We start from the raw sequence: 288,358 nt of genomic DNA on the forward strand, positions 1-288,358 counted from the left end.
ATAAAATTATGAAAAGAAAAGTTGGGGTTAGCGTGGAAAATTTTGTAATGGCCCTACATGGATAAAACTAGAGGATTCCGAATATCTGGCAAAAATTCAAAAACAAGAGGAGTGAACATCCTTAATGAAGTAACTTTAATGCCGTTTAAGCATATGTTCAATGAATTTATCCAATCTTGAGATATTAAAATGGCAAATAAAAAAAAAGGTTTACAAAGAGGACTAAATATTTCAGGCTGTCTTGTTGTTCTTGTAGTACAGTGCTAGCAACAGGTGCAGAAGGTTGGGTATTGTTGCTTTTATGCCAAGTAAACAAATTTAAAGACTTTGAACAAAAGTGTTAAAAATCAGAATAATGCGTCAAGATTAGGCAACATTATAAAAATCAGATGTAGTATGATTGCCAATGAGAGAACTAACCAAAGAACAAATTATAAGGTGGTAAATAACTATAGGTCACCGTACGACCTTCAACCATTAGGTAAACCCATACTGTATAGTAAGCTATAAAAGGAATGACAAAGTGTAAAATAATCCAAAAGAGAAAACCAACAGCCTGATAAATGATATAAACTTTAAACGAAAAGCAAATAAGGCAACCAACAACCATTAAATTACATGCTCCTGACTTAGCACAGGCACATCAAGAATGTGATAAGGTTAAACGTGTGTGAGCACTCGATCCTCCCCCCTAACCTGGGACAGTATTGTTACAGCAAAACTTGGGAACAAATTAAAAATCAGTTAAAAAGGGTGAGGCGTCTTCCTGTTGACTAATACTATATTAGCCATAAAAATAAGATGTGGTATTATTACCAATGAGACAACTCTCCACCAGAGACCAAATGATATTGAATTCAACTAGTTAACATGTCAATGTTTCCTACAAAGCAGGATATTTTCCTATGAAATCATAATACTTCATTTACTATGCATGAAATATTTGAGACTGGACATTAAGCACCACTCAATCAACCAATTAAAGATCATCTGAACTATGACAAATTTTCACTAACATCCTAAACAAGTTGTTACTAATAAGCTTATAGTAAAAGTACTGTAAAAGCAGAAATTTTCTTTGGTGATATCTGTACACTAAATCAAAACATAAAAAAAATTGAACATGTAAAGAGCATTAATCTTACACACATTGGATTCATTATTATTCGTTGGAGACCAATTTTCACTCATTTTGTGGGTACAGGTGAACGACAAATTTATATGTTCAACGAATAACTAATTTTCTATAGGGTTATATGTACATACCAGTATCTCCACAATCCACTAAAATTGGTACCCACGAAAATAAATAAATCCACAGTACTTATAATCACAAAATAAATTTTAGACACAATATCATTCAATTTAAACCCTTGGAAAATATATGTTTCTACAGTATACTAATATATCTGTACGACCAAACAAGTTTCTTGTACAATATCGAAACTTACATGCTAATGGGCAGTTTGTTCATTCCAAAGACAAGATTAGTCAAAACTGGTAGTCATTTGAACAGTATTAAAAGAAAGAATTCTGAGGATATTACATATGCAACAATAATGTCCCCTACTGGCTGTAATGTTTATGTTGGATGTGTTTTCTCACTTGTATGGGAAAAAGAATTATTTTGTTACTGATGCAGTAAGGAATTTCCATCTTATGAACTGAGTCAGAATAGTTATCTAAAGATGTGAATAGTGCTAGAGGCATCTATTTAAAAGCAAACTTCTGCAAAAATGTCACACTTGGAAGGAAAAACAAATTGCAAATTTTCTGTGTTAAAGGGACAAACTTTTAGCAAAAATCATTTAAATGGAACCAAACTCATACTGAAACTTCTTATTGTTGGACTGTAAACCAACTTTCAAAATAATTGATTCAGGCATTACAGAAAAAAGTGTAGAAAACTATGATTTCTAAGCAATTTTCTATTTCTCTGTGCCAGAACTTAAGCAATAATTGCACTACCAGAAAGAAACTCAAAAATTGAAACTGTAACAGTATACCAAACATCTAATCAATTGCTTCAGGCATTTCTGAAATCTGAATAAGATTCAATACAAGGTTTTGTTATCTATATATTTTAACCATTGCTTTGTCCTTCGAAATATTTCCAATATGGATAGATAATATATATCTCAATATGTTATTTATAAACTGATTTTCAGGATCTCTGATTATCATAAAATTGTAAGAGCAGGAACCCTCTCCTGCCCCTTAAAAAACCTGATATATATTCATGATATATATTTAGATTTAATTTACAAAAGTAATGAAGAAATTAATTGCTTCTGAAGACAAAATTGTCAATGTAACACAGGTAAAGTTTATAAAATAACAGGTGTTTCAGCTTATAAGCAATATCCATTTCAACAGCCATCATCAGTAGTATTAGAATACATGTAACTGGTTGCTAGAAAATATGTTGAATTCATGCTATTTCAATATCACAGATTATTATAAACAAAAAACAGGCTGCAAGTTTTCTGTTTTTAATTGTTTTACATTTGTCATGTCGAGGCCTTTTATAGCTTGGTATGTGTTGTGGGTTTTGCCTATTGTTGAAGGTGGTAGGGTGATTTTTAGTTGCTAACTTCTATGTCATATAGTTTCTGGTGGAAAGTTGTCTCAATGGCAATCATACCACATCTTCTTATTTTTGTAAAGAGTTTATCTGTACCATTCACTATCTGGTACACTTGTTGGCAGATGTTAAAAAAAGAGTACCGGTAAATACATAAGCTATTCACAGCCAATCAGTACATAAAGGGAATCATGGGGGATCTTGTCTGAGAAGTGAGGGCATTGTCTTTTTGCACCAATTTCATATTATACCCCTACATTGAAAGTGTGGCTACATTGCAATCACCCTGTCCTTCCATTCGTACAACAGATATTTTCGTCACACTTTTCTCAGTAACTACTTAATAGAATAATTTCATATTTGTTCAGCAGCTTGACAGTGATGAGATGTAATGTGCAAGACATTTTGGGATCTGTCACATAACTGCTTCTTGTTTTCCAATAATTTGAATAAAGAGAGTCGGGTATGCTTAGCACAACAAAGCCTGCATTCTTGATATATATTATGTTTATAAATATTTCCTTTATAATTCCTAGCAATTTGTAAGAAAATCCACAAAATGATAAACTAAAAATTAAGTCTTTTCCACCTCCCAATGTTTTATGGAAATAAAGTTGTAATAAGATCTTTTCCTGATCTTGTAATTGACAAATAAAAGTGTATTGACTTGACATAATAGCGATATAAGGACAAAGTTTAGAAACCGGGTAAATGCGAAGCTTTGCCTAGCATTTTCTGTGTTTCATGCTGAATCCTTATATCATTATTATATCAAGTCAATACAATATTGTCTTTATTCTAGAATCTAAAATAATTTAATACCCATTTTTTGTTCGCATTTTGTTTTTAAATTTTTTTTGAAACTGCTTTAAGAGGTTTACACCAGAAAAAGATGAAATAAAATTGTCATGTTTCAAAATGTGATGTTGAAATCATGCAGTTCATGCAGTCGGGTGAATGAGTACGGCAGATTTCCGAATAGAATATCAACAAGGAGAAATGAATATCAGAAATTATACATTTTAATAAAAAAAATAAGAGACATAACATACATTTGTGTATAATTTTTGAAGGATAAATGTGGAGAAACAGAACAGAAATTTTTGTATAATTTTTGTAGGATATATGTGGAGAAATAATTTTCAATGTCCCCCTCGCTGAAGTGTACATTTCAATACATATTTTAAAGTGGTAGGTGTGATCTAATGCAAAATACAGTTAGTGATTATATCACATAAAAATATACAGTCAATGCATTTTGACTGCTCAAATAGAACGATTGCAGTATAAACACTATTATCCCTTTTGAGTAAACTGAGGGGAAAAGATAATCTATATTAACATGAAAACTTCATTATTAAGATTTTTCTTCTGTCCATGAATATTACTATACTAAGTCTGTGAGCATTGCATTATCTTAACTTTTCAAATATTTGCATTTTTGGCTAACAGCCAGCCCTGAGAACATGATGGTGGCAGTAGAAATAAGACAAAACAAATATAATATATTTATTCTTAACACCCCATAATATGTTTTATAATTGTAAGAATAAAGACAAAAAAATTAACAATAAATTGCATTGATTTGTAACATAATTTGCATTGATTAGTAAATTACTCTTATGATAAGGCAAGACTGTTTCACATAGGTTAGGCCACACAAAACTGCTTTTTAGTCCTATGGACTCACTTCTTCCAATTTTAAACTGATAAAAGCTTTTAAAAATTTCACATTGTTCCACATGTTCCAAAATACAAAATGACAAAAGTTTGCAATTTCTTTTCATTAATACATTACAATTGAGATACTTTATGGCTAAAGTATTTAAAAAAAATATATATACATGCAAGTCCTTTGTACCATTTAATTTGCATTTTGTTTCTACTGATACATATATATTTCAAGAAAGAAAATCAATTGCTTATGTCCTCTTTAATCTAAAGATCTAAACTAAATTTTTGTGGTCTGGTTGCTTCATGATTGAATCTTAATACAAGAGTTCTTTTTTTTTATGCAAAGTATAAACAAAACATCAGCATTAACAATCAACACAAGCTTTCTAAAGACTCAATTTTAAATTACTTTTAAGCATAAAAACGAAATATCAAATCACCAATAAAACTGCAAGATACTTTGTTTATATATCAGGAAAAAATAAAAGTTAAATAATCTCATCCATGTTTTCTGTAAAATATATACTGGTACCCTGAAAGTGAAACTCGTATTATACAAATAAAAACATTTTAAAACTGGTTTTATAAATACAGTGAAAATAAAAATTGCATTGTTTTTAAAATGTTTTCTGTTAATTTAGTGCATCACTAAACAACAACTTCTGTTGAAAATCAATGTTAGGACATCAAATAAATTTGTTGATCTTTGGAATTGATTGTTCCTAAAATATTATGATTAATTTTTTTCTAAAAATGAAATTCTAACATCGTTACATGGCCACCTTTTTCATAATTTTTGTTGCATTTTTTTTTATCAGCAATTTTCAAATAAAAAAATAAATGGTCCCTCAAAAAAAGTTCTAAAATCTAAAAAAAAATGTACACATGTTCTTTTTCAGAATATTTTGGGCTGGTCATCAGTTATTTGTAAATCCAAACAAAATATAAAAAAATATTGTTTGTCCCTGTTTTTAGCAGACGGAATACAAAGATCAACAAATTCATTTGGTGTTGCCTTCATGAAAATAAAATAAAATAAATAAAAAACAAATATAATTGATTAATCGGACACAGTTCTGTACAGGTTAGACAAAGAACATTATATAAATAACACATAGCTGAGAGGGTCATAGAGCAGATTGTCACCCAGAGAAAACATTGTCAACTGAGGCAAAGCCGATATTGACAATGTTTTTTCGAGGGGTAACAATCTGCTTTATCACCCTCTCATCTATGTGTTATTCAATTTATTATACTAAATGCTCTATCATTATTGTCTTTTACTGTTAAATTTTAAATTGAAAGTACTTAATTATGATGTCACGTACATAACAACTTTACAGTTATTAGAAAACCAAGAAGAGAAGCAAGATATATTTTTTTTTATTTTAACAGTCTATGAAAGGCCAAAACTAGAACTTGAGCATTGTCTTTAATTTATTGGTGTAACAGTAAATTCAATTCATTGTCCATTAAATTATTGATTTTTGAATGGTCTGCAAGAGAGGGTGACATTAAAAAAATGACAATGAGTCATGGGATAGAGTAAATCATCTCCCTCATATTAGCCAATCAAAATCTTGCATTTTAATGTGAAGTATAATAAATATATATTGATGTATCCAGAGTTTTGTGTCCATATTCACTATTTCTAAGATTTTGGCAAGAAAAAATATTCTGACAATGTTGTAATAGAAAAATAACAAGCATTTTTGTTTCTCCCTATATAGTTGCCTCCAAATACCAAATGCACCCACTCCCTCCTGCAAATAATACCAGAGAGAAAACAATTACCGGTAGGCTTTATAGGGTAATATTGCAGATTTGCTAAAATCTGCATCAAGAAGCTGGCTAAACAAAAAAAAAAGAACATTCTGATCCATAACCATGTCTTTGAAGCAAATAGAAATTGATGATTTTGCAAAGTTTTGATTCAAATTGGTAAATCATTTTCTGCATTTGTTTTTTTCTAGAGGCCCAGTGTGTCACCATTCAGGAATCATCCAATCCTGCATTTCACTTACTAGGTTCTATTAGAGGTTAATACTGAAGGGAATATAAAATGTTAACCTTGAAGTTTTCATCTGATCCACATGAAATAAAAAATTTCGGTAAATTGTAAATGACCTTCAAAATATTACAAGAAATTTTGCTTAGGTAATTCATGTATTTTTTTTTATGCAAGAAAATGAAAATAAGACTTCTATTTATTCATAAGGAACTTTTAAGTCAATACAATCTTTGGGTTCTATGGCTGATTAGCACCAATATGAGTGATCTAAATTATCTTTTCTACAACATTTACATAAACAAAAAACGGTATTTGAATAAAACTTCATTTCTGTTCTAAAGTCAGACCATTACTAGAGAACTTTCAAAATTATTCCTGCCATTGTTGGTTCAGATTAGCACTAATCTGAGTGGAGATAAAATATAATTATCAATAGGTTACCAAGAGAACATTTGTACAACAAGCATTTAAAACACTGACCTTCCATTTCATTTATATCAATATGAAGAAAAATAGCAAATAAGAAGCAAAAATTACTCATGATATTTACATATTTTTTTTCTGAAAAGAAAAACCCTCCTATTACTCTTCCCAAATATAGAAAAGAAAACCAGGTCTACTAATTTTGAAAGAGGAATAAACTGGCCCTCTTTTTTTATTTGCTAAATGGGAGATAGCTCAATGTGAAATATTTTCCCTTTACAAATGTTTCATATATGTATTTCTGATATGATACTTGGGTTATATATAACTTCCATCACGTCTCCAGACACCATAAATTGGTAATTAAGTACCCTGATAACATGATATAGAGCATGAATAAAAAGATGATGAGAATGTTAAACACTTTTTTTTTAATAAACAATGGAACCTAAGTACAATAGATTATTGACCTGTTTAGACAATCAAGCAAAATAAGGTCATGGTTTGACTGCTGTCATTTCAATTTTAAGCATTTTAAAAATAGTTGTAATAGCAAATCTTATGTCACAAAGTGACTTGTCATAGTTATACCAAAAAATCATGAAACAACCCAGCGAGACTGAAATTACACCTATGTAAAACCAATTTTCTTGCAAGTGGTTAAGTCTGTTTTAATTTTATAGAACAATTAAATTTTATTTCAGGTGTTGAAACTAAATCTGCTACAGCTAAATTTTTGGTCAGGTACATCTAGAAAGTATTTTAATGTCACCTGAATCAAAGATTGGTTGTAATTGGTTGTCTTTTCCTAACACAAGATCACATTTAAAATTTAAACCGTACAAATGGTTAGAAAGAACAAAACTAAAAAATAACATTTATATATATTTAAGATTTGTATTTAAAAGCATAATATTATATGAAAATGCAAAATTTGAAGGTGTGAAGAATAGTAATTGAAAACATATGCTGGTTTTTTTTATATAAAATGTTTTTTCACCCATTTGTATTTTCCCTGGCAAATGGGATATGTAAAATAAAAGCAGGGACCCCTCTGTCAGCTGCCCTGGACTGCTTAGGGTTTATGTATTCCAGGTGATTTGAAATAAAAGATATTATTCATGTAAACGAAAAGAAAACAAAAGATGTTTCACTTGAGCAATATCAATTTCAAATTCAACTTTACAAATACATTGTAACTCCTCATAAAATTCTCATTGCATGAACATTGATTAACATATGTGCATGTAATGCTGAAATCATGAAAGCAGTAAAACTGAGTAACTTTTGCATTTAGCAAAACATCATATTTTGTTATATACATTTCTTAACAATAAGTTTTAATTAATAGGTTTATCTGTGGAGAGCTGATAATGCATTTGTATTGTACATAATTTATGTACAAAAACTGAATACAAATAAATGTTATATGCAATCACATTGTTTCATTTTTTTCATGAATTCAACAATTATTTCTTTTTACTTGATCTAAATTAAGAGTTGTCTACCTTGTGGATAGGCACCTGCAAAGCTTCAATATATTGATTGATTGTTGCTTGTTTATTTTCCAGTGGCAATTATTTCATGCATACTCATGAGCAGTTTCAATCAATGCAACTGACTAATTTTTAGGCAAATAAAAAAAACCTACAAATGATAATCACATAATAAATAAAAAAAGCATGAGTATCTTGGATATTACCACTCAATAAACTAAAATGTTCACATATAAATTCTCAAAATAATCTATAAATAGCAGCAATATTAAAATCACATGATACAATTATTACTCAAATCACTGACCATTTAAAATTACAGCACCTTTCAGGTAAAACATGAGCTAAAACAAAACAAGCATAATAAATAAAATAATGTTTGAGTATATTTGAATATACAACGGAAAAAATTGAATAAAGAAAACATAAACACAAAAATGAATTGATATCATTGGCCATCTTTAGAGGAAATAAACAGGAAACTACTGTAACATACAAACTAAGTTTACTACAATCAATGAATTAATTTTTTTTAATTGCTATGTTGATTTTAAATAAGAACATTGTCACTAAAATGTGATTTTGTGAAAACTGATTGTGATGTTCACAGAATAGAGGTTATGACACACATTTATCTTGAATTAATCTATTACAACAATTCATGTATTAAATTAATTCATGGCTTTTCATTATGTGTCATTGGATTGCTATCTCATTGATATACACCCTAAATTTCCTTTTATATTCAAAATTATTCAAATAACAGTATCAGTTTGTTTTATCTTCTTCAAGTATTTTTTTAGGAATCTAGTACAATACAAAAATATCTTCATCAGTTTCAAAACAGAATTTTTCAAAATATAGCTACAAAAATAAATACTGGTATGCGGTATTATTGAAATAAATCAACATGTATTCAAATATTTAATAAAATAGAATGCTTGTATTTATATGTACTTTGTATCACATAAAATATTCATTTACCAAAAATGTGAAAATAAATTCTCTATACATGTACATGTATATATACAACATATCAAGGTAGTAATAAATTGGTTGGATATACACTTTTGAAAGGAAATGCATGATCTTAAGCTTGTTATGCAAAACAGAGACTGTGAAGCTGTCTTTTGTCACCTAACAAGGGCACTGAACACCACAAGACTAGCAAAATTACCTTGATCCTTGACACAGATATTAGATAAGGTTCATCCTATTTATTGAAGAACAGATGAAATGGGAAATGATGGTCCTTGTCTGAATCCCTACCTGCCTATAAGAAACATTTGGTAAAATTGGCAAAGCATGTGACAAAGTTATAATATTGCAAAATGCAGGTAATGACTATTTTATAGTCAATTATAAATATTAGCAAAATTAGCACAGCATGTAACAAAGGTATATCTATATATATGCAATTATGCAATAACAATTTTGATAATAACTTAAATATGTTAAGAATATAAAAAAAAATATATTGTGACATATTTTCATATCTTATTTATACCCTGAAACTGTATATTTCTCATAAAAATTAAAATTAGTGTAATACTATAATGTTTTCATTAATTTATGCTGATTATTGTATAATTAACGATCGATTACCATATTTATGTTTAAATGTAAGAATATAAGTAAATAAAATAACATCACCTTTTAAAAATGTGACTAAACCTAACAGCAAAGCATGTTAGCAATTATATGTTAAAAAAAAAAAATATATAATTGATGTGAATAAATTTATATTTAACAAACACATGTGTAAAGAAAGAAAAGATTGGCAAATAATGTGTAAATTTCATTTAGTACCAGTATTTTACCCTGAAACTGCAGTTGTAATATTGAGCATAATATTTTATTTAAAGGTTATGGTCAATTTAGTATGTAGAAGAAATTGTGAAAATGAAACATATTCTAAACCAGGACACTGCAGACTTATGCATGGTAGTTTCAACGCAAAATTCTTGTCCATTTACGAAGAAGTCCACATATCATTGGTTTAAATAACCATCTGCTCAATAAATTTTTAAACAGCTGAAGACAATATCATTTTTCTTTTTTTAACCTTACAGAGAACACACAATGGAAGAAATCCCAAACCATGGGGGAACCAGTTTACCTAGACTTTGATATAGAGGCTCAGTTACTTGAAACTGACGACAAAATGGAAGAGCAATTAAGAAAAATATCTGACACCATCTTCAAACATTCAAACAGAAGTGGAACAAATCAGAATATTCCTAAATCAAAATCAGATACAAATGGGATTGGGAAGTGAAACTACTTTTTAACTTTTTTGTTTAAACTTTTTAAATTATGATTATTTTATTTATTTATAATAAACTGTTACACTGAGATATGTCTCACCTGCATGTAGTTTAAATAATATAATGCAATTGTTTTTAATTTAAATGGTAAAACTGTAACATATTAACTTTACAAAGATTTCAAAGTCAGTGGAGCATTACTGAGTGGAAGGGGTAGAGTAATCTCAATGGAAATGGAAACAGCAAGCCTAATTCTCACTTCATTAGGGTGAGACAAAAATCATAAAGTTAAGTCTTTCCTAATGTTTGGGTAAAAGTAACATAAGTTGAATATTAACTTTGCAAAGAAGACTTAACCTTTATACAATTGGCCAAAAAAATATTGACTGTGTAAGTAATTGAATACTAATTTTGCACAGAAGACTTATCCTTTATACAATAGGTTTAAAAAATGATTGACTGTGTAAGGCAGTACTAAAAATATATATTTTTATATTAAACAAATGCCCAATAATTGACTTTATAATGGCACTTGTGGCACTGTTCGGTATTCAATACAAGGCATCTATATCGTAATGTGTATACTGTGTTTAAACAAGCAAAAGCATTCAAAATACATGGGTTGTCATGGAACATAAACTGCTCAATAAAGTGCTTAATTATATCCTCAACAACAGTTGTCATGGAAATGTAAATTACTATGTAACCGGGTTTGACTGTGTCCTTGATACTGCTGTAACCTGACGCTGTCTTACTGCTGGTGAAGACTGCTGATTTGAAGTGGAAGACTTATTTCTAGGAGTTGGTGATGGTTGTTGCCTAGGAACTGGAGAAGACTGTTGTCGGGATATCCATTTGGCAGGTTTAAGAAACTGACGAAGATAGGCAATGCTGAGGGCTTGTTTAGACACCAGTTCATCAACTGGGGGTTTATCCATACTGTTTTTGGCTGTTCCAAAATCTACCTATAAAGTAAATAAATTGTATTCAGTGACGGATCCAGAAAATTTCATAAGGGGGGCACTGGCTGCCTAAGAGGGGGCCCGCTCCAGTCATGCTTCAGTGATTCCCTAAATAATAAACCAAATTTTTCCCAAAAAAGGGCCCCCTGGAAAACCCTCTAAATCCGCCACTGGTATTGAAATAATAATGTACAGTCTGTAAGAATCTGGAAGCTGCCAGAAGCCGATATTACTAATCTGTCATTCTTTGTAAACATTTCTTCTTTGATATCTGATTTGATAAATCAATAGAATAACAGTTCCAATATCTACAGCCCATGTACATATTTTATCTGTCCAAAGGAAACAACTCCAATATATTTGTTTTGTTCTTTTAAATTTTTCATAAATATCCTACAAGAAATGTAATCATGAGACCATGTACTTCCAATTAAAATAGTTGATCAACGCTGTTAATAATACTTATCCTAGACATGACTCGTGTAAATGTTTAATATAAATTAAATGAAAATAGGACAAGAAATGTAAAAAACAATTCTAAATATATATAAATGAACAGAGTTCTAATGTCCCCCACCTTTCAAATAGTTTATCTGTAAAAGGGAAATAAATAATTTTGTTTTTGTTTTCTAAAACTTTTTATAAATATCTTTAAATAAAGAAATATGGGCTTGAAAGGGTATCAATGCAATTTTCCATATAATTAATATTTACAAGGGGCATAACTCTTTTAAAAAATAGTTGATAAGCACTGATTTTCTAACTTGTTCGAGACATTGCTGATATAAACCTTTGATATAAGTTTGATAAAAATCTGCCAAGAATTGTACACGTGAGAGCAATTTAAATGCAATTTTTTATATAATTAAAATTTCCAACAGCAGAACTCTTTTAACACTAGTTGATCACCACTGATTTTCAAACTTGTCTGAGACATTGCTGATTTAAACCTCTGATATAAGTTTGATAAAAATCTGGCAAGAATTGTACATGCGAGAGAACTTTAAATTCAATTTTCCATATAATTAATATTTCCAAGGACAGAACTCTTTTAACAATAGTTGATCAGCCCTGATTTTCGAACTTGTATGAGATTTGCTGATATAAACCTATGATATAAGTTTAATAAAAAATCTGTAAAAGCGACAGATGCACAAATAGACACATGGTATTTCTATGTCTCCCACAATGTGTCGCACAGGGGACAATTATATTTCAAAGGGATATAATTCCTGTAAAAATAGCTGATTGACTTACCCTTTCACATACAACTCACCTGAATAATATAAGTAGCCATGGAATAAATTTTCTTTTCTTTTTGTACTGGTTCTATAACCCAACCACTAGGATACATCTATAATATAAAATAAATGTTATCAATAATACAATTAACCATTATTTGCTCATTTCACTGCAATCCTAGATTGATGTATGATTTTGGTCTTTATATTTAGATTAACCCCATCACATATCAATGTGCCTTTCCCAAGTTAAGACCTGTATTGAGCAATAGTGTAGAATCTGATGTTGATGTAAAATCTTTGATAGTTTCTGTTTAATTCATTCCCAATTTTAAAGGCTTGGGACTATTTACAGCCTGATATATTTAGACACACATCTTTTTTTTTCTCAGAGTTCATCTTTTGCAACCAAATCTATCCTTAGCTCTGTATGGTTACCCTCAATCATGTAGCTAAAGACCATACAGCCAGCTCCTGTTAATTACTTTCTTTAAATGAATGTTGTCTCATACCCATCTGCCTAATTTTGTTTCGATTTTATATTCATGTCAATAGTTCTATAAATGAGCTGTGTCGGATAGAAATCTACGGTATTTATGCAAAACATGTACATGGGTAAGACTTGGATTGATTGAGGAACATTCAAATACGAAATAAAAGATAAATTTTGGTCTGGTTTGTAGGGTTTTTATATCAACTCAATTCCAAACAGTTACAGACTTTGCATAGAGATTTGTTCAACCTGAAAAATGTTTAACATATGTATTTATGTTCATTTGCATAAGGTTGATTTCTATCAGACTCAGCTCAAATCATTATCTATAAATCTATTATAACAAAAAATGCTAATGTGACACCCTTTTCCAAATTGAAAATGAAACAAATGCATGTAGATTCATTAAAAGAAATAATTCTGCTATCAGAGGCACAAACCTGAGCCCTCTTAACACCCACTGGTACAGGTAGCCCATATTCGACACAGCAATTTGCCAAAACAAATCGGAGATACAAACCTGAGCCCTCTGAACACCAACTGGTACAGGTAGCCCATATTCTACAGAGGAATTAGCTAACACAAACTTATCCCCATCTTGTCTTTCAGTCTGTAGGACACAGAAGTCATAACAACTCTTCTTAAACATGTTAATCACTTCATGGTAGAAGTAAACTGAAAAGAGACAAGTTAACTTCATAACAAAATTTTTATGAAAATAAAATCTGATTTATTGTATTTTTCCGGGGAATAATACTTTAAAGATTGAACAGCAGGCCAAAGCCTATATGCATGGCAAAAATGATGACATCAACATGTTTATTTGGTGTGAGCCAAGGCTCCGTGTTGAAGACTGTACTTTGACCTATAATGGTTTACTTTTATAAATTTTGACTTGGATGGAGAGTTGTCTCATTGGCATTCATACCACATCTTCTTATATCTATTTATCACTACCAAAAATAGTCTGGACAACTTTTGGATTTCTATACACCACAATAACTGCCCTACTTAATATATACCAAATACATTTTTTATTCATATGCATTGGTGATTATAAATCAAAGATAAAACTTCATAAAATGTACCACAATGACAAAATGCATTTTTAAACAGAAACTGGTAAAGAATTAGGGGAATGCCACTGAATAGAGATATTAAAGAGAGACAGAGAGCCATTTTTATTTCCTGCTCAACAGTATTACTTTTGAAATGTAATGATATTATTTAGCAAACTATAACTGAAATCAATTTTAAAACTGGCTGATAGCTTGGAATAAAAGCAAATCCTTCAAGTTAAATAAATATTTGTTTTCTGGTATTTAATGGAATTCAATGCATTTCAGTTCTATACTTCTATAATTATCTAATGTAGCATATTTCTTGATCACATCTAAATAACAAGTTCTACTTTATACCTATTTTGATCTTTTTTGTTACATCATTCAAAACATCTACTTTCTGAAAATAGATTTATGACAAAATTAAAACAATATCTTTAATAACAAAACTGTATATAAGTATTATGGAAAAAACAACCTAACATGTTCGGATTTGGCTATACTTTACGTCCTATTGATCAGCTCTTCAATGTTTGTACATGTATAAGTTTGGTTTTTTTTTAAATGTTGGCCTCAAGCATCATTGATGTGACATTTATTGTCAAAATGTGCATCAAAAATATCATTTTTGTTTCAATAGTTATATTTTTTTCTATTTTTTTTATTGGTTTTCAAATTGCAACAATTGTTCATGATATTTGTCCTTATGATTACATTTGGATCAAAATTAAAGGTCATATGCAATTTTTCTTGAACAAGTTTACATATAGCTTTAAAGAAAGATTGTAGCTAGACTTTTATTTTATTAAAAAGGATTTTTTTGAAAGATTACATGCATCAAAATAAATACATTTTTTTGTACTTATAATAACATAACTTTTATTTATATCAAGCATGCAAGTCTGAATAAACATTCCAAAAGAAAGTTTAAATATTGCATTTTGTTATTTGCTTTCATTTACCATTAATCGATTAAATAAAATTTCAAAAAGAAATGACGTGGACTGTATATATGAATTGTCAATTAAATTCTCTACCTTTAAAGTTTCATCATATGTAAATTTAGTCCTAGGATTTTTAACTGTTTCTAACACAGTTTGTGGTGAGGCATGAATCAATCCTTTACCCATGTAACTGAAATAAAAATGGAAACACATACTGTCAATCAACTAATTTTCATGACTTTGGAGAGTAGAAAAATACCAAGAATTTAAATCGTCACAAATATGTGAAACTGAGATCTTTCCTTATATAATTATATCACGAAATGAGAAGCTCGCAAAAATAAATTAGCATCAAAGTTGGTAAGAGGGAACTTAACACATAATAATAAGAAAATAAGTTGGTTTATGGTATAGTTTTGTTATAGGATTCATTATATCTATGTGTATTGGTAAACTGTGAATTTATATGTTCAAAGAATTACAATCTTTTATATTATACAGATGATAAACAGAATTTTTGAAACCAAGAAATAAAGTATCGATGAAAATACAATTTATTGGAATCAACATAATTTAGTACCAACAACAATAAATGAATCATTATCTTTATTTATATAACCTCATCCAAAGTTTTAAGAATAATTGGTGTACCTGAATATGTTGCTACCATCAGCAGGTGTCTTCTTCAGTATGACAACATCATTCTCTAATCCACAGAATCTACAATAATAAGCAAAACTCAAAACTGTCAAAAAAAAAGATTTTTGGGAACTGTACATGAGACAGTGAAACAGCTACATGTGTAAAGTATAGTCTTTTTGTTGTCCCCTAAGTAAATATGGTACAATAAATGTACATTTAAATAAACTGTTAACACAGAGATATGTCTTGCCTTTTTGTTATTTTGATAGTAAAATGCAAATGTTGAAATTAAAACAGCAATACTTAAACATGTTAGTTATGCAAAATATTCAAAGTCAATGAGCCATGACTGAAGGTACAGGGCCAAAAAATATCCATGGCCAAGTTCGAATGGAACTCTAGAGTACATAGGGATGGTATGACGTCAATCCAATCAAATTTTGAATGTTAACATATCCAGAGTAGGGGCCTTGTACTTCTGGTAATCTAGAGACATTACTGTTCAAAATTAATTACTGTTCATATGGAACTCTAGTCAGAACTCTGGTTCCATTCAAACTTGGCCCATGGAAATGAGATGTGCCAATGCTAATATATATGCATAAAAAATATCATTGACCTACCACTAGTGGTACCTCATAAACTGACCTAATCACAAACTAATACATGTTAATTAAGCAAAAGTTTCAAAGTCAATAGACCATGTTTGAGGGGCAGGGGCCTCATAATCTTCATAAAAAATGAGATGTACCAATGCTAATACAACTGCATACTAGGGGTTCCCCATAAGCTGACATAATCACAAACTAATACATGTAAACTATAAAGTAAAAGTAGACCATGACTGAGGGGGCGGGGCCAAAAATCTGCTTGGAAATAAGATGTGCTAATGCTAATACAACTGCATACCAAATATCATTGACCTACTACTAGTCGTTCCCCATATACATACCAAATCACAAAGTAATACATGTAAACAAACAAAAGTTTCAAAGTCAATAGACCATGACTGAGGGGGCAGGGCCAAATAATCTCCATGGAAATGAGATGTGCCAATGATAATGCAACTGGATACCAAATATCAATCCTACCACATCTTCTTAATATCAAAGCATTTCAAAATCTATACACTGCTTTGTAATAGACCAGAAAGCTATATCAGATTTTCATGTGTTAGATCACAAGGTAACAGTCCACAAAAAGATATGCCACCTTCTTAAAACCCTGTTTGGACCAGTCAATGATCTTATGCTTCATGCTTGATAGAGAAACAACGAATACTGGTACCTTTAATGATTCTGAAGTCTTTGGTTTGATCGAGCTGGGGTGAAACCCACAACTTTTTCTCTAAATTTAAAATAATGGCATTTTTTGTTTTTGATATTGACTTTATCAGCAAGAATATCAAGCGAGCATGGAAGGGCATGCTGATATTCAAGCTGATGAAGTCAGTATCAAAAAATAAAATACCATTAACATTTTCATCGGCAATTTTGTTTTAACAATATGCTTATGGCTGAAATAAATGAAATTGTCAGTAAAACTACTTTTATGAGTTCAAATCTTTGTGATAGTTGTTTGGTTGTATGAATGAAGTCGTGTGCATTTCATTGATAAATTGATGCAGATGGACATGAAGATACGACTTTGCTGCACTGCTAAGTGACGTCATTGCCTAATATTTTCCAGTATCAGGTCCTGTCCATAATATAGAAAAATATTAGGCAGTAAGATCAAAGGGAAAATGTACACATTGACGATAAAGGCAAGTATGTTACCATGAGACCAAAGAGGCCTTTCAGGAAAGGAAGTATATTACTTACCCCCAGCCCCCAGATATTGCCGTCTGCTGATTCACAGGTTTCTTCAAATCAATATTTGACACTTGAAAATACTGTAAAAATAAAATTTAACTCATGCTTTGTTATTTTGTTCTAAATTTTGCATTACTGTCATAAATTGAAAGTTTATGTTAAAAGTGCATTGAAAGTTAAACAGAAAATATTATTTAAATTTACCTAAAATCAAAATTCACATAAATGAAAACCAAAGTTACCTACGCAGAACTTTAGCCACAGGTAAAATTTAAATCAAATTCAAATAAATAAAATTGCCTTTTTTGGCAAGTTTTCTACATCTTACATTTGTGAACAAAAACACAATAAAATCAACCACTTAAAAAATAACTTTAAAACAGGAATAGTTTTTGTGTTGTAAAGCCTGAAAAAAAAAAACATTCAGTACTAGTGCATAAAACATCAGTTCACCAATTTTCAGGTATTTTTTGGCACATTGTTATAAAGCAGAGATTTTTTTGATTTATTTTAACTGAATACTGATTTAATACACATTAAAGTTAAGTAGAAATTGTTTTCTTTCTCTATTCTTATGCACAAACAAAACTAGTTTCCAAATAGGCTATTTCTAAATTCACTACTAAAGTTAAATCCACTATTTTTTTCTGTACTGGATATAGGTGTGTGGGTGTTGTGTGTGTGTGTGTATCAACACAACAAAATAGTATGATATCAAAGTCAAACAAACCTAAACATAATGCATGTGATGTGGTTTTGCGAAATTAGCCTCAATGAACATGACCCCATATCACAATTTTATTCCCATCTCTGAAACACTGCTTGTGTCATTCTCATGTATTTTTTTTTTTGCATTTCAGCTGTCCTTGTCTTTAAAGTTTTAGTTGTTATGTGAAAAAATAAAATTGAGAATGGAAATGGGGAATGTGTCAAAGAGACAACAACTCGACCATAGAGCAGACAACAGCCGAAGGCCACCAATGGGTCTTCAATGCAGCGAGAAACTCCCGCACCCGGAGGCGTCCTTCAGCTGGCCCCTAAACAAATTATGCATACCACATTTTCTTATTTCTATGTTTTAAATTATATAAAAGCACAGTTTTATTACAAATATCTACCTCTCCTAGAAGATCAGCAGCACTTTGGTTGGCTAGGGTCATATATCTGATATCATCAGGGGAAGACAGCAACTGTGTCTGTGGTTTAACATTCTGGTCTTCAGACCTATTCTGATGATCTGAATCCATACCAGAAACTCTCTCTTTCTTAGCACCATTATTTTGTTCAGTATCTTGGTTTTTATTCTGTGGAACGATTATAGCATCATCTGAAGGCTCTTTCTCCAATATGTGAGGAAGTTTTGAGATGCTTTCTTTGTTAGACGAAGGCACATTATTGCGAGTATTAAGAGCACCATTTTGTGGAGGCAAGGTTTGAGGTATCACAGAACTTTGAGTATTGTCAGATTTTGGCAAAATTTGACTCTCATTTTGAGTATTTCTCATATCCTTTGTAGAATCATCAATAAAAACATTATCATCTATGCTACTTTTAGAACTATCAAGATCTATTTTCTCATTGTGAACTTTCCTTTCCAAATCTAAAGACTTGGTAGAAGTTTTGTGTTGATCAGTTCTACAGGATTTTACATCTTTAGGTAGTGTTGAAGATCTTTGTTTTACGATATTAGTTTTAACATCACCGGTATTTGTGTCAGATTGAGATCTTAGTCTTTGGTCGTGCGATTTAACATGAAGAATGAAATTAGATTTTTGTAAAATTTTGTGTTTTTCTCTTGGATGAAGACCTTCAAATTTTTTGTAGAAAGAATCAGAATTTTCATCATCACTCGAGGAATAAGTAGAAGAATCTAAGAGATCATCCATCCCAGTAGATGTGACAACAGTTCTGTCATAGGCTTCTTTTGCACCAATCACTGCCACGTTTTGAGGAATGTGAAAGTTCAATAAAGGGGTCACTTTCATCTTCCGGTAGAACATATAATCTTTTATTGACTGAGCATAACTAGAAATGGTGGTAGCACTGTCTTGTAGAGTGACAGGGAATGTAAAATGACTCACTATGGTCAAACAACAACAATCAACATCTGGAAAGTAAAAAGAAAAAGAAAGCGAACTCAAGTTATAATGTTGGAAAGTGATTTTACCAGAGGTGCAGCTCAGTAATAGTTGTTATGGTAACAAAGTGAATATTAAACTTAATCCTTACTTCATGGTTGTTATGTTCCAAAATTGTAAAGTCCTACTTCAAGACCAACTTTTTTTTATTTTTCAGATAATGATTTATTGAGAAATTAACCTAAAATTTGGGATAGTTCAAGGGACATAACTAATGAAAGGAAATAGGCCCAATTGAACAGTGCAAATCAAGCTTGATAAAGGAGTAGGTTCAGTAAGACCCCTTTTTGGCCCCAAAATATAGCAGTTTTACAAAATTGTTAAAATGTAAACTTTTAACTATTCATTGGAAAGAAGAATACTTCTGTTACATACATATGGGCTGTTTTTTGATAATACAATGCACATGTTTCGGGTACTAGCATCATGAAGTCATGCTAAATAACTGAAATCTTCGAAATTTTAGCATTTTGGTTAATTTTTAGACGGTTTCCGTCTGAAATGGAAGTGGCCGCATTTGTGTTCATTCTTAATATTTAAATGTAAGTTGTATTTGATGATAATACATAACATATATAAAGGTTTAGAATGAACACGGATGCGGCCACTTTCATTTTTGACAAAAACCATCTGAAAAGTGACATATTATGGCATATTTGATAGATTTTTCATATTTAAGCTTGAATTTGGGCGTCTTTAAAGACTAAATCGGTTCAAACCTTTCACATAAACTGATTGAATCGACTGAAGTAGACACTTAAGTGTTTAAAAAGTATCCAAAATCTTTCATCAGATGAACTTGAATTTTGAGGCCAAAATCGGCCCTTACCTGACCTACTCCTTTATATTGGCAGATATGCAGACTATGGCAAAACCGCAAAAATCAAATATCCAAGAAAAATAAATGAATCTACAGTATTGGTCGAAGTTAAGAAACTATATAATTATCTAAAGTTAGCCCATTTTTGAAATAGACTTGTACTGTATCAGTCAAATAGAAAATAAGTAGATTCTAGCTTCTAAGATATGGAAAACAATGATCACATTGGGCCCATTATCAAAATTGTCTTCCATTGAAAAATACTTGATTAGATCAAATAATTTTTGTGTGCAAAATTTGACAGAAAAACTTTATTTTTACCATCATGGGTGGGCATGATAAAATTAAACATAAGAAAAAATACAGGTATTCATTTTTACTACAATGTTATTATATTGTTTGTGACATTGAACATGAAAAAAAATCAATGTCATCTGGACTTGACAAATCTATCGCATCAACATCTATTGAAAAGAATAGGATTCCAACATAAAAAATTACTGATTGTCAGCTATAATTTAAAAAATATTGTTCAACCCGATGAGTTGACAAAAATAAGAATTGTGATATTCAAAAATGACTATATCATGTATGAAGAATGTACCCCCATTTTAATTAAATTAATTTCTGAATTTGTTTATGTTTAAAAAGTACATTTTTAATGTCTGATTCTGGAAAATATGAAATTATCAATTACTCTGTATATATTTCATTTCATGGTACAAAAAAAGTTTCTGACAAAAGCTAGTCTGTTTCTGAAGGACATCAAACATACTTTTGCTCTCTTATGGTGGCCAATTGTTTGTCACATGCTAAACACTCAGTGACAGATATTACAAGTGAAATCAGATTCAGAGTCTTTGGCATACTTTTGCTCTCTTAGAGTGGCCAATTGTTTGTCAGATGCTTAACACCAGTGACAAATATTACAAGTAAAATCAAATTCAAATTCAAAGGTTTGACCTGGGCCTAGATGGAACCCACCTAGATTGGGTACAATATACTGACACTGTAATTATGTAACACATGTTACTTTCATGATTACCTTCAACAGGTTGAAGAATGTAAAGTAGTAATCCTCTGTCACCAGATTCTAACATCCAAAAACAACCATTATCTTCTCTCTTCCAAAACCTATTATACAATAATAGATTTTTAGTTTTAATGTATTATTTGAAAAAATCATTTATTTTTGTGGATACCTGTTTTCATGAATTATTTAAAGGAAAAATTGTATTTAAGTGGATATTTTATTTCGTGGTTTGACCAAGTCTCCATACAAGCATATAGAAAATATTTACTTCTTTGAACATTTAAATTTGTGATAAACTTGTACCCACAAATTGGTGTCCCACAAATAATAATGAATTCACTGTAATTATGGTAATTATGTTTTATGTTGATATCATATCAAACCATCTGATTTTTCAAATTGGCTTTTTTTGTTGGAATTCAACTTGAAAAGTTTTTTTAAACTGTTAATAGTTTTTCTACTCATATAAATCTGGTTCATTTCAGTAGTGAAAAAAATACATTTCTTTAAATTTGGCATTTTTAGTGGACCTTTAACGAGTGGAATTCATCCATTACTTGCAAAAATAATGATTAAATAAAAAAGTTTCCATTATTAAATCAATGGCATTTTGAAATTGATGTACCTTTCAATATTTTGTTGTTCCACCACAACAGAGTATTTACTGAGTTTCTGATTGGCTGTAACAATGTTGATGAGGTCATGTGACACATTTCTATACTCCTTGGATGAGCCATTTACACAGGCGCTTGTAGACTCTACTCCAGGACGCCATTCAACAAATTGAGTTACATCCTTGAAGACCTTACTGGCCACCTACATTGTAGATAAGATGCATGCATACTGTAAATTCAGAAATTATTGTGAAGTTTTTATCAATGCGAGTAATGCAACTTAATGAGTATCGCAATAATAAGAACTTGCATTCTTATAGCCTATACATATATCTGTAGGCAGATTTTCTTGATATTGCAATAATTAATCTCTAGTTTTAGCCCATTCTACAAAATTCCCAATAATTTATGCATGCAATAATTGCTGAATTTACAGTATATTAAACTGAAAGTTAATTGGTTTATTAACAATTGATGGCAATTGTGTTTTTTTTCTGTTTTAAACTGCTTCATAACAAAGACATATGAATGCAAGATGTCTTTTTTTGTATTATAATTACATCCTTGTCCTTTTGTCTCTGGTGGATAGCAGTCTCAATGGCAATCATACCTCATCTCCTTATTTTTTAAATTTGTAAAAAAAGGTTAAATTCAATCCTTGCTGTTGCAAAGTTGGGTTAAAAAAATATACAAATACTTTGCAGGAACAATCCGACAGTGCATAACTATAACTACTACAATATAATTCATAAATTACCAACCTGAACTGGAGCTGGGAGTTTAACATAACATCCAAGTATTTGAACCCTGTTCCCACCATTGTCTACGATAATATTTCTTCTCCATATTCTGGTGTCAGTACACAAACTGTATACCTTCCAACCTAATGCTGAACTTATGGGAAATGGCTGGAATGAAAATATTTTTACAACAGGTTTAAAAGTTAAGTCTCTGTTTTCTTGGTGTGTGCTGGTCATCACCTTATATTCATATTTGTTAAAACAAATTGGAAAATGTTTCAGTTTTGTGTTTGACACCTGTATGGCCTTAGATTTAAAATTCTTTTTAGGTTCATTAGGATATAATGCTCAAGAAAAATTAATTGTATTTGATCTCCAATTTTTGGTCTCAAGCATACAATGAATTCATTTATTTTTGTAGATACCAATTCAAAACAGTATTTTCGTGGATATTTGATTTTGTGGTTTTGCCATTGACTGCAAACAAGCTTATAGAAAATATGGATTTCTTTGAACATTAAAATTCATGGTTTACCTGTACCCATGAAATTCACAAAAATTGGTATCCCACGAATTTAAATGTTGTTTGCTTAATGTCCAGTGGCAAATATTTTCATGCATGTTCAGATAACATATGAATGTGTACTATGTAACTAATACCACTGAGACAATGATGTAATCCAATCCACAGCTTTAGCTACCTTAGTTTGTCTCCTTTAGTAGTGTGTACATTTTGACATTGCTTTCCAAATCTTATGCTTTTCTCCCCTTGTTCAAGCTTAAGTAAGTGGTCATCCTGTTGGTAGCTGTACTGTGCATTTATTAGTGTGTGTTTTAGTTTTGCAACATATGTTCTAGATAAGCAATGGTTTGGTTTGTGGATCCATGTATATAAATCTGGTTTAACCCCAAAACATTTTGCGCTTGTATCAAGTCAGGCTATCAGACCATGTGTTGATCTTTGAAATGTTGACTCATGCATATCCACCACATATACAATCAAATATACTTTAAGGTCACCCTTGGAACCAGAAAAAGACTGACCTTATAAGAAAAGTGACCTTTGAATTAAGGTTTAAAATTCATAGATATCACTAGTACAGCAGGACAAGAAGACGCTCAGCTGGTAAAACAGGTTTTCCTTTAATGGAGCCAACAGGTGATGTTATTAGCACGTTTGACTGCACTTCTGAGAGTAACTGCTTAAGATATTTGGGTTTTTTTTTGTTTGTCTCTTGTTAAGCCTTTCATAACATGTGGGTAACTTCCTATTATTACAATTAATCTACTTGATTGTAGTGTATCCACTTCAGGTTTTAAGTACCATAAAAGTATTGTATTGTTTTTTCTTAGTGCATGCATGTGTCCTGTTAAAGAACTCTTGAGATGTCGTTATTTTGTCTGTATGTCTTATTAAATTTTCAATTCAACTAGACTTTCTAAAATGTTTTTTATCTATCAAAAACATTTGAATAAGTATTCATCATTCAAAAGTAACATTAATGCCATAGTTTACCCATTTCAGTTAAGAAATTAAATAAATCATTTTAATCATATCCTTTTCTTAATGGGATTGGAGAAAAATCAATTGCATGGTCCAATATAATTGAAACACAAAGCGATTAATCACAACCACACAACTTAATATATGAAATTGCACAAGTTATAGTTGTAAACATCAAGTTTACAATACTAACAATACAAAACATACATTTATCATGTTTATCCTTGGCAAAGATATACTATCTATCTGCTTTTATTATAGATTTAAACTTTTGTCCCTAGTAGAAAAGTTTATGGTCCTTGGGTTTTTCAATTTGTGTAGTTTAAGATGCTCTCAGGTATCAAATGAATATATTAATTTCCTTGAGTATTGTAAACATGGAAAATTTTCCAATATATGAGATATTTTCCTTATTTTGATATCACATGAAATCCTTAAAAATATCCAATGCACATATATAGTTTATACAAATTAACAATACTGAGGTAAATTGCACATTTTTTGTTTGATGCACGAGTATGTACCTCCTTAAGAAAAGATTATAAAAATAACAACCTAGAAAATATTCTGTTTACAGAATTAAAATTTGTGGTTTTGATTAATAGTGAAAACTGACAAAAAAAGATGCAAGCACTTTCATGTAATATGTTTGTCCAATAAAATTCATAGTTACATACATCATGTGCATTACAGGTTACACCAAATTTCTTGCAATTGGTCAATTCTATTTGAATTACATAAAAAACTTTTTCAAAATACCAGGAGTTAATCAAAAATCAGTTTTGAAACAAAACTATTTTTCAATAATAATTTAATCATGGAAAAGACTGCAAACAAAAAAACAAGACGAATCATCACAAATGTATTTATTTTGTATGTGGATGTATACTCCACTCCAAGTGGTTTTAAGTGTACATGTACAAACTGCAACATATATGTATATCTGTACATTGCTGACAAAATACTGCATGTGGGAGAAAACCAGGTGTATTATTTTGGCTTTAAAGTGAAATGAATATTTTCTAGCTATTATAACTACAAATCTCCGTACTGCAACATTTGAGCCTGAGGCACATTTCATGTTGTTTACTTTTTTGATAGGCAGTTAATTAAACTAATCTATGCATAGTTATCAACAGGTAAATTGGTCATTAAGGATAGCTCCTGCCAGTAACAAAATAATACAATGATATAATAAAATCTACTGTTATTCAAGCCAATCAAGGTTTTCACATGGTAAACAATTTCTTCTTGTCTGTCTTATCCATATAATAATTAGGCCTTTGAGTTGTCACCCCTTGTAAGTATATACATTGTATAAGAAACACATATCCCCTATGAAACACAATAAAAATTTCAATTACATTGTACTAATTTGTGGATAAAAAGGAGATGTTAGGTAAGGTAAATGAAAATACATGAAAGCAAGAAACCAACAACACATGTTAACCAAACAAATAAACCACTTAACATTGATGTGTTTGGTTACATACATGTATGTATTTGTGTTGTTGTAAATATTTGTCTTTATTCATTAAAAGGTGCACATCATAATGAACAAGTGAATTAATTCTTAACTTGATGTGATCACAAATTTATGGTAAACAGTTTGTTCTGATGTTGTGCTGTTACACCACTGTTGTGCTGTTACACCACTGTCCAAGGTTAATTGGAGGGTTAAGCACTCACAAGCATGTTGAACATATTAAACCTCAAAACATTTTAAAGTGTCTGTCCTTAATCTGTAATTCAGTGGCTGTCATTAGTTCCTATCGTTCATAGTTGTTCAATTATAATTCAAGCTGTTGGTTTTCTTGTTTGAATTGTTTCACATTTTATCATGTCAGGGTATTTATAGCTAACTATAGGGTTCAGTCAACCACAAAATCTAGGTCATAACCCTAAATTAGTACATATTTTAAAAAGTTCACATCACTATGAGCATGTGTACCACAACTTCATGGTACTTTAGTTACCATGACTAACTTGCTAAAAACTTTAAAAGTTTGACCTGATATCACATTTTCATGTTGAAACATATTTAGTGAACTGCAAAATTTGGGTCTAAACCTTAATTACATGTAGCATAAATTTTTAAAAGTGCACACCATAAGGAACAAGTGTATGAAGTTTCAAATTGATGTGACCATAACTTCATGGAAATCTACCTCACCAAAAAGTTTTAATCTGATTCACACCATCATATTCCCATGTTCAGTGAACTGCGAAAACTGGGTAAAAACCCTAATTTAACATATATATTTTAAGAATTTCACATCATAATACACAAGTGTACAAAAAATGCGTCCCAAGTGCTTTTCTGGATTTACCTTCATCAGGAACGCTCAAAGCCGATTATTTGGAAGCCAAGGATGTACAAGAACTTAAACAGTTGAAGAGTTGTATTACCAAAAAGGACCTAAAAAAAAACAAGTTTCAAGATGATGTGACCACGCCTTCATGGTAAACTACTTTAACCAAAAACTTTAACCTGATACTGGATTGAAAAATGGGAATGTCACACAGACCTGAAAACCTAACTATAACCCCATCCATCATAGGCAGGGCAAAATATTGAAAAAATGAAAATAGAAATGTAGACATGATGACATACCTTAGTACTCTTCACTGATCTTAAAAAGGTTACTGCATCTACCTGGATATCATTGGTCTGCTATTAAAGAAATAAAATGCATTAAATTTATACAGTTTGGTTAAATCAATCTGTAAATCAATCATACCTCATCTCCTTATTTATTTTTATAGTCATAATATGTACAACATAATATTAACATGATTAAAAAAATCTAGTTATAAACAAAAATATTTCGGAAGTCTTAGTACTGGTTAATGTCGGGACACTGAGCTGAAAAATTTTGTCAAATGACCACTTTTTGCTGTGAGAGAATATATATTGGATAAAATGTTACTTAAAAAGTTAAATGGAGAGTGAGAGAGAGAGCATTTTATTTGAAGGGGATTCAGTATGATAAGGCTAAAAAAAATTAACAATATTAAAGGTTTATGGTCATCATAGTCATGTCTAATATTGAAATATTAGCAAAACATTGATAATGTATTTCCTAATGACAGGGCCTACATGTACATGTATGTGCATCAATTTAAGGGTTGATTATCTACATGTACATTAAATTTACATTTCAATTTTAAAATTTGAATTATTACTTCATAACAATTACATAGAGGTTCATGCTTAATTATAGAGACTGTGATGAAGTAAATTTGCTAAACAAAACACCTCAAAGTAGTATGAAGTAATGTGAGATGGGGGAGGATCTTCATTTTTATATTCTGTAATTTATTACAGGTTGTTTTTCTATTTTCTTTTTTTGTTTTTTTCCATCCATTATTCATATATTCTCTATAATTTTAAATTTTTGCCCATTTTTCTCAATTCTTTATATTTGGTCCATTTCTCAAATTCTGTAAACCCCCCATCCAGATCCCCATATGACATACTTCTAACATGAAAAAAATAAATGGAAAATAAACATGATTAAAAGTCTCATTACTTTCACAACATCTATTAAATTCAATAACTCATAACCATAGAGCTGCATCAACATATATTTGATTTAAAATTATCCTGACGTCAAATCTTATAACTTATTTTTTTGTACAGAAACTCACTTGTTGATGATGTTGTTTATCAGATGAAAACTTCAGAAAGAAAATCAGAACTGCACAAGTAAGTATTGCAAATGTTGAGACTAAAAATAGAAACATCATTCATCACTTTCATATTTGAGGACGCCAAATTAAAACCAGGTTATGAAAAGAAACTTTCAAGTCCATCTAAAAATTACTTCATAAGTGATCATAAGTTCTGCATCAGTAACAAAGTTCAACCGGAAATGACTTTACCGAAGTTAGCTCCCTTTAAGATATAAAGTTTACATCCGGTTAAAAACCAAACCAACGTGAGTTCTTCAGTTCTTGGCCGCCTAAATACAGTTTTTATTCGATTTACTTTGCACTTGTTACACAGCCAAAAACAGTAAAAGGTGAAATCAAGTATTTTAATAAAAAGAAATAGTTTTATCCATCCATAGACCCAGAAACTGCCTTGAAAACATGAATATGATGAAAATTTCTTAAGTTGATAAAACATTTAGTAAGATGATGGTAAAGTTGTTATTTAATTATCTGTCAATCTTCTTTTGATGTTGTAATAAAAGTGCTAGTGTGTCACTTGAAATGGGTGGTAGATTACTAATATGCTGCATATAAGATAAGATAAGATAAATTTTATTGTCCAATTTTGGCAATTTTTGGGCCTCGAGAGGCATAAAGATTATAACAAACAAAGAAAGAAAATCCGATGAATGACAGAATACATATCAAATGAAATTAAAATTGTAAGAATATATAATATTTATATATATATAATCTTTATAATGGTAAATTTATATATGCACAAAGACTATCTGAACATGAACCCTTATGGACAGGTTCAGGTTGCAGGGGTCACCACACTTCTGAATTATAGGGAGAAGTGACTTCTCCCTGGCAACCAAACAGGGAGAAGTGAAGTCCCAACAGGGAGACTTCTGGGAGAAGGGAAGCCCCAACAGGGAGACTTCATGGAAAATTGAAGGATCACATTAATACTTTTTAAGAATCAAATTTTTCAGGCATCTATACCTTTTTGTTATTTTTCAAAGCATTTTTGCATGGTAAGTGCTAAGGTGGTATTCCCTTGCCTTGCCATGCTTGTGGTCTGAATTAAATTTGTACCTACCTATGCAAATTGTCAAAAAATATCATACATGTAAGGACCATAAGAGCTATGGTTGTGCAGCTAGATCTGAATGAATTGAAGATTTGACATTGGTCAAATTTTGCTGCATCTCAAAGATTTTTTCAAACAAAAGTATGTTTTGAATTGCTAACAATTGTGTTTAATAACATTAAATAAAGCAATATGTTTTTGTTTTGAATGGAAGGCTGTTACACTATTCATACTTACTCCATCATGTCCGTCAAGTATTTTATATTAAAAAAATAGGAGTAACATAGAGACCTAATGGGTAACTTTTTTTATTATTGGCCTAAAATTATGATATTCATAGTCAGAGTTCGTATATATCATACATTAACATACATCAAGAAAAAAAATGTTTATTTGCAAAAATGAATTTTTAAGAATTATTTTCTGAAGATTTATAGAAGTCAAAAGGCTATAATTAACAAAATGTATGATTCATTCTACTATACCCCAGCAACTTTTACCTGTCATAAAGAGTTTAAGCCATCAATGAGACTACAACCCAACAATTCAAGGTTGCCAAAATAGACATTGAATTTACATTGACAACTTTTATTGCAAAGTGTTGTACAATTAAATTTGAATAAAAGAAGATGTGGGGTGGGTATACATCAACGACACAGATTAAAGAAGATGTGGGGTGGGTATACATCAAAGACACAGATAAAAGAAGATGTGGGGTGGGTATACATCAATGACACAGCAACCCAATTAAGGTGGTACCAAACACCTTGACTAAAATTAATTTGGCTCGTTTAATTTTCATAAAATTTTGACAAAATATTTACTTTGACCCTTTTGACAAAAATATAAAAATTTCAGAAAACTCAAACCACACACTTTATCGGAAAAATTTCATTGGAAATAAAGCAGTTTGACAAACACTCATTTTGATCATTGAGAAGCTTAATATTTCATTAACAATAGAACATGATTAAAACATTCAGCTGATTTTTACAGAGTTATCTCCTTGTAGTGTTATGTACCACCTTAAAAAAAAACCAAAGAAAGTTACATCTAAGTCAGCTTTGGCTATTGGTTGAAGGAGATGTTGGGGTATACATGTATGTCATCAAGACAGCAACCCAAAAACAATAAAACAAAAGAAAATAATACTTAGATGTCATGTAATGTTCAATAATGTCTTAATCATAGTTGTCATGACAATGGGGCATGAAAAATTATATTTGTTTCCTGTGAAAAAGACCTTGGAGTGTACAAACAATACCATGAAAAAAAACCAACAAAGCAATTTGTGTGTTTCAGATTTTCAAATGAATTTGGTAAATTTTTTTTCAGATGTAAATGATGACAGATTGATTAATGAGCCCGTATCAACTTTAAACAAGCACAGGCATCAACATGACATCTATTATTAGACTGCAGCCACTGTCAGGGGCACATGATGAATCTCCTCCTTGTTACATTCTGCAAGTGGATGAATTCCATTTCCTTCTTGATTGTGGCTGGGATGAAGACTTTAATATGGATTTTATAAAACAGTTAAAAAGGTTAGTATATCAAATTACAGAAATTTTTTATTGATGCTTGCTGTCTTCAGTTTTGTTTGTTTTATGATGTTTCTAGCATTAAATGTGCATCTTTATCAATGGGAAGATTATATATACCTTAGGCTTATTGTTTTAGGGTGAAACTATTATGTTAACAAATTTGTAAAAATTGATTAACTAATCAAAGAATTCAAATAATGAAAAATATTCAACTTGTGACCAATTGTGAACTGATAAATATCTCATGCGCTAAGCATATTTATGAATTAATGTGTTGTTTGCTCATCTTACAATGGTAAATGGGGAAAGCTGAAGATTTCTCCTACTTCAAAGATTCCAATAGGTATGATAAAATTGAGAATGGAAATGGGGAATGTGTCAAAGAGACAACAACCCGACCATAGAGCAGACAACAGCCGAAGGCCACAAATGGGTCTTCAATGCAGCTAGAAACTCCCGCACCCAGAGGCGTCCTTCAGCTGGCCCCATAACAAATATGTAAACTAGTTCAGTGATAATGGACGTCATACTAAACTCCAAATTATACACAAGAAACTAAAATTAAAAATGATACAAGACTAACAAAGGCCAGAGGCTCCTGACTTGGGACAGGCGCAAAAATGCAGCGGGGTTAAACATGTTTTTTGAGATCTCAACCCTCCCCCTATACTTCTAGCAAATGTAGAAAAAACAGACGTACAACAGTACGCACAGTAAAACTCAGTTCAAGAGAAGTCCGAGTCCGATGTATTTATAAGAAGGAATTCTGATATTGGTGGTGTATCAAATGTATAGACAGAAGCATATAAATATAATACAAACAAGTGTCATTAATAAACCTATCCTTGGAATTTTGATTAGCGATTCTACCGAGACAAAATTTAAGGTAAAACTTTGATACTTTTTATTGTGTACTTGAATATTTTAATTTTTGTTTCGATAAGTGAACTATTTTGATGATTTCAGACACTTACATCAGATTGATGCAGTGTTACTGAGTTACCCAGACCACGCTCACCTTGGTGCATTACCTTACATGGTAGGAAAGGCAGGACTAAGTTGTCCAATATATGCAACAGTTCCTGTATATAAAATGGGACAAATGTTTATGTATGATCTCTATCAGGTAAGTTTGTTTTTTTAAATGTTTTATATTGTAAAAGTAGGAAATTTGGTTCAAGATTGTAGTTTTTGTTGATAAAATATCCAATGAATAAAAAGCTGTAACATATAAAGTTATCATATTATATTATTACTTTTGTTATAATCATTATGTATTAGGTAGTGGCCCAGTTTACACATCAATAACCTCTGGAAAAATGTGTTTCATGATTGTGTTAATGTTAAGCAATGAACGAAAGTTGATTTAACAGGTAAAGAGCGCAAAGGTATTTCAAAGTTTAAAGTGCAAATGTCAGTCATGTTCAGATCACAAATGTCCTTTTGTGCTACAGGTAAAAAAACACAAATGTCCTGTGACTAATCTAAAGACACTATAGATTGATATGTGGACAGTACATTTTAATTTTTTTTTTTGGATTGAAATTTTTGAGTACGACAATATTACCATACTTGTCAGATTCATCTACAGATGCTGAAATGTATATAAAAAATATCGATTTTTTTATTACAGTCACGTCACAATACTACAGATTTTGAGATTTTCACATTAGATGATGTTGACCATGCCTTTGATAAAATCATACAACTCAAATATTCACAAACAGTTCATTTAAAAGGTGGGTATAAGATAAATGATTTGATTTTGATTTTTGGTGTTTTAACGCCACTTTTAAGCACCGCTTTTGGGCTATTTCGTGGCGGCCAGTTTTTATTGATGGAGGAAGCCGGAGTGCCCGGAGAAAACCACTGACCTTCGATAGGAAAACTGACAATCCTAGTCAATTAACATTGGAGTCGAGTGCACCCGCACGAGCGGGGTTCGAACTCACAACCTCAGTGTTGACTGGCTAGTGATTACAGTAGTAACTACTTAGACCACTCGGCCACCGAGGCCCCGGTATAAGATAAAAACTATGATGTTACAGTTTCATATTGTTGTTTGTCTTTTTCTTTTTTAGCCATGGGGTTGTCAGATTAGTTTCCACTTATGAGTCTGAATATCCCTTTGGTATCCTTCGCCTCTCTTTTCAAGTGATTGTTGAAAGAAATCACCCATTGAAAAACTTTGTGTCAGCTAGAAGAAAGTAGTTTACCTATTTGTTTTTATATAGCTATGGCATTTCAAATGAATTAGTTACCCTTTAAACCATGACACTTTAATTTTAGATTAAAAATAACAATATATGAAATACGGTAGAAATGTACAAAATTGTGAGCTTGCTTATTAGGATTTCAGAAAATACATACAAATATTGCTGTCAAAATTTAATATTGTGTTCCTTATGTTAAAAGAGACAAATTGAAGCTAAGTATACTGTATGATTTAAGAATGAGTTTTACTTAATTAATTTTTCTTTGTAGGTAAAGGTCATGGTATACAGATCACGCCACTTCCTGCAGGTCACATGATTGGTGGTAGTATTTGGAGAATCGTTAAGGATGGCGAGGAAGAGATTATTTATGCCATAGATTACAATCATAAAAAAGAAAGGTTATTGTATAAACAATATCTATTTATTTATTCTATGATATTTAGGCAGAAGTTTGTATTTTTTTTTCTTTGTGACTTAAAACTGAAAATAATTCTAAAACAATGTCTTATAGAAATGTCATAATAGTTATGAAAACTAGGGTAATGATTTAAATAAAAAAAAAATGAGATTGCACAAAATAAAAAAAATGAGAGAAAAGAAAAGAAAAGGGAAAAAAGGAAAACCATTGAAATTTATAGTTGCAATACAGAAATATTTTTTCTATGTCATCTGTCATTAAGAAAAAAAAAGAAGATTTTTGACATAAATCTATTTTATGGGAGTATTTCTGATAATTTAGTACAAAGCAAAATCATGTGCTTTGAAAGGTGTATTTAAGACTATATTCATGATATTACTAATTTGAAAGCTTGAAAAAAATCAGTCATAGGATAAGTGTATATCTTCCTCCTAATAGCATTTATTACATTAGTCATGGATATTCCACACAAGTGAATTTACTCTGAAAGGATAAGGTTCACTGCTACATTTATACCACCAAACTTTTCAGCCTGTTCAATTAGAATATGAAATATATACTAATATATTAGATAAAAAACAATGTATATTTTACAGACATTTAAATGGTTGTGTATTAGATACAATAACTAGATCATCAGTGCTAATCACAGATGCTTTCAATGCTACATATATACAGTCTCGAAGAAGACTCAGGGATGAACAGTTAATGAGTAAGTTGGGATATTGTTTACGTTTTACTGCTAAATAGGTATTACTTGGGTAAATATGAAATCTTAACTTGACAAACTAGTTTCCAGGGCATCTGTCCAATAAATTATGAATGGTTCAACCAATGCGTTTCAAATTTTAAAATGTTGTTACTGATGACAAAATTTAGGTCATGTTTGATATTCATGATTTTCACATTTATCGTCGAGGAGTTTTGGTTTTTTATTTTATTTAAAAGATAGCATTTTTAATCGTTCTCTTGCAGTAAGTTGAGAGCTGTTCTACAAAATGATGGTTTGGGTGACATTTTGCTGTTGAGGAGTTTTTGCCTTTTACTGAGTTACTTTAATAAAAACCTGGTTTTGACATCCCTTATTTTATAGTAAATTCTCTTTTTTATAATGACATATTTTACATTCAACACTTTTAAGAATGAGAACTGCATATTGTCTTAAAAATCATAGTACACAAAACTTTCCATCCCACTCCATTGATTTATATTTTTTTTTTGCAAGCTATACTTTTTGAACCACACAAGGTATCATTTATATTCATGACAAAGGAATATGTACATGTACAGGGCTCGACAATAACGCTTGTCCGATTGTCCGGTACCAGAGGAAAAAAAGGTCGGACAAGTAAAAGCCATATAAAGCTTGTCCGACGGGACAAGTAAAATCATTCTGTAGAAAATAAATTAAATCCAACTTTAATGATCAAAGTAATAAACAAAAAACAAGAAAAGAAGATAAAAACTAATATTAATTTAATTTGACATATTTACTTGCGATTAATAATTTAAAACTGGTTCTTAGTCAGATACTTTATAACAGATAAAACGCGTTTTCTCCGAAACCAGTATTACGAAACCAGTATTACGGATCAGAATCAGCGATGCGCTTTTTAGACAAGGTAACAAGACAGTTCGGCACCAGCACGAAAACGAATCCCCTCCATGTTTAATAGACAGTTCGGCACCGTAGGAGACATTCAGGGACCAAGACAAACCACAGGGACTCTGTTAGCAGATTAAGACTTGTTTATCAATGTTTTAAATCTTTTTTTCGTTTATTAACGTTTTTAACGTTGGCATCAATATTTCTTTGTTTTCTAGCAATGTGCAGTTTACTAATGTTACTATCCATATCCGTATACTGAAAAATTTAAATAGTTAACTGCAAATTGTTAGAAAACAAAGAAAATTATATATTGATGCCAACGTTTAAAACGTAAATAAAGTAATACAAATAGACAGGAAATACGAAAAAAAGATTTGAAAAACATTGATAAACAAAATACTAATCTGCTAACTGAGTTCCTGTGAGACAAACCATGTACCTCGTTTCCCTACCGTATTTCATTGCTTTATAATAAATATGATTAATTTTATTTAATAAAAACGTTTTAAAATGAAAATTAAAAAATTATTGACCATAATATTCATAAAATCATATTTGATCATATGTAGACAAAACAATACTTGATTGTGTTTGAAAAAAATCATTTTAATATATTAAAACAAAGCTGATTGAAGTAAGGTATTAATCATATAATCAATATTTTATCAACATAACAGACCAGGACAGAAACCAAATGAGTGTACTAGACTGATATACCTACAGACTGTGCCTCATGTGTAGAGTCTGATGAGACTTTGGCATTGATGAAAATAGAACCTAAGTCCTGTGACATAACTAGATTCAGTTGTTCACGACTCATATAGTTTTGAAAAGGATATCAAGAGATATAAATCAAATTCTATTCTGTTGTTTTAATTCATTTTGTTCCGTTGAATCAACTTAAAATGCAAAAAAGGGTAATATTAAGAACTTTTGTTTGGACAAGTTACCAATGGTTACAATTCCATTCGGACAAGTAAGTTTTGGTATGTACTTGTCCTATTGGACAAGTTTATAAAAAAGTTATTGTAGAGGCCTGATGTAAGATTGAATATATTGATAACACAGAAAATATAATAAGTAAATGCAAATATGGACAATAAAACTAAGTCATGTTGCCAATAACACCACATTTTGTTCGCTAGTTATAAGTCAAATGCACCTAGTGTCGGATGCAAGCAGGCACTTTTTTCAAGGGTTTATTATAATATTATTTTTGCAATCTTTATACAAAATAGTTTTTGCTATATTAATTTTATAATAAATAATTATAAATGATATATTTTCAGCTACCATTCTTCAGACAATGAGAAATGATGGTAATGTTTTGGTTGCTGTGGATACAGCTGGCAGAATGCTTGAATTGGTTCAGTTATTGGTAAGGAATAATATTAACTGTAGTATTTTTTAAATAAGATAATGCAAAATTTGAAACATATTATTCCTATGTGCAAAAAAGGGCATGGTTTAAGCTATATTTCCAAACAGCACAAAATTGAAAAAAAATGTTTTCAAATTCCTTTTTACTGTTTTCCCATTTGGTTTTAGAATTCAATCAGAATTTCCAAGTTATATTTGATCAAATCTAATTTTTTTCTGTTTCCCTGAGGTAAATCTGTTACCTTCAGTTTAAATACAAATATAAAACATGTTTAACCCCGCTGCATTTTTGCACCTGTCCCAAGTCGGGAGCCTCCGGCCTTTGTTAGTCTTGTATGTTTTTTAATTTTATTTCATTTATATGTTTCGGAGTTTAGTGTGACGTCCATTTTCCCTGAACTAGTACTCATTTTTGTTTAGGGGCCAGCTGAAGCCGGACTCCGGGTGCGGGATTTCCTCACTGTGTTGAAGACCCGTTGGTGGCCTTGGGCTGTTTTCTGCTCTTTGGTCGGGTTGTTGTCTCTTTGACACATTCCCCATTTCCATTCTCATTTTTATAGCTATATTCCTATATTTAAATTCATACATTCCCATTTCTTTGGTATTAATATCTTACTTTCAATGATGACTTTTGAGCCAATGAAGTAAGAAAAGTCATGGAGATTGATACACATATGTTTTTTTTGTAAAAGATTTTTGTTATATGCAGTAAAGTTGTCTCCCCTTAAAAAATGAACCATAATTTAATATCATCACAAGAAAACTCAGATCTAAATGAATGTCTTGTAGGGATCAGAGATGTTGATATTTGTTTTTGTAGACTTTTGTTTATTGAACTCTATACCATTTATTTCATATTAATTAGAATCACTTCCCTAAAATGTATATTCAGTATTGCTAATAGGCAATATACTCATGACAAGTACCACTGTTCATTGAATTATATTTCATTAATCCAAAGAATTTAGATAGATGTATAACTGTATAATATTCTCACATAAGTATCAATTCCTGCCTATAAGTCCTATCAAACTATTTTAAGGTCCTGTTGAAATTCTAAGCTATGAAGCAAGGGAATTTAAACTTTAATACTCCTTTTTAATCACTTTATTTTTGACAATACCTTAACTATTTTCCTAGTTTAAAATTAATTACCACTGGGAATTGGTTGAAATATTGCTGTAATTACACCTGCATATGCTTCTTTGATTAATGGTCCAATTAACGACTGTTCCAGAAAGAATTGCATGGAATTGTCACAAGGCATTAAAAATGAATAATAAATGAGGGTTGTGGATTGCAGTGACATATTTTTAGAAAGCAATATAATCAGATTTTTAATTAGATTTAGATGGGTGATGGATGTAAGAGCTATACATTTTTCTTAATGAACCATAAAAGATTAAAAGTGTATTTAGTTTTTAAATGTTTAAATAATGATTTCTATTTATTATAGGATCAAATGTGGAGAACAACAGAGTCAGGTTTATCTCCATATTCTCTAGCCTTATTAAATAATGTCAGCTTTAATGTTGTGGAGTTTGCTAAATCACAGGTAGGTCAAAGGTCAAGTAATATACATACTCACAAGCAAATAATAAGATACTGTCTGCTTTAATGATGTAGTGTTTGCAAAATTACAAGTTGGTCAAAGATTTAACAATGTATACTCTAAACCCTTGGTTAACTTCAGTCAATATGACTCTATTTTAATCCAATTTAGACCTCATTTGATTTACATGAAACCTGAGTTGTCTCCCCATTTGTGTAAGAGTTGTTGTTCTTTGATAAGCATCACCATTTATTTTTATGGAGATACTATATATTGTTGATAAACGATAAAAAGATGCAGCAAAATATAATCATGAAATGCACCTTAATTTTGAGTTTGAAAATAATTTTCTAAATTGAAGGAATTTTTGAAATGAATAAAACTTTGAAAAATAAATAAATGTTGCTTTACAACTACATATAATGGGAGATAACTCTAAACAAATTTCAAATAGTTTAACAAAATTTGCTGAACAAGAGGAGAGGAATTGTACTTGAGATAACTGTTACAACATTTTCTGGATGAAAAGAGGGAACAGTACATTTAAAAATTCTTTTACTAGTCTAGACATATTGTGTGTATCTCAATTGAAACTGATGTAGAAAGATGATTTTGGTCTACTACTGATTTCACACTTTGGCATAATTGTTAAATGGTTCTATGGTAGTCCTCTTCTTTAAATATTTTTATGCCCCATTTATGGGCATTATGTTTTTCGGTCTGTGCGTCTGTTTGTACTTCCGTCCGTCCGTCTGTCCCGTTTCAGGTTAAAGTTTTTCAGGTTAAAGTTTTTGGTCAAGGTAGTTTTTGATGAAATTGAAGTCCAATCAACTTGAAACTTAGTACACATGTTCCCTATAATATGATCTTTCTAATTTTAATGCCAAATTAGAGCTTTGACCCCAATTTCACGGTCCACTGAACATAGAAAATGATAGTGCAAGTGGGGCATCCGTGTACTATGGACACATTCTTGTTATAAATATTTACACCCCTGCCTTGAAAGGAGGAGGGTATACTGGTTTACCTCTGTCTGCCTGTTGCATAACATTTTGGTCGCAATTTTCTTAAAAACTACAAATGAGAGCTTCCTGATATTTGGAATCCAGCTTCTCGTAAGCATGCTTTACAATGTAATGCATTTTCAGATTGGTCGTTCATGCAATCCTGTTAACTGAATTACATCTATCACTCATCACCTTCCTAATTACCAAATACTTATAGCAATACCTCACAGTTCAACTGGTTGAAAGGCTTAGTAAAGATAACTGCCATAACTGTAAATTAATAAAAATATTGGGACAAACTTTTTCTTTAAAACGACAAAATAGAATTCTAGTCATTTCAACTCATTAGCTACAATTTTTTCTAAGAAATTTTATGCCTTTCAGGTTGAATGGATGAGTGACAAAATTTTAAGATCATTTGAAGAAAACAGAAATAACCCATATAATCTTAAACATGTCAGATTGTGTCATAACCTTGCTGAACTAGCCAAGATTCCTGAACCTAAGGTAGGCACATTTTTACATATCATCCTAGGAAAATGGTAAAGTTGTAACTAAACACAGCTATAACCAACTCAATTCCCTCACAAGATATCGATGTAGGGAGGAAATATAGCTTACAAATACCATAACAGTGTTCTCCTTTGCTAAGCAAGGCGATTCAAGAACCAAACATATATATATAGGGAGAATAAATTTGCATTTTGATGTCAAATTTTTTTTACAACTTGGCTGAAGGAGCTAAGATTCCTGCACCAGTCTTTGCATCCATAAAACTTTAAGAAATCAACCAATCAAAACACTTGAATTGGTGTTTTGAGCGCAAATGGTTTGCTCTGAGTACTGAGTAAAGTTTTATGACCGAGAACCCTGATGTAGGCAATTGTTATGTTTCTTTGAAATGTTAAAATGTTTGATAAATTTGCTGATCAACACCAGAAGTAAAGTGACCTCACAAGATGTATAAATGTAATCAACAGAGCAAGCAGTACTGATTTCGAGGTAAGAAGAATTCATCCCTTGACTGAAAATATTTTAACTAGGATGAAATATAAAAGATTTTTTAATGCAAATCTTGAGAAAATATGTACAGTTTGTTTTATGATTGACAATGAATGGCAGACTTCTGTGAGAATCGTATTTAGTAGCAAATAGTATTTTAAAGAGAAACTTGCCACCATTTGAATAGTGAAAAAATTAGTTTAGATATTTTTTATGGTATTGGGGATGGAAAATATATATAGAAAGTGTCGATACATATTTAAGTATTACTTTCAATTTTTATTTTTGAATGGTTGGGGAAATTTTTCTCCCAGTGACAGTCATCATCCATCTCGTCCAGTTGTTTAAATGTCACCTGATTTCCACTTTGCAAGAAAATTTGGACTTTCAATGTTACCTTAAAGTTAAAGTAGATTTTATATTTTTATGCCCCACCTACGGTAGAAGTAGGGGCATTATGTTTTCTGGTCTGTACGTCAGTTAGTTTGTCTGTCCATTCGTCAGTCCATCAGTCTGTCCCGCTTCAGGTTAAAGTTTTTGGTCAAGGTAGTTTTTGATGAAGTTGAAGTCTTAGAAACTTAGTACACATGTTCCCTATGATATGATCTTTCTAATTTTAATGCCAAATTAGAGTTTTGACCCCAATTTCACGGTCAACTGAACATAGAAAATGATAGTGCGAGTGGGGCATCCGTGTACTATGGACACATTCTTGTTTATTATTTTATGAGGAATTTTATGTTTGAGATTAAAATTTTGCATTGAATTTGCTGATTTCACCAAGATTAGTTGTAACCTGTCCGTGAGGTCTTTTTCAGGTATTTTAACCTTTTCATGGTTTACTGCTTATAGTAACAAAAATGTTATGAATAAAAACAAGGTTACTTTAATTAAGGAGGATGAAAATTGAAAGAGGGAACATTTAACCATGTTATGGAAATGATATGGGAACCAAAGTAACTTTTCCAAGTTATTTTCTTTTCTTTCAATTTTGATATCAGTAACATATTCATTTTGGATTATCTGTAATTGAGATTCATAGATATACCGAATGATATAGTAACTAATTATATTGGAATAGATTATGATTGACATGATATATTTTAATGATGTTGTTTTTTTGGTTCACTCTTAACAGAGCATAAATAAGATCTGTTAAAACAATAACTTTTAAAAAATTAATCTACTTTTATCAATTTAAGTGACAAATGATAGTAAAATAGCCTGTTTTCATGACTTGATGTGTTACTAGAAACTAAAAAACTACTTAAAACTCTAATGAAAGGCAACAAATATTTCACCATGAATTAATGGACATATTATGTTTTGAAACACTTCTTTTGAAGTGCAGGAATAGGAGCGTAAAAAATAAACACCACAGTTGTGTCACAAATAGAAAATAGATCATTAGATGGCTTAGTTTTCTGACTTCTCTCTATCAATGACAAACATAATTTGTAAAATGAAACAATCTTCTGGATTGGAAATGAATGCTTTCATACAGCTATTTTTGTAAATTTCCATAAGCAAAAGATGAAAAATCTTTCTATTGAAATATGTTTGAAGCTGAACCAAATTGAATATAACTTGTCATTTTGAGAATGACTCAAATTTACTTGATGTGAATTGTTCATTTTTCAAAAAAAATATAGGTTAAAAAACCTAACAGAGTTCAGATCTCAAAATATTGATAAACCCCATTGCATGTTCATGTTCCTGTCCAAAGTCAGGATAACCTGTCAGTGGTTGTCTTGAGGTACATAATACTTATAATTATATGATAATGGTTTATTTTTGTCATTTAGGGAACTTTGCTATCTATACCTAACGAATTGGGTTCTTAAATTTAAGGGAATATAAAGAAGGCTGATATCTGTTGTCAGCATTAAAGTTTTCCTTAAAAAACTTAGACAAAGAAATTTTTATTATTTAGCTATTGTTCCAAATTGTCTGAAACATCATAGATATATACATATATTGAAATGAACAGAAACCATTTGTACTGAATATTAAATTACCATGAAAACCCTCCAATTGTCAATTAATTTTCTTACTATGTTTGAGTGGCTATTAAAAATTAATACTTCAAATTTTTTAAATAACAGTAGGTCCAAGGACACAGTTATTTCTTTGATTTTCGTTGTCTACAAATATAGTCCCTAGTGTGGACAGTGTATAACTTGCATATTTTTTTCATACACTTTCCAAATTCATTTTTTTATTTTTTATGCATAAAATATTAAGTATGGGGATGAAATTACATGTTAAAAAAATTTGGGTGCTGAATTTTTATGTAAAGTAGGGGTTTGGTCCAGTTAAATAAGGTCAAAAATTAGTATGTCTGAAGCTGTCAAACTGAATTATAGACTCTCTTAACATAGAATTTTCAATAATTTGAGTTAGAGCTGGTAGACTTTTCTATAAATTTTAATATATTATTTGTCACAAAAGTAGTACACTACACTGTAGAAATCGTTTTCAGATAGAGCAGGTGCTATTTTTTTAATTTGAATTTATTGTCTAAAAGAAATGCACTACGAAATAACTGTGTTCTCAGGCCAGTACTTCTTGAGGAAATAAAGAAAAAAACATGATACACCCTTTAAGAAAGTTGGTTAATATATGACAGGATTTGGTTGTTACCTCTAAGTACTGAAAAATGATATTATTTGATTGACTTGCAATATCGTATTTTTACAATTTTTTTTTCTCACCTCTTAGGAATTCTTTTTATTTGAATGACAAAACATAATTATTTCATTTCCTTTACATAACAAGTTATAAGGCTTTGTTACATGCTCTTTGACATCCAACTTGTGAAGCTTAGAATGACATGCCCATCATGTTAATTCTCCGATTCTTACATCTCAGCAGTTTTAGAGTGCCAATTATGTAAATTTTAACCAATAAAAGAAACGAAAATAGTCATTGCACCAAAAATTAAATTGAAAGTTGAAGGCAACATTTTCTGAAACAAATTTGTTTTCCACTTAAAAATAATTGCAGTGAATACAATAAGAAATTGACAATTTATAAGGTAGTTATAAAAAAAAATTTTTAAATTGTTAGTTCCATTTTGCGGAATAGTAAGAGTAGGAGTGGAGTTAATAAGATCTGAGTTACGTAAAACTCGCCATTATGCTTTATTAGTTTGACTTTATTGCAGGTTGTTGAACCACAGTATAAAAAAGTTGATGCAGTGAATAAGAATGAAAACTTGCAATTATATTTAATTAAATTTGTTAAAAGTTTTTGATTCACAGAAAATTGCTTCAGTATCAGTTTATAGGATCATTAGCTGTAAGGGAAGTAACTTTTTGTCAACCATTCCATTAAAAAGGGGATTTAGTGCTATAGTAAAATAATTTAATTTTGGATGTAACATGTCTTCTGATTGGCTGAAAGTGTTTTGTCTATCAGCTCATAGACTTAATTTGTCGTGTGACCATGACGTCACCAACGTTTTTTTTTCAAAATTTACTCCTTAAAAATGGAATTTAGAATTAAATTATAAGGAATGACTGTAATATTTTTTCTGTCTAATCGAAATAACCTAAAAAATGTGGTGCACACTTTTAAATAACCCGCTACACGGGTTATTCAGTGTGCACCACATTTTTTATGTTATTTCTTCCTAGACAGAAAAAATATTACAGTCATTCCTTAATTGATATTAAACATAACTATTAAATATCTATCATCAACCCCAAATTTTCCAAATAACAAAAATTAAGTATTTAACCTATTTGGACATGAACAGAATTGATGAAAATCACCATTTGTAGCTTTAAAAAACTATACAAGAAATCTATAGTTCATTAATTTTACAAATTTAAATTTTCTACATAAAATTATTATTGATTAATAATCAACAGTACATGATTTTTTTCACCTGAATTGTAAAAAAAAGAATAATTTGTTCTATTTGTCCTAGTTAAGGGAAACAGCATTTAATGTATACGATTTGTTCAATTCAAAAGAGACCATATAGAAAAATCATGCGTGCTGAGTTTTAAACTCATGACAATTTATTTCAGTACTAATCAATTTCATTTCTTTCAACTGGGAATCTAAATAGAAAGAAACAACTTTAAATTATTTTGAAATTGCCAACCAATTATTTTCGTTCTGAATAATTAATAGTAAGTGATTTCTCAACCATTGTTAAGTTAAAACAGATATTAACGTAATGTTTTGAATTATTTCAGCTCGAAATTATTTGTATGGTTTGTAAATAGGTTAGGTATACGTACTATTATATAAAGTATGCTATATATTTAATATGCGATTTAATTTGATCATAGGAAGTCTTTTGGGAAATGAATATTGAATTCTTAAATCAAAATATTCTTGTATTTATTAAATTGAAGCCATATATTGTTCAAAATAAAAATTGTATAAGTGCTATGGGTACTTCTAGGGCTTTTATATTTGTAATTTGTTCTACTATATCACTATAAGTTCATTGACTGAGATGAATAAGTTATTCTTATTTTATTTTAAATTGATATTCCTTATGGGAAAAATATATTCTTCTGGTTAACCAAATGATGATGTTCTGAATTCATGTATATATATTTATACTGGAATGATATATCTCAGCTAATCATGCAATCTGATTGGTTACCTTGAAAGGGTATATGAGCCCATATCCCCTTGTGAACAAAAATAAAGATCCAAATGGTAATTAATGTTGAAATTAGGACACTCCGGTTACATACAAATGTCCTTTACAATATTACTGTTATTATGGCTCAGGGGATATAAGACACTGAAAAGGAATATAAGCCTATATGATATTCCATGTGAAGATCCTGAATAACATATTCTTTTTGGGATTTGGCAAATCAAATGTTCCTCCAGAATAGAATATCTAATTTCCAAATCATATCAAGTCCAACAGAATGGATGTTAATGCTTATAATTACATCCATTTATTTTTGGAAGAGTCATTCTCAGAGACTTCTTTTTTGGCTATGGTTGAATTTCATCATACTGATGACATATTACAGTAGAAAAACAAAGGATATGGGGTATCCATCCATGACACAAAATCAGAAACACACAAAAAACAAAGGAACAGCTCTTTTATTGCTGTTCTTCATCTCAAAGTCTGTTAGTTGGGAATACTTATACTATGCTGCTGCTATTTTGAATTAGCGCTTTCTGTCGAAAATAATATCCCGCTACAAAAAAATAATTTATAACTGTTTTTAAGCAATTTTGATTAGTGGTTAATAGGAAAACATTCATCTCTGTGCTTTTAAGACCTCAATGATTGAACTTTGAAAGTGACAAGGATCTGTTGTTGTCTGCTATAAATACAAGGAGATGTGGAGTATATGTCAATGCAACAGCAACCCAATAACACAAAAAAAAACTCATCAAGAATTCAACATACTGTCTTGAACAATAGACAATGTATAGTGGTATTATACGTCAGACATTGAATTACTTTTAGTTGTACAATCAGCTTCACTCAGCTTTCAAATATTTATGAGCTATTTTATGTTAAGTTTTTGTCTAACTATAAAATAAGCATCATATTTGACGTATTTGCATACACTGAGTAAATACTCTAAAACTGTCATCAGTCTCCCATACTGATAATTTCCTGTTGCTAAAATTCACATGCACATTTTTTAGATTAACTGTTTTAAAATGCACATATAAGGAATAGATTAGATGAGTAATGGTCTTTGAAATGCTTCTGTCTAAAATTACTTCTGAAAACTGAATGCCAAAATAATAAACTTCAGGAAACAGGTGTTATATAAGTCGATTGATTTGTTTTTGATTTAAATTAATTTATTCAGTTTATGATTGTGATGTAATAGTTACTGTATTTATTTGTTTGAATCAATTAATAAAACATGTCTTGCACTTTAAAACATTAAATCGATCAACAGCTTTTGTAGATTATGTTAGGTAACTTTGTCAGCAAGTACTTAATGTCCTACATACCAGTATATATATAGTACATTTTATTTACTGTAAAACATGTTTTTTTTTTGCAATTGGGCTATTTTTCGCTAATTCACAATTATGTAAAATGCAATAAAAATGTCCCACATGTGAATAGTTTGAACATATCAACAATATTGATGTGAAGGTTACATCATACTTGAACCAAGATTAAAGAGTATTTGTTGTCCATGTTTGTTAGACATAGTTTCTCTCTATCCACATAGACTGATTCAAGTTTGTTTAATGAACTAGCATGCCATATCCCTACTTTTACATCAGTATGGCAGTACTTTGATTTTATATGCCAGTTGATAAGATAGAAAGTAAAGGTGTGAAAATTATTTAAAAATAATAACAAACCACTAGATGTCTTACAGTCTATTGTTTATTTGTGTAGTTGGGTTGCTGTCTCATTGACTACACCCCTTCTTTTTGTTCACATTGAGAACTGGAAGACAATGATACATCGTACATTATAGACCTTTAATATTGCTATTTGTCCAACATTACAGCCATAATTCCTGTAAAATTTTGACATCACAAGAGAAAAGTTTGACACCAATACCTCAAGTATGTCAAATTCAAGTCGCAGATCCCAAAATAGAGACAGTGTCTATATTTAGATAAGATATGAAACTGCAATAGTTTCAGAGTATCAAATTCCCTAGAACATTTCTTACATTAATTTTATATTCCTTTATCAATGTTAAACATCTGTAAAAGTACAAATCAATCTAAACCTTTTAAGTGTTAATGTTTTAGCATGTCTTTCTAACTTCAGTCATGCTTTCTTAATTCCATTAGGATAGCATGATTTTGTTCTCTTATCACACAGGGATAATTAAAACGACCCTCATGTGGAACATTAACTTTTAACACCTACTACCAATTTTCCACAGTTAATCAGTCATGAAAGATAGTCATTCTGCATGCAAGAAGCATCCCATTACCAATAACTTGTTCGTCCATTCATCAATATATTACCGTTAATCAGGACTATGTAATTTCTCATTTCCCTTTACGTTTATATATACATATGTTTATATATACATACGGAAGGAGAACAATTCCTATTTACTCGCCTCAATGATAAGTCTATTTGTACTAACGCATTGTCTGTCCTTGACCAAGTTTGATTGAAGTTATTAGCATAATATTTAATTAAAAATAGTAAGGTTCCATTTGTTTTTGATCCATTCAATTTAGAATTTTAAAACTTAAGTTTTATTTTGCCACAGCTTATGCAATATCAATAAATGATGTTGATATAATTAAGTTAACTTTATAACTTTTACATATGTTTTTCCAAAGCTTTGTCAGTTTGTTTTCTGACTTGTGAGTTTGAGTGTCCCTTTGGTATCTTTTGCCTCTCTTTTACAGAATTTGGTTTAAAAAAGTGTATTTTTGTCGAGTCTGCGACTTTTGTTGCAAAAGAAATAGCGATCCTACATTCCCTCGTCGGCAGCGTCCACAAATATTCACTCTGTGGTTAAAGTTTTTGAAATTTTAATAACTTTCTTAAACTATCCTGGATTTCTACCAAACTTGGACAGAAGCTTGTTTATGATCATAAGATAGTATCCAGAAGTAAATTTTGTAAAAAAAAAATCCTGTTTTTACGTATTTTACTTATAAATGGACTTAGTTTTTCTGCCAGTTAACATTACATTCACTCTGTGGTTAAAGTTTTTAAAATTTTAATAACTTTCTTAAACTATCCTGGATTTGTACCAAACATGGACAGAAGCTTGTTTATGATCAAAAGCTAGTATCTAGAAGGAAATTTTGTAAAAATATATTTCCCGTTTTTCCGTATATTACTTATAAATGGACTTTGTTTTTCTTCCAGTTAACATTACATACAGTCTGTAGTTAAAGTTTTACAATCAAAAGATAGTATCTATAAGAAAATTTTTGATAATTTTTCCCCATTTTTGTTGAGCCTGTGACTAGCAGCAAAAGTAGGTGAGACACTGGGTTCCGCAGATCCCTTACGATTTTTTTCACATTTTACATAACTTCGGATTTGCATCATCTGAATCTAGTGAAATTTGTTACATAATGCTGAAACTGATGACAGTTATGCTAACTCCCATAGGATTTTGATGAGTTTCAGTCTCACCATTCCAGCTTGAGTAGAACTTAAATTGTCCCTGATGTGTGGGAGTGACACCTAGTGAGCTTGCACATTAGAATTTGATTAGGCAAGATCGTGCATATCAGGAAAAATGCATACTAGATGAACATGTTTTCGTTCTGAATATGCATGTAATATTTGCCACTGGATGTTTAGCAATCTCCTATCAATAAATTGAAGTTATTCTATACGACCTTTTTGAGAAATGAGTTTTTCAAATAACATACACTGAATTACCTGTTTGATTTTTCTCATTTATGTGTGTACTTGCATGATGTAAGCTATCATGAAGTGTTGTCACTGTGAAACAAGTATTTAAATTACATAAATGTTACCGGTACTCTAAGAAAATAATATTATGCTAACAAGGTGTAGAAGTTTAGGAGACATCTAACTACGTTGTACTTTTGTAACATGACTGACTGTTTACATTTTCACATCCATAAATGGGTATTCAGTCAGTTTTCCTCTGCAAACTATAAATTTTACACAAATCTAAGAGCCAGAATTAACTGACCCTCTAAATTGGAATTCAATAAGTACATATTTTCCTATTATTCTTCAGTTTTATCATTATGTCCATTGGAAGGAGTTCTAAATGACTGGTTATATACAAAAGCTATTTGGACAAAGTGATAAGACAAATATTTCTGTCTTTTTATTTGAAGGATTGTCTAGTAATGTGAATCCATCTCCATTATAGCTGTTATCTGCTCTGTTAGAATCAGGTTAGGTGAACAACCTTGTACGGAGAGGGTCATACAAGACTTTCGTATATGGGGTCAAATCTATAAATTTCGAATTTATTGTATGTGTTTGTTGGTGTGAATCTTTTACAACTGACAGTAATGCAAGATTAGTTGGTGTAATTAGTCTACTGGATAAATTTCTGTGGCCATAGGATGGAAAAGTCTTTTTTTAGAATTAATCAGACTGGCCAATATGCCTAATAAGTGTTATTGTTTCTAGTATGGTATATTTTCAGGCCTGTGCTGTTTGGTCTGGTTAACTGTGAAGACTGAATGTTCCTGTTTATGTTTATGTTTTAGTAGAATATTTTACCAGCAAAAATAAAAATGTCATGCTTAGTTTTTATTCAGTGTTCATCCAGGACTAGTTTTCATCTTAATAGTTTCTCAATATACAATTGTCATTATGTTTTATATTAATGTATTTTGATCCTGTAAGTGTCCCCTGAACAAACTTATCACTTTCCATGTAATGTTGTTACATGATAGATTAAATTTACCACTGGAATTTACTTATAATGTTCGTTGTTTGTATTGCTATGGAAATCCATTTTCCACATGTTAAGATCTGTGCTTTTTTAAAAAAAGAAAATGTTTTGAAATCAAAATTGGTCAGGCAGTAACTAGCTAAATATTTTGTAAAGGAGGAATGTGCTATGGGCCCTGTTTGGTTACAACAATGAAGTATTGGTGATGTAAACTCTAAAGTAATTGTTAAGTATGTGCAAGGTTTAAACTGTAATATCTTATAAATATTTATACCTTATACAGTCATATTTTAACATATATAATTTAATAGGGAAATGTGAGTGCATGCAAGTACCACAAAAATATTTAAATCAAAGGTGTTGTTCATATTAAAAAAAAGCATTGTGGTGAATTATTTTGTTGGTCCTTGCACATGCTAGATTTTTGCTGGTCCAAAAACCAAAGTACCAAGATCAATGTATTCTCACAGAAGCATGTAGAAGGATCTATTTCTTGACGTCCCACTGCATATATTGTTTAATTATATATTAAGCAGTTGATACTGCTGTTTGGAATATCTGAATATCTAAATATCTAAAAAAAAAAAAGGATGAATATCTGAAAAAAAAGAATGTGGAATTTACTAAAGGGACAATCAAAATTCACAGGAGATATATACAAACACCTATATCACATGCACGCCTTATATAACACACCCTTAATCACATGTCCTTTATTGCATGATATACAAACCCTTTATTAATTTAAGCCATCAGGTTATTAAATTGTTCAGCCGTAAATATATATGAAAAATATCATATATATTTTTTTCTGTTTTAATTCATTTAAATTCTTGCTTAGTTTCATAGTCATAAAGAGTTTGCAATATAATATTGGTCCATCATTAAAGACCATATGATGACCTCTAGATGACCTATTTGGTGAAATTTGTTTATTTATTTTCTCATTTATGTCAAATTTCATCTCCTGTTATTTGTATGAAAATAAATAGATATGATGACAATTTATATGATAAATGGAAAGTAAATTTCTGTCTGGGGTTTTATTGTTACCCTGTGGTCAATTCTATTAAATTATTCAGTGTTTCATCATGATACAATCATCACAGCATTATTCAGTATGAGAAAAAGCTATAAACCTCCATGCAGTGATTTATAGATTTAGAATGAGGTGGTACTAAGTTAATATGACCAATTTAGGGTGTGAAGGGAGGTGGTAGTTAATATGACCAATTTAGGGTGTGAAGGGAGGTGGTAGTTAATATGACCAATTTAGGGTGTGAAGGGAGGTGGTAGTTAATATGACCAATTTAGGGTGTGAAGGGAGGTGGTAGTTAATATGACCAATTTAGGGTGTGAAGGGAGGTGGTAGTTAAGGTAGATGGGGTGTCTAAATTATAATCCATAGAATTTTTTAATAATTTGCCAAAATGTAGTTTATATCATGCTTTTAAAAAAAAAATAATAAAAAGAATGTGTCACGGGGCTTATTTCGCGCTACAGGTTGTGCAAAATTGACAGATTTTGTATAGATTATGCATGGAAAACCCAATTTTCTGCCATAAAACGAAAACTACACCATAGAATTTTGAGATAATATAAGAGAAGATAGCTCTAATAGTATGCTTTCAGATAAGAAAAAGAAAAAATGGGGTCACGGGACCCCTTTTCTTGCTACATAATAAAAAAGGGTAAATTCCTAACACATTCTATTGTAAAAGTAACTTTATCTGAATTATCTGCCCTTACATTTGAGTTGCCTCCCCTTATGTGGCAAAGTTGGAAAAATAGAATCAAACAAAAGTATTCTGATTTTTTGTAAAATACAACCATAAATATGATAAAATATGTCATTTTCTATATTGAAATGAAAATTCTTACACATGAATTACCTACTACTCTCAAAATTAGCACCTTTTATTAAAGATCTAGACCGATTGTTTTCTGGTATTTGAAAATCCAAGATCATCATCATGAGGAAGACACCCTATCTACCTTAATATGACCAATTTAGGGTGTGAAGGGAGGTGGTAGTTAATATGACCAATTTAGGGTGTGAAGCGTTGTATGAAAGAAATGGGAGCTCAGCCTCATGAGAAATTTCAGATTCTATAACCTTGTTTGTTAAGTCAAAATAACTTGAAAACTGTACCCTTAAAAATTGTGGTTGGTTGAAAATTTCCTAAACAAATGATATTCAACCAGTATGGTGACTTTGATAATTAATTTGAGACAAAAGATACCAAAAGGACATTCAAACTCACAAGTTGAAAATATACTGAAAACGCCATGGCAAAGAAAGAAAAAAAACAAAAGACAAGCAACAGTATACAAAACACAGCATCGAAAACTAAAGACTTAGCAATATGAACCCCACTAAAAACAGGGGGTGATTTCAGGTGCTCTGGGAAGGGTAAGCAGATCCTGCTCCACATATGGAGTTTTGTAAAGTATTGTTGTTGTTGTTGTTGGCACCTGTCTTGTTTCTCATGTAAGTACAAACCCGTTGAAATGTCTAATTCAGTAGATCACATTCGGGGAAAAGGAGGGCAGGATTAAGAATCTGAACATATCCCTTGCATCTGTGAAACAGATATATAACCAACTTGTGATGGCCAATTAGCCTAAAATTTCTGAAAAGACAAATTCTACTTCAGTTGAAAAAAACAGTAGAAGTTTTCAGGAGATCTTGCTCTTTTGGTTGAAAAATTTAATCAAAGGTACAAGGCTTATGATTTTGTACATCAGAAGAGAGTAACCAAATTTTTACTTTTTTGTCAGGGTTTAAGTTGTTTAGCTTTTTTTTTTGCTCTGCTTGCTACTATTCTTAAATTGCATCTTCCACTTCATCCCAAGGATATTACAAGGTCAAATCTATATCGTAACCTTGTCATGTATCTATAATTACTTTATCTATAATGATATTATCTATCAAAGATTAAGAAACAAAGGGTAATTCTCCAGATATAAGTACCCAGAAATTACAACGTCAATCAGAACTGTTTGATTGGATGAGGTTCATTACTATCTTTTCCAATCGGTGAATTATAGAAATGTGTTTCTACTTGTCATCTTATTATTATACTTCCAAAACAGTTTTGTATTGGAAGTACAACTCCCTTTTGATTTTGCTAGAAAAAGTATAGTTCTCTCAAAGAAGCAGTTCTACCTCTCTTCCATGATATTTTGAAGTAATTTAAATGAAGACATTATTATTTAGTCTTTGTGATGATGCTGACATATACTGCAAGCAATACTACATGCTTATATCTGTTTGACCATATATGATATAATAATTCATGCAATGAGATGTCCTGAGAATTGTGCCATGGGAATACAGACTTGCCAGTTTGAATATTTTAAAAAGAATGGACATGTTCAACTAAAGCAACTGATCACCAAATTATTACTAGCCACGACCAACACAACTAATGCCACGAATGGAGCAGCATCTGCTTTCTAATCAAGAGCACATGAGATCACCCACTGTTTTTGGTTTGGTTCGTGTTGCTCAGTCTTTAGTGTTCTGTGTAGTGATTTGCAGATTGTCATTTTCTTTTTGGCCATTGTTTTATCTTTTTTTTCTAGGACTTATGGTTTTTTATTGTCCTCTTTGTTGGCTGCAATTTTTCAGTAAATGTTGATACGAGGAAGTCTTACAGAAACCTAATTCATATTTGAGATTGTTAAGATTGTTGACTCAAAGATTTTATTTGCATCTTATCCTACAACATAATGTTAGGATCCTTAAATCAAGAGTACCAGTGAGATCATCCCTGGTCTTTGGTGGGATTTGTGTTGCTCAGTCTTTAGCTTTCTATGTTGTGTTTTGTGGACTGTTGTTTGTCTTTTCATTGTTTTTCATTTGTTGCCATGGCATTGTCAGTTAGTCTTCTGCCTATGAGTTTGAATATCTCTATGGTATCTTCTGTCTCTCCTTTAAAACAGAAAAAGAAAACAAATCTATGTTTTTGTTATGCTGTTTGTTTGTTCTTCACTCTGTCATTTTGTTTTTTTCCATAAATAGACTATTTGCTTCCCACACAAAGCATTTCGTTAATGATCTGTCTAGCCATGAAGTGTGATTTTTTTCTTACAAAACAATTTACCTTTTAAACAAGTATATAAAAATAAGGAGATGTGGTATGAGTCCCAATGATTCAACTGTCCATCAGTGTCAAAAATACGTAAATATTAGCAACTTATAAAGGTCACCTCACGAGAGGTAATAGAACTGCTAAATAGTGAAATTAACAACTTTTGATAATATGTCCGGATTGTTAATTTCCTGGTACCTTTGATGAGATTTTTTTTCTTTCCCGAGTGTTAATTTCCTCCCAAGAACAGGTACCGGAAGTTTATCAATATTGTATAAAAACAATTAAATTGAAAATCAACCGCCTTCTACCATATAAGATAAAAAGCAGAACATTTCTTCCAATTTGTAAGAGAATAAATACTGGTAATTTGACCACACTGTTCAATTTCATATTTTAACCTAAATTAAAAAATTTTGAAGAAAGCAAGATATTTAACAGTTAAAAAGAAAGTAAAACAATTTTGTCTTGCTAGTTTCAAAGTGACATGTTTTTCATGCATTGTTTTATATTTTACATGTTGGAGCCTTTTACAGCTGACTATACGGTATGGGTTTTATCATTGTTGAAGGTGGTAGGGTTACCTGTAATTGCTTACATCCACTTCATTTGAACTTTGGTGGATAGTTGTCTCATTGGCAATCATATCACATCTCCTTATTTTTTTTTATTTTGTAATTATTTTAAAATCCTTTCAAGAAGTTTTTTGAAGTCTCGAACCAATATCTTTGCCATATATAAATGCTCAATAGATTGCAACAGGTTGTTTACTATTCAGTTACTATTAAGTTACTATACAGTTACTATTCAGTTACTGTTCAGTTGCTATGTTTTGAGAAAACAACAGTTTTAGAGTTCTTCATAGATAAAATAAACAGTTAATGTTACATGAAATATCTACTTTAGGACCATAGATTTTCCTCATAACCAGAACATGATTCGGTTACTTTGAAGTGTTATGTAATTCATGACACAAGCATGTTGTTCAATGTTAGTTGTGTTACATACTTGATTCCCTGTTATTTTCTTTATATAAAGTGCATCAATGATTATGATGAGAGAAAAAATAGGATATGAAAGAGACTGGAAATTTTATCTTAGATTTTAAATCTAAAAAGAAAATATTTATGTTTTCTTTACAAGTAAGAAATTAAAACTGGTGTGAATCCTTATATTAGTTATATTTGCTGTTGTTTTTAAACATATTAAGTTTTGTAAATTAACAGAACTAACAGCTTTTCATTATATTAAAGTTTATGGACAAAAAAATATGAAAACAAACACACAGTTACACAACTTTGAAGACTTGTAAAAATTTCCTTATTTCATAATATTGTTATGTAAAAAATAAATTATTGTTCAATTTTAAAGTCATAGTAACAAAAAATATAACTATTTTTTTCATAAAAAGGAATAATTTTTTAGTGGGGAGTTCATGTTGCTCAGTCTTTATTTTTCTGTGTAGTGTCTTAGAGAATTTAGTTTGTCTTTTGATTTGTTTCCTATTTGGCCATGGTTTCATGCCTTTTTCAATCTTTTGACTTGTGTTTTTTTGGTTGTCCCCTTTGTTTATTCTGCCTAATTTTTTACAAAGCTCATGAAATTAAACTACAGGGTTCTCACTAAGGATTTTTTAAGGCAAGTCCAGGGACTCATTATTTTTGGTCAAGACGAGTCCAACAGAGAGGAGATAAAATGTTATTGCTATATGGTTTATTATTTCAGTCACCATGACAAAAATAGAGCAAGGAAATGACATCAAATTTAGATTATCTTTGAACTTTTGTAATAAAATGATGATATATGTTGTCAGTTGATACAATCTTGATGCATCTTTGGACTCACCAGTTTTGAAAATGATGATTCCACTCCAAACAGATTTTCATGAGTCCAGGACTCATGGACTGACCTTAGTGAGAACCCAGAAACTAGACTAAATGGATCATACGGAATTGCAAAGAAGCTGTCCAAACAGTACTAGATTATCAGAAATTGATACACTTGAAAGTAACGACCGAAAGACTGAGCCTGACCGAATTTATTGTTCAGTTTTGTAGGATTGGTTCAGATCAAAATGTTTGTTTCATTTTCAGAAGTAAGTAATGAGTTAAATAAAATATTCCACTTTCCAGTCTGTGTCTGATTGTATTTTTGAGTAAACAAAATGAACCGGGGTTTTATAGATATTTTGTTTCAGCAAATAATACACCATTCAGCCTGGGTCATTTTATAATGTATAATTATCTCCTGCATGCTAACACTAAATTAATGACCACTTTTTATTGAACGTAATAAGCTCAAATTAATCATTTTTGTCTCCTAATCAATTTTATAAATGGGAATGGTCTATTTTATTTGTTATGCTGCTTGCAGGCAGTAGTTGTGTAATAGATATAATGGCTAGCTTGAGTCTCCGCCATTGTCGAATTTTGTTCTTGGTATTTACCATCGGAAACACGTCTAGACTTTTTCTTTTACTTAAGACATAGAATTTGTATCTAGATAAGGAGGTTCTGTCTTTGTGCTGTGTAATTAATGAAGAACAGAGTCAAGGGTTAAGTAACCTTTATTGACCCCTGATTTGCAGCACGGAATCATCAAATTTGACAAATGAGACTTGTCCTTTCCATTCATGAAAGTATATCTTTACTCTGTAATTGATGTTATGTCTTGATTAGGACTAAAAGGTATAGAGAAAGTATTCAGACACGATAGAAAAATTTATATGAATGAAAGGGTTTACGTCAATAAGACAGCAACCCAAAAATTTATATTATGGATTTTTTTTTCTGACATTTAATGTATTTGATTTCAATAGATCATCAGATTTATAGAGTCATGTGATCAAAGGTCCAAAAATACCAATGGATTTTACTTACATGGTCATAAACAAAAGTTTTTAATGTAAGTTGTTGTCTTTTAAATAAAGTTTACTTAACTTTATAAAAATTAGAAGACTTTGGCATTCAACTTTTTGGTTTGAATGCCAATAAGACAAGTATACACCTGAGTCTAAATGGTGTGGATGTCAACAAAAAATGTCACAACATTCAACAATGAGCAAAACCTGTACCATATAGTCAGCTGTAAGAGGCATGACAAAATGTGGAACAATTAAAAGGATAAAACCATTAGATACTTGTAGTGCACATTCTGACCATAAACATAAAGTACTTACGCATTCAAAATTGCCTAGCAAAATTTGGGCTCAAAAATATTATGGTCTGTAGTTTAACAAAAAAACTTTTTAATTTTGTTTTTGACCTTAAAATATAGTTTAATGGATGAAAAGATGCATTAGCTGCCTAACATGAAGAAAAAAACAGATTCTGGTTGAGAGCTGGATGAATCATGAGAGTTGTGTATGATCGAAATGGGGACATTAGCTCTGATTTCCTCGTGTATTGAAAATGATGCATTCTCTTCTTTCAACAATGTATTTGAGACTGTAGGTGGCTAGTTAACCCACTTTTCAATGCTAACGAATTAGATCTATGAATTCCTAATGAACATGTAATATTTGCCACTGGATGTCAATAAATCGATTTTGAAAGTCTCTTGTTTTTTCTCTAAAATTGTTTTTGAAAGAACTGTTGAAGATTTAGGGGTTTATAAGTACAAATGTACTTGATTGTTTGCAATGTTCTTTGATATATGAAAGGAAATATTTTTTGCGAATCAGGGCAAGATTAAGTACAAATAATTGGTTTGAAGGATCAGAAATTAATTGTACAAAAAAAGGCTCCAACAATTTTGACTGTTGCAACTTAACCATGGAAATCAATGCACTGAGAAATCTCTATGCATTACTGATAACAATTAATCTTTTTTTCCTGTTTTGTATTTAAGATCATATAAAAAAAATGGATATGTTTCTATGTTAGTCTTGGCAATCTAATTAGTACCTCAACCAAAATAAATATGCTATATAGATATAAGAAGATGTGGTATGAGTGCCAATGAGACAACTCTCCATCCAAGTCACAATTTATAAAAGTAAACAATTATAGGTCAAAGTACGGTCTTCAACACGGAGCCTTGGCTCACACCGAACAGTAAGCTATAAAGGGCCCCAAAAATTACTAGTGTTAAACCATTCAAACAGGAAAACCAACGGTCTAATCTATATAAAAAATATAGCTTATTTAGATTTATATAGTATGTAGTGGTCAGCCATTATCATAAGTATTTGTAAAGGGTAAAAAAAAAAACATTATGAAACACAGGACATTTGCTTTTCGGCAAAAGTTGCAGTGCTATCAACAGAGTAAAAATATTATTTAATTTGAAAGATAACAGGAAAAAAAATCTTTAAATTTATCTTTTCTGAGGTCCTTAAAACAAATCAAAAATTTTCGTAAATATATGTTGATATTTATAACATACATCAGGATGAGATAAATGATTATAATGAAATATATTGATATACTAACATCTTTTTGAAAGGTCACCTTTCTAGAGATAAGTCATTCCTTCAGCAATTGAAATGATACTCTGAGGCTTAAAGTTGAAGCTTTTCATATCAAATCAAGATTAATTCCTTCTTATTTTGGATTATGGCAGATGCAACTGTTTGCATTATTAATCTATTCTGCAGTTAATGCCTGCATGATAATTGAATTATTGTGCATCCTACATTGATCGCATTGATATTGTGTCGTGCTATCTGAATTTAAATTTGTTTTGCTGTCTTAAATGTACTTTGTTGGTCCAATCTAATCACTTATAAATGTATTTTGTTGTGATATGATTACAAGTTTGGCAGCTTTCTGTCAGTGTTCTATGTTTCTCAGGAAACCACACATGCCTCTGAATAAATTTTAAGCATTTTAAACTAGTAATTACTTTTTGAAAATGAAATACTGTAAATTCAGAAATTATTGCGTGCATTTATTATTGCGATTTTGTCATTTTAGACTAAAATGTGATTTTTATTTTTGCTATATTGAGAAAAATCCTGTTTAATTCATATAAAAAATTACAAAATGCGAGTTTAAATTATTGCGATTATAACCCTGTCGCTTTTTTCGCAATTATTTCTGAATTTACAGTACTGTGGATTTATTGTTATTTGTGGGATACCATTTGTAGTGGATTTGGTGGGTAAAGGTAAACCACTACAGTTGAACCTCGTGTCGAACTCGGTTTGTGTCGAAAACTCGAATGAGTCAAGTAATTTCTCGGTCCCTGTAAAATTCCCATTTGATCAATGCATAATTTATTACCTCTGGTGAGTCGAACTCAGTCGAGTAAATTTTATAGTCCCATCGATGTATAATTTATGTAAGTTGACCCCGATGTGTAATTTAAATATTCAAAAGTACATATTTTCTATAGGCTTAGATTAAGACTTGGGCCAACCACGAAATCAAATATCCTTGAAAATATAATTTATCCTCAATCCGCTAAATAAATGAATCCACAGTTAGTTTGAAAACTGGAGACTGTTAATTAGCATTAACTCTGGCATATTTAGAATCATAAAAGGATCCATGAACAATCCATGCGAAAGCCATTGCAAAATAAACTTATGATACTAATTTCAGTATTTATAATATGTACTGCTTGAATAACCAGCATCAGGTACAATCAAGATTAAAAGTTCAGAAAGCCAAACCCAAGGTTCTAGAAATATGTTCATCCCAGGAATTATTAAGCCCATGCTTTAAAGTTGGGTTTACCTGTGTAATACTAGGTCAAGTCTGGTCAAATCGGGAACATTAAATCTGATGCATCCAGTAGGGAGATTGTTACGCTCTCTGCATGTCAAAGAACCCTTGCAATATCTTATGAGAGGTATGTAGGTGGCCTGTTGCATTCCAATTTTTATGCCCCACCTACGATAGTAGAGGGGCATTATGTTTTTCGGTCTGTGCGTCCATTCGTTTGTCCATTGGTTAAAGTTTTTGGTCAAGGTAGTTTTTGATGAAGTTGAAGTCCAATCAACTTGAAACTTAGTACACAATTGTTCCCTATGATATGATCTTTCTAATTTTAATGCCAAATTAGAGCTTTGACCCCAATTTCACGGTCAACTGAACATAAAAAATGATAATGTGAGTGGGGCATCCATGTACTATGGACACATTCTTGTTTTGTCAAGATACAACATATATATACTAGAGGCATTAAAATTTCCTGCAATTCATCCATATTGCATTGGATTTATTGGTAATTTTTTCTGGTCTTGAATATGTATTAAATATTTTCCACTGGATGTTAAGAAAAAAACAGTCAATCAATCGATGGGAAGTCAAATACAAAAGAAAAAAATTTATCGTACCTAAACCATCAAAACCAAAAACAATCTCAATAGAAGAGCCAGAATTATCTAAGGTCATTTTTGCCTGAAAAATTTTGGAACCTAAAAGTTTTTGTACATTTTCATCATGTCCACACTGAAAATTTACAATTACAATCTATTCTTTACAGTGACCTATCGTTGATAACTTTTAAGTCATTTGGTCTCTAGTGGATAATCATCTCATTTGCAATCATACCACATCTCCTCATCTTCTTTTAATCATGTCAGTACTGAAGCACTGGGAACTAAAGCAGATTGTGACATTGTAAACAGCAAGCTTTAATTTTTGCTCGGTAAGTGTCATTCACACAAAATAAGAAGGTCAATTGATATAAAGTGAAATGCTTGAAATATGTTGTCTTTAGGAAAAATACCCTATGGTGACTAGACATTAGAACATTTTTCTTTATCAGCTCGGTAACATGATTTGTGTAGGTCTATACACTCACTCCTTATTCAAACTGCACTGTAATGATAATTCCAATAAATTATAAACTTTTTTTTCAGTGTTACAAAAAGTTTAAAAATGGCACCTACAGTGATTCTCATAATGAATTTGTTGTACGTCTTAAAGGAATGAAGCCTACAGTGTCAGCCTTATTTTTCATTGTAACTGTAAGCCGTGGCCATTAAATCAACATTGGGATACAGTTCGTAAAGTGACGAGCGTCAATTAATGGTCTATCAATCCTTGTATAGAATGAGGGATGACATGGAAAAGTAAGGTTCACTCCATTAATATCCTCATATGTTTCAGTTCAATCAATGATGTTTTGGAAAACACAGCAAAATGTGTAGGATTATTTAATTAGGACGCAATTTAATTCAAATGAAGTAGGTATCTCCGTACTGGTATAGTTAAGGCCTTAATAGCTATATTAGCATTTATCTGATTGGGAAAATGTTGTTATCGAGCAAATTTGAAATTTTTTGGGTTATAGCTGTTTTCATGGTAACAGAAACCAGACTTTTGCTTGCTAGTAGGACATGTGCATTCAAATTTGATGATAACAAAAAAAAAAATTTTTTATGAATAGAAGTGTTGAAAAATGGATTTGAAAGTATATTCATTCAAGCTGTTCAAAATGCGCTTAGTAACACTTAATACACTTTCTTGTAGATGGAACCCATTAACAAAGACTGCATCCCTGTCCTATGTATGAAGGGAACCATAAATTAACCATTTACAAAACTTTACATTTTTGAAGTACTAAGGCTTTTCTAACTCAGGAATAGATTACCTTAGCTGTATTTGGCAAAACTTTAAGGAATTGTGGTCCTCAATGTTCTTCAACTTCGTACTTTATTTGGCCTTTTTAACTTTTTTTTATTTGAGCGGCACTGATGAGTCTTTTGTAGACGAAACGCGCCTCTGACACAAATACAAAATTTCAATCCTGGTATCGATGATGAGTTTATATTAGTTTACCCTCGATTCTTGTTTTGGATCTTTTTTTCTTTTCATACAGTCATGTCTGGTCTGTTATTTGTATGCCCCAGTTGCAAGGCTAAGAGGGCATTAAGTGTTACCCTAGGCCTTGACCATCTGTATGTCTGTCAGTCTGTCCATCCTTCCCTCTTTCCTTCCGTCCATCCCATTTTCGTTTGAAAAGCGAGCTTGAGTGGGAGCAATCGTGTCCTCAGACACATTCTTCTTTTTTTTTTTTAATATATCTTTTATATTGTTTACCTCACGTCATTGGATGTGTCTTGTACAATTAGATGACCTTCGACCTTGACAGTTGACCTTATAGGAATAAAAGGTGTGAGGTATGCATCAATGAGACAGCAACCCAAAGACAATAAAATATATAAAAGATATTTTAAAGGGAAATATACAATCTTCAACAAAAGACAACTTTGTGATATTTTAAGAACCTAAACAAATTGTGCTATACTCATTGCACTTGAAGTTCCACATATATAATTTCACATTGATTGACAAGGGTATAGTCACATATTATTAATAGGGAGATATGTGTAGATCAGTACTATATAGTTCTTTATGTTCTTGAACTCTAACTAGAAAGAAACTATAGCTCTTTTTTTTTGGCCATAGTCTATATGTACAATGTTTTGTCAGAAGTTCAAATAAGAACGATTGAGCTCTTCAACTGGTCTTCAAAATCACACAAGCTCATAAGCTAGGATTGTAGAAAATATTAGGATTGGAACTTAAAAGAAAATTCTTAAAAGCTTTATGAAGATTTGTAATAGCAAATAAGAAAATGATGAAGACTTAAGTTTCAGTTTTGATGTCTTATTTTTTAAGTTTTTGCACTGTGAAAAGACAAATGATTAATGATAAAATCAAATAAATTGGTTAAATGGTTATCACATAGCTTGTTTGTCCAGTAATTTTTATAGAAAAATCTATGTAAATGTTATGTAATTTATTGCCTGGTATGCAGAAATTAATTAGGCTCATTTTATAGAAAAAAGGTTTTTATACGACCGCAAAAAAATTTTTGTGGTCTTATATTGGTATGACGTTGGTGTCGTCGTCGTCGTAGTCGTCGTCCGGCGTCGTTGTCGTCCGGCGTCGTCGTCCGAAGACGCATTAGTTTTCGCACTCTAACTTTAGTTTAAGTGAATGGATCTCTATGAAATTTTACCATAAGGTTCAATACAACAAAAGGAAGGTGGGGATTGATTTTGGGGGTTATGGTACCAACAGTTAAGGAATTAGGGGCCAAAAAGGGGCCAAAAATAAGCATTTTCTAGTTTCCAGACAATAACTGTGGAACGGTGTATGGATCTCTCTGAAATTATACTACAAGTTTCCATACGACAAAGGGATGGTTAGGATTTGCTTTGAGGGGTTATGGCTCAAACCGTTTAAGAATTAGGGGCAAAAAAGGGGGAAAAACAAGGTTGTCCTGGTTAATGGACAAATACTTTAGTACAAAACATAATTTAAAGCAGTGTAAGGGAGATAAATCAAATACATCATTGAAATTATCTCCCTTACACTGCTTTTAAATTATGTATAAAGTAATGGTTAATGAACAATTAAAATAATTCAAAACAGTGTAAGGGAGGTAATCCAAATACAACGTTTTGGTTACTTCCCTTACACTGCTTTTAAATTATGTTTAAAGAAATGCATATTTATAAAGGAAGACCAGTAAAAATATCTGCAAATGTTGCATCTTTTTTTTTTACAAAAAAATCCATATGAAAGATTTGACACTATATTTTAAATTCTATTATAAAATAGATTAAGTTAGCACTATGGTAAATTTAAATGGGTAATTATGGTTTGGGGGAAAAAATGGGGGGGGGGGGGGGTAAAAAGAAATTGTGGGGGGTCAATTTTTTCTCATTTCAGATTTCAGAAATTAAAAAGAATTATTCTTCAAATATTATTTTTTTTTCAAATTTCAAATATTGAAAAATTTCAAGAAGTAATCTTTAATTGCACAGTATGGCGCATTAGATTTGTAAAATCTTTGACCACATTTATTTATTTGTTATGCCGAATCTAACGATGTATTTAGATTTTTAATTTTGGATCCAGTTTTCAAATTGGTCTACATTAAGGTCCAAAGGGTCCAAAATAAAAATTTGTTTGATTTTAACAAAAATTGAATATATGGGGTTCTTTGATATGCTGAATCTTACCTTGTATTTAGATTTTTTATTTGTGGGCCCGCTATCAAATTGGTTCATATTGAGGTCAAAAGGGTCCAAAATCAAACTTTGTTTGATTTCATCAAAAATTGAATTATTGGGGTTCTTTGATATGCCAAATCTAACCGTGTTTTTAGATTTTTAATTTTGGGTCCCGTTTTTTAAATTGGTCTACATTAAGGTCCAAAGGGTCCAAAATTAAACTTAGTTTGATTTTAACAAAAAATGAATTCTTGGGGTACTTTGATATGCTGAATCTAAACATGTGTTTAGATTTTTGATTATGGGACCAGTTTTCAAGTTTGTCCAAGTTGGGGTCCAAAATTAAACTTTGTTTGATTTCAACAAAAATTGAATATATGGGGTTCTTTGATATGCTGAATCTAACCATGTATTTTGATTTTGGACATTGGACCATAATAGGTAAATTAAAAAAATTGAAGTTCTTAGACCACATTCTTTCTGTGTCAGAAACCTATGCTGTGTCAAATATTTAATCACAATCCAAATTCAGAGCTGTATCAAGCTTGAATGTTGTGTCCATACTTGCCCCAACTGTTCAGGGTTCGACCTCTGCGGTCGTATCAAGCTGCGCCCAGCGAAGCATTTTATTATATATTATCAGGCAACTGCTTTTTAAAAAAAAATATTTTGAATCAAATGTATTTGCTTTGCCGATGAATGTTTTTCATTTGATGATTTAACAGTTTTTCTGTTAAAATTTATTTTATACTGCAGCTAGAACACTTCCTGTTGTCTTTATCTATCAAATATAGTAACAATGTGATATTTGGTTCAATGTTGATTACTTGCCACGCCACTTTTCTTCACAATTTGGGGTTCGTTTAGGGATGGAAAATACGAATTACTTTTGTTTTAAAATTTTCATAATATAATTGTAGCCATTTTTAGCTGCAGTATAAAAAAATATTAGGTCAATATCATAAAAAGATCAACTTTATTGTATTCGGCACAAAACAGTGGAAGTGCTCGGTTAACCTTGCCCTTCCCCAGTTTTTAAGCCTCATACAAAAAAAGTTGATATTTTTCTGACATTGACCTAATATTGTATTCATATAAAATCTGAGTTCAAACTTGTTTTTCGGTACTTATGTTGACTAGTTTATATATGTAAAATGACTAACATATTGATCTTTAACCTTTTTGCTAACAGTGTTTTTTTGTCAAATTTGAAAACTTTGAAATTTAGATAAATTGTTATGCTAGATTGATGCTTTTAATCATCTTTTGTTAATATTATTGACTTGTAAACCAGTTCAGCATAAGAAACAACTAAAAAAAAGTAGATGGATGTCCTGTACATAGAATTGACACTAGTACATAGAATTGACACTAGTACATAAAATTGACACTAGTACATAGAATTGACACTGTTTCCCTGTATATTTCCTCAGCTGACCGTCTGCCATCTGATTAACAATGTACAGTAATAACTCTGTCCTTGTGTAGCTTGAGAAGCTATGTGTTAATAGTCCAATCAAATAACCATGAAAATGTTTCTTTTACAACTGAAATTAGCACTATCAGTCAGAGATGTTCAAAGTGGACTTTATTACGAATTATTGTTCAAGACTGGAAGAAATCAATATTTGAGGCAGAAGTAAAAAGCTTCCCTTTATTATAATCACCCTCTTTAGCTGTAATTACTATGCTCATTTTCAAAAGCTGCAGAAAAGTAAGTTGAAAATATGACTGCACATTTGGTAGCATCTTGCCGGTTTTAATTGTCAAAATATGAAAAGATGAATTTTAATAATTTAAAAGTAAAATGATATTAAATGAACTGAGAATCTGTTTTATCAGGATACCTGACTGACAACATATGTTACGTGTGTATAGATATTTAAAAAACATTAGATACTTATTTATGGGAAATCAAAGGCTCTGATTTCAAACATTTGAACAGCATATGTTGTTTTTAAAAAAGATTTATATGATAAAAATGGAGTTCATTGGAGCTGTTTATCTATTAGTAACAAAATTATAAAAAAAAATCAAATTGCACAACTTTTAATTGCCAGATGGAAAAAGTATAGTTGCACAAAATCGCAAACCAACATCAAACTTTACTATCAATTTGCCAATGATTACACCCAAAACTGTACACGTGTGTACTGAGATATGTTAACCACTTTTTTGCAGTATTTTGTTTTATTTTAATTTGAATTTAATGAAGAGATGAACAAAAGGGAATTGTTTTTTAAATGTTTGAAAATAACATTAGACTTAATTCCAAATTTGAATCAATTAATTTCCATATCATTGAATGGATTCTATATATATTAAATACATATCATAACTAATTAAATGTTTGTTTGTATACAGTCCAAGTGGTTTGATATATAATTGCTTGTTTTGTTTATTTTTATACCTATTTTTACTACAACATGATCTAAAAACACAACCCAATTACTTTGCCATATTCATAAATATTTTTTGGCTTCAGATTCTATAATTTATGAAAAAAACATTAGCTCTTCAAGTCTTGGAATTCTTCTTTCATAGTTTAAAAGCTACAAAGCATTATACTTGGAATGAGAGCTACAAAACATCTCTGTAAACATGAGGACTTAATACAAATTAACACTGACAACAGGGTTACATTGTTGTTATTGTAATTTATCAGCAGTCAGGTGTGTTTGATTTGCCATACATCACGTGTCAGGTGTGTTTGATTACTTTTACTATGCTAAAATTGTAAGGTAGGAATTTTGGTTTTATTAGTGCTTGATGTGTAATGAGGTCATCTTACTCTAGGATGCTTATAACTAAATAACATACTATAAATACCCAAGTCAAAAGATCTATCTTAATTTATCACTAGTAATAATACATGATATGACATGTCTACAATTGTAAGCATAGTGGTTTCTGAGTCTGTGATTGGTAATAAGGAGAAGTACGTTGAACTAGTTTATAAAGAACAAATACTGATTTAAGTCATATAGCTTTCCCTAGTACATGTGAACTTTGTCATAGCTTAAAGTTTTTTTTTATGCCCCACCTACGATAGTAGAGGGGCATAAAGTTTTTCGATCTGTGTGTCTGTTCGTCCATCTGTCCAGGCTTCAGGTTAAAGTTTTTGGTCAAGGTAGTTTTTGATGAAGTTAAAGTCCGATCAAGTTTCACATGTTCCCTATTATATGATCTTTCTAATTTCAATGCCAAATTAGAGTTTTGACCCCATTTCACGGTCCACTGAACATAGAAAATGATAGTGCGAGTGGGGCATCCATGTACTATGGACACATTATTGTTTTATGCTGAAGCTCAAAGTTAATATATCAGAAATACAGCCATGTTTGTACTTGTTTGTGTCTATTTTTACATTTTGCCCACATTTTGAAATAAAAAAATGTGTAAAATAGTGTGATTAGATTTTACACGTTTTTCGCCCCAGGAACTAAATCTAATTTTATTTTCTTCATCATTTCTTTCTCCTAGTTGTCTCGCCTTGATGGAGTCAAAAAGCAAGACAAAGGTATGCTGTTTTCGGCGTCGGCAGGGGTGTCAACAATGTATTAGTTTGTGATTAGGTCAGTTTATGGGGTACCACTACTAGTGGTAGGTCAATGATATTTGGTATGCATTTGTATTAGCATTGGCACATCTCATTACCATGGAGATTATTTGGCCCTGCCCCTTCAGTCAAGGTCTATTAACTTTGAAACTTTGCTTAGTTTACATGTATTATTTTGTGATAAGGTCAGTTTATGGGGAACCACTAGTGGTAGGTCAATGATATTTGGTATGCAGTTGTATAAGCATTGGTTTATCTCATTATACCCCACGCAACGAGTTGTGGAGGGTATAATGTTTTTGACCTGTCCGTCTCAAAGTCCTGTTTCTTGTCATCGCAACTCCTCTCAAACCACACAACAGAATTTCATGAAAACTTTTCAGATAATAAGGACATACTATGTAGATGTGCATGTCGACAGGAAATTACGATTCAATTTTTTTTCCAGGAGTTACGCCCCTTTGAACTTATTTGCTTCAATATACTTCTGCAAGAGTTTGTCATCGCAACTCCTCTTAAACCACACAACAGAATTTCATGAAACTTTGTAGATAATAAGGACATACTATGTAGATGTGCATATTGACAGGAAATTATGATTCAATTTTTTTTCTAGGAGTTACACCCTTTTGAACTTATTTGTTTCAATATACTACTGCAACAGTTTGTCATCGCAACTCCTCTGAAACCACACAACAGAATTTCATGAAACTTTGTAGATAATACGGACATACTATGTAGATGTGCATATCGACAGGAAATTATGATTAAATTTTTTTTCTAGGAGTTACGCCCCTTTGAACTTATTTGTTTCAATATACTTCTGCAAGAGTTTGTCATTGCAACTCCTCTTAAACCACACAACAGATTTTCATGAAACTTTGTAGATAATAAGAACATACTATGTAGATGTGCATATCGACAGGAAATTATGATTCAAATTTTAGCTCACCTGTCCCAAAGGGCCAAGTGAGCTTTTCTCATCACTTGGCGTCCGTCCTCCGTCGTCCTGCGTCCGTAAACTTTTACAAAAATCTTCTCCTCTAAAACTACTGGGCCAAATTTGACCAAACTTGGCCACAATCATCATTGGGGTATCTAGTTTAAAAAATGTGTCCTGTGACCCGGCCAACCAACCAAAATGGCCGCCATGGCTAAAAATAGAACATAGGGGTAAAATGTAGATTTTGGCTTATATCTCTAAAACCAAAGCATTTAGAGCAAATCTGACATGGGGTAAAATTGTTTATCAGGTCAAGATCTATCTGCCCTGAAATTTTCAGATGAATCTGACAACCAGTTGTTGGGTTGCTGCCCCTGAATTGGTAATTTTAAGGAAATTTTGCCGTTTTTGGTTATTATCTTGAATATTATTATAGATAGAGATAAACTGTAAACAGCAATAATGTTCAGCAAAGTACCGTAAGATCTACAAATAAGTCAACTTGACCAAAATTGTCAGTTGACCCCTTAAGGAGTTATTGCCCTGCATAGTCAATTTTTAACCATTTTTCGTAAATTTTTGTAATCTTTTACAAAAATCTTCTCCTCTGAAACTACTAAGACAAATTTAACCAAACTTGTCCACAATCATCATTAGGGTATCTAGTTTAAAAAAAAGTGTCCGATGACCCCGCCTGCAAACTAAGATGACCGACATGGCTAAAAAATAGTACATAGGGTAAAATGCAGTTTTTGGCTCATATCTCTGAAACCAAAGCATTAAGAGCAAATCTGACAGGATAAAATTGTTCATTAGGTCAAGATCTATCTGCCCTGAAATTTTCAGACCAATCAGGCAACACGTTGTTGGGTTGCTGCCCCTGAATTGGTAATTTTAAGAAAATTTTGCAGCTTTTGGTTATTATCTTGAATATTATTATAGATAGAGATAAACTGTAAACAGCAATAATGTACAGCAAAGTAAGATCTACAAATAAGTCAACATGACCAAAATTGTCAATTGACCCCTTAAGGAGTAATTGCCCTTTATAGTCAATTTTTTACAATTTTCATAAATTTTGTAAATTTTTGTAAATTTTTACAAAATATTTTCCACTGTAACTACTGGGCCAAGTTCATTATAGATAGAGATAATTGTAAGCAGCAAGAATGTTCAGTAAAGTAAGATCTACAAACACATCACCGTCACCAAAACACAATTTTGTCATGAATCCATCTGTGTCCTTTGTTTAATATGCACATAGACCAAGGTGAGCGACACAGGCTCTTTAGAGCCTCTAGTTTTTCTAGGAGATACACCCCTTTGAACTTATTTGGTTCAATATACTACTGCAACAGTTTGTCATCGCAACTCCTCTGAAACCACACAACAGAATTTCATGAAACTTTGTAGATAATAAGGACATACTATGTAGATGTGCATATCGACAGGAAATTATGATTCAATTTTTTTTTCTTACAGTTATTTTATTTCTCCAGTGACAATGTGGGGATGTGGGGTATGTGAGCTTGCTCACTAAGGTTCTTTAATTTCCATAGAGATTATTTGGCCCTGCCCCCTCATTCATGGTCTATTGACTTTGAAACTTTTGCTTAGTTTTCATGTATTAGTTTGTGATTAGGTCAGTTTAAGGGGAACCGTTAGTGGTAGGTCAATGATAATTTGTATGCAGTTGTATAAGCATAGCACATCTCATTTCCATGGAGAATATTTGGTCCTTACCCTTCAGTCATGGTCTATTGACTTTGAAACTTTTGCTTAGTTTACATGTATTAGTTTGTGATCAGGTCAGTTTAAGATCAATCACTAATGTTAAGTCAATGATATTTGGTATGCAAATGTATTGGCATTTGCAAGTTTCATTTTCAAGGAGATAATATAACCCCACCCCCTATTTATGGTTCATTGACTTTGAAACTTTTACATAGTTTACAAGTTAATGTTTGTGTTTAGGTTTGCTTAAAGAGAACGACTTATGAAAAGTCAATGGTATTTGGTTTGCAGTTGTATTAGCATTGGCACATCTCATTTCCATGGAGATTGTTTAGCCCTGTACCTTCAGCCATGGTTCATTGACTTTGAATATTTGCATAACTTACATGTTAAAGTATTGCTATTTTAATTTCAACATTTGCATTATCAAAATAACAAATAGGCGAGACATATCTCTGTGTTAACAGTTTATTTTTTCCTGACCTTTTAAAAAAAATTTAGAATAAAATATACAGCTGCTTTTGGATCTGTCCTTTAGCGGATGTTAATATTATTGATATTTAGCTTTCCCTGACATTTGTAAGATAATATTGATGAATATTTGAATTTATGATGTTCTTGTCATTTAGCTCTTTGGGTGTGGTATTTGTTTTGTGGTTTGTACAATTTTGAGTGATTTTTTATTGCCATCAACTTATTAGCAAGTTTTGCAGTATTGTCATAAATAACTCAATAAAAGACTCAAATGACTCATTTTTAGTTGCTAAAGAAGCTTTATATATTTTGCCCCCAAAGTGTTTATTCCTGGAGCTTATTTGATGAAATTTCTTCCAAAAGAGGTCTTTTTCTCTGAAATCAGTATTTTGTATTTATATTATGACTTTTATCTGTTAGTGTTTGCACTCCTTAAATCTGACCTTGATTTGAGGTTCTTGAACTTCCTTGTGTCTGACCTTGATTTGATATTCTTGTTCTACTTTGTGTCTGACTTTGATTTGAGGTTTTTGCTCTACTTTGTGTCTGACCTTGATTGAAGGTTCTTACACTTCTTTGTGTCTAACCCTGCTTTGAGGTTCTTTCCCTTCTTAGTATCTGACCTTGATTTTAAATTCTTCCTCTCCTTCGTGTCTGACCTTGAATTGAAGTTCTTGACTTGCACCTTCTTGTGTCTGACCCTGATTTGAAGTTCTTGACTTGCACCTTTTTGTGTCTGACCATGTTTTGAAGTTCTTGCACCTTCTTGTAGCTGACCTTTGTTTGAAGTTCTTGTACCTTCTTGTGTTTGATTTTATTTGAAGTTATTGCACCTTGTTGTGTCTGTCCTTGGTATTAAGCTCATGCACGTCTCTGTGCCTTATGTTTTTAATTTCATGCACATATTAATGCCTTACCTTTTTTTTTAAGTTTCTTTAATTTCATTTCATTTGACCTTAATTTATGGTTTCGTCCACTATTTTTATGTTTTTGGCCTTGACCTGAGGATTGTTGAACTTCTTTGTTTCTGACATTGATTTAATGTTCTTGCACTTCTTTTAAGGCTGACCAGACTCATCGATGTACATAAGTAACTTACTATTGAAATCTTTGTCTGACTATTGGGTACTAATGCACTTCTGTTGTTGCTGTTTAGATTTTTTTTCAAATTTTGTTTTTTGGCCTTGACCTTGCACCCCTTGGTGATACTTGAAAATTGAGAAAAAAAGAGTAGTTCACAGACTGGCAGCAACAGTTGTGTTATCCTTGTTTACCGATACTGATTCTTTTGTTTGTACTCCTTTAACCTGATGTTTACAATATACAAGTTCTTGTACCACCCCATTTTAAACAGCTGAATTTGTAAAAATTGTAAATTCTTGTGGTTTTTTAATTCAAAGCAGATGTTTAGTACATGAACAACAGTCATGTCAAGTCAAATGGCAGATGTATTTGGTCAGCCAGTCATTTAAAGGGTATTGATTAGGTTATAGCCTGTAGGTAATCAATTGTTCAAAAACAAAACCTAAAGCTGAATTTAAACTTTGAACTGCAAAAAGACAACAGTGTTTTGAACTGCAAATAGGTAAATAGGCAGCAGTGTTTTGAACTGCAAATAGGCAAATAGGCAGCAGTGTTTTGAACTGCAAATAGGTAAATAGGCAGCAGTGTTTTGAACTGAAAATAGGCAAATAGACAGCAGTGTTTTGAACTGCAAATTGGCAAATAGACAACAGTGTTTTGAACTGCAAATAGGCAGAGTGTTTTGTACTGCAAATTGGCAAATAGACAACAGTGTTTTGAATTGCAAATAGGCAAATAGACAGCAGTGTTTTGAACTGCAAATTGGCAAATAGACAACAGTGTTTTGAACTGTAAATAGGAAAATAAATAGGCAAATAGGCAGCAGTGCTTTGAACTGCAAATAGGTAAATAGGCAGCAGTGTTTTGAACTGAAAATAGGCAAATAAACAGTAGTGTTTTGAACTGCAAATTGGCAAATAGACATCAGTGTTTTGAACTGCACATAGGCAATAGGCAGCAGTGTTTTGAACTACAAATGAGTAAATAGACAACAGTGTTTTAAACTGCAAATAAGCATATAGGTAGCAGTGGTTAAATTGAACTGCAAGCAGGCAACATTGTATTTATTCACATCAAAGTTAAACTACCAAATTTGCTGCTTTCACTGTGCCACTTACATCCAAGAGTGAAGAATTATTATAGATGTAAAAATGTATGGAAACTACAAAACCAAAAGAGGTCTGAAAGAGAGGTCAAACCCATATGAATTTTAGTGAATCTGGAACAACTTTTACTAGAATGATGTACTTGTGCTCTTCATATTTCTTGTCTACATACACATATTTTTTCAAAGTTTACTGTGGCATGACATGGACTCTATCATACACACATTTACAACCACTGAATATAACACACATTGGTTTCTACTTTGCATTATCCCCCCCCCCCCACCCTGTGTTCTCCCCATGGCCTTTTAGCATCATGGTAATGTGATGCTATTTTTCTTGAATGTGATGCTATCTGAAATGGTTTTCTTATATATTATGTTATTGATGTGATGCTATATTTTTAGAAACAAGATGGTATTTCAAATTTCCCTGTTTACCTGGGGATGCTAAATGAAATATCTGAGGAGAACACTGCCCAGGCCCCTAATCAGAATTTAATAAAACAGTCCTGAAATCTCCAGCATATCATGGTATTGTACACCTCCTATTTTGTTTTTTTAACTGAATTATTTTAGATGTTTTCCACAGAATTTATCTTCAGAATACTAGCAGATATGGTCGGCAACTCTTCCTGAACATGTATTAGAATTTTAAAGGATTTTTTTTCAAAATTTTCATCATATTATTCTGTTGTGCAGTTCCTATTTTGTTTTTGTTCAAATTATTATGTGTGGTTGTAAACAAGTCATAGACTCTCCCATTGCTTTAAGTGAGGGATGTCTGTTTTCAGTTGTCTATGTTGTTTTGTAAATCTTAATATTTAATTTTTGACCATGTCTGAATTTGTCCCATGTGTCAAATTTTAAATATACAACGGTAACCAATTTTTTGCAATTAAGAATATGTAGGAATCTTTTTAAGTATTTTGAGTTGGATCATCTAAGTCTAATTTATCTAAAAAAAAAAAGAAAAGATAAAAAAAGAGAACTGTTCATAAAATTAAAACAGAAATAGACCACTTGCAAGAAAATTCATTCAGACTTATTTGTCTCTGTTGTTAATGATTTATTTATATATTCCAGTTTCAGTGTTATGGTTCACGGGAGTTTGAATTCATGAATTTTTGCAAAATGGCCTGTAATTAATCAATTACAATTATTCCTTTTATTGGCTATTATATTTTTGGTATTAAATAACCCACAAATATATGAAAATTTATACCTTTGAAATTTAATACTGTATCAATATTGTAACTTTATGCCATTCTGTAGTTTTTTACACAAACAAAATATTTTTTTTATATATTTTAATGAAAAAATAACTTGAGTACCAGAAATGTAATATTTACAACCATTGCAAGTAGCCTCTAAATCACAGATGTCACCATTTGATAAACTCACTGATAAGTTTTTTTTGAAGCAATAAAATTTTTTCACAAAGCTGTTGTTAATCCCACATCTATTGTCCTAGAAGGATTATGCATTGTCACGCCATTACTACATCTTTGGAATTGTTTTAATTTACATCGGCCATGGAACATATTTTCCAATCCTTTACGGAAATTGTCGTTTAACCAACCATATAAATACGGATTCACACAAGCCGTGCTCATGGCTATTATTTTCAGCAGTAAATCTGTCACATTAATATAAGGCTTAAAAGATGAATTTATTATTGTCGTACTTTTAAAACTTAAAATTAATCCAAACAAGTTCCACGGTAACCAAAAAATCGTGAATAATAAAACAATGGCTACCAATATTTTGTTTGTTTTTTGATTCCTCATGACATCATGTCGTTTATTTGGTCTGTTTTTCAACACAAGATAAATTCTAAAATAAAGAATCGCAACAATTATTAATGGAATGGCAAATTGTACAACGAAGACACCAGTGCTGTATAAAAATTGTTCCGTGCGACTCGATGATGGCCAGTTTTCTATACACTGGCTACTGTGATAGTTCACTTCAGGTATATCAACTTCGTGCAGCTGCATATGTAAGATTGAAGGAATTGCAAAACAAATAGTCAAGACAACAATTAAAATTACTATAATTATTGCTGTTTTGTTCGTCATTCTGTCCATGAATGGATACACAATTAACATGTATCTGTCAATAGCTATCATCAACATGGCTGCGGTGGAGACGAATATAGGAACAGCAAATAGCGGCATAATCGTATGGCACAGGATTCTTCCAAAAGACCAATAGGAAGTCATTTGATAATGAAGCTGGAATGGTAGATTAAAAACACACAACATGATGTCAGACAATGCTAGAGTAGCAATAAAAATATTTGTCACAGTATGAAGTTGTTTACTTTTTACAATAACGGTGAACACGACAAGATTTTTAACAAATCCAACTACAATTACTACAGCATATAAAGTAATGATAAATATCCTCCACGCTTTTTCTTCTAGGACATTACTATCCTTTACGTCATTAGAAATGTTTTTGAATTCGTCCATTATTTTCATCATTTCATCCGCATAGTCTTCTTCCGTTAGATTTTCCATTTCATAATACGTCCAGAAGTGTCCCATCTGAATAATTCTAATAACAAAAGTTTTTAATTGCAATCTATGTTTTTTAATAACTCCATGTATCAGCTGGCACAACTTGACATGTTGTTTAATAACACTGTAATTAAAAAAAATCTGTCGTAAATCTATACTTGTGAACTGAAGTCTTTCATGGTTGTCTTACTCAATGCTATTGTCTTCTGAAAATAAATGAAAAAACAATAAGTATCAGTAACAGTAAGTATCAGTTGCTTTACTAAGCTGGACTAAGTCAATGAAATACATAGTATGTTGTAATCCCTGACAATATCAATTCTATTATTGTACTAGTGTAAACATATTTTATGAAAGAATTTATTATGTAAAACCTCAAGAATAAATAAATACGAAATATACAAGTAATTCAAATATTGGGATTAGGAAACAAGAGCAGTGCTCTTATATACTTGTGTTTTCTTGTTGAAATAAGATATCCCAAGTATTAATTGAATGGATGTGTGAACAAAATCATTGTTAGATAATGTATTAATTCTGTCAAACTAAAGTTTTTTTTCCATTGATAAAAAAAAAAAACAGTAAGTAGAATTAATTTGATACCTAATGATATAATATGATACCTATGATAAAGTATAGGTGGGAGTAAAATCACTTATTACTGAAATACAACAGGAGCCATTATTTCAGCCTCATCAGATTTAAGAAATTATATAAATATTTTAATTCAAACTATATAAATGTTAAAAAACCTCTTTTTTATCAGATTTTCCAAAAAAGCTAACAAATGAGAAAAAAGAAAAATACACCTACTTTGAATACTTCATAATGCATTGAGGTTTCCATCAGGAATATGTGTTGATTGCAAAATCATCACTTCACTATGAATTGTAAAATTTTTTAAAACTGTACCTTAAAAATTGAGAAATAAAGTTCAAGACTCTTTCATTAGCAAGTTCTGAAATAATGATCAAACGCTGTTAAGTTGAGAATTAAGTATTAAAGCCTTTTCTAAGTATTGGTCAGATGCTCATTCCATGTCACACCTTCTATTATTGATTTTGAATTTTGACGTAAATTTTTTATTGTCACTAAAAACTCGTAAATGGTAACCGACAGCTTGACATATGTGGGACTTAATACTAGTTGTTCCGAATGAAGAAAAAATTTTCCGATTCATTGGTTAATAATGTTCTAATGATATTACATATTTTATCCGTAAATCAATGTGTGATCTTTGATCACTAAACATTTTTTCCAATTTTATGGGATTGTGTTTTATCCTTTTTTCTTTTATCATGGACCATTATTTCAGCTGGCATTAACCTTTTAAGTAATAATAAGATGCTTTTTTTTTTAATATAATTGCTGGGATTTTTTTTTGTATTCTTTTTGTATTCGTATTAATATTCTTAAGAGGAAATAATTAAACCATTACTATTGATGTTATATTTTTTCAAGCAACTTAAATGCTATAACTTTACTGTTGTGTTAATTTATATTCTTTCAAAAAAAAAATTTAAAAGAATTTACATCATATTCTCATTAAATTTTGAATTGCATAAAGATAGTAGGGAAAATTGCATTTCTTTTCCTTTTTCGTGAAAGGTACTTCATTTTTTCTGCAAGAAAATCACAAAGGAGCATTTAATAGGCTTTTTTACTTACATAAAAATTTATATGAATTTATGTCTGACAGTATTGATTGCATTTTTCATTCAAGTTTCTCATCTCTAGTTCAGATTTTTATGAACATGGATAGCCAATCTAAGACCAAAGGTCAAGGGTAAACTGTTATCATTCCTTTGTGTTTGTCATCTGTTTTAGTTTTTTTTCTAATATTTTTAAAATGAGATTTTCCTTGAAACCACTAAGCCAATTTGAACTAGAATTATTAACTTTCATTGTAAAGCTTTCCACATAGGAAAAGATCATTCTTTATATGCCTGTCACATGAAGTTCAGTGGTTGTCATTTGTTCATGCCTGTTAAATTTTATTTTTTTTTTACAAATTAGGTCGTTAGTTTTTTCATTTGAATTGTTTCACATTTTTCATGACAGGGTCTTTTATAGCTGACTATACTGTATGGGTTGAGGGTTGTGCAGTTGCCTACAATTGCTATCATCCACTTCATTTGAATTCTGGTGGAAAGTTGTCTCATTAGCTATCATACCACATCTCCGTATTTTTATACTCCCTACAGATACATATACAAATATAAAAAATAAGGAGATGAGGTATGATTGCCAATGAGACAACTATCCACCAAAGTTCAAATAAAGTGGATGTTTGTTTAGAAATTTCGCTTAATAACAGTCAAACCAATGCTCCTTGTCCCACTGAAGTAAAACATTTGTATTTTGAACCTCCTTAATTCAAATTATAATAGTAGTAAGTATATAAATGTCTTTTGGTTATTTGTCTTGTTGGGTTTCTGTCTCATTGACGTCTTTCCCACATCCTCTTTTATGCGTGTAGAAGACTGCTGCATGTAAGTTTTGCATGATCATTGCAGTTTTAACTTATCCGAGAATGAGTAAACAGGAAAATAATCATGATCAGATACCGTTTTAACAAATTGCTTTGATGATCAGCATCTTTTAAATGCTTATAACTTCCTTCATTTGATGATTTCTAGATTACTTGTAAACAAAATTGTATACTTGTCAATAGACATGGGGGAAATGACTGTCATGTATGACTTATGCGATTTAAGTTTTATTGTAAACAAGAAAACGTAATTTGTAGACGCAAAACTCCTTTTATAAGGAAAGAACAAAAAGTTTTATGGTGCATTTTTAACTGTAAAATAGTAATTAGTTCTGCTTTAAACACCTTTAAGATGAGATGAAGTGATTAAAAGTCGCTTTTTACACAGGAAAAATAATTAACCTGAAGAACACTTCTGTTAAAATACTTTGTAATGAAAATTCACATTGACACATGTTATCTTGTACTTAACAAAAATCAATGATTAATTTAGATTAAAGCATTATTGTTTATGTATAAATGTGCCCAGGTCGTGTACATGACAGGACTATGAATAAATACAATGCTAGGTCTCGTAATGACTTGTAAATTGAATACGGATTGTAAAAATATCAACGAAGTTACCCATTCTTTTAGAATTTGTCAAATTTTGTACCGGAATAGATGTCTAGCTTCAGAAATAATTTTGATACTCCCATCTTTTTTCACTAGTTTATGTTATCTGATCTGCAGCTTAGTTTTCTTTTGGCTAATCTTAGAAATTGATAACCAGCTTAATATTTTCGCTGTCTCTCTTCAATTTTTTTTCCCACGGTTGCAATTTATTTTTTTAACGGGATTTTATAGCTTGGTTGATGTATTCATATAAGAGACGATCCGAGTTTGACATGGTCCCGACAATTTGCACTCACATTATTTTTCTACACAAGAAAGTAAATAGCATAAATAGATTGCCAGGGAAAATTATAAAAATAAGGAAATGTGATATGATTGCCAATGAGACGACAAAATGACAAATCTGGGTTTTGAATATTATAGTTAAGTTGTGATTTAATGGTCCAGTCTAAAAGGTAAAAAATAAAAATGTCTGAATACTTTTAAACTGAATTAAGGACCTTTTAAAAATGAATTCTCCATATTTTGACAAACTTTCACATATTTTTTCTTTAATTTCTATATGTCATTTTTTCCCCAATTGAATACTACGCTATTTTGTAAAAAATCTCAATTAAAAGACGTAGCTGGTATTATTTTTATTTATTTATTACTTGAGGAAATGCTCTTCAAAAGTAATTGTATGCTCAGGCTGTATTCTTAATTCTCATATAACTTTGTCCTTAATATCATGCTGTGTTCTGAGCACTTTACTGCATCAAGTACAATGTCACTTACTTTTGATATATACTTGTTCAACTTTCAATTATTGATATGGTGCAGTTGTATGTATCATGTTGCACTTGAGGAAGCCTTTTATTTGCATTTGAATTGATTATTGGTGAAATAGATCTTAATATTCCTTCTTCTCTAGCACTTTTGAATCTTGAGATATTGTTTCTTTAACGGTTGCCAACAGCGGAAGCCCTATTAGTGTATTATTCTGTAAGGAGATTTACACAATGGTAATTTTCCACTGTTGTCAGATCTTGCAGTCGTTATATATTGGATTGGAATTCATTTTAAGTATTCTTCAGTGTGAGGAAGTCACTTTTGTTTTATTTTCTGTTGCTGTGGAAACTTTTGAAATCTTCTGCCTTGTCAGACATTGGCGATAGAATCTAATTGTCCGACAAAGATCAAACTGCGGGGTTTGTTGCTCGTGCTGTGTGGATGCATGCAGTAGAAAGTATCTCTGTGTCTGTGGTGTATGCCCTAGTATTTAACAGTAAGGGTTTTTCACTTGTGAGAGAGCTGTCTAGCTTGATGTTCGGTTTGGGTTTTGCTCATTGTTGAAGGCAGTACGATGAACTATAGTTGTTAACTTCAACGTCATTTAGTCTTTGTTGGAGAGTTGTCTCATTGGCAATCATACCACATCTTCTTACTTTTATAATGTCTTACAATGTTTTCTGATTTTAGTATTGATGAAAAGTCGACAAGGAAAGGAAAAGATGTAGGTTCTGCAACACCAAACATTTTGCTAGTACAAGTTAGGGTAAAAAATGAAAAATAACAATATCTTTTTCACCAAATGATGACCTTTGAATACCACTCCCAAAGCCTGTCATTTTGTAAATGTTTTGGCATATAAATGTCATTTTAATTCTATCCTAGATATCTGCAATCACAGTGATCAATTTTCTAATAACTATTGTGTATATATTTTATCTTTCCCGAGGCAGTAATACATTTAGTTCTGAGTCCAGCATTCGCTTTTGTGTCTTATTCTTAATTTCACTCATCCCTGATTTCCCAAGGATAATGCCTTTTATATCATAACTATTGTTCCTTTTTTAATGGGTATAATTGTAATGTTAAGTAGAGATTATCTTTGTTTTAGTACCAAGAAACTGTGGCATTACCTTGGATGCATTTAGTAGAAAACAATAAAATACAACATTTCAGATCTCATAATGCTTAGTCACTTTTATTTTATCATATAATAGAAAAACAAAGGATAGTATCCAAAATCGGTACATGCACAGCAAAAAACAAACAAAAAGCAAAGGAATAGTGCTTTTATTGCTGTTCTTCATCTCAAAAGTCACAGTGAGGCCTTCAACACAGAGCAAAAAAAAAAAACTCTCACGTTACTGCAAGTTTTAGATGCCCCCTAGAACCATGTCTATATAGCTCTGTGATTGCATAAATGCTGAACAAAAGAAAAGGTCTGTCATCAACCAACCTTACAATAGTTCAAATTACAAGCAGGTTTTTCTACGGAACCAGCAAACCTGACAAAATAAATTGCCAATTATCCAGTTAAGGTTTTAGGTTTCCAATACTCAAGTGAAAATATATATTGTTTGTTATTGATAGTTGAATACAATATTCGAAAGTTTGTTGCTATTTTCAGATTAAAAGGCTAATGATTTGATTGAACAACAGTTGCAATTTTCTGACAAACAAGCCACCTACAGACAGATTTTCTTCCGTCTAAACAGTTTGATTTATAATCAGAAAAAATGCTACATATATATTTTATATCTGTATAATAGAAAACATCTCTGATCTTTAAGCTGTGGTTAATTGTATTATAATGCACACCAAATTATTTGATCTTAGTCGTAATCCATACGAAACGAGCTCCAACTTTTGAAGAGTAATTTTTTTCGCTATTAATAAAATCCTAATTACTGCAGATGATCAGCGATCATTGAATTGAACTGAATATTTGCGGTGATAAATGTGATTTTAGACAGGTAATTAAGGAAGCACCAGGTGAAATCTAATACATTTACAGGTTTATTGTTTTATTATGTCAAGATGATTTTTAGATGTGAGTTGTATGTGATAGTTCTAAAGCCTCATGGGGTCTTTGACCTTAGCCTCCTGTACCCAAACTCTTTGACTTATGGAGATATTTTGGAGTAATTTATCAAACTCCTAATTAAAATAATTTGTAAAGTACAGAGCGACAAATGAGATAGCAGTAGTCTATAATAAGGTCCATGACCATTTATTTGGCTTCTGTAATCAAAATTTTGAATAATGAAGAATTCTAGAGTCATTTATCAACTTTCAAACAGGTGGTATTTAAGTCTAAAGGCTGTTTTGAGCTTTAGAAGTTTATTTGTTGGTATACATTAAGACCTTAAACTCAATGAAGAAGTGAAAAATAACAATAATGATGGAATAGGACTCATTAGGTTGAATATTTTTAAAGCAATGAGCTGTAGAACAGACCTTATGGTCTGAATGGCCTGAAACATCCATTTATGCTGAATTATTTGATATTCACTACAAACAAAAATATTTACTTTTTATGGTCAAAATATACATTTGACCTACTGTAAAACAACTAGTTTTGGCAAGCAGTTTATTTACCCAACTTTCAACAGTAGAAAAATTACCTGTCATATTAATCCCTATAAATTTGTCAAATTTCACTTTTTTCAATGATATGACTATATATCAACAAAGTTTTGGGAAATTTACAAGAAAACCTAGAATCAACTTGGGGGGAAAAAAAGGATAAAAAGGATAAAAAAAGGATATTGATTTGTATAGAAAGTGTGCATTTATTTTTAACCTAAACAATATATTCCTTTCTCCGAAACCTTATTGAAACAATGAATTTATTTGTTGTACTTTTGTATTACTATTGACATTGTTGAGGTAATTGTTGAATATGGGATGTCAGTAACAAAGCCGTTGATTGTCTTTCCTGTAACGTTATAGACAATTGTAAATGAATGCATTTAATTCCACGATTGTTTGGTTCGCTATGCTTGTATTGCAAGATAATTAAATGGTTGTTTCTAATATTATACTGTTATACTTCACTTAACAAGCAAATGTTCTTACTTTAAAGGAAAATAAGGGTTGAAAGTAATATGGGTTAGTTTGATTGAAGAACTAGTTAAGTTAAGCCCTATATGGGTTGGGATTCTTAAAAAAAAGTGACTGCCAATAATGTTCTGAATGAATTTTAAAACCTCCTTACAGGTAAACAATGTATTAATTTTTTGCCAGATAGATATCCTGATATCACAATTGGACTTAATACTGATCAAATAATAAAAGGAATGTAAAACTGTCATTGGATTTTTCTTTTGACACTTGAAATTTGGTTAATTCCTTTCTCTTTCATGACAGTTTTGTCTTGTAAGCTGATTTATATTATTATTTCATGGTATAAACTGTAGTAATTTATGATTTATGGAGCTGAATGATTGAAAAAAATATTTGTTTACTTTAGAGAATTAATTAATAATATATCCCCTCAGTAAAACTGTCCTGTTTTGACCAAATGACTGTTATGAATTTAACTTAAAGGTGCAGTTGGAAAATTAGAATTTCTTTTTGCTTATTATTAAAAATTGTATGAAAGGTGTAACTTTTAAGTCTGTTTGTCATGGGTTATTCTGGATAAAGTCTCTTCCTGACATTGTTTTGACTGCAATTTAATAAGATATGATTAACTTTCTTAAATTGTATACTAGCAAATTCCTCCACAGTGAGTAGTAAACCAAGTACATGTGGCGTGTTGAGACTAGGAAACACCCTTTAACGTAAAAAGTCAAATTGACCTGGACAAGAGACATGTTCCACTTTGCTATAGTGTACTGTTAATCACTGACTGTATTTCATTAACAGGAGTGACATAATGGATGTCACTAGCGGAGCAGGAATGCTGACTCTGTTTTTGATTGTTCATGTAGCTCAATTTTTAGTTTTTGTAGACTATCTGTTCATATTTTTTTGTTGGTTCATTGTGTTGTCTGTTTTTCTTCAACTTATGGCATTTGATTGTCCTCTTAGTACAAAAATGTATATTCTCCTGCTTTTTTCCCATGACATCATAAAATTTCAAAGGTGTTCAAAGAGATTTTTAGATAATTTTCCCATGCTTTTTTCACAGGTTTCAAGTAGATATATTACCTCACTAAACATATATCAAATATTTGCTAGTTGACAGCAATCAGTTAATGGATCAGCTAACTTTGTTTACAATGGATTTGCAATTGTTCACATGACTTACAGTAAAGCTTTATTAATTAATTTCTTGCCATTAATGCAACACACCTGCCAGATTTTTACATGAAGATGTATACAAAACAGATTGTACCTTTAAAAAATAAAATCGGATTTATTTCTTGATTTTGGACCATGAATTTGGCACTTAAACTAACTTTTGGAAAAAATATGGTTAATTTATGTTGTTTGGAAAAAATTATGGTTAATTTATGTTGTTTGGAAAAATATGGTTAATTTATGTTGTTTGCTAATTTTTCCATGGATTAACTCAGCAATAGTGCTGCTGACATTGGTTTCTTTGATAATGTTGGCCTAAATATACAATCATGTTAAATTCTTTTAGCAGTAGCCAAGAATTGCAATTAAAATTGTTTTGTAGAGACCTTAATGCACTTATATAATAATGACAATGCCAGGTGCTTTAGAACGCAATGATCTTTAGATTATACAAAAAATCTGCCTGTTAATATTTTTCAACAAGTTGTTTTTTGATGTCAGGAAAGTGCAACTCTGTCAGAGAGAATTGTGTGGATAGAGCAGTTTTATTGAAATCTGGATTTACCTTATTTTCTCTGTAAGAATTCTTTCTGTTATTGGAAATTTCAGTCTTATAATTTATTTTTTTTATGGACCTATTGTTTTGAGAATGTCTTGTTTGTGACTTCAAACTGATTATTGCATCATTATTGTCTAAATCATTGAGGGAAACAAATAGAGCACTGTTTGATAATATTGATAGTAACTTTTATGTCTGTGAAAAACCAGCAATTGGTGTTTTATTTTTAAACATGCAATCATAAATGTAAAAAAGCCTTCACTGTTATTTTCAAATTAGATCAATTCAAAGAATATCAGGTTGTTTGAAAAAAAAGAGTTTTATGTGCAGCTACAAAATATAAAACCTCTCTCTTAAAATGTTTTGCTGTCATAATGGCACTTACTGTTGCCATAAATATAACATTTTACTGCAGAAAATGAATTTTTATGTACTCCTGAATTCCAATTAACTTTTTCAAAATGGCATACTACTATTAGGGGGTGTTTAACGACCTTGACTACCCATGAGGGTCTCCAACGGTCGGTTCAATCATTAGTTGGTAAAAATGGCATATAGAATAGGACAAGGCTTTGAGTTAAGCACGATATTTTTTTTATAAATTAAGTGACCATTGTGTTGTCATTATTGAGTCAATTGCATTTGGAGAGACTGTTTCAGATAAAGCTTAAATTTAGCAGTAATTGTAATGTATGGTTGGCATATTTTTCAAGTGGCACTACAAAGATGCTGTTTTCTGTCAAAGTAACCAAAATTACTTAAGATTTATAGGATTTTTGACACACTTTTTCGAAAATATTAAATTTGTTGCATTCTAGTAATTAACGGAACCAAACTTTCCATAATGAGAGATTTATCACAAAAAATGTTTATTCAATTAAAAGATTCTTATTTTATACATGTGTCGCAATACATTATCACAAAAACATGTATAATTATACATATAGTTTGGGGGAAATTCCAATTCATTAAACATGTACTTTCATACTGATTTCACAACAAAATTCCAAAATGCTATATTGAAAATACTTTTTGTATTACTAGAAGAGGTGTATAACTAATATACAAGTATAATTTCAAAACAAGTTATTGTTCTGTATCAAGGTTTTCAATTTTGATCTTGTTAGGACCACCTCCTCCATTGAAATAAATAAGGGCAATGTAACCACTTTATTCTCACCAGTGCTCTAATGATTGACCTTCCCAAACACAGATAATTTCTCATAAAACCCCTGTTTTATTTCGTATTTCTCTTTATTAAGATATATTACCTAATGGAAATTGATGGATGAAAAAGTAACTATTCATTAGAAAAAAAGCTGCAAATTGATGGACTGTATTAGCAAGTACTAGATAACCCTAGGTTATGTTACAGATATATTGTTGACCTTAAGGTCATCTCATAATGGCACCCAATCCTAATTGTGTAGCAATATTTTTCCATTAAGCTAAAGTATGTTATCGATTTCTTATATTTTTGTACTGTTCATTTTCTTTTTTGTCTTTGACATATTTTTGAATAAGATTGTGAAGTAAAATTCTGTTATTTTTTTTTTTTTTGAAACTATTTTGAATATATCCAAGCATAGCATATCTGACATTTTATGAAAGTTACTTCTCCTGGCAATGAGTTTATAAAGATAAGGAGATGTGATATGATTGCCAATGTTTATTACAGGTCGACAAATAAAAATAAAAAGAGATGTGATATGAATGCCAATGAGACAGCTATCCACCAAAGTCCAATTGACATGGATGTCAGTAACTATAGGTCACTGAACTTGCCTTCAACAATGAGCAAAAATTGCTACCTTACAGTAAGCTTATAAACAAACTTCCTTCTGAAAAACAGGGATTCCTATTATTTTTAATCAATATGAAAATATTAAAAGATATTTTCATTGTCCAATTTTAGAAGTTTGTTTTCCTTAACAAGAAATTGGAATTATGAGGCTCCAATTAATGATATATTTCCTCATAGAGGGTACATCCAATATTTCATAGAATTAATTTTATGCAAAATGGAGCAAGTTGCTCTTTATTATAGTGTAAAAAAATTGCAATTGAATCATCATTTTAATCGCATAATTTGTTAACACCTCTATGTTACTGATAATTCTATTAGTAGATTTTGCAAGGTAATGAGAAAGTTTGATAATTTTGCAAACAGTTCCGATTATAATGCTATTTTTCAACCAAAGATTAGGTTGTCAAGGCCATTAAATGATTAGCCAGATCTCTTGGATTTCAAAGTTTTTGTTTAAGTTTGCAATCATTTTTTAAGTGAATGCAAATAAAAAATCTAAAGATTTGTATTTTCTAATCAGTGTTAAAAGGTTGGTTCACCTTTCACTTTAAAGATCAAGGACATATATTCAAGGACTTTCAGTAGCAGAGGGCTACCATGTGACTATCATGAGAATATCCGGTATTTGTCATGTGTCAAGAAGGTACAGTTAGACTTGGTTCTAGATCTGAACATGCAGGTTATCTGTGGCTTTTGTCATTTAGATATCAGCAATGTATCATGCATCCAGCATAATCATTATTTATTGGAGTTTTAATATGAAGTCCTTTATTGAGAGAGTTGATGAGGGGTCAGCAAGTGACTTATAAATGTGAGGGGATTTGTCTAACTCTTCCCAATAAACCAATTTTTTTCAATAAAAGTCTAATTTCTTCACTCTTTTTTTATGAATCCACTTTTCACTATAAATTCACTTATAAATCAATAGAATAAACTTTAAAGAAGTAATTACATAACCATAGAAATGGTGTATAGCAAAGACTATTTAATGTTCCTTTTACGATATCTTGATAAGTTTATTGGGTCTTATTCCCCTCATGTATAGCTAGATGATTCCTTGCTTGTGTTGGAATCCTATTTGTTAAGCAACCTTCAATATTTGTATTAGGTTTTAGATTTTCAAATAGAATAGAGTATTATTTTTAATACTTTTTGCAAATTAATAAACTAATCATAAATTTGAAGGGTCCGTTTGACTTTTGAAAGTAAATTCAAATTGATAGTCACATCAGCAATTTAAAAAAGCAAATATAAAAAAGACATTAATTGAAGTAATGCACATCTGGTTCAATAAAATTGATACTGTTAAATGTTTTTAGTAGAACCATTGCAAAAATGATAAATTAAAGGAAAATGTTTATTCAAAGGGAAAGTTTAAAAAAGCAGATTCATTGATGTCAGTATAAATCTACCTTGTTGCAGGATTTTCCGATTTGATTCCATATTCTATTTCCTATTCTCTTTTACATCTATTTGATTTGATTCATTGATGTTAAAACCATAAAATCAAGACAAGGAAATAAAAAACTCATTGTCAGTTATATATCTCTATCAATGGATACAATTTCCAATCAGCGGAATAAAGTACTCAGGTAAAACAGGATATGTTATAGTCCGTGATGTAACGTAAACTTGGCTTGTATTACCTGCTATCAGGAAGTTCTACTCAGCGAATTATATAACATGACATAAGCTACTGGATCTCACTAATTGTTTTCTGGGAGAAACAGATTGTGTGATTGATGTGACCTATAAATTGTCCAAGATATACAGGAGATCGGTGGATAAAACAGCAGTTCTATAAAAATGATTTCCTGTTTTCATAATTCAAGTTTATCAAATAGTCACATCAGCAATTTTATAAGCATTGTATATGCAGTAGACAACAACATGGTCATAAATTTTGTACATATATATGCAATATTGGTAAATTGGGATAACTTATTTATGTAATATTACTTTACTATAAAGTATGCAAGAGAAATCGGTTATGAAATTTATGAGGGAACTTTGTAAACAGTTACTGTAAAAATGAGATTTTGAAAAAAAAAAAGGTTAACAAATTTAACTACTTTATTATTCTATATTTGCAGGGAAAAATTCAGAAATAAAGCAATTAGAATTGAGTATTATTTTTAATACTTTTTGCAAATTGATAAATTAATCATAAATTTGAAGGGTCCGTTGGACTTTTGAAAGTAAATTCACGATTGCATGGTCCTTATACACAACATTAGAAAGTCCTGCATCCTAGATCTTCATGTTGTTAGGTCCCAGATGAGGACATGCATTGTGAATTTGGGGTGACTGCTACAAATTATGTAATATTTGTTCCACTAAAAATATTATTACAGAATATTTCTTCCATTTGGAAAAGAGAGGCGAAAGATACGAAAGTGACATTCAAACTCACAAGTCGAAAATAAACTGACATGATGCCATGCCTAAAAAAGAAATAGACCAACAGACAAATTTATGTTATGAAGAAACTTCTATCTCATGACAATATACCTCACATCTTCTATATTTACAATCAGTCAGATAATTCAAGCATTAGATCATAAGAAGTTCAGAATTAACAGTAGATATAAAAAGATAAAATTTGCTGATAAATACTGTAAAAAACACAGTGGGCATTTAATTACAGTTTTTATTAGAGTTCCTCGACTGCCCTTACTATTGCTCACTTATTCCTTAATTGTAAATTATTTTTTTTAATATACGTTTGGATTTTTCTCATTGTTGGCTGTACGTTGACCTTTTATGTTGTTAACATCCTCGTCCTTTGGTCTCAGGTGGATAGTTGTCTCATTTACAAACATACCACATCTCTTTATTTTTAGCCAACTTTGCAGATATTTTTCTCGCTATTTTCCAACTAAAAGAAGATCGTAGTTTGATATTTTCACAACAATTTATTTTAGCTTGTTTTACTACTCTCAAAAGTTGCGAAAACTAGTTAGCTAAGAGAACTAATGGTTTATTAATGAGAAAAGTGTATAAAATATCTTCAATGTCATGACAGTTTAAATCTTCTGACACCCAAATGAAAGTTCTATTAGGTCAATTTCCAGGAAGTTTGCTGAAGGAATTGTAAAGTTACTTTTCAATTTGTTCTAACAGACAAATTCCACACTACAAATTTAAAATTTGGAATTTCATTCCTGTACTACTTAATTTAGACAAAAAAAACATGTGTTTTTTTGTTTTAAAGAGTGAGGCACATGTAGTGGCTACCCCGTAATTGGTTTGTTCATTCAATCATATGGCATAATATTAAGAGCCTGTAATTCAGTGGTTGTCATTTGTTGGTGTATATCATATTTGTTTTTCGTTTATTGTTTTGTACATAAATCAGGCAGTTAGTTTTCTTGTTTTACATTGGTCAATTCTGGGCCCTTTTATGAGGTATAGGTTTTACTCATTGTTGAAGGCTGTATGGTGACCTATAGTTGCTAACCTTCTACTTCTTTTGGTCTTTGGTGGAATGTTGTCTAATTGGCAATCATACGTAATCTTCTTATTTTTCTATAGTCACTGGTTAATGCATAGGACAACAGAGTATACTGAACCGACTTTACCGACCATGTATATCAGAATCAATATTTGTGAAATATGTAATTGTGAAACTTGTTAATTTACTTTCAATAAGATGAGAACGTCAATTCCTTGCAAACAATGACTGATGTTGAACTTCCTATTTAGCAGGAAGCCAGAGCAAGGAACTATTTCATGACCAGGATGCTTCCAAAGTTGACAATTAATTACTATGATTGTATTCATTCAAGGGCCAAACTTTGTCTATATGTAGTAATTTTTGCCTAATGAGTGGAGAAAGAAATACTGTGGATTCGTTATTATTCGCAGGAAACTCATTTTTGTGGATTTCGTTGGTATAAGTGAATTTGATGTTTAATGAATTACAAATTTTTATAGGCTTGTTATGATGCAGATTTTGTCAAAACCACGAAATCAAATATCTAGGAACAATGCAAGTTTTCTCAATCCACAAAAATTAGTACCCATGAAAATAATTTAATCCACAGTAGTGGAACTAGATATTATTTTTATATTATTAAAAATAAACTGATGTACTGTTAGTTTAAAGAGCAAAAGTTCAGCTGTATGTTCTTTGCTATTTTTATCGATGAAAAGAAGGTGTTTTCCAAATTTTGGTAGATAGTCTTTCAAGTTTGTTGAAAAAATATGACTGTTCTTTACATTACTTACATTAATTTGTGATTTATTGATAAAAAATATCAATGTATTGGATAATTTGACCAGAGTTGGCAACAACTTCATAACTTATTGTCAGATTATAGACTTGATTACAGATTACTGCAAAATGTTTCTTTTTCTATTACATTTAAAAAATATTTTTATTGTTATTCTCGTTTACATCATTAATTCAGATATACATATTGCACGATGAAATTTTTGAAGCATAAGTTAGCAATTTCAAATGTTATTGAAATTTAATATTTGATATTTGATAATTTCATTAATAATTCATAGTTCATTTGTTTCAGTTGACTATTTTTCTAAAGAATGATCCAGAAAATTGCAGCAATTAGGCACTTTTATCAGACAAGCAATTCATGCAACATTAAGAATTCAATATGAGTATCAAAAATTTATGCAATATATGAAATTTAATATGCAATTGAATTTAACATTTCATATATTTCAATTTCAAAGGTGATTAATTATGGAAATCTCAATGAAAGATGGATATTATAATCAGAGTTCTCGAAAAGTGGTGGTCTGATGGTCATAATTTTCAAAAGACTGACACAATTTTTGTATTTGGCAATAGAAATAATAGTGAGGACCAGCAGATTTTCTTCAAGGACCACCAGGGAAAAAAGATTAGGATAACTCTGTTAAAATGATATAAATTAGTAAATGCCTTCCTAGTGTGCAAACAATTCAACATTGAAATTTAGAACTCTGTAGTATTCCATTTAAAAATGATTGATTGATGGCAAATTAGCGCTACATCAGTAGATATAGGCTATGCTGTGGTGAGAGAACATATAATCAATCAAAATAGCATTAAATAAAAAAAAATAAGAAATAAAAAAAACAGGCAAATAACTCATGATGTAGATAAAAATGTTGTTTAAAACATCACAAATTAAATGAAAACATGATAGTATAAGCTAAAGTTAAAACATAAAACAAAGATAATAAATTATATCAATTTAAAAAAAATTTAAAAATGGTTATATACGAAGCAATTCTTTTCAATTTTCTGATATTATGAATTAATGATGAGAAGCAAGTAAAATTTAATGTTGTCATTTAAAAAAGTAAATATTTTCTTACCTGTTTGCCAGTATTTAGTCCTAATAATCACAAAAAGTTTTATTCAACCTTTTATATGAATTTTAATATTTTCTATATTTCAATATTTATAAAATTTACTTTTTTCAATTTTTATGAAATTTACTATTTTCAGTTTACTTTCTTCTTCATCTCAATGTATGAGAGAATAAATTTATATTTTCATGTTTAATTGAGAGACTTACTTGCAAAAGAGTTAATTCCTGAACACAACAATGCATACAGGTGTTACAGCATTGTAGCATCGTTGGTATAAACATCCAGAGAGATCTGTATGATTGGTAGTCAGCTGTTTAGTAGGAGGTTCTGTCAATATGCCCATATCCTCCAATATTTACAGCTGTCAAAGTCCATAATTAATAGTTCAAATTGAAATTGGATGAAAAAAAGAATTGATCAGATTTTTAGAATACTATTAATGAAATAAGTCAGCTTTGGGATATTTTTTTCTTATTGGATTTCCTATTACCATTGATTGGGAGAACTGTTCTAGTTTTGTCAATGAAACGGTCATATGGTTTATAGTGCATTAATTAGAAGTCATTGTAATAGCACAGTTATTTATGATCTATTAAGTGTGAATTTTTAACATTAGATTAGTATTGTGTGGAAAAAAGGGATTTGAAGTCAAGGTTTTATCTTCTTATATTTGATAGATTCCTTATTATTCTATTTTGGGAAGTTTAAATGCTAAAATCTGGTCATTTTGGAATCTGAATTATTGGGAAGCTAGACTATTTAGGAAAATTCAACATGAATTAGAAGTTGGGAATTCTCCATGGGTCCTTTTACCAGACTCTGGGGAAGTCGGATTTTGTTGAGGTAGTGTTATAGACATTTAGCATGAAGTTCTACTCAGATAAGTGCAGTGACCTGTTAGCTATGTGTTGTAGGCCTCAATGTGATTTTGAGATGAACAACTGCAATAATTGTTTGAGTTTTGTCAAGTTCCTTTAGGGGTGTTTTTATGTTGAATGTATACACCATATTCTTTCTGTTTCATTAGAAGAACAACATTCCAAAAGAGGGGCGAAAGATACCAGAGGGACATTCAAACTCGTAAATCGAAAATAAACTGACAACGCCATGGCTAAAAAAGAAAAAGACAAACAGACAAAGAATAGTACACAAAACACAACATAGAAAACTAAAGACTAAGCAACACAAACCCCACCAAAAACTGGGGGTGATCTCAGGTGCTTCGGAAGGGTAAGCAGATCCTGCTCCACTTGTGGCACCCGTCATGTTGCTCATGTTAGTACAAAAGATATCCAAAAAGTAAAAAAGTCCAAAGATATCATTTGAATATATAAACAGGACCCTGGTCATGATTGTTATGTGTTGTATCTTATGTTTTTTGTTACTTTGAAAATTTGTTGTTGAGGCAGATCTTTAATAGCTTCTTTTTTTCAAATCTTTTATAGTTTTATAGTTGCCATCTAGATGTTACTTGTGTTGTTTTGTTACTATCTCATTGACAATTCGCCCACATTGTATTCTTACGTTATTTTTGTCATTTGGATGCTGTCTTTATTGACAGTTACGCCACACTATCTTTTTGGTTAATTATGAGATTGGGTTGCTGTCTTCATTGACATTAACCCCACATTGTCTTTTTTGGATTTTTGTGTCATTGGGTTATTTTCTCATTGACATATACTCAATTTGTCTTTTTTTTGTTTATTTGTGTCATTGGATTGGTGTGTCATTGACATATCATCTCCCCAGATATTACAAAGGAGTTGGTTCACTAACTCATAATTTTGGCCCTAAAAATCTGAATTTTTTTCAAAACGAATATGTGTTGTAATTTAATGAAAACATATGCTAAAATGTCCAATAGTTACGCAGCAAAAAAAAATGAATTTCACCAATTTTGTCATTTGTGACGTCATAATGTAGGCGAATTTCATTAAATCTAGATTTTTTGCAGAATTCTGCTAAATTTATGACAGTTTTCTGCAAAATTAACAGTGGCACCACCCATTGCCCACAAATATTTTTGCTGAAATATTTTGTATATACAATATTCTTTACTTTTCAACAAAAATTTCAATGGGCGAGGGCCCGCCGTGCGCCCTATATAAAATCATGAAATCAGGTTGAAAAAGTTGAAAATTTCCAAGAAAATGGATGAAATAAAATATTTTCCTATTTTAGGCAATATCTATATAAATATGAAGCAGATATACAAGTTTTTTTTAATGTACTTACAAATATCATACATTTAGCAATACATACACATAAAATTTACTTTGATAACGAAAGTTTAAAAAAAAGCACATTTACAAGGCCGTTTATTGGGATTCCTGGCTCTAGTCCTTTCAATCCTTTTAGCAGTTTTAAATTTGTTAAGTCCATTACTAATGACTGAAATTGACGTCAAATGCATGCACTGAGAAGATGGAGATATTCATATTTTCTATCTTTCCTTCCTTGTGGAAAGTAAGAGTAGAGGGGTGTCATATATAAAGTATGTTATTGTAAAATCGTATGGTTAAGAGCAAGAACACATTAAATAAGGGAAATATAAGTTAAAATATTAAAGAATAAATACTGAAAATCAACCAAAAAAAGAGACGTATATAGAAAAAGGGTGGTCCTTTCCCCAAGCACCTGTGATTTTATTCATGAATAAAAGTGCTTGTATTGCTTCTCTTTATGTAGACTATTACCATCAATAATCAATCTCATTACCAGTTTTATATCAGCAATTAGTACACTGTTTGTTGTTGATTTATTTCATTTTTCATAATTATGTTTCCTAATTGCAATTACTGTGGATTCATTTATTTTCAAGGATACCAATTTTCTTGGATTGAAATTTGATTACAATTTCTATAGAACTAAAAAGTTAAATTAATTATTTTACGTAGGTACAAATGATTTTTTTATTTCAAACTTCATTGAAGTGCAGGAACAAATAATTAAACTCCCACGTAATAACAGAATTATACTTTAAAAGTATTTCATCATGATTTCAGAAAGAAAATAGGAAATCAAATTTTTCTGGGAATTCTCGGAGGTTTTTGATAATACTGCTATTAAAGAAAATCTCATTTTTCATCCGTGGAGATACATGCCTTTTAGATTTACCCAATAATCTTCTTATCTTTAACTGCTATCTGTCAGTATTCCAAAATATGTAGAATCAACACTAAAGTCTCTGGAGACAAGTTTCCTTTCCAAGAAAATAGAATTACCGGTGAAAATCTATTCCAATCTTGTCAAACTTATAAAATGATGGTGTATGTCTCCCTGAATACTTTATCCCAAGGGTGAGTCAAACTACTCGATATTTGTTAAGATTAGCGGTTAATGTTGATTTTGAAAATCGCCAGTGACATATTCAACATTTTGTATGAAAATTAAATAAAAGTAACGTACAGTGTCGTGTATGAGGAGACTGATATTTGTTGTTTTTATTTCTACATAGGCTTGGTTCCATAAATCTTGGTTCGCATGTACTTACAGACCCATTATTGAGTTATGGTCTTCTTTGTGAGATACATAATAGTTTATTGTCATAGTTAAATAGCTGAATTTCTTTTATGGAGACTCTTCTAAAAATATCATAAAAACATATCATGTATTATTTATTGAATTCCATTGAAGGTTGATAACCTCAGTACAATAATATAGGCAACTATATGCAATTTATCTGCAATGCAAAGTGATGTTACAACTTTACTTGACAAGGTCCCAAAGAACACTCAGTTACAATGAAGTAGGAGTCTTGTGAGGCATTCTATAATGCAGTTTGATGTACAAACACTAAACATCAAAAGGAACCTTAGATGGTATCTGTAACCAAAGTGCCAATTTGTTGACAAAATACAACTGATTAATGTCTATTTTTCACAAGAAAACACGATACCCTGACAAACCCTGTTGCATATAAACATGCAATAGTCCTTCAGGTAAATACAGTAAAATTATGAAATTAAACTGTAGCTAAACAGTCGTTTCTTCTGACAATATGCTATGTTACACTGCCCACTATATACAGTAACAAGATGGAAAAAACTGTCAGAAGATACAAATGGGACATTTAAAACTCATATTAAGTCGAACAGAAACTGGCAATGCCACAGAATTGTGACATAACTCTTCTATGACTGTTGTTCTGTGATAGGACTCTTCTGTGAGTGTTGAACTGTGAAAAGACTCTTCTGTGATTGTTGTACTGTGAAAAAAACTCTTCTGTTATTTTTGTAATGTGAACAAACTCTTCTGTGATTTTTGATTGTTGTACTGATATAACAGACACCAGTACATGACTATCTTGTGATTGTAGTACTTAGACATGACTCTTGAGATTGTTGTATGGTGATATGACTCTTGAGATTGGTGTATGCTGACATGACTCTTGAGATTATGGTATGCTGACATGACCCTTGAGATTGTAGTATGCTGACATGACTCTTGAGATTGTTGTATGCTGACATGACTCTTCTATGACTGTTGTACTGTGATAGGACTCTTTTTTGATTGTTGTACTGTGAAAAGACTCTTCTGTAATTATTGTACTGTGAAAAGACTCTTCTATGACTTGTACTTAGAAAGGACTCTTCTGTGATTGTTGTATTGTGAAAAGACTCGTCTTTGGTAGTTCTACTGTGAAAAGACTCATCTGTGATAGTTGTACTGTGAAAAGACTCATCTGTGATTGTTTTACTGTGAAAAGACTCTTCTTTGATTGTTGTATTGTGAAAGGACTCTTTTGTGATTGTTGTACTGTGAAAAGACTCTTCTGTGATTGTTGCACTGTGAAAAGACTCTTCTATGGCTGTTGTACTGTGAAAGGACTCTTCTGTGATTATTGTATGGTGAAAAGACTTGTCTGTGATTGTAGTACACGTACTATGAAAAAGACTCTTCTGTGATTGTTGTACTGTGAACAAACTCTTCTATTACTGTTGTACTATGAAAGACTCTTCTGTGATTGTTGTACTGTGAAAAGACTCTTCGTTGACTGTTGTACTGTGAAAGGACTCTTCTGTGATTGTTGTATTGTGAAAAGACTTGTCTGTGATTGTTGTACTGTGAAAAGTCTCTTCTGTGATTGATGTACTGTTACATGACTGTCTTGTGGTTGTTAATGACTATATATATGACAATTATATGACTGTTTTGTGATTCTTAAGGTACTTCTTAAGACTAGACATTTAGAAATTATAATTACTATTTTTTGTGTTTTCTTGCATCAAACAATAGGCTTCTTCACTGATCATACATAAATTGTTGATATGCTAGTATAATTTCTAAGTGTTCTTATCGGAAGTACCCATGCTTAAGATAATTTTTATGTTAAAAGCTTTTTGCTTCATATCTGATTTGCAGTGAATTTTTTTGTACATGATATGACATCTCAAAGAGGTCAAATTTATATTAGAATAAGATTCTTGAATATAACCATACATTATCTTCTTTGGGATCAAAGGTATTTAGGTTTCCAATTAAGACCATGATTTCGCAGGTGAAGCCAACCAAGTATTGTTTGTCAGAGTGGTATTGGCTTTTGGACAATTTAGAAAACCACAGACATTCTCACTTAATGATCAGTCTTAGTTTGGGTGGTAAAACAATCATGACATTTAAATCAATTATAAACACTTTGCAGTAAAGAAAAACTGACTTAACTTGTAATTGAGACATAATTGCTAAGTTCAGATTGCTAGAAGATTATTAGAATAGAAAAGGGGATTATTTTTTATGTGGAATTGGATACTCTAACTAAGTGCATAGGCAAATCACTGAAATTTTCAGGGATACATTACAGTTAATACATAGCATTTTGTGTACTGAATGGAAAAAAAACATTCTTGACAACATTTATTAAATAAATCACATTGATTTTCATATTTGTATATTGTGGAAGTACTTCTTTCACAGATTCTTCTTACATTGGATATGGAAAAAGATATAGCAATTGATTGTTGAACTCATAGTTCATAGATTCAGATTTTACAATATGTAACAAGTTTCTTTGTAAATGTTCCTTTTTGTTTCTGGTGTAATTTGCAGGGGGTAGAAAGGGATGTCATCCCAAATTTCCAGAAAATTAAAAGCTGAATATTGAATCCACCCCCAAAAAAATAACTTTTGTCTGGAACGGAAAAATTAATCATTAATTCCTGAGTCCAGATAAGTGTAAATCTGAATTCCCTCAAAAATATTAAGTCCCAATCCCGACATACCACAAAAGGTCCTTCCACCCTCAACTTTGTTATTTGCTATTTAAAGATTGAACCTTTTTATATCTGCCTTGCTGTTGCACGGTCTAGTGTATTTCTAACGCTATTATTAATCAAGTTCAGGCAATCCACTTCAGAGGTCAGTATAGCCCAGACAAAATGAAAATACAATGTACTATAAGATTTGATTTGCAAGACATCAGTTTTAAGTAATACCTTTGGACTTGTATCTGGTACATTCTAGCCTCTTGACATTTATGAATATGCATCTTACAGCAAAGATCGCTACAAAACATTAGAAACTATCTATTGTGTGATTGGATAAGACGTAAAAAATATTTCAGGAGCTCTTGTTATGTAATAAAATTAAATGTTATACGATTTTAAGATTAAATGATTGCCCTAGCAGGAGGAATAACTGTAACATTTTGTTGTGTAATAAGATAAAATGATCATCCTGGGACCAGATATTATACCCATTACATAACAATGATTTATAAGGTCAGGAACCATTATAAATCTTAAAAGAAGTCAGGAAGAAGCCGTTATGCAATGGATTAAGGCCTTATGGATGATGTACAAACATGGGGAAAACGAATCGTTTCATATTTCATGTGCAATCTTTGCAAATGTGCAAGAAAAAAAAACAACACTGCACTTGACATGAATTAATAACATTAATATTTAATATTTAATAATATTAATACTCAATATTTTGTTAATTTTCAAATTAAAGGAGTGATAGTACTGTTTACAAATGCCATTGCCTGTCAATCTGTTCTTAGATATACAGACAATTAATTCTGAGGATGGATGGCCACCAGGTCAAACAGTGCTGTTTGAATTTTTAAAAGGCTTTTGTTTAGGATTGCATTTGTAGACATTTGAATCATGAGATTTGACTTAAAACTGATTACAAGCCTCTGCTCTAAATGTCTTTAGGTTTTTGTGTTGTTGGTTTCTGTGTCATTTATGTTTATCCAACATTAGCTTTTATGCATATTAAAAATTCTTATTTCAACTAACATTGCTAAATTCACATATTCCAAATTTGCTTTCCTGGACTAACCTTATGGATGAAAAAGGTGTAAATTTAAACTTCCTTTTAGACATCAACCCATGAAAATTAGTTTCACCAAAATAAACATCTACAGGTTACATAGGGTTTTAACTTTGAACTGATGCCATAATAGACAAATTTTGAATAAATAGAACTTAAGACAAAAAAATCTGTAACACTGACAGCAAAAAATAAACAAAGAATACATTGATACAAATGGTTTGGAATGCACAGATTTGCTGGTAAAAGAAAAGTATACAGCATTCAGAACAATAAGACTATTTAAGGGGCCAGATGTGCATTTGATGGAGTTTGGGGAAATGGGGACCATTTATTTATTTTTCATTTAAATAGACATAAGAATATAAACCACTGAATAGAAAAAAATTATCAAAGATCAATAGATTTCAGTGAAATTTTGAGAGAATTGTAGGTACCTAATGTAATGGTATTTGTAAACTTGCTATTCTATTTTAATTTTTTTATCCTTATTTTTGGCTACACCTGTGGTTATCTGCTGTTTGTAGTCCAATTTTTGTTTACATTAATATCAAAGCTTTGCTGTTTCTTTTTGAAAGTAGTTGTTAGTTGATCAATGCAGTTATATGTAGTTTTGAGGAAATTCCAATAATATCCCATAAATTAGTGAGAAATTAATACCAACACTTGGTTAACATAATTTTCATCACTGGCTATTTACAGCAGTTCTTTTAATGTTTCCAAAATAGTATTGGAAATAAGTCATTTAATTGATGTGCAACTTTTTATTATAGTTAAGATAGGCGAGAAATTCAAAAATTTTTGGAGGGGACATTAAGTTTTACCCTTGTCTGTCTGTACCTTCGTCCGTAAGTCTGTACATCCGGACATCTGTACATCCATATGTCCATTCTCTAACTTCAGTTTGCCTCTACTAAATATTATGAAACTTATACACAATGCATATTACCACAAAACTCACTCGGATCAAGTACAAATTTGGGTAGTGTCACTTTTACCGTTCTTGAGTTGTGTCCCTTTATAACGTTATATGCAAGCGGGGGCATCATCTGTCCCATGGACACATTCCCCATTTATTTATGTAGGCTCTAGTTCCTATCCTATCCTTCTTATTGTAGGAATTGTACCCAATAGACTATTAACACTGTTTTTTTGACAGGATCACACCTACAATGAAAAATTTTTATGTAATAGAGTAGTTGGTTTTGCATATTTCTGAAGACCTTTGGGATGAATACTATTTGGAAATAATTCACTCATTCTCTTTAAGGGAATTGCAGCTGACATAAGCCATCATGGTTCATGGTGCTGATACAAAGTTTTTTCTTCTATTAACATGTCTATTATGAGACAAGTATTTGTCTTGAAGAAGATCTGTCAATCTTGATTTACTAATGGGGTTATTGTATAACAATGTAACATGGATTCTTGTTATCGCAATTGGTCTGGTCTATTGTCACTTTATGCACATATATTGTTAATTGAATTGGTTGTTAATGGAATTGTCTGACTCAAGGTCTTCCAATAACAAATGTAAACAAGTCGTTTTCTTGAAATTTGAAATTAGATTAATTAAAATCGTTCCTTTTTTGCAAACAAACAAAAAATAAAATGAATGAGACATTCATTGTATAATTTATTTCTTAATGGAATCACAAAGGCTCATAATACGGACATGACAGAAGAGCATGCTTTAGTGAATTTTAATGGGGTTTTTTTTACAAAAAGTTTTGCTACAAGGTCAAAATATAGTGATCCTGTAATATTCCATCTTGCATAGATGCTTCTTCAAAATAAAAACAAAATTAAAATAGTTTTTTCTTTTTAATTTTACTGCATGGCACTGAAAATAGTTTTTTTGTCAGTTTTTGCAAAGGGTTAAGTTTTCATTGAAAAGTATTTGTTTTGCTTGCTATGTACTTCAGAATAATTCTTTGACTGACTAAACACTTTCCATGATGCCATTGATGTTGTTGTGAATCACCTAAACTGATACTGGCTAAACACATTCTGTCAATGTTTAATCTTCATTAACAATGCCGTAAAATGACCTATGAACCTGACTAAACACATTCTATGTTTACATTGTGAAATGAATATACTGGCTAAACACATTCTGTCAATGTTTAATCTTCATTAACAATGCTGTATACTAACCTATGAACCTGGCTAAACACATTCTATCTATGTTTACATTGGGAAATAACGGGTTAAACATATTCTATCTAATTGTTTCATCTTCATTAACAATGTTGCACAATACCCCATGAACCTGCATAACACATGCTGTCTATGTTTACATTGTGAAATGCATATACTGGCTAAACACATTCAAATATTTGATGTTATGTAATATACTGAGTGGCTGAACATCTTATCTTGGTGTTCACTTGGCAGTTCCCTTACTAAAGAGATAATTTCTGTTCTTGTTTATGTTGTCAAATGCCAGTATTCTACCATGTTCTCAGATTGGCTAAATGAATTTTATTGATATAATTTGTGTAATATTTAGATGATAGTTTGACCATTTTGTTGTGTGATATGTAAACGTTGTTTGTCTTATTGATGGTCCAAGAATAATGCAGACCCCCCCCCCCCCTCCGGTTTAAACTTTCTTTCTGTGTTTAGATCTGTTTAGGTTGGGTTATACTCTGTTTACTAGTGATTAATACTTCCCTAGTAGACTTGACCTCTGTGAACACATTCTGTCCATGTTTATGTAATTATAAAAAAAGATAGAACTGTGTTATCTGTAGATATTAGCAGAGATTTGTTGATGAAGTGTCAGATAGAAATGTTTTACATGTTTTTGTATCCTGCTTGCCGTCTGGGTGGTAATGTAAGCAAGCATGTGTTATTGAATTGTTATTCACCTAGACCAACTTTGTCAGCATATGATGGTTTATGCTTCTATGTATTTCTTGTTTTTTCAAACTGTTATCTCAATATTTTTTTTGCGTTTATCATATTTTTCTATGGATAATATTAATAATTAAGAAATTGATATTTATTTTACTTCTGTTATGTAAAGATTATTGAAGCCTGTTTGTATTTTTGGTGTTGCTTTTAACAACAGTGAAGTGCATTAATTGTTGTGGGTTAAGGCCATGATAAAAATATGTTGTGTTCCCAGATTCATACAAATTTTCCTTCTGTTGCAAATTGTAAAATGATTTCTCCGTTCATTAAGATTTTCAACATGAAAGCTTATGGAGACATTTAAGTAACCCATTTTATGACAAGCTTGACCGGTAAATTGCGGAGAGACTTTTAATGTGCCCTTTTTTGTTGTTGATTTTTTTGTTGGGCATATGTTGTGTTTCCAGATTCATACAAGTTCTCCTTTCTATTGCAAGTGGGTAAAAATGCTTTTTCTTTCTAGATAGTTAAATTTTAGATTTTCAACAAGTAAGGGTAGGGAGACATTTAGGTACCCCATTTTATGACATATTTAGCTTTAAATTGCTATGGAGTAGAGAGTTTTGTACCTTTGGTTTTTTGTTATTTTCTTTTGCTGCTTTACAGAAAATTTTGATATGAATAAGATATGTAGAATATAGGTTAATAAGACATTGACCAAACAACATGAAAGTAGTTAGTATTGTGTTAAAATTGTTCTGAATGAATGTTGACATATTTAATCAAAATCTGACAGAATTGATTCTTTGAAATTTATATCAAATTAAGAAATAACTGTACTGTATTGGAAGCAGCATAATTAAACATCAAGTTGGAATTTAACTGTTTAAAAGGAAGTTTTATTGGCAAAAGCATAGCGGTGCCAGTAAAATAATTTTTGGCAACTGTCAAACCTTTTGATGTGGGCAACACTTGCAACTCATTTCTATTATCTGTCTTCTATCAAAATATTAATTAAATGTTTAAAAATAAAGCATTTGAAATATCCCAGAAATGTCAACTTCATCCACAGAATCTTTCAGAGGCAAAGTTGCAGGATTTTGCAATTTGCTCCTATGCAGTATATTCAAGCTTCTTTCTACATTTTATCTATAATTGCTGTTAGGTTTTCAGACTGTTTGGCATATTTCTTTAAATGATAAATGAGACATTCCTTGTGAAGATCTGTCCATCACTGGGTTAATTGGCTGGTTTATAATAAAGATATCCTGACCTAGAGGTTATTGATTGACAAATATGTCTACTGGGTGCTGATTGACACCTAGTTTGTGTTGATGTATAATGTTTTAAAGCAGCTTCTGTAAGATTTGAGTTGATAATGAGACTGGGTTATTGTTATAGATGTATATAGAACTACTGTAGGGCATTTTGATAAGGAATTTTTCCCATTATTAATTAAGTATGTAGTTAATCAAAAATGTTCAACAGTTTATGGAACTTACTTTTTTCTACGAATAACAGGGCATTTTTGTGTTAAAGAGGTGATTTTGTTATGTTTAATTAAGGAATCTATTTTTTCCCTGTGCAATGCATTGATGAGTGGGACATAGAAATACTGGGCGCCCTTCCATCCATCTTGTCTTTTATAAGCGCTCTTACACACACATGTACAATTCTTGTCAGATATTTATGACTTATATAGAGGAGGTTTGTATCAGTAATGTCTCAGACATGTTTGAAAACCTGTGCAGAATTATTTTTAAAAGAGTTATGCCCTTTGGAAATATTAATTATATGGAAAAATGCAATTTGTAAGCCTTTCAAGCCTACATTTCTCTAAGAAACCAGATAGTGTGAACAGGGTATATTCTTGTTTATTTTATTTTTAGCTCACCTGGCCCGAAGGGCCAAGTGAGCTTTTCTCATCACTTGGCAACCGTCGTCCGTCGTCGTCTGTCGTCCTTAACTTTTACAAAAATCTTCTCTGAAACTACTGGGCCAAATTTAACCAAACTTGGCCACAATCATCATTAGGGTATCTAGTTTAAAAAATGTGTCAGATGACCCGGCCTGCCAACCAAGATGGCTGACATGGCTAAAAATAGAATATAGGGGTAAAATGCAGTTTTTGGCTTATATCTCTGAAACTTAAGCATTTAGAGCGAATCTGATATTGGGTAAAAATGTTCATCAGGTTAAGATCAATCTGCCCTGAAAATTTTAGACGAATCAGACAACCCGTTGTTGGGTTGCTGCCCCTGAATTGGTTATTTTAAGAAAATTTTGCAGTTTTTATACGACCGCAAAAAAATTTTTGTGGTCGTATATTGGTATGACGTTGGCGTCGTCGTCGTCGTCCGAAGACACATTAGTTTTCGCACTCTAACTTTAGTTTAAGTGAATGGATCTCAATCAAATTTTACCATAAAGTTCAATACCACAAAAGGAAGGTGGGGATTGATTTTGGGGGTTATGGTACCCACAGTTAAGGAATTAGGGGCCAAAAAGGGGCCAAAAATAAGCATTTTTGTAACTTCCAGACATAACTTGTGTGTAAGTGTATGGATCTCTCTGACATTGTACCACAAGGTTCCATATCACAAAGGGAATGCTGGGATTGATTTTGGGGGTAATTGCCTCCAAATTTTAGGAATTAGGGGCCAAAAAGGGGCAAAAAACAAGCATTTTTCTAGTTTCATGACAATAACTTGTGTGTAAGTGTATGGATCTTTATGAAATTGCACTGCAAGGTTCCATATCACAAAGGGAAAGCTGGGTTTGAGTTTGGGGGTAATTGCCCTAAACGTTTAGGAATTTGGGGCCAAAAAGGGGCCAAAAAACGAGCATTTTTCTAGTTTCCAGACAATAACTTGTGTTCAAGTGTATGGATCTCTCTGAAATTGTACTGCAAGGTACCATACCACAAAGGGAAAGCTGGGATTGAGTTTGGGGGTGATGAATCATAAGGGGGTTCAAAAAATTGGGGGGGATTTTTTTTTCCTTTTTTTTCTTTAAAATTTTCCATTTTAAATTGGTTATTTCTGATTTATATATAAAAGCAAATAATAATGATATGGTTTGAATAGGTAAATTAAAATTTTTTAAGTTCTTAGACCACTTTCATTCTGTGTGAGAAACCTATGCTGTGTCAAATATTTAATTACAATCCAAATTCAGTGCTGTATCAAGCTTGAATGTTGTGTCCATACTTGCCCCAACTGTTCAGGGTTCGACCTCTGCGGTCGTATCAAGCTGCGCCCCAGCGGAGCATTTTATTGGTTATTATCTTGAATATTATTGTAGATAGAGATAAACTGTAAACAGCAATAATGTTCAGCAAAGTAAGATCTACAAATAAGTCAACATGACCAAAATTGTCAATTGACCCCTTAAGGAGTGATTGCCCTTTATAGTCAATTTTTAACAATTTTTGTAATCTTTTACAAAAATCTTCTCCTCTGAAACTATTGGGCCAAATTTAACCAAACTTGGCCACAATCATCATTAGGGTATCTTGTTTAAAAAATGTGTCCAATGACCCCGCCTTCCAATCAAGATGGCCGACATGGCTAAAATTAGAACATAGAGGTAAAATGCAGTCTTTGGCTTATATCTCTGAAACTAAAGCATAATGAGCAAATCTGACATAAGTAAAAATGTTCAGCAGGTTAAGATCTATCTGCCCTGAAATTTTTAGACGAATCAGACAACCCGTTCGGTTGCTGCCTCTGAATATTGGTAATTTTAAGGAAATTTTGCAGTTTTTGGTTATTATCTTAAATATTATTATAGATAGAGATAAACTGTAAACAGCAATAATGTTCAGCAAAGTAAGATCTACAAATAAGTCAATATGACCAAAATTTTCAATTGACCTCTTAAAGAGTTATTGCCCTTTATAGTCAAATTTTTAACAATTTTTTTCGTAAATTTTTTTAATCTCTTACAAAAATCTTCTTTACTGAATTTACTGGGACAAATAGAATTAAACTTAGCCACAATTTTCAATAAGGTATTTTGATTGAAAAATGTATCCGATGACCCTGTCATCCAAGCAACATGGCCGCCATGGCTAAAAATAGAACATAGGCATTTACTATAGAAGTCTAAGGGAAAATTGTAAAAAAAAACAATTTCAAATGGTCACAACTTGAAAACTACTTTAAAAAATGATAAGGGGTCTTCAGTAACTATTGTAAGTCTAGTTACTAGTGGGATGACCTGCTTTTAATTTAACTACTGGGTCAAATTAAACCAAACTTGGCCTCAATCATTATTAGGGTATCTAATACTATTTATTATGATTTAAACCTTATTTTACATGATTTCCAAAACCACAGAAGATACAGGTGAGCGACACAGGCTCTTGAGAGCTTCTAGTTTAAATAATTAAAAGATAATCACCAGTTTTTCCGTATAAATTGGTGTATTAAAGTTTGAATTGTAGAAAAGCTATTTCAAGAGTTCAAAGTATTCTATTAATTGCCCTCTTTATTGGAGTTGGCATATACCAATATCCTTTCCTCCCCTGTGCCCTTTCCCTTCCTTCCCACATATTCACCTTGCTTAAATATCAAATACAAATGGAAATATTTGCTGCCACTAAAAAAAAATTTACACTTAAGAATTTGTCAGGAAAACTGTGCAAATTTATACCAATGAATAAATTTTATTTGTACTTTTATATATATCAATACAAGACATATGTTAGATCATTGTCTAGTCTATTATGTTTACTTTTACCATAACTGTAGAAAGTAACTCAATTTATCTCCCAAAGTATTACATAACAAGAGCCCATAATGGTCTGGAACAGTTTTACCATATAGATAATTGGGTATTGACTTTTTGCAACTTTGCTCAGCATAATTTGATCAACATTCAAATTTAGTGAGAAAATAAGGAAATGGATGTTAGAGTAAGGTTTGTTGTTCTGTTAGCTGCAATAATTGCTAATTTTTTTTTTAAAGATCTATTGTCAAATAGGTTAGGGATCTGTTGGTATGTTGCAAGGCAAAATTTCTGTCCGTAGCCCCTTCGTTTTCCAGTGGCAGTCAAATTTTCCTACCTTCATTCTGGACGACCTCCATAACGGGACCTACCTATTGTATTTATTGTTAATTTGTTCTCGTCCTGAATATGCATGAAATATTTGCCACTGGATGTTAAGCAACCAACAATCAATCAATCAAATAAATTAGAGGCAACAGTAATTTAGTGATGTTCAAATCTCAGATATCCATTAAGAATTTACAAATCAAGGTATAAACCTAAACTGAGGGATCCCATGAACTCTAAAAGGATGCCTTGATTGGTTCGCTATAAAAAACTATGAAAATTGATACCATAATGTCTCAGTGAATCTTCAACAGATTGTCAGGAAAATATTTTATACATTGCATATCAATGCTAGACATTCTAGATCATTGTCTAGTCTGTAATGTTTGCTTTTATTGAAATGTAAGTGTGAAAATGAAATTGTAGCAAGACTCAAGCTTGATCTTAGCGCTTCTGTTAGAAACAGAACTTTTTAATTGTGTTGTTTAACTAACCATTAGAGACCCTCTAATGGTATTAAGTTTTAAACTTTGTAATCATCCAGTTGCAAAATGTGTATATGTATGTGCCAATTTTCAAATATGGAAGATGAAGTATCTATTTCATTTCTACAAATTTTTAGTTGATGATTCATATTGCATTTAGGAAATTAAGAAACTTAACAAAAACAAGAGCCTATTTAGACACTCAATAATAAGATTCCCAGTGTCTGGCAAGGGTTATATCCCAGTCATAGATGATGTGGATTTTTTCCTCAAAAAAGCCTCTTCAGTGGAACATTTCCTGACACAGACATTGTGCAGATAAACATGCTGAAGAGTTATCCTTTTCTCTTGCACCAACAAAAAACTACTTTTTGACTATCAGACATAGATTTTTATGTTAGATTATAAATTTTAGTATTTTGACACTTTTAAAAGTTATTGCCAGAATGATGTTATGTTGATTACAAACGATTTGTCAATGTCGAAGTTCAGTAGGTCATTCAGGTAACAGCCTGTGAGTACATGTACCATTTCCATGGTAACAGCCTGCTAGTACATGTACCATTTCCATAGTAACAACCTGCTAGTACATGTACCATTTCCATAGTAACAGCCTGCTAGTACATGTACCATTTCCATAGTAACAGCCTGCTAGTACATGTACTATTTCCATAGTAACAGCCTCCAAGTGCATGTACCATTTCCATAGAAGAACCTCTTGAACCCATTGAATAGGAAAAAAACTTCACTAAATTTTAAACAAAAATATATCTATAGCTGTCGTGATTATGCTATGTCATGGAGAGATAAAGATTTGACAAAAATCTGCATTTATTACAGTGGTTTTAATCATTTTTGTGAAAAAAAATGGACCTATAGTTGTTAATTTCTGTGTCATTTGGTCTCTGGTGGAGAGTTGTCTCATTGGCAATCATACCACATCTCCCTATTTTTATATTTGGTTAGTTTCAGAAAGACTAATATGATCAGCAACCTTGTCAAATATTTCATCTTAATTTCTCGACCTTATCATATATCATGAAGCTGGAAATATTGACTAGTGGCTCATCCATACCACACATAATATAGTAATTACCCCCATCCCCCACCCCACCCCCAGATGACTAGTCAGCTCAATGTTAGAATAATGTGTTAGGGTGAGGGTTACATTTGTTTCCTGTTGACAGTGTTACCTTGTGAACTGACTTGTTAAAAATCTTGCTGAAATGTTCGTCTAGGACAAAGCAGGATTCATATGCATATCAAAGGACTAAGCAGGATTCATATGCATATCAAAGGAATAAGCAGGATTCATATGCATATCAAAGAACAAAGTAGGATTCATATGCATATCAAAGGACAAAGCAGGATTCATATGCATATCAAAGGACAAAGCAGGATTCATATGCATATCAAAGGTCAAAGCAGGATTCATATGCATATCAAAGACATTATTATTATAACAGTTATGTTCTAGTCCTAATATGTACCGGTAATGGCGGTATGCAATATTTACCACTAATCCACTCATCTATCCATCGAAATAATGAATAACTAAGAGTCAATCATTATGTGCAAAATTTATATACAAACTATTAAATTTGCAGGGCACCTTCAAGTTCCTTACCTCATCATGAAGATCTTTAAGTGAATGTGAAGAGCTTGCAAGTGAAAGATATACTCTACGAGGCATAATATTCACCAATACTCATGCCGTTATACTTTATTATATAGCAAAGCTTGAAAAAACAGCTTCAAACATATTTTTGTCACTGATGACATTGATAATTTGAAGCTTAATTTGCACTAGTGCAATATGACAGAATATTGTAGCTATCTTTTTGTAACAGTCTGTGGGAAATGTTTCATTGCTATACAATAAATTAATGTATTGTAGATGTTATAATTTTATTGAATCCAATGTACTATACAGTAAATGGTGCTGTTTGAAAATCCTGCAGAGAATGTGTGCAACCTCTGCTGGGTCAAACCAGAAGATTTACAAATTGGAATTTGATACTTTCCAGCATACCATGCAGTGTGTAGGATTAAGAGGAATGACTGTGCCATCAATCCAATTTATTAAATTTTGAGTGACATTTTTTGTTGGAAAAGGAGAAAATTTTATGATATTTTTATTAACTCTGCAGTATCTCACAGCTCATTAATTCAATCATTTACTCTAATGCATCAAATTTGCTTAATTGAATGGTATTTAAATAGGAATAAAAATATAACAATAACTTCTATATTTGTTTGTTTTTTTGTTGAGCTTGAATGGAATAATTGATGGTATACCATTAAAATATTGTATTGTAACTCCTTTTCAAATAATGAATAAATCATTGCAGTACAGAGAGTTATTTTACACAAGTGAAGAAAGTAATTTTACTAATTGATAAAAAATTATTATTGTCTCCTTCAAAATCGACGTGTTCTGTATGATTAAATGCGGAAAATGAATATAATGGGCACATTACTATAGTATGTCCCGTTGCTTGTAAATCAGTGCGATGTAAGGGCAATAAAAATCATTGTATCGTTAGTAACTTCTTAATTATCCTAAATTAATGTTTGTTTGGATTCTTTCATATTGATAATGTCTTTTTTTTAATAAACTTCATGCGCTGAAATGAGATTACAGTATTCTAGTAATAAAATGATATAATACTCATCAAAGGTTCTTTAAGCAGTCATTATGGGGCTTGCTGTGATCCTATTATGAAAATGTGTAATTTGTAAGGTTGACATGGTCTGATGTAATATAACTATTGCTTACACGCAGGTTTTTTGTCTAATGAGTTGAATGACATATATCTGCTGTGCTTTGATATAAGTCAACCAGTGGCCGAGTTGAATGACATATATCTGCTGTGCTTTGATATAAGTCAACCAGTGGCCTAGTTGAATAACATGTATTTGCAGTTTTGATTTTAATCAACCAGTGGCCTAGTTGAATGACATACATCTGCTGCACTTTGATTTTTAAGTCAACCAGTGGCCTAGTTGAATGACATGTATTTGCAGTTTTGATTTTAATCAACCAGTGGCCTAGTTGAATGACATACATCTGCTATGCTTTGATTTTTAAGTCAACCAGTGGCCGAGTTGAAAGACATATATCTGCAGTGGTTTGATTTTGATCAACCAGTGTCCGAGTTGAATGACATATCTGCAGCGTTTTGATTTTGGTCAACCAGTGGCTGATTTGAATGACATATATTTGCAGTGTTTTGATTTTACTCAACCAGTGTCCGAATTGAATAACATATATCTGCAGTGCTTTGATTTTAGTCAACCAGTGGCCGAGTTGACGACATATATCTGCAGTGCTTTGATTTTAGTCAACCAGTGGCCAAGTTGAAAGACATATATCCGCAGTGCTTTGATTTTAGTCAACCAGTGGCCCAGTTGAAAGACATATATCTTGAGTGCTTTGATTTTAGTCAACCAGTGGCCGAGTTGAAAGACATATATCTTGAGTGCTTTGATTTTAGTCAACCAGTGTCTAAATTGAATGACATATATCTGCAGTGCTTTGATTTTGGTCAACCAGTGGCCGAGTTGAATGACATATCTGCAGTGTTTTGATTTTGGTCAACCAGTGGTAGATTTGAATGACATATATTTGAAGTGTTTTGATTTTGGTCAACCAGTGGACGAGTTGAATGACATATCTGCAGTGTTATGATTTTGGTCAACCAGTGGCCAATTTGAATGACATATATTTGCAGTGTTTTGATTTTACTCAACCAGTGTCCGAATTGAATAACATATATCTGCAGTGCTTTGATTTTAGTCAACCAGTGGCCGAGTTGACGACATATATCTGCAGTGCTTTGATTTTAGTCAACCAGTGGCCGAGTTGAAAGACATATATCCGCAGTGCTTTGATTTTAGTCAACCAGTGGCCCAGTTGAAAGACATATATCTTGAGTGCTTTGATTTTAGTCAACCAGTGGCCGAGTTGAAAGACATATATCTTGAGTGCTTTGATTTTAGTCAACCAGTGTCCGAATTGAATGACATATATCTGCAGTGCTTTGATTTTGGTCAACCAGTGGCCGAGTTGAATGACATATCTGCAGTGTTTTGATTTTGGTCAACCAGTGGTAGATTTGAATGACATATATTTGAAGTGTTTTGATTTTGGTCAACCAGTGGACGAGTTGAATGACATATCTGCAGTGTTATGATTTTGGTCAACCAGTGGCCAATTTGAATGACATATATTTGCAGTGTTTTGATTTTGGTCAACCAGTGTCCGAATTGAATAACATATATCTGCAGTGCTTTGATTTTAGTCAACCAGTGGCCGAGTTGAATGACATATCTGCAGTGTTTTGAGTTTGGTCAACCAGTGGCCGATTTGAATGACATATATTTGCAGTGTTTTGATTTTGGTCAACCAGTGGCTGAGTTGAATGACATATCTGCAGTGTTTTGATTTTGGTAAACCAGTGGCCGATTTGAATGACATATATTTGCAGTGTTTTGATTTCGGTCAACCAGTGGCCGATTTGAATGACATATATTTGCAGTGCTTTGATTTTAGTCAACCAGTGGCCGAGTTGAATGAAAATATATCTGCAGTTTTTTTATTTTAGTCAACCAGTGGCCGATTGAAAGACATATATCCGCAGTGCTTTGATTTTAGTAAACCAGTGGCTGAGTTGAAAGACATATATCCGCAGTGCTTTGATTTTAGTTAACCATTGGCCGACTTGAATGACATATATCTGCAGTGCTTTGATTTTAGTCAACCAGTGGCTGAGTTGAATGACATATATCTGCAGTGCTTTGATTTTAGTAAACCAGTGGCCGAGTTGAATGACATATATCTGCAGTGCTTTGATTTTAGTCAACCAGTGGCTTAGTTGAATGACATATATCTGCAGTGCTTTGATTTTAGCCAACCAGTGGCGGAGTTGAAAGACATATATCTGCAGTGCTTTGATTTTAGTCAACCAGTGGAGGAGTTAAAAGACATATATCTGCAGTGCTTTGATTTTAGTCAACCAGTGGCGGAGTTGAAAGACACATATCTGCAGTGCTTTGATTTTAGACAACCAGTGGCGGAGTTGAAAGACATTTATCTGCAGTGCTTTGATTTTAGACAACCAGTGGCGGAGTTGAAAGACATATCTGCAGTGCTTTGATTTTAGACAACCAGTGGCGGAGTTGAAAGACATATATCTGCAGTGCTTTGATTTTAGACAACCAGTGGAGGAGTTGAAAGACATATATCTGCAGTGCTTTGATTTTAGTCAACCAGTGGAGGAGTTGAAAGACATATATCTGCAGTGCTTTGATTTTAGACAACCAGTGGCGGAGTTGAAAGACATATATCCGCAGTGCTTTGATTTTAGACAACCAGTGGTGGTTTTTATGTTTATATATAAGTGTTTTTGTCCTTTGATGAATTTAGTATTGAAATATATTTGTTACTTAGCTTCAGACTAAGAATGATATGAAAACTTCATGGTTTCATCATTTTCAACACAATGAGTGCCACATGGAGAAGAATATGCTTACCCTCCCGGAGCACCTGAGATAACCCCCAGATTTTAGTGGGGTTTGTGTTGCTCAGTTTTTATTTTTTCTATGTTGTGTTTTGTCTACTGTTGATTGTCTTTTGGTTGTTTTTGTTTTGATTTTGCCATGGCATTGTCAGTTTGTTTTCGACTGTGTTTGAATATCTCTTTGGTATCTTTCGCCCCTCGTTTTTTGCTCCTATCAAAGTAAATAAAAATTTGTATTTCTTTGAGTATTTAAATTTGAGGGTTCACCCTACCCAAGAAATTCATCGAAATGGATATCCTAAGAATATCAACAAATCCAAAGTATTTATTTTAGTTCTTGTAAGTATTTAGTAATATTGAACTTGAGGTTAACTCAGTTCAAATACACATTTATTTTATTGTAATAACAGTCTTTATGTGGAAGGATATGATTTCACCTATAATTTTGATTAGTCATTAGAATCAACTTAAATCGGTAGGTTGCAGAAAACACCTCATTACACAAGACAGTGATATATTGCATATTTTATGTGCAATTGGTATAGTCCCCAATCATCCATTAGGTTCATCAAAAGGAGGAAATGCAAACAAATAAAATGACATGTTTCCATAAAATTTAAATGATGCAAAACAAAACATGCAAATAAAAAAAGAATAAACTTGAAATCTGGCGCTAATTAGTAAATAAAATGGCAGGAGCAACTTTGATTGAAAGTTTGTTGGTTGTTACAAAGTGATATAGCTGATTTCTGTGCCAGTAATGCTTTTTTAAAGCTAGTTTAGTCAGTTTTTCAATTAAGATGGGAACTCGTCATTTTTTATTCTTTTCAAATTTCAAACAAGGCATCTTAATGCATTCACCATTTTGATATGAATGATAGATGTAAAGACACAAATGTTGTCTATTTGTTATTTTAAAAGATCATTCATGCCAGCAAAATGAAGTTAATCACTCGCTGTGCTTCCTTGTCTTATGTACTATTATATATTACAGTAGGTTCTTAGCTTCGTTGGTTCAAAGACTGTTTTCAGATCTCGTTTCCTGTTAACTTTAATGATTTGAAATAACTTTCTGTGATCTTAGTACCTTGAAATATCTTGTTTAATATTATGCACAATAGGAGATTGTAAGCTAGGCTAGTCCCCATCAAAGCATTTTATGACAGTAAATTTCATAACATCTTTCCTGTACTCTTTATGGGTTTCCTGCTTTTCAAAATGCTTTTGTTAATTATTTCCAGATCATGCAAAGTTACGTAATTCATACATTGTGTTTGATAATTGAATATCAAGAAAAGAATTAAAAACCACAGAAGTCATAAATTCTATTAATATGTGTAAATTATAGTCCAAAAAGTGCAATTTCACTGGAACTTTCTTGTCTTATGTGATTTGTTTACTGTAGCAGGTTTTAAGTTAAACCAAAATAATGTTAGTCAACAGGAAACTAGTTCTGAAAAAAGGTCATTGCGACCTTTTTTTAAGAACTGGTTTCCTGTTGACTAACATTATTTTAAATAATTTTCTGTGATCTTCAGTATTCTCTTGTCATGTTTTATATTTATAAGCACAATTCACAGATTATAAGCTAGGATGGCCCGTATCAAAGCAGTGACAGTCAATTCTTTTAACTTGTTTCCTGTATTCAGCTCTTGATTTGCTTAATTTCAGTTCATAGATATAAGAAGTTGTGGTATGAGTGCCAATGAGACAACTCTCCATCCAAGTCAAAATTTATAAAAGTAAACCATTATAGGTCACAGTACGGTCTTCAACACGGAGCCTTGGCTCACACCGAACAGTAAGCTATAAAGGGCCCCAAAATATTACTAGTGTAAAACCATTCAAACGGGAAAACCAACGGTCTAATCTATATAAAAAACGAGAAACGAGAAACACTTATGAACCACATCAACAAACGACAACTACTGAACATTCCTGACTTAGGACAGGTGCAAACAAATGCAGCGGGTTTAAACGTTTTAATGGTACCAAACCTTCACCCTTTTTCTGAAACAATAGTGTAACATCACAACATAGAAAGACACACTATAAAATATCAACTGAAATAGCTTAACTCAATTAAAGGACATATAAACACCATTGAACATACACTGAACAAATAAATTTGACCAATGACACAATGTGAATACAAAATAAATAAACTAAGGGAAGAATAATAAAAGTAACATGTTATATCAGTAAGAAATGTTAAACAATTAAAGAAAAACAATATGCTCGAACAAAAATACCATCCATTTGCAATAACTTTAAACACAGGTAAATGAAAATAATTTTGTTGTTAGGTATACCTGTACAGTATCAATAGAGAAAGGAAATATTTTTACAAAATAAATAATATTGAATACAGAATAAATAAACTAAGGGAAGAATAATAAAAGTAACATTTTATATCGGTAAGAAATGTTAAACAATTAAAGAAAAACAATATGCTTCAACAAAAATACCATCCATTTGCAATAACTTTAAACACAGGTAAATGAAAATAATTTTGTAGTTAGGTATACGTGTACAGTACCAATAGAGAAAGGAAATATTATTACAAAATAAATAATTTTGATGTTCATAGTACGAAGTGAAAATTTATAGTTATACCAAACACTTATCAAAGCTGGTATATAGACCAGATATAACCCTGAATAACATTAAATAACAAAAAAGCAATACAATTAGTATCAACAGGTCAAATAAACAAGAAAGTACGATTTGAGAGTACTCGCAGTTACTGACAGCTAGTTAAAAGCCAAAACAATTTATAATAAAAAATCATGCATCAGAGACTAAAATCAACTAAAACACATCCCAGGGATTTAGTATTTTAACGTCATGGACAGTCAAAGAAGACATGACTAGTGCAATGCCAAAAATAATTGTATCGACAGACAGTAGGATAGTTAGGAGTTTAACCTCTTTATAGATCTAAACGAACATGGGTGTGTCTTTATACATCCCACTTGAAAAAAATACAAATTTAGTTATGTTTTAATTTGCTGATGACAAAATCGATATTAGTGCCAATGTAAACTATATTCAAAGATCTAATTACAACATTGGTAAGATAACCTTTACTAATAAGCCTGTTTAAAGGTTCGATGAGTTTACACGGATCACATAGTGATTTCCGCGCTTTAAGTACAATATTACCGTAAAATTTAGGATGTGAAATACTGTTTTTAATCAGTTTTCTACCAGTACAGCCAAATTTACTAATCAAATCTTTGTATCTATGAAAGAACTTAGCAAAAGTTTTACGTAATTTCTGATAACAAAATCCTTGATTTAATAATTTACCAGTGATGCATTGATTAGGTTCGTTAAAATCTATGACATCACTACACACACGGGCATAACGAACGAGTTGGGATATATATACACTGTATGATGGAGCCAAAGGAACATCGCCGTCTAAAAAAGGAAAATTAACAATAGGGAATGAAAAATCGTCTCTTTTGTCGTAAATTTTCGTATGGAGTTTTCCTTTAGAGATTGAAATGTCCAAATCCAGAAAAGGACAACTACTGCTGTTTATGTTAGATTTAGTTAAAGTAAGTTCTATTGGGTAAATTTCGGTAGTATATTTAGAGAACTCTGGATTATTTAACGAAAAAATATCATCTAGATAACGGAAGGTATTGTTGAATGTATCAACCAAATGTAACAATGACGTGTCTTTACTGAGTTTGGTCATAAACTGAGATTCATAGCAATACAGGAATAAATCTGCTATTAAAGGGGCGCAGTTAGTGCCCATAGGAATACCTACTACCTGTTGATACATTCTATCGCCGAAACGTACATATATGTTGTCCAGGAGAAAATTTAAAGCTTCAATCATATCTTCACATTTCCAGTAAGTGTATCTAGCATACTTTCCTTTTTCGTTACAGAAAAAGGCTTTAAATGAGTTACAGCAAATAAATTTGTATTGAGATTTTTCAAAAGACCATTTAATTAAATATGAAAACTTTTTCTTGATAAGATTGTGTGGAAGTGTAGTATAGAGAGTAGAAAAATCATAACTGTCAACAGAATTAAAAGGACCATCAAAAGCATGTATTTTATCTAAAACCTCTAAAGAATTTTTAACACTCCAAAAATAATTAATACCATTATTTTCATAAGCTTTATTACAAAAGTTAATAACAAGTTCTTTGATAGTAGTAAGGGAGGTAGTTAGAAGCACTGATAGATTAGTAGTAGAACACTTACTAGATGCGGAGATGAAACGGAATTTAAATGGTTTTCATGCAAAGTTAATTCTTACATTGCCTTCTTTTTATTATTCATACTTTATTAAATACTAGGATGATAGTTTTATTATAAGATATCAAGATAATAAATGAGCAACCACAAATCATAATAACATAAATATGTATTAATTATCAATATATATAGATGTAAGAAGATGTGGTATGAGTGCCAATGAGACAACTCTCCATCCAAGTCACAATTTATAAAAGTAAACCATTATAGGTCAAAGTACGGTATTCAACACAGAGCCTCGGCTCACACAGCACAGCAAGCTATAAAGGGCCCCAAAAATTACTAGTGTAAAACCATTCAAACGGGAAAACCAACGATCTAATCTATATAAAAAACGACAAAACGAGAAACACTTATGAACCACATCAACAAACGACAACTACTGAACATCAGATTCCTGACAGGTGCAAACAATTGCAGCGGGTTTAAACGTTTTAATGGTACCAAACCTTCACCCTTATCTGAAACAATAGTGTAACATCACAACATAGAAAGACACACTATAAAATATCAATTGAAATGGCTTAACTCAATCCAAAGACATATTAACACCAGTGACCATACACTGAACGAATAAATTTGATCTATGAAAATTACAATGTAAATACAAAATCAATAAAATAAGGGATGAATAGTTAAAGTAACAGTAGTATACCGCTGTGAAATGTTAAACAATTTCAGAAAAACAACAATAACCTTAAACAAAAATCTGCCATTTACAATAATATTATACACAGGTAAATGAAAATAATTTTGTTGTTAGGTATACAGTTTAAAAGGAGAAAGGAAATATTTTTACAAAATAAATAGTTTTGATGTTCGTAGTTCAAAGAAGTGAAAATTTATAGTAATACCAAACACTTATCAAAGCTGGTATATATACCAGATATAACCCTGAAATAGTAAACATCAAATAACAAAAATGCATTACAAATAGTATCAACAGGTCAAATTAACAAGAAAGTACGATTTGAGAGTACTCACAGTTACTGACAGCTATTTAAAGCCAAAATAAATGTATCAACCGGCCGTAGGTTAGTTAGGAGTTAACCTCTTAATAGATAAAAATGAACGTGGGTGTGTCTTTATACATCCCGTTTGAATTGAATACAAATTTAGTTATGTTTTAATTTGCTGATGACAAAATCGATATTAGTGCCAAAGTAAACTATATTCAAAGATCTAATTACAACATTGGTAAGATAACCTTTACTATAAGTTTGTTTAAAGGTTTCGATGAGTTTACACGGATCACATAGTGATATCTGCGCTTTTAGTACAATATTATCGTAAAATTTAGGATGTGAAATACTGTTTTTAATAAGTTTTCTACAGGTACAGCCAAATTTACTAATCAAATCTTTGTATCTATGAAAGAATTTAGTAAAAGTTTTAAGTAACTTATGGTAACGAAATCCCTGACTTAATAATTTATAGCCTTTATTTTTCCTAGGCCTTAATTTGGTTTTAAATGTTAACACTTTATAAGACCAAAATGCCAAACTTTAATACTCCTTTGATTGAAATTACTAATGTTTAACTTCCAGTGTAGAGGTCATTACTATTGCCAGGTGTAAAGTTTGTGAATATTGAGAGTACCATTAGAAGAGAAAAGATGTACATGTCAATGAGACAACAAATTTTCATCAAAAGGCAAACAAATTTACCCTTTTAAGGAATACCTTTTTGTGGGACTAGAAAATAAGACAACTATTATATACTGCAGATTTTTGTTAGTTGTTGAAAATGTATTCCCATTTCAATGCAAAATAAAAGAAAATAAGAAGATATGGTAGGATTGCCAAAGACAACTCTCCACAAGAGACCAAATGACATAGAACTTAACAACTATAGGTCACCATACAGCCTTCGACAATGAGCAAATTCATACCGCATAGTAAGCTATAAAAGACCCTGAAATGACATATGTGAAATATTGAAACAAGAAAACTAACAGCCTGATTTATTTACAAAATAATAAACAAAAAAAACAAATATGAGATACAGCAACAAACAACAACCACTGAATTACAGGCTGCTGACTTTAAAATTCTGTACTACAATTCGTAGTTACTTCTTGCATAAATTTGAAACCTTTCTCTTTAGACTTTTTCATTTACTAGAATTCTTTGACTGATTTATTGGTATGATGAAGTGGATATTTTTTCTAATTACCAATAAAAAGACAATTAAATGTTACAAAATAGAATAAATCCATAAAAAACATCCTTTTTAGGTATTTAGATTGACAAAAAGCTTGTTTCATGCTTAATTAGTTTAATCAGCTTTTCTACAGATCTTATTTTTTTGGTATTTGTATAGACTTGAATGTCATGCAATGAAATAGATTTTGAATTGACTTTTTAGTTCACCTGTCCCTAAGGGCCATATGAGCTATTCACAGGCAATTGCTTGTCATCTTTCAGCCTTAAATTTTCAAATTTTTGTCATCTTCCCTAAAAACAATTATCCCCCTACGTATCGAGTTAGCAAGGATTATGATGTAAAGAACGTTTTCTACAAAATATCTTCATTTTATTCCAGTCTTGAATTTTGTAGTAAGAAAACACATTTAGGGAAAATATAATGATTGATTAGGGCACCAGACGACAGCCCCTTCCATCACTTATAAAATGTTTGGTACTCTTTGTTTGTCTACAGTGATACCTTTAGCCCTTTGGCAAAATTTATTTTTGGAGTCTAAAATTTTAATTTTAAACTGGTAAGAAAGAAGCTCATATTCCCAAATTTTACCCATTTCATAAACCGAACCTTGAAATAGCAACTAATCTGTTGTGCATAGAAATAAAAGAATGATTCAGAAAATAATGTATGCTATTATTAATGCACAAAAGATTGGCCATGAAGGAACATTGCAATAATTTATACTTAATTTAATATCTGCTATTCGACATGCTGAGGAATTGTATTAGAGTGATTAATAATGCATTATTGTCTGTTTTCTAAGCTTTGCCATAATAAATGCATGCCTTAAATTCTGAATTTATTGCAGTAGGAATGAGTTCACATAATTTATTTATTTACAAAAATATTGTATATCGTCATTACAAACTTATATGAGTCCCAATTAAAAATAAAAATTCTAAATAAAGCTTAATCTAAGCCATTAAGAAGATTAACCTAAGAATATAGTTTTGATTATAATATAATTTGTAGGCAAAAACATATTACATCATATACAGATAATACTGTCATAAATCATAACATAAATATGTATTTATCACATGATGATGAGGATAGAATCTAACTAGTGTCAGATTATAGAGAAATTTATCCTTCTCAAATTAATAAAACAGAGAGTGTATACCGTTTACATGCAGTTTTTTGTACATTTAAAATAATGATGATACAATGATAGGATTTATACATATGAGATTTTAACAAGAAGATGTCAGACATCATAATTATGTAAGCGACTTCTTTTGAGGTGTAATTCCACCAGATCATAGTACGTCACATCCGGTTGCATACGAAAATAGGTCGAAAAAAAAATATTCCCTTGAATTTGACAGTTGTAGGTAATTGATCCTACATTTCATTGCAGTAAAACATTTCTGGGTCATAAACATATATCTTGGGTATTTCAAAGCACCATTATTTTTTTATTTGGGGTTTCTATAGAATATTTTGGAAACCTGAGGTTACATGGTTACTAAAGCTTGTACACAGGTTAAAAAAGGGGGAAAATTTGATTGGTTAACTTCCAGTGATGGTTATTTTCTTATATGCAATGAAACGTTATGTGAATTTTTTTCTATAGTACTGGACAGGATAAAACTTTACTCATTCAAGTATTTCTTTATTTGAAACAAAGATAAATTCTGCACACTTTTTTGAAAAGTACAAATTTAACAAAGACTAATAGGGGAAAATCAATGGTGGTATTACACCTTGATGCTGTCTTGAAAACTAACAATGATAACAGTTATATATTATATATTATATCAAATATAACTAATATTATCAACTTATTTTTAGATTTTTGTCTAGCCCCTGACAAAGTAAGAAAAGTGAGACTTAGGTGTGCTGTTTTCGGCATTTAGGTTTTAGGTTAGTTTTAAGGGAACCACTTATGATAAGTCAATGGTATTTGGTATGCAGTTTTACAAGCATTGGCATTTCTTATTCCATGGAGGTAATATTTGGCCCTGCACCTTCAGTCATGGTTCATTGACATTGAATGTTTTGCATAGTTGAATATTGCCATTTTAATGTCAACATATGCATTATGTTCCCAAAATAGCATAAAGGAAAAAAAATATTCACAAAAATACCAAACTTAAAGGTAAATTCAAAAAGGTGGAAGTCCATAAAACCTGACAAAATCAAACACTCAACTAAAACCTGACAAAATCAAACACTCAACTAAAACCTGACAAAATCAAACACTCAACTAAAACCTGACAAAATCAAACACTCAACTAAAACCTGACAAAATCAAACACTCAACTAAATCTGACAAAATCAAACACTCAACTAAATCTGACAAAATCAAACACTCAACTAAATCTGACAAAATCAAACACTCAACTAAAACCTGACAAAATCAAACACTCAACTAAAACCTGACAAAATCAAACACTCAACTAAATCTGACAAAATCAAACACTCAACTAAAACCTGACAAAATCAAACACTCAACTAAAACCTGACAAAATCAAACACTCAACTATATCAACCAACTGAACAAATGGAAAACAACTGTCATATTTCTGACTTGATACAGACAGGGAGTAAATGAATTATGCTTAAAAAGAAACGACAACAAAATCTATGGTACAACAGACCATATCAACCACCAATACCAGAATTCACCAACGACCTATATCTGATTTCACCAACTACAAATACTTGATTTGGAAAAAAATTGATGTAAGACAAACAATACATGGTCCTAATAGCCTGAATTGGTTCATTCTGGTTTTTTTTTTCAAATTCAGGAAATTTGGATAATGGTTATGGCTAGAAATAAAGATCTCTGTTCAAGCTGAATTTATTTTATTGTCAGTTTTGTAACACAAATGTTTAGTCATTTATTTTACATTATGACAAATGTAAAATAGATGTTAGCTGAATGGTTATAATGCTTTTGACATTCCAACATTAGAATATAATCAGAAACCATTTAGTGTTACTGATGTTGTTTGAAACAAAATCTAGAAATATCTAGCATGTGGATTCACAGCCCATTAGAGTTCTGTATATTTAGGAACAAACAATTAGAAAATCTTCTGACATTCAGAACATTTGGTGCATTCTTAAGGTTGATTTGGTCATTAGTTGTTTTTCACCTGTAATGTACACCTGTATTGATTACACCAGATAACTTCACCTGTTTGCATACTGCACAGTGCTTCCTGACATTTGAATCAACAGGAAAGATTTATCATATTTGATTGAATCTGTTGGTTAGGTTGACATTTGAATAACACTGGCTCTACAACTTCATACTTTTATTGGCCTTTTAAATTTTTTTTTGATTCGAGCATCACTGGAAAAGTCTTTTGTCCACGAATGTACATTTGACATATAACATACAAAATTTTATTCCTGGTATCAATGATGAGTTAATTGATAAAACTATGTCAAATGGTAGAATTGAGGTGGACAAACGAAAATTAATAGAACTAAGTTGTACTACCCTCTGTTTAATGATGATTAGGTTAAATGAGAATTGGCCCTGACATTACTTTAATTTTGTACTGTTATATAATTGTGCTTGTCTCACGGATTTGGGATCACTTTTTGCAATATTAAGATATTTTTATGCCCCCGCCGTAGCGGAGGGCCGGCATTAAGTTTTACCCTTATCCATCTGTACGTACGTACCCCAAAATTGGTTTCCGTTCTCTAACTTTAGTTTACCTCAACCAAATGTTATGAAATTTATAGACAATGCTTATTACCACAAAACACAAATCAAGTTTGAATTTTGGTGGCGTCACTTTTACCGTTCTAGAGTTATGCACCTTAACAAACAGAAAAATTGCTGAATTTTTCGTTTCCGTTATCTTACTTAAGTTTGCCTCAACCAAATGTAATGAAAGTTATAAACAATGCTTATTACCACAAAACTCAGATCAAGTACAAATTTGGGTAGCGTCACTGTTACAGTTCTTGAGTTATATCCCTTTATAACGTTATATGCAAGTGGGGGCATCATCTGTGTCCCATGGACACATTCCCCATTTATTTGAATATTGAAAGGCACTCTTTTTGTCTGTAACTGAATTACTTAATGGCTGCTACTGTACCATAATTGTTTTTCATAGATTGTTGTTGCATAAATCAGGCTGTAACTTTCTCTTTATTCTTTTTTTCTCCCCATATGTTGACCTGTAATTGTTCATATCTGTGATTTTTTATCTTAAGGGATATTAATTTGTCTCTTTGGCAATGATACCCCATCTCCTTATTACTATAAAGCCTCACTTCACTTAGAGGAGTATAATAAAAAAAAAAATAACCTACTGGGCTTCTTTAAAAGTTACTCTGGCAAAATTTCAAATATCAGTGTTTTACTTGGTCTCTGCTAATTTATTTAATGGTATATAGGATTGAAACTTGTACTGGTAACTGCTGCATAAAGTTAATTTTTTGCTTAGATGCACCTAAAGTCTATTTAATACTTGCAAGATCTAAAGCTAAATGAACAGTTCTGTCTTTGACATACAAACCCATGAAATACAAATAAAAACAAAATCAGGGTTTTATTTTGATAGATGTTGTTTTGCGTAAATGATTGACAGGTTTTAACAGAAGTTTAGTAAGATTATAACAGACTGATGTGAAAACAAACAAACATTAAGACAAGTTTTGATTGAATTTGTCATTAATTAAGGTGTTAGCTATGTTTTTCATGCCAGAGATAAAAGTAAGATTTTTTATTTAAAAGAAGCGTTCATCAGCTTACAAGTCTGTTTAGATTGTTTGCTTTGCTAACTGTTTACCAGTACTTGTATGATTGATGTAAGAGGTCCTTTATGGGGGTTTCCTGGCAATTGCATAAAAGGTGTATTATTTTGATAAAAGTATGTGAAGTTTTCTGTATAATAATGTTTTTGAGACATTATTAATATTGTGCCTTTCCCCTTTTCACTTATGTAAGTGTACGTAAGCTTAGTACTTGTATGGTTGTGTTGCAGGACACAAAGTTGTAGACTTACATAGAGATAACTTCTTGTTTCATTTGAGGCATTGGAGAATGTTCATTCCATAGTCAGAATAATGTGTCCAGGTAGGATGACATATCTTCCTGCGGACTGTTACCTTATGAACTAGCATGTTAAAAATCTTGTTCAGTGTGTCGGTCAAGTACAAAGCAGGGTTCAAAACTCATTTCATATTTATATGTTCTCCTGAATATGCATTTCATTTGCCACTGGACATTAAACAGCCATCCTGATCCATCCATCTTGCTGCATTTGTGTCATCTGCATGCTTCTTCGCTAATCAGTAACTCCTTGAAAACTAATCTAGACAGTAAACCACTTACAATTGCACAGATGCATCTACAGGACATGAAGCTGCTTTTTTATACGACCGCAAAAAAATTTTGCGGTCGTATATTGGTATGACGTTGGCGTCGTCGTCCGAAGACAGATTGGTTTTCGCACTCTAACTTTAGTTTTAAGTGAATGGATCTCTATGAAATTTTACCATAAGGTACAATACCACAAAAGGAAGGTTGAGATTGATTTTGGGGGTTATGGTACCAACAGTTAAGGAATTAGGGGCCAAAAAGGGGTCAAAAATAAGCATTTTTGTAACTTCCAGACATAACTTGTGTGTTAGTGTATGGATCTCTCTGACATTGTACCACAAGGTTCCATATCACAAAGGGAATGCTAGGATTGATTTTGGGGGTAATTGCCTCCAAATTTTAGGAATTGGGGGCCAAAAAGGGGCAAAAAACAAGCATTTTTCTAGTTTCATGACAATAACTTGCGTGTGAGTGTATGGATCTTTATGAAATCGTACTACAAGGTTCCATATCACAAAGGGAAAGCTGGAATTTAGTTTGGGTGTAATTGCCCAAAACGTTTAGGAATAGGGGGCCAAAAATAAGCATTTTTCTAGTTTCCAGACAATAACTTGTGTTCAAGTGTATGGATCTCTCTGAAATTGTACTGCAAGGTACCATACCACAAAGGGAAGGCTGGGATTGATTTTGGGGGTAATTGCCTCCAAATTTTAGGAATTAGGGGCCAAAAAGGGGCAAAAAACAAGCATTTTTTTTTAGTTTCATAACAATAACTTGCGTGTGAGTGTATGGATCTTTATGAAATTGTACTACAAGTTTCCATATCACAAAGGGAAAGCTGGAATTTAGTTTGGGTGTAATTGCCCAAAACGTTTAGGATTAAGGGGCCAAAAATAAGCATTTTTCTAGTTTCCAGACAATAAATTGTGTTCAAGTGTATGGATCTCTCTGAAATTGTACTGCAAGGTACCATACCACAAAGGGAAGGCTGGGATTGATTTTGGGGGTAATTGCCTCCACATTTTAGGAATTAGGGGAAAAAAAGGGGCAAAAAAAACAAGCATTTTTCTAGTTTCAGGACAATAACTTGTGTGTAAGTGTATGGATCTTTATGAAATTGTACTACAAGTTTCCATATCACAAAGGGAAAGGTTTGAGTTTGGGGGTAATTGCCTTAAACGTTTAGGAATTTGGGGCCAAAAAACAAGCATTTTTCTAGTTTCCAGACAATAACTTGTGTTCAAGTGTATGGATCTCTCTGAAATTGTACTGCAAGGTACCATACCACAAAGGGAAAGCTGGGATTGAGTTTGGGGTGATGAATCATAAGGGGGTTCAAAAAATTTTCGGGGGGGGGGGGATTTTTTTTCCTTTTTTCTTTAAAATTTTCCATTTTAAATTGGTTATTTCTGATTTATATATAAAAGCAAATAATAATGATATGGTTTGAATAGGTAAATTAAAAAAATTTAAGTTCTTAGACCACATTCATTCTGTGTCAGAAACCTATGCTGTGTCAAATATTTAATCACAATCCAAATTCAGTGCTGTATCAAGCTTGAATGTTGTGTCCATACTTGCCCCAACTTTTCAGGGTTCCACCTCTGTGGTCGTATCAAGCTGCACCCAGCGGAGCATTTTATTAGTTATTGATCTAGGTCCCATACCAAAACAAGGTCTCAGCATTCTGCTTATATCAGTTTGTTAATCAGCAACTTTTGTCTTTGCCTACAATGAAAACATTTGATTTGACTACACTGATTTATTTGCATTGACACCTTTATATGTTATATTTTTATCTCTGATTATGGAATTTATTTTGATTTTGTTTTCACTACTCTGAACATGTTTTTTTTCTGTCTCATAAACGATCACCTGACATCAACACTAATTCCCTAATGGACAAAAAAACATGAAGGAGATACCCAAGGAGGCTCCTAACTTTGAACAAGCCAATGAAAATGTCACTTACACTGTCGTCACGCCCAGTTTCTCTCCTTTTGGAGTTTCATGCCATTCCCTCAGTTTTTGTTTGTTACCCTGATGTGTCTCTTTTTAATTGATTTATAGATTTTCTCACATTAGTAAACTACCATATGGTATGCCTTGCATTAATGTAACTATTTTTTATCTGTCAATCTCCCTGTATACCCACAGAATCTAAATGCATGCCTTGATCTATATTGAATCATAACATAACATACTATCATAGTATAGTGTTCAAGGTTTAGTATTTCTCTTGTCATTAACTTTCTCATTATCCACATTACTTAAGACAATAATGAGACAGATTGCATATTTTATTGAGATATTATAGTAGCCTTGACTTCTTGCATGAACTTAGAAAATCTGCTTTCCATTATCGGAACAATATCTGAAGTTTACAATATAAGTTTACTGGTTTGGTTGTAATTAAAGCCATCTTGAATAAGCAGAGAGTATCATAGCTAATGATTTCTAAAAGTCAAGTGTCATGAACTGCATAAACAACTTAGCATAAATAACTGGTAGTTTGATATTACTAGTAATTTATCATTCAGTTTTGATTAATGAACAGACACAATGAGAGGTATGGAGTGGAGGTGGTTGTTAACTACAATTTTATGCCTTGTTGGCTAATTATGTGGTAATTAGTATAGATTATCGGGTTTTCTACACATTGATATCGTAAAATATCAGCCGCGAGCCACAATGTGAACCTTTTTGGCGAGTGAGCGCAGCTGACGAGCTTAAAAGCTTTTTATTGTGTCGAGTGGCTGATATTTTACGATATCTATACGAAGAAAACCTGATTATCTGTTTATCGTTCTATTTCTGGTCTTTTCCCCCTCCCTAAGACAGTTTTACGCTTGACGAAAGCAAGCTTGATAACGTCTCCTCACACATTGTGACGTCGCTGATAACTTCTCCTCAGACATTGTGACGTCGCTGATATTGCCTGCTCTCGTCTCAAAGCCGTGATACGAGAATTACAGAGCGACTGAGCAGGGTGATATAGTTGTAGAGAAGGACGATAAGAACAATTATATAACTCATCTTGCTGTTTTGTATTGAAGCTAAGAAGCTGTTATTACTTACATACATATATTCAAATTTGAAAAGTTTCAAGAGATTGTATTTTCACCCTAAACTGACTTCCTCGAGGGAGTACAATCTCTGTCACATGAACTCAGCTCAGTCAGGGTCATATTCAGCACAAACTGATATCATTTCCTTCCTAGAACCTGACAATTCATTAGCTTGACAAACTGTATGAACACTTGTCTATGCATATTGTCCTCAAATCTCTTTTAGCATTTCTAGTTGTTAGGTTTCTGTCTATTTTTGTACATATTTGACATTTCCAAGTTAAATGACCGATATACTTACACATAACATATGTTTCTGAAATAACAACCAATAGTTTTTAGGAGCTAAAGATAAGAACTTTTTAAGCTTCCTCAATAAAATATGACCACAGGAGTTAGTTTAAGATTCATTACATAATTTATAAGCATCAGTAAACAGATTGACACTTGTCTTTTTTGTAAAGTGGGTTTTTACTTCCTTGTTCTCACCTTAAGCATCAATTAACAGATTAAGTTTGTAAAGCGGGTTTTTTACTTTCTTTAGACCAGACTAATCTTATTGTATCAATGTGTCATGACCCATTCTGACTATATAAACTATAGATATTTGACACCTTTGATAGTTTAGTCTGTCCTCTGTGACTTATCTATCGCCATCTTGGTCTGACCATTGTATATATTTTATATGTATGCCTAACACGGCTGTATTATCTTGACTTTTTATAACATTAATTAATATTTATGAGGTAGACATTGTCTATAATTGAATAGGTTACTGTAGCTTTAAATTCCAGTTAGTCATAATTTCAATATTCCGGCTTCTAATTTATTCCGGTGGGAAAAATTACAGGAAAAAATACAAACAAGTCTATCTCCCGGAGTCTATTATACTTGTTTAACACATGATGTATACTTGTTTAACAAATGATGGACAGTACAGTGAGATGTTTACTGAATAAATTGTCCAATATTTCTGTTGTTTAGTAGTGCCATGCTGTCAAAGTGTTTGCTGTTGTCATTCATTGAGATTAATTATCAAATAAATAAGTTCTAGGCAGTTAGCCAGATAAAATTAACTGTTCCATCAAATTGTCATTAAAAATTGATAGACCTGAATGATTGACAGTGCTGAGGTTATATTGTGTCAGGTATCAATAGAAAAGTGCAATGCTGAAGAGAAAACACATTCGTTCCGGATTTATTTTTGCTGTTGGGATTGCCATCTCATTGACCTTATCATTTTATTCTCAATTCTTTCCATTAAAGAATAAAAATTTATTAAGAAAAAATGATGTCCTTCTGTAATAATACCTTGGTTGACAGGAAATAATAATAAAATTAGTATTTAGTCTTCAGGACAAAGCATTGGTAAATCATGATGCATGGCAAGTGTTGTCAGGACTCAGTAAGGAGTTTTTTCAACCAATTTTAATTTTCTTCTGAGAACATTATTTCCTGGAAATCAATATTGTAGATGAAAATGAGGATATTTGATGGGTTTATCTAGTTTTTAGGATTTCAAAACTTTTATAGTCAGAATTTTATTGAGACTTTGGATGAGTTATAGCATATAACTAAAAAAACCTGTGTGTTTTGACTGGTATGAACATATAAACTTTTACTTGTACAACCTAATCATAATCAGCTATTAGCAATGTTGAAGAAATTATGAAGAAATTTTGTTTCTCTTATTAATCAAATTAATTGTGCTAAAACAAATCACATTTTAAAAAGGTTGAAATTTGGACTGCTTTTGCAGTAGGATTATATGAATTGGTTCTGGAAAATAGGTTAACATTCTCAATTAATTTTAAATAAGGTTTTAAAATGGAAATTAAGTTCGAAGTCAGCTTTGTTCAGTTTAAAATTTGGCCTTTATTTTTCAATGCCTTACTGGTGATGAGTTTTCAGATATTATACACAGTTATTCTGTAACTAATTGCTGTAAATTGTACTATTATATTAGGTTAATAACTTTGAAATTTTAAGCTTATGAATATTTGTAAATCAAATTTCCATTTCACAGTTTAGTTGTTTGTGTTAAAACTTCACAGATTGGTGACGAGTTGCATTTTCTGTAAAGTTGATTATCGAATCTTGCTTTTATTCATGAATAATGACAGGCACAGTTGCTGAAAGATAGATTGACATTTAATTTCATTCATTTTAATTTCACTTGTACAATTTCTCGTGGAATTAATTTAACTAGATTTGTGGTGTAATTGAGGATTATAAAAGGGGAAAATAATTGATTTATTTTGTTAAATCTGAAAGAAATGTATGGATGTTGGGTTGTTGTCTTATTTTTTTATAACCGACATTTCCTTTGTTCATTCTCATCAAAGAACTGTTTTCGCTAAAATGTTGACATAACAAACTGTGCAGACAGACACTTTAAAAGCGAATAAAAAACGATTGTTATGTTGCTGCATCTTGCAATATCCGTTTGGAGAGAATATCAGGGGAAAGTAATGGTTTCAATCTCACATAAATATTCAGGCTTTCAGACCTGTTGTCAAGTTTCACAAATATATACATACCAAATGGAATCACCATAAAAGAACAGACCCATTTCTAGAAGTAAATTTATTTGGTTAACTTGGGTACACTTTAGAAATCTCATTTGTATTCATGCAGACTGTGGATTCGAAATTTTTGGTGAGTTTCACACTTGGTTCACCCATGGTAGTTCTATTCTCAGGTATACTTTTAGATACTTTTTTCCAGATTTGTTTTTTTTTTAAGATTGCATCTAAATTTCTTTTCCATGAACAATCAATTATAGTCAGTCTGACATCTTTTCAGTTGCAAACTTTAAAAAACCATGGATTCAGTCTAATATTTTCAAAAATACTAAATAAAAATCATTAAACCATTTTTTTTCAGTGGTATTAATTAAGACTATTCATGTGTTAACCAGTATTCTTGCAAATGGTCAATTCTATCTAGAGAGGTGTCTCAAAAAATGGTTAAAACAATGATTTTAAGCAGATTGATTTTAAACTTGTATTGTTTTGACTGTACACTGTATCAGCATATCTTTATTGAGAGTGTTATTGTTTTAAATATTCAAACATAATTCTTGAGATGCACCAATAGACTTTGATGCTCTTTAGATTATGTTTTGTGAAAAATGGGTGTTATTTTGGGGAACATTGCAGTTCATTACTGGTGATCCATATAAAAGTTATGTTCTCTCTTCCCATTCCCAGTGCAATAGTAAAACATCAAATCATAGACGTCATAATTGAATTTCATCTAGGTTATTAAGACCTAGACAGTGTCCAAAATAAATTTCAGGTCAGTTAGAGGTACATTCAGCAATGAATTGTATAAATTTCTATATAAAGTTTTTAAATTATTTTCAGGTTGTGCTAGCCAGTGTGCCTGATTTGCAATGTGGGTTTTCAAGAGATCTATTCTTAGCATGGTGTGGCAGTGCCAGAAACAGCATTATATTGACCAATCGAACATCACCTGGAACATTAGCAAGATACCTCATAGAGAATCCTCAAAACAGAACTGTTACCATGGAAGTAAGTACATATGTCATACTTCAATGGGGGGCCGGTGGGTGGCTGCCAAACAGTGTCTGTTCATTAACATGCAAACGCTTTGATGAATTTTTTTCAAATTTAGATATGTTGTTTCTTGTGACTAAATGAAGGTCAAGTTGAATTTTCACGATTTTAGCTTTTCTTGTTGTTGAGTTATCGACCTTTTATTGTATTTTGGACTGTTTTTCAAATACTATATGCAGTAGGTTAACTATATTTGGTGTATGGAATGATTGTAAGGTATAATCTGACCTTGGCCTCATTTTCAGGTTTTATTGGTCAATTATAATTTTTGTGTTTTTGTCTGTTAAATTCATGATCTTTATACCATAAGTAATAGGTAAACTGTATTTGGTGTATGGAATAATTGTTAGGTGTACATGTCTGTCTGACAGGAGTTATCTGACCATGGCCTCATTGTGATGGACCTTTAAAAATGTTTAGTTTGTGTGATACTTTTAGTTAAACATTTACCTTTAAGACTTTTAACATAAAATCAACATGATCAATGGTTAGTTTTAAAAGCAGCGAGACATTTCAGCGTGTGCACTCTTGTTATTTCTTTTGTTAATAATTGAAAAGGTGGCCGTATTTAATTGTCATGAAGACGAGTCGATGCTTATAATGGGTTCATGTTAATTTCAACAGGTAATGTCTCCTGAAATTTACATGCTTTAAATACTGGAAAATATCATTCAATGATAAAACTAAAACTGTTTTCCCTTGAAAAAGAAAAACATATACTACTTTTAAATATGTTGTCTGCTCTTGGTTCGGGTTGTTGTCTCTTTGACATATTCCCCATTTCCTTTCTCAATTTAACTCTTGACCAAATCTAAAAAAGATCTTTGTCTTTGCTATATGTATACATTTTTTTTTGTAGTTTATTAGCGAAAGAATAGAAATGCTAAATTTATCTAAAAGCTAGATCAATAAAAAAAGATTACACAGTATTTGAATAGAATAATTATTAACATTTTGCACCGACAAATACTTAAATTAAGGTCATCTGAATCAATTGCATCAAAATTAATGAGAAATATTCAATGCAAACATTTTCTGAAATGGTGCAGTATGACCTATATTTAATGGTTGCGAAAAATTTGGAGCTTGCAATGCAAACATTTTTACTTACAGTTGGGAAATTTATATATATATCCCCAGAAATTTACATAAATCTGATACTGTAATTTTCAGTCAGTTGAAAAAAAAATTGGTATTGTTATTTAAAAAAGACATTTTTTTTTTTAAAAAGATGCAACTTTTAGAAGTGATGTGCATTCTCCTGACCAAATTTAAAGATTACCTTCGTATTACTTATTATTGCAAAGCAACAAAATATAATCCTTTGTCATATTTATTATTTATTATTGTATAGCAACAAAATATTTCCCACAGAATATAGAATATAAAGTTATTGTGCAATATTCTGTGATATTGCACTAGTGAAAATATAGCTCCAAATTTTCAAAATCATCAAATATGTTTTAAACAGTTTTTCAAGCTTTGCTATATAATAATAGGGTTCTATAATAGATATTGGTTAATACTATGCCTTTTAGAATATATATTACGCCTGCAAGCTGGTGCAATATGAAAATCTACTGGGGACAATATTCACCAGTATTCCTGCAATAACCCTGTATTATCAAAGGAATTAATTAATTATGACAAATTTATCTAAAACCTAGATCTATAAAAACAAATTTACACAATTTTTTTTAATTAATTATAATTAACATTTCTGCACTGACAAATACTCATTAAGGTCACAGGAATAATTTCAAAATTTAATCAGAAGTATTAGTGCAAAAAATTTCTTGAATGGCGTAGTAATTTTTAAATTGTTTTAGGAAACAATGTTTTTGATTAAATTACTGAGCAATGCCAATAATTTTATAACACGATAGATTACACTTGAGATATAAAAAAGTTAAAAGTGATATTTGCTAAATGGGAAAAAATGAGAATTTTTTTGTTTATCTTAAATGTTATACAATCAACTGACGTCAAAATTTCATTGAGAAAAAGAATTAACTGAATAGATTTGTTTTGATGATTTTTATACGACTGCAAAAAAAAATTTGTGGTCGTATATTGGTGACACGTTGGCGTCGTCGGCGTCGTCATTGTCATCGTCGACCGGAGTCGTTTTTTACCACAAGGTTCAATACCACAAAAGGAAGGTTGGGATTGATTTTGGGGGTTATGGTACCAACAGTAAAGGAATTTGGGGCCAAAAAGGGGCCAAAAAACACATTTTTCTAGTTTCCAGACAATAACTTGTGTGTAAGTGTATGGATCTCTCTGAAATTGTACTGCAAGGTACCATACCGCAAAGGGAAGGCTGGGATTGAGTTTGGGGGTGATGAATCATAAGGGGGTTCAAAAAATTTGGGGGGGGGGGGATTTTTTTATTTTTCCTTTTTTTCTTTTTTTCCTTTTTTTTTTCTTTTAAAATTTTCCATTTTAAGTTGGTTATTTCTGATTTATATTTAAAAGCAAATAATAATGATATGGTAGGAGATACACACCAAACAGGATGTGTAAATTATTATATAATAAGTATTGTGCAATAGCAAGAAATTTTCAATTGCACAGTATTGCACAATAGCAAGAAATCTTCAATTGCACAGTATTGCGCAATAGCAAGAAATCTTCAGTTGCACAGTATTGCGCAATAGCAAGAAATATCCAATAGCACAATATTGCGCAATAGCAAGAAATTGTCAATTGTACAGTGTACAGTATTGCGCAATAGCAAGAAATATTTAATTGCACAGTATTGTGCAAAAGAAGATACTTCGTATAAATTGCTTATTTCTTGACCAATTTCAATGGAGTTTTATTCTTGAATTCTTGGGGTTTTTTAATATGCTGAATCATACCGTGTATTAAGTTTTTGGATTTTGGGCCCGGTTTTTAAATTAGTCCATATTGAGGTCCAAAGGGTCCAAAATTAAACTTTGTTTGATTTCATGAAAAATTGAATTATTGGGGTTCTTTGATATGCCGAATCTAACCGTGTATTTAGATTCTTAATTTTTGGTTCCGTTTTCAAATTGGTCTACATTAAGGTCCAAAGGGTCCAAAATTAAACTTAGTTTGATTTTAACAAAAATTGAATTCTTAGGGTTCTTTGATATGCTGAATCTAAACATGTATTTAGATTTTTGATTATGGGCCCAGTTTTCAAGTTGGTCCAAATCAGGGTCCAAAATTAAACTTTGTTTGATTTCAACAAAAATTGAATATATGGGGTTCTTTGATATGCTGAATCTAACCATGTATTTAGATTTTTGATTTTTGGGCCCCTGTATCAACTTTGTCCACATTGAGGTCAAAAGGGTCCAAAATTAAACTTTGTTTGATTTCATCAAAAATTGAATTCTTGGGGTTCTTTGATATGCTGAATCTAACCATGTATTTAGATTTTGGATATTGGACCATAATAGGTGAATGTCCAATTTAAAATTTTTAAGTTCTTAGACCACATTCATTCTGTGTCAGAAACCTATGCTGTGTCAAATATTTAATCACAATCCAAATGCAAAGCTGTATCAAGCTTGAATGTTGTGTCCATACTTGCCCCAACTGTTCAGGGTTTCGATCTCTGCGGTCTTATCAAGCTGCGCCCTGCAGAGCATTTTATTTTAAAATGTTGTAATTCTTATATACTAATGTAATGACTAACAAAATATACCCCAGCTTGGACTGAGGATGGTTTACTGTTTTACCCCTGTCTTTCCCTTTTTCCATCTGTCACATGAAATTTCTGTTGCATTTTCTCAGGAACTATAAATCAGAGCTTTGTGATATTGAGAAACAGGCTTTATGTAAGGATGCTGTACTGTGATGCATTTTTACATTCATGGCTCATCAACTGCCTGTTAATTGGGAAATTATAATATTAAAACACATGATGGCAATGTATAAAATTTCTGTTGCTTTTTTTACTCAGGAATCAAAATCATTCTGTCCTTCCATCATTCCACAAGGAACAGTTATACAGACTTTTTTTCTAAACGCCTTCATATATTGAGCTGATTTTTAGTATGTGAGTCTACTATGATGAGTAACAGATCGAGTTTAAGTTTAGTTCTGCTCTGCTGATTTTTGCCTAAATTACAGGCTTTGGACTGAATTTCATGAAAATAGCCGTTATAAAGACTTTTTTTCTAAACGCCTTCACATATTTAGCTGATTTCTAGTATGAGAGTCTACTATGATGAGTTACAGATCTTGTTTACGTTTAGTTCTGCTCCATTGATTTTTGCTGAAACTACAGGCTTTGGACTTTGAAAATTTTGTGAAAATAACAGTTATACAGACTTTTTTTCTAAACACCTTCACATAGTAAGCTGATTTTTAGTATGTGAGTCTTCTATCATGAGCTACAGATAGAGTTTACATTTGGTTCCCCTTCATTGATTTTTACTGAAATTGAGGCTTTGAACTTTGAAAATTTTGTGAAAATAACAGGTATACAGACTTTTTTTCTTAACACCTTCACATATTGAGCTGATTTTTAGTATGTGAGGTTACTATATATGATGAGTTACAGATCAAGTTTATGTTTGGTTCCACTCCACTGATTTTTGTCGAAATTACGGGCTTTGGACATTGAAAATTTCATGAAAAATTACAGTTGTACAGACTTTTATTCTCAAATTATCACTCCAAAAAATGGCTCCAAGCTTTTTAGCGAACAGGGCCATTTGTGTCGTTCCGATACATCTAATTCTTTTACATAACCTGCCTGTGACCTTTTTTCGCCTAAAAAACTGTATAACAAAACATGATTATTGGCCAAAGAATTTACAATTCTAGTAGAAATGTCATACCAATTACATGATGCAAGCAACAAATGTGTCTGGAAAAACCTTCATAGGGTATGACATACTATGCTGAAGTCGAAAAGTTTGGAAAGCCAAAAATACACTATGATAGCATAAAGGACCTGAACAACTCTGCTATTTCAGAGAAAGCATTTTTTTCATTTTATTCAATCCAAAGAATTAAAAATATAAAGTCTTTTTTTTTCGTAAATATGTTTACAAAGATCGGTAAAAAATAAAACCAAGATAAAGTCAATTGATCAAATGAACATAATGTCTACGGTAAATGTGTATATAATTGATGTTCATGTGCTGGTATTACAAAGACGAACATCTGTTTTTATGTTATTAAATATTAGAAATTAATTTAAAACTCTTGTAATGAAGACATTAAGATAGAGATCAGAACCAGGATCAATAAACGAACAAAATGTTCTAAAAACGCATAAATTTTTACATATATTTTTATTGTTATGGTACTAACCATTAAATAGATATTAACCTTGGATGTTGACATTGGATACTATTAATTTGATTATTTGTGTAAATGTTTGTGAATTCACAAGTTTTATGTAGATATTTCTATATAAATGATGTATGTTTATTATAGTTGAATTATGAATATCATAAATTTGACTCTTTATATCAATCAAAACATTCTATTTACAAGACTTACATCTGTTTGTTTTCTGTATAGACTTGATAGCTATATTTATTAAATTAGAATACAGTGTTAAACACAGCTAAAATCTTTTATGTGTAATCCAGTTTTGGTTTTTTTTTATGCCCCTGCCGTAGCGGAGTGGGCATTAGGTTTTACCCTTGTTCGTCCATACGTAGTTATGCCCCTTTACAAATGGAAAAATTGCTGAATTTTTCGTTTCCGTTCATTTACTTTAGTTTGCCTCAACCAAATGTTATGAAACTTATACACAATGCTTATTACCACAAAATACAGATCAAGTTTGAATTTTGGTGGTGTCATTTTTACTGTTCTTCAGTTATGTCCCATTATAACTTTATATGATATGCAAGCGGGGGCATCATCTGTTTCCCATGGACACATCCCCCATTTCTTTTATGCCCCCACCGTAGTGGAGGGAGCATTAAGTTTTACCCTTGTCCGTCCGTACCACTGTACATCAATACGTCCCGAAATTGGTTTCCATTCCCTATCTTTAGTTTGCCTCAACCAAATGTTATGAAACTTATTCACAATGCTTATTACCATAAAACACAGATCAAGTTCGAATTTTGATGGCGTCACTTATACTTTTCTAGAGTTATGTCCCTTTATAAAGTTAAATGCAAGCGGAAACATTCCCTATTTATTTCTTGTTTGTTTTGGTTTGGTTTTCTTTTCTTTTTTTTTGGGGGGGAGGGGGGTGTTAGTGTTTTGGAACTTGTAAGTGGTAAATTAAATTTGAATTTAATAAAGAGTTGTTTTAAATGGTAATTATAAAGTAATTGAAATCTATATAACACAGCTATTTTAAAGATTTTTAAGTAGAAATGCTCTGTGAAGGACACTTTCTGTGTTTTCCAGATAACCTTCAGTGTACTTTTATTCCTTTAGAATATACATATACCTTTGATGAGAATTTTTTTTCTCTCACAGATTTCGATTGCTGATAATGACAATAGAGACGGCTCTTGTTTCCTCGATGTAATTAATATCTTAAATAAGATGATTGATCACACAAAGTAATCATTAATTTAAACCTCGTTTGATATCCTATCGTTAGTCAATATGGTGTGAGGAATCAAAGAAAAGATGACAATATCGACAGACTTTTTCCAATATTCTCACACCCTGTAGGATATTGTTTTGGTCTTTTTATGGATCAGACATGCTACGATCGGTATTAATGCTCTTTCCTTGTTCCTGTTTTGCATATTCTTGCAGCTAGTTGTACATTGCCTTAGCAGCATTTATTGCTTGAATATATTTGGAATGGAAATTGAGGATTTGGTTTTATGTTGTACTTATCCGCCTTTGGAGTGTTACAGTGTCAGATTAAGTTCAGGGTCAGATTTCAATCAAATTGTTAATTCCTTGCTCGTTGTTGTGTGTTTAACACTGTTTTGACAAATATTCCAATATTTTCCTGTAACATGATGCATATTGGTTAGAAGATTATGTGAATAAGATTACAGTAGACATCAATGAAACAGAATCCAACAACACAAGTTTATAAAAAAGAAAGACATTTACAGGAAAGTATAGGTCATAGGTCATTATGGTCTTTTAAGATCGACAGGGGCATATTTCATAACCCTTAAGAGTGATATGCTGAGTATGCACAGATCCCTGAAATCAGTGGCTAATTCAGGTGGGTGCGTAGTTGGAGTACTCTCCCTTTGATCAGAATTTTATTTTTTTGCATAAAATCTTCAAAAAAAAGTTTAGCCTAGCTAGGCGCATCTTTATTCTTAGCATTACAGACAAAAATGAAATGTATTGTACTTAATTAATGTTCATAAGGTAATCAAAGAAATGAAACAAAACATTAATTAAATAGGATACATTTCCTTTTAATCTTTAGCCAGTCTATAATGTCAAAATAATAAAACTGCAAATATTGTACTTCTGTATAAATAATATTGCAAAAATAAAAACACAATCTGATATGTAGATTTTCCTGAAATCGGAATAATTAATCTCTTATTTTTGTCATTTCTTCAAAAATGGCAATAAAAATTGCATACAATAATTTCTGATATTACCGTAATTACCTTATGGGTAACAGAGATATTGTTGTGGTTATTTATTTTATGTTCATAAATATAATTGTGATGAAAAAAATAATCTATATATCACATTGATGTATCAACTGCACCATCAACATGGATTTTTATGACCCCGCCGTAGCGGTGGGGGCATTAAGTTTTATTTTTTTAGGAGATACTTATCAGGTAACACTAATTGACACGTTACAAATCATTTACATAGTACATACCACAAGGTTTTTTTTAATTACCTTGACTACCCATGAGGGTCTTGCACGGTCGGCCCTGGCTTACGCCTTAATTGGGGCATTTGAAGAATTTATTTTTACCTTACAGTAATTGATATAATTTTGAGTGACAATAAAACATAACATGAATAAAAAGTAAAATGAGCAATAATTTGATAAAAAAGTAAATAAATGAATAAATTGATGAATAAAAATAAAAGATAAAAATAAATAGAACTTAGATAAAAAATGAAAAAATAGCATAAAACAAACCTGTTTATTTACTTTTGACTTTAATTATTTATCCCTTGTAATTTTTTATTAACTGTGTATTTGCATTCAGGTGTCACAGGTCAAATTTATTCGTTCATTGTGTGTTAATTTACGTTTTTTGATTGAGTTAAGCCTTCCAATTGATATTTTATAGTGTGTTTTTCTATGTTGTGATGTTATACTATTGTTTCAGAAAAGGGAGAAGGTTTGGTACCATTAAAACGTTTAATCCCGCTGCAAATGTTTGCACCTGTCCTAAGTCAGGAATCTGATTACAGTAGTTGTCGTCTGTTTATGTAGTTCATATATGTTTCTCGTTTCTCGTTTTTATATAGATTAGACCGTTGGTTTTTCCGTTTGAATGGTTTTACACTAGTAATTTTTTGGGGCCCTTTATAGCTTGCTGCTCAGTGTGAGCCAATGCTCCGTGTTGAAGGCCATACCTTGACCTATAATGGTTTACTTTTATAAATTGTAACTTGGATGGAGAGTTGTCTCATTGGCACTCATACCACATCTTCCTATATCTATGATCAATACATCTTTCAAATTTACATTTAAACAAATCTGTCTTTTCCCAATTTATAATAGGCACAGGTCAATACATCTTTCAAATTTATATTTTGAAAAATTTGTCTTTTCCCAATTTATAATAGGTACACCTAAATCGTACTGATCATTAATACTGAATTATCTTTTAATCTGTAATATCAATGGTGAATTCCTTGAGGCCATAACATAAACAAATATAAAAGAATCTATATCCTATATTGAAATGATATTTACATTGAAGCATCTGAATAACATGTTGATACAAACTTTAATGTAAACAATCTTTTACTATTTCTCATGCAATTTAATCATTTTTCAGCTGATTTGTAATAAAAATGTAATTAGTGAGTTTTCACAATGTAATCACAGTAAGCCAATGATACATGGCAAGGTCACATTGTTGTATCAATAAAAAAATGCAATTGTTTGTACACTTGGTATTTTTAGTTTATATAAAAGTTGAGGTGGACTTTTGATAATTAGTTCCTTTTTTTCCATCAGCATATATTGGTATATGTAACTATCATGTTATTAACTTCAAAACTGCATTTTGAAAGGGTTTGCTAACTCTGTCATTCAAATGTGTGTTCACTATCTGGCCCTACAGCCTTTCTGGGTTTGAAATGGAATGTATTGAAGATCGTCACCTAAAGTCCTTATTTCATTTTGGGGCCTAGGTAGCCATGTGGTCCAAATAGTTAATCTACAGTTATCAACTATGAGGTTGTTAGTTCAAACCTCTCTCATGGAGTGGTGTGCTTGACTAGGATTGCAAGTTTTCCTGCAGAAGGTCTGTGGTTATCTGCTGGTTCCCTGCCTTTCCCAACCGATTAAAACTGGTTACCATTTTATAGCCAAGGTAGCTGAAAGGGGCTTTAAGCACTAACAAACAAACAAACAAACAAACGTATTTCATTTCAAAGGTAGGTCAGCTTAAAGTATATTTTTTACCTGGCTTATTCAACTGTTTCCTAAATCGTAGTGAGAGCTGATTGTTTTATTCCTACATTTATAATTAAAGGATTTATCTTTCAATTTTATGCTAATCTTAAGTTGTGTAATTACTGTGTCATTGTGAATAGACCATCAGGATCTATTAATAAAGGTCACTTTGACCTACTTTTGATGCCAGGATGGTGAATTTAAAAATATATGTTACCTTCAGTCATTGGTTGATTTATCAAATGTGTTTATCTGTCAGACACCATGTGTTCATTAGAACATGTATTATTAGTTTATACTGCTCCTAGTATTAAACAGTTAATTAAGTTATTTTGGATGCAGTTTTATGATCGTTTATTTGGTGCAAAAGATGAGAAAAGTCCAAGGTGCAAAAAGATGAAAATCCTGTAAATATAAAACACACTACAGGTTTATAGATATTTATGATAATCAAAAATAGAACCTTAATAGCAATGATAATGCAATAATAATTAAAAAATAAAAGTGGCTATATAATATTTAATTTAATGAGAAAATAAAACCAATTGCACTAATTATATAATAAGTAGGGTAAGCCCATCAAATGGTGTCTCAGTTAAACGATTTCTTTAATTTTATTACCAGTTTATTGGAATATTATTACAACACTTGAGCTAATAAAAAGTAAACTAAAATTTACCTACGGTTAGTTCTTGTGTAAAATAAATGCAAAAGAACAATTTATTCCATTATGCAAACATTAACATATAGTACTGTCCTAAATGTGTCAAAAGTAGAAGGTATGATAAGAGCCATTATTTGGCTGAAATTGCAAAAGTAGTAAGGTAGCACTCCACAGTTAGGTGTGTAGTTTCGCATTTTGGCCCCTGTGGATTTTTCAAATATGATAGCTAGTGTAGAATAAAATTAATTTTTGGATAGCTGAAGATTAAAATAGCCTTCATAGTAGGTTTATAGGAACATCAAGATTATGTAATGTATGTTATATAGGCTGTTTTCTGTATGATAGTCCGTATTTTCATATCCATACCAAATATTTGTCCGGCAATTATTGTAATGTTTTTTTCCAACTTTTTGTCACACGAACTATGCAATTGAATTTTACGAAAAAATGAGGCGAAAGACACCCATTTTTTATTTGATCATTTGGTAGATTTATATCATCAGTTTCTGAAAAGGTATCACTGAAAGGCATTGAAATTCTAGTTTGACCAAATTTTGGGGGAATATGTGACATTTTTACCCCCCTTTTTGCAATATTTTATGGTAAATAAATGCAGAATGTTGCCATGGATACACAAAAAAGGAATTATATTTCACCATTTTAACTTTTAAAAATCAAATCTATGGAAGATACTGATTACATACATATGCACATGTATAACACAAATAGTTAGGTTAATGTATTAGAAAGCCAGGAATAGAAGATGATAAAACATTTTGTGGTTCAATTTTAATGTTTTTTTCTCACTGTGGAGTGCTACCTTATGGCACATCAGAAAGCACAGAAATGCACTTTTTAAGATAAATTTTACCACAAATCTTAAGTCTGTTAGGTTCTTAATGTAGTTCTGAAGGGAAAAAAAATGCTAGGATTGCAATACATCTTAATTTTATTGTTTACTGTCCTTAGCAACCAAATATACACATTTTGACACTAAGACATGTTTCTGTCTTAAATTTGTACTCCATTAGCTTCGCCCTTGTAACCAAAGATTGCCCTTTATATGATAGCCTCAGAATGTATCGCTTTATATTTTTTAATGCGAATAAGTCAAATAAACATTTTTAGCAGGATTTTATATAATAGTTTGGCATGAATGAAATTTATTGATGGCAGTACTGTTAGATATTTATACCCTGCTTGAGAGTTTCTAAAACAAGGTTTGGTATGCTATTTTCAGTAAAATTGACCTATAAATGCTTTCAAATACCTAAAAATTGTACAATTTTTCTTCTTTAAAGGTTATTTTATGATTTTAAACAGAAAAAAGGGAAAAGTTTTAGAAATTTACCCCAAAAATGTGACAGTCTTGAGGTTTTACACTTTGATCAAGCATTTTTTTTTAAATGACTTTTTGTCGTGTTTTAACATCAAATGCTAACCTTCATAAAATCTTTATTACTGAACCAATTTTTAAAACTAAGATACCATTTTAATCGTTACAGCTAGTAGAACACAGGACATGAATTTGAATTTGAGGCAGGGAAAAAAATTTTCATATTAAGGTAGCACTCCACAGTTAGGTGTGTAGTTTCGCATTTTGGCCCCTGTGGATTTTTCAAATATGATAGCTAGTGTAGAATAAAATTAATTTTTGGATAGCTGAAGATTAAAATAGCCTTCATAGTGGGTTTATAGGAACATCAAGATTATGTAATGTATGTAATATGGGCTGTTTTCTGTATGACAGTCCGTATTTTCAAACCCATACCAAATATTGGTCCGGCAATTATTGTAATGTTTTTTTCCAACTTTTTGTCGCACGAACTTTGCAATTAAATTTTACGAAAAAATGAGGCGAAAGACACCCATTTTTTATTTGATCATTTGGTAGATTTATATCATCAGTTTCTGAAAAGGTATCACTGAAAGGCATTGAAATTCTAGTTTGACCAAATTTTGGGGGAATATGTGACATTTTTACCCCCCTTTTTGCAATATTTTATGGTAAATAAATGCAGAATGTTGCCATGGATACACAAAAAAGGAATTATATTTCACCATTTTAACTTTTAAAAATCAAATCTATGGAAGATACTGATTACATACATATGCACATGTATAACACAAATAGTTAGGTTAATGTATTAGAAAGCCAGGAATAGAAGATGATAAAACATTTTGTGGTTCAATTTTAATGTTTTTTTCTCACTGTGGAGTGCTACCTTATGGCACATCAGAAAGCACAGAAATGCACTTTTTAAGATAAATTTTACCACAAATCTTAAGTCTGTTAGGTTCTTAATGTAGTTCTGAAGGGAAAAAAAATGCTAGGATTGCAATACATCTTAATTTTATTGTTTACTGTCCTTAGCAACCAAATATACACATTTTGACACTAAGACATGTTTCTGTCTTAAATTTGTACTCCATTAGCTTCGCCCTTGTAACCAAAGATTGCCCTTTATATGATAGCCTCAGAATGTATCGCTTTATATTTTTTAATGCGAATAAGTCAAATAAACATTTTTAGCAGGATTTTATATAATAGTTTGGCATGAATGAAATTTATTGATGGCAGTACTGTTAGATATTTATACCCTGCTTGAGAGTTTCTAAAACAAGGTTTGGTATGCTATTTTCAGTAAAATTGACCTATAAATGCTTTCAAATACCTAAAAATTGTACAATTTTTCTTCTTTAAAATATTTTATGATTTTAAACAGAAAAAAGGGAAAAGTTTTAGAAATTTACCCCAAAAATGTGACAGTCTTGAGGTTTTACACTTTGATCAAGCATTTTTTTTTAAATGACTTTTTGTCGTGTTTTAACATCAAATGCTAACCTTCATAAAATCTTTATTACTGAACCAATTTTTAAAACTAAGATACCATTTTAATCGTTACAGCTAGTAGAACACAGGACATGAATTTGAATTTGAGGCAGGGAAAAAAATTTTCATATTAAGGTAGCACTCCACAGTTAGGTGTGTAGTTTCGCATTTTGGCCCCTGTGGATTTTTCAAATATGATAGCTAGTGTAGAATAAAATTAATTTTTGGATAGCTGAAGATTAAAATAGCCTTCATAGTGGGTTTATAGGAACATCAAGATTATGTAATGTATGTAATATGGGCTGTTTTCTGTATGACAGTCCGTATTTTCAAACCCATACCAAATATTGGTCCGGCAATTATTGTAATGTTTTTTTCCAACTTTTTGTCGCACGAACTTTGCAATTAAATTTTACGAAAAAATGAGGCGAAAGACACCCATTTTTTATTTGATCATTTGGTAGATTTATATCATCAGTTTCTGAAAAGGTATCACTGAAAGGCATTGAAATTCTAGTTTGACCAAATTTTGGGGGAATATGTGACATTTTTACCCCCCTTTTTGCAATATTTTATGGTAAATAAATGCAGAATGTTGCCATGGATACACAAAAAAGGAATTATATTTCACCATTTTAACTTTTAAAAATCAAATCTATGGAAGATACTGATTACATACATATGCACATGTATAACACAAATAGTTAGGTTAATGTATTAGAAAGCCAGGAATAGAAGATGATAAAACATTTTGTGGTTCAATTTTAATGTTTTTTTCTCACTGTGGAGTGCTACCTTATGGCACATCAGAAAGCACAGAAATGCACTTTTTAAGATAAATTTTACCACAAATCTTAAGTCTGTTAGGTTCTTAATGTAGTTCTGAAGGGAAAAAAAATGCTAGGATTGCAATACATCTTAATTTTATTGTTTACTGTCCTTAGCAACCAAATATACACATTTTGACACTAAGACATGTTTCTGTCTTAAATTTGTACTCCATTAGCTTCGCCCTTGTAACCAAAGATTGCCCTTTATATGATAGCCTCAGAATGTATCGCTTTATATTTTTTAATGCGAATAAGTCAAATAAACATTTTTAGCAGGATTTTATATAATAGTTTGGCATGAATGAAATTTATTGATGGCAGTACTGTTAGATATTTATACCCTGCTTGAGAGTTTCTAAAACAAGGTTTGGTATGCTATTTTCAGTAAAATTGACCTATAAATGCTTTCAAATACCTAAAAATTGTACAATTTTTCTTCTTTAAAGGTTATTTTATGATTTTAAACAGAAAAAAGGGAAAAGTTTTAGAAATTTACCCCAAAAATGTGACAGTCTTGAGGTTTTACACTTTGATCAAGCATTTTTTTTTAAATGACTTTTTGTCGTGTTTTAACATCAAATGCTAACCTTCATAAAATCTTTATTACTGAACCAATTTTTAAAACTAAGATACCATTTTAATCGTTACAGCTAGTAGAACACAGGACATGAATTTGAATTTGAGGCAGGGAAAAAAATTTTCATATTAAGGTAGCACTCCACAGTTAGGTGTGTAGTTTCGCATTTTGGCCCCTGTGGATTTTTCAAATATGATAGCTAGTGTAGAATAAAATTAATTTTTGGATAGCTGAAGATTAAAATAGCCTTCATAGTGGGTTTATAGGAACATCAAGATTATGTAATGTATGTAATATGGGCTGTTTTCTGTATGACAGTCCGTATTTTCAAACCCATACCAAATATTGGTCCGGCAATTATTGTAATGTTTTTTTCCAACTTTTTGTCGCACGAACTTTGCAATTAAATTTTACGAAAAAATGAGGCGAAAGACACCCATTTTTTATTTGATCATTTGGTAGATTTATATCATCAGTTTCTGAAAAGGTATCACTGAAAGGCATTGAAATTCTAGTTTGACCAAATTTTGGGGGAATATGTGACATTTTTACCCCCCTTTTTGCAATATTTTATGGTAAATAAATGCAGAATGTTGCCATGGATACACAAAAAAGGAATTATATTTCACCATTTTAACTTTTAAAAATCAAATCTATGGAAGATACTGATTACATACATATGCACATGTATAACACAAATAGTTAGGTTAATGTATTAGAAAGCCAGGAATAGAAGATGATAAAACATTTTGTGGTTCAATTTTAATGTTTTTTTCTCACTGTGGAGTGCTACCTTATGGCACATCAGAAAGCACAGAAATGCACTTTTTAAGATAAATTTTACCACAAATCTTAAGTCTGTTAGGTTCTTAATGTAGTTCTGAAGGGAAAAAAAATGCTAGGATTGCAATACATCTTAATTTTATTGTTTACTGTCCTTAGCAACCAAATATACACATTTTGACACTAAGACATGTTTCTGTCTTAAATTTGTACTCCATTAGCTTCGCCCTTGTAACCAAAGATTGCCCTTTATATGATAGCCTCAGAATGTATCGCTTTATATTTTTTAATGCGAATAAGTCAAATAAACATTTTTAGCAGGATTTTATATAATAGTTTGGCATGAATGAAATTTATTGATGGCAGTACTGTTAGATATTTATACCCTGCTTGAGAGTTTCTAAAACAAGGTTTGGTATGCTATTTTCAGTAAAATTGACCTATAAATGCTTTCAAATACCTAAAAATTGTACAATTTTTCTTCTTTAAAATATTTTATGATTTTAAACAGAAAAAAGGGAAAAGTTTTAGAAATTTACCCCAAAAATGTGACAGTCTTGAGGTTTTACACTTTGATCAAGCATTTTTTTTTAAATGACTTTTTGTCATGTTTTAACATCAAATGCTAACCTTCATAAAATCTTTATTACTTAACCCATTTCTCTGACGTCAGTCTATTGTTCTGACTGTAGATTATTTTTCAAGAATCCACTGACCATAGTATTAACTTAAGAGAACTTATATTATAACTTTAAACTTTTAACTTACGATCTTTTATCCTCTCAAAAACGAGTGGCATGTGTAGGATTCGAACCCGCGCGTATTTTCTTCGTAATCAAGTCAGTCTTCAGTCTATGCATAATACCACTAGACCACGATGGCTGACATCAATCATTATATAAATAGTACTCTTAAAGCGCTTACTTGTCAATACATGTCATTTAACTGTATTTCTGTCTCATTGATAATTCGCTTTTGTAATCTAATGAAATATATATATCTTGGTTTGTTCATGTTTATTGAATTTGTTTTATTTTGGGTGTTATTTTTTTTTTAAGAAATGGGTTAAAACTACTTCTTTGACAATAAAAACAGAAACAAAATCATCACCATTATATGAAAATGAAATATATGATACTTCTACATGTTCTAGGATTAAAACAATATTTTGGTCCAGAAAAAAAAATTACAATGAATAAAATTCATTCCGGATACAAGGTTCGAACTTTGCACTGTTAATATCACTGTTATGACAGTCGTTATCAACGACTAGACGATCACGGCTATGAACAGCTTGATGGTAAGTTTGTGAAATCAACATAATTATTCATTGTACATCCGTAGCAAGAGCAATTCTGATGTGGATTCAGAATGCGTACCACAGATAAAACTATTTTACTGACCGGTGAACGATATATGCCAAATGTAATAACGCTAAAATAATCTTAACTTAAATGAAACGGAAACAGTTTAAACAAAATTTAAATATAATTGTTCAATTTAAATCGTAAGCACATAATTTTAATACTTTAAACAGCAATATGAATTATGAAATGACAGATTTATGGCATATATGCTATTAATATTTAATTGACTAAGAACGACATAATGGTGTTACGATTTCATTATACCAAATCACGTTGCTAAATATTATATATATAAATTTTGAAGATTCTAAATTTTGGTAATTAAAATTTTTTAACTTTTCAAAACAAGATGAATAAATTCTGTATATCAATATAAGTCTTTTTGAATAAATTAAATATACCAAAATCTATTTAATTTAAATAATTTGTAATGATTAAAGATTAAATGAAATATGTATATACAAAAATAAAATCTGGTATTAAAAAGGGGAGCTAACACCCCATTTAAGTTATATTAAACTTATGTTAACTTGTCAAATGTCTAAATATAGATGCGAACCGTGTGGATATATTCATTTCCAGCTATTATAGAATAAAAAAGACAAAATACCAAACTTTTTTTATGAAATATTGTTGATTCATTGTCAAAACGTAAAACAGACAGTCACTTTTACTAGAAATGGGTTAAGCTAGAGAATTGATAAGAAGTAGTGGATTCGGAAACGATAATCAACTTGCGACTAAAGTCGCTCGTTGATTATCGTTTACGAATCCACTACTTCTTATCAATTCTCTACTACTGAACCAATTTTTAAAACTAAGATACCATTTTAATCGTTACAGCTAGTAGAACACAGGACATGAATTTGAATTTGAGGCAGGGAAAAAAATTTTCATATTAAGGTAGCACTCCACAGTTAGGTGTGTAGTTTCGCATTTTGGCCCCTGTGGATTTTTCAAATATGATAGCTAGTGTAGAATAAAATTAATTTTTGGATAGCTGAAGATTAAAATAGCCTTCATAGTGGGTTTATAGGAACATCAAGATTATGTAATGTATGTAATATGGGCTGTTTTCTGTATGACAGTCCGTATTTTCATATCCATACCAAATATTGGTCCGGCAATTATTGTAATGTTTTTTTCCAACTTTTTGTCGCACGAACTTTGCAATTAAATTTTACGAAAAAATGAGGCGAAAGACACCCATTTTTTATTTGATCATTTGGTAGATTTATATCATCAGTTTCTGAAAAGGTATCACTGAAAGGCATTGAAATTCTAGTTTGACCAAATTTTGGGGGAATATGTGACATTTTTACCCCCCTTTTTGCAATATTTTATGGTAAATAAATGCAGAATGTTGCCATGGATACACAAAAAAGGAATTATATTTCACCATTTTAACTTTTAAAAATCAAATCTATGGAAGATACTGATTACATACATATGCACATGTATAACACAAACAGTTAGGTTAATGTATTAGAAAGCCAGGAATAGAAGATGATAAAACATTTTGTGGTTCAATTTTAATGTTTTTTTCTAACTGTGGAGTGCTACCTAAACTTATTCAAGTCTTTCTAAATTATGTTAATTAAGTCTCCCAAACGAAATTTGGGAAGACTTATTGGTTTTGCTCAGTTCTTATTATTATTATTATTATTCTTCCTCTTCCTCTTCCGCCGATTTTAAATTTGAACTTGTCCGCACCCGTTCTCCAAAACCGCTGGTCAGATTAACTTAGGGTTTCACAAAATGTTAGACTAACATGTCTAATGGTGCAATCAGGGTTTTGTTTGTGCAATGGGGTTTATAAAGGGGTACTTTGAGGGGCAAAAAGAAAGGAGGGTTTTACTATAGAAGCACATTAAATGAAATACAGGGTTAGTCCCCAGGGGTCATCCCCACCCCCTGCCATTTAAGAAAGTTCTAATACCTTGTAAGTGGTCAAGATCCCCACCCCTAAACCATATATATTCTGGTTTGTCATGCTAATATGGTTTGAATGATATACAGGGTTAGTCCCCAGGGGTCATCCCGACCCCCTGTCATTTGAGAAAGTTCTAATATCTTGTAAATTGTCAAGATCCCCACCCCTAAACCATATATATTCTGGTTTGTCATGATGAAGCACATCAAATGAAATACAGGGTTAGTCCCCAGGGGTCACCCCCACCCCCTGCCATTTAAGAAAGTTCTAATATCTTGTAAGTGGTCAAGATCCCCACCCCTAAACCATATATATTCTGGTTTGTCATGCAAAGATGGTTTGAATGATATACAGGGTTAGTCCCCAGGGGTCATCCTGACCCCCTGCCATTTGAGAAAGTTCTAATATCTTGTAAATGGTCGAGATCCCCACCCCTAAACCATACATTTTCTGGTTTGTCATGATGAAGCACATCAAATGAAATACAGGGTTTGTCCCCAGGGGTCACCCCCACCCCCTGCCATTTAAGAAAGTTCTAATATCTTGTAAGTGGTCAAGATCCCCACCCCTAAACCATATATATTCTGGTTTGTCATGCAAAGATGGTTTGAATGATATACAGGGTTAGTCCCCAGGGGTCATGACCCCCTGCCATTTGAGAAAGTTCTAATATCTTGTAAATGGTCGAGATCCCCACCCCTAAACCATACATTTTCTGGTTTGTCATGATGAAGCACATCAAATGAAATACAGGGTTTGTCCCCAGGGGTCACCCCCACCCCCTGCCATTTAAGAAAGTTCTAATATCTTGTAAGTGGTCAAGATCCCCACCCCTAAACCATATATATTCTGGTTTGTCATGCTAAGATGGTTTGAATGATATACAGGGTTAGTCCCCAGGGGTCATCCCGACCCCCTGCCATTTGAGAAAGTTCTAATATCTTGTAAATGGTCGAGATCCCCACCCCTAAACCATATATATTCCTGTTTGTCATGTCTTGAACATTTGAATGACGTATAGGGTCAGTCCCCAGGGGTTCCCCCAACCCCCAATGTTCTAGTATCTTGTAAATGGTCGAGATCCCCACCCCTAAACCATATATATTCTGGTTTGTCATGCCAAGATGATTTGAATGACATACAGGGTTAGTCCCCAGGCATCACTAATGCATACAACTTTATTATACCAAACCAATTTTCACTGGACTTTGCCCAATGTCAGACGACCCTGGGAATTACGAATTATGGGAGCTTCGTTTGGGAGACTTCGTAACAGCATCCTGTTACAATCATTTCTTGTTTATTCAAGCCTTTCAAAATTATGGTAATTTATGCAAGCTTTTCAAAATTATATTAATTTATTATACCCCACGCAACGAGTTGCAGAGGGTATAATGTTTTTGACCCGTCCGTCCGTCTGTCAGTCCGTCAGTCCTGTTTCTTGTCATCGCAACTCCTCTCAAACCACACAACAGAATTTCACGTAACCTTTTTAGATAATAAGGACATACTATGCAGTTGTGTATATCGACAGGAAATTACGATTCAATTCTTTTTCTAGGAGTTACGCCCCTTTGAACTTATTTACTTTAATGTACTACTGCAACAGTTTGTCATCGCAACTCCTCTCAAACCACACAACAGAATTTCATGAAACCTTTTCAGATAATAAGGACATACTACGTAGATGTGCATATCGACAGGAAATTACGATTCAATTTTTTTTCCAGGAGTTACGCCCCTTTGAACTTATTTGCCCAATATACTACTGCAACCTTTTTTCATTGCAACTCCTCTCAAACCACACAACAGAATTTCATGAAACCTTTTCAGATAATAAGGACATACTATGTAGATGTGCATATCGACAAGAAATTACGATTCAATTTTTTTTCCAGGAGTTACGCCCCTTTGAACTTATTTGCCCAATATACTACTGCAACCTTTTGTCATCGCAACTCCTCTCAAACCACACAACAGAGTTTCATGAAACCTTTTCAGATAATAAGGACATACTACGTAGATGTGCATAACGACAGGAAATTACGATTCAATTTTTTTCCAGGAGTTACGCTCCTTTGAACTTATTTGCCCAATATACTACTGCAACCTTTTGTCATCGCAACTCCTCTCAAACCACACAACAGAATTTCATGAAACTGTGTAGATAATAAGGACATACTATGTAGATGTGCATATTGACAGGAAATTATGATTCAATTTTTTTTTCTGATACAATTTTTTTTTCTTACACTTATTTTATTTCTCCAATGACAATGTGGGGACGTGGGGTTCTTTCATTGATAAATGAACAGGTTGATATAATTTGACACTTTCTTGCAGAAAATCACTTGTGATGTCATAAACATGTTGAGATTGGCATAAATTTGACCTAAAATGACTTTTTAAGATGGTTTTTATAAACAAAATAGATATGACAGACAAAAACCATTGACAACCACTGAATTACAGGCTTCTTATTTGTGTATAAAATTTTATAGAAATCCTTGGCAAAAGATTGTTCAGAAAATGTATTGTAACAGAATTAGAGTCTAGAAGAAAGATAAAACTGCTAATCTGACCTCTTGATCTTAAATAATGTTATGCTATGGTTTAGTATATGGATTCATTGAACAATATGATCAGAGAAAATAAAAATTTTCCTGTCCCATATTTTATTGAACTTTCCATAAAATGATATCTGCGTCAATGGATTCTTTTATTTTTAAATCTTTTGTTTTCAAGTATTATCTAAGTTTTATTGTGTTAAAAAATACTGATTGCTTCCATCTTGTTAACCTTTTAAAAAATCTTATTTTTTCTTCATCAGCAGGTTTTTGATATTTAATCAAATTTTGTAAGATTTCAGAAATCTATGATCAGCATCCGTCATTACTGTCAAATATTGAATATAAGACCAATTTCTGTTGTACTTATGGAAACGTTCACAGTAAATGACCTCCTGTGTTGAAAAGGTCAAGATGTTGTGGGAGAATTCATTAACATATACACTTATAAAGGGGAGAAATCATTACAATATTCAAGCAGCGAGGAAGATAAAGATGACATGTCACATGATTATAGTGCATGGTGGGATATTGATCACATGACTGATGAGACAACTTCCTGAGGAAACAGTGCATGAAATTAATGAAATAAATTAAAACTTCCAAGTTTGGCATTCTTTAATGGATAACAAAAACAAGCCAAGACATAAACAGGAAACTCAAACTGAGTTGTTGATTGATTATCCACGGAAAGAACATAGTTTAACCTAAAACAAAAATCTAAAACAATTGTGACAGATCTTGCTAGGTTAATTTAGTATATATCCTGCCATTCTTCCTTTACAATAAACTGTTGGAATAATTTTATATGTGTCTTTGATTATCTTAGCTTTGAATCTTATCTGACATGTGTTATTGGAAAGTTTAAACTGTAATGTTTTGTCTCTGGTGACAAAAAAAAATCATAGAAATAATTAAGAAGCCATATCTTTAGTTATACTAGCAGACTGGAAAGATTGTTTTGGTATTCAGAGAGTGCAAAGCCTGTTAGATAATCACAGTAATTAGGTGACTGGACTGCCTGCCAATCGGTGGAGACATGTAGCAATGAGCTTTTCCAACCATCCTTTATAAATTGTTTCCGCTCTCTAATTTATTAAACCCTTTTGAATTCTGTAGTAAAAGTTGTTATGGTTATTCACCACTGCTAGAATGTGTATAATATATACAGAAGAAAGCCATTATAAAAAGATTAGTTAAATTAGCCACCCCTGTTCACTTGTATCAAAGTTATTTCCACCTCTTTTAACTGTATGACCCCTTGTAGTTTGAGTTGAAACTTGGCCTAATTTTTTCATTACTAATAGATAGAGTGTCATGAACATGGAAGAAAACCATACATTAATGCTCATGTTAACAAAATAGTTGTACTTACTCAGTCACTGATACCGGCTTGATATTATCAGGTGCAAAAAGGGTACATTGAAGGTCATGGTGGAAACATCACAAATCTTTTCCAATCTGTACTAGTGGATATTTCAATGTCTTTTCAAGCTTTGTAACACAATAATCATATGTATGAAAGATGACTTTGGTTTGCCTCAACCAAATGTTATGAAATTTATACACAATGCTTATTACCACAAAACACATATCAAGTTTTAATTTGGGTTGCGTCACTTTTACTGTTCTAGAGTTATGTCCCTTTATATCATTATATGCAAGCGGGGGGTATCATCTGTGTCCCATAGACACATTCTCTATTTATTTGTAATTAATAAGGTATATCATATCTCACATTGCTTATTTAACAGATAAGAAGAAGAGTAAAGTTGGAAGGAGCAGAACTAGATGAATTTATGAAGAAGAAACAAGACAAAGAAAATGAAGAAGCAAGAAAAAAGGCCCAAGAAAGGAGGTATAAAGCTGTTGTGTGTTCTGTGGCAAAGGGAGATGTATTATGGTATTATTTGTCTTAAAAACCAAAAAAATTAGGTGAAATTTGACTTCAAGTAATGAAAGGTAAAAGTCTTAATTGTTAAGTTCTATTATGAACATTAAACACGATATTAAGATTAAAAGATGGCATCAACTAAGAAAATTTTGAAAAATACAAAAATTGCTTAGTTTTGATATGTTTTTATGAGTGGGAAATATAAAATGCATGTTAGAACCACTAATATTTGAATGATAGGTGTTGTTCATTCAATATCAACCCTGTGGTAAATTGTGCCATTGCCATGGTTGTTATAACTCTGCTTAATAAAACAGGTAGTATATGTATATAGGGATTGTTATGTTGGTTGGTTTGTTCATTCATCTGTTTGTCTGCTATTGTTTCAACAATTCCTCATTAATTAATTAGTGACCAGATTTCAGTGAAACTTTCAGAAAATCTCAAGTGCCTAATGCCATTGTACAACTCTTGTTTTAGGGGCTTTCCATAGCAAAACATAGACATGCCAATAGCCATTGTAATCTATATCTCCTCCAGAAGCAACAGCTTTAAATCTTCAGTACTAGTTTATTCTCTTATTGATATATGAGATAAAATTATTTTTGTCTTGCGATAATGTAAAATCATTGCATTGTTATTTACTTGGCCACAAGGTCTTAATCAGCTAATCATTGAACATAATGGTTCAATCATTTTTTTCGGTGAACTTGCTTATATATATTTGATATGTTTATATTGATGTAAAATGACATAGGTTAAAAGAAATACAAACATAACAATTTGTATTTGTTTCCTTTTCAATGTGCTGGCATTTTTGTAAACATTTTTTCAAAATTTTTGAAAGAATCTGCCTAGATTACTGGAAACTTTGGAAGTACTGTTAGATCTTTCTGGTTGATTTATACCTTAACAAGTTGTAATTTCTTTCATAAGGTCATGTACATGCCCTATCTTAAGGAAAAAACACCAGACAAATCCATTTTTATTTTGTCGTAGATAAAATTTGATATATATACAATCAATATATTTTGACAGAGAGTTAGAAGATGAATCAAGTGATGAGAGCGAAGCTGAAATGGACATTGATGTATATTCCACAGTAGGAGGACAAAAGGCCAAACACGATCTCATGATGAAAAGTGAAGTATGTTTCAACCAGTCTTGTAATGTTACCTTGTGCTTGAAAATGTGATTGGTCGTTTATTATCTGATGATAGGTCAATACAACAATATTGTACTCTTTGGGCACTGATTCTTGTTATACCCTGGCTCCAAAGGAAAAGGAGGCGGGTGTACTGCTATTTGTCTGGCCGTCCCATGAAATGTTCGTCCCATTTTAAAGTTTTAAAAAGGCAAACAATGTGATTGTAAAAAGAAAAAAGACCAATAGACAATTACCCACAAATTTCTTATTTACACTTAAAAAAACACAAACACCACTAAAAAAGGGGTGAAACTGATCAGATCATAGGGTCAAAATATGTTCGCTACTAGAGGAAACTACAGCTTGCAATCCTAGTCAACTAAGGTCGTAGTCTATAGTACCTTACCATTAGTGGGGTTTCAAACTCTCAACCTCTCTGGTGACCGGCTAGCGAACACTGTAGATCAAATACTTAGACTTCTTTGCAACCAAGGCACCTACATTAAAAAGAGATGCAGGTTATACCCCAATTATACAGCAATGCAGCATCACACAAAAAAAACAATACTTTTAGAGCTAGAGGTAAAAAACTGACAGGTGTCTTTGCCTTTAAGAAAAGGATCAATTGAAACAAGGTTTTTTCATCATAGATTTGTTTTAAACTTTGTGAACATATATCAGATAAATGATTGATTGTACTTTGTTTAACATTCAATGGCAAATATTGTATGCATATTCAGGAAGATATCAGATAAAAGAAAATTGCATTTTGGTAGTAAAATTTATGTTTGATGAATCTCAAAATCAACAGATTTATTTACGTAAGAAATAAACAAAACAACACAGTACTTGACATAACTTGTGTTTGTTTTCAGCTAGATGATTTTGTTTTGATTGTGAAAATTTGATTCAATAAAAAAATGATGAATACTCTTTCTCAGTCTCATTTGATAATTTTCAAAAAGTCAGCTGTTAGCCTCTTAGAACTTGTACTTAAAACTCATTATTGAAAGTCCGAAAAATTGTTTGTTCCTGCCAAACTTGTTAAAGTTTGTTTTGAATTTCTGTGTGACTTTTATGGTGCATCAGGATCTTGTTCAGTTGGTTGATTTGTCCAATTAAAGCTATAGAATTGTTATTAAATATATTTATCATTTTGCCTGAAAGCTTTAGTTCAATTTTAAATTTTGATAGAAATGAGTTTTATTAATGTAGTTTTGACACAGTTGACAAATGTATCACAAAATATTCTCAGAATGTCATAGAATCTTCACTTTATTGCAATATTTAGTTGTAATTTAAGTAAATGCTTTCAGTTATGAGACTTTGATATAAATTTTTCTGAGATGGAATTTTCAAATTTAACATTAAGCTATAATGTAATTAAATGATTTGTTGCGTTTAATGAATTGCAATAAGCGTAAGATTGAATTTCTTGAAATTATCCAAAGAAATTTTTAAAATGTAAATTTTAGACCAAGTTTTTATCTTTAAATTCTGTGAATGATCTTTTAAGTGGAGAATACTTTTAGCTACAAATTGAAACAAATGAGTCTTTATTTCCGTGTGAGTACCATAATCTGCGTGTTATCCTCCTAAAAATACAAATCAATTGCGTAAATTTTCAAGTATTTCTTTTTATAGAAAGACCATTCCTGTGGAGTTAGGATTAAAGCAAATGTTCTATTTTTCTTCTTTTGACAAAATGTCAAAGACTATAATACATAAAAATGGATAATTTCAACTCTCCTTAACAGGATTGGTAAATTAATCCATCTTTTGAAATTACAAATTGCATTTGAGAAGTTTTCATGCTGTAACAGTTAAATTGTTTTAATTTTTCTTTCAAAGTAGAAAATAGTTGATTTCAGACGTCATCAGAGTATTATAACTACAAAATTATCAAATCTCAAACAGCAATTTATCAGTTATTTTTAAACTACTTTTTTCTTTTTATGGGTCCTCTTGCATCATTGTCTTCCTCGTCATCTATGTCATAGTTTGTTGATATATAACTCTGAAGAAGAAAAAATGTGAGACAGAAGTTGCCTAGATTCTTCTTTAGGGTACAAAGTTGTGCACCTGCTATTTTTTATTTTTTTTTGTATCTTAGCGATATTTGGGGTTTTTCCGATTCAACACACATCTTCCTTAGAAAACTCCCATATTCATCATAAAAGCAAAGTTAAATTTTTCTTCTTGCTCATAAAGATTTTGACCTCTTTTTGTCCCCCGCGTAACGCATAGAAATACTGTCCATCAGTCTGTGAGACCATCCTTCCGGTATATTAGGGCTCTCACGTGTACAATTCTTGCCAGATTTTTATCATCAATTATTTTTAAAAGAGTTATGCCCCTTGGAAATGTTAATAATATGGAAAATTGCATCTTTAGCGCTCTCATTCGTTCAATTCTTGCCAGATTTTTATGAAACTTATATCATAGGTTCATATTAGCAATGTCTTGGACTAGTTCGAAAATCAGTGCCGATCAATTATTTTTAAAAGAGTTATGCCCCTTGAAAATATTGATTATGCGGAAAATTGCATTGTTAGCACTCTCATAAGTTTGATTCTTGCAAGAATTATATGAAACTGATATCAGAGGTTTACATCAGCAATATCTTTGACACTTTTATGGATAAGTGATGATCAAATATTTTTAATGAGTTATGCCCCTTGGAAATATTGATTATAATGGAAATCACATTGTATTTGCCCTGAAGCCTTCATTTCTCTAAGATATTAATAAAAAGTCTTATAGAACAAACAAAAAATTCTTTTTTTAGTTATTGCCCTTGTACCTTGAAAAGATAAAATATGTGCAATGCAGGGGACATTGGAACTCTGTTCTTTTTATGATTGGTTAAGCAACCCATTATTAAAAATTAATGATGTGACAAAGTAGGGACTTTTTTGTTATGAAATTTATATAACTTCTTTTTGCTGAAACACAGTGCAAATCACTTGCTTTCAAACATAATCTCAGTTGGACCAGCATATAGATATGATGGAACCTACTGATGCCCTGTTACGGTTATATACAGATAATAACATGTCAACAAAAATAATTTTCTATTTAAAAAAGTATAATTTCCTGGGGTTCCTTTATTCACAAAAGCATAAGTTAGATTTTTCTTTAAGATGTCAAAGATTTTACAGTCTCTTTATATGATTTGTAAAGCAATCCATTATTCAAACTTAATGATGTGACAAATTACTGCCTTTTTGTCAAGAAGTTACATACAGATAACTTTTTTTTTTAAATGAAACCGTGGAAATTGCTTCCTATCATATATAATCACAATGGGACAGGTTCATAGATATGATATCCAGTTGGTTCTCTGTTAGGGCTTTATGCAGATATTTACACATTAACAAATATGATTTTCAATTTCTTTATAAAAAGGTATGATTTCCATGAGTTTCTTTAGTCATAAAAGCATATATTCGATTTTTTTTTCTTTCTAACATGAGATTTTAACTTCTCTTTACAAGATTTGCAAACCATTATTCAAAGTAAATGATCTGACAAATTGTTGCCTTTTAAAAACTGTTAAATTGTTTTTTTAATAACTGAAACACAGTGAAAATCACTTGCTATAATACACCATCACAGTAGGACAAGGATATAAATATGATAGATCATACTGGTTCCCTGTTATGGCTATATACAGATAATTACATATCAACAAAAATTATCAAGTTTCAACCACCAGTTTTTCAATTTTTCTTTGAAAAGGTATGATTTCCTTTGGTTTCTTTATTCAAAAAAGCATAAGTTCAATAGAGGTCAACATGAGTCTTGGACAAAAGATGAGGCCTTGGTGGCCGAGTGGTCTAAGTAGTTCAATTACTGTAATCACTAGCCAGTCAACACTGAGATTGTGAGTTCGAACCTGGCTTGTGCGGGTGCACTTGACTCCAATCTTAATTGACTAGGATTGTCAGTTTTCCTACCGAAGGTCAGTGGTTTTCTCCCGGGACTCTGGCTTCCTCCACCAATAAAAACTGACCGCCATGAAATATCACAATAGTGTTGAAAGTGGCGTTAAACACCAATTAATCAATCAATCAATGGACAAAAGACGTGTCTTTACCATTTAGAACAGAATCAATCCAAACATATTATATTACAGAGTTTTTTCAAACGTTGTTAACAGATATATCATTTGAATGAATGATTGTTGCTGGTTAAACACACCGTGGCAAATATTGTATGCATATTCAGGAAGATACTTGCATAATGGTAAATTTATTAGTTTGATGAATTTTAAAATCAACAATTTTTTTGCATAATAAATAAACAACACAACATAGTACTTCAGTACCGGACACAACTTGTGTTTGTTTTCAGCTAGATGACTTTGTTTTGATTGTTAAAAGTTGATTCAATAAAAAAACTTATGACTAATCTTCATCAGTCTCATTTGATAGTTTTAAAAAAAGTGGGCTGTTAGCCTCTAAGAACTTGTATGTAAAACTCATTATTGAAAGTTTGAAAAATTATTTGTTCCTTCCAAACTTTATTTGGTTAAGATAATTACAGATAAGTTTTATAGATTTTTAATAGATATTGTATTAATGATAAATGACATTTTCGATTTTTTTTCAACTTTTTTTGTAAATTGTTTGAAGAATTTTGTGGTTGGTTTGTTTGTTATTCTGTATAAACTTATTTTCTGAATTCTGTTTATATATTTTTGTTGTTGACGCAAACTCCTTTAAAAACTAAGCTTAGTTTGTCTATTAATAAACATATATTTAGATTTCTGATTTTATGGCCCAGTTTTCAAGTTGGTCCAAATCAGGGTCCAAAATTATACTGTGTTTGATTTCAACATAAATTGAATATATATAGGGGTTCTTTGAAAAGCTGAATCTAAACCTGTATTTATTTTCATTATTAATTATTAGATAATTAGAAATTATCACAAATCCACAGAAATTCAAAATGTAAATTTTATACCAAGTTTTTCTTTTTAATTCTGTGACTGATCTTTTAAGTGGAGAATACTTTTAGCTACAAATTGAAACAAATGAGTCTTTATTTCCATATGTGAGTACCATTAGTCTGCGTGTTATCCTCCTAAAAATACAAATCAATTGCGTAAATTTTCAAGTATTTCTTTTATAGAAAGACCATTCCTGTGGAGTTAGGATTAAAGCAAATGTTCTATTTTTCTTCTTTTGACAAAATGTCAAAGACTATAATACATAGAAATGGATGATTTCAAATCTCCTTAACAGGATTGGTAAACTAATCCACTTTTTTATACGACCGCAAAAAATTTTTTGGGATCGTTTAATGGTATGATGTCGTCGTCTGCGTCGTCGTCCGAAGACACATTGGTTTCCGGACATAACTTCAGTTTAAGTGAATAGATCTCTATGAAATTTTTTAAGAAGGTTCAATACCACAAAAGGAAGGCTGGGATTGATTTTGGGAATGATGGTCCCAACCTTTTAGGAATTAGGAGTCCAAAAGGTGCCCAAAACAAGCATTGTTCTAGTTTCAGGATAATGACTTGTGTATTAGTATTTCGATTGCTCTGAAATTGTACGACAATGTTTAATACCACAAGTAGAAGGTTGGGATTTATTTTAGGGGTTATGGGGCCAACAGTTTAGGAATTAAGGGCCAAAAAGAAGCATTTTTCTAGTTTCCAGACAATAACTTGTGTGTAAGTGTATGGATCTCTCTGACATTGTACCACAAGGTTCCATATCACAAAGGGAAGGCTAGGATTGAGTTGTGGGTTAATTGCCCAAATATGTTGGAATTAGGGGCCAAAAAAGGGCCAAAAACAAGCATTTTTCTAGTTTCCAGACAATAACTTGTGTTTAAGTGAATGGATCTCTCTGAAATTGTACTACAAGGTTCCATCCTACAAAGAAAAGGCTGGGATTGAGTTTTGGGGTTATTGCTCCAAGGAGGGTTTCAAAAAGTTGGGGGGGGGATTTTTTTTTTTCCAATTTTTTTTAGAGGATTCATAATTTTTTTTCAAAATTTCTCAAATTTTGAATTTTTGAAAAGTTTCAAGAAGAAATCTTCAATTGCACAGTATTGTGCAATAGATTTGTAAGATCTTTGACCACATTTATTTTGTGTCAGAATCTATATTATGTCAAAAATTTGATCACAATCCAAATTCAGACAGTATCAAGCTTGAATATTGTGTCCAAATTTGTACCAACTGTTCGGGGTTCGACCTCTGCGGTCGTATCAGGCTGCGCTCGTATCAGGCTGCGCTCAGCGAAGCATTTTATTAAATTAATGATATGACAAATTGCATTTGAGAAGTTTTCATGCTGTAACAGTTAGATTATATTAAATTTTTCTTTCAAAGTGGAAATTAGTTGATTTCAGACGTCATCAGAGTGGGACCAGTATAACTACAAAATTATCAAATCTCAAACAGCAATTTATCAGTTATTTTTAGACTATTGTTTTTTCAGGTTGTTTCTTTAAAGACATATTTATACTTATGGTATTTTTGTCTCTGAATGATCCTAGATCTGCCTCTGAATAACCATCTGAGGTCTAGCAACAATCACTTTTTCATTATGATGTAAAAAAAAAATATTAAATTGTGATGCAATTTTGCTAAATTTTGCAGGAACTTATAAGTGTAAATGCGTCTATTATGTCGCCTGACAGCGTCAAGCTGCAGCAAAACATAGGGATCACATTTGTTGTCTTGCATCATCAATGTCATACTTTGTTGATCTGTAACTCCGAAAAAACAGTCAGACAGAATTCCACTTAACTTGCTTAGATTTTTCTGCAGGATATAAAGTTATGCACCTGATATTTTAATTTTTATCTAAGTGATTCAACATATGTTTTCCTTGAAAATTCACTTATTCTTCATAAAAGCATTAGTTCAATAATATTTTCCTAAAGATATGTCAAAAGATTTTATAAAACTCCTCTCTACCTGATTGGTAAAGCAATCCATTATTTGAAGTAAATGATTTGACAAATTGCCCTTTTGTCAAGAAGTTTCCATACAGATAACTTTATTATTTTAACTGATATAGTAGAAATTGTTTCCTATCATACATGATCACAGTGGGACCAGTTCATAGATATGATAGATCCAACTGGTTCCCTGTTAGGGCTATATGCAGATATTTACACATTAACAAATATAAATTTCCATTTCTTTATATGAAGTATGATTTCCTGGAGTTTCTTTATTCAAAAAGCATATGTTCGATTTTTTTTCATCGTAACAAGATGTCAAAGATTTTAAGGTGATATATAACACATCAGGGAGATAACTCTGTAAAAATCAGCTGAACGTTTTAATCACATTCTATTGTTAAGGCAATATTAAGCTTCTCAATGATCAAAATAAGTGTAAGGAAATATTAAGCTTCTCAATGATCAAAATAAGTGTATGTCAAACTGCTATATATCCAATGAAATTTTTGGGATAAAGTGTGTGTGTGGTACAAGTTTTTTGAAATTTTCATATTTTTGTCAAAGGGTCAAAGTTAATACTTTGTCAATTTTTTTTAAATTAAACGAGCCAAATTAATTTTAGTCAAGGTGTTTGGTACCATCTTAACTTCTCTTTAGAATTTGCAAAGCAAATCATTAATCAAAGTAAATGATCTGAAAAATTATTGTGTTTTTTTTGTTGAGAAGTTTGTAAACTGTTAAATTGTATTTTTTATAACTGAAACAAATTTAACAGTTTACAAACTTCTCAACAAACTTGCTATCATTCATTATTACAGTGGGACCAGCATATAAATATGATAGATCATACTGGTTCCCTGTTAGGGCTATATATGATAATTACATATTAACAAAAATTATCAAATTTCAGGCACCAATTTTTCAATTTTTCTTTGAAATGGTATGATTTTCTTTGGTTTCTTTATTCAAAAAAGCATAAGTTCAATAGAGGTCATAAAGTCTTGAACAAAAGACAAGTGTCTTTACCATTTAGAACAGAATCAACCCTAACATATTACATTACAGAATTTTTTTCAAACTTTGTCAACATATATCATATAAATGAATGATTGTTGCTTGTTAAACACCAAGTGGCAAATATTGTATGCATATTCAGGAAGATGTCAGATAAAAAAGAAGATTGCATTATGGTAAAATTTATTAGTTTGATGAATCTCAAAATCAACAATTTTTTTTAACACAGTACTTCAGTACTTGACACAATTTTTTGTTTGTTTTCAGCTAGATGGTTTTGTTTTGATTGTTAAAAGTTGATTCAATAAAAAAAATATGAATACTTTTCATCAGAGTCATTTGATAATTTTTTTTAAAAAGTGGGCTGTTAGCCTCTAAGAACTTGTACTTAAAACTCATTATTGAAAGTCTGAAAAATTATTTGTTCCTTCCAAAGTTTATATGGTTAATGTTTGTTTTGAATTTTAATGTGACTTTTATGGTGCATCAGGATCTTGTTCAGTTGGTTAATTCTTGGAATCAAAGCTATAGAACTGTTATTAAATATATTTATCATTTTGGCTGAAAGCTTTAGTTCAATTTTAAATTTTAATAGAAATTAGATTTATTGGCGTAGTTTTGACACAGTTGACAATTGTATCACAATATATTCTCAGAATGTCATAAGATCGCCACTTAATGGCAATATTTTGTAACATTTTGATAAATGTTTTCAGTTAAATTAGATCTTGATCAAAATTTTTGAGATGGATTTTTCAAATTTAACTTTAAGCTGTAATGTCTTCAAATGATTTGTTGCGTTTAATGAATTAAAAGTAGTTTAAGGTAGATGGGGTGTCTAAATTATAATCCATAGATTTTTTTAATAGTTTGCCAAAATGTAGTTTATATCATGCTTTTTTAAAAAAAATAATAAAAAGAATGGGTCACGGGGCTTATTTTCACGCTACACGGTGTTCAAAATTGACAGATTTTGTATAGATTATGCATGGAAAACCCAATTTTCTGCAATAAAGCGAAAACTACACCATAGAATTTTTAGATAACATATGAGAAGATAGCTTTAATAGTATGCTTTCAGTTAAGAAAAAGAAAAAATGGGGTCACCGGACCCGTTTTCTTGCTACATAGTAAAATAGGTAAATTCCTAACACATTCTATTGTAAAAATACCCTTATCTGAATTATCTGCCCTTGCATTTGAGTTGCCTCCCCTTATGTGGCAAAGTTGGAAAAAATTTAATCAAACAAAAGTTTTCTGTTTTTTGTAAAATACAACCATAAATATGATAAAACATGTCATTTTCTATATTGAAGTTAAAGTTCTTACACATGAATTTCCTACTACTCTCAAAATTTGCACATTCTATTAAAGATCTAGACCTTGTTTTCTGGTATTTCCAAATCCAAGATGGAGGAAGACACCCTATCTACCTTAAGTTTGAATTTCTTGAAATTATCACTCTTCCTAAGAAATTAAAAATGTAAATTTTATACCAAAGTTTTTATCTTTAAATTCTATGAATGATCTTTTAAGTGGAGAATACTTTTAGCTACAAATTGAAACAAATTAGTCTAAATCGGCAGCGTAAAGTGAGATTAAAGTTTCAAGTGTTTCTTTTTATAGAAAGACCATTCCTGTAGAGTTAGGATTAAAGCAAAAGTTCTATTTTTCTTCTATTGACAAAATGTCAAAGATAATAATAATTTTTTCTTTCAAAGTGGAAAATAGTTGATTTCAGACGTCATCAGAGTGGGACCAGTATAACTACAAACTATCAAATCTCAAACAGCAATTTATCAGTTATTTTGAAACTATTGTTTTTAGTCCCCTACCGACAAAGTCGAAGGGGACTCTAGGTTTGCACTCCGTCTGTCTGTCCATCCGTCAAGTCAGGCAAATCAGTTTTTCACACTTTTTTTCTTCTTGCTTGAAGATATTGATTTGATAATTCGTATATAGTTTTATCATGACAAGTTACAGATCAAGTTCGAATTTTGTTCCGGTCTAATGATTTTGTGCAGAGTTATGGTCCTTGGACTTAGAAAATTCACTTAAATAATCAATTTTCCACATTTTTTTTGGTCATGCTTGAAGATATTGACTTATATTTGTTATATAGTTTACACCATTACAAGTTATAATTCAAGTTAGCATTTTGTTCCAGTACAATGAATTTTTAACCAGTAGGGGACTATGTATTGCCAGGCAATACTCACAGAATGCTTGTTTCATGTTGTTTCTTAATAGATTTATTTACACTTTGGCAATTAGCTGAATTTTGTCTCTGAATGACCCTAGATCTGTCTCTGAATAACCTTCTGACGTCAAACAACAATCACTTTTTGATTATGAAGTCAAATTTTTAAAATTGTGGTGCAAAATTTTGCGTGAAATTGTGTGATTTTAAGTAATGGTAGACAAATTTGCATACAAGTGTAAATAGGTCTATTATGTTGCCTGACAGCGTCAAGCTGCAGCGACACATAGGGATCACATTTGTTGTCTTGCATCATCAATATCCTTGTAATCCATATCATACTTTGTTGATCTGTAACTCTGAAAAAAACAGTCCGACATAATTCCACCAAAGTTGCTTAGATTTTTCTGCAGGATATGAAGTTGTGCACCTGATATTTTTAATTTATATCTAAGTGTTTCAACACATGTCTTTCTTGAAAACTCACATTTTCTTCATAAAAGCATCATTCCAATTAATTTTTTCCCTAAGAATATGTCAAAGATTTTTACTTCTCTTTACCTGATTGTTTCCATTATTCAAAGTAAATGATTTGACAAATTGCCCTTTTGTCGAGAAGTTTCTATACAGATAACTGTATAATATTTTTTTTTTTTAACAGAAACAGTGGAAATCCATCATATAATACATAATCACTATGGGACCTATATAGGGATATGATAGATCCTACTGGTTCCCTGTTAGTGTTAGGGTTATATACAGATACCGGTAATTACATGTCAACAAAAATAATCAAATTTCAAGCACCAATTTTTCAATTTTTCTGTAAACAGTATGAGTTCCTTTAGTTTCTTTATTCATTATAACAAAAGTTCTTTTTTTCCTTCTACCTAATGTCAAAGATTTTACGGTCTCTTTATGAGATTTGTACAGCAATCTATTATTCAAAGTTAATGATGTAACAAATTACTGCCTTTTATGTTTGAAAGTTTGTAAACCGTTAAATTGTATTTTTTATAACTGAAACAAAGTGCAAATCACTTCCTATCTACAAACATTATCACATTGGGACCAGTATATAGAAATCATAGATCCTCCTGGTTCCCTGTTGGGGTTATTTACAGATAATCACATATCAACAAAAATAATCAAATTTCAAACAATCATTTTTCAATTTTTCTGTAAAAAGCAGGATTTCCTGGAGTTTCTTTAAAAGCATAAGTTCGATTTTTTTCTTGTACCTTATAAAATGTTGAAGATTTTAACTTCTCTTTACGAGATTTGTTAAGCAATCCATTATTCAAAGTTAATCATGTGACAAATTAATGCATTTTTTTGTTGAGAAGTTGGTTAAGTGTTAAATTGTTTTATTTTTAACTGAAACACAGTGAAAATAGCTTGCTATCATACATAATCACAGTGGGACCAGTTCATAGATAAGGAGAGATCCAACTGGTTCCCTGTGAAGGCTGTCTACAGATAGTTACATATAAAAAAAAAATAGCAAATAATCATTTTTTCTACCAAAAAAATAGTGATTTCATGTAGTGTTGTAACTATGATTGGATGATCAACCAGAAACGCCAAAGATGCTAGAATGATGAGCATGCATGTATGTCTCTTTGAAACAATAGACCACTTTCTATTTCATTGCATTTCCATCAAAAACTTTGGTTTTAGTGAACATTATTTGTGCAATTAGGGGTATCATCACTTCCTTCCCATGTTGAGTGAGCGGTTGAAAAAATATGATGGTATATTGCACGAATTATTCTGGAAATTAAATTGATAATCAGCACTGTTTGTCATTAGGGAATTGTGATTTAGTACCTACAGAACAAACATTATTTCTAGTTTATCCTGCATAATGACGATCATGAAGATGCTTGATTAACTTTAAAAGTGCATGGATACAGGCAGGCCCCTCTATCTGGTAAATGACGTCATAAAGGCGTGCAAAATTGACAAACTTTTCCGGTGAAGGATGTTTCTCGAAAGTGGTCTATTAAATATACCTTTCCACTGTATTGTTAATCTTGTCAAGTCATATTTTTTCCCCAAGTAATTATCCTGGAAGCAATACATATCTGACAATAAAATATCCAGCACTTGGTCAAGTTAGGTAAGGTTTCAATGTTTTGTTGATACATCAATTTTATTCTATCAATATAATTTAAACAAAAACTAGATTGAAGTAAATTGCAATAGGGAGCAATCAGACATACAGCAATTGTATAAGCTTCAAGTCATAAATTTTACATAAGTGCATCATGTTTATACCATAAATTTATTATTTGTTCATCATGCTTCCTTCCATAAAATTAGTATATGTTGAGATTTAATTTTGTTTGACTTTTATAAGAAGATAATAAAATTTAACTTCAACATATCAGTAACTTAAATCAATGAAGTTTTATGTTTATTTAAAACAATACATCAGATCCCTCTTTGAACATTATACTTGACGTAATGGTACATTTAGTATTGGCAGAAAATTAATTCTGAATTTTATTGCTTACATGAAACTACAATAAAATTCTATTTACTGTCATATCTAAATTAAAAATCTTATAATCAGGATGGAAAAAAAATTAAATTGAAATATAGATATATACATATACGTTGTTATGATTGTCGATTAGACAAGTGTCTCATGAATGTTTAAATTTTCATTTTACAATCTCTTGAGTATATCCTCTCGAACATCATACATTGTTAAATTTTGTAGTTGCTATATGTCCCCTAGGATACTTCATAAATCTTGGATTTGTATCTAGTATATATCTTCACAGTTTGAAATTGTTACCTATATCTTGGAAAAGTAGGTTGTCTATTAATCTATCATGCAAGCTGTCCTTATGATTCTTGTATAAAAAGAGACATAGTTTTTACAATCCTATATGTATAAAAAAATTCATATTTAAATGTAACATTCAAGTCCTGTTTTTGTAAGAAAAATCAAAAACCTACCAATAATAAACTACACAATTTAAAGATGAGAGATGATTCAGTCATCTTTTTTGTGTTTGCTGTAAATTTGTTATTAGCAAGCATCAAAACAACAATTGAAGCTGGAAAGTTTATCAAATTCTGACTTAGACTCTGTTTGAACAGTTCTAATGCAACATGACTGTTAAGATAATGAGTCCATTTTCATGGCTGGTAATGACATCATGCAACCACATATAAAATTGTTTGACAGCTCGAATGATGAAGTGGGTTTTGTGAAATTTGTTACTGATGTCCAATCAGAATTGATGTAACAGAAATTTATTAATTTGAATTATAAATGTCAAATGAAAAGACTTGTTGCTTAATGATAAAGTAGATACTGACTACCCCAACTCCTTAAAACTAATATGAATGAAAGGATTTAAAGGAAATAAGTCAATGAAACAGCAAGCCAACTGTATAAAACAAAAAGACATGGAACATTTTGGCTGCTGTTAAAGCATACTTGATTTAATTTTCTCACTATTTATGTCAGTGAACAAAGACATTATCTCAAAGACTGTTGCTAAATTTTCTGAAAGTAACCTATTTTCATCTGTTGCTAGATTTCCTGATTTTAGCCTACTTTCTTAATGACTCTGTTTCTAGATTTCCTGATTGTATCCTACTTTCTCAATGACTTTGTTACTAGATTTCCTGATCTTATCCTACTTTCTCAATGACTCTGTTTCTAGATTTCCTGATTTTATCCTACTTTCTCAAAGACTCTGTTTCTAGATATCCTGATTTTTTCCTACTTTCTCCTTGACTCTGTTTCTAGGTTTCCTGATTGTATCCTACTTTCTCAATGACTCTGTTTCTAGATTTCCTGATTTTATCCTTCTTTCTCAATTACTGTTACTAGATTTCCTGATTTTATCCTAATTTCTCAATGACCCTGTTTCTAGATTTCCTGACCTTATGCTACTTTCTCAATGACTCTGTTTCTAGATTTCCTGACCTTATGCTACTTTCTCAATGACTGTTTCTAGATTTCCTGATTTTATCTTACTTTTTCAATGACTCTGTTACTAGATTTCCTGACATTATGCTACTTTCTCAATGACTGTTTCTAGATTTCCTGATTTTATCCTACTTTTTCAATGACTCTTGTTACTAGATTTCCTGATCTTATGCTACTTTCTCAGTGACTGTACCTAGATTTCGAGATTTGATCCTACTTTTTAAATGATTGTGCCTAGATTTCCCGATTTTATCCTACTTTCTCAATGACTCTGTTACTAGATTTCCTGATTTTATCCATTTGTCATGGTTCAATCAAGTGTATAACAGTTTTATGTTATGGTGTCCTTGTATGCTTCTTTGTCACTTAACAATGTACTATGTCATGACAATCTTGTTTTGCTGATTTATTTATTCATCAACTTTTTTGAAGGGTAATTCATATATTTATTGTTTTGCTTAAACTGTAAGCTCCTTTATGCATCTTTTATCAACTTGTCATAAAATGTTACGAGTTAAGTGTCACGATCCTTGGTAATATCAACAGAAAATTGTCTGTTAAAGAAATGTTTTAAGTTGAAGGAACTATATGTCATACAAGATGAAATATAATCACAGTAGAGTTGTCTATTATAGAATTGCTTAAGTTGAAGAAACTAGATGTCATACAAGATGAAATATTAACAGTAGAATTGTCAAATCTCTGTATTAAATAGACCTTGGTTTAGACAGCTGTTCTGCTTTTGTCTTAAAGAAGAATTTAATCAAATAATTGTAGAGAAGGTTCATTGACATGTAAAATTTAATTTTTTCGTCATGTAACTCCGCACAGATTTTTTTGGAGTGAATGACCAACAGTTTATACCTTACATTGTTTATTTCTGATGAAGATTTACCCTGAAATGTGCATGCATCGTTACATTTTAATTGATTAACTTGCATCCCTGTCCAAAAAGTAGGCCATGATAACTTTGGCACACACTTGCACATGTATCAAAATAATTACATGTTACTTAATACAGACCGACTCCTGCCAGTGATGGTCATTGAGAGAATAGATTCATTAAAGGCTTTTATATTTATTTTTAAAACTAATAACATTTTTATTTGTTTATGTTTCAGGGTAAATCAAGAACTGGTTTTTTCAAGCATGCTAAGAAAGCTTATCCAATGTTTCCATATACCGAGGAGAAAGTCAAATGGGATGAGTACGGTGAAATTATCAGGTGATTACTTCGGTCTTTTTGATATTGAAGTATGTGCAGCTAGGCTACCTTTCATATCGGATTTCATGTCATATTAAATGAAATTTCTAAATTGCTTAGTAAATAAGAAAAACTTCCAAACCCAAATGAATTAACCTAAAATATGTAATTATTTTTATCAATGAAATAGAAAACGGGATGAATGTATTCTAAACAGCATTTTGTGCTTAACAGGGAAATTTACAAAGCAAGATTAAAAGAAATTTCTATTACCAGGGCTCTCAATCATAAAACTTTACTCAGTTCACAGAGTACAAAAAAAATTGTGCTCAACACACCAAATGGAGTACTGTGGATTCATTATTATTCGTTGGATACCAATTTTCGTGGGTTTCATGGGTACAGGTGAACCACAAATTTAAATGTTCAACAAATAGCAAATGTTCTACAGGCTTTATATGCATAGATTGTCAAAACCACGAAATCAAATATCCACTTAAATGCAAGTTTTCCACAATCCACGAAAATTGATACGCACGAAAATAAATGAATCCACAGTACATGGTATCTTGATTGGTTGAACTCTTGAGTCTGAGTAAGAAAAATCGTACTCAAAATTTATTTGACACCAAGGCCCAGATTAGAATGGATCTGGTTTTGTTTACACTTGATAATAACTAATATGTCAATAAGACAACATTCCAACAACACAAATAATTAAAAGACATCTATATAGAGGGAAAATTACAGTTTTCATCTATAGATAGGTGTCTATTGAATATGTAAAACTCTAAATTGTCACAAATTTATATAAAAGTAGTGAATGAATTAAGCTTTCAACCTTCTCCCTTCTTAATCTCGATCAGTGCACCAACACAAGATACATATAAGAAATACAATATGTTATATGTTAATCAGTAAAGAGTAGGTATCGTAAGGGCCCTTTTTATTCTCAAGTATGAAGTCTATTATTTCAAGATGAAAAGAGTTTTGAGGTGATGAATAAACATGTGAGAAAATACATCAAAATGATTTTTGCCAAGCTTTACAACCAAAATAAGCAAAATAAAGATTTGATCAAAGTTAACAAAATGTGATGAATTTCAATCACATTTTGACCCAGAAATCATAGACCGGAGGGTTTTCGACAAACAATATAGCTTATTTGTTATAGCAAACATAGTAAAGGACAGGATTGAGCACTCACAAACATGTTTAACCCTAGGCCTCCCACATTCTTTATGTACCTGTCCCAAGTCTGGAGCCTGTAATTCAGTGGTTGTGGTTGGTTCATGTCTGTCATATTTGTTTCCCATGAATTATATTGTAACAGTTATGAATTAGGCTGTTAATTTTCTTGTTTCTTTTTTTTTTCATGTTTGGGCTTTTTATAGCTGACTATGTGGTATGGGTTTTCCTTGTTGTTGAAGGTGGTATGGTGACCCATAATTGCTTTATATCCATGTCATTTGAACCCTGGTGGACAACTGTCTCTTTAATTTTGTATTTTTAAAAATCTTTTTTGGCAACATGTGTGTTTCCAGTCCTACAAACCAATGGAAATTGGCCTGTTTTCATTGAATTTGGTGAAAATTGAAATTTTATGGTCTTATGATGTCATACAAAAGATTGCTGATATGTAATTTAAAAAAGACCTATTTAGTCATAGTTTTGAAATGATGCATTTTGCTAATGGGCATTAAATTCTAATTTGAAATTTTAACTAGAAATAGAGGTCATATTGGGACATTGTCAATCCGATTCTAATATTTGTATACATGTTCAGTTTTACTACCAAGGCAGAACTCACTTAATTTAAGCACAACACTTGGTTATGTTATATTGAGAAGTTTGGGGTGGGGGAAGGGGTATTTTAAAAGATGCAAATTTCCATAGATAAATTTTGTTAATGTTTTCCAGACCAGAAGATTACACCATTTTAGAAGTAGCTCCTGCAGATGAAGAAACAACGGCTGTAAGTCTGTTTAAAACTTAAATAAATAGTAAATATGATTAAGTGTGATATTTATATATGTTAATACAAGGTCAGCATAGCATTTAGTGGTTAACAATTTTTTTTTCTCTCTAGTTAATTTTCTATTTCTTAAAATTTTACTTATAAAAATTAGGCTTGCTGAGTGTGCACATTTTGTTCTGGATATTGAAAAAAATATGTTGTTTTTGTGTGATGTATCAGACAGGGTCACATTTCCTTCATGACCTCTAAAACTACCTGAACTTCTCGTGACCTCTTAAAACTACCTGAATCTGAAGTTTGGGAAAGAATGTGGCTGTCATTATTGAAGTCCTGAAAACAACCAAAATATTTTTTTTTTAAAACCAACCTAACGACAAAGTTTGATATAAAAAATTAGAAAAAAGCAATGCATTGTCAACTTCAAACAAATCTTAGCTAAAATTTAATGTTGATATGCAGTTAGGTACCTAATTTGCAAAGAAGTCTGTTAGAGGCATGTTGATTAGCTCAAATAAGATAAATCTAGTTTATAACATTTTTCTGTGTCGAAAAGTTTTACATTTTGAATTGAAAAAAATGACAGGAAACACTGTACGGATAGTTAAACTATGAATGCTAAACCTATGAAGCTATGTTGGGTCACATATATATATCTATAATATAGCTTGTTTATTTAATTTTGATCTGTAATTTATTTCAAAGGAGAAGAAAGTAAAGAAAGAAGATGAGTCAATGATAGGTGAGATTTATGATACTATGATTGTGAAGATCAATGCAGTAGAAAAATTCAAAGCTATACAGTGCTGCAAGGTTCTCATGACTGAGAGGACCTGAATTAGATTTTAAGAGTCACTCACAGACACGTTTATAATATACAAATTTTCTCAGTACTTTGATGATTTATTCAAATAGGGAACTAATGGTTGCTGCAAAACTGTCCGAATTATCTCAATTTTATAACTTCCCTTTATTACATTATAATCAAACTTAACATGCCAATTTATCTTCACCTAAAGATGTATTGCATACATGGAAGAAAACTGTACATTGAAAGATGTTGACAAAAATTGTTTCTTCTCTGTAACTTTAAACTCCAAAGATGTGATGGAACATGGAAGAAATTTGGTATTTGATGACAATCATGGCCAAACTTTCACTCTCCCAGTGGGGGGGGGGGGGGGGGGGGGGGGGTCTGTAATAGCTCCTGTATAAATTTCATGCAAAAACAACAGATGAACAATCATACATGTGATGGACTGTTAAACTCAGATTAGGAAATTTTGGTCAGGAGTTTAGACCTCAGATCAGGAGGTTTATTATCGACATAAATTTTATCGTAAATGTAACCGGCTGATGTAAAAATTGTCTTTTAAAGTGTTTTTTCTTCAATCTTTCATCTGAATGTAATGTGTTTACAGTACCCTTGTAGCCTTTCTATTTGGATGATATCACTTGAATGAAATATTGAGAAGTTTCTGTTTCTTGGTTTTTTTTATTGTTGATTGTTGACTGCTTGTTAATAAACTACTATGATTTAACCTTTTCTTTGAGTACTTAGAGAAAATTTAAGTACAGTGTTTTATTCATGCCTCCATCTGTTTTATTTGTAAGCAATGTCATATAGGCATAGATATATAAAAAAAAGTTTTGCTATACATTTATAACATGATAAATAGATGAAGAATTAACAAACAATAACAATAGTTATGTATGGTTTTTAAGCATTAAGAAAGTCATTTTGCTAGAAAACTTCATTGTTTCAAAAACTTTAAAATATATTAGGTAAAACACTGTCTATATTACATGGACAAATGTTATTTAATAACTACAGCACTAGTCTTGGCACACTGGGTTCTTCTCAGAAGTAGAAGCTGACTTGGCTGTCTGTCTTTAATACACTTGACTCTGTACTAATCCTTATCCTGGTAACAGTTTGTGTAGTTGTTAATCTTAACACTTAGGAGGCTGTGAATTGTCGTTGAGTCAGTGTTTTTTTCTGCTGTCAGTTTGGATCCCCTTGAGCATGCTGAAGGTCCTTTAATGTCTGCATTGGAGTGTGAATTAGATAGTTTTTCTTTCCTGAGTTGAAAGTTTATAAAATGTTTTTTTGCATCAAAACCTTCCGATCGATGTTTTGACAAAAACAATCCACTTTTCTATCAATGCCGGTATTTACCTTTAATCATCCTTGGCGTGTGCCATAGACAGAAGCCATATGATTATCGAGTATTTAATATCCTATCACCTGTTTATTGTTCAATCAAACTATTATCACTTGTTAATTAGACGCCGGCCAGGTCAAAATCTACACATATTGCGTAATCAGGTAATGTCAGTTACACCTGATACATTCAATACTCTAGGGAATTTACCTCTTTAATAATAAACATTTCCAATCATGATTCCCTTGATAGAGGATTGCTGCTCACAAAGAAGCAATTAAACCAAGAGTTCCAAATGGTGAAGTTGAAATCATCCCTTCGTAAATTTTACGGACGCCATCACAAGTTGGTTGACCATTATGGAATAACCGTTTCACAGATGATATCGGATATGTCGTAACTTCAATACCCTTCCCTTTTCACGAATGTGACATACCGAATTAGACTATTTACCGGATTTGTAATAACATAAGCAACACGACGGGTGCTACATGTGGAGCAGAATCTGCTTACCCTTCCAAAGCATCTGAGATCACCCCCAGTTTTTGTTGGGGTTCGTGTTGCTTAGTCTTTAGTTTTCTATGTTGTGTCATCTGTACTATAATTTGTCTGTTTGTCTTTTTATTTTTGGCCATGGCGTTGTCAGTTTGTTTTCAATATGTGAGTTTGACTGTCCCTCTGGTATCTTTCGTCCCTCTTTTGTAAACATCGTACATGTAGTAAAAAATGGCGATTGAAAATTTTCATTCATGAAATATTTTATGCACAGGATTTTTTTCTCTTCAACGGGAGGATGGGAGGAGACCCGTGAAAACGGGATTATTGTACTCCCGTCAGAAGGTTCACATGTATGAGCAATACAAGAAGCAGTCTCTATTTTCATTTTTCCAGCTGCTTGGGACGATTTGTCACTATTCTCTAGTTGCAACATAATTTTGAATTTTCCCTTCACAGATCTGTCTGAAGTACCTACAAAGTGTGTAGCGGCCACTGTTACTTTGGACATCAATGCTAACATCCAGTACATAGACTTTGAAGGAAGATCTGATGGAGAATCAATGAAGAAAATTATATCACAGATTAGACCTAAACAATTGGTAAATATTGTATTGTTTCAACATAGGGCTATCTGTCCAGTAGTTATCTCTCAACATTGAATAAGTCACTTCAGACACAGGCATAATTTCTGAAGCTCATGCCCAAATGCTGAGATTAGTCTACAAGATCCTAAACAATTCATACAATGATATGACATTGTTTTCATTTTGGGGTTAGAGCAATGAAATTACCCATAATCCTTTAGGTTTTGGAATTGTAGGTTTTCCTAGAAAATAAATCTCTGTTAAAATTATGATAAAAGAAGACATGTGGTGAAACTTTCTGATGGACAAGTATTCAACTGTAGGTAAATAGCAGTACCTAGATAGATATTTGATAAGTTAGAACTATCCCATGTATTGTGCTCCCTTCTGAACATATGTCTACCTCACATGTTAGGTGTATATAACATTGTTTACACAGTGAAATCATTGTCAATATTGTGTTTATGCTCCTCACAGACTAATAATTATAACAGAAAAAAAGTTTTAATGATGTACTTTTTATTCTATGTTACAATAAAATCAAGGGGTATGAGAAATTGTATATTTATAGATTATCGTTGGTTATCTCAACGAGATTGATTTTCTCGCTTGAGCTGGTACGGCGAAAGAGAGAAAAGCAATCGAGTTGAGATGACCAATGATAATCTGTTTATCGCTATTTTACCTATGAAGACGTTGTTAATTTCCTTGACAACGGCATGTGTTCCCTTAGTTTCTAGCGATAATTTTCATATCACTCGACTCTGCTGAGAACAGAAATTTTCAGTCAGCAAGATCAAAGGAAAAATTCGTAAAATAGCGATAAATCTGAAAATACTGTTTTTCGGAAGTCAAAGAAAGTTTTTTTAACATTCATTACGATACCACCAAGAGTGGGGGCTTTATTTCAACCACTTTGTCAGTCCTTTCATCCATCAAAATTATTCCTATCCCACTTTTCTCAGGAACTACTGATCAGAATGACTTCATATGTGGTCAGCAGCTTTATGGTTGAGAGTTTATAATCTGTGAGCACTTTTGGGATCTATTAGACACCTACTTCCTGTTTGACTGTATTTGACATTTTTGAATATGTTTAATGAAAACACATATTTTCATCATACTTTTCTCAGGAACTAATGAACAGAATATTTTCATATGTGGTCAACAGCTTTACAGTGTTCAGTAGTAAATTATGAGCACGTTTCAGATCTGTCAGACACCTACATCCTGTTTGACAATACTTTGAATTAGGAGTTGGGGTATGCTTAGCATCAGCTCATGCCCTTGGGAAATATGACTTTTCCTGTGGAAGGTGTGAGCGCTTATCAGATCTGTCAGACACCTACATTCTGCTATCTGATACTTTGAATTAGGAGTCAAGTGGGGTATGCTTAGAACAAGAATACATGGAAATTTCCCTTGCGAAATATTACTTTTCTTAGGTGAATAAACTTTCATACCTCCCTAAGGAAAGGGAAATAAACCCAATAACATGTGCCATTCTCTACATTACACTTTACCGTCTCGTCTTGTTGTGAATCAAATCATCAGAGACTATTAAATATCTGATATCAACAACAAATTCATAAATGGAATGAAAACTTAAATACAACTGATGAGTCTCGTCATTTGAGACCAGGTTATATATTTTGCAGTACCAATTAGTTTTATGAGTACTCAAGTGTCGTCTGCCCTTTATGTCAATGAGAGGAATATTAGTTAATTATCGAGTGACTCACTAGTGGTATACTGGAATATGTGGGATCCATGAAAAAGTTTAAAGGCCCTCAGTTTCCAAGTGGTCTAAGTAGTCCAACTACTGATTCACTAGCCTGTCAACACTGAGGTTGTGAATTCTAACCTCGTTCATGGCAGGTGCATTCGACTCCAATCTTAATTGAATAGGATTGTCAGTTTTCCTACCAAAGGTCAGTAGTTCTCTCTGGGCTCTTTGGCTTCCTCCAACAATAAAAACTGACCACTACAATATAGCCTAAATCGCTGAAAAGTGGCGTTAAAAATACCAATCATTCAATGAAAAAATTGTCAATGCCTGTCACACCCATGTCCAAAATACAGGATTTTCATGGAAACCATACATTCCTATACACCCCAGTAAGTCACTACATAATGAAATTATCATGTTGATGACATTTTGATGTCCATGACATATGAAAGTGTCAATTTTTGCTTGATTGGTACTTCTTTAACATTACGGAAGCATGGCACCAAACAGGTCCCTTAGGTAATTATAATGAATTTAATTGATTAAAACTATAATTTAGATTAATTTATATCAAATATCTGTATAAAATTTCATAAAATGTTTCTTGTTCTTTCAAAACATGAATTATGAATTGCAGACACGCTTTTATTTCACTTTTTTTGCTACCAGTACAAAAAGGTGAGTCAATCAGTGACCATTAATGACATATGACCTAATTCTTCATATTTGAATGTCAAACATAATAATAGTCACTTGTTTGTATTAGATAGAGAATAAATTGATGATTTTAAGTTTGCGTGTCAACTCTAAATAACTTAGGTGTAACAATTCACGAGAGAGCAATATTGTCTTTTTATTGTACTTTCACTCAATTAAGAATGTCACATTATTCCCTATGGAGTTTTTCTTTCAATGAAAACTTTCAGCTTTAATTAACCATGAGACTTTTTATATGGTAAAAGTCTTTTTTTTTCGTTGTATGTCAAGGTTTTCAGACCGCTGACACAAATATATTACATTTTGAGAAGAAATTTTTAATAATTGTTTTGACGGAGGTAGAATTTAGTCTTCTCCAAATATTTGTTTTTGTTTTCCTTAACCATAATTAAATATCTGCGGCTCTTTTCACAAAAAATCTTAAGAGTAAAATTCTTAGTAAGTCATACACATTTCAATATAACTTACGATCAATTTTAATCGTAAGATGTTTTGGGAAAAGAGTCACTGCTTTAATTAAAGTATGCAATGATTTTTTTTTTATTTCATAAGATTAAAATCTTCATAAATTTAAACATGAATTTAAGAAGTGAAAGAAAAAACAATTCTATTCTATTTTTCCATATCCATCCTTTTGCAGAATCCTTTCCTTTCTGTATTCTCTCTTATTTGGAAACTTACCATAACATTGATGAAGGTGCTGCTGGTATATGTTTGAAGTTCACTTTTTATTTTATCGAGAATTGTGTAAAAAATGTCAATGTTTCATATTGTTGTTCAATCTAAGTTACTGGTTATCTGAATCCAGCTGTTTCATCTCAGTAATATTTATTCAATATCATGTATCAAGTTATTAACCAGTGGAAAAAAATGTTGTTTATAGATGACAATAAGTAGTTTATGCTTTATTTTGAATGATGTAAAAAAAAATCAGAAAATCTACACTTTCTTTTGGTTAAAGTAAAAATTCCAATTCTTGGTTGTCGTTGGTTCATGTCTGTCATATTTGTAATATAATCGTAAATTGTTTTGTTATGAATTTGGCCGTTAGTTTTCTCACTTGCAATGTTTCATATTTTTTATGTCAGGGCCTTTTATAACCGACTATACAGTATGGGTTTTTCTCATTGTTGAAGGCTGTACAGTTGCCTATAATTGCTCACATCCACTTCATTTGAACTTTGGTGGATAGTTGTCTCATTGGTAATCATAACTCATCTCCTTATTTTTGTCTCACATTGACGGAGACAAAAAGCGAGACATAGGTATCCTGTATCCGGCGTCGGTGACGGGGTTGGCAGCATCAACAATGTATTAGTTTGTGATTAGGTCTAGTTTATGGTGAACCACTAGTAGTAGGTCAATGATATTTGGTATGCAGTTGTATTAGCATTGGCACATCTCATTACCATGGAGATTATTTGGCCCTGCCCCCTCAGTCATGGTCTATTGACTTCTAAACTTTGCTTAGTTTACATGTATTAGTTTGTGATTAGGTCAGTTTATGGGGAACCAATAGTTGTAGGTCAATGATATTTGGTAGTGCAGTTGTATAAGCATTGGCATATCTCATTTCCATGGAGATTATTTGGTCCTGCCCCCTTGGTCATGATCTATTGACTTTGAAACTTTTGCTTAGCTTTCATGTATTAGTTTGTGATTAGGTCAGTTTAAGATGAACCACTAATGTTAAGTCAATGATATTTTGTATGCAAATGTATTGGCATTTGCAAGTTTCATTTCCATGGAAATTATATAACCCCACCCCCTCATTATGGTTCATTGACTTCGAAACTTTTACATAGTTTACAAGTTAATATTTGTGTTTAGATTTGTTTAAAGGGAACAACTTATGAAAAGTCAATGGTATTTGGTATGCAGTTGTATTAGCATTGGCACATCTCATTTCCTTGGAGATTGTTTAGCCCTGTACCTTCAGTCATGGTTCATTGACTTTGAATATTTGCATAACTTACATGTTAAAGTATTGCTATTTTAATTTCAACATTTGCATTATCAAAATAACAAATAGGCAAGACATATCTCAGTGTTAACAGTTTATTATATTACATATTCCTACCTGCCAACTTTTCAAAATCTTGATGGGGGATTTTTAAGTGCAAGAGGACATAATACTCCTCTTTTAATGTCATAAATGTTTTTGTATCTTCTACTATATTGTTTGAATGAGTATGTAAGTGCTTAATTATCATTTTGACTCATTCGAATGCATGTTTTGAGGTGTACAGTTTACATGATAAAGATTTTCAAAATTCAGGTTAACTCCACCCATGGGGGAAATCCCCCATAAATCGTAAAAGTTACCAGGTCTGCATATTTAGTCATAAAGAAGGACAAATACCATTGTCAGTCATTGAACTAACACAGAATTATTTTAAGTTTTATTCTGATTAAAAATCTTCACATGGCATGTATATTATCTTTCAAACATGTCTGTAATTAAAAACATTGCCAGGCAACCATTTAAAAAGATTTATGATGTGTTTATACAACTTTTAATTTACTGAAATTGTTTCTCATCGCAATGGTTCTATGTAAAGTGTGACTGACTGATTGGAACAATCAAGTTGCAGACGATTGCCAATCTGCCTTAGTGACAACAGTCATTTCCGTTGATAAGTATTTTTTATTTTGTAAGTTATCCATGTAATTTTTTTGTTGAAAACATCGTAGACATTGGTAGGCATATTACATTTAAATAGGGAAAAAAAATATTAGAAACTGACATGTAATGTGGAAATTGGTGATGGACGAGAAATGTGTTATATTCATGACAAAACGTGTTTTCAGTTATATGAAATGGACATCCATCTTGATGAAATTCTACTCTTTTATCTAATGACCTTTCATGGAAAGAAATTTTTCGTCATTATTTTTTAAAGTGGGGAATTTTTCATCATTATTGTTAAAAATGGTAAATTTTTCATCATTAAATTTTTGCATTATTAGCAGAGAAATAAGTTTCGCTTAAGAAATTTTTATCATATCCTGGAATTTACGACAGAATTGAGAAGTTCAATAGGTTTTGAATAATGGGATAATAAAGGATTTGCTTCAAGTTTGGGATGAAAATTCCTGAGATAATTGACATTGAAACTTGTAATTCAACTGCAATTAAAGGTCCTGAAAAATAGATTTCCATGTCGTTTCCTGTTTATCAAACATTAAATAGCACCTTATATCACAAGGAACATGCAATGTTAAGGACATCTAGCAAAAATGTCATTATAAGACGAAGTAGATTAAATTATAACCAGGATAACGAATGACAACTAGTCAACATTCACATTATCATTATTATCAATGAATTTAGAATGGGTACATTTGTCATAAGTCAGGAGTTCATCCATCAGATCCTTTCTTCTGTCTTTCAACTGCTTGGCTGTCTTTTTTTTCATCTGTTCATCTCTTTTTTGCATTATTGTACCAGGTCTTATGCTATAATTAAGATTGATCCTTGCTATGACTTTTGAAATTTGGGTAATAGTTCCATATTTTGGAATGAAAATGAAAAAAAATTGCAGTGATGATTTTGTCTTCAGATCTCTACATAATAAACAATTTTTTCCTGAAAATGTCTGGCTAATGCAATAAAATAATTCCAGGCAAGCTAAAAACCCTTGATGCATTTGATGGTACTCTTCATAAAATGTGGAAAGTATTGTTGTTAACTTTAATATAGGATTCTATGACTAAGTGTTGTGTTTCAGAAAATATGTACAAAACATGCAACATAGCTAGTGCAGTAGGGTAATCAGCTTTATTTTTCAAGGAAAGGGCAACAAGGATGAATAATTAGCAATACTCAGGATGACAGTCACATTCTTTTTGACAATTTCATTAATTGATCTTTCCTGTTTGCTGCTATTATTTTTGACTTATTACTGAAATTTAAGTCAGAAAATGAAGCATGTTGTCACAGTTAATTAAAATGACAAATTAAATTTGTAACATCAGAAAATTGAACAAACAAAGAATCCTTATTAGATTAATGAGTTTATTACTCTCGTGATGTTTTATCAGATTTTTTTGGTTGAAACAAAATTCTATTTTCTTCTTTTATGGCTAATATACAGTTCATTTTCCTTGCCAGGAACTTATAAGAAGGTACAAAATTAACTGCACCCCATGGCAAAAGTCCAGGGACTGATTTTTCTATTCAGAAACATCACAATAAACAAAGAAAAATTCTTGACTTTAACTACCGTAACAACTCCCAACAGTGAATTACTAGCATACCAAATATACCACATGATGGGTTTGTATGATCACTATTGAATCGTAACATATTAGATATTTTCTCTTGTAAAGAGTTATATTTTATAAAAAAATTTAACATACAAATCATATTCAATGTTATTTAATCATTAAAAAAATCTACCTGAAAGCTATTTTATTTATTCATTAAAGGGCAAATTTCGTAAGAAAAGTTGGTTAACATAGTGTTTTATACTTTCTCTAAGTCATTTACACATCTATGATTTGATTTTATGCCTTTAAATTAGAATCCTGTTTCATCCTAAAAATTCAAAGCAGTAATATATATGGACAATTTCAACATTTGGGACTAGAAAGATAGTGTCTGCTCTTAAGAAAGACAACTCTTACAAAGAAAAATAACTTTGAAAGAGCGTGAAAGCAGGGCATAAAACTAGGCATGTCTTGATTGATCAGGATTACCTTAGGTCTTCATTTATCTGTTCATCTGTTGGTTAATCTGTTTAACTTTACCATCGAGTCATTTTTGTAATTGGATTTGTAAAATAAAAAACAAACAGAAACGGAAAATTAAATTGAAGACACGATTAGATAACAATAACAAATCATCCTATTGTTTGACTCCTTCATTGTCATGCAATTACCAAAGAGAGGATTGTTGAATCCTTTGTCCTGTCTGAATGTAGTATGACTGAGGGAATTGTTTTTTCAACAGATGCTTCTAATCTAATTAAAATTAATTTTTAAAATTGGTTGGTATTCCAACACAATCATTAACCTTTTATTCAGAAGGTACATTTTTTGGTGAAATTCATTTGTAGATTATAGGGAAACTTCTCCTGCAATAATGATGGACACTCTGACCCCTTAACTAGATTCTTTCATTATCAAGTTAAAATTAACTTTTATACAATTTAGAATGTGTTAGAATAGACATTTCAGTAACCAAAGATTAAGTAATTAAAACATTCATAGGTCTTTGTTTCTAACGAACATTTACATTGTTGATGATGGACACTGAATGGTAAACTGTATTTCTTCATTATACCATCAAAATCATCTTAAAAATTTTCAATTAGTGAATAGATATTTCAGTGATGAAAGAATAAGTAATTAAAACATTCTTAAGGTATTTGTTTCTAACTAACATTAACATTGTTTCTACTGAACATTGACGCAATTGCCAAGCATACCATCTTGCTGATGAAATTTTGGTAAAAATTATGACCTCAGCTGAAGAAAGACAAATTTGAACTTTGGTAATATTTGTTGCAATGGTATATTGACCTTTCTGTTGTTCGTAATGTAAGGACATTGTTTACTAATGACTTGCTGAGTTTTCCTTGCAAAGGATAGAGATGCCATAGTTTTGTAATCATGTCTCAAGTTAATAAAAATAAGATTAATTTTGAGTTCAATGTCCGGAGCATTTCTTAAAAAAATCAGACAAAGCTGATGACATCATTTATCTTTAACTTTATGAAGGACTTTTGAAAGACTACTTTATGGTGTATGAACTTTTTTTTAAACCATTTTAAAGAGCCACCTGTTTCAATACAAGGATTGTTTTTGTTAATAGTCTTTATAATTGAGATAGATAACGATCCAATAATATAGTAATCATCTTCTATATTGTCAGATCATCAGATGACTTTTAAAGTTGGTATTACTGTTAAAACAAACATATTGTAAAACATTCCAATTTTTTTCATAATTAAATCAGTTCAATGTAGACTAGGTAATTTATAGTTTGACATACTGGCACTGAGTGCCAGGACACTTGTCTATTGTTGAAATCTATATTTTGACCTTTAGACATTCATATTTTACCTTACACAGATAATTTATTCGGACACCAACTCAACCAGTCTTTCCTCCTGCTCCTAAATATTATGTGCTTAGAAGATAAGCAGCAAATACCTGTTTTGAAGTATTTATTACCCAGCAGGGCATCATTAAATCCCTATTCCCCTGCAGTCAAGGCAAGCAAAAGTCCTCTGAAGCAGTTGGTTAAAACCTACAAAAAATTTGGAAACTTTTTTGTTGTCAACTCAAGTCCAAAAGATGGGATTCATTTAAGATGTATCACATGCGTCATCATTGGGTTGCCTGCTTTATTTTTCAAATTAGCTGCAACAAGAATATACTTGTAGCAATATTGATATGACAGTCACTTGCTCTCCATTTAAAAATTTTAATTTCGGTAATTGATATTTCTGTTTCTGTTCTTAAGTCTGATGTAAATTTAGTCAGAAAATTAACCATATTGTTACATTCGATTAAAATAGAAAATTTAATTTGTTTCTTCAGAAATTCGTGACACAAAGAATCCTTATTATATTAATGACTATATTAATCTCATTTAGTGTTCTTAGATGTTTTATTGAATTCAAATTGCATTTTCATCTTTTATTCATAACATGTAGTTTATTTTCCTCGCCAAGATTTTATTAAATTGTTTGGAAAACGAATGTACTGAATCCAGTGCTATTTCAAATGTCCATAGTCACTTTTCAGTAACGATTGCAGCAAAGGATGAAAAAAGTGATTAAGACTGTCAAATTTTTACTTTGAATGTGCCAGGATCAATCTTACCAAATTAACCACTTGAGTAGTATGTTCTTTTGACATTATTATTTTCTAACAACTGACATCATGACATTTAATCAAGTTTTAAATTTTAAAATCAGAAATTTTTTCTTGTGATGTCAAAATTTCCGGGAAAAAGCTGTTATTTCATGTAATAGGAAACAAACAAGTTACAATTCTAGTACAGCTTGTTGTTTTATTTCATTAAAGTCCAAAATTTTAAGTACTTAGATATTCACTGCAATATTGGAACTCCTCTTTAAAACGAAATTTACATTTTGCCTAGAAATCAATCATTTGTTAAAATAAATGATAAAAAAATCCCCTGTTGGAACTTTTTAGACTACATTTGAGAAAGTCATCTCATGCCAAAGAAAAGACAACACTTATGGTAATATTAATATAAGCATGTCTTAATCGTTCAAGATTAACTTTGGTCTTTATTAATCTATTCCTCTGTAAGTCAATCTGTTTAACAGGTAATTTTTGCCATAAAACCAATACCTAGATAGTAATGCAATTTTAAATGAGACAACAGAAAAACTTTTAACTGATTTAAAACTGTTTAAAGATTATCAATGATCAGTCATAACGTTGATCAGAGTTATGCTGTCAGTCTTTAAATTCCAAAACTGCTGTTAATTTAGTTTGGGCTTCATACAAGGGGAAAATCACATTACTGTACATATTTCTATGTTTATTGAACGAAACAATTAGATAACATTAACAAATCATCCATTTGTTTGACTCTTGTATTTTTATATAGTTGCCAGAGAGATGATTGTTGGATATTTTGTCTGTCTGCGTGTAGCATGAAGAAAATTATAAATCCATTAGTAGATGCTTTTAATCCCTTAAATTTTACCTTTTAAAATGTGCTTGTCATCTGAATGCAGCATAAATGTGCAGGGATGCAAATGAATAAATGAAGATGTTTAAATGGTTGTAAAATTCCATATTAAAATGAACAAAAGGCATTTTTGATATTTTTACTATTTTGTTTGGTTTTATTTGATTCTATCAAAAATTGTTTTATTGATGCCAACAATATTTGATGGACCATTATTAGATTTCTGTGTATTACAAGAGATGACCAAAGATATGTTCCACTTGTAATAGCCACAATTCTGTCTTTCTTAAGCGTGAGACCACTGAATTTTGAACGTTCAATGCACAACATTTAAAGTGTCACTTGTGAAGCAGAAACTGCTTATCCTAATAGAGAACCTGAGTTCACCCACAGTATTGGTGGAGTTCACTATTGTAATATTGTCTTTTCATGGTTTTATTTTTGGCTTAGAATTGTCATTTTTCTGCCTTATTAAGCAAAAGCAAAATTCTGGGAAATTAGATCTAATCTATTTAAATGTATGAATTTGCTGTTTTTGGGAGATCTTTTGGTAGAGTTTGTTAAATTTACAATTAGTCGAGACATGATGTATTAAGTTTGACAGATGACACAAAGTCTTGTCTGTTGTCGAAGACTAGAAATGTCTTTTGGTTTTTTTGTGTTATTTGGTTGCTGCCTCATTGACCTATGCCCTAATTATCAATAAATATTGGAGTATCCAAATACAATATACCAGTATGTATTCAACTTTCATTCAGAAGGTACATTTTTAGCCAAAATGCATTTGTAGATTATGGGAAAATTTTCATGCTATTGTGTTGGACAATCTGACCAGAAAACAGTATTTTTCATTAAACAGTCAAAATTGATTAGAAAATTTAGTCACTCAGAGTGGACTATTTAGAAGTCAAATATGGAGGACTGAAACTATTCATGTGATATAAATTTGTTTAAACCAAACATTGACATGGTAGCTATAATACACTATGTTGTTGATAAAATATTAGTAGAAAACATTGACTCAGCTGAAGGAAGATGGATCTGACCTTTCGGTAATAATTGTTTCATAGGTATTTTGACCTCTCTGGATTATAATAGTTGCATAAGGATATTGTTTTCAAATGACTTGCTGCTCAGTTCGCCTTAAGAAGGATAAAGATGCTATATTTTTATAAGGTATGATGTTATCATATCTAAAGGGAAACAGTAAGATTAATGTTGAGTTCAATGTCCAGAATATTAAAGAAAACCATCTGCAAACCCTATGAAGTCATTAAACTCCCAAGTTGGTTTTTTTTTCCTCTTTTAAGATTCACTTTATATTTTATGAACTTATTTGTAAAACCAATTCAAAGAGCCACCTGTTTCAGTACAAGAGTTTATAACAATCAACTGATTGTTTTCAGGTCATCAGACGACATTTTAAGTTGATAGTATATTGGACTTAGTGGAATAGTTGCTTATTTTTTCCTTATAAGATTTTTTTTTTAAATTAACAAAGCATATTAGAACTTGATATATTTTAAAGATACCTCATCTTCTTTTGAAGACTTCAACTTTTTTTTTTGCATTGTTTCATTGCTCTATCATTGTCCTGAGCCCTACTTCTAACTTATTTCACACAGATTTTGATTTAGTGATATAAATTAATTTTAAAGCAATGTGTAAGTCTACAGAGTTTTAGAATTGATGATTGAAACCAGACCTTCTTCAGGACAATAAGCAATACAATGATGCTGTATTGTATGTGTTATTGTATCATGCTGATAAAATCTTGGTGAAATAAACTTGACAGCTATGACCTATCAGTGATATTTGCTGTCTTGGTATATTGACCTTTCTGTGTTATGAGTTACAATGACATTGTTATAACTTTTAACTCAAAGGGTTTTCTTTAAGTAGGATGAAGATGCAATATTTTAATATGGTATGACATTATCATTCCTCACATAAAAAAAAATATGATTAATGTTAAGTTCACTGTCAAGAATATTTAAAAAAAAAAACAAAAAAAAGAAACATCCTCAACCGCAAAGCGTACACAGTAATTTGACTTCAAGTGTATGTATTTTACCCTTTAAATGAACTCATTTATGTTGTATGATCTTATTTGTAAAACCAGTGAAAAGTTTCAAGCAAGAATTTTATTGTTTAGACTCTGAGTAATTAGTTAGATAACTATCAAATATAGAAATCAGCTGTGCTCTGATTATTGTAATCTTCTGTATATTGTCAGATCACCAGATGACATTTTGGAAATTAATTGTGTTGTTTAAACACTGTTGTATCAGATTCTTATGTTTTTAGTCCCCCTACCGACGAAGTCGAAGGGGACTTAAGGTTTGCACTCCGTCCGTCTGTCTGTCTGTCCATCTGTCCATCTGTCCATCTGTCAGTCCGGCAAATCAGTTTTCCAGACTTTTTTTCTTCGTGCTTGAAGATATTGATTTGATATTTGGTTTATCGATTTATCATGACAAGTTACAGGTCAAGTTCAATTTACACGATTTTAGCTTTTCTCTTTGTTCAGTTAAAGCTCTTTCCCTAGAATTAAATTTTTGATGAAATACTTATTAATTAGTAGATTTCTGTTCAAAGGGAAATAACTCATTTTTTAAAAGACAAAATGACATTTTTGATTTTTATACGACCGCAAAAAATTTTTTGTGGTCGTATATTGGTATGACGTTGGCGTCGTCCGAAGACACTTTGGTTTTCGCACTCTAACTTTAGTTTAAGTGAATGGATCTCTATGAAATTTTACCACAAGGTTCAATACCACAAAAGGAAGGTTGTGATTGATTTTGGGGGTCATGGTACCAACAGTAAAGGAATTAGGGGCCAAAAAGGGGTCAAAAATAAGCATTTTTGTAACTTCAAGACATAACTTGTGTGTTAGTGTATGGATCTCTCTGACATTCTACCACAAGGTTCCATATCACAAAAGGAATGCTGGGATTGATTTTGGGGGTAATTGCCTCAAAATTTTAGGAATTAGGGGCCAAAAAAGGGGCAAAAAACAAGCATTTTTCTAGTTTCATGACAATAACTTGTGTGTAAGTATATGGATCTTTCTGAAATTGTAATACAAGGTTCCATATCACAAAGGGAAAGCTGGAATTGAGTTTGGGGGTAATTGCCGAAACGTTTAGGAATTGGGGGCCAAAAAGGGGCCAAAAATAAGCATTTTTCTAGTTTTCAGACAATAACTTGTGTTCAAGTGTATGGATCTCTCTGAAATTGTACTGCAAGGTACCATACCACAAAGGGAAGGCTGGGATTGATGATGGGGGTAATTGTCTCAATATTTTAGGAATTAGGGGCCAAAAAGGGGCAAAAAACAAGCATTTTTCTAGTTTCAGGACAATAACTTGTGTGTAAGTGTATGGATCTTTCTGAAATTGTACTACAAGGTTCCATATCACAAAGGGAAAGCTGGGTTTGAGTTTGGGGGTAATTGCCCTAAACGTTTAGGAATTTGGGGCCAAAAAGGGGCCTAAAAACACATTTTTCTAGTTTCCAGACAATAACTTGTGTTCAAGTGTATGGATCTCTCTGAAATTGTACTGCAAGGTACCGTACCCCAAAGGGAAGGCTGGGATTGAGTTTGGGGGTTATGAATCATAAGGGGGTTCAAAAAATTTTGGGGGGGGATTTTTTTATTTTTCCTTTTTTTTCTTTTTTTCCTTTTTTTTTTTCTTTTAAAATTTTCCATTTTAAGTTGGTTATTTCTGATTTATATTTAAAAGCAAATAATAATGGTATGGTAGGAGATACACACCAAACAGGATGTGTAAATTATTATATAATAAGTATTGTGCAATAGCAAGAAATTTTCAATTGCACAGTATTGCACAATAGCAAGAAATCTTCAATTGCACAGTATTGCGCAATAGCAAGAAATCTTCAATTGCACAGTATTGCGCAATAGCAAGAAATATCCAATAGCACAATATTGTGCAATAGCAAAAAATTGTCAATTGTACAGTATTGCGCAATAGCAAGAAATATTTAATTGCACAGTATTGTGCAAAAGAAGATACTTCGTATAAATTGCTTATTTCTTGACCAATTTCAATGGGGTTTTATTCTTGAATTCTTGGGGTTCTTTAATGTCCTGAATCTAACCATGTATTTAGTTTTTGGATTTTGGGCCCCGTTTTTAAATTGGTCCACATTGAGGTCAAAAGGGTCCAAAATTAAACTTTGTTTGATTTCATTAAAAATTGAATTATTGGGCTTCTTTGATATGCCGAATCTAACCGTGTATTTAGATTCTTAATTTTTGGTACCGTTTTCAAATTGGTCTACATTAAGGTCCAAAGGGTCCAAAATTAAACTTAGTTTGATTTTAACAAAAATTGAATTCTTAGGGTTCTTTGATATGCTAAATCTAAACATGTATTTAGATTTTTGATTATGGGCCCAGTTTTCAAGTTGGTCCAAATCGAGGTCCAAAATTAAACTTTGTTTGATTTCAACAAAAATTGAATATATAGGTTCTTTGATATGCTGAATCTAACCATGTATTTAGATTTTTGATTTTTGGGCCCCATTATCAACTTTGTCCACATTGAGGTCAAAAGGGTCCAAACTTAAACTTAGTTTGATTTCATCAAAAATTGAATTCTTGGGGTTCTTTGATATGCTGAATCTAACCATGTATTTAGATTTTGGATATTGGACCATAATAGGTGAATGTCCAATTTAAATTTTTTAAGTTCTTAGACCACATTCATTCTGTGTCAGAAACCTATGCTGTGTCAAATATTTAATCACAATCCAAATGCAAAGCTCTATCAAGCTTGAATGTTGTGTCCATACTTGCCCCCAACTGTTCAGGGTTCGACCTCTGCGGTCATATCAAGCTGCGCCCTGCGGCGCATTTATTTTCCTTTTCTTTGGTAAATTGTTTGAAGAATTTAGTGGTAGGTTTGTTTGTAATTCTTGAAGATATTGATTTGATAATTAGTATATAGTTTTATCATGACAAGTTACAGATCAAGTTGGAATTTTGTTCCAGTCTGATAATTTTGTGCAGAGTTATGGTCTTAGGACATAGAAAATTCACTTAAATAATCAGTTTTCAACAGTTTTTTTTGTCATGCTTGAAGATTTTGACTTGATATTTTTATGTAGTTTACACCATGACAAGTTATAGATCAAGTTAGAATTTCGTTCCATTACAATGAATTTGTAACCGGTAGGGGACTATGTATTGCCATGCAATACTCACAGAATGCTTGTTTCTTAAAAAATCTTGCTCCTATATGCTGCATGTGTAGGAGAGACAGAGCAAAAACCTGATTGATTTGACCAAGCAGCAGATCATATCTTTGTTGTACTGAAGTCAAAATCAAACAAAAAACCTCTTAGGCAGATAATGGAAATTATTTCATGAAATTTTGTAAATTTGAAATTTTGAAATTTTAATTTTTAGCAGTCACCTAACTCTTAATGATTTTGGTCAAATGTTGGGTTCGTGAAATACATACAAAAGATATCATATTCATAGCTAAAACATAACAGTATTAAGGTTTAATTTTTTGTATTAAAGGGCAATACTCTGAAACACAGTCGAATTCTTTCGTGTAAAATTTAATTATTTGTAATTGATCTTTTCTGTTTGCTAGTTAATAATTTTGAGAAATTTAAAGTTAAGTCACAGAATTCAGTCACAGTTAATGAAAATTGGCAAAATTTAATTTCTAACATCAGAAATATAACAAACAGAATCTATATAAGATTGATGAGTCTATTAACGTTATGTGATATCAGATGGTTTGTTTGAAACAAAAGTGCAATTTCATTTTTTATGAAAAATACAGTTCAGTTTCCTTGTAGAATAGAAAATAACAATTGAGGATTGTTCTAAAGTCCAGAGTCTATTTTCACTATTCCGTAATATTGGCAACAGATGGAACAAACTGATAAAAGACTATAAAATTTTTGACTATTGTTCAGAGATTTATATGCTGTCAAGCTTTGAATTCTTAACTTATTTTTGACTTAGTTTAAGGCTCCATACATGTAGAAAATAACATTTGTCTTTAAATTTTCGTAAAATGATTATAAACATCTAGATGATATAAGAAAGTTATCGATTTGTTTTTATACAGTTATCAGAGACCAAATTTTAGGATCTTTTTTTTGTGTTTGATCGTAGAATGAGGAAAAGTGTTGTAATAGTCCATAAGGAGTTACTCCCTATCCAAATGAACTTTCCCTTTTGAATTGTGTGTTTATCACACATTTTCATCTGGAGTAAAAGAAACGATAATAAATTGCATGAAATTAAACCAACTTTATGCAAACCTTTAAACAAATTTATTAGCAGGAAAGATAAGTGTGTTATTTCTAGATGCTGTATTGGTCATGCTAGAATGACACACAAGTATCTTTTAAAAAATGAAATTCAACCTGTATGTATACCTTGCGATTGCAATGATTAATGATGATTTTTCAATGATTGTAAAAATATTTCTAGATGATAGTCTATTTTGAAGTCAAATGTATTGTGTTGTTCAATATATAAATATATATGAAATTTTCTCACTAATAGTACAATATTAATAGGCATGTAATATTTTTCATCTGTCTTCTCTGACTTGGTTAGAATTTATTCCAGAAGCTAAACTACAAATTTAGGGATATTTGCAGATAAGAAACTGGTCTATTTTTGTAAGATAGGCTATTCAATAATCTGCCCTATTTAAAATTACATTTGGGAGGGATTTGAACATCAATTTTCACTTCTAGATTATAGATAACTTTTCATGTCACTGTAATGAGCATTCTGGCAAATAAACTTGATTTTTTGTATTATCCAATCAAATCTGATGATATAATTTACAATGCTTCCGAGTATCATTTCAAGATTTTAAAGGATTAAGGACTGTAATTATTCTATATACATGACAATAAGGTATTTGTTTCTACTGAACATTGACACTGATATGCTATTTTATTGTTAAATTCTCAGTAAATACCATGGAAAAAACAGATCTGACCTTTCAGTAATATTTGTTTCATGGGTATTTTGACCTTTCCGTGTTATTACTGTCAGTAACTCAGTGACATTGTTGGCTTAAAACATGCTGAGTTCTCTCAAAGTAGGATAAAGATGCCATATGTGTTCTCAAAGGTTATGATGGTGAAAAAAGATTAATATTGAGTTCAATGTACAGAATATTTATAGCTGCTGCCTCAAAAATAACAAAGTCATTAAAACCAACTTATGTATTTTTCTCTGATGGAGAACTACTTTTTATACGACAGCAAAAATTTCTTGGGGTTCGTATTATGGTATGATGTCGTCGTTGTCTGCGTCGTCGTCCGAAGACACATTTGGTTTCCGGACAATAACTTAATTTTTAGTGAATGGATCTCTATGAAATTTTACAAGGAGGTTCAATACCACAAAAGGAAGGTTGGGATTGATTTTGGGGGTTATGGTACCAACAGTTCAGGAAAAAGGGGCCAAAAACAAGCATTTTTGTAGTTTCCGGACAATAACTTGTGTGTAAGTTTATGGATCTCTCTGACATTGTACCACAAGGTTCCATATCACAAAGGGAAGGCTGAGATTGATTTTGGGGGTAATTGCCCAAAACATGCAAGAATAAGGGGCCAAAAAAGGGCCAAAAACAAGCATTTTTCTAGTTTCCAGACAATAACTTGTGTTTAAGTGTATGGATCTCTCTAAAATTATACTACAAGGTTCAATACTACAAAGGGAAGACTGGGATTGAGTTTGGGGTAATTGCTCCTGGGGGGGGAGTCAAAAAGTTTGAGGGGATTTTTTTTTCCAATTTTTTTAAGGGGTTCATATTTTTTTTTCAAAATTTTTCAAATTTCAAATATTTGAAAAGTTTCAAGAAAAAATCTTTAATTGCACAGTATTGCGCAATAGATTTTTAAGATCTTTGACCACATTTATTTTGTGTCAGAAACCTATATTATGTAAAAAATTTGATCACAATCCAAAATCAGACAGAATCAAGCTTGAATATTGTGTCCAAATTTGCCCCAACTGTTCAGGGTTCGACCTCTGTGGTCGTATCAGGCTGTGCTCAACGAAGCATTTTATTGTTCATTGAATTTAATTGTGAAACTAATGCAAAGAGTCCCATGTTTCAGAGAAGTGATTTGGGAAAACTTAATCTGCACTCTGACTATAGTAAACAAAATCTACTTCCTTTTAATCAGTTGCAAGAAAATTTAATTGTACGTGTCAGCTGTAAAAGCAATATTTTTTCCATTACAGATCTTGGTACGTGGAACAAAAGATGCTACCGATTCTATGGCAGAATATTGTGGTCGTTTAGATGGGGTAAAGATATTAACTCCAAATGTTGGTGAAATGGTAGATGCTACCAGAGAAAGTCACATTTATCAGGTAATTTCCCTAATGATACCTAAACTTGAAAAGTCAATGGTACCTGATGAAGGTTTTTCCAGAAATTTGTTCCCTGTGAACACAGAAATCAATATCTTACCTTTACAGTACTGCAAATATCTACTTGTATGTGTATTTTAAATCAGATTTGCACCAAGGAGTATCACCACTTTGTGTCTGCTGTTCTGTATTGTAATAAAAAAAAAGTGTTAACAAAAATGCCGAGCTCCAAGGTAAATTCAAAAAAAGGGGAAGTCCATTTAACCTGAAAAAATCCAAATCAAACCCTGAACTCTCCAACCAATTTTTTGTTCTTTGCACTTCTTAAAACCTGTTGTTTTTCCTCTATTAATAGAAAGGAAATACAAATTTATAAGGAAAAATCACAAAGAGGACTTTTTAAATATGCATGTATTTTATTTGTATTGGTAATTAAATGTCCAGTAGAGAAAATAAGATCATTTCAATATGTTGATTTTAATAAAAAATCATTCCTATATGGAAAATAAAAAAAAATAGATATATTAAACTTAATAGTGGTAAAAATAAATCTATTTTCTTTGAATTTTCTAGGTGCCCTCTTGTTTTAAGTTCAATTAATAGTAAATATTCCTCGAAACAGAATTTTAAAAGTTGTGTTTTTAGACACAAATGGCATTTTATCGACAAAACATTTACTTGCTGGTAAAACTGATCCTCGACTGCATGTTTTAATAGGTTATATTTCATTTGTGTCTACTTTTCAACCTTCAAAGTTGGAGACTTCCTTCTGGTAGGAGATTTACAGGAGAACCTATTTTAAGTTGTTTTTCATAATATATGAATATACCTTTGCAGTTGAATTACTAAATTCTTAAAAATATATACATGAGTTCAATCATTAAAAAACTTATAAGCCTAAACACTGTGTCAGGTTTATTGAACACCCCCTATTATTTGACATAACAATGTTTTGAGAATACTTTGTTAGCTTTTGCAAGAAACAAATACTACTTTTAATGAAATAATAATGAAAGATGGAGAAATTGGAAGAACCTTAAATTTTGGAACTAAAACATATTGGTCTAATAATTTTTCATTATTTCTAACAAGGTTTTGTCCTAGAAACACAAATGTGAAGTATAAAACTTGCAAAAAGCTACTATTGTTGCCAATGGAAAACACAATTGAATTTAGCAATCTTTTACATCTCCACTGTCAGTAAAATGCAGTTTTATGAGTTCCTCTGCATTTATTGTCAGTTAGCTGTTACTTGTGTTGATTTATATGTTTAAATTCAATTTTATTAGTCCATTGTTATTTGGAAAAAAGGTCTCAAAATAGTTTATGGGTATAGATATGTTTGTTGTTCAGATGTAAAGATTTAGATTTATATGTTTAAATTCAATTTTATTAGTCCATTGTTATTTGGAAAAAAGGTCTCAAAATAGTTTATGGGTATAGATATGTTTGTTGTTCAGATGTAAAGATTTATCAAAATAGAAAGTTTTATGAATTAAGAATCTATAGATTGAGGTTGTAAAATGCCATTTTAAGTCTGGGTCTACATATTATAAGAGTTTCTTAGAAAGATTGGTAGGGTCATTTTTCAATTTGAGGAATAAATTGATGTTAAGGTAAACTTCAGTTCGGGAGCAACTGACCACTGAAGGGATCCATCACCATGCATATATTTCATCAAATAACACACATTTTAATGCAACATCATTTATAACGTTCATTTTGATTGGATAAAAAATTTTTTTGGCATCAATTCACAATTGATGCTCTGAAAACGTATGCGCAAGCACAGACGACGTATGACAGATTTTAAATGTATGATTTGACGTTGTTTTCTGCCAGTTTCATTAGAATGGAGATAACAATATTGTATTTTAAGCTCCGACTGCATCAATTGGTGATTTGATAGTTGCAAGTATCCGTTTACTGGCTATGCTAACTTTTCGCCAGTAAACTTAATTTGCGACAATCAAATCACCAATTGATGCCGTCGGAGCTAAATACAATACAATACATTTATCACCTAATTCAAACTGTGTAGAAAGTCCCCATTCTAACATATTGGATATTACTGTATGATGGAGCTAGTGGTCAAAGATAACACAAAAAATGCTTAATATATAAAAAGGATGAAATGAATTACAAAAAATATTGGACAGTACAACAGTACACCAACACATGGAATTTGACACACAAACATATCAGCTACAAAAGAGAGGCTATTGATACCAAAGGGACATTCAAACTCTTAAGTCGAAAATAAACTGACAACGCCATGGCTAAAAAAGAGAGGCAAAAGATACCAAAGGGACATTCAAACTCATAAGTCAAAAATAAACTGACCACGCTATGGTTAAAAAAAAGATGCAAAAGATACCGAAAGGGACATTCAAACTCATAAGTTGAAAAAAAAACTCACAATGCCAAAGCTAAAAAAGAAAAAGACAAACAGACAAACAACAGCACACAAAACACAACATAGACAACTTTTTTGAAAAAAAACTGGTGTAGGTTTTAATATAAAATCAAAAGAATTAGATCTCTCATGCATTAATGAGAGAAATTTGTTTACATTTCATACAGTCAGATATTTGTAAGCAGATTAAGATTACATATGTTTGATTAGAATTAGATGAGAATTACAAACTGAATCTTTTATTTATACACCAGATGTCTGATTATAAAAACACATTAGGGACAATGATTTTTCCAGTATAATTAAAGTTTTGTATGAATCCTAATTTTATTGGATTTCCCTGGATAGAGAAAAGTATAGGGAAAATTTCTGTACTTAATTTGTATTTACAGAAAAAATGGGAGCCGATTTTTTGGGGGAAAATGAGAAAATAATCTATGTTTGCTTTTAAATGTATGAAATTGATATAGCATGGAGAACTATTGTCTACATATATGTTCATTAATTAAGATTATATCTTGTTTTATTGCTGTTATTTGGCTTAATCTACATTAAAATTTGAGAGTTTGCATTTGACTAATGTCATTTCAGAAATTGTTGTCCATTATGAAGAAATTAAGGTGAAATTCGGTAAATGCAAATTTGATCTTTTTACTTGGTTTTTCATTCAAGTTGATAATTCATGAAGATAATAATATGATTTTGATGTATAATTGCATCCCAGCACTGTTTTAGTGTAATGCATACTTTTATTGCATTTATAATGATATCATATACATTACGGTCAATATCTAAAAATTGTCTTCACAGTTCTGTGAAGAGGTGGTACAAAAGGGAAATTCTGTTGGGAAAAATTGTAAGCAGAGAAAAAAAAATGTTTTTGGATAAAAAGAGTTATTTAATTAATGTCTGAGGTCTCAGGCTGTCTAGAAATGAAAAACTTTTTCCTTTCCAAGGTCATTGGAACCCTTATGTGGTTTAATATAAATAAGAAGATGTGGTATGAGTGCCAATGAGACAACTCTCCATCCAAGTCACAATGTGTAAAAAGTAAACAATTATAGATCAAAGTACAGCCTTCAACACGGAGCCTGGGCTCACACCAAACAGCAAGCTATAAAGGACCCCAAAATGACTAGTGTAAAACAATTCAAACACGAAAACCAACTGTCTAATCTATATAAAAAAGCAAGAAACGTGAAACACTTATGAACCACATCAACAAACAACAACCACTGAACAGGCTTCTGACTTAGAACAGGTGCATACAAATGCAGCAGGTTCAAACGTTTAAACAAGCGCCAACCTTCACCCTTACCTGAAACAGTAGTGTAACATTACAACACACACTTTATTGTATTTCTATGAAATAACCACTAACAATGAGAAAAATGAGAAAAAAATATTATGCATTGATAATTCATAAAAGAAAAAAGTCCACCTAGCTTTATAAAAGGTAATGAAAAAATGAAAGTATTGATAACGGCTTTGGAGCAATTCATGTAACATCATGGCAAAACATGTGATATGAATGAAATATTTCTTTTATGATTGTAATATCACTTCATGCACACCATAGCATGGATTTATTCTTTTATTGTCTGACAAAGGACTTATATTCATATATTGTTAATGACTTTGAAGCTGAGCATGTCATGTAATGTTATGGTAAAACATAATGTCAATAAATTGAATATTAACCTGGAAAGTCTGCCTTCAAATTATATCATTTATTGCCCAACAAAAGACTTGTAATCATACAACTACTATTTTATTTTCAGTTACGACTAAGAGACTATGTGGTCAGTTCATTAGATTTTGCAAAGGCCAAAGAAATTGAATTGGCATGGGTTGATGGACTTGTAGAACTGAAGAAAGAGAAAAGAGATACTAAAGCCATGTATGAAGCAGAAGATGGGGAGATTGATGATGAAGATAAAAAGGATGGTAAGTTCAGAGGGAGGTAAAACGTCAGTAACAGATTTAGGTATAGGGGTAGGGGTATATATAGATATAAATGGTCAAGGATTGTAAACAAACAGAAAACTTAGATAAAATAAATTATGATTTGCTGTTTTTATGCACCTATCAAAGTGTAAAATGTAGTATCCATGATAAAATGCTGTACCCATGAAAAATAGCATATAACAGTTGATTTAGTATCTTAACCCACCATTTTCATGTGCCTGTCCCAAATCAGGAACCTTGTTGGTAGTCTTATGTCATAACTAAATGTTTTTTCATTATTTGGAGAATTTGGTGTAGAGAGTGTCACGCTCTCTGTACGTTAAGAACCCATGCAACAACTCTTGGTTAACTCTGTAGGTAGCCTGTTTTGTTTTGCTAAATTTCTGTCCCTACCCAATATACACCTATTTTCCAGTGGCATTCCAAATGCCTTCCAATCATCCAGGTCAACCCCCTATTGCGGGACCTAGGTATCATATTTATTGTTAGTTTGTTCTTGTCCATGATCATGCATAAAATATTTACCACTTGACGTAAAGCAGAACAATCAACCAATATAATGGGATAGTTTTTAGAAAGAATTTTGAAAAGTATGTACATGTAGAAGCCTTTTGTGTCTTAACAAAATAGAAAACATGAATTCACAAAAATTAATACATTTTAGATACTAAGATATATATCAAGGTAGGATCCCATGAAATCCCAAGAAAGAGTGCATAAGGTCAATATTTTGTAGCCTAATTTTATAGGATTAAAGGAAGACATTGGAGGCAAGATCTCTTCTAAGGATAAAGTAGGTTCCTATCGTAATTAATCAAGAAAATAGAAAAGTCTTAATGTGATTTGATAAGTAGAGCTTTTCTGTTTTTGATTGAATTTAAATGAGGTGTTTGTGTAAAATAAAATGAATGTTGTTTTTCAGATGAAGATGATGATGATTCAGCAGATTTGATTCCTACATTGGAGGCCTTGCCTGATCAAGTTATTCAGGGTCACAAAGCTGTTTTTATCAATGAACCAAAGCTAGCAGACTTCAAGCGTGTATTACAATTAGAAGGTTTCCAGGCAGAGTTTGCAGGAGGTGTACTTATTGTTAATGATACAGTAGCAGTTAGAAGGGTAAGTATATTTCCTATGGTATTCCTACGATTGAGATAATAGGGGTAGGATTTAGTACTCACCAAACTGGTGTAACGCTGCCTCATCAGTGAATGTCATCATTTCTTTTTTTTTTTTGTCTTTGCTGGAATTTGATTATAGAGCTTTGGTATTTTCTGTTGAATTATATTTTCTAGAATCAGGGGTAATTTAGAGCTTTATAAGTACGGCATCAACACTTGTCTACTTTTTAAAACTATATTCTGACCTGTAGAGATTTAAAATGCCATTGTCAAAAGGGAAGAGTTTCCTTTCAGGACTTGAGGGGACCAAAAAAAAAGAAGAAAATATTCATGTAAATTTTGCCCAGAATGGACAAATGATTTTGATTCCAGAGTGAATTTGCTTTCCCATTTTGTCAAAATAAGCTAAAGCTTGCCATCTGTTTCAAGTCAGTAATGCAGATTTGAAATAATGATAATTCAGGAATTCATACTCAATGACGAAGGATTGCCATGCCAGTCTCCCAACTGGTTATTATAAGAAATTATAACAAGGTGAAATATTGTCTTCAATGTCTAAATTTCTCAGTGAGTAATCTCTCATAAATTGAAGTATGAAGATTTTGTACCATAAAAACCAAATATATTGAACCACTTTCCTTTAAAAGTGTTAGAACAATTCAGGAATATGACAGTTTTTAGCAAAATTATGTTTTCAGCATCTGAAGGACTGTATGTAAATTTGTTGTTTTGTAATTGGTTAAATTTTCCTATTTTATTTTCCTTAGAGAATTGTTTTCTTTTTATTTCATATATTTTATCATTCTCACAACTTAAAGATGTGGTATTATTGCAAATGAAACAACTCTCCACCAGAGACAAAATGACTTTAGCAACTATAGGTCACTGAACTGCCTGCAACAATGAGCAAAACTCATACCACATAGCAAGCTAAAAAAGGCTTTGAAATGACAAATGTAACACAATTAACACAAGAAAACAAACAGGCTGATATATGTACAAAACAATAAAAGAAAAACAAATATGATATACAGCAACAAAAGACAACCAATTACAGGCATATACAGGATGTGGAAGGGTTAAGCATATCTTTGATGTCTTGGATATTATTATTTTTCAGTATGAAGCAGGAAGAATGCAGCTAGAAGGTGCCATGTGTGATGATTATTTCAAAATCAGAGACCTTTTATATAATCAATATGCTATCATTTGATGAAGGACTCTTACATGGCACAATTGAAACTGATACATTCAACAACTTTACTGCAGAAGGGATACTTCAGTCCAAGTGACAAAAACTTTGTGGAAAGCCATTTAAGAGGGACTTGGCTAAGGAGGTTTAAATTTGTATTTGATACAAATTAAAACTTCTGCAAAGGTGTCAACTTTTCAATTCTCAAAAGTGGGGTTTTTTTCTTTGATGCAGATATGCTGTTGAACCTATTTCACATTATTTTTCATTATAAATATATTCATCTTACTTAAATTTTCAATTGAAATATCACTGGTTATATTTTTTTTAGCATCTTCAATCAAGTGAATCCACTCACTAAAGAAAGTATTTTAATAAAAAAAAAACATGTCAGGTAGCTTGGGCAATACAATTTTTAAACAATGTTTTGATGATATTTTGTAAATTGTTGGTACAAGCCCAAACTTCTTATTATAATAAAATAATAGTGAATGGGAGATTTGACCTCTCTGTCAGGGAGTCTGGTCTTCAGAAAGAGATTCCAAATGTTTTTTTTTTTAAATAGAGATACTAAACAAAACCTTGAGAGTTGACACCTATGCTTTTGTTAAAATATTTGTATATGAATATTGTTGTACACTGAAGAATATTTTTAAATAAATGATCTCTGTAGTCTTTGCTAAAAATATAGATGAAAACTAGATGGTTTTTTTAAATGTATATTGATAATGAATATAAAAATAAGGAGATGTGGTATGACTGGCAATGAGTCAACTATCAAATGGGGTTATGATTTATGTAATTACTATTCCTGTTTACTTCCTACAATATCAACTTCAGCACTTTTTTATCACCAAAAATAATCACCTTTTTAGCTCACCTGGCCCATAGGGCCAAGTGAGCTTTTCTCATCACTTGGCATCCGTCGTCCGGCGTCCTGCGTCCGTCGTCCGTAAACTTTTACAAAAATCTTCTCCACTGAAACTACTGGGCCAAATTTGACCAAACTTGGCCACAATCATCATTGGGGTATCTAGTTTAAAAAATGTGTCCGGTGACCTGGCCAACCAACCAAGATGGCCACCATGGCTAAAAATTGAACATAGGGGTAAAATGTAGATTTTGGCTTATATCTCTGAAACCAAAGCATTTAGAGCAAATCTAACATGGGGCAAATTGTTTATCAGGTCAAGATCTATCTGCCCTGAAATTTTCAGATGAATCGGACAACCCGTTGTTGGGTTGCTACCCCTGAATTGGTAATTTTAAGAAAATTTTGCAGCTTTTGGTTATTATCTTGAATATTATTATAGATAGAGATAAACTTTAAACAGCAATAATGTACAGCAAAGTAAGATCTACAAATAAATCAACATGACCAAAATTGTCAATTGACCCTTTAAGGAGTTATTTACCTTTATAGTCAATTTTTTACAATTTTCATAATTTGATAAATTTTGTAAATTTTTGTAAATTTTTACAAAATATTTTCCACTGCCAAGTTCATTATAGATAGAGATAATAGTAAGGAGCAAGAATGTTCAGTAAAGTAAGATCTACAAACACATCACCATCACCAAAACACAATTTTGTCATGAATCCATCTGTTTCCTTTGTTTAATATGCACATAGACCAAGGTGAGTGACACAAGCTCTTTAGAGCCTCTAGTTTATATGTCTATCATACAGGCTTTGGTGGCAGAATGGTCTAATTAGTTCTACTACTGTACCACTAGCCTGTCAACACTGAGGTTGTGAGTTTGAGACCCACATGTGGCAGGTGCGTTCGACTCCAATCTTAATTGACTAGGATTGCCAGTTTTCATGCTGAAGGTTGTGTTTCTCTCTGGCACTCTGGCTTCCTCCACAAATAAAAACTGACAGCCATGAAATAGCCAATAGTGCTAAAAGTGGAGTTTAAACACCAAAAATCAATCAATCATTATACGTCTATCATAGATGGGATGTATTATAGTATACCCTCTGTCTGTCTAGCCATTTCAGTAGGTATTACAAAAGCTAAAGAATCAAATCAAACAGATATTGTAGTATTTGAATCACATTATATTATATTTTTTGGTTTGTTGTTTGTAAGTTATAGGATTTTAACCATCAGATTTAGGGTAATTTGAGCTGTATGACCAAAAAGGACCTGAGGGAGTCTAAGCCTTAGTGTATTTACAAACAGACAATTTTAGAAAGGTTTGTTATGTCAGTACTGAAGTACTGACTACTGAGCTGGTGATACCCTCAGGGACTGATAGTCTATCAGCAGCAGTATAAATTTCATGGATTAAAAGAGATGATTATAATTTCCCCATTGTAAACTTTCCATTTTTTGTAGCAACATTACAGCAGCACCTTTATATGGAATATATATCATCCAATTGATGCTATATTCAAAGCCTTGCATTTCCTATCATGAATACCTATAGGTAGAGCGTTATTGCTTATTAAGAAGCTTTTGAACCAAATGGTGAAGTTAAAGTCATCCCTTTGAAAATTTTACAGACACAAGTATGATTTGGATAGTAGTTATCGAAGATTAGTGTCAGAGGTAACCATTACTTTAGTCCACTTGTTCTAGCCAAAATCCTGCCCTTTTTTCCTCAATTGTGACATAATTATAACCAGTTTTTTCTCGTCATGAGCAACAGGACAGGGACCACTAGTGCAGCAGGAACTGTTAACTATTCAATAACACCTGAATTAACTGTCTGTTTTGAAGGGTTTTGCGTTGCTTTATTGAGTTTCATTCCTAAGTTATGGGATTTTAACTGTTAGATTTAAGGCAATTTTTCACATCAAAAATGAAACTCCCAAGAGGGGCCTTAATAAAGCATTTTTATGAATGTTAAGCTTTCCTATTATTAACCAGACAGATACAGTTGCAGAACATAGTGCCATTATGTGGTGTACATGGAGCATGCGCTGTTTCAGAATATGTACATTGAATCACAATAGATATAAGAAGATGTGGTATGAGTGCCAATGAGATAACTCCATTCAAGTCAAAATTTATAATAGTAAACCATTATAGGTCAAAGTACGGTCTTCAACACAGAGCCTTGGCTCACACCGAACAGCAAGCTATAAAGGGCCCCAAAAATTACTAGTGTAAAACCATTCAAACGGGAAAACCAACGGTCTAATCTATATAAAAAACGAGAAACGAGAAACACTTATGAACCACATCAACAAAAGACAACTACTGAACATCAGATTTCTGACTTAGGACAGGTGCAAACAATTGCAGCGGCTTTAAACGTTTTAATGGTACCAAACCTTCACCCTTATCTGAAACAATAGTGTAACATCACTACATAGAAAGACACACTATAAAATATCAATTGAAATGGCTTAACTCAATCAAAAGACATATTAACACCACTGAACATACACTGAACAAATAAATTTGATCTATGATACAATGTAAATACAAAATAAATAAACTAAGGGAAGAATAATTAAAGTAACATGTTATACCGCTGTGAAATGTTAAACAATTTAAGAAAAATAATATGCTTGAACAAAAATATCAGCCATTTGTAATTACTTTAAACACAGGTAAATGAAAATAATTTTGTTTGTTAGGTATACGTGTACAGTTCAAATGGAGAAAGGAAATATTTTTACAAAATAAATAATTTTGATGTTCATAGTACGAAGAAGTGAAAATTTATAGTAATACCAAACACTTATCAAAGCTGGTATATAGACCAGATATAACCCTGAATAAGTAAACATTAAATAACAAAAAAGCATTACAATTAGTATCAACAGGTCAAATAAATAAGAAAGTACGATTTGAGAGTACTCGCAGTAACTGACAGCTAGTTAAAAGCCAAAAACAATTAATAATAAAAAATTATGCATCAGAGACTAAAATCAACTAAAACACATCCCAGGGATTTAGTATATTAGCGTCATGGACAGTCAAAGAAGACACGACTTGTGCAATACATACATTAAATCAGTTCATGCAATGCTTTAGAACATACATTTTAATCAAAACGTGTGAATTGTTACAATACGTACATTGGTTAAAAATGTGTGCATTGGCTTAGAATACATTCATTGGATCAAAATATGAGTACAGGCATTTGTTCAAAATTCATGCTTTGAATAAAAATATGTTCACTGGATCAAAATATATATATTGAATCAGAATACATTCATTGATGTATCACCTTGCACTTTCAACACTTGACTGAAAGGTTTTTGTACAGCAGTTTGTTAAAATTTCTGACCAGTTGAACAGTTTGGTTGGATAAAATAAATTTGGTCAGAATTTTGAATAAACTGCAATAGGTGGAGAGCAACACTTACAGTCAACTCACAGTAAGAATTTGACTCCCTCAGGAAAATTTAAACGTAGATGGATTTGGTTCTTTTAAACATACAATCTTTGGCTCTGAGTGTTCCTGATGAAGGTAAATCCAGAAAAGTATTTCAGAAGCATAAAATATATGAAGTGTTGTTTTAATTTTTTGTGACAAAAGTACATGTGTACATTTAAGAGTACAACATTTAATCTCAATAGGCATGATGTAACACCAGAATCTGATTGAAACTGACTTTTTAAGAAGTTAATTGATTTACATTAGAGACAAGATGATAGAAATAACTTAATTCAATTAACATTGCCCTTTCTCAAACACTAATATAATTAAATCTCTATGTTAGCAGACATAAATATGTCTTATTTTATTTTTTGTAAATAGATTGCATAGCTGTCAAGATACCAAAAAATAATATAATTCAATTAAATTTGTTCCTTTTGAAAGACTTTTACAATTAAATCAGTCATGTTTTAATCCAGATTAAAAGGTATTCTTTCAACCTATTTTGGTCTACATGAAACCATAACAATTATAAATTTTGTAAAAGTGTACTAAAGTAAAGAAAATATCTTATTTAATTTAACTTCCAATTTTGATTTTCACAGTTTTCAAGTCAAATGGAATAAAACAAACAAAAAATCTGATTAAAAGTAAACCTATTCACAGGTTTCTGTTGTTGTTATTAAATTGAATTTGAAGTTATGTTCTGCACAATATATTTTGAATTTTATTTTGACGGAATTTCGATGTGTAAATGTTAATTGCATTTGATTGAAGTTCTCATATATCTTTATATTAAGATTTCATAATTAAATGAAATCTCTCAAATGTTGATGAAAACAAAGTAACAATGTATTTGAATGAAATTTGATATTCATTTTGTTGATTTGTTTATTGCATGGTTTCTGTCATCAAATCTACATGGAACTGCATTTAATTTGATCAATCCCACTCTAATGTCATGCCAGTACAAAAGCGTTGGTTAAGGTGATAATGATGTTGTCAGGAACGTTCAGTTTACCAGCAGTGTCATAGAGAAGTGATAGTAATACAATGTTACAAGATATTGAAATTGATGCACATTACACACTTTTCAAAAATTTATCTCTTCTCAAATTTAAGCAGGATAAAAATGTAGGAAATCCAAAACAGAATAGCTAAATAAAGGCAACAGTAGTATACCGCTGTTCGAAATTCATAAATCGATTGAGAAAAAAACAAATCCGGGTTACAAACTAAAACTGAGGGAAACACATCAAATATAAGAGGAGAACTACGACACAACAGAAACACAATAATGGCTATTTTCCTGACTTGGTACAGGACATTTTAAGAAAAAAATGGTGGGTTGAACCTGGTTTTGTGGCTAGCCAAACCTCCCGCTTTTATAGCAATGATAAATATAACATTAAAATGACAACATTACATGACAGGACTACAATACAAATAAATGGGAGAACATATAGGACAGAGAAACATACGAATAATTGCTAACAAAAGGTACCAGGTTTAAAATTTAATACACAAGACGCGCGTTTCGTCCACACAATACTAACCAGTGACGCTCAGATCAAAAAAGTTTGAAAGCCAAAAGAAGTACAAAGTTGAAGAGCATTGAGGACCAAAAGTTCTAAAAAGTTGTGCCAAATACGGCTAAGGTTATATGTCTGGGATAAGAAAATCCTTAGTATTTAGAATAATTCATACTTTTACAAACAGTAAATTTACAAAAATGACTATATAGTAGATATACATGATAACACCGAAGTGGTGACTAAATACAGAATAAAAACGTATACATAAAACAACATAAACCAGCACTTAAAAATTCACAGCCGAGTTAGCCAAAGAGATCAACGCACAATGTGACGTCACATTTGAATTTCTAAAAATTTCCCCAAATAGGATAGAATTAGGATAGAATTCAAGATTAGGTTTGTAATACTCATATAACATTTATTAATAACAATGAAAATTACAATACTAATTAATATAAAATTGTGGAAGTAATTAGATAATTAATTGTATTATCTAGCTATGTCGGTGTTTCTTCTAAATCAAACTGTAAACCAAATATATCGTATAAATTTAGTTGACCCAAACTAAAATCTAATAAATGAACTGGGTGATTAATTATCTTTACCATAACACACGAATACAACAGAAAAAAATAAGATTTACAACTACAAACGATAAGACATTTGACAAAATCCGATGAGAATAACAAATATAACATCAAAACTGAATACATGAATTTTGGATAGAAAAGTACCGTGACACGTCTTATAGCAATGCGAATTCACACTCAGCAAAATAGTCACAATCGGGAATATGTCACGTTCGGTAATTAAAAGATCAGACGACGTAATGTCAAACCACAATCTAACACGTGGTAAAAATGTCCTAAGTTCGTTTGGACAAAGACACATCGTATGGATCAACCAATTCGTGATGGTGTCCGTAAAATTTACTGAGTGTCATTTTTAATCTGTCCTGCTCATAACTTTGTTGGAGCAGTTTCTGCGTTAGAAGCACACTCCTGTATATGAAGTCCGTATAGTGTGAACATGCACGAGCATAACGTATCAACTGAGATATGTAAACACCATACGAAGGGGCAGAGGGTATGTTACTGCTGAGAAATGGGAAATTGATAATTGGGAAGTTGAAATCGTTCCGTTTATCATAGATTTTCGTGTGAAGTCGTCCGTCTGTGTCAATATTGAGGAAAAGATCAAGGTATGAATCAGTCCTTCTAGTATCAGTAGTATCCTTAATTTCAAGTTCACTGGGATATATGAGATGTAAGTATTGGCTGAAATATGGGTTATTCAAGGATAGGACATCATCAATATATCGGAAAGTGAAATTAAAGAATTTCGCAAGGTGCTTTTTCTTTTTGTCTTTTAGAAGGTTCTGAATGAATTCTGCTTCATACGAGTACAAAAACAAATCGACCAGTAGGGGTGCACAATTAGTACACATTGGAATACCGACTGTGTGTTGAAATATAAATCCTCCAAACTCATCAAATATATTGTCGATCAAAAAGTCCAGCATTTTGATAATATCATCTTCAGTATATTTTCTGGTAGATTCAGTGTGGTTCTTCACAAAATATGAATTATTGTAACCCAAAACAAGAAATTTGTATCTACGATTCCCATTTTTATAGAAAAAGCTCTGTTTAATGAGATGATGAAGTCGATCTTTCAACTGAGCATGGGGAATAGTAGTGTAAAGCGTAGAAAAATTTTTGAGAATCCACATCTGGTTAACACCACTGGTAGAATATATCTCATCACAATATTTTTGAAGCCCATCTTTAACTGTAGAAAGAATAGTAGTCAGTACTTAAGAAAGATGTTTAGTCGAACATTTTGATGACCCAGCTATGTATCGTTCTTTATATGGAGTTTTGTGAAGTTTTGGTATCCAGTATAATGATGGTAAATTTTCTTCGTTTTCTTTGATGTTGATACCAAAAGAAAGAAGGACAGATTTGTGATTTTGTAAACTTTCGTCCTTGGTAAATGATGTTAAAGAATATGTAGGATTACCAGTAGTTCTATTTATTCCAAGCTCTGTTGTGAGACATTGCAAATAATGGTTTTTACATATGAAGACAATATTATTGGAGGCTTTATCTGCTGGAACAACGACATATTTGTCATGCAAAGAGGATAAAGCATCCACAACCTCCGGATTCTTGAAAGGGTTAGTAACTCATGTGCTCATAGTACATCGTAGTTTTTGAATGCGCTTCTGAATGCATGATCGAATAGCTTTGATCCATTCAGACAAAGTGTCCAGTTCTGGTTCGTCTGGTTCGCGCTTTACCCATTTTCTTGCATAGTCCTCAACTGCATCCATCAGTAACCTGAAGTTCTTTTCCAAAAAAAAAACAAAAGCACATAAAAGTAGGTCTTAAGTGGCCGCGGAACACCACATCATGAACTGCATCTAAAGGATAAACTAAAAATTCAACAAATTCAAAATATTTTCTTTATAAAGTCAACCAATAACAATGGCGGAAGGTTTATATTATACTACATATTATTGTGTTCTTTCTTCCCCTGTCTGTAAAATAATTCAAATCCATATCATACTCCAAGCTTATAGCTCTTCTTAACTCTGAAGTGAAGTTGTGCATCCCGAATTTGGTTTCTGCATTTTGTGTTTCTAAGAATGATTTGAATTTGGCGATGCCTCTATCACAGCTGTGGATATATGGGTTAGCCCAGACTAAACTAGGTATATACTAAGGACAATATATCAGTAAAATATTTCTGATAATGGACATACATTTATGATAACCAGTAAGAATAACCTTAGTGTTTGGAGTCGTATCGTTTTTCCCTTGTTCATTGACAAAGCGATTTAAAAAATACCAGTACCAACAGCCCTCTGGTCAGTTATAGACTAGGTCGTCCTAAAATTAAAGTATGATCCCCTTCTGGAGCACCTGAGGTAATCCTTGTTTTCTTTTGTTGGTTTCATATCACCTAATTATTATTAGTTTTTACTATTCTGTTTGCTGAGTGTGGCTACAGACAGTCATGTGTTAAATGATGCCCAATAAACATACAAGCATTCGACTTCATTTTAAATTACGGCATCAGTAGTTTGCCGATGTTCAAATCTCGTAAACTGATATCAAGAAAGCAAACAAAACCTCAGGAAACGCATAAAAACGGGGTAAACTTAGAAATCATATAACTAATGAGTTCAGATACGACACATTAAATCTGTCAACTCATTCATAATGATGACCGAAAACTTGAAGTTTCGATTTCAGTCGTCTACCTCATAAGAACTGCGGCAGTAACACCCTTTTTAATGAAGTCCGTATAGTGTGAACATGCTAGAGCGTAACGTATTAATTGAGAGATACAAACCCCATAGGATGTTACTGCTGAGGAATGAGAAATTGGCAATGAGTAAGTCGAAATCATCACGTTTGTCATAGATTCTCGTTTGAATCGTCCATATGTGTCAATATCGAGGAAAATAAACTCATCATATATAGTAGAATTAAAATTTCCTATTCGTCTTTAAAAGACTCATCAGTGACGCTCAAATTAAAAAAGTTAAAAAGGTCAAATAAAGTACAAAGTAAGAGAGTATGAGAACCCAAAATTCCGAAAGGGTTTGTCAAATACAGCTATTCCTGGGCAAGAAAATCCTTAGTATTCTCTAAAAAAAAAATTAAAGTATTATAAACAGTTAATTTATAATTATGATAATATCAATGATAAACGAGGGACGAAAGATACCAGAGGGACATTCAAACTCATAGATCGAAAACAAACTGACAACGCCATGGCCAAACAGGGGCGGATTCAGGCGGAGGCGTGGCGGGCGTGCGCCCCCTAAAATTTGCAAAGCTTGGGTTGTCCTCAGCTTAATAAAGAATACTTCGATAATTATACCTCAAAAATTTTTTCAAAGATTTAAGTTTGCGACCCCCTAACCTAAAATCCTGGATCCGCCCCTGATAATTCATGTCAACACAGAAGTGCTGACTACTTTATTGATACCCGCGGAGGAAAATCAACCACCAGCAGTGGCAATGACCTAGTGGTTGTAAATAAACTCATCATAGAAACCAGGATTAAAATTTTCTACGCCAGACGCTCGTTTCGTCTACAAAAAAAATTCAAGACATGAAGCACACCTACTTTTGGTAGTATCCTTTACTCAAAATCAATGGGATATATGAGTAGTAATATAATAATATACTGAAATGTTGGTTATTGAGTGACACAGAGATATATAAAGCCTATGACTATATATATATGTGAGTGACAGGACATCATCAATGTATCTGAAAGTGAAATTAAAGAACTTTGCAAGATGTGTTTTCTTTCTGTCTTTGAGATGGTTTAAATTGTCCTTCATATGAGTACAAAAGTAAGTTGGGCGGTAGTGATCCTCAATAAGAACACATTGGTGTACTGACTGTCGGCTGAAATATCGATCCACTTAAGGTCAAGGAACAATACATTTGGCCATGTCACAGATTATTTCAAAATAGGTGAAATTTTGTATAGAAAACACATAAAAACTGTAAAAAAACGTTCATAAATTTGTCTTAAAACCATCAAATCTCTAATTTCAAATCCATAGATTGTTCTTTAAAAACTATATCTTATTGATTGATTGATTGATTGATTGATTGTTGGTTGCTTAACGTCCAATGGCAAATATTGCATGTATGTTAAGGACGAGAACAAATTAACAATAAATACAAACGATAGGTGGTGTAATAGAGAACGTTCAGGGTGAGGGTCGGGGAAATTTGGACTGCCACTAGAAAATGAGGATATATTGGATAGGGCAGACATTTAGCCTTGCAACAGGTCACCTACAGGCACCTAAAAGAGTTGTTATAAGGGTTCTTAACGAGCAGAGAGCGTGGCATTTTCTCTACACGAGGCATCGGATTTAAGGTCAAATTACAGTAAATGGACTATGTCACAGATTTTGCTAAAATTTGGCATACAATTTTGGCTCGTTGAACTATACCTGAAAATCGAAAAAATAATGCATTTATCTCTTTTATTTTCTGAAATATTACTGATTGAATTCTTTCAAAATTATTATAGGCGAACATTTGTATAGAAAGCACATAAAATCGGCGAAAAACTTTCTTTGTCTTAAAATCATAAAATCTCCAATTTCTAATATATAGATTTTTCTTAAAAAACTATATGCTGTTGATACATAAATTTCCGTTTTAATGATGTAAAATAATGATAGGATCACCGACTTCGTTTTTACGGTAAACATCATTTAAATTGGTGTTCTGTGTGAAACAATACCACAAAACGTCGAAATAATCGTAACTTCATCGCGTTGCAGACCGAAAAACGTCATTTTTTGACGTTTTCACTACCATCTAGGTACCAGATTGATTATTATACAAAAAACGAAGTCGGTGACCGTATGATTATTTTATATCATTTTAACGGAAATGTATGTATCAACAACATATAGTTTTTTAAAGAAAAATGTATGTATTAGAAATTGGAGATTTTATTATTTTAACACAAATTGAAGAAAGTTTTTTGCTGATTTTATGTGCTTTCTCTACAATTGTTCTATTAAAGTTTTATCAAAATTTGCACCATCCATAAATGAGTGTCCATCTTCATGTGTTGAATTCGAAATGTCCCATGATCATGACTTGGTGTATTACTGAATATAATTAATCTCTTTCTCCCCCAAGGGTGACTGGGGATCTTACCGGCAGTGAAACCCTCTCCAAAGTGGGGTGTTCGTTTGGCTGTGCGGGATGCACAAATTTGCAGCCACGTCCGGTCAGAATGGGGATGTTAAATCCGATGCCTCGTGTAAAGAGAGGCCACGATCTTTGCACGTTAAGAATCCTTGCAACAACTCTTTGAGGGGTCCGTAGGTGACCTGTTGCAAGGCTCAATTTCTGTCCCTATCCAATATACTCTCATTTCTCGTGGCAGTCTAAATTTCTCCTACCTTAATCCCGGACGCCTCTATTACAGTACCTACCTATTGTTTTTATTGTTAATTTGTTCTCTCCTGAATATGCATGAAATATTTGCCACTGGACGTTAAGCAACCAACAATCAATCAATCAATAACTCTCTTTCATTATTACAAGTAAGACCCCTACCTGCAAGTCAATTTCACTCATCATTGGTTTAAACTATAATTTCATGTTTGGAATGTAGGTGAGTCTGTCATTTTCCAGGGTCATTCTTGAATGGTTTAGATGTATTTAACTGGTAATTATTGTCAATATTCCCTCAACAACATGTTGCTGTAATCTATGAGAATCAAGAACATCTTAGTAGAATCACTGAGCCATCTTGAAATTGCTGTAAGGTAAAATGCAATAAAGTTTTATTCCTTTGATACATCTTTAATTTCCTGTTAGGTAATGCATGAACATCCATTACATTGACTATCTTTCATATTTTTTTTATGCTTTACTGTTTTCGCTGATATTGATGATCTACATTCAAAACTGTGTCAGTTAAAATCCTAGATGTTTTTTAGAGAAGATGATTGGCGAGACAATCTTGTTCTCTATAACAAACTGTCAAATATAAACATGTAACCAAACAATGAAGGAAAAATCTTAAGGTCTAATCCGTCTCGTCGTACACGGTAGAATATTGTTCAGGCATGTAATACAACTTGACAACAAGAATGATGGCTATACCACCTTAGCTAAATAAATATGATTTAAAGTGACTTGGGCGAAAATCAACTAGAAAGAGGGAAAGAACTGATATTGGAATATAAAAATATCTTCAGTAAAGAGGTCATGATTTAGGAAACACAACTTAATGACTTATAGTAGAGCATAGTGACGATATATCAGACAACATGCTATTCAAAACGCTATATATGATGAAAACCATCATCCATCGTGATGAAATAAGAGTACATCTTAGACAAATATTGAACATCGGTATCAAATCCCACTCTCCCTATGCATTGAAAGTTGTTTAGAAGAACAAAACCCTGTGGATTTGTGTGGACTATCATAAACTATACAATATCACCAAAAAGGTAGTTATGTATTACCAAATGCAGATGAATATCTACACTGTGGTACAAAAAACAAATGTTTCTCTATTGTTGATATGAAATCCGGCTACCAGCAGGTGGAGATCTTTGATGACAGCAAGGAGCGCACAGATGAATTATCCGTTGGACCCTTGGTTTTTATGAGTATTACCGAAAGCAATGTTGACTCAGCAACCCCCTGCTATATAATGACTTATAGAGAATTTCTTAGCAAACTACGATATGAAAATATTCTGTATGCATTGACCCGTTTTATCTATATTTTCTGCAAATAGAATTTAAACTTTAAGGAAATGAGTTTTCAACAATGTTCATCTAACTGGCATACAAGTCTTGATTAAGGTTATTTCAGAAACATAAGTCGTTTGCCATTTGATAAGGGACTTTCCGTTTTGAGTTTTCCATAGAGTTCAGTATTTTTGTTATTTTACTTTTTGCATCAAAATCTATTTCATACGATTTTATTATTAACGCTTGCTGCTTTTTTGGTTTTGATGCTCTTGTGTGTTTAATGTATTTGGCTTTCTAAACTTTTATACTCGAACGTTCTCGATAATTGATATTCCAGAAACATTTTAATGTCCATATAAATCATTTAGATACATTTCTATCATCTGCACACGTAAATTAAATTGATCTTTTGTTTGGTTGTGTGGTATTTCCTTTACCGGTAATGTGGCTTCAGTACAAGTTTAGAAGTAGACACATCCCATTTTATTCTTTAAGTTAAGATACATATTTTCGTGTGCTTGACACATGAAATAAACTTCACCTAGTATGTTCAAGAGCAATATTGCGTTCGTCAAATACCTCAAATATTAATGAGCATTAAAACACAACATGTAGCCAGATGCAACCTTTGTTTTAGAATATTTATATAATTTAAAAGCTTAAATTACAAAAAGAGTAACCCGTACCAAAAGAAATGGCGTTTGGCTTTCTCTGACACTGACATATTACTAGCAACAGTAACCAGCCATCGGTAGAAATATAAATGTAAGATATTCATTTCAGTGTTTTCGACATTTTAGTGTTGAAAAATCTTCACAGGTACTATGAAGACAGAAAATTTCGAAAGGTCAAATGCATAAAATTCCAATGGCGTAAAGGAGGACCAGAATACATATGGTATTGTACTATAACTGATATTGCTACTCACAAAGCAAAAATGGTTTAAGCTTGTGGTGTGTGTTTTAAGTTGCTTATCCAAGAAGGTAAATTCAATAATAAATACGTTCTTTTTTTATACTAAGCTACTCCTCCAAGTAAGTTATCTACTGAGCATAGGAAATAGAAATAAAACTTTATTAACTTTGTGTGTCGGAAAGCGCTTGTATTGATTTTCTTTCATCATGAACGCTCAAAACAAAAAATATCAAAGCAAAGCATATATATATACTTAAGGTGCTGCTATACCAGAGGCAAAAATCCAACTGAGGGAGTTGGGTCTTTAGTTTCTAAATTCATCTACGGCGAATTAAAGAATGTACTCAAAAGCTAATCCATAAGGTAATATCAGGGGTAGAGCTTGACACCAAGTCTTAACAGATGGTATCTCTAAATTGATCAAATTCCTATAGGAACCAACTGTGCATCTCTTATTATCGACTTATTCCGTGAGTATATACTCATTCACATGAGACAGACTTCAAACAGACGATTCTCAGGAAGAATAGAAAAGGCTAGTATTATGCTTTAACTTTACGTTCGCTATATAAATGCATTTTTTTCACTAACTTTTTGTTGGCGTTTGTTTTTGTGGCAGTTCAGTGTTTCTGATGTTCCGTTGTTTTCCTCTTATGGTTGATGTGTTTCCCTCGGTTTTGGTTTGTGACCCGGATTTGTTTTTGCTTAATCGATTTATAACTATTGAACAGCGGTATACTACTGTTGCTTTTATTTATTCAAATGTTGGTGACTATGTTGACGCACCCGGTCTCGCTACTTTAAGAGTTCTTGCGATCCCCTCGGTTTGTTGTTTGATACCTTGGTTTGTCTCTTCTTAATCTTTTTACGAGATTCAACATTGGTTAACTAATGTCGCCTTTTGTGAACTCATCTATTTAATCGAACTTGAAAAATAGGATATCCTAAAGATACAATTAAGTCTTCATCATATCTTGACCTGCATCTACAAATTGACAATGAGGGTTGGTTAGGAACAAAACCTTTCGACAAAAGAGATGATTTCAGCTTTCCAATTGTGAGCTGTCCATTTCTTTGTGGCATAATTTTTACAGCGCCTGTATATGGAGAAACTATCACCCACTTAATATGACATTCCAGGGGTTGTGTTTGCTATCATGATTTCCTTGGTACGGATATGTTTCCATTGTCGTAGCCATGCGCTCGTCCTCTTAGCCTTGATTGTTTCATCACAGATTGAGAATTAACAAAATACTTGTGCTTTCCAACACGAAGGGTGTCACATATGAAGCAGGATATGCTTACTTATCATTCCAGAGCACCTGATATCAACCACGGTTTTGGTGGGGTTCGTTTTGCTCAGTCTTCAGTCTTTTCTGTAGTATTTTGTAGACTTGATTGTCTTTTCGTCGTCTTTCGATTTTTGCCATGCTTTTGTCGATTTCTCTTCGAATTATGAGTTTTAATTCTCCATTTGGTATCTTTCAGCTCTTTCTTACCAAGACTACTAAAAAAAAATAAACCCCAAACCTTATATCGAAGTAATTCCAAGGCTGGCTGATCTAAAAAGAAACTTCAAGAATAGTCTAACATTAACTCCAAAGGTATTCTTAAATTGCTCCAATTATAATGCTAATATATGCCATGGGCCAATCGAAAAGTAACTCCAATGATTATACAAAAAGGATTTAAAGTTACTACAAAATATTTCCAAACCTAATAATATAAAAAGAACGACAAACGCCAATACAAATTACTCCAACAATAATCTTAACACAACCTGATTGGAACACATATCCTGTGTACGCGGGAAAAAAAGTATAACAAAAATACCGAACTCCAAGGTAAATTCAAAAAGTCCATACAAACTAACGAAATCAGACGTTGTCAACCAACGGAACGAATGAAAAACAATTGTCATAGTCCTGACTCGGTACAGGCATATTCCGAAGAATTGGTTTTATAGCTAGCTAAACCTCCCACTTCTATGACAGTTGTTTATAGTTCCGTTATATTGACAAAATTGGGTGAGCAACCCAAACAGACACGATAGGTTAATGTGACAATAATTGGGATCCAGCAGCCAAAACTGTGAAAACATACAGCACAAAAATGTCGGCATTCACCTCAAAAGCTAACCAAACCTTTAAACAGACTTATTCGGAAAGGATATAATTACGATACCGTTGTCAAGTCATTAAGGATTGCATATTTTGGTATTAATATTGATTCACTCATAGGATCTTTGCATCGGAAATAAACACATTTCTTCTAAAACCAGTTGTTGGCATGATACGGGTAAAATATGTTGTTGTCCCCGCAGATAAAGACCCAAACAACATCGTTTTTGTGTGTAAATATCAATACATAAACTGCTTGATAAATGAATTAGGTATTGACAATTCACTTGGACACTCAACATATACCCTCACGACACTTACCAAAGAGGAAATTCTGGATAATCATAGGTCTGTTCTATGTTCCTTTGGAATTACAACCAAAGATGAAGAACTGGATCTTCCATCACTGTATTGGATACCTAAACTACACAAGTGTCCTTACAAACAACGGTATATTGCTGGGTCTTCCAAATGCTCCACGAAACCTCTTTCTAAATTATTAACATCTATTTTATCAGCAATCAAAGCCGGGCTCCAAAGTTATTGTGAAACTGCCTATTCTAGAGGTGGCGTGAATCAGATGTGGATACTAAAAAATTTCAAAGATCTTTTAGAGTACATACAATCTAAGACTCTCTCATCTTGCAATAGTATTAAAACATTTGACTTTTCTACACTTTACACAAGTATTCCCCATTCCAAACTAAAAGACAAATTGAAAGAGTTGGTATTACTTTGTTTCATTAAAAAGAATGGCGAACGTAGATACAAGTATCTTGTCTTGGGGAGGGATAAATCCTACTTTGTAAAGAATCACTCTGATTCAAACAAAAAATTCTCTGAAACTGACATTATCAAGATGCTTGATTTCTTGATTGACAACATATTTGTTACGTTTGCAGGACGTGTTTTTCAACAGACTGTCGGAATTCCAATGGGCACCAATTGTGCCCCTCTTCTTGCCGACTTGTTTCTTTATTATTATGAGGCTGACTTCATACAGGAACTTCTTAGGAAGAAAGATAAGAAGTTAGCAATATCCTTTAACTCTACGTTCCGCTATATAGATGATGTTCTCTCACTAAATAATACAAAATTTGGTGACTATGTTGAACGAATCTATCCCATCGAACTAGAGATAAAGGATACTACAGATACAGTTAAGTCTGCCTCATATCTTGACTTACATCTAGAAATTGACAATGAGGGTCGGCTGAAAACAAAACTTTACGACAAAAGAGATGATTTCAGCTTCCCAATTGTGAACTTTCCATTTCTATGTAGCAACATTCCAGCAGCGCCTGCATACGGAGTATATATCTCCCAATTGATACGATATTCCCGGGCTTGTGTTTCCTATCATGATTTCCTTGATAGAGGATTGCTGCTCACAAGGAAGCTATTAAACCAAGAGTTCCAAATGGTGAAGTTGAAATCATCCCTTCGTAAATTTTACGGACGCCATCACGAGTTGGTTGACCGTTATGGAATAACCGTTTCACAGATGATATCGGATATGTTCCTTATGTCGTAACTACAATACCCTTCCCTTTTCACGAATGTGACTTACCGAATTAGACTATTTACCGGATTTGTAATAACATAAGCAATACGACGGGTGCCACATGTGGTGTAGGATCTGCTTACCCTTCCGGAGCACCTGAGATCACCCCCAGTTTTTGGTGGGGTTCGTGTTGCTTAGTCTTTAGTTTTCTATGTTGTGTCATCTGTACTATTATTTGTTTTTTGTCTTTTTATTTTTGGCCATGGCGTTGTCAGTTTGTTTTCGATCTATGAGTTTGACTGTCCCTCTGGTATCTTTCGTCCCTCTTTTATGTTCTTCTCATATATTTTATGATGGTATGATACTAAACCCCTAACGGGAGGGATTGTACATGATTTTCATATGATGAAGACATAATCTTTCAATCAGTTTAATTGAGGTCTGGAGCTGGCATGTCAGTAACTGCTAGTAGTCCTTTGTTCATTTATGTATCATTGTCATTTTGCTTAGTTTCTTTTGTTACCTATTTTGACATCGGACTCGGACTTCTTTCAAACTGAGATTTACTGTGCGTATTGCTATGTGTTTCTTTATTCTACATTGGCTATGGGTATAGGGGAGGGTTGAGATCTCACAAAACATGTTTAACCCCGCCGCATTTTTGCGCCTGTTCCAAGTCAGGAGCCTCTGGCCTTTGTTAGTCTAGTATGTTTTTTAATTTTAGTTCATTTATACGTTTTGGAGTTTAGTGTGGCGTCCATTTTCACTGAACTAGCACACAATTTTAGTTAGGGCCAGCTGAGGACCACCTCCGGGTGCGGGATTTTCTCGCTGCATTGAAGACCCATTGGTGGCCTTCGGCTGTTGTCTGCTCTTTGGTCGGGTTGTTGTCTCTTTGACATATTCCCCATTTCCATTCTCAATTTTATCACATATATACAATCTAACTGACTATAAAGTTCACTGAAACAAACATACAAACAAATCTAACAAAAACAAATGTTGTTGATACTAAATTTGACAAAGACGCCGATAAAAGCGTTGACACAAGATCTGTATTTCAATGCGATTAATCCAAACAGAAATTATACACAGAAACCATAAACTCGAATGTTCATTCAACAGGCACTCTCAGTAAATGCAATTAAATCCAAACAGACACTATAATGTTTAGCTAAGAAAAACCCTAATTCAATCTTAACAGAAACTTAAATGCCTATTCAACAGAAACTCCCAGCCAATGCCAATCCAAACATAAACTCATATACTTATCAAACAGAAACTATAATGCCAATGCAAGCAAAAAACAATTGCATGCTTATCCAACAGAAACTCTCACTAATTGCAAATCGAAATAGAAATTCCAATGCTTGTCCCCTCAACAAAAGCCTATCCAAACAAAAACTTTAATGGTTATCCAACAAAAACCTTAATTATATTCAAAAAGAAATGTCAATGTACGTGTATCCAACAGAAACTCCCAGTGAATGCCAATCTAAACAAAAACTCCAATGCTAATCCAACAGAAATTTAAATGCCAATTTAAACAGAAACTCCAATACGCATCAAACATGCAGAAACCTCCGAATTGATTTTCTTGACTGCCATGACATTGTCAGTTCGTTTTCGACTTATGAATTTGACATCCCTTTGGTATCTTCCGCCACTCCGTTTTTTAAACAAAAACTCCAATACTCATCTAAAAGAACCCCGAACAGAAACTCCAATGCTTATTCAACAAAATTCCTTTTGCCAATCAAAACAAAAACTCCCGCGGAATGCTTATTCAACAAAAAACTCCAATGCTCATCAAACAGAAACTCTTATGCAAATCCAAACAGAAACTCCAATGCTCATTATCCAACAGAAACCCGAATGTCAATCCAAACAAAAACAACTGACAACAGAAACTCTCAGTAAATGCAAATCCAAAATGCTTTTCCATCAGAAACTCTTATGACACTCCAAACAGAAACAACAACTGTTTTTCAACAGCAGCTATATAATGTAAAACATTATGTCAACCCACCTACCTGCACACACAAAAAAATGATGAAACACTATATAGAGTTCCCCTTCAGTAGGAGAAGAATACGTACAGACGGAGAAAATGTTCGTCCTAAATTCTGGAGTTATCTCCCATTACATGGATCAAACATGAAGTTGAAGAATGACAGAGATATGGGAAATTTTGATTTGAAGCAGATCTTCTCCTTCCAAACAACATATGGCTTTAATGCTTTATGTGTTGGGACAATATTTAGGTAAACACTCACTTATTATCTTATTTATTGAGGGAATGATAAAGACTGTTATAGCTGAAAGTAATTGGTCATCTGTTTACTGATTTTAACAGTTTATTATACATGTAGATGTACAATACCATTGTTACCTGAGGGTTGCATCTCAACTATTTTACCCAGTTTACTTTATTTTTTCATCTTCTTTAGAAACAGAAAAAAATGCACATCAATATCCAATTAAACTAAGCTAATGTTGTAGACCTGGAAATATAAAGGGAGTCTAACTACATGTAGTTGAGTTAGGGAAGCTCTTATTTGGCTCAAATGGTTAGAGCGCTGCCATCAGATCCTGAGATTGAGGGTTCTAATCCTGCTGGTACCATCCATGGATTTTCACAACAATGGTGCTGCAAGCATCTACTACTAGTACACACAAGTGTATGTAATTGCCTGGCAGTTAGATGTTAGATATGGTCATGAGGTTTGACCAGGTCATTTTGATGACAAGTGACATGTCTAGGTGACATGCAGGGAACTGGCCAGAGGGTTTCCGTGTGAAAGTCTCAGGGTTGTACAGTAGTGATCCTGTGAGCTGCTCGGATGGATGGTACGCAGCTCGAAAAAAAGAAAAGGGGGAAGAGTGTTGTAGACCTGGAGATATAAAGGGAGTCTAACTAGTTGAGTTAGGGAAGATCTTCTTTGGCTGAATTGGTTAGAGCGCTGCCTTTAGATCCCGAGATTGAGGGTTCTAATCCCGCTGGTACCATCCATGGATTTTCACAACACTAATTTTTAATTAAAAAAAATCAATTATTAACAGAATTATTTCCTGATATGACCATCTCAAACATTTTTCCAACTTATTTTGTTTTGACATCTTGTGAAGCAACAAAAAAAAATGCACCTAGAAATCCATGAAAGCTTCAGTTTTCTAGTTAAAACACAAAATACATTTTACTTTTGTATATATCTAGGTCCAGCCATGCCTTAAAAGTTTTTTTATATAAATGCACAGGTTTGTGTGTACTCAGATTAAATTTTGAAGTGTAAATATGGTCACTGTAAAGTTATTAACAAAATATTATGATCATAATGATGAACCTAAATTTTTATTTATCTAGGTCTAAAAGTTTTCCAGCTGCACCGGGTTGTCTGTATTCAGAATACAGTTTATGGTGTAAATACAGTGTGGTTATAACGAATCTTAATTTGATTTTATAAACATTTTTTTAGTAATGTTTTCAATCACTTGTGTACCTTATATTATTATTTTTTCAGAGTTCATTTCCCCATGATTCCTAATGGAATAAATTGAACAGGGAAGTGAAATGAAAATCATGCTATATGCTTGTTAAAACCTCATTCAGTTTCAAAAGCAATTGTACGAAAACAGGGAAGTGAAAATGAAAATCATGCCATGCTTTTTATAAACTTATTCAGTTTCAAAAGCAATTTAAGTTATAAAAAACAAATCCTAGTTTAATTTACTTTAGTACAGTCTGCACCAAAATCTTTTCCAACTACTAGTTCGCAAACTAATATTCAGACATTTTTCTTATGTTTCTACACAAAAGTTTTGCAAATTCTTACTATACCTGCTATAGCCCGAATAAGAATTTACTAGTCTGGGGCATTGGACTAGTTGCTCACGGGGCAGACTGTTAGTGGAGCCAGAGACATGCAACTACTAAATATGTCTTATATGTCCAAGACATATAAGTAAGCTATTATTGTTTTTTTTTTCTTTAGACAGAGTGGACTGAATCTTATCATTGGTGGAGAGGATGGTATTATAAGAATCTTTGACTTGGGAAAAGAAAAGGAATTCAAAAATACACAGGTATTGTTTTAGGAAAGTTGATATTTCAGCATGAATTATTTTAAGGCCATTTTTTTATTGGAAGCATTTTCATGGATTCAATAGAATAGATATGGAACTAAAAAGTTCAGTGAAATAAGTGGTCATGGTCCTGGAAATTAGAAATCTGTTTTTATGCCCCATCTATGGGCAATATGTTTTTTTGTCTGTGCGTCTGTTCTTCCATCAGTCCGTCTGTCCTGCTTCAGGTTAAAGTTTTTGGTAAAGGTAGTTTTTGATAAAGTTGAAGTCCAATCAACTTGAAACTTAGTACACATGTTCCCTATGATATGATCTTTCTAATTTTAATGCCAAATTAGAGTTTTGACCCCAATTTCACTGTCCACTGAATATAGAAAATGATAGTGTGAGTGGGGCATTCGTGTACTATGGACACATTCTTGTTGTCTTTAAGAGCATATATGATTCAGTAGCATGGCAGTTGATAAGGCACATTCATTTATAATTAGCATGTTGTTTTCATGCTGTTGTTAATAAGAGGACCCTGAAATTCTGAGCTATTACTTTAAAGTCATTATATCTGGTTGCATGAATTTGATTTAAAAGCAGTTGAAAGCAAAATTTTACATGTGGTTTATGAAGGCAGATAAAATCTTCTGCAGGGATCAAAGGGCAGTTGAAGATATTTTTTACCATACTTTCTATTGTCGCATAAAAAATATATACGATATGTTACTGTAAAAGAAGCAATTTTCACGCTATACTTATATTTACAGTACAAACAAAAGCTTGACAGATAGTACCCTAAAAATTGTACCATATCCTTTATGTGATAAAACATTTGACGTTCTGTTAAAAGCAAAATCCCCAAAAAATGAGATGATGCAAAAATTAATATGATTACAGCTTTTCAGGTTATCATGGAGACCAAAAGTGGACCAATTCAATGTATGGCAGTGCAGGATGTTACAAAATTTTATCATAATGACCTTATAGTTGCTGACTCCTGTGGAATGATGACCATCTTCTGCAATCAACAAATACTGTGTCGACAAAGTGTCTCAGATTCCTGTATCAATTGTGTTCAGACACAAACTAATTCAAGTAAGTCGGCCATCATTGTGGTCAGTCAACTACAAAAGTTGTTTTTGCATTCTCCGTAGCAATTTCTGATTTTCCTCATAGCAGTGATAAGAGATTGAATAGTAGGAATACCTGTATGGGCATTGATTGTTGGTGTTTCACTCCACTTTCAGCATGCTTATATATAATTAGCTATATCGGCAGTTAGTTGTCATTGGTGGAGGAAGCCAGAGTACCTGGAGAGAACCACAACCTTCTGCAGGAAAACTGGCAATCCTAGTCAATTAAGATAGTAGAAAGTACCTACCACAAGGAGGGTTCAAACTCACAACCTTAGTACATGTATGGTGTACTAATTCATGACACCAAACACTACATACACTTAGCCATCCCAAAGCAAATGAACAGCACATTTATTGCTGTTCTTCTCTATTCTGCCTTCAACACAGAGTAAAACTCACTCATGTTGCAAGTTTAAAGTGTCTCATAACACAAGAATTGTCTGCTGAATGTCAACAATGCTTCATTTGTGCATTTGAAGATTAAGAATAACTGCAGACTAAAACAGACATTAGGGAGTATCCCATTAACTTAGTTCTTAAGTAATCCAAAAAATAGAACTAGTATTCAAAGATAAGTAATCCAGAAAATAGAACTAGTATTCAAAGATAAGTAATCCAGAAAATAGAACTAGTATTCAAAGATAAGTAATCCAGAAAATGTTTAAATAGTCTTTTTGTCTCCAAGGCTATCTCAGATTTTATAGGATCCAGACGACCAGCAGTCTGCTGAGGTAAATGTTATTTATGAATTTCAGATACAGGTTTAAATATAAAGGAGAAGATATGTTAATTGCACATTTTTGGTCCCTTGGTTACAAAAATCATAAGAATTATGAATTTGAAAAAAAAAATATAATAAAGCAGTAATTTATCAGATATCAGTATTTATATCTTTGTATTTATAGATCCCTTGTCTTCAAATGTTTTTGTTTGGGCATTTTGGATGAAAGCATATCCATCAAAGCACTTCAGACTTGAATTTTAAACCTTATTTTGAATTTTTTAACTTTACCTTTCATTTTGGTGTTGATCTTAAAAAAATGTATGTTTATGAAAACATCGGTCTAAATAACCTCATTTTGAGATCTTGTCATGGATATTCTAAATGTATAACAAAGTCTTAATAAGCCAAAAGATATTTTGGTACAAAATGTCCTTTACAAATATTTTAATTTTAGTAAAATATTTTTGGGTAAGGATGTTGCTTATGTTTAGTTTTACTAAAAACTATATATAAAATTGTCATTTTAGGTCAAATATGTGAAACTTGACATACATGTATACATGGAATGACATCACAGATAACTTTTCTGCACTAAAATGACTATAATTATATCAATCTAGTAATAAAAATTAAATATTTTTGCAGTTTTAGGGACCAAAAATTGAAATGGCTTTTATCATACCTCTTCCATCATGATTAACAAAAAAAGGCAATGCTGTGTTGTATATAGCACTGTCTCACAATGTTTTAAAAGGTGTCCTCTTTTCTTTTGCAACCCAAAATATGTATTCCTCATAAATATATATTTTTTTTCAGTGAATAATTTAGGGATTGTTATGAGTAACGACTCGGGAGAGATATTTGGTGTACTACCTTCCAAGGAATTATGGAGAATTAATATCAATGATGCAAGCAAGGTATGTATTGAGTAATAACTGAGAACAAATATTTGGTGAATTGCCATGAAAGAAATTTTGGAGAGAATTCGCCGTTTCAGAATCTAATGCATTCTGGGTAATATTTTTTAAAAAGCGTACACCAAAATGCTATGTAAATGAGTATAAAGTAAAGATCCATGAGAAATAGATAATGTATTGCACTCAACATGAGTTTTTAATTGGATCGTTTTAATATTTTTTTATAATTTTTCGTTGTCATGCACATTGCTGTATGAGCGGACTTTTTTCAATTGCTTTGCCATGCTCTGACTTTTTGATTTGTATCTGCAGATGTGGGATAATATGTTATAATAATAAGTAATAATGGGTTCTAAATTTTTTAACCTCAAAAAGCTGAAAATTAAGTTTCATCATAGAACTAACTGTTGGCTATCAACATTAAATTAATGATGAAACAATGATGATCAAAAAATTCTTCATTAGATGTTCTTGATAAAATATCAGTTAAACCAGAAAACATGTAACAGATTTTAATATACATGTAGCAATAAACATATTCATTTCACAAAGATTTATACATGTAGCAATTTACATTTTCATGTTAAAATTTTTTTTTTTTAATTTTTCAATTATCAGTAACAACTGAAACATTTATAGATTTAAAGCAATTAACATATTCTTACAAAGATATGTCTTTTTTTTAGGACCAAGTAGTAAAATCCTCTATAACCTGTTTATTAGCAGTAGATTTGCCAGATCTTCATGGGAAAATGACCAGTTATATTTTAGCAGCAGACAGTTCTTGTAATCTCAGTGTCATACACCAAGGTCTGATTGTGTCAAGTGTTAAAACACCCTCTGTAGTGACCGCTGTAAGTTACAGTACCAATTAGATATGTCTGACTTTAGGTCACTGTTTGCTATTTGTAACAGACTACAAAAAAAAAGAACTATGTGGTATGCATCAATTACACTAAAATTCAAAAGACATCTAGGGATCAAAGAACAGTCTTAAACAATAGACAAGTGTTTATACAAGATGTCAAGAATTAGCCTCGAGGCTAGAAAAGAAACAATCCATCTACATATAAATGGAGATACGGGCAAGACACCATGGATAATAGGTCAATAAGACATTAACCAAAAAACATTAAAACCCAAAAAGACATTTTAATACACTTTTTTGTAAGATCTGTTTTGTATATAAAAATAAGGAGATGTGGTATGACTGCAAAATCAAAACTACATGTCTTAAACTGCTTGATTTATGTACCTTTATCTTAGATGTATACAACTTTCAGCAGAGCAAATTTGATTTATAGCTATCAATTTAAAAGCTTATGTAAAAATCTAAATAGAATTGACAAGTTGCAAAATAAATTAGTTACATAACAGATGGATGTGCCATTAACAACACACACACACACAGAAGATAATTGGGCTTGACATATATCATTCAAGGACCCCTCAAAGATGAAGAAGTCATGAAAAAAGAAACAGAATTTTATTTCCTGCTTGATAGAATTAAAAAAAATCTTGAAGCCTAATAAAAGTGAATCAAGAAGCTTATACTTTCTATTCAAATTATATTTTTTTTCAGATGTGTGCTGGTAAATTTGTAGATCCCTCAAAACTGTCATTGCTACCTCCTTCAGCTGGTGGATCTCCTGATAGTCACCAGGTGGCACTTGGAACAGAATCTGGAGCTATCTTTATTTTCTGCAATTTCAGTGTAAGTATAAAACAGTAGAGTATTAACCATTTGGGTAAAAATATTTTAAAATATCCTTTTCCACAACATTGAAAGCGTGAATGTGGTTAAAAATATAGTAAACTGGGCTTTTTTCCTCCAACAATAAGATCTGTCCTAAGGGTCATCAGTCAAGTTGTGGAGTTCACATCTAGTTGGGAATAGGGTTCACACTGTCTTCACGCAAAAGAACCTCCTTTACATCCATGGTTAGGCAAATCCTTAGGTAAGTTGTTGCAGCAGCAAAATTTCTTCCCTAAAACAAATGTAACATACCCTATTTTTCCAGTAGTCCAAATTCACCACCAGCCACAGTCCATTCGGCTCAAAACACTGCAGAACCTACTTATGTGATTTATTGTATAGCTTGTACTTGAATATGTATGATGTTTTAAGATTTAATTAATTTTCAAGTAAAATATTATGAATATATTTTAATCTATGGTATTTGAATTTCAGTCTTTAGATAGTTCTAAAAGTGTCATCAAAGTTTGTCAATTTGAAAAAAAAAGACTTTTTTAACTTGGTAAATCATTCAATTAGGATCTTTATATTTGCATTGTCTTAATTCCAGATAACAGAAGAAGAGTATGTAAATACAGGATATACCATAACATTGCTGAAGAAGTTAGAATTACCAGAATATGATAATGATATACTTGTCTGTACAGGACATTTCAATGCTATACATATTTATCTAGATGGAAAGGTAAAAACTTCAATGTAACAGTGATACACATTGCTGTTGTTTTTTAAAATAAATCCAGGCCTTTACTGGTTACCTTTATAATTTTTTCTAATAACATTTCAGGATTAGTGCAAGCCATGAGTTACGGTAAAAGCAATCTTGAATTTCAAAAACACTTTCACTGACCACAGTAGTGAGAAAAGGGAACTAATATAACTTAATTCAGCAAACATATGTGCATGTTTAACATCAAGAATATAGTTTGATAGCACTTAACAACACTTATAACTACCTTAGCCAAATCACATTGACTAGTATTTTTTTTTATTGGAAAAATGAGTACTGCTGAGAGAAACGCTGACCTTCTTCAGGAAAACTGTCAGTCTTTGTCAGTTAAAAATGGAGTCTAACACACCTCAATAGTTGGGTTTGACATGGAGGGATATGGTGATTATTACCTCTTTATGTTTAAGTCATCATCATTGAAATCCTTCATAACTTTATCTTCTCACAGTTAGTAAAAACTTGCCATTTGAGACTGCATACCTGATCATTATTTTCCATGAACTTACCCATGTTGTTTGATGTGACTGAAACACATACACACCTCCCTTTACTGATAATGAGAGGTTATAATTATTGCGATTATAACCCTGTCGCATTTTTCGCAATAATAAAAACATCGCAATAATTTCTGAATTTACAGTATATGGCCTTTAACATTGAGCAGGTAGCCATACCATATATGAACCATTTAGTCACCCTTAGTTATGAGAAGTATGATTGTGTTTTAATGTTTATTTTTATATTTCAATAAAAGCTTTGTCACCATATAAAAGATACTTTGATTTTTTTACAGAAACTTTGTCACCATGTAACATCAGACTGGGTGAACTGTTTTGATATTATCGACCAGGATGGAAGTAAGGAACTTGTTGTTGGGTGTTTAGACAGATCAATACAAGGATATAAAATAATGATTTGAAATCAAGCAGAGGTATAAAAATCTATTTTCTGTAAAGGTTTTTTTCTTCTTGGAGGCCAGTTTTAATGGATTAAAAAAGAATGGTGGAAAAGTTTACATCCATGTGACAATAAAATTTGTGGTTTTCATGAATATTCAAATAATACTTTCCCAGCAACTGTTGCCATTGGCATCCTGACAGAGCTGATTACTGATTATATCAAGACTTTATTTAAAGACTTGAGAAATCATTATGATTCGATGATACAAGAAAATACCAGGAGACAGTAAATAGAAGCTTTGATATACATAAGCTCATGGACTTATACAGTGATATGGAAAAGTAGCTTGCTTAAAACCACAAATATAAGCAAATTATATCTTTACCATATATTTTAATAAAATAAACATCATTGAAAATTCATTTATTAGAATATTGTCATTTTACAGCACAAGACCATGCAGTAATCATCTGAAGACCATTTTAATTAAGAATCAGAATAATATAATACAGAAAAAACATAATTCACAATCTTAATGTTACAGCCGAACAAAAGAAATGGAGGGAACAATTTCTTACATCTATCTGATGTCTATTATTGTTGAAATGTTAAATGATAAGAATTATCTCCCCTCTATCACAATTTTTGTCATTTGACATTTATGTTTGTGTTTTTGTTTCAAGTTTATAGATTGATTGTTGATGTTTAATGCCACTCTCAGCATTATTGGAGGTCGATTTTTATTGTTGGAGGAAGAAGGTGTGCCCAGAGAACAACTGACAAGGCAGGAAAATTGTCAATCCTAGTCAATTAAGAATTGGGGTCGTATGCACCTGCCACATACAGGGTACGTCTTTACAACCTCAGTGTTGACAGAATTAACTACTTAGGCCACTCGACGACAAGGCCCCTAAAGTTTATAGAAACCTGTGGTGCTTCTTGATGTTTTTAGTAGGATCTAGTTTTAATGCCATACAGTACAGTAGGAACTCTCAAACCCAAAAATTGGAAATCCAAGGATGTATCATCTCCTCTAGCCAAGGAATACAATTGGATCCTAACCCTTTGCTAGTGAATATGAGGATGTATAAATACTTTAATACTTTATGAACAAAAGTTACTATAATAGAATACCAAATCCACCAGAGGTCAACTTTGCCTAAAGAGATGATTTGAAAAATACCAGGTGTTGAAACCAAAAGAGCTCAGGTAGAATACTGGTCAATATAAGGTAAAAAGTCAACTGAAGGAAGCTGTTTCAGTAAAAATTAATTAAGAAAATTAACTAGTTGAGTAAAAACCTGTATAAGTTTTGGTGTAAAGTGATTTTCGAGTTCTGAAAGTTGAATTCACATATCTTTTTCGTATGGTCTAATTTAAAAATATGTTCTAAAATATGAGTTCTTTTTTCTTTTGGATCTACACCAAATCTCAAGATATTGTCTGCATTTCATTGCTTCACTCTGTAAAACCTTTGTAATAGAAAGCATTAAAAATTGCTACTTTTTGTCGAGCCTGCGACTTTTGTCGCAGAAAGCTCGACATAGGGATAGTGATCCGGCGGCGACGGCGGCGGCGTTAGCTAACTTCTTAAAAGCTTTATATTTTAGAAGGTGGAAGACCTGGATGCTTCATACTTTGTATATGGATGCCTCATGTTACGAAGTTTCCGTCAGTCACATGTCCAATGTCCTTGATCTCATTTTCATGGTTCAGTGACTACTTGAAAAAAAAGTTAAGATTTTTTGTAATGTTAAATTTTCTCTTATTATATGTAATAGGATAACTACATTTGGTATGTGCGTACCTTGCAAGGTCCTCATGCCTGTCAGACAGTTTTCACTTGACCTCGACCTCATTTCATGGATCAGTGAACAAGGTTAAGTTTTGGTGGTCAAGTCCATATCTCAGATACTATAAGCAATAGGTCTAGTATATTCGGTGTATGGAAGGACTGTAAGGTGTACATGTCCAACTGGCAGGTGTCATCTGACCTTGACCTCATTTTCATGGTTCAGTGGTTATAGTTAAGTTTTTGTGTTTTGGTCTGTTTTTCTTATACTGTATGCAATAGGTCAACTATATTTGGTGTATGGAATGATTGTAAGGTGTACATGTCTAGCGGGCAGGTGTCATCTGACCTTGACGTCATTTTCATGGTTCAGTGGTTATAGTTAAGTTTTTGTGTTTTGGTCCATTTTTCTTATACTTTATGCAATAGGTCTACTATATTTGGTGTATGGAATGATTGTAAGGTGTACATGTCCAACTGGCAGGTGTCATCTGACTTTGACCTCATTTTCATGGTTCAGTGGTCAAAGTTAAGTTTTTGAGTTTTGGTCTTTTTTCTAATACTATATGCAATAAGTCAACTATATTTGGTGTATGGAAATATTCTATGATGTACATGTCAGTTTGGCAGGTTTTATTTGACCTTGACCTCATTTTCAAGGTTCATTGCTCAGTGTTAAGTTTATGTGTTTCAGTCTGTTTTTCTTAAACTATAAGCAATAGGTCAGCTATATTTGTTGTATGGAAGGATTGTAAGCTGTTCATGTCTGCCTGGCATGGTTCATCTGACCTTGACCTCATTTTCACGATTCATTGGTCAATGTTTAGTTTTCTTGGTTAAGTCTGTTTCTTAGAAACTATAAGCAATAGGTCAACTATATTTAGTGTATTGAATGATTGTAAGGTGTACATGTATTTCTCGTTTGGTTTATATGACCTTGACTTCATTTTCTTGGATCATGTTAAGTTTATGTAATAGTTGTAGTACTGTAAAGCTTTCATTTAGGACTATCAACATAATATCAATGGTTAGTAAAGAAGGCGAGACATTTCAGCGTGTGCACTCTTGTTTTTTTTAAGTTTATGGCCTGCAAATGATTTTTCACATCTTTCATTCTCTAAATTTTATACCTCAGGAATATCTAAAGACATTCAATCCATAAAGAACCAATATGTGTTATACATGTATTCATCAGTTACTTAATGACTGATGACTAATTCCATGTAAATTCTAATACTTTAATATTATTCTAAGACATGATTATAACAACTGTTAGAAATCCCCAAGATACAATTATATATTTAATCGGTTAAACTGTCAGTCAATCTGGTAGTAGATACTAAGAATAGATGCATGTGTAAAGATAATCTAGTTAAGGTAAATACAAAAGATTGATATCATTGCAATATGCATGTAGTAAAATTTCGTATTTGTTATCTTTGCATCACTGCTCCTGAGTCAATACTTTTTTGGTAGACTATTAGTTCCAGAGAATATAGACTCCCCCACAAAGTCATGACAAACATCGAAAGTACTATTACAACAGACAGTCAACCCACTTTAGCATGTAACACCATGTATATTCATCAGCTGCAAAAGAGTTTATGCAGATAATCTTACAAACCTCGAAACTTTAAGGAATTAAGAATTCAAAATTTGTCTATGGTGACTGAATTTTTAATCAGATAGGTCGAAAAGAGAATTTTTTCAAATAAACTTTCAAACTTTATTCCTGCCATATTCATTTCAGATTGCTATGACGTTGCATATGACAGATTAAAAAGGTGATAAAGAGGACTTTGTGTCCTTAGGCATCATAGCCACCATGAGGCTTAATTAGAAACAAGCATTTTTTTTGTAATAAACTGTTGACACAGAGATATGTCTCACCTGTCCACATAAAATTCAGAAAAAGACAATCTGATGGACAGCAACATTGCTTATTAATTTAAAGTTGCTGGACCATGATCATGTGGGCAGGGCCTAGAAATGGTCGACAAACTGAGATGTACTGATAGTAATGCAACTTTATACAAAATATCATTGATCTGTCACAAGCAGTTATTATCAAACTGACTTAAGCAGAAAACTGAACATTGAAAATTGCTAATTAATTCAAGGTCACTGGACCATGACCTAGGGGGCAAGGCCTCAAAATAGTGGTCAAACAGATATGTACTGATAGTAATGCAACTTCATACAAAATATCAATGATCTATCATAAGTAGTTCCTATCAAACTAACTTAAGCAGAAAAATTAACATTGAAAATTGCTAGTTAATTCAAAGTTGCTGGACCATGACCTAGGGGGCAGGGCCTCAAAATAGTTGTCAAACTGATATGTACTATTAGTAATGCAACTTTTTATAAAATATCAATGATTTATCACAAGTAGTTCCTATCAAACTAACTTAAGCAGAAAAATTAACATTGAAAATTGCTAGTTAATTCAAAGTTGCTGGACCATGACCTACGGGGCAGGGCCTCGAAATAGTTGTCAAACTGATATGTACTGATAGTAATGCAACTTTATATAAAATATCAATGATTTATCACAAGTAGTTCCTATCATACTAACTTAAGCAGAAAACTTAACAATTGTTGACACCACTGCCACAGCCATCGCCGCAAAAGCAATCCCTATGTCTGGCTTTTCGCAGGCGAGACAAAAATTCGAAAAATCACCATTCCAGTTAATACTGAAAAGATTTGGCATTGTTGTTTTTATTGAAGAAAGTTAAAAATTGACCAAGCAGAATGAAGAATTGCCTTGATTGCTGTGTTTTTATGTGTGGAATAAAAACACTATTTTAATAGGCCTTCAATATATTACAAATGAAAATTTTAGTTTTTTTGGAGTCAAGTAATTACACAGGAAAATGTTTTTTATTGAATGATGATGGACAGATGGTTACATAAGGAACTAGATGAGTCTGAACTACACAAATGACCCCGTCTCAAAAAGTTTTAAAATCTGCAATTTCAACATGCATGGATAGTATCCAGCTATCAAGACCAATACTAGTTTGATGAAAAATTTCCTTGATCAATGAGTAGTTAAATTTCAAACTATCAGCAAACAGGAAGTGGATGTACTGAAGATGTGTTGAAACGACATGAAAATCAGCATATCAGAACAAAATATAAACTTGATCTGTAACTCATCATGGTAGACTCACATATTAAAAATCAGCGCAAAATCTGATGGTGTATAGAAAAAAAGTCTGTATAACTGTGATTTTCATCAATTTTCAAGTCAAAGTCCAAAACGTGTAATTACGGCAAAAATCAGCATATCAGATCAAAATATAAACTTGATCTGTAACTCATCATGGTAGACTCACATACCAAAAAATCAACCCAATATCTGAAGGTGTATAGAAACAAAATTTGTATAACTGATTTTTAACAATTTATCAAAGTCCAAAGCCTGTAATTTTGGCAAAAATTAGCAGAACAGAACCAAACTTAAACTTGATCAGTAACTCATCATGGTTAACTCACATACCCAAAATCATCCCAATATCTGAAGGCGTTTAGAAAAAAAGTCTGTATAACTGTGATTTTCAACAATTTATCAAAGTCCAAAGCCCATAATTTCGGCAAAAATTAGCAGAGCAGAAAGAAACTTAAACTTGATCTGTAACTCATCATGGTTAACTTACATACCAAAAGTCAGCCCAATATCTGAAGGCGTTTAGAAAAAAAATCCTTATAACTGTGTTTTCAACAATTTATCAAAGTCCAAAGCCCGTAATTTCGGCAAAAATAAGCAGAGCAGAACGAAACTTAAACTTGATCTGTAACTCATCATGGTTAACTCACATACCAAAAATCAGCCCAATATCTGAAGGCGTTTAGAAAAAAAGTCTGTATAATGGTTTGTTGCGGAATGACATAATGACGGAATGACAAAATGACGGAATGACAGAATGACGGAATGACGGACAAGGGTAAAACTATATGGCCCGGACAACTTTGTTTGCGGGGCCATAAAAAATCAAAGGAATGAAAATGGTGAATAGGGTAAGCTATTGATTGATGGATGTAGAATGTCAAGTAGCAAACATTACAAGCGTATTCAGGATGATAACAAGTTAATGAAATATGAATATACCTGACTTTGTACAGAACAACTTGCTGAGTTGGATTTTTAAAGTGCTTTCCCACAAAGTAACAGTCTGTAGGTAGACTCCAAGCCAATATTTTTTTTGCTCTTAGTTCTAAATAAGTCATACATGGCAGAGAAGCAGCAAATACCAATTTTAGAGTCTAATGGGTGACATAGACAGAGTGAGTCCATTACCTCCTATACTTTGAGGTGACCACCAAGGCAGTTGTATGCAATTGACAATGAAACAAAGTAACAAGAAAAAGAGCAAACAAATTGTCATTAGATTAATCATTTACCAACATTTGCTGTGTTTATAACTTCAACAAATTGTTTACAAGAATTCTTTTATTAATTTAGAAATGAAAACTTCTTGGAATTCCTGCATCTGGACCACTTCAAGTACAGTTTTAGTACTTCTCATCACTAAATAATGTCTGTCTACAACACATAGCGGCCATCTATCACAGTTAAGCTTATTTCATCAGATCTATAAATAGCTTTTTTCAGTCCATGGTGAATATTCTTGAAGCTATGTCATCTATTACCCAGTCTATACCTTTTAATAAATTTTCACCAGTCACTGCACTACAGTCTTGTATTAACCAGTGATGGGTCTTTATTTCATCTAATTCTAAAGCCTACAATAAAGGAATTTAGATTTTTTAGTATTTTGACAAATTTAACTTTCACTTTAATCCACTCTAACAAATGGGAAATTTCTAGGATTAATTCTTGCATGAACTTCTCTAGTATTACCTTTTGAGTCAAAGCCAATACTGTGTTAAAGACGCAATTGTGTATGGGCGAAGCATATTACAAATAGTAAATTTTACAACACTGTAATTGCCACAATAGCATAATAATGCATATGACCCCATACTTATGCTATACATGTTACCAATACAGTGAAAATTAGGGATAAATTATCAAACCAGTTGTTAAAACAGGCTTTCAAATTGTTGCTGATAAAGATAAATCCAGAAAAGTGCATTAGATGCACTAAATTTTCAGTTTTTCTAATTTATCAAAATGTAATTTCTCTAATTAGCATTAATAAAACAGATGTGATTCCATACCAACATTGTCCTTAATGATAACCTTCTAATGTATAACAGATTGATTTCCAATGACTGCAGTTCTACAGTGATCATAGAAGTTGTAAACCAACAGGGGAAAAAATCAAATACTAGTGAAACTTGGTCACTTCACTACAACAGCTTAAAAAAAAGTCCAACTCTGATAGCAAATATTGTACCCTCCAGAGCAATTATTATAAACCACACAAATTTAAATACATGTACCGAGAAAAAGTCATGTTTCTTCTACATTGTGACAAGGGAGATAATCAATACTGGTCAATGAAAAAATTACCAGTTGTGCTACAGGAAATGATTACCCTTCCACAGCACCTAAATTCACCCCCTATGTGATTACGGGGGTTTGCATTCCTCAATTTAGTTTTATATGCAGTGTTTTTTTCACTGTTGTTTGACCATGGTGGTGTCCATCTGTCTGTCTTTCTTTTACTTTTTCTTTATCTCTATTACAAGGATGTTGTCTGTTTTTGTTTTCTTTTGTGGTTTTTGATTGTCCCCCTGGTATCTTCCTTACATTTTTGAAATTTTAGAATTTACAGCAATTTTCAAGACTTGTTTTGGTTGTAGATCTATATGAATTGAATTTAAATATCTTCTATTCAAATTTCACTCTTAAGGATGTATTCCTCTGACGTGTCAGTCTCATTAGCCAAAATGTTGAGAAAATGGGTGAGGGGTACAAGAAATGATTTTACCTGAAACATGTACATCCCATATCAATTTCTTTTCAAATTTCTTAGATATGTATTTTTTCAATCATTTATAACAAAGAAGTTGAAATAATATGCTTTTTGTTCTAAAAAAAGAGAAAAATTCCAAATTTACAAAATTGACAGCATGGTACATTTGACAAGAAAAAGCAACAAAATTTTATAAAACTTTCTTATATTAACACCTACCTTTAGTTTTTTTTAAGTTAAATTTATTCAGATTGGTCCACTTCATCTTTAGTGCAAGTATGATAAAAAGTTTAATTGTGAACTGTGATTTTTTTCATGATAATAGCCCAAAAATGGGTAAAAGTTGATGAAAAAAGGGAAATTTCTAGGATTAATTCTTGCATGAACTTCTCTAGTATTACCTTTTGAGTCAAAGCCAATACTGTGTTAAAGACGCAATTGTGTATGGGCGAAGCATATTACAAATAGTAAATTTTACAACACTGTAATTGCCACAATAGCATAATAATGCATATGACCCCATACTTATGCTATACATGTTACCAATACAGTGAAAATTAGGGATAAATTATCAAACCAGTTGTTAAAACAGGCTTTCAAATTGTTGCTGATAAAGATAAATCCAGAAAAGTGCATTAGATGCACTAAATTTTCAGTTTTTCTAATTTATCAAAATGTAATTTCTCTAATTAGCATTAATAAAACAGATGTGATTCCATACCAACATTGTCCTTAATGATAACCTTCTAATGTATAACAGATTGATTTCCAATGACTGCAGTTCTACAGTGATCATAGAAGTTGTAAACCAACAGGGGAAAAAATCAAATACTAGTGAAACTTGGTCACTTCACTACAACAGCTTAAAAAAAAGTCCAACTCTGATAGCAAATATTGTACCCTCCAGAGCAATTATTATAAACCACACAAATTTAAATACATGTACCGAGAAAAAGTCATGTTTCTTCTACATTGTGACAAGGGAGATAATCAATACTGGTCAATGAAAAAATTACCAGTTGTGCTACAGGAAATGATTACCCTTCCACAGCACCTAAATTCACCCCCTATGTGATTACGGGGGTTTGCATTCCTCAATTTAGTTTTATATGCAGTGTTTTTTTCACTGTTGTTTGACCATGGTGGTGTCCATCTGTCTGTCTTTCTTTTACTTTTTCTTTATCTCTATTACAAGGATGTTGTCTGTTTTTGTTTTCTTTTGTGGTTTTTGATTGTCCCCCTGGTATCTTCCTTACATTTTTGTAAAACAGTTTGCAGGTTGATAGGGATTTTTAATCCAATATTTCAAGTTCTTTTGAATGAATGAGTTACGCAGATTGATATTAATGGGTGTTAATGGCGTCATTGAAAAAATCAACTCTTACTGTGACTGTAATGACATAAACATTATGTTATTGGAAATGTACCAGAAAATGCTGGAATATAAAAGCTTGCTATATGACAAAAAAGTTTATAAAAATGTTACCTCAGTCAAATTAAATAAATTCTAATATAATTACAATAGGTAAAACATGAAGTAAAAAGGGTTTTTCTATATTTTTATTTGAAACACAGAAGATACTGTAAGTATTAGTTTTTGCAATGTACATATATTTCCTGTTTTTTGTACTACATTCTGACTATGAAAGTGCTAAAAAGACAACTGCTATGAAGAAAATACAAATTTGGGTTATTGTCTTTTGTCATATACCCCAAATCTCCTTTTTTTCATATATCTTGTTTTAAAAACTAAATAAATGAATTTCTATTAACTTTGCTGCAACAAACAAAACAGCAAAAGCAGGGTACCAAAAAATGTATATTATTTAAGTAGTCTTATGTACCAAAAGTATCATGTGAACAATTACAGAATTTTACTCAGAGAGTTTGGCAAAAGTGATAATTTTTTCATTACAAATTGAGTATACAAAAAAGTCATTGGTGTTTCATCAAGAAATTCCGTGGTCTGAAAATTAAATGCATAAAACCTTTTCTCTTCACAAAACTATAACATGCTTGTTTTATTAATATACCTACTTCTCTGATTGATTGTGCTGTCAGAGACCCTGGTAAATCTTGTTTGTTTGCAAATACAAGTAGGGTAGCACCTGCTAGTCTCTGAAAATAGATATTGCATAAAATATAAACATTCATTTTTAGTATAAACTGTATAAAAAATATCACATGTATTTAAATATATTGTTTGATTAACACATTTTCAGCATTATCGATTAAATATTCCTGAATTTGTTGAACTACTCTCAGTTCAGAATTTTTTTCATGCATCTATTATTGTGATTGTTGAACTAAGTATTAAAATGAGGTATAAATTATTGGAATTTCAGAAAATGCTGCATATATACAAAATAATGCTAGCAAAATTTAAAATGCGATTTTTTATTTTTTGGATACCTATATATTCAGTAGCAAATTTCGCATTAATGAAAACATCATAGAAATTTTAGAATTTACAGCAATTTTCAAGACTTGTTTTGGTTGTAGATCTATATGAATTGAATTTAAATATCTTCTATTCAAATTTCACTCTTAAGGATGTATTCCTCTGACGTGTCAGTCTCATTAGCCAAAATGTTGAGAAAATGGGTGAGGGGTACAAGAAATGATTTTACCTGAAACATGTACATCCCATATCAATTTCTTTTCAAATTTCTTAGATATGTATTTTTTCAATCATTTATAACAAAGAAGTTGAAATAATATGCTTTTTGTTCTAAAAAAAGAGAAAAATTCCAAATTTACAAAATTGACAGCATGGTACATTTGACAAGAAAAAGCAACAAAATTTTATAAAACTTTCTTATATTAACACCTACCTTTAGTTTTTTTTAAGTTAAATTTATTCAGATTGGTCCACTTCATCTTTAGTGCAAGTATGATAAAAAGTTTAATTGTGAACTGTGATTTTTTTCATGATAATAGCCCAAAAATGGGTAAAAGTTGATGAAAAAAGGGAAAATCATCAAAATTGGGTACTTTCAAATGGCCGTAGCAAAAACAGAAGTGCACCCCCCATATGATTTTTTCTTCACCAATTATTTTTTTACAGTCATATAAACCCAAAAATCAGGTTAAGAAAAAAAGTTCAATTCAAGAAATTTTTGGCTCCTCAGAGGTGTACATCCTTAACAGTCAGTAAGAATTGAATTGAAGTTTTTTTTTCTGAACATGTCAGTTTTAGCTACCATTAGTTTAAAATGATTTCAAACTACTGCATAATAAAGTTTATTATCTTAGTGTAAATTTGAGCTTTTGGACAAGTGGGAAGTTAGGCATGCAGTAAACATTGTTCATCCACTACTTTCATTTGCAAAGGGTCTGTAACAAATCAGGAATATAAAAGTCGATCAATTGATTTATTTCAAAAGATTTTTTATAAAATAATTTTCGTTATGTGTGTACTTTGGTTGCCCCTCACTCAAAAACTTTATGTTCACTTCAGTCATAGCCCTAATAATGTTCCATTTGTTATATTGTAAGTTCAAAGGTCACTTTTATCAGAAAAGTAATGTACCTCCTCCACTAGCAGTGCCTGAAGTTCTTGTTTACAGTCATTCATTCTCATTCTGTCTGCACTATCTACAACCCAAATCAACCCATCTGTACTCTCAAAATAATTTCTCCAGTATGATCGTAGAGATTTCTGACCTCCAACATCCCAAATGTTTAGTTTAAATCTGAAAAATATAAACAATAGAAATGTCAACAAAAATTTCAAATTTACCTTTACATAATAGATGATAAATGTATATACTTCAATAAAATAGACATACTCTTAAAATGTTGCAGTCCTTAACTAATAGTTACTATTCTTCAACAGTTTCTTTAAATTCATCTCGTAAAATATAGTCTTTTTTTACATATAAAAATGTGCATAAAGATTCACAAGTATGACTAGCATCACTAACTCTGATATTAATCTAAATCAATACTTTAAACAAGATTGTTCAAATTTGAACTTTCTTGTTCTCTTAAACATTGTTAAAATTGAATCTCCTGAAATAACTGTTTTCCTTTTTGATACAAGTCTGATATTATTCATTTGTTGAAATAACACAACAATTCTGAATTTACTCATACCACATCTGCTTATTATCATATTTTATCTGCCATTTCATTAGACTCGTCAGGGGATACATGTATAACTGTCAGCATGATGCTAAACGCTCATTATACCTTTTAGTAGATCTCTTATTATGACATGCATGTATGAGAATGAATAATAGAATAAAATAATATGTGAACATATAATGAACCATTGAATAACCAATTTGACTTTTTTTATTGTAAAATACAAAAGTTTAAAAAAATATTAAGAACATCTCACAATACAAATTATATCAAAATCACAAAATAAGATAATATGTTTCTGTGTAGTTACATGTATGAAATAAATATCTTACCAACTGAAGATAAAAACTCTTACCCTTTATGTTCCAGTGTTTTGATATTAAATCCAAGTGTTGGTGAAATTGTATCTATATCCTCGCCATTAAATTTCTTTAGTATTGTTGTTTTTCCAGCATTGTCCAATCCCCTACATTATGTTAAGGTTTGATAATCAAAATATATGTTTCAATGTCCTTCTTTAACAGGTTTGGAAACTTTGCACAGTCTTAATACTTATATCCACATCATTTGGGCTCTGATGCAGAGTTATCTCATTGGCAATCATACCACCATATATACCACATCTCCTTATCATATACTGTAAAAAGGATCTAAGCATTTTTAGAAAGTACATGTAGATACCATAACAATCTTCTAGGGAGGTGTTCAAATCTGTATAAATTCATTCTATAAAAGGTGATGGTTAGCCATATATATAAATATATACCGAATGCAATCCAAATGCATGGCTCTGTGTTCAAATTATCTCAAAACCTCTAAAAAACTTTTATATTAAACTGTAAAATGATTTTTTATTTCAATTTCATTATATTACTATTTCTACCTATAAAATTTCATTTAAATGCCTAAAAGACTAAAATCCTGAACAAAATATACATTTGCAGAGACACCATGTCATATCTGTTAGTTTAATATGATAGGATAAATACATAAATATAATGCTTTATTTGAAAAAGATATTGTCAGTTATGTTCCAGAATCATTGAATACCCATAATCTCCCAGATTCTATCTCCAGGAGATATTAGAAAACGTCCAAAAAAGAGCGGCCCGATTCATTTCATCAAATTACAGAGATTATGAACCCCAATCAATGATAGCGATTCTGAAACAGCTCAATTTACCACCATTAAGAGATAGAAGAGTAGGCTTATACTTCTGTATAAAGGACTAAACAATAAAGCTCGACATATACCAACAGAGCAGTTGAAAATAACAGGATGGATCACCAAATCAATGCACAAACATCATTTCCTCAGACCACCAACCAAAACAGACTCACTCAAATTTAGCTTTATCCTGAATACCATTATAAAGGACTGAAACTCAATACCATCGCACATTTTCGACAATCTTAGATAGATTCATGAAAAGACCAAGTCAGATCATTTGCAGATATAAATTTTGTTAGGGAGGGGGTATTTGGATTAATCACTATGTGACGGACTGTAACATGGCGTGAAAATGTCCATCGGACATATCACCGTATCATATGAAGATCAAGATCAAGATTTTTTTTATACAAATATGTGATAAAATCATAAATATTAATATATTCAGTTTCAACTTTCATGACCATGTCCTTTTAATCCCTGTTATCCTAGATAGCACCTACATAAATAGAGAGCAAAAAATTTAATCACAAGTAAAACAAAAAGGATACAACATCAGAAGTCTGACTTCCTTTTCTTTCTGCTTCATTTTCTTAAGAATGGTTAAGAGTCCCATTTTTAATATTTTAATGCTTAAAACTGGTAACCTAATGAGTCATGGACAGGTAAACAGTTTGCTCTGAGGTTTTTACGATATACATATCATTTTGGTATTTGATAATAAATTTTTTAACTAAATTAGAAAACAGCAATTTATTTATAATATAAGAAATAAGGATACTTATATAATAACAATTTTAATGAAGGAACTTTAATTAACATCACGTGTTTACGACATAACACCGCAAATCGAAAATGGCATCGAGAACGAAACGTCAAACATCTGTGCAAGATAAAATATGGAATTTTAATGTTTCTGATCCAACATTACATCCAAATGGCTTCACAATTTATAAAGTGACAATTAGAGTATGTTTACATTCGTAATTTAACTCCATAGCATTCTTTGTTACACTTAATTATTGAACCCAAAAGAACAAGCTACCAACGTCACAAATCCTGCAAAAAATATTAGAATCGGTGAACTGACAAATAACTGGTTATATTAAGTTAATCTTTTTGATCAGTATTGACATACTTAAAATCCTTATTATGGTTATATGCACTGTCATGGCATAGAATAAGTTTAACAGGTTGGGATCTGTTTACATTTTCACCTGGTTCGATTCATCCTGATAAGTGATTTATTTTGCCCAGGTTTGTATTATATATGACAAGAACGTTTAACTAACATATATATAGATATCTTATATATGTCCTTGTAGTTGTACATGCATATATATTTTTCATGAAATTGAGGCGGGTACAACCTGATGAGCACCCAAAGGTTATTGGTGCATTTTTCTATTTTTGGGGGCAGATATACAAATTAGTGGGAAATCCCATTCTTCTTTATGATGTTTCAGGAAAAAAGTATTTTTATGTAAACAATAACCAAAATTAGTATAGAGAGACTGAACATTGTACTTTTACACCATTCAATCCTTCAACCAATTTTTTATCAAATTTAACCTAAAAAAAATCTTAAACTTGAGGTAAATATGATTATATAGATATAGGAAGATGTGGTATGAGTGCCAATGAGACAACTCTCCATCCAAGTTACAATTTATAAAAGTAAACCATTATAGGTCAAGGTACGGCCTTCAACACGGAGCATTGGCTCACATATGCTCCCATAGGTAGCATTAATAATAGATGGGTAATTTTTTCATGTACATGTACATGTAAAATGTATAAAAGGCAACTTCTCTGTTAATGCAGCTGTATTGAATAAGGGGAGATGTTTTGGATGGCAGTGGAAATAGTAAGAAAGTACAGGGAACCCTATGCATGTATTTAAGCAACTGTTCTGTTTCAATGTCATTTCCTGTGTTTTTTCAAAGCATTTTAACCTCCTTTATGAAACTCTGCAATATGGCTGCTATAACTGTGAAAGGGCCTAATGCTAAGTAAGCTTCAACATCATGGTTGAAAACTTTTTTCTGTCTGGATTTTTGTAAAACATTTAAGGATCATACAATTTCCCACTAATAAATGTTTGAGTAAGTCTGACAAAGAATATAACCTAATATTGTGTTGTTAAATTCCTATCCAGTGGGAAATCTAGTGTCAAAATACACATCATGACATGTATTGCCTCCCCTTCAAACACTGAAAACTTGATCTTTTCTTTGTATGTCCTGCTTTAGCAAGGAACCTATTAATTATACATTTACAAGAAATGTTCTTGTATTTAGAAACAATAAAAATGAATTCGAATAAAACCAAATTTCAGTATAATGTTATTATTTCCCTCCCAAAATAAGAATTGACAAGAACAGCAGTCTATAGGATCTTAGTTTAAAATGTTGCTATGCAAATAAATTTCTGGAGTACCAACTTCAGTTGATTTTTCTACTGGCTGTATATCTCTCTGTACCATGCCAATTATCTGTATATGTATGCAACTAGATCATATAATTTAAAGAAAAAATACCAAAAGAATCTATTGATTTGCAGCAGAGATTAACACTTTTGAAATTAAGTTACATGTGTACTAATAAATTCCAACAGAACTTATCTCGATGTAAACATTGAATGTGAATACATCCAGAAGACCGCAAATAAAAATTGAGACAAAAATTGTAAAAACATAGTTAAAATCTTTTAATGGATAACCTACTTTGTAAAAATATTCATCTTTAATTTTTTAACCTGCACAGACACAACTTTTAAATGTTTATATTAAAGAAAAGACAACATTTCTTTAAGAATCTATATCTTGTTGGCAATCATACCACATCTCCTTATTTTTATATTTGTGGAACACTTCAAAATTGGTGATTTGAAAGAGCTTTAGATATTTTATGTGTATGATTTTTTCCAATTTGTTTATCAACATGATCAATATGCAGCAATGATTGACATTTTTTAATTTCAGTTTCACAAGCTTCTAATGCAATATTATCTCGATAAATAATGAAATAAAACATGATGTATTTGCATTTCTAATATTACACCGTTTAACATACAGTTTCTTTAAAATGTACATTTGTTGTTTAAAAATAACTTTTATTCAGTATCACCACTGGAATTGTTTACTATTGATTTTGTCAACTTTCATAAGAAGAGTTAGTTTTCTATTGTTCTCGCCTCATCGGCTTTGCCACTGTATCTGTTGATGCATACATGTACCCCTTACATGCTTATCTTCCTTTTTTCAGCAAGTGTCAAAAATTTTAATATGTGTTTTGATAACAATTTTATTGACATCTAATTATATAATGTATCTGTTTTCTTTATATTTTTAGGTTTTCAGAATGTCTGAATCAGATAAGCTCACCGAGGTTTGTATTAATAACAGTCTGAAATAGAAATATAATTAAGTCTCAGAAAAGTCAAGTATATAGCAACAATATAAACAATAAAGTAAACTTAAAACTTGTGAATGGCTCATCTTTCCTTTCTAATGGTAAAAAGTCTAAAAAAAATTGAACCTTTCTGATGTTTTTTCATGAAACAGATTTGACATTGCTAGTACTGTGAAAATATTAAGCATAGCATAGGAAAAATTCAAAGGATTGCAAAATATAACAAAAAAGTTGAAACATGAGAAATGTTCTTAAGGTGTTATACTAAGAATGTACATGTTATTGAGTACTGAAGAGAAAACAAGGAAAATCAGTTAGACTTTTTATAAACTGATACAACCCCATAAAACACCAGGACTAGGACAATACATGTGTACTTACTGTTATAACAATGTAAGAAGCAGATGACACTGAAAACTTGATCTTTGGCGATATGGAATCCAATCATGGCTACATGTTGCACTTGAAACAGTAAACATACCAACCCAATGAGATTCACCTAAAATTACTCTTGCTGGTGATTAGTGAATAATGGTGAAATAGGGCAACAGCATGCTAAGTAATGGCACTCTTATAAAATATCTATTGAATTTACAGAAAGATGTCTAAGAGTAAATCTCTTAAAATTACCAACATTCATTGTAACTGTATCACCTTGTTTGTACTGTTTGTGTACATACATGTATATCTATTCACATTTCTTTTCAGGAAATTAAAAAAATTATATCTTCTTTTTGTTTTTTCAGATCATCATATGGAAGAGATATAATGATTTTAAAGAATTGTACAAAGGAATGATAAACTTACACAAAGCTTTACACAGACGGAACCCGTTTCCGTTATTTGCTAAACCAAAGTTGTTTGGTATGGTTCATGTTTTATGTTATATACAGATTACTGTAAACAAAATTATTTTCATGGATACTTTTTTGATGTGTTTAATATTTTCTAGCAGATTAGCGTGGCAGCGATTTATTAATGTATTCAAATAAGAGAATATCCAATCATTTGGACATCATTTGACATATTCAAATGATTATTTTACTAAAAAAAAATGGTTGATTTACAGAATATTACTGCATACAATCAAGTACAATTTTGGATAGGTCTTTTGTTTTCCAAACTTTCCTGTTTAAAATATATTCAGAAATATGCAGCAAATTCAACTTGAAATGAAGCAAATCCAATGTCTCTCCTAAAATACTATTTATTAAGTATTTATCATAAGATGTAGATACAATTGATTGTCATATTCTGCCATCAATGCATCATATAATAAGTCTAAAGTATTCTTGAATTATCTTATGTTGTTAACTGTGTGAAATTTTTGTGCTTATACAGGAAGATTTGAAGAGACAGTTATTGAAGAAAGAAGAAAAAGTGCCATAGATCTCTTAGTCTTCATAGGCAGTCAGCCACATTTATATAACTCCAAAATTTTTGAAGAATTTCTTAAGGTTTGTGAAACACTGTAAACAATATTTTTTCTTTGAACAGAGCAGTCAGAAGGTGAAAATGTAGGATAAGTTGGATCAAGCCATTTATCAGTTACTGAGTTTATCTTTATAGTACTATTAGCTGGATAGCGTTGATTTGACAAATATGTCTGCATTGGCAATGTATCCACTAAGAATAAGGACAATGTTTTAATCAATGGTAAGGATGCCCTCAAAATAGATCCTGAAGTTAATGCTTGAAATGTGTATGACAGTCAATGAATTTTAATTCTTTATCAGATTGATGTTGATTAGAATGCTGAATTCACAGATATTACCAATGAAATAATTATTGAAGCTGTTCAGTCGGGTACATCCTAGGTTGATACAAGATATGTGTCATTGGTAGAATCTCTTCAGAAAAAGTCATCTTAAGAACTTTTATTCTTTATAAGTCTTTATTTCAAAAATAATGCAGTTGGTGTTATACATATAGAAATAAGAATTTATTCCTTGCTGTTCCTTAGTGATTGTTTTATTCAACAAACTGGTCAATCACAGCTACATTGTCATTTGAAATCTGCCAACCTTGCTTATTGCCAAAAAAAAACCTGCCAATTCAAATAAGTGGCTGTTTTACTAGGGAGCTCTGTATAATGATAATCAAAGTCTGAGCTATTAGCTGTCTGATATAAATACTAACTAAGGTATTAAGACAAGACAAACTTTTCATCAAAACCCTAAAAAGTAAATTTGCAATGCAGTAATATTTATGATTTTAATATAGCATTCTAGTATCTTAAGTACCTGTGTTGTTGAGTGATATCTCAACTTTTTAATAATGGAAAATATGTGATTAAGAGTACAAAAAAATAAAAAGATACCAGGGTAAATTAAAAACTATAAACCAAAAGAAAGACAACTCTGTAGCTTAAAGAAAAATAGACAACATTCCACAAAACTACATACAAAAGCGCAAATTATGCAAATTGAACGCCACCACCCAGGGTTGGACTCAGGTGTTCTGGGTGGGAAAACAGTTCGTGCTTCACTAGTGGCCCCTTTTAAGTATCTCATGTTGGATAAGTTGCATTCAGTGGTAGTTGTATTTATTGAAAGAAGGACAGATTTTAGCTACGCCATATGGAACATACCATCGGTCTTCTGTGGCAAAGATGTTTGATAAAAATCAACCAAATCATGAAGACGTTGTCCTTAAAACTTGTGAAGAGATGATTTTAAGTAACCATAAAGAACCCTAGCTTCAGTACCTTCCATGTAAGTAGCAGTCCTCTATCAAGGAAATTCAGATGGAAATACAAGTTCTGGAATATCGTATCAATATTGGGAAATAGTTTATAACTTTGTCAAATAATGCCATTATTCCACCGATCCACCCAGCTCTATAAATGCAGAGTAAAACATTTTGTCATCATGAAACCATTAAGTTATTTCTTTTATAAAGGGTGGAAAAGTTAAAGAAGGAGTATCTGGTAAGGTATTAAAACCTTCAAAACTGGACATAATGCAGTCAGTAAATCCACAGAATAATAAAAAGAAAGAGATTGAACCTATACAACCTGTCAAACATCCTCCTGATGAAGAAACCATTAATGGGAACAGTTCACAACAAGAGAATGGGTATGTGTTGATATCAAATAGAAATGTTACATAGCTACATCCATTTCAAAATGATTTAAAATTTTAAACTTTTTCCTTGACTGTAGTAGTCAGTAGCCAATTTATAATTTTAATTTAAAAAGAATAATACTAGATTAGAAATTAAGCAATTTTTTAAATAGATCTTGTATCAGCAATTCTGAATACTGTTTGAATTAACAAAATGCTGTGCACTGATTTTTTTTTTTGATTACAGGGACACAGATGAAAGTTTAGAAGGAGTATGGAATTTTCCTAGAGTTCCTGACAACATCAGTCTGAACTCCTTTGATGACACTGATGATTCAGAAGCTATAGATGCTGAGTCCATCCTAAGTACCTCACTACCTGAGCTGGACATTACTTCATTTGATCCTTTAAAACCAGATGACCTAGGACCTCCAACTCCAGGGCTGAAGACCAGTAGTAGTTGGTTGTTTGCTGCCATGGATACTTGTGCAGGTAAAATATCAATGCTTTTTAACTTTGCTTGTTATAATATTTTACTTTAATTTTAATGCCTTTATAGCTTTACCCTTTGTCCGTCATTCTGTCATTCCGTCATTCCGCAACAAACCATTATACAGACTTTTTTTCTAAACGCCTTCATATATTGGGCTGATTTTACCATGATGAGTTACAGATCAAGTTTAAGTTTTGTTCCGCTCTGCTAATTTTTGCCGAAATTACGGGCTTTGGACTTTGACAAATTGTTGAAAATCACAGTTATAGGAACTTTTTTTCTAAACTCCTTCAGATATTGGGCTGATTTTTGGTATGTGAGTTAACCATGATGAGTTACAGATCAAGTTTAAGTTTCGTTCTGCTCTGCTGATTTTTGCGGTAATTACGTGTTTTGGACTTTGACTTGAAAATTGATAAAAATCACAGTTATACAGACTTTTTTTCTATACACCTTCAGATTTTGCGCTGATTTTTGATATGTGAGTCTACCATGATGAGTTACAGATCAAGTTTATGTTTCGTTCTGATATGCTGATTTTCATGTCATTTCAACACATCTTCAGTACATCCACTTCCTGTTTGCTGATTGTTTGAAATTTAACTACTCATTGATCAAGGAAATTTTTCATCAAACTAGTATTGGTCTTGAGAGCTGGATACTATCCATGCATGTTTGTGTCCACATGTATTGTTGAAATTGCAGATTTTAAAACTTTTTGAGAAGGGGCCATTCGTGTCGTTCCAACACATCTAGTTTTATTCCATCTTCTCTGAAATGAAAGAAACAATCAAAATTGAACATAATCTCCAACAGGAAGTGTGGCATTAAAAACTATCTGGAGAAAATGGTAATGATGTCATCATGATAGATCTTTTATTATAGCTTCTGTTATTCACAATTATTTAGACTGGAGACGATTAAGAGCTTGACATATTGTTTAGACACCTGTTTGACTGTATATTGCATGTACGGTAACTGTATTTTTTATTTGCATTGTTGGTTTGATGTCTGAAACTTTTTTTTTATCAATTTATTATTTGATACCATGGATTGTTTTGCTTTCCTATAGCCAAATTGAGACTCTAGCTTTATTTATAAAGGGAATACATGCCTTATCCACTACTCCTCAGAAACCAGTGAAATGTTGTATGTAGAAATAGAAAAAAAAATCAGAAATTGATCTTTGGCTTAAAGGTATTGAAGCTAGCAATACCTATTGTAGATTAATTATCAATTATTCCCTTTCAAGGTACAAGTTCTGAGACCATAGAAGGTGAGATCTTATAGGTATATCTAAATTGTATTAGAGATTTTCCAAATATACACATTTTAAAAATATCAAATGTTTGGCGTTTTTTTTTTTTAATTTTACAGCTTTTAAAACACATCAAGGAAGTTTGATATTTAACCAAGTGTATTAAACTAGTGTAAATTAAACAAGTTTGTAATTAGCTGCTACATTATATTTAGAATCAGTTGTATATTTTATACACAGAAAAATTATACAGATGATTCTACAGATCATACCTGCCAACTTTTTAACTTTTTTGGCTTCAAAGAGAACAAAATGCATCTCTTATACATACATGTATCATAAGTGTTATTAATCTAATTCTATGGTTTTGTTTTGATGTCAATCTAACTCATGTGAATGTCTGTTTTGAGTTGTTTTGATGTCAATCTAACTCATATGAATGCCTGTTTTGAGTTGTTTTGATGTCAATCTAACTCATGTGAATGCCTGTTTTGAGTTGTTTTGATGGCAATCTAACTCATGTGAATGCCTGTTTTGAGTTGTTTTGATGTTAATCTAACTCATGTGAATGCCTGTTTTTAGTTGTTTTGATATTAATCTAACTCATGTGAATGCCTGTTTTGAGTTGTTTTGCTCATGGGGTAAATCCCCAATAAATCTGGAAAGTTGGCAGGTCTGATGATTTGTATTCAGTGGAAAATCCCTATGAGATGACTAAACTTTCCTTCCAGTTTACTAACAAAACCATGTGGAATCATAACATGTAAATACACATCATTTAAAAATACCATTGAAAGTTCTTTACATGATTAAAGATCAAACTACTTGTCGCCATTCATTCTCATGATAAGAATAAATATAAATTAAGAGTCCATCTGGGTTTGTAAGCACTCTTATGCCTACATTTCCTGTCAGATTTTTATGAAGTTTATATTAGTAATGTGTCTGATTAGTTGGAAAATAAGAAGCGATCAACTATTTTCATGGGAATTATGCCCCTTGGAAATGTAAATCATACAAAAATTGCATTGTAAGCACTCTATATCTACAAATTCTTCTTAATTCTTTATTGAAATAATATCAAATGTTTAAATGAGCACTGTTTTGGAAACTAAAAAGACAGTGGGGAACATGGAAAAACTATTATTTTACAGTTTTTGATTGACAGATATTCTTTAGAGCTAGATAAAAAGGAGTTTTTGGTGGCAGTATGTTTACCTTTGATCTATGGTGGATAATTGTCTCCTTGGCAATCATCTTCATCATACCATACATCCTTATTTGATATTGATAAATGAGATGTCATTCAAATACTGACAATTAAAGAACTCATTTTTATCATTGGGGACATTGGCGAAAGTACAATATGTTGTCTAATAAGAATTTTCAGTAGTCTTTTCAAACATGGTGTACCTATCTGTGTCTTATGTTCTTGCTTTTTATGTCCTAGAACAGGAATACTAATTATATAATAATCCTCATTAATTATTAAAAGTATTTTAATAGATGTTAAGTCATATTTCCTAGCCTTCCCTAGTCTAGGTTCTTGCTTTTTATGTCCTAGAACAGGAATACTAATAATCTCCATTAATTATTCAAAGTATTTTAATAGATGTGAAGCCATATTTCCTAGCCTCTCCTAGTCTTAGACTACTAACAACTTCTATAACATTCTTACATGATTATGAGATCATTTTAGCTTTACAGATATATACAAGATAAATACATTTATGGTTTCTATCCTGATTAACTTTATGATGGAAGAAATATTGTAGGAAAATATTTGGATTTATTCAAAAATGTAAATAATATATTTTTGTTATAATACTTGGTTTCAATATCATTGTTTACCCGAAGGCATGTGTAATAGGTGTAAAAAAAAAATTGAGAATCCAGGTACTTTACGTCTCCCTCAAATATATATGGGAAGATATATTGGTTTTGTTCTGTTCAACCTTTTGATAGTACATCACAACAGTCTGTTAATGATAGCTCTACTCCGGTAATAGAATCAATCTTCTAAAAGAATTTCTTCAAACAAAGAGTTATTGTGGACATTCTATTTTATTTTCAAATCAGGAGTCGGTTTCACAAAAAAACTTACGACTAAGATTGATTGTAAGTATACTGAATTGTTCATGACTTACGATCAATCTTAGTCGTAAGTTTTTTTGTGAAGCCGACTCCTGGTAAATTTAAGATAATTCCTACATAGCAAATCATGGAATAAGGAATTTTGCATTTTTGAACATTTTTATATCCAAGTCTCCTTTCTTGGGATGGATGGAACTGAGCTTTATATATTTGATTGTGCATTTCAAAGTTTTTTGTAAGTCAGATAATTTTGTTTTGGTCCTTTTTTTTTAAGGAAATGTAGGAGATATATGTCTTTTATGATTAAAAAAAACAAAACTGTTTTGTATTTTCTAGGTATAGATGAGACAGAAGAATTTAGTAAAGTACCATTACAGCAGGATGATGAAGATAATCAGGTACTGTAAAAGGGGGAGTGTAGTGGAAAAGGAACAAAACAAATATAAAATGATTGACTGAAGAGATAAGCAGGTTCTGTTTTGACGAGATTTTATTAGAGTGGTGTAAAGGGAGACATAATAATAAAATGAATGTTTATGTCAATGAGACAGCAACTCAACAGTACCAAAAAAATCAAAGGAAAACTAAAGGTCAATATACTGTGTTCAATAATAGACAAAGTATTCATACAATATGACTAGCTGTAAATCAACCTGAGTTTTGAAAAGACTACTAGGTTAAACTAGTTTTTTAAGCACTCAAGCCTCCCTATTTCAATTTTATCAGTGGAATAACGAAATCTAAATATAGAATATGCTATAAAAACAGCACTTTACTTTGTAATGCCAGTATATAAGACATCAAAAACAGTACAAAATAATGATATAAATTATATATAACATATCAAACAATGTCACTGAAAGCTAAGTAGAGTAGTCTCCCTCTTATGATACAACATTATAGGATAAATGGACATACTGTTTACAGTCAACATTACACTTTTGCAGTCAAAAGAGTGGCGAAAAATACCAAAGAGGTATTCAAACTCATAAGTCAATAAAACAAACTGACAATGCCATTGCAAAAAACCAAAAGACAAGCAACAGTACACAAAACACAACATAGAAAACTAAAGACTGAGCAACACAAACCCCTTAAAAACCTGGGGTGATCTCAACATTACAATTTTACACTAAGAGCAGAAGGTGAGACACAGGATTGGATTCCACAGGCAGAAGGTGAGACACAGGATTCCACGGAACCCTTTACAAATTTTATTTTAAAACTATGTTTTTTTTCTTCAGCCCCCTAGTTTGAACTTGGACAGGTCAGATTTTACTCAATCATTGCCTGACCATTCATCTGAACTTAACACTAATACCAATACAGCTACAGAGCCAGATCTCAGTGATTTTGACCCATTAAAGCCTAGAACTCTGTCTTCTGTTGAATGTGGTAAAGGTGACCTTGACCTATCGTGGCACAGTAGAACATCCTCATCCTCTAGTCGAACATCAAGTGTAACATCATCTCCACGACATGGATCAAAACGAAGCCCCTCCCATCGATTTAGATCAGGAACCAATGAAAGTGTATCAACAATGGATCTTGGTGGAAAGGAGGATTATATCTATTGTGCTGCTGATCAGATATGCTTGGCACAGGAATGTGAAGCCAGTTCTAAATTTGAGCTGGCATTTTCTTATTATAAGAGTGGTGTTGGAATACTTCTTCAGGGTGTACAAAGTAAGAATTGAGATATGAAAACATGAAGATGTGGAGATTTTTTTGTTAGGTTTTTATTCAACTGTTTTTTCTCTCTAAAATAAAATTGTCTGCTTTAAGGTATTCTCAGCCCATAGGTCTGCAAAATTCATTTGATTTCAAAAACAAAATGTCATGCTTGTTAGTGAAATTTCAAATTTTTGAAAGTAAATGCATTTCCAAAATATTGCATTAGAAAAATAGTCTATCAACTCTTTTAACCCTATTATATAATTAGTCAGTGAACATTTGTTTAAAACATGGAATAATAAAACTTGTGTATTAGTAAACTATTCTGGCCTGTCATATTTAAACATAAAAGTCCTTGGAACAGTTCATATCAGTTAAAATACAGAAGAAACCTCAAAATTGTGCAACAGGAACTCAACAAAAACTGTAATGGAGAAAAAGAACATTTATTCCCACACCAATTTCCAATACACATTTATTTCAATATGTATAGGACCATTTTTATATGACGGCAAAAAATTTTTTGGGATCATATAATGGTATGATGTTGTCGTCGTCTTCGTCGTCTGTGTCGTCGTCAAAAGACACATTTGTTTCCGGACAATAACTTTAGTTTAAGTAAATGGATCTCTATGAAATTTTTTTAGAAGGTTCAATACCACAAAAGGAAGATTGGGATTGATTTTAGGGATGATGGTCCCAACCGTTTAGGAATTAAGGGGCCCAAAAGGGGCCCAAAACAAGCATTTATCTAGTTTCAGGACAATAACTTGTGTATAAGTATTTCAATTGCTCTGAAATTGTACCACAATGTTTAATACTATAAGTAGAAGGTTCGGATTTATTTTAAGGGTTATGGGGCAAACAGTTTAGGAATTAAGGACCAAAAAGGGGCCAAAAACAAGCATTTTTCTAGTTTCAGGACAATAACTTGTGTGTAAGTGTATGGATCTCTCAGACATTGTACCGCAAGGTTCCATATAACAAAGGGAAGGCTAGGATTGAGTTTGGGGTTAATTGCCCCAAACATGTAGGAATTAGGGGCCAAAAAAGGGCCAAAAAGAAGCATTTTTCTAGTTTCAAGACAATAACTTGTGTTTAAGTGTATGGATCTCTCTGAAATTATACTACAAAGGAAAGGCTGGGATTGAGTTTTGGGGTTATTGCTCCAAGGGGGGTTTCAATAAGTGGGGGGGGGGGGGGGATTTTTTGTTTACAATTTTTTTAAAGGATTCATATTTTTTTTTCAAAATTTTTCAAATTTCGAATTTTTTATACGACCGCAAAAAAATTTTGTGGTCGTATATTGGTATGACGTTGGCGTCGTCGTCGTCGTCGTCGTCCGGCGTCGTCGTCCGAATACATATTGGTTTTCGCACTCTAACTTTAGTTTAAGTGAATGGATCTTTTTGAAATTTGACCATAAGGTTAAATACCACAAAAGGAAGGTTGGGATTGATTTTGGGGGTTATGGTACCAACAGTTAAGGAATTAGGGGCCAAAAAGGGACCAAAAATGAGCATTTTCTAGTTTCCAGACAATAACTGTGGAACGGTGTATGGATCTCTCTGAAATTATACTACAAGTTTCCATACCACAAAGGGATGGTTAGGATTTGCTTTGGGGGGTTATGGCTCAAACCGTTTAGGAATTAGGGGCAAAAAAGGGGGAAAAACAAGGTTGTCCTGGTTAATGGACAAATACTTTAGTACAAAACATAATTTAAAGCAGTGTAAGGGAGATAAATCAAATACATCATTGAAATTATCTCCCTTACACTGCTTTTAAATTATGTATAAAGTAATGGTTAATGAACAATAAAGATAATCTAAAACAGTGTAAGGGAGGAAATTGAAATACAACGTTTTGGTTACTTCCCTTACTCTGCTTTTAAATTATGTTTAAAGAAATGCATATTTATAAAGGAAAACCAGTAAAAATATCTGCAAATGTTTTCATCTTTTTTTTTTACAAAAAAATCCATATGAAAGATTTGACACTATATTTTTATTAATTCTATTATAAAATAGATTAAGTTAGCACTATGGTAAATTTAAATGGGTAATTATGGTTGCCAACTCCATTGGAAATTTGAATTGAGATTATGACCATATCTTGAGGGAAAGAATTTTTTTGGGGGGAAAAGGGGGGGGGGGATAAAAAGAAATTGTGGGGGGCCAATTTTTTCTCATTTCAGATTTCAGAAATTAAAAAAAATTATTCTTCAAATATTATTTTTTTTTCAAATTTCAAATATTGAAAAATTTCAAGAAGTAATCTTTAATTGCACAGTATGGCGCATTAGATTTGTAAAATCTTTGATCACATTTATTTATTTGTTATGCCGAATCTAACAGGGTATTTAGATTTTTAATTTTGGGTCCAGTTTTCAAATTGGTCTACATTAATGTCCAAAGGGTCCAAAATTAAACTTTGTTTGATTTTAGCAAAAATTGAATATATGAGGTTCTTTGATATGCTGAATCTAAACATGTATTTAGATTTTTGATTTTTGGCCCAGTTTTCAGGTTGGTCCATATTGGGGTCCAAAATTAAACTTTGTTTGATTTCAACAAAAATTGAATATATGGGGTTCTTTGATATGCTGAATCTAACCATGTATTTAGATTTTTTATTTGTGGACCCCGTTATCTAATTGGTTCATATTGAGGTCAAAAGGGTCCAAAATTAAACTTTGTTTGATTTCATCTAAAATTGAATTATTGGGGTTCTTTGATATTCCAAATCTAACCGTGTATTTAGGTTCTTAATTTTGGGTCCTGTTTTTTAAATTGGTCTACATTGAGGTCCAAAGGGTCCAAAATTAAACTTAGTTTGATTTTAACAAAAATTGAATTCTTGGGGTTCTTTGATTTGCTGAATCTAAACATGTGTTTAGATTTTTGATTATGGGCCCAGTTTTCAAGTTGGTCCAAGATAGGGTCCAGTATTTAAACTTTGTTTGATTTCAACAAAAATTGAATATATGGGGTTCTTTGATATGCTGAATCTAAACATGTATTTAGATTTTTGATTATGGGCCCAGTTTTCAAGTTGGTCCAAATTGGGGTCCAAAATTAAACTTTGTATGATTTCAACAAAAATTGAATATATGATGTTCTTTGATATGCTGAATCTAACCATGTATTTAGATTTTTTATTTGTAGGCCCCGCTATCAAATTGGTTCATATTGAGGTCAAAAGGGTCCAAAATTAAACTTTGTTTGATTTCATCGAAAATTGAATTATTTGGGTTCTTTGATATGCCAAATCTAACCGTGTTTTTAGATTCTTAATTTGGGTCCCGTTTTTTAAATTGGTCTTCATTGAGGTCCAAAGGGTCCAAAATTAAACTTAGTTTGATTTTAACAAAAATTGAATTCTTGGGGTTCTTTGATATGCTGAATCTAAACATGTATTTAGATTTTTGATTATGGGCCCAGTTTTCAAGTTGGTCCAAGTTGGGGTCCAAAATTAAACTTTTTTTGATTTCAACAAAAATTGAATATATAGGGTTCTTTGATATGCTGAATCTAACCATGAATTTAGAATTTTTATTTGTGGGCCCCGCTATCAAATTGGTTCATATTGAGGTCAAAAGGGTCCAAAATTAAACTTTGTTTGATTTCATCAAAAATTGAATTATTGGGGTTCTTTGATATTCCAAATCTAACCGTGTATTTAGATTTTTAATTTTAAGTCCCGTTTTTTAAATTGGTCTACATTAAGGTCCAAAGGGTCCAAAATTAAACTTAGTTTGATTTTAGCAAAAATTGAATTCTTGGGGTTCTTTGATATGCTGAATCTAAACATGTGTTTAGATTTTTGATTATGGGCCCAGTTTTCAAGTTTGTCCAAGTTGGGGTCCAAAATTAAACTTTGTTTGATTTTAACAAAAATTGAATATATGGTGTTCTTTGATATGCTGAATCTAACCATGTATTTTGATTTTGGACATTGGACCATAATAGGTAAATTAAAAAAATTCAAGTTCTTAGACCACATTCTTTCTGTGTCAGAAACCTATGCTGTGTCAAATATTTAATAACAATCCAAATTCAGAGCTGTATCAAGCTTGAATGTTGTGTCCATACTTGCCCCAACTGTTCAGGGTTCGCCTCTGCGGTCGTATCAAGCTGCGCCCCAGCGAAGCATTTTATTAAAAGTTTCAAGAAGAAATCTTCAATTGCACAGTATTGCGCAATAGATTTGTAAGATCTTTGACCACATTTATTTTGTGTCAGAAACCTATATTATGTCAAAAATTTGATCACAATCCAAATTCAGACAGTATCAAGCTTGAATATTGTGTCCGAATTTGCCCCAACTGTTCAGGGTTCGACCTCTGCGGTCGTATCAGGCTGTGCTCAGCGAAGCATTTTATTGATTTATTGATTAATTTTTCTTTACCATCCTATTTGAATTGAAAACAACTGGATAAAATGGTTTTTCATAAGTACCTCAATAAAGTGGAAATTCCATAATTTATAATTATACCCCTGCTTTAAAAAAGTGGGGGTATACTGTTTTACCTCTGTCTGTCCTTCAGTCCGTCCATCCATCCATTTGTCCGTCCGTCCCATGAATATCTTTCGTCGCATCATTCTCAGGAACTACATCATAAGGATTTCTGAAATTTGGTTTCAGGGTTTATATAAGTCAGCGATACCGTGTGATGCTTTTTCAGATTCATCACTCAACAACAAATGCATAATTGGGCTGGGGGTATCATCAGTGAGCAGTAGCTGGCAGTTTCACTTGTTTTTATTTGACAAGAGCACATCCAGTAATATTTGCTATGGAAAAAACGATTAGAAAAGGGTATTTATTGGTCTTTCAAAAGTATTTTGAAAAGAAATTAAAGTAAATTCACTTTCATTTGTGTAAAGATAAAATTTATAATTTATAATTAACAGCTGACAAGAATAAAGCAAGGAGGGATGCTGTCCGCAGGAAGACAGCACAGTATTTGATGAAAGCAGAAGATCTGTACAACAGACATCTGGCGAATGATACAGTAGATGATAATAGATGGTCGGTAAGTACGGTTCACATGTAATTTACATAATCCACTCATCCACAGTGGGTTCAACACCCATGTTCACTCAAGATTATATCTCATTTTACAAAGGGGCCTTGATGGCTGAGTGGTCTAATTAGTTTGTCTACAGTTTCACTAGCCTGTCAACACTGAGGTTGTGAATTCGAACCCTGAAAATGGCAGGGTGTTCGACCCCAATCTTAATTGACTAGGATTGCCAGTTTTCCAGCCATAAGTTGGTGGTTCTCTCTGGGCACTCCGGCTTCCTCCATCAAAATAGAAACTGGCTTACACGATATAGCCAATAGTGCTGAAAGTGGATTAAAACACCAACAATCAATCAGTAATTTTACATAGATAAAAAAACTTATCTCCTTATGTAAGTGCTTTGTACTTGCAAGTTTTTAAATAAAATAAAAGGAAACTTCATGTCTACTCAGTAGAATTAGTTGAGTGAACAACCTAGAAGATGTGCTGATGTGGAAAAGGTAGAAAAAAAAAGGAACAAACACATGAGCTGCAGTATGGCATAGCAGTGTTTTTTTTCTTCAAAGAAAATAAGGGTATTTTTGTCAATAAACAATCAGAAACTTTTTACAGGACATTTTTACTTTACAACAGTGGAGAAAGGGATTTAATGACACTAGAATTGGTTCTCCTTATGCTATCACAAATAATAAATTTCTTTTGGAAATACTTTAATAAAAATTTATTCTTGATGACTTAAGGTTGCACTTTGTAAATACAGCTGTTTCTCGAACCACGCCTCTTTTGGGGAGATATATAATATTCATAGATATGTTAATTTGTTAATGTACTGGTTCCCATTTATGATCTCTGTGTTTCATCTCATAGAGACATCACTTGGGAATGTAACTAGTATAGAAAAATATGGTAGCACCTAAATTTTAATTCTTAGGAGTTCCAAATATGAAGGTAAGGGTAGTATAGAATTTTAGTATAAGTTTAAACTCTTAGAAGTTCAGGGCATATAAATTATGAAAATATGCTGCACAGCCCTATATTTTGACCTTTGAATAAAATAGTAGTGCATATAAACTTTCCGTTCTGGGATATTATTTTTCACGAAACTTCATAGTAAAAGTGTCACAGTTTTAGCCGCAAAGGGAGTTCCTATGGGAAATTGCATTGTCTATATTTACAGAATTGCAACCTTAAACAGCAAGAAACAATCTTGATTATGCAGATTTTTGCAAAAACAATTCATATGTTATAGTGTGTGATAACATTTTGTGAGGGAATTCAATGTTTGCTATACCACCGTTCATTTGAACTCACTTTATGACAATACCACGAAACCAATCAGAATGAAATTTTTTGCAGTATTTGAAAAAATAATTTTTATTGCCTTAAATACACAAATAAAGAAGATCGAAAACTATAACAATACAGAACGACATGTTTTTGAAATTATAACAAAACTTTTGGTTGACATATTTTTATTCGTAATTGCAAAAAATGAACTTAAAATGTCTGTAATTTTCTCCCTACCTAGTTTACCCCTATTACTTATTATGATGTGGACCGGCCATTGTTATTGAGTCTTATTCAATTTGATGAATTAAGTTATTATTAGTTTACCTTCAAACTGTTAATTTTTTCATACATGTATATTGATTAAATCAGAACGTGCATGAATGTGTACGTACAGTAACTTAAATTACCTTCAAACTGGTCACTGGACGAGTCCATATTATTTTTTATCAATGAAACTAAAGGTATGAAAGGTAAGAATTGCCACTTCTTATATTTTCACAAAATTTTCCACACACAGAGTAGATAAATTATTTTTTAATAGCCTATTCAAGGGAAAAAAGAGAAAGTTAAACAAGTCATTTTTCAAAGAGAAATGCAGAAATACATTTTACGCAAGACTACTCCAGGTAAAATTATTGTTTATCTTTACAAAAACAAACATTTTTCAGTCTTATTATATTACTATGATTAAAATTAATGCCCAACAAAAGTAGTCAGTATATAAAGTCAAAATATGTCCGATCTGCCTATTTTTGGACATCAAAATCCAATACGACTATTTTAAGGTCAATTTCGTCTACCTCACAAAATCTTGTTAGGCAATATAATCAATTTACTTTCACATGTTTAATTCTATTTTGATTTATCACAAGCTCTTTCAATATTTTTCTGAATAATACAATTGCTCAGACAACATAGCTTGATTTAATGAGTTTACCTTAGATTAATGAGAGTTCAACTTTGACAGTTGACATTATTAAATGTATATTAATTTATGAATTTATTGTATGAAGATTACACATTTTATTCTTGTAGACTGCAGACAATATGTTGTCTCCATCTGGTGACCTTGACCCAACATTGAACCTAATTAAAGCACCTATCTCTGAAATGAAGAACTTAAAAGTTTTGGGAACTATAGACAAAGTTTTACTGGTGATGGATAAAACATCAGATGAAACTTATGTTATCAAGGTATTTTTAACATAGAGAATTTCATGTACTTGTATGAGGTTATTATTATTATAAAAATATAACATTGCACAAAATCTGAATTAATTAGGAACTTATAACCTGTAAAGTTTAGGTACATATAAACGACATCTCGATATCTATTTATTTTAAAAATGAAATAAGGAGATATGGTATGATTACCAATGAGACAACTACTCACTGTTGTCCAAAATAACCTGGATTTATGCAACTATAGGTTACTTTATGGCTTTCAACAAAAAGCAAATCTATACCAGATCATTGTCCGCTATAAAAGGCCCAGACCTTACAAAATGAGAAACAATTAAAATGAAAAAACCAAGGGCCATTACAACAAATCAATAAATGAAAAAAAATGAAATGTCAAACAGCAACCAACAACAACGACTACTGAGTTACAGACTCGTAACTTGGGACAGTCACAGAAAGATTGTGGCAGGGTTTAACATGTTTGTGAGCGTGCAACCCTCCCCTTAATAAAGGGGCCGTGTATAACAGCACAACATAAGAACACACTTTAAATATTTGTTGCAAATGGCTTAAGTCAATAGATCAGTATGAGCACAAAAAACAACTAACATGAAAACAATAGTCGCAAAGCACTGATATAAGAATAAATAAATAAATCATGTTCTCCCATACTTAAACACAATTTTTGTGTCATTTTTCTCAGCATGTGCAAGTTATACTGGCTTGATATATGCAGTTCAATTTGTTTATTATGCCTTCTTTGCATTTCAGACAATACATAAATCAAGTGTGTGCAGCAAATACTATAGGACAATAATGCCTATATCATGTCCATACATGGTCCATTTACATAAATTTTATGAAACAGAAAATACTGTTTATTTAATTCTACAGCATGCGACAGGAGGAAAACTATGGAATTATATCGGAGAATACCTACAATGCAATAAAACAAATTCCTCCATGAATGTTGATAATATTCCTTCACCTTCCACAAATGTGTATTCTGGATTCAATGTGTATACAAATTCTTCAAAGGATAAGGACAAAGTGGAAGTAGAAAATGATCAAATAAAAAACGTTCCTTCTGACGAGCTATTAGATGATGGTCCAGAGTTTGACAATGAATCTTGTCTTAATAAATTTGAGGAAAACAAACTTTCAGATAATATAAGTGACATTAGTGATATGTCTGACGACCAAACCAACAATAATGGGTCCGATAAACCAGATTTGAGTCGTATTGAAAGTATGTCATCAGAAGAAATTGTAGATTTTAATGAAGCATCAAAAATGTCAGAACAGCAGGAAGATGTATTTCAGGAATTACTGCTTAACAGTAATCAGACAAATTTAGAAAATTTTAGCATTAATAGTATTGAAAGTAATGAAGGTAGACCTCGGGTGGATAGTATTATATCTGACAATATAAATATTGAGAGTATTCCTGAAGAAAGTGAGTTATCTCCTACCCACCAATTATATAGCCATATCGAAGAAGATATAGTCCACCAGCCACCGATTAACAACTGTGATCAACCTGTTAACTGTGATAATGTTTTTGATGGACAGCAAATTAATGAGAAAAATAATTCTGATCCTGTTGTACTGCACCGTTCTGATTCAGGAAGTTCTGGTGTAGATGAGGAAGCAGAAGCCATTGTTCAAAATGCCAAAGATTTACTTAGAACAGTTGAACGAACATTGTCACAAACTGATACAGAGGTTAACAAATGTATTTATCCGGACAGTGTTGTAAATAAAAACCTTTCACCTGATAAAGATCAACTTAACGACAGCTGTGATACATTGACCGATCATAATGAAGTCAGTATATATGATGTAAATAGGTCATTCTCAGACACAAATAGTGATAATGAAAGTAAACCATGTGATTCAGAATCTAAAAATAGAAGTGGTACAGTGAAATCTTCATCATCAGATACTTTATCTGATAAAACAGGAAGTAGAAAAACTTCAAGGTCATCAACACTGACTGATCAATCAAAGTCAAAGCCACAAAAACTTTCCAGGATGAATTCTAAAGAACTTAGCCGTTCGGCATCATTTGAACATGAATTAAAATCTCCAAATTTAACAAGACAGAGAACTTTGTCAGATGTTTTCAGACAATTAGATTTAGCAATGTCAAGTCCTGAACAGGTCAGATTACCTGAGACATGTATTCGACAGTGGATAGCAGAGATTGTTATTGCTGTGTCAAGGTTACATGCTGAGGGGTTAATTTGCAGGTCAGTATAATGTAAAACATGGTAAAGAGAGCTGTTTTAATTTTTTCTGTTTATTTTGATAGATTCCTTAACATTTAAACTTTACAGTCGTGACATGGTTGAAATAAATCATTTTATTTAATAAAATTTTTAAAACATTGCAAAAGTAGATTTCCTGTATATTATCTTAATTGATGTTACATATCAGAATGGTAGTTTTTCCCCCTTTAAATTAAGTGATATTTCCATTAAAACATTTTTACTTATTAAATTCAATTCTACATACATGACATACAGTTTTAGCCAAAATAGGTAAATCTTGCATCTTTCGTTTTTACCCACAGAGATTTAAGGCCAGACAACATTTTACTTGGAGAAAATGGACATATTTTATTGTCATATTTCTGTCAGATTAGTTTAACAGACAGAATACTAAACCAGGAAGCAGAAGACCAGCTTTATGTAGCTCCAGGTAAGTAGAACCCTATTATTTCTAGTAAAAAGGTTAATGACACTAAAAAAAATTCAAAGCTCTAGAAAAGGAATCTGTTGAAATTTGAAGAGTATTTTTGAGACCAATTACTTAAAAAAAAAGAGAGAAATTTAATGAAACAAAAAAAAATTTCAGACTAAACCTTTGCCTATTCAATTCTTAAAACTTTAAGTCACCAATATTGGGCTCCCATGCATAATGGCCTTCACATTTACTTCCATGTGTGATTGAATGTGCAAAGTTCCATTCATTGACAAGAGGTTTAAGACCAACTAATTGTCTTGAGTTTACTATACTGACATTGAATCGTTGTTATATATATATATATACACTTTTTGGGGGTTTTAAAATGCTTGTCATGGTTACTGTGGATTCATAATTATTTGTGGGATACCTGTGTTTGTGGATTTCGTTGGTATAAGTTTACTAAAAATTTAAATGTTGAATTAAGTACAAATTTTCTATAGGCTTTTGGAAAACCACAAAATCGAATATCCACGATAAGTACAATTTTTCCTCTATCCACGAAAATCAGTATCCACGAAAAAAAAGGAATTCATATTATCAATATGGAATTCAATAGAAAAAAATTGACTTTACCCAGTCTAGCTGCAAGTGATATGTATGATTTATGATTATTTGTTTTTCAGAGGTAAATGGTATTGGTAACTACACAGAAGTGTGTGATTGGTGGAGTGTTGGTACTCTATTGTATGAACTAGTTATGTGTAGGGTAAGTGTGTGACTGGTGGAGTGTTGGTACTCTATTGTATGAACTAGTTATGTGTAGGGTAAGTGTGTGACTAGTGGAGTGTGGGTACTTTATTGTATGAACTAGTTATATGAAGGGTAAGTGTGTGACTGGTGGAGTGTGGGTACTTTATAGTATGAACAAGTTATGTGTAGGGTAAGTTTGTGATTGGTGGAGTGTGGGTACTTTATTTTATGAACTAGTTATGTGTAGGGTAAGTGTGTGAGTGGTGGAGTGTGGGTACTTTATTGTATGAACTAGTTATGTGTAGGGTAAGTGTGTGAGTGGTGGAGTGTGGGTACTTTATTGTATGAACTAGTTATGTGTAGGGTAAGTGTGTAACTGGTGAGTGGTGGAGTGTGGGTACTTTATTTTATGAACTAGTTATGTGTAGGGTAAGTGTGTGAGTGGTGGAGTGTGGGTACTTTATTGTATGAACTAGTTATGTGTAGGGTAAGTGTGTAACTGGTGAGTGGTGGAGTGTGGGTACTTTATTGTATGAACTAGTTATGTGTAGGGTAAGTGTGTGAGTGGTGGAGTGTGGGTACTTTATTGTATGAACTAGTTATGTGTGTAGGGTAAGTGTGTGAGTGGTGGAGTGTGGGTACTTTATTGTATGAACTAGTTATGTGTAGGGTAAGTGTGTGAGTGGTGGAGTGTGGGTACTTTATTGTATGAACTAGTTATGTGTAGGGTAAGTGTGTAACTGGTGAGTGGTGGAGTGTGGGTACTTTATTGTATGAACTAGTTATGTGTAGGGTAAGTGTGTGAGTGGTGGAGTGTGGGTACTTTATTGTATGAACTAGTTATGTGTGTAGGGTAAGTGTGTGAGTGGTGGAGTGTGGGTACTTTATTGTATGAACTAGTTATGTGTGTAGGGTAAGTGTGTGACTGGTGAGTGGTGGAGTGTGGGTACTTTATTGTATGAACTAGTTGTGTAGGGAAAGTTTGTTAAGTCTATGAATGTATATACTAAAAAATATCATTTAGGTAAAAATTAATAAACAGATATTTTCCACCAGTAATGGGGCCTCAGTTGCAGAGTGGTCTATGGCAGCGAACAACTGTTCACTCAGGTTGTCTATTCTCTATTGACTAGGATTGTCAGTTTTCCTACCGAAGGTCAGTTGATTTTTTTACAGGCACTCTAGCTTCCTCCACCAATAAAAACTGACGTCCACGAAATAGCACAAAAGTGTTGAAAGTGGCATTAGACACTAATCAATCAATCACTCAACCAGTAATGTATATGCTTGATTGATTGTTTTTATGCCCCCGCCGTTGCGGAGGGGGCATTAAGTTTTACCCTTGTATGTCCGTCCGTACGTACATCCCAATGTTGGTTTCCGTTCTCTAACTTTAGTTTGCCTCAACCAAATGTTATGAAACTTATACACAATGCTTGTTACCACAAAATACAGATCAAGTTTGAATTTTGGTGGCGTCACTTTAACCGTTCTAGAGTTAAGCCTCTTTAAAAATTGAAAAATTGCTGAATTTTTCGTTTCCATTCTGTAACTTAAGTTAGCCTCAACCAAATATTATGAAACTTATACACAATGCTTATTACCACAAAATACAGATCAAGTTTGAATTTTGGTGGTGTCACTTTAACCGTTCTAGAGTTATGCCCTTTACAAAAGGAAAAATTGCTGAATTTTTCGTTTTCGTTCTCTAACTTAAGTTAGCCTCAACCAAATATTATGAAACTTATACACAATACTTATTACTACAAAACTCAGATCAATAACAAATTTGGGTAGCATCACTTTTACCGTTCTTCAGTTATGTTCCTTTATAACTTTATATGATATGCAAGCGGGGGCATCATCTGTGTCCCATGGACACATTCCCCATTTATTTTGCTATATATCCATTATTTAATGCATTATCAGGAAAAGAACAAATTAACAATAAATTATTTAGGTTCTTAAAGTCTGTAAATTAAAAAATAAAGGTCAGAAAAATTTGAATTGGTAGTGAAATATCGGGTGTATTGGATAGGGACAAAAAAGCAATGGTTTTTGAAAGTGCAGAGAGTGTGACTTTTTCCCTACAGATTCCAATTTCATGTCCCTATTCCAACCAGATGTGGCTGCATATTTTTTTATATTTTCAAAGCCAAACAGAAGTCTCTTTGGGAGGTCTCACTCCTCAGTTATCATAACTATTACCTGTATAAAAATAAGGAGATGTGGTATGATTGCCAATGAGACAACTATCCACCAGAGCTCCAATGACAAAGCACTAAGCTTATGCATACTTGGTATTTGTATTTATAAATTTATCGTCTTAAAATTTTAAGAGAAGTAGTTTAGGAAAAAGCCTCACATTGTGTCGAGATATTAATATTATACTATATTTACATATAAAAAAAATGATAATCTGTACCTCACCCATTGTGACGTTGCTGATAACTTCTCCTCAGACATTGTCACGTTGCTGATAAGTTCTGCTCACCTCCCAAAGCTGTGATACGAAAACTTCAGAACAACTGAGAAGGATGATATAGGCAAAAGAAAGGATGAGTTTTGTTATCTACAGAAAATTCATTAATTATTGCATGCATTTATCCATGTGAATTCCTGATTACTTGTTAAAATGTGAGAGATAATTAATGTGATTGCAAACATTTTGTGAAGGAAAAATCAATACATGTACAGAAATTATGAATAGAAGCTTTTATTACTGCGAACTTGATACTGTTGCATTTTTGCATTTATAAAACATCACAATAAATTCTGGAATTACAGTTTTTATTTTTCTATCATTTCAGAGTTTAAAAAGCAGTCACCCTGGAGGAATCACACCACATACACAGTTATACCTCCCAAACGCTGTTTCTCCCGAGGCTCATGGTTTATTACATCAGGTAAGTTTTTATCATGGTGCGAGAAAATTTTTTCATGTTTTACAGTATTCATAGTTTGTTGAAATGTTTGGGAATGCAGAATTATACATTTTAATATCTTTATGACATTAAGAAAGAATGGTACTTTTGATATTGTGTAATTTTGAACTGTTATACTTTCTAAGATTTATGATTTTCTTCTTTTTCAGTTATTATGTTACAACCCTAAAGAAAGACTGGGTTCTGGTATAAATGGAAGTGAAGATATCAAGGCTCATCCCTTTTTTTCTGGTATCAACTGGAACCAGTTAGAGAAGTTAACATGACAAGACTGTGTATGGTGTGATTGAAACTAAACTTTTATTGATCACAGGATTCAGATAGAAAAGAGGAATAATAGAAATATATATATCTGTTTCTCATCTATTATATTTGAATTGATATCGTATGATATCAAATGTTTGCCTTGGACTGAGATATTCCTATCTCATCCATGAATGAACTGTGTACACACCTCATTTGTGATAATTTTAAAACATTTTTAAAACTATTTTAATTTTGAACATGCGAGACAAAGAAAAATACTGACAGAATTGCAAGTTTAGATAAATCTCTGTCCTTTGTGGTTTGGCCTTTCTGCATTTTGATCTTTTGTGAGCATGAAGATTTTCAATATCACAAAGAAGTATACAGTAATTTTGTGGAAGAGTTAACATGATATTTTAAATGAAAAAAAAAACTTGAAAACTTTTCTTTTTGTTCAGGTCAACTGTAAGTGTATCTAAAATCAAAATGATTAGGATAGCAGGGTATTTTTTTGTGAACAAAGCAGTTATGCTTCTTATATCTTATTTGTGACTACAGGAAAAAGTTATTTAGCTCCATATTTTTTCAGGTCAAGTAATCTTTTAATCAGAGTTTCCTTGTCTGTTTGCAGATGTGTAGAATAGCTTTGTTTAACTGAAAAAAAAATTATTGTGAATTAAAAACACACATCGATTTCTGTTCAGAAAAGTTTGAAATCCACAAAATATATATTGGCCAGTACTATTAACACATTTTATTCCTTAGTTTGCTTTATTTGTATTCGCATTCATTATGTATGAACTGTTTATAATCCTGCCAGCAACTGTCAAAATAGTTGTCCATTTGCCTTCTCACTGGCAAAATAATGAAAAAATATAGGTTGAACATATGAACTTTACACAACAGTGCCATTTACTCTTGACAATTGAGCCTTAAATCTCCCATTATCATTGAAAAATTCCATGGATGAAATATTTTGATTTCCATGAAGGACTGATAGGAATAAACAGACTAATTTAAATTCAGTTGATTTAATTATGACAACAAATTTTATGAAATGCCAACTTAGGGACTTATTCTTTCCATTCACAGGTGGACATATGACCTCAAAAATACCAAGTGTTGCACATATTGAAACAATTATATTTTGCTTACCGGTACACATATTTTAATTGTAGAAAAGTCATAACATGAGATATAGTTAAAGGAGTGTAAAAGTATATATTTTTAAAGAAAATATGACGAGGATATTATAGTAAATTATTATGCTAGTTATAAGACTATTTGAATTTTCTGTAAGAAATTTTATATGAAATTCATGTTTATGAAATTTGTTTATTCATTTTTGTATTGCCCACCGATGTATGTTATTGAAATTTTATCTGTTTTATCAAATACCACAAAACTGGTAAATTTTGTTCTTTTTGTGGTAGGTCATTAAATATAAAATTTTTATGTTCATATAAATCACTGCCCATGTATACTTCTACTACATATACAATGATATACAATTCAGGGTATTATGGCAAATAGGTCACATGACTAAAGTTCATTATTTTTGTGTCATGCTTAAAAGCTTAAAAGAAAAACATACACAAAACTTACCTTATAAAATTATGTGATAAATTATTATTTTCTTAATTTTTAATAAGATTTTGTAAAGGTAACATTCTACAGTTTTCACTTGTTTTTTCTTTTTTTTAAATTATTGGTTTCTCTGGGCGTGACATTTGTTATTATCACAAACTTTTGTTTTTTTGTATTGAGATTTTGAAAAATAATAAATGATTTAAATCGAAAACACTTTGCTTTGGACTATAATTTTTAATCACCATTATTTGATGTCAGATAGTTGTTGATTTAGATAAGATATGTGATTAAGTAACATATTTAGACCCACATATATAGTAGACCTTCAAAGAAATTGTTGATGTTAGATACATCGGCTTTCTTGTTCAGGAAATAACAATAAGATAAGGTTAAGGTTTTAGAAATAAAGATAGACAGAAACTTTGTCTTCTTAATTCTTAAATTATATTTAGTAAACATTAATATTTATAGTCAACCTATTTTTCATAGAAATTGCCATGAATTTGGTATAATCGAACCTTTGCAAATATCGATATCACAGGATAAGATTCATCCATGTCCTCAAAATAGAACAGAACAAATTTATCTACAGTTGATTTATCTTTCATAAAGAACATATCAAGAAGCTAATTTCATCATAGTATTGTTAAATCATAATTTTTGTCGAGCCTGCGACTTTTGTCGCAGAAAGCTCGACATAGGGATAGTGATCCGGCGGCTACGGCGGCGGCGGCGTTAGCTAACTTCTTAAAAGCTTTATATTTTAGAAGGTGGAAGATCTGGATGCTTCATACTTTGTATATGGATGCCTCATGTTACGAAGTTTCCGTCAGTCACATGTCCAATGTCCTTGACCTCATTTTCATGGTTCAGTGACTACTTGAAAAAAAAGTTAAGATTTTTTGTAATGTTAGATTCTCTCTTATTATAAGTAATAGGATAACTATATTTGGTATGTGCGTACCTTGCAAGGTCCTCATGCCCGTCAGACAGTTTTCACTTGACCTCGACCTCATTTCATGGATCAGTGAACAAGGTTAAGTTTTGGTGGTCAAGTCCATATCTCAGATACTATAAGCAATAGGTCTAGTATATTCAGTGTATGGAAGGACTGTAAGGTGTACATGTCCAACTGGCAGGTGTCATCTGACCTTGACCTCATTTTTATGGTTCAGTGGTTATAGTTAAGTTTTTGTGTTTTGGTCTGTTTTTCTTATACTGTATGCCATAGGTCTACTATATTTGGTGTATGGAATGATTGTAAGGTGTACATGTCTAGCGGGCAGGTGTCATCTGACCTTGACCTCATTTTCATGGTTCAGTGACCAAAGTTAAGTTTTTGAGTTTTGGTCTTTTTTTCTAATACTATATGCAATAGTTCAACTATATTTGGTATGTGCGTACCTTGCAAGGTCCTCATGCCCGTCAGACAGTTTTCACTTGACCTCGACCTCATTTCATGGATCAGTGAACAAGGTTAAGTTTTGGTGGTCAAGTCCATATCTCAGATACTATAAGCAATAGGTCTAGTATATTCGGTGTATGGAAGGACTGTAAGGTGTACATGTCCAACTGGCAGGTGTCATCTGACCTTGACCTCATTTTCATGGTTCAGTGGTTATAGTTAAGTTTTTGTGTTTTGGTCTGTTTTCTTATACTGTATGCCATAGGTCTACTATATTTGGTGTATGGAATGATTGTAAGGTGTACATGTCTAGCGGGCAGGTGTCATCTGACCTTGACCTCATTTTCATGGTTCAGTGGTCAAAGTTAAGTTTTTTGAGTTTTGGTCTTTTTTTCTAATACTATATGCAATAGTTCAACTATATTTGGTGTATGGAAATATTTTATGATCTATTTGGCAGTCACGCAGGTTTTATTTGACCTTGACCTCATTTTCAAGGTTCATTGCTCAGGGTAAAGTTTTTGTGTTTTGGTCTGTTTCTTCTTAAACTATAAGCAATAAGTCAACTATATTTGTTGTATGGAAGAATTGTTAGCTGTACATGCCTGCCTAGCATGGTTCATCTGACCTTGACCTCATTTTCATTGTTCATTGGTCAATGTTTAGTTTACTTTGTTAATGTTAAGTTTATGTGACAGTTGTAATAAAGCTTTATATTTAGGACTATCAACATAATATCAATGATTAGTAAAGAAGGCGAGACATTTCAGCGTGTGCACTCTTGTTTATCTTTAAAAGAAAGAAATGTAAAATTTAAATGTTTTTGTAATATTGTTGTTGATTTATTGTTGTTTAATTCCAGTTGTAAAATTTGTATTTTACTTATATATATAAACTTCACAGAAAAATACAGCAATGCATTTTGTTTCATCTATCAATAGTTTTCAGGGTTAACTTTTATTTCAATAACCCTTAGTGTCATCTGTACTATTATTTGTCTGTTTGTCTTTTTGTTTTTGGCCATGGTGTTGTCAGTTTGTTTTCGATCAATGAGTTTGACTGTCCCTCTGGTATCTTTCGTCCCTCTTTTAATGCTAAGAGTAACTGGTTGTAGAAATTATAGTCTGGAGTATTCTTTTGAATTCAATAAAATGTTTTTGATGAATTAATAACTTTAATAAGTTACTCTCAGTACAAAATTTAAAATGTTAAATGAAAAAAAAAACTTCATGCTCCTTTAATATTTGTTTTGCTTTGCAGGCACTTATTTTTAATGCATTTTATAGAAGGAAACAATGTTATAATTTGGAATTGAGAAAAAAAATCTTGACTGCTTTGTTACGGCTTTTCCATTTCAGTATAAGTCATTGTACTAAATCTATTTGGTTGTTCCCTCTTTAAGTAAAGGTCGAAATTCAACAATTTTAGCCAGAGATTTTTAAAATTTTGCATCCCAAAATATTCGGTCCCTGGTAAAGAATATTTATAACATGTGTGTCATGTTTGCTGGCATTTTATTTATACACCATATTTACTACTAGGAAGGTTTGAAGCTTTGCTGCTGTATCAATTTATCTTTAAAGCAAAAATCTAAAGAAGTAATTAATCATTTATGCAATTGCTGCTCAGATAGATTTACATGTGGAAAAAATTATTAGCTTATTTCTTTAAAACCAAAATTTATTCTAAAAAATATTATAAACTTAAGAATGCTGTTTAAATACAAGGTTTTTACAAAATGATAAGGCCACAACATGAATATAACAATAAAATAAGCTCAATTTTCTATTGCAATATTCTACTAAAACATGTCTAGGAACCACACTAGGATTAAATTGTTACGATTCACAAGAACAAATGCCTAGCTAGTCTAATCCAACCCAGAATACCAAATGACACTTTGATTATTTAAAAGAAGGGACATAATTGTTCTAACTGTGTTATAATATTTTTGTTTTTAGCAATTTTTCTTTTGTTTATAATGTAACATGTTCTTTTCACTGCGATTTATTTCTAAAAGTGCTAGAGACTATAGATTTTTATTTTAAAGAACCAAACAGCATTAAAATGACATATTATAAAACAACTGTCATATTCATGACAACTTTTTATAAAGCACTGGAATTCTTAATAACAATAAACTATAGAACCAAAACACTATCAAATTAGTAATTTTAGTTTTTCACACTATAAGTACTTCTGTTTTATATAAGTCGCCACAATTTCTTCAGATTTTTACCTAAGTGTAAGATGTTACTTAAGTTTGAACTGACAACAAATGTCAGTACTCGACTCTTGTTTTCAGTTTCTCTGTAATTTAATCGGATGGTTGAGGTTATGAAATTTTCTGTTGTATTATAAATTGTTGAATTATGATTATTTGTAACTATTAAATCTTATTTTATCAAGTTAATAAACATGTAGAAGAATGCTCAACTGGTACTCATGTGTAAAACATGAAAACAAATGTGCTTCCCAGTTCAGTCTCAGAAAATAAATCTATTCAGGGCAGACTACAAAGTGTTAAAAATGGAATCAAACTACAATTTTTAAACAAAATATCATTGTATATTATTTAGGAAGCAATATGATTTTGAATGAGCCAAACAAATATTCTTTTTATTGTACAAAATATTGTCAATATACGGTAGAAAACATGTCCCTTCGAGTCAAAAATAGTTCCTTAATGATTTGTATTTCGTAATTCTGTATTAATTTTCTCCATCTTTATTTCTTAACATCCCATTATTCCCTATTCATGATTTTTGGCCAATTTTTCTCTAATTCTTTATTATTGCCTATTATACTTTATTCTGAAAACACCATCAAAATCCTCTTTTATCACTTTTTGATGTGTATAAATTATTAAACTAAGATAGTCCAAATTGAACATAAAAATGCATACTTTACATAATTCTTTTCATATGACTGTTTTTTCATTTGTTTTTCCAGATATCAGTAACTTAAAAGCTTAAAATTGTTTCTGCATTTAAATCAGTTATGTGAGATTAACCTGTTGAGGTTTATTGCAAAGTTGGTTTAGAATGTATTAGTGATTGCTGTAGCTTCAAGCTTATAATTTAAATAAATTAATGCAGATTTTTTTCAGGAACATGCTAATTTAGTTTAAAAACTGTTTTAGATTATAAATTGCTTTTCAGTTGCATTCTTCCTTTCAAAAACTCACAACTTGGTAATTTCACTAAGTGCCATGACGTAGTTCACATGCATGCTTACGGGGATGCATGGAATTGTTCTAGTTTGTATCAGTAGTTCTTGTTTTTTAAAAGTTTGTACTAGTGCACAATTGTTATGAAATAACTTGGTTGTTTATACTACCATGCCATATTGTTAAGATATATTTCAAATTTATATGTGATAATTAGTTCACTTTAGATTTATTTTCAAATTTTGATGTTATATGGTGCAATATCTATTAAATGTTACAAAATCAAAAAGGATTGTTTGTTTTTTGTTTGTTGTATGATATTTTGGAACTGATGTTTGTCTTATTATTTTTTTGAACACCTAAGTGTTTCGAATGTTTTTAACATTTTATGAACAGTTAATTAACATGAAAGGACTGTGGCAATGATACTGCATGTCAGAACAGGAGTGTTGTGACTTCTGGACTAGTCATTCTGTCAGGGATGAAACTTCAACCACAATGGCATTGACCTGTGGTTGTAGAAATTAATAAAAGATACCAGGCTTTGTATTTTCATTATGTTTCAATTATTATCAGACCCATCTTTCATCTACATTAGAATCATCAGTTGAAAAACCCATTCAAAGTCAGATGGTTTCGCTATAGCCTGCTTGCATTTAGTTTTGGAGGTGAACAGTTCAATATCAGGTGAGTACCAATCAAAGACTTTGGAATTATTATCATATGCTTTCCTGCTATAAAGGCAAGATCATTTAATGAGTTGTATTCAGCATAATATGACATGTATGCCTGTGGATTGTCACCTGGTAACAAATCGGATTCAGCAATTTTGTTTACAATGCAGGGTATATTAATGACATTTACTGATTAAAAAAGAGGCCAAAGATACCACAAGTCGAAAATAAACTGACAACGCCATGGCTAAAAAAGAAAAAGACCAACATACAAATAACAGTACACAAAACACAACATAGAAAACTTAATAACTGAGCAACACAAACCCCACCAAAAACTTGGGTGATCTCATATGCTCCAGAAGGGTTAGCAGATCCTGCTCCATATGTGGCACCCGTCGTGTTGCTCGTGTAAGTACAAACCCGGTGATAAGTTTTATTCGGTAGGTCACATTTGGGGAAAAGGGGACGGAATTGTAGACAATTGGAACATATCTGTCATCTGTGAAACAGATATTCCATTACAGTCAACCAACTCGTGATGGCGTCCGTAAAATTTATGAATGGGTGATTTCAACTTCATTACTTTGAACTCTTTGTTAAATAGCTTTTTTTTGTGAGCAGCAACCCTCTATCAAGAAATCATGATAGAAAATACAGGCTATAGAATATAGTGTCAACTGGGAGATATATACTACGTATGCGCGCGCTGCTGGAATGTTGCTAAATAGAAATGAAAAGTCACAATTTGAAAGCTGAAATCATCTCTTTTGTCGTAAAGTTTTGTTTTCAACCAACCCTCATTGTCAATTTTTAGATGTAAGATATGAGGCAGACTTAACTGTATCTGTTGTATCCTTTATCTCAAGTTCGATGGGATAGATGCGTTCAACATAGTCACCAAATTTTGAATTATTTGGGGAGAGAACATCAGCTCTACAGCGGAATGTGAAGTTAAAGGATACTGCTAACTTCTTTTTTTCTTCCTTAGATTTTCCTATATGAAGTCAGCCTCATATGAATAAAGGAACAAGTCGGCAAGAAGAGGAGCACAGTTGGTTCCCATGGGAATTGCCAAATGTTTGTTGAAAAACACGTCCTCCAAACGTAACAAATATATTGTTAAATAAAGGCAACAGTAGTATACCGCTGTTCGAAATTCATAAATCGATTGAGAAAAAAACAAATCCGGGTTTAAAACTAAAACTGAGAAATCAAACATCCTGAGAATGTCAGTTTCAGAAAATTTTTTTGCAGAAAAGTGTTATTGACAACGTTTAGGTCACCAGTAATAGCGTGTCTAGTCGGATGATATATGAATGGAGAACTATCAAAGGTGCAATCAGAAGGTTTTAACTTGAAGTCGTCAATATTGAGATCGTGCAACACAAGTTTGTATTTGAAAATTTTAGTTGCAATTGTTTTGGTATAGGTATAAGAAATGATAGGTACAGACTGATCTTTAAAATAGGGAGGTATTTTTGAATGAACTGATTAATGATGAAGGATATTGCGAAGTTGCCGGTATCGAGACCTTTATTGGCAAAGGAAATTTTAGAAAGGATTTTTTCTCCGTTTCATCTTTTCCAATGCGAACTGGTTTGAAAAGTCTGTGACTGGCAATATCCGAGATGATGGTTGTAAGCTTGTATTGGTTTGAATGGGGGTTTGTAGCAGTGGTTTCCATACAAAGTTCTGCAGAGAATGAAGTTTTGAAAGGGATAATGAATAAAGCTTCGTGCGAATGTGATGAATACCAAGTGGCTTTTGTATAAATAGCAGCAGGTCATTAATAGAAACATCATGGAGAGTAGATGCTGTATAATGATAATGACCATGATTGCGTCTACGTCTAGGAGTAGAGTTGAAAATGTTCATCACATTCACGGAGCTACAAGAAGGACTAGATAGAATACTTTACCATCAAATTTGTCATTTCAACCATATGGTGTCGCAGTTCCCAATTGTCGAATCCAGTAGTCTTCCTTTTGTCTACGGAGAGGTGTTGCTAGATGAGGATGGCTAGTCCTGTGGTATATATTTTCGATGATGCGAACTTGCATAGAAAGGATAAAATGATCAGGCTGATTTAAATGCTGGTAAACAATGTCGCTTACATTGCTGTAAACGTCTGATATCTGGCCGGACATACTTTTATTAGGCTTTCCTTTCGTTTCACAGACTTATACCAATCTGCAAAGGTAATTGGCTAATTGATGGGATGTTTTTTTCTCCCACCAAACAAACTGACTACCGTATAATGATTATTTGTTTCAAGTGTAAGTCAATGTGTTTTATTGATTCTATATGGGGAATAAAACATCTCTCCACAATCCCTGTAAGAGATAGTAATTTTATTAAGAACCGTATAATGAGATAATGGTCATAAATATGGCATCATTATTCTTATCATTGTCATAAATATGGTATCATGTTCTTATCACTGTCATAGATATTGCAGTATTATTCTTGTCATTGTCATATTATGGTGCATTATTTTTATCATTCTCATAAAATGGCACTTTTATTCTTTTCATTGTCATTATACAACACCATCATTATTTCCAATGTCCGACCTCTTCCTTAGATTTAAACTATCTCAAGAGGTGCCTTGAAATACTGTAAGCATGGCAATCCATTATACTGGACCAAGTCAGGAATATGACAGATGTTGTCCATTCGTTTGATGTGTTTTGTCATTTGATTTTGCCATGTGATTAGGGACTTTCCGATTGAATTTTCCTCGGAGTTCAGTATTTTTGTGATTTTACTTTTTTTTATAGTGTCAAAGTATAACATGCATAATACATTAACCACAAGCAAGTCATATCAGTATATGACAGTCATATATCAGTACAACAACTACAAGAACTAAATGTCTCAATACAAGATTCCACAAGATATTTAAGTACAACATTTTATCACACCAGATTCCCAATTACTCAATTAATATCTCTTAACAAGATGTTCGTGTCTTCTAGCAACATTTTTTTTTCTCTCAAGAAAACGACCACAGTAACCCGTTTTGTACATTAATTGTCCAACGACAGTTTTGTCTCATTTCAATAACAACAGGACAGTCTAAATACAAAAAAAAATATCATAAAAGAGGGACGAAAGATACCAGAGGGACAGTCATAAAACAGTCATGTGACCGTACACTAATAAGACATTGCTTTATGTCATAGTTGAACAATCGTCCTCCTATCTTTAGCCAATTACTATTCCGTTATTGTGTGATGCCTAATCCTTTGATATAACTTATCATCTTGTTTTATCAAAAGTAGCTCAACGGATGTCTCATTTGAAGCAGAATCTGCTTACCCTTCCGAAGCACCCGATTGGATTCGTGTAGCACAGTCTTTAGTTCAGAATCTGCTTACCCTTCCGAAGCACCCGATTGGATTCGTGTAGCACATACTTTAGTTTTCCATGTAGTGTATTGTTACGGGGGTATGGGGATGTCTCAATATAAAAATTTGGGTACAGACATCCGGCTTGGGTTTAAAAAACACTCCTATTCATATATTGATTTACGCAAAAATCCCTACCCATTCATATTTTTCTTGAAAAATCACAACCCATCTATACAGATTTCCCAGTTATTATGACATCTTATTTAGACGTCAACAACATGGGATCATTCATATTATTAGATAAAAAGATCAGAACACCTGTTTTTACAGACATCTTAACAGAAGATTAACATTTATGACCCATTGAATATTTACCCATTGATGTATTAGCTCCGTGAAATTGCACCCCATTGATATATTTTACATTCCAAAAAAGTGACCCATACCAGCGACACTTCTGTGTATACCTTTATATAGGAAGAGACCCCCTCCGGTGTGTTTTTTTTGGACTTGTCTTTCCGTCGTTTTTCGGTTTTTGTCATTGCATGGTCAGTTTATCTCTTCGACTTAACAGTAAACCATTGGTATCTTCGTCTATTTTGTGCTGCTGGAAATGGATTATTTCTATATGTATCTTAAATAAACACACACCTTCTACTTCTTTAATGAGATATTATCCAATACAATTGTAATCGTACAGAAAATGGTATAATATTCAGTGTGAATATCAGTATGCATGTGACGTCATTCCGGTAATTATATTGTAATTGGTTTTTGGTGCACTACCGTCAGCTATAACATGACGTCATATGAATTGATAATTTCACACTGAAAATTATGTCCGCTCAATTCCTAGTTACGACATGTCTGTCCTGGTTATCACTTTTTCCCCATTGGTAGGCGTTTTGAAACGCTAAAACAAGTACTTATAACTCATTTTAACCGCATGTGGGTAATTTTCATCATATCACAGAAATAGCTATCATTTATAAGTGCTTTGTATCATGAAAAATACACCAAAGTAGCTTCGTGGGTTACAGAGCAATTGTTGTTTTATCCTATAATGGTGTTTAACTCAAGAAAAACTTATATTAACTGATGAAAGAAACACGTTCTACCTCTGTATGCTCATGAGTTACAATTTTATACTTCAATATAACGGGAGTAGGTTTTTTGATTATCCTTATAATTGTGACTCGTACGCTTGTCTTAATTTTCCCTCACTAGAAATTCAACAAAACAAGTATAAGCTTAATAATTTATTAAATGCATCATTCCGATTTTACTGTTACGTACATAACCTTGTATTTATAAAAGTAGTGGACGTTGTATGTTGACATGAAATATCACTGATATGTTTATTTTTTCGTTGTTATAAATTTAATGTTTATAAGATGTTGAATTATTCAAAACACTAAGGTTTTCTACCACTAGGTATAAATTGCCATAGCATTATCGCGCACATTTTAGAATTTTCGGTTCTTAATGCTTTTCAATTTAGTGATTTTGCTTTCCAACTATTTTGATTCAAGTGTCACTGACGGGTGATCATAATATGTAGATGAAACGCGTGTCTCGCGTATAAAGTTATAAATCTGGTATCTTAGATGAGTTTTTACCTAAGTTAAATGTATTTTTCTGAGATGAACTCTGTAGATTTTGTAAGCTGTCGTCAATACCTGGCGTCAGTATTGGAACTACCCGGACCAACGCGCTGGCCGTATTTATACTCGGGGCATACCCGACCGTGCTCGGGACAACCAGAAATATCCAGACGACAGTATGAAGCAACTTTAGTTTAAATAACGGAGATAAGTACGTTTTACGTTGGGTCGGAAACATCTACCACTACTTCCCCTCTTTTAAGACCTACTGTGCAAAAACCAGTCCTCATTAGTTCCTAAAGGAATACAAAATACAATATGATAAACAGATAGTTTACACAATAAGATTCAAGTTAACATTAATGTTCATCAAGAAAAAGAAAGTATTAAATGACTCATACCATCACTGTTCATAATGCTCACGGATTTTCACAGTCCATATATTTTCAAAGGGCAAGTAAAATTAAAAAGATATAATTTACACAACAAGATTCAAGATGAGTCATTTAACTATCTCGCCATGTGTAATGTTCACATGACGAGATAGTTGAACCACATATGGTTTAGATTGAAACAATGGCTACAACTAATTTCATCAAAAGCTCTCCACGGCACAAAATATAAATTGATCAAAACGAACAGCTCATGATTCCATCAGAATGGGTTTTGTTAACTGCCTTTTTAATTCCCGGTTTTCAGATTTCATTTTCTTCTTAGCTCATTCTTTCTCTTTAAGGAAGGTTCTTATTTCCTTAGGACGTCTAACTTTATTTATTTGCCTCTAGTAATCTGTATACTCTGTCCATTAGACATCCATAAAACACGTCTGAGAGTGACTATCTGAAGTGGACAGGTGGTTTATTAAAGGTATCTCTGACGGGTCTAGATTTATACTCTTCAATACTGACTTAATTTTTGATCGTAGGTATAATGCAAAAGGTGAAAAATATCTTGCTGGCGTAACGACGGAAGAAACAGAAGTGATAGTACAGTGTACGTACTAGTATAGGTAGCAGATGTTAAAGTTACTTTGGAAACTCGAAGCGAGGCTGGTATGTTGATGTTAAACGGAGTATCGTCAGCTTCATTGTCACCGTTTGACGTCAAAATAGAGGAAATTATCATAGGAAATAGAATAACGACAAAAGAAGTAGAGTTGGGAAATTGACCTATAGATGTAATAGAAGCGGAAGACCATACACTCTTGTTTTATTTTATATTGTTGAAAAAATTAAGACTGAATTTCCGAGCATTTAGATACTAGTATTCTAAGTCCGTGTTATTCGTGTTATTATTATTTTCGGAAATTACGCCAAATTAAATACACGCAAATTGATCGGCAATACAAAATTAGCAAAATAAGTACACACAAAAAAGGTACAATAATACCGATAGCATTATACCGTTATATAAACAGTCTCTATGCAACAGTCTTAATACTTTCATGTATTAAATTAATATTCAAAAGATGGTCATACTACAAATATAAGACAAATATGAACTATGAACTTTATTACAACCACAAGACAAATATTTAGAAATGACTGAGACAGAAGTATAATTGCAAACTGACAGTTCATTATTTAGTCTATTTATGTCAAAAACACAGAAACAGTCGCTATTATTTTCATCGGTATTGCAATTGCATAAACGGAAGATATGTTATCACAAAACATGTTAAATCCCGCCGCATTTTTGCGCCTGTCCCAAGTCAGGAGCCTCTGGCCTTTGTTAGTCTTGTATGTTTTTTCATTTTAGTTCATTTATATGTTTTGGAGTTTAGTGTGACGTCCATTTTCACTGAAGTAGTACACAATTTTATGTAGGGGCCAGCTGAGGACCACCTCCGGGTGCTGGATTTTCCCTCTGCGTTGAAGACCCATTTGTGGCCTTCGGCTGTTGTCTGCTCTTTGGTCGGGTTGTTGTCTCTTTGACATATTCCCCATTTCCATTCTCAATTTTATCATGATAAAGTGCAATAATCACAAGACAAACAATCCAAAGCCAATGATGACTCTAAATAACTATAAACAGACATTCATGTCACATTACTTTAAACAACAGAACAAATATTTTCAGTCAGAACAGTCATAAAACATTAACATAAGCAATCACACGTAGTTTCGGTTCTTATACATCCTTGGTTTTCAAGTTTCAGTGCTCCTGATGAAGGTAAACCCAGAAAAGTGCTTTCGGACGCATGCAACTTATGAAGTATTGTTTCCATTTTTTTTACATAGCAGCACAATCCCTAGACGACCGTCCGATATCAAATTAATGACAGATGTCAATGCAGTAACGAATTTCGTTACATTATACATTTACAGATGATTTCAGCACACTTAGATCTTATAAGAACTTTCCTGTGATTCAATGCAAGTTACTTACACTATCAAACCATGTAATATAAACAGTTGCAAACCTTAAATGAAACCAGAACAAGAGATAAATAAAAGTATATCACTCAGGTCATATGCTTTGATAACTTTATGTAATAGGTATAAATAATAAGCATTCCATGGAAAATCAACAGAAAGCTATATTAACAGATATGACCAGGTTTGCATATTCGACGATCTTTTTGTTATCCGCAAGTTGCAGTGGACTTTTACTGTCAAACAAGACGGGAATATCTTCCGGAGGAGGACAAGGTGTGATCGATATCATTATCTCACCTTGATGAATGCATTGGGGGTACAGAAACATTCACTTTCACAGATGGAATCATTTGTTCTCAAACTTTAGAGTGAACTGAAATCTATGAAACAGAAAGCCAGTAATAACGCCACAATGAGTCACAGGCTATCGCTTATCTGAAAAATGGAACCAGAACAAGAGATAAATAAAAGTATGTGACTCAGGTCATGTGTTTTGATAACTTTATGTAATAGGTATAAATAATAAGCATTCTATGGAAAATCAACAGAAAGCTATATTAACAGATATGACCATGTTTGCATATTCGACGATCTTTTTTGTTATCCGCAAGTTGCAGCGGATTTTTACTATCAAACAAGACGGGAATATCTACTGGAGGAGGACAAGGTGTGATCGATATCATTACCTCATCTTGATGAATGCATTGGGGTACAGAAACATTCACTTTCACAGATGGAATCATTTGTTCTCAAACTTTAGAGTGAACTGAAATCTATGAAACAAGAAGTAACTAGCCTGAAAGACAGTAATAACGCCACTGAGTCACAGGCTATCGCTTATCTTAAAAATGAAACCAAGAGCCTACTAGATAATAATAAGCAGTTGCAAGTTGATCAGGATAGTCTTTTAAAAGCATACAGTTGATGTGTTGAATAATACGATAACTTCAACACAAAAAGACAATAAAGCTTTGAAACTGGACAATGCTCTATTGAAAAGTAAAATTGATTATTGCCAAAACGAGACGGTTAATCTAAAACAACAGTTAAGTATTTTTTCAAATTCTATTTCTGCGTCAGACCTAAGAAACAGAACAGTTTTACAAGGTGATGTGTTTTCATTGCAATCCAAAGTAACTGATATTGGTTTGCGGCAACAAGTTTTGTCATCGAATTCATATTCAAGAAGTCAGGATTTTGTTGCGTTATTAAATCAGACTAAAGCCTTCCAGAAAAGGGTAGAAAAAAAATTGCAAAGTAATGTATCACAAAACCGCCTAGATGCTTCGGACCAGAACCAAGTGCACATGAGGGGCGAACTAAAAGACATTGAGACCAAATTGGATCACTTGAACGAAACAGGTAAATATTAAGCTTGGAAAATAGTGGTTTAGTAAGATAAACCTTAAAACAAATAGATTAAAATATAAGCTGAAAGAAGTGTCACTAAAGCACTACATGAAAATGTCTACGATGTTTCTTACAGAGACCAAACTCCTTCAAATTACAACGACTTCAAGATGGCCAATAATAAAAACCATATCATATCTAAAGTAGGAAAACATTTCACTATGAATGCTAACCTACCGTTTCCTTGTACATTTTTTGTATATCAGTCATTTGAAAATTATGCTAGATTTTTCACTTGTCAATTTTACTCTATGATAAAATCAAATCATCAGCATCACTAACTTAATTGTTTGTAGCTCACATGGTTATAACTGTCTCCTTTTAAAAAAACAAATGATATTTTCTAAGTAATTTTGTTACTTATTCTATTGTGTAACGTTTTGAAGTCAGTAGGTTTAAAACAAACATACTAGTTAATCCAGCAGTCATTATCCTTGAAGCATGTATTTTTGTAGACTTATAAGATCGTTAGTTTTCTTAATACTGATCCGACATTTGTTTTTTTATTTCACTTGCGCTTACAGCTTGTTTTACTAAAGACGCAACACCCCGACTGGTACGATTGCATTTCCGTCGGTAAAACCGGCTATTGGCATCACTAATTTATCAGGTTTCCAAAAATACAGGAAAGTTTACATGTGAAAATCCGGAATCTATATTTTTTCCGTTTTTATAGCACATTATGGTGAGGATTATTTCGCATATTATATGTATAAAAACACCAATTCATTATCAAGAGTAATTATTGGAGGTGACCACCCAAGTAAAACATACCATACAGGATCTGGTATAGTTGTCGTTTGAATGGATGTTGGAGATACTTTATATGCTTCAATGACCAGCTGACCAGCAATAAAGAAATTGAAGGACCTTATTCGTGTTTGACTGTAATAAAAATTAGATAAACAGTTATTCAGTTTTGTTTTCTACTGGTTAAATAATGAAAAAATAATAATAACAAAACATAAAAATCATAAGTAATTATTCACAAGAATAAACTAGCGTCTCCATGCAGCCTTAATGAGCTCTCTCTGTACAAGAATGCAATGTTAAAATAATTAAAATCATTGGCATCCATATTCTACACAATGAGCAAGATTGTGTCCAGGATTAATCCAGATCCACTAGGAGATATTTTTTTTTAATTTGTCAAGTCATTTAAGGGTAAAAACCCAAATAAGGAGTTAATTAACGTTTTCTATCATTTTAGTTTCTGAAATAATTTTTATTCGGGCACTGTGGTCTTGTTAAACGCTTGTTTTTTTCTAACTCTCCCTCGACCTTCATTGTTTTGACAAAATAACATAACTTTCTCTCTCCATTTTTCGTGCTAAATTACCATTTTTGGGTGCTTGTGTCATCCAATGCAATTGAGCAAGGCGGCAAGTAAAATGCGTCTTCAGTATCACAGAAATATTATGGCCGCTTTGATTTGTATAGATCACCAATGAGTCTAATGACATAAGTGTCCAACATTTCCCGTTATAGAAAGAATTTACTTTCATTTTATTTGAGGGGCACACAATTAATACCGTCTGAGTCCTGATCAATTGCACATGTATAAGCTTTCATATTGACTGATTATTGGTTGTTTAACATTTAGTGGCAATTTCATGCATTTAAAAAAAAATATAGAATTCAATCGCTTTTACTACCACTAGGTCGAAGTCTCTGTTTGTAAATATTTTGTTCCCGAGGAGAGCATCCGCCCAGTAGCATACAAAACATGAAATTACGAACATCTAACAGAATACTGGCTCAGTATAAAAAGGTCCGAAACAGATGTCATGAGATATGGATAATTTTTGCACTCAGCCGTGTTCAATTCCACTACAAGACATTTATCTTGCTCTTTATCTTCTTACTTTATTTGGCCTCTTTAACTTTTTATCTTATTCGAGCGTCACTGAGGAGTCTTTTGTAGACGAAACGTGCGTCTGGAGAATTTTTTTAAATTCTGGTATCTATTAAGAGTTTATGTGGACTTTAATGACTCCAAACAACACCGTCTCATTTCCAAATGTAAAACCAAAAACGGCAAAACCTGTAAAATTGTACTAAACAGATGATTAATTTACTATCAATTTATAGGAAAAAAAAATCTTACTATACTAGGAGCTACGATCTGAATTGTAAATCAACAAATCTCTTCTACTGATTAATGTAACCTTTGCGGATTGGTATGAGTCGGAGAAACGAAAAGAAGGCTTAATAAACGTGTATGTGTGGCCACAGATCAGACATTAACAACAATGAAAATGACATGGTTTACCAGCATATTAATAAGTCTGATCAATCAATCTTTCTATATAGTGCGAGTTCGCATCATCGATAAGATATACCACATGACTTACAACCCTCATCTAGCAACACCTCTCCATAGACAAAATGAAGACTTAGATTCCAAAATTGTGAACTGCGACACGATATGGTTGCAGTTGCAAAATTTATAGTATAGGTATTCTATCTAGTCCTTCTTACAGGTCGGTGAATGTGATGAATATTTTCAACTTTGCTCCTCAACATAGACGCAGTCATTTTACATCACCTTATCTCCATGATGTCTATATATATAACCTTCTGAAGATGGTTTATCAGGGGAATTTTATACTTCAACATTACTGCCAATGTTATCAAAATTATTTAATAAAATATTTCATACTGGTGATTTATCAGAATGTTGGTCTACTGCTATTATTATAATATTTTACATTGTTTAAAAAAGGTGATAGAAATGAATGTGGTAACTACCGTGGTATATCACTTTTATGTGTTACAAGTAAAATTTGTATGGGTATTATTTGTAACAGATTAAAATTATGGTCAGATTTGAACGAGTATATAATAGAAGAGCAAGCAGGTTTTCGCAGTGGTTACTCCAGAATAGATAATATTTTCATTCTGTGTAGTATTATTATGAAATATTTATCTAAGAAAAAGGGTGTTCTGTATTGAGCATTCATTGATTTTAGCAAAGCCTTTGATGGCATTAATCGTTCAAAGCTTTTATTATATATTGTTAAGTAAAAAATTACATGTTAGAATGATAAAGCTATTACAAAATATTTATGGCAACGTGAAAACAAAAGTTAAAACAACTGATAGATAGATTATAAGAAACTTTCACATGTAATTCTGGCGTGAGACAAGGTTGTGCTTTAAGTCCATGGTTGTTTGCAATGTATATAAATGAACTTTCAACTGAAATTGAGAATAATGGTGGAAATGGCATTTTTATACACGAGAACTTTCATAACGTTATGCAGCTACTCTTCGCAGACGATCTTGTGCTTATAGCTGATACACCAATTGATCTACAGAGACGTTTGAACAGTTTAGAAAAGTATTGTGAAAAGTGGAATATGACTGTAAACATGGACAAATCAAATATTGTTGTATTTAAGAATGGAGGTAAATTGTCTAAAAAATGAGAAGTGGTACTTCAAAAATGAACTTTTAAAAGTTGTCAGTTATTATAAGTATCTAGGAATATATTTTTCCAATAGATTGAAATGGACTTGCTGATGCAAAACATTAAGAATGCAATGTAAAAAAATTCTGAACATGAAAAAACATTGTATGTATAAACTCAGAACTAGAGATATAAATCTTGGATTTAATTTATTTGACTCTATTGTTGCTCCAATACTTTTTTATGGTGCAGAATTATGGGGTACATATAAAGTGAAAGACATTGAAACTGTTCAAAACAAATTTTGTAAATGGTTACTAGGAATGGGTCAAAAGACTAATAATCATATAGCAAGAGGTGAATGTGGCCGTCATGAACTATATGTAAATTATGTGTGTAAACCTATAAAATATTTTCTTCATTTACAGTGCATGGATGAAAGTAGACTACCAAAATTATGCTACCGTGTGATGTGTAAAATGAATGAACATGGACGTATAAAAGGGTGTTCTAAAGTGCAAAGACTATTATTTTCAAATGGATTTCTGTTGTATGGGAAAATCAAGGTGCGGGAGATACAAAACTATTCATGAATTTATTCAAACAGAGACTTAAAGATGTTAATTTACAAACTTGGTCAGATTTCATTGGTAACTCATCAAAATCTGCATTTTACTCAAAAGTTAAAGATTATATTTGTATAAATGAAAATATACAGAAGCTGTCATATAATATTAGATATGAATTTTTTTCAGTTTTCAAACCATAAGCTTGCTATAGAACAAGGTAGACATGAAAATCAACCAAGGGAAAATTTTTTTGTTAAATTTGTAATACAAATGAAATTAAAGATGAATTCCATTTTGTACTAGTTTGTCCGTTTTTGGCTGGTACAAGGAGGAATTATTTACCATTATGGTGTCAAAGTAACTGTAACAAAGACACGTTAATTAGTCTTTTTAAAACTAAAAATTTAAATACTTTGAAAATCTTGCTATATTTTTGAAAAAAGCTAAATGCTGTAGAGAGGAAGTTTTGTAACTGTGACTTTATGAAAATGAATATACTTGGTAAATAAATTAATTTATTACAAATACTGGTCTATTAAAACATTTTACAAATTAATAAGATATATATATATATATATATATATATGTGTATAATATGTGTGAGCTGTATTGTTTAATATATGTAACTATTTAACTGTAGATGAAATTATAAATTGTGAACTTATAAATGTACCATGGGCTGGAGGCCTGTTTTTGTACAATCAATTTGATTTGATTTGATTTGATTTGATTAATAACATTCTGCCATTTATACAAAAGCCGCTGGCTATTCATCACATTCGCACATAGCTTTATTCACTACTCATTTCAAAACTTCATTCTCCGTACAACTTATGTTTGGAAACCACTGATACAAATTCCCATTCAAACCGATACAAACCTACAGCTATCATCCAGCTAGCTGCTCTAAAGTCCTGTTTACCAAATGATCTAAACACACTAGCTCTGGAGACAGAATGACAATTTTTAAGGAGATGACAGGTCATATGAATACAATATTCCATCGACCTAAAAAAATAAATGCTTGCAAAAACCTTGAATTTATTTATTTTCCGTTTTAGTATATCACCACCCACTCCTTGAAGGAAGGTATAATTTTATATACCGCCTTCTCCGTGAGTGGTTATTATAATCTATGAATAACCATACTTGAACTTGAATTCGTCCTATAGATAAAGAAAGGCAACAGTAGTATACCGCTGTTCAATAGTCATAATTCGATTAAGCAAACACAAATCTGGGTAACAAACTTAAACCGAGTGCAACACATCAACTATAAGAGGAAAACAACGGAACAACAGAAACAATGAACTACAACAAAAGCAAACGCCAACATACATAGAAACGGACTGTAGATAACAACTGCCATATTCCTGACTTTGAACAGACATTTTAAGAAAAAATGGTGGGTTGAACCTGGTTTTATGGCTAGCCAAACCTCCCGCTTATATGGCAATGTTGAAAATACCGCTAAAATGACAACACTACGTGACAGGAATACAGTACAAACAAACGCAAGAACACTCAGAACAGAAAAAATACACAAATAAATAATATAATAGTACATTATAATATGTAAACCGCAGAATAACAACGGACACCTCCCACGAATTTACGACAGCACACCAGGACACCACTAACGAAATATAAACTGCGCGTCACATGAATGGATCAACGTCACAAAAATTGACGTATTTTTTGTGACGTTTATATTATCACAGGTAAATTTTCAAAAAT

The 288,358-nt window shown here is 31.7% G+C and overlaps 7 protein-coding genes across 13 annotated transcripts in view; 4 read left to right on the forward strand and 3 right to left on the reverse strand.

Annotated features, from left to right (window-relative positions):
- Window positions 1-234, forward strand: part of LOC127738977 (tRNA (adenine(58)-N(1))-methyltransferase non-catalytic subunit TRM6-like) — an 18,192-nt gene extending 17,958 nt beyond the window's left edge. The window contains exon 12 of the mRNA XM_052250479.1: window positions 1-234. This exon is cut by the window's left edge and continues 536 nt beyond it. The gene's annotated coding sequence lies outside the window, so the exon portion shown is untranslated.
- Window positions 235-4,079: 3,845 nt separating this feature from the next.
- Window positions 4,080-28,319, reverse strand: LOC127738975 (uncharacterized). Its single transcript, XM_052250474.1, has 13 exons — window positions 28,113-28,319; window positions 27,076-27,135; window positions 22,979-23,125; window positions 22,229-22,419; window positions 21,616-21,704; window positions 18,731-19,719; window positions 17,622-17,692; window positions 15,808-15,876; window positions 15,250-15,346; window positions 14,570-14,612; window positions 13,672-13,826; window positions 12,694-12,771; window positions 4,080-11,420 (listed from the first exon to the last, which is right to left on the reverse strand). The coding sequence occupies exons 1-13, from the start codon at window positions 28,209-28,211 to the stop codon at window positions 11,154-11,156; spliced, it is 2,355 nt and encodes a 784-aa protein (XP_052106434.1). The 5' UTR covers window positions 28,212-28,319; the 3' UTR covers window positions 4,080-11,153.
- A 54-nt stretch (window positions 28,320-28,373) lies between these two features.
- On the forward strand, window positions 28,374-200,758 carry LOC127738976 (cleavage and polyadenylation specificity factor subunit 2-like). 3 transcript variants are annotated; one of them, XM_052250475.1, is made up of 20 exons: window positions 28,374-28,486; window positions 30,550-30,761; window positions 31,728-31,887; window positions 32,395-32,500; window positions 33,246-33,375; window positions 33,992-34,107; window positions 36,294-36,382; window positions 37,841-37,939; window positions 39,328-39,450; window positions 129,968-130,135; window positions 153,027-153,130; window positions 154,205-154,313; window positions 169,534-169,637; window positions 171,537-171,591; window positions 172,297-172,333; window positions 174,711-174,853; window positions 193,229-193,360; window positions 197,558-197,723; window positions 198,667-198,863; window positions 199,986-200,758. In XM_052250475.1, the coding sequence occupies exons 2-20, from the start codon at window positions 30,613-30,615 to the stop codon at window positions 200,076-200,078; spliced, it is 2,280 nt and encodes a 759-aa protein (XP_052106435.1). In that variant the 5' UTR covers window positions 28,374-28,486; window positions 30,550-30,612; the 3' UTR covers window positions 200,079-200,758. The 3 variants fall into 3 exon arrangements, with proteins under 3 accessions (XP_052106435.1, XP_052106436.1, XP_052106437.1); XM_052250476.1 differs by having other exon boundaries at window positions 28,374-28,402; XM_052250477.1 differs by lacking the exon at window positions 28,374-28,486 and adding an exon at window positions 28,819-28,840.
- LOC127738978 (neuropeptide F receptor-like) lies at window positions 73,469-90,910 on the reverse strand. 2 transcript variants are annotated; one of them, XM_052250480.1, is made up of 2 exons: window positions 90,748-90,910; window positions 73,469-74,931 (listed from the first exon to the last, which is right to left on the reverse strand). In XM_052250480.1, the coding sequence occupies exon 2, from the start codon at window positions 74,750-74,752 to the stop codon at window positions 73,637-73,639; it is 1,116 nt and encodes a 371-aa protein (XP_052106440.1). In that variant the 5' UTR covers window positions 74,753-74,931; window positions 90,748-90,910; the 3' UTR covers window positions 73,469-73,636. The 2 variants fall into 2 exon arrangements, with proteins under 2 accessions (XP_052106440.1, XP_052106441.1); XM_052250481.1 differs by lacking the exon at window positions 90,748-90,910 and adding an exon at window positions 75,539-75,795.
- Window positions 200,759-219,892: 19,134 nt separating the features above from the next.
- Window positions 219,893-228,385, forward strand: LOC127737026 (uncharacterized). Its single transcript, XM_052247571.1, has 8 exons — window positions 219,893-220,011; window positions 221,740-221,830; window positions 222,724-222,913; window positions 224,495-224,595; window positions 225,282-225,449; window positions 226,178-226,309; window positions 226,902-227,036; window positions 227,875-228,385. Exons 1-8 carry the CDS (start codon window positions 219,905-219,907, stop codon window positions 227,998-228,000), a joined length of 1,050 nt encoding a protein of 349 aa, XP_052103531.1. The 5' UTR covers window positions 219,893-219,904; the 3' UTR covers window positions 228,001-228,385.
- Window positions 228,386-234,194: 5,809 nt separating this feature from the next.
- LOC127737027 (ADP-ribosylation factor-like protein 2) lies at window positions 234,195-241,584 on the reverse strand. The gene is made up of 5 exons (XM_052247572.1): window positions 241,476-241,584; window positions 240,109-240,219; window positions 239,197-239,359; window positions 237,702-237,782; window positions 234,195-234,525 (listed from the first exon to the last, which is right to left on the reverse strand). The coding sequence occupies exons 1-5, from the start codon at window positions 241,538-241,540 to the stop codon at window positions 234,391-234,393; spliced, it is 555 nt and encodes a 184-aa protein (XP_052103532.1). The 5' UTR covers window positions 241,541-241,584; the 3' UTR covers window positions 234,195-234,390.
- A 162-nt stretch (window positions 241,585-241,746) lies between these two features.
- LOC127738979 (ribosomal protein S6 kinase delta-1-like) lies at window positions 241,747-273,507 on the forward strand. Of its 4 annotated transcripts, none has more exons than XR_008000232.1 (17): window positions 241,747-241,893; window positions 244,278-244,313; window positions 245,084-245,201; window positions 245,679-245,794; window positions 247,239-247,414; window positions 247,650-247,894; window positions 249,148-249,171; window positions 251,584-251,645; window positions 252,492-252,933; window positions 257,838-257,959; window positions 260,276-260,434; window positions 261,194-262,674; window positions 262,998-263,125; window positions 263,797-263,879; window positions 266,674-266,769; window positions 266,958-269,875; window positions 270,315-273,507. XR_008000232.1 is itself a non-coding variant. In XM_052250482.1 (16 exons), exons 1-16 carry the CDS (start codon window positions 241,780-241,782, stop codon window positions 267,072-267,074), a joined length of 3,519 nt encoding a protein of 1,172 aa, XP_052106442.1. In that variant the 5' UTR covers window positions 241,747-241,779; the 3' UTR covers window positions 267,075-273,507. The 4 variants fall into 4 exon arrangements, 2 of the variants coding, with proteins under 2 accessions (XP_052106442.1, XP_052106443.1); XR_008000231.1 differs by having other exon boundaries at window positions 266,958-269,762; window positions 270,203-273,507; XM_052250482.1 differs by having other exon boundaries at window positions 266,958-273,507.
- The last annotated feature ends 14,851 nt before the right edge of the window (window positions 273,508-288,358 follow it).

The sequence above is a fragment of the Mytilus californianus genome, unplaced genomic scaffold (assembly GCF_021869535.1).
Source record: "Mytilus californianus isolate M0D057914Y unplaced genomic scaffold, xbMytCali1.0.p SCAF_4, whole genome shotgun sequence".
NCBI classification, from domain to species: domain Eukaryota; kingdom Metazoa; phylum Mollusca; class Bivalvia; order Mytilida; family Mytilidae; genus Mytilus; species Mytilus californianus.

What these genes read in the sequence shown, in the direction of transcription:
- LOC127738979 (XM_052250482.1), top strand. Translation starts at nt 241,780, where the DNA reads ATGGCATCGAGAACGAAACGTCAAACATCTGTGCAAGATAAAATATGG. An exon ending in AGTTCACAACAAGAGAATGG is followed by an intron (nt 247,415 to 247,649) that starts GTATGTGTTGAT and finishes TTTTGATTACAG; the next exon opens with GGACACAGATGAAAGTTTAG. An exon ending in ACTTCTTCAGGGTGTACAAA is followed by an intron (nt 252,934 to 257,837) that starts GTAAGAATTGAG and finishes TATAATTAACAG; the next exon opens with CTGACAAGAATAAAGCAAGG.
- LOC127738978 (XM_052250480.1), bottom strand. Translation starts at nt 74,752, where the DNA reads ATGGGACACTTCTGGACGTATTATGAAATGGAAAATCTAACGGAAGAA.
- LOC127737026 (XM_052247571.1), top strand. Translation starts at nt 219,905, where the DNA reads ATGAAGTTGAAGAATGACAGAGATATGGGAAATTTTGATTTGAAGCAG. An exon ending in TGTGTTGGGACAATATTTAG is followed by an intron (nt 220,012 to 221,739) that starts GTAAACACTCAC and finishes TTTTTTCTTTAG; the next exon opens with ACAGAGTGGACTGAATCTTA. An exon ending in TTATTTTCTGCAATTTCAGT is followed by an intron (nt 226,310 to 226,901) that starts GTAAGTATAAAA and finishes TCTTAATTCCAG; the next exon opens with ATAACAGAAGAAGAGTATGT.
- LOC127738976 (XM_052250475.1), top strand. Translation starts at nt 30,613, where the DNA reads ATGACATCTATTATTAGACTGCAGCCACTGTCAGGGGCACATGATGAA. An exon ending in TGGAGTTTGCTAAATCACAG is followed by an intron (nt 37,940 to 39,327) that starts GTAGGTCAAAGG and finishes TATGCCTTTCAG; the next exon opens with GTTGAATGGATGAGTGACAA. An exon ending in ACAGAACTGTTACCATGGAA is followed by an intron (nt 130,136 to 153,026) that starts GTAAGTACATAT and finishes CTTATTTAACAG; the next exon opens with ATAAGAAGAAGAGTAAAGTT.
- LOC127737027 (XM_052247572.1), bottom strand. Translation starts at nt 241,540, where the DNA reads ATGGGACTCTTAACCATTCTTAAGAAAATGAAGCAGAAAGAAAAGGAA. An exon ending in AGGCACTGCTAGTGGAGGAG is followed by an intron (nt 237,783 to 239,196) that starts GTACATTACTTT and finishes ATCTATTTTCAG; the next exon opens with AGACTAGCAGGTGCTACCCT. An exon ending in CAGCACAATCAATCAGAGAA is followed by an intron (nt 234,526 to 237,701) that starts GTAGGTATATTA and finishes CCTTTATTGTAG; the next exon opens with GCTTTAGAATTAGATGAAAT.
- LOC127738975 (XM_052250474.1), bottom strand. Translation starts at nt 28,211, where the DNA reads ATGATGTTTCTATTTTTAGTCTCAACATTTGCAATACTTACTTGTGCA. An exon ending in ATAAACAACATCATCAACAA is followed by an intron (nt 27,136 to 28,112) that starts GTGAGTTTCTGT and finishes TTTCTTTAATAG; the next exon opens with CAGACCAATGATATCCAGGT. An exon ending in TTGGTGTTCAGAGGGCTCAG is followed by an intron (nt 12,772 to 13,671) that starts GTTTGTATCTCC and finishes TTTATATTATAG; the next exon opens with ATGTATCCTAGTGGTTGGGT.